The sequence below is a fragment of the Perca flavescens genome, chromosome 24, assembly GCF_004354835.1.
Source record: "Perca flavescens isolate YP-PL-M2 chromosome 24, PFLA_1.0, whole genome shotgun sequence".
Lineage (NCBI taxonomy): Eukaryota > Metazoa > Chordata > Actinopteri > Perciformes > Percidae > Perca > Perca flavescens.
The window spans coordinates 4107212-4395569 of NC_041354.1; the positions used below are offsets into that span (position 1 = coordinate 4107212).

Genomic DNA, 288358 nt, shown 5'->3' on the forward strand with positions numbered 1-288358 from the left:
TTTATTATGAGACTATTATTTGTTTAGGCGGATATATTAAGTGTTAGAGAATATATTTAAGTCTTGTTTTAAAGAGCAGAGTGATGTGACAACGAGCAGCTTTAATTAGCGCGGCGAGCCTGTTGGGCCACTGGCGTCCTAAATCAATAGTCCCCCCCCTCCACACACACACACACACACACACACACACACACACACACACACACACACACACACACACACACACGCACACACACAGCCACCACGGTTTTGAAGACCCATGAAAAAAAGGCAAGGCTGTTGAAGAATAGGCGGACCAAAACCCATTAGGAGATTTTTAAACTCTTTTTGTGTCGCCTTTTGGTAAAAATCTCTCACTACATTTGGGATATTTCTGCACGAGCCGTGCAAGCCGTCAGGCTTCTCAGAGAGCTTATATTTTGCGGGATCCACACGCGTGAACGCGCAGGTCCGCTGTGGGATTTGTCGGGATAGTAGTGAGGAACCTCAAGTGTCCCTCTCTCGTGCTGTCGGGCAGCTAGCAGGCTTATGTTAGCACCTCATCTCACTATGCATTGGGTATTTAATATATATATATTTTTTTTTTTTTTACGAAGGAGCACCAGAAGTGAATGCATAATGAGCACAGGTATAGGAACACGAGGCTAAAGTGGAGCCTCACTGCACACATGCTTTTATTTTGTAAAGGCTTATGTTTCTATCAGCATGTGCCACATATTATTGATATTATAAAAAAAACAGACCAACCCTGTGTTGTTTTGAATAACTCTTTTTCTTTAACGTTTTTGAAACGTCTTTGCAAATGGCATCAACACGTTTGTGTACTGTATACACTGCGTCTGAGAATATAAAGTTTGGAGCACATATAGCGTGTATCTGCTGCCACTTCTGCTAATGGAGACAAAGAAAAATGATGCCCACTTCTCTATATCATTGAATTCAGTTGCTAAGCAACTAGTATGGGAAATCATCCGCGAAATTCAAATCCTGCAGCGAGAAGACACGTTTTGTGAGTTTTGCTGAATAGGCGAGCAAGACAACTCAAGAAAGAAAAAAAAAAAAAAAAAAAAAAAAAGTTTGGAAGACAGGAACGCATTTTGCCTCTCGCAGCCGTGACGAAAAATAGTCCTGTTGTTAAAAAAAGAAAATAACACAGCCAAAGTGTTATTATATCGAATACAATAATGTCACACATGCGCATTATCAGCCCCTTTAGGAATATTATTTTTTTTTCCCGCAAAAAAAAGCCCCGCACTAAGTCTGTCAGCAATCCAGATATTAATCTGCACCGCTCCGACATGTCAGACAGCACTTTGATGCTCAGTAAAGTGTGCTGGAGACAGACCCAATCAATACGCTCTCTCTGTGACCCAGTGCCCCGCATCCTAACACAACATGTCAGCTACCTGCACAACACACCTGGATGTCCTGGAGCTTACGTCAACCTGGATGCATGATGTGGTGAAATTTGCATTCTTACGCTTGCAAAAAAATAAATAAATAAATAAATAAATCAGCTATAAATTCAATTTTGCTATTTCAATGAGTGTAAATCAATTTGGCAGATTATACTGTACGTACAGTTGGCTTTTTGTTGCACTGACAAGCGCATGAATCAGGCTATTAATTATGTTTATCAGTATTATGGGATGCAGGGGCTGGACTATATGAGCTGCAACGTAAATGTTACATAACATGCAGTCAGGACATTAGGAACTCTATACTTTCACTCCCACAATATGGACGTCATCCGTTTTTGAATTTCTCGAGGAATTTCTCGATTTGAACTCCTTTTTTTTTTTGTTAAAACAACATACATTGGTGTCTGTTTTTCCAGCCTGCAGTCTGAGGTTAAAGCTCATGCTTTTTGCCCAAGGCCTCAAGGCAGCAGATGTAAACAGGGAGCCATTGTGCAGGCCTGCAACTGACCGCGATGCTCCATTGAAATGGTAGTACACAGTTATGGGATGATGATAACATTTATTTAAGCTGAGCCAATAACCTATGGGCTCTTAATACCGTGAATGCTATATTAATACGCCAAATTATATATGTATATTTTTTATATTTTAGTAAATACAAAAAAAAAAATGATTAAAGGTTGAGTATTTTCATGTTTCCCTCTACAAAGTGTCTTTGTTCTGCATTATTATTCTAACGGAGGTTATAATTAGCTCGCAGCTTCATCTGGGACTAAATAGTCCACCATTTTCTTCATTAGCTTGTGCATGCAGAAAATAGCACACAAAGTAATTCCCCTTTCAAAAAAGGAATAAAAAAAGAACTAACAGCCCAATAGACCTTAAGAATTTCAATCTCAAAACACAAGGTGATTGCATTTCATTCTAACAAATTTATTGTGTCTCAATCAGCTCGTACGGAACCACTACTGAAATTAAATTACAATCAAATGATCACATCAAAATATACCCTTATTACCTAACAACGTCAGCTTATGATGATTTGTGCTCCTTTAGAAACGATAATACAAAATTAAAAACAAATAAGGGCAACAACAGAAATATAAGAAAGAAATGAAGATAAAACAAGGAAAAGGGAAAACATCTTACACAAGTTCCTGGGTATAGGGGTTGGGGGGGAAATAAATTACCGTTTGGAATAATTCATATGTATTCCGAATAAAATATTAAAACAAGTCATTCTGATGAAAAATATAAAGTAAATAACTCCGATCAGTATCTGATCTAGTGTTCTATATTGCCGGCTTTACAGAGTTTTTGCTTATTAAAACCTACCAAAGAATACTGCTTAGAAAGGGCAGCAATAATAGTATATCCACAGCACCCACTCAGTCACACTTGGCAACAGATTTTTTTTTCTCAAATAAGTGCAGCTGAAGTCTTTTCAAATGTCTTATGCTGTATTTGTTGGAGAGGCAAAAAAAAAGAAGAGGAAAGATCCACTAACGGTGTCAAAGTCCGTTAAATAATAATTAAAAAAAAGGTGATCTTTGAGATCATGGAGACGAGACAGTCCTGGTCCTGGTTGTCTTTTTCTTTCTGGGTCTCAAGATGCCCCCCCCCCAAAAAAAACAAAACCCTAATCCTCCGTTTGTGTCAATGAAACCATGCAGTCCACCCTCAGACAAAAAAACCCAAAAATGCTGTAAATCACGATGGAAGCTTCGTGGATGTCACTCTTGTTCATATTGTTGCAGTTTCTCCCCTCTTGTCATTGTTATAGGCATGGGGGGAGCAGGGAAGGCGGTTCAGTCCCATTTCTAAATATACAAAATGCCTGCTCCTTTGTTTTCTTCAATCAAACACAAGATAATGATGGGGGGAATATTTTTTGAAGAGGGGGAGGGGGGGAAAAAAAAGAATAAAAACAATACTTGGTTTTCCTCTTGGTGGTTGTTTTTAATGCGCCAAAATTACCTGGTGGAATGAACTTGTAGTTGTCACCCTCTGGTCGCTCGCTTCACTTGCATCTTTTAAGTAATCTACTAAAAAATGCCCCTGAAAGAAAAAAGCAGAAGGAACCTTTTAGGTTAAGACATTTCAGGGCCTGGAAGAAGGTTAACGGTGCGATTTCTTTTTCTGAGGGGGTTGGGAGGAAGAAGGGGAAGTTTTTTCTCTCTCTCTCTCTTTCTGTTTGTTTTTTTCTCTGGTGAAAAATAGATAACACATTTGCAGTCTCATTCATATTCCCTCACAATCACAGTATCAAAAAAATTGGCTATCTTGGCGATAGCCTGTATGCTTTTTTTTTTAATCAGTCTAATTTCATATAAAATATTCTCGTGTGCTGTTCTATGTTTCACTGAACATTCTTTTGCAGTCCATGGAGGGGGGCGGTGTTTCTGCACTCACATTGCCGACCTGAGAGTACACATCCTCCGGCGTCTGCGCCACTCCTGGGGGCGTCATCCGTTTTTCCTTCTGTCTCCTATTGCAAAACCACACTCTAACCACCTCTTTCTCCAGCTGCAAGTTGTCCGCCAGGCTGGTGATCTCCTGGGCCGAAGGTTTGGGGCATTTTAGGAAGTGGCTCTCCAAAGCCCCTTTGACGCTCACTTCGATGGATGTGCGCTTCTTTCGCTTCCTCCCCTGCGCCGCGATCTTGTCGATGCTGGTGGGGCTGCCGGTGGACGAGTCGGCCTCTTCGAGCCACTTGTTCAACAAAGGCTTGAGCTTGCACATGTTCTTGAAGCTGAGCTGCAGAGCCTCGAATCTGCAAATGGTCGTCTGAGAGAAAACGTTACCGTACAGGGTGCCCAAAGCCAAGCCGACGTCCGCCTGCGTAAAGCCCAGTTTGATCCTCCGCTGCTTGAACTGCTTGGCGAACTGCTCCAGGTCGTCCGAGGTCGGCGTGTCGTCGTCCGAGTGCGGGTCGTGGCTGCTGACGCCGCCGTGGTGCTGGTGATGCTGATGCTGGTGGTGATGGTGGTGGTGGTGGCTGCCGTGGTCCAGATCCGGGGTGTCCCCCCTCACCAAGCCCGGGTGCACCAGGCTCTGGCTCCCAGGACTCAGCATCCCGTTCACAGTGAACCCCCCCGGCTGGGAGTAGAGCAGCGACTGTTGCTGCTGCTGTCCCCCGGATATGGAGTTAATGTGCGCCGCAGTCGTGCTCCCCCAAGCGCCGGCGTGAGTCTGATGGGGAGCTAAGTGAGGGGGCCTGTGGTGCAGCGCGGTGCCCGTGTGCAGATCGTCTCTGCCGGGGTTTTTCACGTCCTGCTGCTGAGGGCTGCCCGTCATCCCGACGGGACTCGACGACCAGGGGGATCCGGCCTCCGCTGCAGCCACCGCGGCTGCTGCTGCGGCCGCTGCGGCGTGCGGGAGGGATGTCACCCACTGGTGGGCATGGCTCAGCATGTGTCCCCCGTTGCTCGCTGCCATTGCGCCTTGCATAAAGTCACTCTGTACCATCTTGACTGAGGGGTCTCCCCTGTAGACCCCAGACCCCGAGGTAACCGCAGCACTGCCCGGCTGCATGCCACCACCTCCAGAGTCAGAGTGCACGAGGGAGCCGGACGATAAGATGCTATTGCTGGGCAGATAAGGATTGGAAGCCGCGGTGGCCATTCCGTCAACCCTTATGAATATGTTTGTGGATAACCCCCCTCCCTTTTTACAGTCACTTCTTTCGAGCAGGCAAATTTTATCTCATGAATTATTCAAACTTTAAAAGTATGAGTAGGTTTTTGGCAATACCATCGACGCGCGTAAAAACGCAACAAAAAAAAGCTTTAAAACCGGTGGCAGAAAACTGAATAAAATCCGCATGTATTTACAACATTCTAGTTCAAACAGTTGTGCATGGAAGTCGGCGAATACAATTCCAGGTTTTCAAAAGCCCTTTGGAACCATGTGCAGTCCGTTTAGAAAGTTTTGCACTGGGATGAAATTGTGAGCATTAAAAATTCAAATATAGAGGAAAAAAGCGGTGTCCCATACAAACTTTTGGTGCACGCAAAAAACAAAAAGCCTTGCAAATTCTCCACAATGTACAAAGTCCCAGTTAATGTCCCCTTTGGATGTGAAAAACATTAGCAGAGTGTCCTTAGTTCTTTTGTAATTCAGTCGCCGAGATTTCTCCCTCGCTTTATTCTTTTCTCTGTCTTCTTTTATAGCACTGTAGAGCCTCTCTCTTTGTTCTGTTTTGATGTATATAAACCTGCCAAACCGCAAACTCCCGATGAAGTACAATCCAGTATAACAGTGTACGGCGCTGCCTGCGAGCCTCTTCTCTCATTCGTTCTCTCTCTCCTCCTCTCTCTCTAAATCTCTCTCTCTCTCTTCTCCCTCCCTGACAGGCCGTGTAGTCCCGCCCCCGTTCCAAGCCCGACGACGCGCGGATGTTTACCCCGTGCGTCCCCGTTGATTGGCTACCCGGGGTGTGATTGGCAAGTCTCGCCAGCCCTTGCTCCGGGCGCACGAGCCCTCCTTCCGGCTGTTCCAATTGGCTGATTTTTAATTGCAGTCCAAACAAAACAGGGAACACAAGTTGGTAGTAAATAGTAGCGAGGCATTAGTGCACAAACAGCGGTGAAGGGGTAAATCAAAAAGGGCGATAAAGTGTGACCTCTAGTTTGTTGTGATCACCAGGAGTCAAACCAGCATCATGAGAGGCTTTTCTTTTTTCCAGAACAGCTTCAATATATGATTTCTTCTATATTTATATGAAGGACACACCTGTTTGAGAGGATACATTCTAACATAAGCGCTTGTTAATACTATTTAGATATTAAAATATATGGATAAACTCCAACTAGAACTGGATTTAAGTAGTTTTATCTTCTGTTATAGTTACAAACACACATCCTGGACTAATGCAAGGCTCGAGTGTATGCAAAACCTGCACGCGCATTTGACACTATAAGATCTATTGGTAACAATTATAATTGTCTGGTAGCCTGACCTGGTTGTGTAATAGAATAAGGCGTACCTACTGCCACGGTTAGGGGTCTAATTCCCTCTGGGCCACCCGTGAAAAATATAGAAAAGTATAAAAATGAAAAAATAACTTGACTAAATGGTACATGCCGTATCGTGTTATGTTACATGTAGATAAGGTGCACTGGTGTGTTAATAAAGATTAGCAATTCAAAACGATTTGGAGAAATGTACCAGCTTTTTGTTTATGTACCAGCAATTGTTTATGGGCATATAAGTAAAAAAAAGAAAAGAAATGTCTTTCAGAAAACCATGACGCTGCACCCTAAACTTCAAAGCAGCACGTAAACATGTAAAGCACAACACAGAGAGGAAGTGTGATGATTTGAAGGCACTGCAGCCCCCGAGCCAGTGCAGCTATGCGCCTCGGCTCCTCAGGAGTTAACGCGCAAAGGTTGCGGGAAGGCTTCCATGCGGAAACGCCGAGCACAGGCAACCTCACTGAAGCACAGGGAAAGAGAAAGTGGCAACCAAAACAAGGGCAAATTGAGCAGTCCTTGGGGGATGTGTGCGTGCAGGGTGGCTTAAAAAAAAAAAAAAAGGAGAGAAAAAAATCGAGAGATGCAGCCCTTAAAACGCGCACCATCCCTCAAGATGACCACAGGCCGCGGAATGAATAGGGCCTTTGTTAGTGCGTGGGATCTCTGCGCCTATGGACGCACCCATGGGTGGTAATAGGCTCCCACTGCACCCATTGGTTGGGTGTCGGCAGCCTGTTGAGTCCACCTGACCGAAACGAGGCCTGTGGCAGGTGATTCTCTTACAGTATTAACTGTATTTTGTAGAAAGGTTAGAGCTACATGTCACACGTAACCCCACAGCTCCCCAAATCAAAGATGATGCAACGATTTTAGTGCAAAAGGGATTTAAGGGCACAGGCTGTGTATACTCCATGCCAGTGCCCCCCCTCTCTTCTTCTCATCCCAGTAGATTTAATTTGGACTGGGCTCAAAACCAAGGGAGCCTCGTGGATTTGTTTACATTGAATAGGCAGGCTAGGGGCCAAAACCGTGGGGCCCTCTATTCATTAATATACAGTGAGGATATCTGTCTAAATTACTGCTGTTCCTTCCACACTGCACGCTTTGAAAAGGGCGTCTCAGGCGGCCAGCACAAACGTGACACCAAGGTGCAGAGAATTGAGGGCTCCTTCCACAAGATAACCCCTCAAAATGAAAATAATATGTAATATATAAAGAAGAAGAAGAAGAAGAGTCAAAAGGCATTTTAGAAATGCTCCCCGAAATCACCGCACGGCGATAAAAACACTCCTCTCTGATATATGATGTGTTTATTATTTATTTGCTTATTATAAAAAGGTCCCCAAGTTCCCTGCTGGGGGAGTTCATTTATTTTGTATGCAAAAAAAAAAAAAAAAAAAAAAAAAAAAGGGGGGGAGAGGAAAAAATCATCCCCAAGTATAACAAGAGACGAACAGTTAGTGCTGATTTTCATTTGCATAAATTTTCATATATTTTAGTGAAAATAATAGCGGGAGCAGAGGAGTGCTCCTGCTCAGTTGAGGCAGAGGAAAGAAAATCTTAGGGAGCACCGAGTCGTAGGAAAGGGAGATAACCATTTACAGGCTCCGTGTGAACAATGTGAAGCTATTTCTCCTTTTCTTGGACACAAGGTAAGTCAACAATTATCTATGCGGATTTCTTTTTTACGCATGAGGAATGTTGAGTTTATCGCCTTCTCGCGCATTGCCTCCACCGTGGCTGCTTCCTTAAAGACCACTTTAAATGATATTTCAGCCTTCTTTCTGCGCCGAGGTGCAGTCAGATTCTCTTATATTTAAAAACCGAATTGCAAATGCGTGTCATTATTTTCCCCTTTTACCCTGCATGCGTAAAAATCAATACGCGCGCTGCAGTTTGCTTTTGCGCCCCAGCCTTTTTTTTTTTTTTTTTTTTTTGCTTTTTATATAAATAGCGGGCAGATGGATAAGCTGGGCTGTTTTGTAGTGAATGTCCACCAGAGAAAAGTGCAATCAATCACATTTTAAGCAGGCAGAGAGAGAGAGAGAGAGAGAGAGAGAGAGAGAGAGAGAGAGAGAGAGAGAGAGAGAGAGAGAGAGAGAGAGTGAAAGACAGAGATCCCTCGGTTGAATCCTCCAGAGGGACCGCGTAGGCAAGTGCAATATGAAATCGTTTAATATAAATCGATCTCGCCGCTGCAAAAGTTTGTTTAAAGTTTATATGCAGCAGTCGACCATAGCTCGCTCCTAACCTGCACCCATCCAGGCAGGCACAGCTCATAAACAGCCTGCGATGTTAATGGAGGCTGATGCTGGTTTGTTCTTTATTTTGGTTGTTGTTTTGGAGCTGTTCAAGGAGCGAGGAAATGTCAAGAAAACTAAAAACGACAGATTTTTAAAAGAAGCGCAGTTGTAAAAGACATCTGGTCCCAGGCAATTATTTAATGACAGACACTAATCATTTTAGTGTCTGTCACAACTTTCGGCTACATTTACAACAAAAAAAAGTCCATCACACATGATCTATCACACATGAACCCGAATTTGTGGATGAAGAAGTCGTTTGGTTTGCTAAGGGGTTATTTTTTTTTCTCTTCTCACGGGTTAACTCCTTTTCCCCTCATTGATGGGGAGTGCATTTCTGAGCCCAGCACTTGGTAGCCATGGTGAGCCCAATAAAAGGGGGGAACACTAGTCGCATTAAGCTGTATGTTTGTGCACTGGAGTCTAGATGAAAAGAGGCTCGGTGTCCCGGGCCAGCAGCAGCATTGGTGCCGGGCGGTAACGCGTTACTGTAACGACATTACTCCATCTGCAACACCACCCCCCTCCCAAAAAAACTCCAATAACAATAATTACTTATTCTGGTTGTATTGCCTTTTTGTTGTTGTTGTAATTTTAGGTTTAATTATGAACAAACTAGGATTACGGTATGTCCGTTTTCATCACAATTTGGTCTTGGGAAATAACCACATCTCATTTTAACAGAGTAAATAGCTTTAGTTTGACAAATCATGACTTGATGTTGATGACTTGGGTTTTTAAAAGGCAAACCAAGTTATCGCGATGTTTTAAAAAACTGACCCAAAACTAATTTTTTTGGTGCGTAACGGAAACGTAATGTAACGCGCTACTTTCCCACTTACTTGCAGTTTATTATGATTTTTAATCACCGTGATCTGAGTCACGAGAAAAGACTAATTTCTTCTTTTGGATTGTAATCCAACGTGTGTCTCCTTGCATGGTGCTGGAGTCAGGGCGGAGGGGAAATAGATTTTAGGAGTCATTGTTGGCTTGATCAGAAATAAAAAAAGAAATCATAACTGCCGCCAGGTGTCGCGCTCACTCATGATGCAAATATGTATAGCTTACACTGCAAAAAAAAAAAAAGAAGTCAATTTTATGTCACATTTTTGAATAATTTTCTTGTTTTTAGAATATTCATAGAATTATTATTATTATTGACATGGGGTGAGCTGATTCCACGCGCATCTTCATTAAATAACGTTTTAAGGTCATTTTACTTTCAAGTCAAATCTCTTAATTCAAATATGTTTTTTAACCAAGCTGCTTTATGTGCACGTTTTATTTATTTTTTCAAAATAAAAGTGACATTTTAAGACCGAACTACTTAATCAAACCCCTTGAAATGGAGATCTGTATTTTTTTTTTTGCCGTGTATAAGGAGCCTCCTTATAATTTTATGGCCACCGTTTCAAGAACAGACATGAATTGATGGCTGGATGACACGATTGGCAATTAAGATATCACTGGGCTGAAGGAGGAAAATGACTGAACGGGTCACTGTAGAGAAACAAAACAACAACACACACACACACACACACACACACACACACACACACACACACACACACACACACACACACAGAGTTTAAGAAATGTTGCATCTTGCTAATTCAGGCCAAACACACCAGACACAACGAGGGCTCAGACTATATTCTGGTTCATCCCTCAATCCCAGAGGCAATTAAATCACCTAAATTTAATTATCTCATTTTTTAAAGATATCCCACCCAATTTCATTGCAAGCCAGACCCCACATTAATTATTATTTTGCACATATTTCTACACCATAAGCATCATGAGTGAATGAAGAAACATGCTTGTATTGATCAGTACAAGCCTGTGACAAGCAGCCTATCAATGACAGCCCCTAGTTGATATGCAAATAGTCTGGGATTAGATAGGCCCCTGCACGCTGTATTAAGCCAGTCGCCATCTGCAGTAGCCTATAATCCATAAGTCTGAGCTAGCAGGTCTGTGTGGAAACGTATGACTAACCGGCAACTTCAAGAATTATTAGCAAAAGAGAGCTGTGCAGGACTCATGAATCATCCCGGAAAATTAGCGCATTGCAATTTCTCCACATGCTTGGCCGGCCATTTAGTGTTTGCACCATCCAGCGTTCTTCTTCATCATCGTCATCAGTAGCAGCACCACTAACACCAGCAGCAGCAACAAAGCATCAAAGCAGCAACTGTGCGTTATTGCTCTGCATTATGCACCCATTCTGTCATGCCGTACAATGATGGTTATTGGTAGCAGGAGGCCATTTATTTATTCCTCCAGGAACAGATTGTCTAATTCATCAAGATGCTTTCATGAACTTCCCCCTCCACCCCCCCATCAGAAGCAGCATGCCAAATGGAGCACACATCTGAATTTAAAAGGTGTTTTAAAGATGATTTATAAAACAAAACATGTTAAATAAGATCAAAATCACGTCCACTTGACAATGACCACAAGACAAAAACACCAGTATGAACAAAAGTCAGTTCACCCACAACATTCATCTACTCTCTCCCTCATGAAACATCCTCAGAGTGTCATCACTTTGATTCTGCAGCCGCCATTCATTTATGACACCTGACATGCAGATTTATGTGAGCCTCAATAGGTGGGTAAACCCAGCGCGGGTGCCTGTAGCTTCCACTTGCCCTGGTTACAATATTCAGATTAAATTGATGAAATTCCTGCCATTTTAATTATGGCCTATTTAAGTTGCCTATGGGCTACGTAATTTATTTTCTTCCCCTTGGTCCAGCCACTAATCCGAAACGACATACGTTGAGTGTGTCTCACGTCAGGCCAAACGTTGATTTAAAGCCAAATTCAACTTGGAGCACTTAAATGATAATGTAGCTACCATACCGTTAATTAAATGGGCTACACTGAATATCAGTGTAAGCATTAAACATGCCTTCAATTTCAGACATGAATGAGATTTTTTCCTTAACCCATTCAGACGAGACACTTTATTAATATTCTATTAATAAAGGCCAATATAGTGTTATATACACCTCTTATTCCACTACGTGGGGTTAGTAATTGCCCTGCATGAGCCGTGCAGCGCTGTGGGCATACAGCTTGTAAATGGGCTGACATGCAGGTAAAGATTATATGTTTAGTGTTGTCACAGACTCTCCAGTGGTGCTCTGTGCTCATTTCACCAAGAGTTATGGCTCAGACACGTATCAGCACAGCTGGTATTGATTTGGGATTGGAAATCAATACGAATGTCATAATTTGGCCTAAAACAGGGTTCTGTGGTGTTAGAAAATGCTGTTTAAAGTGCAGGGGGAGGAGGGGGGTGGTGTTTATGTTTATTTTTCGTTTATGGGAGCTTTGGCATTGAATTCAATTATTGAAACAGTTTTTCTAACAATAAAATTAAACATTTCAGCATAGGATTGAAGAAGGTTTCAATAAGACACAATTAATTAAGTTTTTATTTGTGGGGCAGAGAGAACGAGAACCAACCAATTATGTTGTTATTTTAGAAATATAATTGAGGCGTGAATTAATTTGAGAGTAAAGGTCAAAAGTTGCAGTGAGGTTAGTTTGTCGTGAGAAAAAAAAAGAAAACAAGATGTATGGGAGGAAAAGATTCATCTGTATGGCAGATGTCAATGCAGGTGCTTGTATGGCGCGTGCACACACACACACACACACACACACACACACACACACACACACACACACACACACACACACACACACACACACACACACACGCCGGCTGGTGAGGAGGTGAGTGACGGGGGACAGATCGGCAAAGATAAGATGAAGTGCAGCTTTCTGAGTCAGAGTGACGGAGGAGAGAGAGGAAAGAGGTGTGTGTGCGTGTGGGCGAGGAGGGTGGGTGTGCTTTGTCTGTCTGTCTTCAGGTTCACCCCACCCCCGTACCTCCACCCTGGTTGCCTCATCGTCCTGGCCACATCCCACATCCCACACACACACACACACCTGAAAACCCCCACCTCCAGCAGCAGCATCAAAACAAACCACAGATTTATTGTGTATGCAAATCAGCAGACGGACACGCTGGTATTTTTCCCTTCTATTAGAGTGTATTACACATGCTAATCAAGAATGATATTGTGTTATTAGCCTGAGTAATTAATAAATAAACTAAATCCGCAGGAAATCAAATCTATGGAAGTCGCGTTGCTTCAGCAGCGTGTTTGTAGCCACTGTGCATGTCTCTCTATAGTCCCTGCTTTTTGTTTTTGTTTGTTAAACAGTGGCGTTCCCTGAGGATAGAGAGGGGGGGGGTTTGTGGCACCTCCCTGCCCAGGATTACATTAATCAAAGTATTTATTTCCCTTGGGGAGCCAGGCGCAAATCACTCCAAATCCCAGTAAAATTGGATAACAGAAGAACGGGCGCATCTAGGGTAACCCTCTCTTGTGCTTTTTTTTTGCTCATTTCACCAACTTAATGGATCTAGTTCTATCTAACTTTGTGGAACAGTGTGTGTGGAACAGCAGGGAGGAGGGGAGGGGGGATGGGGGGTTGCAAAGCTGGAGGTATTGAGGCCTTTGAGAAGACAAACAACATAATTGGATGGAAGCTTGTACTCAGGTAGAGAAAAAAACCCCGCTAACCTAACCACGTCTCCGACTGGAGTGAGTCTGGATATAGAGCTGTACAAATAACAGCAATTCTCTGATTCCCTGTCGAGGCTATAGGCATGTCTGGGTCCGAGCCAGCAGCAGGAAAAACTAGCCTCTAAGACCCCCCATCTGTAATACACGCGTCAACCTCTAACACCAAAGCTGCCTGTTCCCTCTGAACTAAGTCTGGTCAATCCATCGCAAACCCCGCAAAGTAGTAAAAACAACACTTCCTGATACCACCCTTGCACTATTTGCTAAGTAATTACGTGTGATGTTTGGGCAAAGCCAGCATGGCTAATAAATCAGCAAATGTTTACAGCCAAGCCGGTGCTGATAAGGCAATAAATACAGTACCCAATATGCTGCCTATTACAGGTAATGCAAATAAAATAATAGGGCTGTAATTTTTCCTTGTGTTGTGGTGGCGGCGGCTTTGATATTCATGAGGGAAATGGGGAAGAAATGTCGTCTCTCGGTCTTTATGGGCGCCGCATTGTATCGCAAATCCAACGCTCCTGCCTTCGTCCCAATCAGGGATAAATGATGGGCTTGTTGCGTCGCGTCGGAGGCAACCCTGCCACCCCGAAAAACACACACACACACACACACACACACACACACACAAATGCATGCACTGCTGCCATGTTTGCTAGAGGGTACGAAACATAGCTGGAGTCACCGGCGGGGCCCTGACTCTGAGCCAGGCCTCTCGAGGTAAAGGCAGCCTGCCTGCATGGCGTACCATACATGCACTAAGTGTGTGCACAAGTGTTTTATGTTTCTGTTTAGGAATATTCCACTTGTAGAGCACAGGAAGCTGCACATTTGATTACTATAGCATCTATGTGTGAGTGTGTACACTATCCATAATTCTGTAAACAAAGCTGCCAAGTTTACCCAGCCGTGTGCATGTGTCTGTACAGTATATACAGTACATGTGTCAAGGTGCAGGTGTGATGCATACGCAGAGACAGACAAACCGTTCGCTATCACATACCGTCTGATGATCCATGATGCTTACCAAATGAGCAGAAAATCTACAGCTCTAATGGGATGGAGGGGAAAGTAAAGTAACAACACAATAACAGTGTTATTGTGCAAACGCAAGATAACTGCTTCTATGTACTACATTGTTGTAATACCATTAAAAGATCATAGAGTCCTGAATGTGTTAGTTATTCCAGTCATCCATTGGCTTCCAGTCATTTCTGTATGATATGAAATGCTACGTTGTATATTTTCTGCAAATCCAGTATACTTTTTTGTATTTTTAAAAAAGCATGCTGCAGAGTTTTACAAATTTTTATATTTTTTTTTCAACTGTCCCAGGCAGCCATTGGTTTTAATTGATTTCCCAACCTATAAGTGGATTCCTAAAATGTGCCTGACTGCATTCAATTTTGACGGTTACATAAATGTATTGAAGTAAAACTTTTAAGTCTGCAACGCTGACGAAAAACAGATGCAGACTAAATGTTAACTGTGATGAATAACAAACTAAAGCAAGGTTTAAGTGTCTGCTAATCTATTTTCACACTGCATAGAAATGAATGGAAACCAATGGCTGCCTGGAACAGTCGGGGAAATGCATCCAGAATGCTCAAACACAGCGTTGATTTTGAGTTTAAAAGTGTGCTAATTGACTTTCACATCGTTTCAAAATGAATGGAAACCAATGGCTGCTTGAAAGAGTTTGAAAAATAAATCCAAAACTCAAACTGTGCAGCACGCCTTGGAAAATAGTCAGTAAACATCTAAAAGCATACATGATGTGTATAAAGGAGCTAAAACATGCCAATGCACGGCCCTTTATAAGCGTCCACAGGGCCCCTGTGTGTCCCCAGGCCATACTTTGAGACCCCTGTATAAGTCAATGGAGGCTTTGCATGTATTATATTGTACTGCTTCTCCATTACACACACAGAGTAAACATGTAGGACTGGCTGAGAGTGGCTAGCTAGCTGCAGCTTCAAGGCGTCTATAACAATGATCAGTGGCTCTCAACGTTCGGAATGGGGGCTTGCTGTTGGGGTACGCGACTGTGCTTGATGATATGCGGCCGCGGGTGACATGTGCTATTCATACGCAAGCTTGTGTGGTCACGTTCGGCAGCCGGGAAGTCTTGATTCATGCGGGCATTATGCACGGCGGACGCTTATGGCACCTCTCCCTGTTGCCGTGCAGTCAGGCCCATTTGTTTGGAAATGGGTTTACATGCATCTTCTTCCAAATGACTCCCCCTCCTCCCCTCCCTGGGCTTACAGCTCTCTCTCTCACTCACTCACACACACACACACACACACACACACGAAGCTACACACATGCAGCTATATCAACTGCAATAGAGAGCATTTAGGTGATGTTATTCACTCTCTGTCGGCCATGTTGGAGGTATTAAGCAGGGCAGATGGTTATGAATAGCCCACCATGCTCCTCCATGATGGGCTTTAGCTCCTTCAGTAAGATTCAATGACCGTGGGTCAATTTTTGATATTGTTTTAATCTGATAGAACTTGCTTTTCAAGCTAAATAACCCTCACTAGTTGGTTTCAAACCCATCTAACTACATCTTGGTATTTGCTTCCAGTTGATTTTGTAATGCTCTGGCTCTAGGATACATTTGTGGTCCAGACTTGTGTCCCTGAAAACCTATTTGGTCAACCAGCTTCTTACAACGAACAATTCAATCCTACGTGAACACACCAATTATCTGCTGAACTCGGAACACTTGCGTTTATTTAAGTTTGAAGTGGGCGGGACTCTGTTTGGGACAAAGTGATGTCACATATTTCTGTGCACCAATAAGGATATAGCGGTGTTTGAAGGAAAATCTGATGACTTGTTTGGGTTGTGTGTTTATGTGACCAGAACGCAGTCAATGATATGAGCTGCTTTGTGTTAAATTCTTCATAAATAATACTTGCTTATTTTGAGAGGAATACTTAACGTAACAGAGACACACAATTAGGTTTTCAGACCACGTTTTTAAGGTTTACTTTTAAAAGAACTCCATGTTCTGACTCCAGCATACATACCCGGATTCTGCAACAAAACTTTACTAGAAGGTGCCATTTTTCAGACTTAAGACTACAGGAGATCGGGGGCAATAACAGCAAATGCACAAATTTTGGAAAAGCTTTATAAATTATTTCTGAATTAGGAGTTATTTTTGAGCCCTATTTCACTCTTGATTTTATTTTGGCTCATCTTTTTAAATCAAACCTATTTTTGTAGTTGCATTATCCCAATCATTTCTGTTATTTTAATGTTTTTAGTGTTGAAAGTGCAGCGCTGTGCTATGCAAATAAGAGTTTATTATTTTATGGGTGAAATTAAAATGGTATAACTAACATTGCTTTGGTTGATTAGCCTGGTTAGCTACAAAGCTATTAGGCGTTTGTTGCTCAGTGTCAACTTATCTCAACCTTCAGGAGATATCTTCTGAAAAATCTCCAACTTTCTTGATAACTTGTGAAATAATTACAATTCTTTTAAACTATACTAAGTGCTGGTGCAACTCCTTTTCGCTCACAGAAGTTGACAAGTCAAACATTTCTTCGTGACCTTTTCACTCAACTCTACAGTCTCGAGTAGAGACACCAGACGTGATTTCTGGATGTGCGACAACTGCAAAAGCCTCTACAGCAGTATGATTGGCCACACTTACAGGCACACTCTTTCTTCCCTGCTTCACAGAGCTGCTGCTCGCCCCCTTCCCCCCCCTCCCCCTCCCCCTCCCCCTCCCCTCCTATCTCCTCCTTCGTCCAGGCCTGGCGTGAGCATTCAAGCCAGCAGCCTCACAAAAGCGGCTTTGAGGGGATTGCATGCTGGCCGCCGACCCCTCTGAGCTCACACCCACCACACATTACTCACCAGCAGGCCTCGGTGCAGACTGCAAACCAGGCTAGGAAACTGTGGATGTCACAAGACTGGAAGGGGGGGGGTACTCCGCGCTCTTTCCTCTGTTTTCGTTTTAGAGCCCAAGTTTTTTTTTGTTTTACTTTGAAGGGGAATCTTTATGCTTGTGTAAATGGTTGTTAGAAGAGAATTAAACCATGCGGCACAGAATACAGCACAATAGAACTTTGTTATTCAACCATGTTGGGAAATTGCCTCAGCATGGACTGTCAAGTCAAATATGCCTCTCAGCTTTTGGCTTTTCGGTCGTGCACTGTCAGTTTGTCAGCGATGCCGACTGTGTTGTGAACATGTGTAGCGTTTCAGTGTGTGCGCTTCTCCATTTGTTGCCCGTTTTTGGCGAGCATTTTCTTCAAAACCAGGATTTGTTCTCAGCGTTTTGGTTTCAGAGTGGAATCACATTAAATATGTCCCGAGGATTAAAACAGGTTATTCTGTCTCGATAGAGTTTCTTTTTAAAGAGAGAGTCGCATGTTGTCAATTTGGGACAAAACACATTTTTGTGACTTTTCAAAGCAACATATGGCAACGCACATGCTGGCGTTAATCTATATTTCACCTCAAACTGTTTGGCTGCTCGTGTGGATGTCAACATTGTCAAAAGAGGCGAACAGACTGAAAGCTTGTATTATGTTCTCACAACCTCCAAGTCAAGGTCTTCCACAGGGACGCCTCTTTTGTATGACTGAACTTGAGATAATGCAGGGTGTCATGTAAAATGAAATGACATGCAGCATGCTGTTCTCTCCTCTGCTGTGCGTCTTATTCTCAGACTGTAACCTTCGTATAGGAGGTGTGAAACAAAAGCTTAGCAAAGCATGGCCGACTCTCAGCGGTTTACGCTTGTGGTTGGTGTGTGTTTTTACATTCAGTCCTCCCCGGTGTGCGCGGCTGCGTTTGTCGTAGACATTTCGGATTAGCAGTCCACAAGCACAAATCCTCCCAACAGTGACTCACACACGTCTCAATACGTCGTCAGTATCTGCCACAGGAACTCTGTTTAGCCTACATTTACCAAACCTGCAGCTAACACTCTGAATGACACTGTTACGTAACGCTGCTCTGTTCTCCCAGTAATCTGACTCTATGTCTCCCACAGGAGTCTGTCAGAGCTGTGATCCATATTCTGGTGTTTAAATGTCTGTTCATACACAAAATATTTGAGGAAATCACTGATCTCAAGGTTAGGCAGCAGCTCCTGCTACTGTGGAAGGCATGGTGTATTTCTTACAACGCTCAGGTTGGAGTTTTTACTCGGTTGGGGTCACTTACAGCACCAATTATAATCTTGATCCTTATCAGTAACACTTTACAATAATAGTACATGAATTATCATGAATTCATGCATGACTTCTTGCATGAAAAAGCATGAATTAATTCATGTAGTACTTCATGAACTATGGGCCACAAACATGATGAAGTAATGAAGAAGTAATGTTTAGTTAACCTTGATTACAACACTACAATTCTTCAAAATAAAGGTATACTGCTGTGACTGGTCAGCTTTTTGAATAAATCAGAAATCATGATGATTGAAAAACCTTAACTGATGCGTTAATTAACGTATTGTTCCTTAAGTCATGCATGAGATACTATTAATCCTTGTACATTACTGATAGTTCATGAAGTGCTACATGATTGAATTCATACTTTTTCATGCATGAATTCATGATAATTCATGTACCATTATTATAAAGTGTTACCACTTTATCCAAAAGCTGATTCACACCTTTATAGCCAATTAGTCTTATGTCTAGTTATTATTTTTAATAAAACAAATCAGCTTTGATGAAAACAAGGAATTCATTTTGTCACCACCTCTTGCAGCTCACTGCTGTCTTACTGCACTTTCCAGAAATCACCTGTCAATCAAACCGTGTAGGCGGAACTGTTTTTTCATTTTACATACATTTTCTGTTGTTGACATACGAGTCTCTTAGCTGCGTTTGTTGTCACTTAGCAGGGCCGTCGCTGCGTACGCCAACTACGCTGCTGTTCTTCTTCTTCTTCTTCCGATTACTACAAACAAAGTGAAAACACAGCATGCTCCCAGACAGACAAATGTTTAGAACAGCAAATAGGTAAAGAAAAATACGTCACACATCTACATCGTGAGACAGGTGCGTCGGAGGGGGACAAGCAGGTCAAAGTGGCAAAGAAACTCCAGCACACTGTCTAACTTGAGAAGATGTATCAAGTTTAATAGTATGCAACATTTCGATACTAGACCATCTTCAGGCAAATGGTGTTCCATCCTGAGAAGCCAAGTAGGAGGTGAGGAGGTGTACCAATCAACAACTTCCACATAAAATCAGGCATGAATACATAACATTCATTCACATATTACTATAGACAGAGCTTAAACTTCAATGCAACCTTTCTATAGTAACCATAATACTATATATATATATATATATATATATATATATATATATATATATATATATATATATATATATATATATATATATATATAATACCAGAGCAATCTATAGTACAGTAGATGGATGTTGATTTCTGTATAATTAATGCAAAAAATTATATAGAGCATTCACATTCAGGCATATTTACAAAACCTGCTGGTACCTTATCCATTAATAGATAAATAGAAAGAAAATATCACAATGAACAGAGTCCTTATAAAAAAAAAAAATCAAAGGGCAGCAAACTGAAAATCTGTGAAAATGTCCCTTCCGGTCTCAAAAGTGACGTGAGGAGGACCAGTTCTTTTGGGGAATGTTTTCAAGTTTTTGTGGAGATATTAACAACTTTCACTTTAGTAAAAGTTATAACAGTGTAAAAAAGATTTACAAATCAAAGTCCTGCATTCCTGCATTCAAAATTTTACTTTGATAAAGGTAGAGAAGTATTATCAACAGATAATGAAGTAATAAAGTACATTTTCTCATAAGGAATGGCCTCTTTCAGAGCAATATTATCATATGTTGTATATTACTACATCTCCAAAATGAAAACTTTTCTTGAGCTAAGAAACGCAGCCCTGTTCTCAGCTTTGTGATTTAATCCAACAGATTTAAAAAAAAAAAATCAATTTATCTTAAAATGTCATAGAGTTGTACTCCTTCGGTGTATCTAAAAACAACTCAAAATCACCAACAGCGGAGATACATGGCTTCCACCGGACAGAGATTAAAATATATTATTAGACTACTGTATTGATTCATGGTCAAAGTGGTCAAGGTAGAGCTGAGTTTAGTCGTATGCACAGATGGATAGTTAGAAGAAAAACATCTACATACTGCACTGATAGCACCCGGTGAATTAAATTCCACGGAGCAACATTTCTATCAAGGAAATCTTCATCGCACACTAGCACAGAGCAGACACTAACACAAAACCACACACAGGGGTTTGCAATCGGCTTGATTAAGATAGATCTTTTTGGCAGACATGTTGACATGTCATAGTAGGAAAAGCACAGGTGTATTCAGACCCATTAATGATGGCTGAATTCCACTTAGGAGAGACCCTGGTATTGTGCATGCTGACTCACTGAAATATCTTACTGGGACACTCGATGGAACGGAGCCATCGATAAGGTCATCAATTTCAGCTGTGCTTTTCCTACTATGACAAGTCAACATATCTGCTGTGAAACAGGTCCATGGAACAGTGCTAGTGGTACAAGTAGATGCATCTATAATAATGCATCACTTTATGTTTTGTATGCACAATCTTAATCTGCAAAGGAACTATATATGGCCAATGGAAAGTCAAAAAAAACATTATTTTCTTCTGAAGTGTAGTGTAGTAGAAATTTTAAGTAACCAGCGGTGGAAGAAGTATTCAGAGCCTGTACTTGAGTAAATGTACTAATACCACACTATCCTGCATTCAAAGTGTTACTTTAGTACTGAAGTAACAGGCACCAAAAGTACAAGTACTTGACGCCAACAAACAGCCCCTGTGAGTGTTATTTTATCTGATTCTTATTACTGCTCCGTCACTTTGTAAGTAGCATTTTCCTGTTGTAGTTGGTCAAGGTGGAGCTATTTTATATACTGTAGGGTGGTGTAATCTGTAATTATCAAATACATGTAGTGGAGTTATAAAGTACAATATTTCTCCCGGAAATGTAGTCGAGTGGATATATAAAGTTGCATCAAATGGAAATACTTAAGTGAAGTACAAGTACCTCAAAGTTGTAGCCTACTTAAGTACAGACTTGTACTTGTTCTCCTCCACCGGATTTGCATTGTCATAGTGTAATATTTAAGAGTGGCCTCATCTGATTCTAATGTTTTTCTCTGTCTCTTCCTCTTTTAGGAGAGTCCCCTGGCAAAACACACACACGCGCACACGCATGCACACACACACACACACACACACACACACACACACACACACACACACACACACACCCCTTGTGTTTGTCCTCTTATGACTCCCCTCCTTGTTCCCCCTGATCCACAACCTCTGGAGGTAAGGGCCTTAGTGTGTGCGTGTGCGTGTGTGTGTGCGCTCGCGTGTGTGTGTGCGCGTACGGTCTCTCTCCCCCAGCAAAAGCGGACACGCTGTCTCCCCAGCTTCCGTTTTCCTCTGCACGCCCGCTGCTGGAGAATTCACGCTTCAGGCTGTTTTCTTTGAGAGAGACACACAGAAAGACAGAGAGAGAGTATAAAAATATGCAAATGCTATTGTTGAAGCGCATAACGCAGAGAGAGAGAGAGAGAGAGAGAGAGAGAGAGAGAGAGAGAGAGAGAGAGAGCGAACGAGAGGGGCGCTTCTTTTACACCCCCTCACCTCCCTGCTACCACCGTTGCCATTTCCATCCATCCATCCATCCATCCATCCACTACATGGAGAGGGAGGGCTTCAGGTATGAGAGAGAGGGAGAGACAACAAGGGCAGGATATTGAAAATATGCCGAAAGGCCACCATTGTCCGTTTTACTGGACCCAATTGTAAACACACACACACACACACACACACACACACACACACACACACACACACACACACACACACACACACACACACACACACACACAGTCAGAGACGTGCAGCTATTGAGATAATGAACTCCATCACACAAACCACAGGGCCAGACCTAGAACCATCCCTAAGAGAGGGAGAGAAAGAGCAAGGCAGAGGCCTTTACCATGCATTATAAACCGTACAAACAGTAATGTATGCATACTGCTAAACAGACTCCACTCTGCACTGGAAGCATCCTAATAGTTCTGCTGATAAATCTTACTTGAATTGAAATGATGGACGCAGGAGAAAGAGTGATAGAAAGATGTAATTTAAAGGCCCTGAGGTGTTTTCACTTCTGGCTGATTATTACGACCTCTGCTCAGGTTGAAAGTGGGATTATGTGACGTCACCTGGCTCCATGCACTTATTGGGATAACAGAGGTGTCAATCAATCACACACTGTACACGCCCACACACTGTCCCGCGAACAGTTCTTAAATCCTTTAGGAAAGTACAAGTCATAACACCAGTGTAAAAAAATCCAAGTACATGTTCTGTCTTTAAAATTTTACTGAAGAGTACAAGAGTATCCTAAGCAAAATGTATTTCATGGCATGGTTTTATTGCAGTTAGCCTAATAGCTGGTTTGATTTGCATTGAGAGACGATTTTATGGAAAGTACCCCATGCCAGTCTCTAGGTATGGTGAAAGGTATGTGATGATGGGGGGGCTATTTTAATTCCAAAGGCCAAGGGAACTTTATCAGGATGCATAGTATCCTGGATCCATGAAATATCTGGCCTTTAAAAATAAAAATCTGCCTGCCTCTATGGAAATTTAACATAGGGGTGTGTATACTTATGCCCCCTGTATTTTATGGAAGGGGGTTAGGGTTAGGTTAACATTTATTTATTTACGATACATTATTCATTCACAAAGAAAATTGGTGTCCTTAAAGGTTGGATTTTTCCTAATTCTTCTAATTAAGGCATTAAGATCAATTTCCAAAAGATGATTTTTGTATTCCTCTTTTTAGTCAACTTTAGCATGGGTTCATAAACTTATGATTAAATATTAGTATTGCGATTACGATTCGATTTGTGATTTTTAAAACTTTTTTTTTCTAAAATTTAGCTAAAGTTCAGCATTGTCTGTGTAACAAATAAAACATGTCATGGAACATTATAACATGAGACACCATCAAAACTGCTCTATATCTTCATGCGAGGAACAGATATGAATTTCCAGCGTGATATTGCCGGCGTTCCAAGTGATATCTAATATTATTCCAGCATTTATCTTATTAAAAAAAACAGGAAATATAATAATAAAAAGAGAAATAAATAATGTTAAACCAAAACACCAAACATTCACCTGAATATTGCACACTTATTAATTGCGGCCTTCACGATTAACTAATCGCATTCTTTCAAATTACAATTTCAAAACGATTAATCGTTCAGCCATATATATATATATATATATATATATATATATATATATATATATATATATATATATATATAAAAAAAACAACCACACACACACTGAAAAGTGAAGAACATGAGCACAGGAAAAGACATGGACAGAGACATGAACAAAAGTAGAGACTATCGATATCGAGACAGAAAACACTCAGAGAGAGAGAGAGAGAGAGAGAGAGAGAGAGAGAGAGAGAGAGAGAGAGAGAGAGAGAGAGAGAGAGAGAGAGAGTAGCTCTGTGATAGTGGGAAGCCCATTTGTAAAGCCCTCACGCTCTCTGGAAGACTTTTTGAAGTGATTATGGAGACAGTTCAGATCAAAGGATTTGACAAGTCTGAGTGTACGCCAAATATGAGGCCGGGTAATCACACTCAAGCCCCTCCATACAAGATGGCAGTGGTCCCCCCAGCTGCTTTGCAAATGTAATGTGACACTTATGGATAAACAGATTATCAAGGAATGGAGGGGTGGGGTGAAGGGGTGAAGGGACCAAAAAAAGAAAGAAAGAAAAAAAAAAAAGATATCTCCAGAACTTGTAGAAATTAGAGGGGGGGAGATATAGTTTATTTAATGAACTCTGGGGACGGGCAGTGTCAGAGAAACGATGATTAATTCTCTGGCGCTGATACAGGTCTAAACGATATAATTTGGGAATATTAGCGGGAACATTAGATGATGAGGCATGTGTTTCTCGTGGTGGTGTGGTAGACTCGGGGGCCCGGGAGACGGTTTTTTTCCCCCTTCCTTTCTTTTTCCCCTCACTAGTTATTATAGATTAATCCATAATCCTCACCACCTAAAGACATTTTTGTCAGTGAAGCTCAGGGATAGAGCTGGTAGATTTAAAAAATATATATATATATCTCTGCTCGTGCTCATTTCCACTCAGCATGATGTCACATTGTCACATCTCCTACTGAAAATACAGCTCCTCTCACATGTACCGTTTCATAAGGTATTTTGGCAGAGCTGAGGTGGGACTTATCAGTTTATGTAACTGGACATGTTCTGCTTCATCTATCCAATTCTTTTAACCTTGTGCCATGGAAAAATGTGACGTTCCCAAAGTGTTGATATGATGAATGCTTTTTATGAATGAAGTAAACAAGCGGTGTATAAGGCATGACGACATCCATGTCGAGGTAAATGTCAAGTTTTGCAACAGTTTCATAATGTTACATAACACACTTGTGTATTTGAAAGAATTCCTAGTGTAGCAGTTTTTTTTTTCATTCTAAACTTTGTGGAGAAAGGTGTCATTTATATTGCCGTTTCGTTGCGTCTGTCTGTACAGCAGTTTTGGACTCCAGAACACCAATATGAGCCAAGGAAAAGTGGTCTCTCGTGCAAAACAATCCAATATATTACATGCCCTTGCTGTCCAGTGAAAACCACGCATCACCAAATTCGGTGATTTAAATTGAAGGATAGTGTTCTTAAAGTGTCCCGTAAAAGGCTCCTTTATGGGCTGAGAAAAAGGCAACTACTTTTTAAAGTAATGAAACTATTAAACACCCATTGGATTCTCTGGGAGAAACGCTTTGCCACAAAGCTTAAAACACACAAAAGTTTGATGTTTTGGAGATACAAGGAGAGCGACAATGCATTTTCTTGACTGTACTCTAAAAGAACAACTAAAATAAATGTCACTGATCTGAGTGCAAAACAAATCCTGTATGTTGTCTCATTCTGTTTCTGTCTATGGCCTACTTCCTTCCTCGCTTTAATGTCATCAAGCGCACAATAACAACAAAACGGAAGCTTAGCTCCATGTCTGCTTTGTCCTCTAAGGGTTTCTACATTCACTTCTCACGTCTTTCCATTAAAAAAACTAAGTCCTTTACTTTCACTGTGCGAGGCGATTAAAGTGGTGCTGAAGTGCCTCGCTCAGAGTCACCGCGTGGCCGTTTGTCCAGTCAGAAGAGGGTGTGCGTCTTTCTATCTTTATCTGCGTGTGTGTGAATGACCCTTGTGGGGGGGGGACAAACGTCCCTTTGAGGGCGCACGGACAGATGGATGGACGGGGCGACTCCGCGACAGACACAGAGGACTGAGGCTACAGTGTGGCTGCCGCCGCCACGTGGCCTCAATCCCCTTTCATCTCCACAACACGGCCACTTCCTGTCCCTGCACTCACACAAACACCAAACCATGATGCTGCACACGGCGCCTTCAATCAAACTATTTATATAGCACTTTTCATACATGTACATGTAGCACAAAGCGGTTCATACAATATCCTCCCCCCCTATACACACATATATACACACGTAAAACAAGATCTATAAAATATGAGAAAAAAAAAGCAAAATGTATGATATAATTTTGACTAATAGTTCAAAGGAATGTATGTTGATGGATAATCTCAGACAAAGTTTAGTCAAAATACTGTTTTGAAACCATTCACAATTTTTTGTCAAATGCTAAAAAATGGAATCAAACACCCTCTATGAAAGTACTGATCTGATCCTTCATTTTACATGTGGATAGTGTTGTAGGGAACCATCTATGTTATTTTTTGGGCAATATGGTTAAAAGAAACCACCATTTATGTTTTAGGAACTTTGAAAAAAAGGGTCAAATTTGACCCCGAAGGACAACAGGACGGTTTAAAGAATGGATCGGTTGTTTTGAGGGAACAAGATCAGGCCGTTTCCAAACGATAACCACTTTCAAACAGCTCTCGGCTTCATTTATATAGAAATATTCTTGGTTTATTCGCAAATACAAACGCCAAAAGCTGACAAGAGCACAGAGACAGAGAGGCAGAAATACAAACTGCGCAGTTGAGAAACAGAAACCCCATTGAGCTGATAAAAATATCTCACCCCAAAAGAGAAAAGAGGGAGAAAAAAAACAAAACAAGTTCACTAGCAGACACAGGTGAATTTGTCACAGAAACAAAATAGTGCCAAAAACTAATCCAGAGTGGCATTGTAGAGTTTCTCTCTGCATACAGAGTAGACGAGAAACCTTTAGTAATTATTTTACTTTCCTTCAATTTCTCATTTTACTACAAAAACGCCTTCATATATGCCACCATACTGGACACAATTACTCACTTTCCATTTAATCACCCTGCTAGAAACTGTAAATATCCTACCAATTAATCAATAACATTTTATTAGTGTCTGTAAAAATGTGACACTGTCATGCGCCAGTGCAGCCACACGTTGGTAAATTGAATGGACTTGGCTAAAACTTCCTCTTCCCCCTCCGGTTCGATGTGTCAACAAGAGATGTCACTTTGATTGGTCAGCGCTGAGGGCAGACGGCTATCGATTGGCCGGTCATTAGGAGAGAGCGGCCCCGGCGGGAGTATCAGGGCTGACACCGTTAACACCGAGCCCCGCTGTGTCGACCACTCTTTAACGAACGGCCATCAACCGACCGGGACCCGGCCATTGACCCACCAGCTCCCTGCAATCCCTTACTGGCAGGCTGGAGTGTGAGTAAAGGGCGGTGGTGTGTGGTGCTATTGATCTCTGGATGAGACACTGGGGCAGCGGAGGGAAACTGTATCAAGACAAGTTTACAATCGGACTGGGAGTGATTTTTAGCTCTGAGAATAGAGCCTCGTGCGTGGACGTTTTGTCAAGTGAATGTAATGTCTTAAAAACAAAATGCACAGTTGAAGAAAAGAAAATAAGAATAAAAAAGGAACACAATGAAACAGGCACTTCCTGAACCCTTTGATATCATTACAAGCTTTTTTTTTTTTTGCTCCTCGAGTGTGTATTTATATTTTCACTTTGTTTCTCACCACTCTGACACTCTCACTCCGTTTGTCTGGAATCTACAAAGATTTAAAGAAATAAAAACATTCCCCCAAAATATGCTGCAGCAACCGCTCTGCTACCTGCAACCACCTGGAACGTGCATAGATACAATTTGGCCAGATTGTTCCCGTAGAGAGTTGAACAAAAAAATGATTCTCGCACAAATAGATTAGGAACAACTGGAAAGTGATTCCTGGGTATTAACATAATTATGCATCGGACAAATGTCCGTCAGTAGGTGTATATGTTTTACATGGAGTAATGGAGGTAATTTGCCTTCCGCGCCTTTTATGTTCCACACTGAACTAAAGCCTTTACATAAAATGGGTTAGCACATATATAGCTGCAGCACCCAAAGAATAAAAAAAACAAAAACAATATGACAGATACCATATCTGGGAGCTTATAGAGCTCTAAACATGTTTCCTACAAACATCCCTCCCTCTGCTAGTAGCAGTGTGATTTATCTCGTAGGATTTAATCAAAACTACCATTTCTTAATAAATAAAAAATGTATGTGTTCATTTTGTCATATCTTTTGTCAACGAGACTTCTATCAATCCCAGCAGGCATTTTGAGGTTGAACAGGTGTTGATTTGATGGCCTGTAAGAAGTTATGGGAACCTGTAAGCACTGCATTTCCGTACGCACATTTTCCAAAGCTGTCGAAGCCCCGTATTTTTGGATCCCATGATGCCATATTGTAATAACTTAGTTTGGATTGACACCGCCACGTTCTGCACGTCTGTGCTGTTGCTTCTGATGCCATCCTACAAATGTATTCCACAGTGAATGAACTCTGTTTTAGCATGCAGCATTAGTGTAAGTCAATGCTGTCTATCTCAGGCATTTGACCATTTAGCTGATCGGACGGTGTCATGGTGAGAGTTGGCTGCGGTACAAGTTAACAAAAGCGGCCGTGCCTTTGGGGCGCCTGCACATAAATCGGTGTGGAAAAGACAGGCTTGTGTGTGTGTTCCTGTGAAAAAACATGCACTCAGCGTATGACAGCTATAGCCCACTTTGGCACAACTTACTCATTGAAATATAATTAGCTGTGCTTATCAGATTAGTTTGAGAAAAGGGATCAACAGGATTGGGATACTGGCTTTATGTACACTGGTTTATTTTGAGTTTTTCCAACACATTTCGATCCGAGGACACATGATTCACGGATAGCTTTAACAAAGCTTTAACAAAACAAGTCCACTCTTTAATGGAATCTGGTGAGTCTGGTAAGTAGTGGCGATCACAAAGTGAACTGTCAGAGCTGAGAAATATCTCATGACATCGGGGGAAGTGAGGGACGAAAATAGCAAATAACCACTTGACGAAGACAGCTTCGGATAGGAGTGTGTGCACAGCAAGTGTGTCAGTTTGAGTGTGTGAGGGAGAGAGTGGCAGGCTGTGATCAGAAAGTGAATGAGCCATTTCACTGGCTGCAGTTTTTTTTCTCTCTCTCTTTCTCTCTCTCTCTCTCTCTCTGAGGGGAAGCCCGGGCTGTGGACAGCAGTGGAAATGAGCTCGGCCATGCAGTAAGTGTGGCGACCCCGTGGCTAACCCCACACTGTTTCCACCGCTCTCCCCACTAAATGATGCCTACTGTATCCTGCCCAGGAGGAGGGGGAGGATGGAGCCTAAACTCCCCCAGCACCCCCCACCCACACACAGCCAGCTTGCTCTCATCAGCCAATCTGAAGCTAAGACGTGCTAATTCTATCTGCAAGGGACAGTTTGACTGCTCATTTGTGATCAAAGTACTCATATCTTTTACTTTAGAAAAATTTGCAAAACCACAGCCACGCATTTAACATTTTACTTAGAAGCAAAAGTACCAAAGTATCAGCATCAAAATATACTTCAAGCAGTAAAAGTAATCATTATGCAAATTGGCCCATTTCAGAATAATATAATATTGGATATATATTATTGATGCATTTAATGTTGCCACTGGTAAAAGCAGCGTTATTTTTTTTTAACTCTGTAACCTATAATAATACTTCATATTTTATTTGTTGATTATATTTTGTATTATTAATCTGAATCTGCATAGTAACGGGTAACATAAATATAAATGGAAATACTGAAGTATAGTACAGTACTTGAGTAAATGTACTTAGTTACTTTCAGTCACCACTGCATATAATATGGTTGTATTTGGAACTTCAAGAATTAAAAAGGTCCTTACTACTATTCTTAAGATTTGAAGTTTTCAGGGCATTTCAAAGACTGCATGTTAAGAAAAATATTGTTTTTGAGCATGGATGTCCACGCTTCACTTTTGGGAACTGTACGTCAAACTAAATAATTAAGATTAAAAGGTCCACTTACGAGCGTTTCAGAGCTTTCAATAGTATCTCATGGTCTTCCTGGGCTAACTCCATTTGCTGAAGAAGACCAGTATAAAGTTCCATAAACAGCTAGTAAGTGGACATTTGAGTAGATTTTGATAAATACTGTATGTATTCTTTTATTTATCGCAGCCATATAATACTTAAAATTAATGAAATATTATAACCGAAGATCTGTTTTATCATGGTACCTTACGTTAAATGGAAAAATATCTACTACTCTAAAATTCTGCCTGATAAACTGTTTTGTATCTTTGAAAACTTTGAGATGATGAATTTAAAAATAAAAGTTGTGTGGGTTTGAATAACGGGTTCATGTATGAGTTTGTTATGATTAATGATCCAACTCACTAAAATGCCTTCTGGGCTTTTGGAATGCTGACAAATCCAAATGTCAATAAAAAATATATCAAAATATATCGCCTTATTCAACTAAAAACATTTTTAGCTGAGCTAAATTACCGCATGGCTACAAGCTCGGGTCAACTTCCTGCTGTTGTAAATCTCTTATTCTGAGGTCAGCAACTCAACAAGTCATGAGAATACACTGCAAAATACATTTTAATATGTTTCTTTATCAAATCAAACATTTACAAGCTTCATACAAATAAAACAAACCTATTCCTGTCTCTCTTCCTTGGAACATCACACACATACCAGTAGATCACCTGGAGGCTTTGGTGTATTTTTAATATGCTGTTCAGTAAACCCTGTTTTCCCAATTTCCCTGAACGTCTTATGAATTTTAATTATACATGTAAATAAATAGAATTACAGCGTTCATTTCAGCTTGGCTACCATGCGTTTTAGAGGTTATGAAAAAGGTTTTTGAAGAGTTACACGAGTTTATGATAAATAGTACAGGTTTTGTCAGCCCTTAGATGAGCATGTTATGCTAAAGCAGAGGATACAAAATAACCAAGGGTGCATATTTGGTTCTCTATATACATATATATAATAAGGTCAAAGCATTCAAAAATCAAAAGGATGCGCCCCCTTTCATAACATTTGAACCGTTTAAGGTAGAGTCTTGTGTGAGGGGTCATTGAACTCAGCAGAGACTTCTTTTTAAACTTAGCGCCCGACTTCCCTTTTAATTGGTGATGGTTTGACCCGCCCCCTAAGCTTAAGCCACGCCCCCTTTATAAGTAATGACCCATTTGATGTAGACCCTTGTGTGAGATATCATTGAAGTCAGCACAGACTTCCTTTTTAATTGGTGATGATTTGACCTGCCCCCTAAGCTTAAGCCACGCCCCCTTTCATAACATTTGAACCATTTAAGGTTGACCCTTGTGTGAGGTATCAATGAACTCAGCAGAGAGTTCCTTCTTCATTGGTGATGGTTTGGCCCACCCCCTATGGTTAAGCCACGCCCCCTTTCATAACTTTTGACCCGTTTAAGGTTGAGTCTTATGTGAGGTATCATTGAACTCAGCACAGACTTCCTTTTTAATTGGTGATGGTTGGCCACACTCCTTTTCACAGCTAATGAACCGTATGACGTAGAGTCTTGTGTGAGCTATCATTGAACTCGGCAGGGAGTTCTCTTTTCATTGGTGACGATTCGCGGCGTCTGAGTGCACGCGAATGCGCGGTCGCAAGGAGCGGCGTCCGCCGGTAACCCCAACGCGCGCAGAGGCGCGAGGGCCCGTCCATCGCTGCTCGCAGCTTTAATTATTTTTGAGTTTGAGTAATACTTTGTCAAGGCGTGCACAAGCCAGCGTTTGACCCATTAATTAGCACTCTGAGGGTCTTTTTTAACCAAACCCCAAATAGACTAAATTCCTGGACAGACACCTTTAATAGTCAGTGTATTTTGCATCATTACATGCTGTATTCTGATTGGTTGGTTTGTAGACATGGATCGTAGCATCTTTCACATTTTTGGTCCAAAATTTCGATGAAGGCTGTCTTTGGTCTTCAAAGCTCTAAATTAGCTCGGTTCAAAGATTTACCAAACATCTTTGACCACTGCTGACTCTCATCCCTAACCAGAACCGCTCAAAACTTCACAGTGTAAAGGAGCCGTTAAGGAGAGGCAGAAAGGGTTGAGTGAGAAAAGTGAGAGGAGGGAAAATGTAAAAGAGATATAAAGAGAGAGAGAGAGGTGGGAAGACGAGGTGGCAAGATCAGGGAAGATAAAGAGTGAGAGTAGGGGGAGAAAGATACACACCTGTAGAGAGAGCAAAGTGAAGAGAAGAGCGACAGATGAATAAAGAGAGAAAGAGAGAGAGAGAGCGCAGAAAACATCCAGCACTGCTCTGAGCTAACCCGTCCTCACAGGGGAGCCAGCTGGGCAGATTGCATGTGAAAAAAGAGGCTTTGATGGTTGCAGGTAGCAGCTTTTTTTCCCCCCCATGCCCTCCCCATCACACCACTCCCCCTCCTCCCAGTTCCCCTCTGCGGAGCAACAACGCAAACCAGCGCGGCCCTTCAGCAGGCACAGGTGGTATTGCTCACTCCAATTTAGCTCAAACCCCTGACTTGAAATAGCGCGGCTGTCATAGGCAATCTGCGGCGCGAGATGGACCGCTGACTCCGGCGGAGGGGAGAGACAACGTTGAAGTAGGAGCGGGAGGAATGGAGGGAGCAGAGGAGGAAGAACCCCCGCTGAGCTCTTCCCATCCAGCAGCAGCACATGTTCAGTGCTAGCAGAGGTCAGAGTAGCCAGCAGTTTATTTATCGCAGGATGGGACAGGCCTGACATATGGGGGGTCCAATCTGTTAGTGTCCGTCCTGCTGTCCTCTGGAGGGGAGAAGGTTCTGCTGACACACGGGGCAGCTGAGTGCAACAAACTTTTAAACCAGAATGTACTGAATATTTTATTTGCCGCTAAAAGTCCTGGTAGAGACCTTTCGGGTGGTGTAACACACCTTCTTGCAGCCATGTTGGAGGTCAGTGAGCAGTATGTGAACACATAGGAGACACAGGAGGAAGTATTGGCTATAACATCAATGATGCATCAAGAGATATCACACTGATAGTAACAACATGGCTAACCACCTAGCTCACATGTGTCAAACTCAAGGCCCGTGGGCCAAATCCGGCCCCTCGCACATTCTGATCCGGCCCGCATATCAATTTAGGTTCACAATCAATTTTGGCCCGCCTAGTTTTGCGCCAAACCAAAAACATGGGAAACTGTTTTTCAACTTGCAATTACGCGACACTCAAATCAGAATTTGGCAAATTTGCCGACTTTGAGACTCAGAAATTCCCACAGAAGCAGAGAGTTTGCATATTCAGGCAGTGAAAGAGCTTGTTGTGAGTCAGCTGGTGGTAGCTTAGAAAATGTAATCATTGTTTTGCTCGATTTGCTAAATTCTAGGATTACTTTGGAACTTTTTTGCTCACTTTTTCGGGGCTTTATGTGGACCAAACTGTAAGTGAGAAGACTATATGATACATGCAATAATTAAGTCAAAGATATTTTACTTTTTTGATGAAAAAAAACTGCATTGGTACGAAGAAGCACTTTCATGGCTAACTTATTTAGAACTTAAGTTGATCCCTTCCATAAATTCTGTTGTGCGGAAAATAGTTATCCTTCCTCAAGGCCCGTCAATCATGAGTGAACAAACGTTTACTCACAACTTGTAAAGGAAAATTCAACATATCTGGAAATACTTGCTTCCTTGCCGAAAGCTAGATGACATGATTGATATCGCTATTGTGTCTGTACAGTTAACATGAAGCTACCGCTACAGCATAAAGATTGGAAATAAATAGATAGATAGATAGATAGATAGATACTTTATTGATCCCCGAGGGGACCGCCCAAAGGTACGTACCGGCCCCTCTACAGCTCACCAATCAACAACGATTTTTGTCCAGGTTATTAGAACAGAGCATTAGTTTAAGGCTGCAGCAACAGTTTGTGCAGCATTTACTGTCAAAGAAACCTACATGTGAGAACAAACTAGCATTGAGTCAAACACACACCCACATTTACTTTCAATATTGCCATGATATGATCGATTGTTTTGTAATACTTTTGCACAGCCAAGTGTTCAGTGGACGTCCAAGATGGCACCGGCTACAGATACTGGGAGATTACAGTTCAAGTTTTAAGTGCAACACACAATGGCCATGTGTCAAAGGACAGGATGTTCATGCATCAAGATGTAGGGCATCATGTTTTATGCTTTTTTCATGCTGAATGACTTATTTCCAAGAAATATACAGGCACATCTCTGGTAAACACAAGAATTAAAGTGGTGCTTTTGCATGACTCTTTGTGGAGAAACTCAGATTTACAGATCTGTTGATTAAATCAACTAATCGATTAGTCGATACAATTGAATGAGTGTTAGTCGATGAAGAATTTCTTCAATTGAGCACAGCCCTATCAAGATGCAAGCAGATTGTGGGCTTACAGCGCTATCAACAACAAAAACCGAAAGCACAGACTGGTGTTGGACTACAGCACACTGAGTCCTAATGGGACGCTGCATCAGGTAGCAAGACATGTCACACACGGCCTAATTTGGTTAATATAGTGGCCAAAGCAATTAAAACCAGACATTTTATAACTGTTGCCCAGAATAGGTCAGAAGCCTCTGAGAATCAGAATATTTGGACCAGTTCTTATTCTTTAAGTTGACAGCAGCTGCGTCAATGTGGTTTTCTTCTACTTCTGGAAAGAATTGGTTACGACTGAAGATACAAGTGTGTACCTGCCTTCAGAAGACGCAGCCGATTCTACAAAAATGAGATAGCCAGAAAAGGTGTGTGTGTGTGCTGCTGACTTTGTTGCAAAAAAAGGTGCGATTGCAAGGCCCTGAAAATAAACCTTAAACGGCGTCAACCCAGAAGAGAGGTGAGGAAAACGGATTTTGGTTCAGAGGAGAATGAAACGCAGATCGGATTTTACGCAAAAGGCATAGAACGCTCTTTTCCCTCTATTTTCCTATCATGCTCTCCGTCTGTCTCCCTCACCCTTTTCTCTTTGTCTCTCCTTCACACACACATCCACCCATCTGTGGAATAATTGTCTTAAGTGCAGACGCTCTCTTCAGAGGTGCATTAACTGGTAATGCCTGCTTCTGAGGTTCCCTGGGTGCCTGATATCCAAGGAGCAGACGCAGAGAGCACCCAGCAGTGTCGCAAAGCTCACAAACAGCGAGGGGTTTACACAAACGCACACACAGAGCAACAAAAACAGGAAGCACGCGATTAGAATGAGCTCTAAGAGACTGAAAGCGTTTCTTCTTCGACAGGGTGCGTTTAAAGCCTTGTTGTTTTCGCCCGCAGCTACAGCCAGCTCAGATGATGTTGAGTTCCTCACAGAGGGTGAACTAGGCTGCTTTGGCTGCATGCTAATGTAGACTACAAATATCTGAAAAGGAAAAAACATGCAAGCTCACTCTCGCGGTGTAGAGCCTAATGCCAGCTTTGGTTAAATCAGCTAATTTAGTTGTTGTGTTCAGAAAGCAAGATGTAGCTTTTCTATACATGCAGACAAGCAGCAGGATTTTAATTTGAGGTTATATATTTATACTTGTGAGTTACAAAAGCAGCAGGATTTTCGAGAGTTTTCAAGGGTTTGATAACACTTGAAACATGTTGTTGTTCTGGGTCGACATACAGAATTTTTAGCAACATATTACAACTGAACCCAGTAACAAATGCAAATCGGATTAGTGGAAAATCTATCCAAAAACAATGTGCATCTAAAAGAGAACCTGATTGGAAAGGGACCCAAGAACCACCAGAACCAGAAGATAATCAGACCGGATTCAAAATGCGGTTAACCCGAACCAACCCACATTAAGAGAAATTGGTATTGGTAAATTAAAATTTACACTTCACCTTGCCTCTTGCCTCAACAAAAGATGCAATTTTTCTGCCACAACGTGATAGCAAATCTGCTTGGATCCCCTTGGGGCTTATTAGGACATATTAAACTGGAATTCAGATCGAAAACAGCTCTGCCTTACTTCAGCCAAGACACTGGTGAGACAGTGAAATGTGATCCAGGAAATCCAATTGGAGTAAATTGCATTTTAAAGGCTTATCAAATGCCAAAAGACTGCCCAACATAAACAGGAGGTAAACAGTAGAAAATACAGTGGTCATGTTACAAAGTAGTCCCCCAGGAATATGTGCTTGGCTTACCACCACAGATGTGATTGGCATTACCTTCCAAAATGTAAGTTTTTTCTGATTTGGCAACCCTATTGTCAGTGGCTTCTCGAAAATGCATTGACCGTTGAGGAATTTATTTAAGCGAGCGTTTTCTCATCCGTCACATCTATCGTTCAACGTCAAACAACTAAAACTACTTGGTGAAGGACACGGAAGGACCGTGGTCACAGTTTAAAGAAACCAACGCTGACAGTTCAGTAGGAGACAGAATGCATACAGCCACAGCCTCTGGTGTTAAAGTTGGACGCTTTGTACACAGAGCTGTTCACCACGACCTCTAATGAACTGATCTAGAACCACCAGTAAAACGATAACCGTAGTGATGAACTCGTATACAGTATTTACGCTGCATTAGTGTTGATTCTGGCCACATTACAGTACACACACACACACACTGTCTTGGGGGACCAAACTGATTTCAGTGACACTTACATCGTCCCTATCTATCAAGAGCCCCATCAGGTCAATACTCTTTAATCTGAGGAAAAAAACGGCAGAATGTGCCTTTAATTAAAGAAGTGGCCGACCACTGAGTTATCCATCAGAGGCGTCAGGAGAGAGAAAGAGAGAGGGGCAGAGAGAGAGAGGCAGAGAGAGACAGAGCAGCGACTTTCATCCTCTGGCTTCAAACACTGCTGAAAATGGAGTTTTAGCTGCTCTGGCGCTAACGTTGCGGACGGCCCTCAGTGCGTGACGACTCGCACCCCTGCGGCGTCAGCGGGGAGCCTGCTCAAAAGCACCACACACACACACACACACACACACACACACACACACAGACAAAGATGGGGACTCACATACAGTACATATGTACGATAATCAGAGCACACAAAAACACAAGTACACACACAAGTACAAACACACACACACAAGTACATGCACGCACACACAAGTACATGCACGCACACACACACACACGCACACACACACACACACACACACACACACACACACACACACACACACACACACACACACACACACACAACCACACACACAGGAACTAAGTAGTCAGTATGGAAGCTCCAGGAGCATAATGACTGCTTCTGAGGGATACAGACAGAAAAAGAGCAGAACATTTCTCTCTGAAAACTGGACTCTTTTATGTAACAGCTCTTTATAGAGCTGTAAACTAAAGCAAAAGAACGTGTGTGTGTGTGTGTGTGTGTGTGTGTGTGTGTGAGAAAGGACGCAGTTAACTTTGGAGAGCTCGGAGTCATCTGTCCAAATCGACGGCACTCCATTCGTACCTACCGTGTAATGCGTTATTTGTGAACGGGCGTGTGCCTGTCTGGGTGCTTTACCTTGGAACAGATATCCAAAGGAACACCTACATAAACTCTCGTCTGCGCAGCGGTGACAAATGAAATTGCGTCAGAGCAAGAGAGTTGAAGATAAATGGCACAACCCCAGCGTGGAGCAATTAAACCTCTTTTTATGCCCACATTATTCACTTCCTCCTCCCTGCTCCTCTCTCCAGGGGGTCCCAGCCTCACTTTGTTTGTTTTAATTATTTTTCCGTATGCAAATGTACCTTTCCTTCATAATTGCGGCATGAGCTCCTCGTCTCTGATTTGAAGAATTGAGAGGGGTGGTGGGGGGGGGGGGGAGAGACAAGAAAGAAGGAGCACCGGTTATCGATTCCAGGGGAGCCATCTTTGGAGCAGTCGTCAGCTAGTACCAGTACGGTAATCAATCGTTCATGTACATCCCCCCCCTCCTCCCCCCTCCATGTACTAGCAGCGTGAGAAGTGTTAATGCTACCTCGCGACATCAATCACACACTGTGAGATGGGGGGGTGGGGTGGTAGGAAGCAGAGACGAGTGCAAGAGGAAGGAGGGAAGGGGAGGCAGAGGAAGAGAAATACAAGGCAAAAACTGGAGAGAGGAAGAAAAGAAATATGTCAAAGGAGTGCAAAGTAGAAGAGAAGTGGCAGGTTGAAAGAATAAAAAAAACAAAGGCTTCTCTGATGATTGCTTTCCGACACTGAAAATGTCCAAAACTAAACACATGGCTACTGACTTCAGAAAGACATCACTTCCACCTCCTCAGAACATTTCTAAAGGGCAGGAAGTGTTGAGAGATTTAAGCACCTTGGTGCTAAAACTGACAAGAAATTAACCTTTGACATAAACAGATTTTTGACATAAGAGTGAAAAAGGGTGAAAATGCATCCTGTATGTATATAGCAATCAGATCTCAGACGAATGACATCTGTACTCTTCTCAACATTCTACTGGACGTGTTAAAAGGTCACCAAACTGCTCCTCTACCTTCTATCTAAAGCACAACAGTCAAAGTCCTCCAAATTAAACAATGAAATATGTAATTTCTCCACACATAGAATAATGATAAATAGCAAATAAGTCTGTTTGACGGTCACAAGTTAAGGTTATGGAAAGATTGTTGGTTTGGGTTCAAATCACTACTCTGTAGAGTAAAATATAAATAATGTAAACAGATATTTAAGAATAGTCAGTTCTGCATTTATGCTAAAATGCAGCAGCTGCTTGTTGAATTTAAAACAAAAAATAAACCATTTCCAACATTCTTTTATGGAACACACACACACACACACACACACACACACACACACACAGACACACAGAGAGTTAAAGATAAAAGGCACCACTAAAAAAGTAATGACAGACTTTAAAGTGTAGTTTTCTACTGATATTTCGTTTCAGCTAACACCAAAAAAAAATCGGTGAATTTCGATAACGATATATTATGCAGCCCTGCTACTCTGTTACGGTAAGGGGACCTTCGTCGTCATGATTACAATGATAAACATGTGGTTAAGGTTCAGGAACGATCCCTGTCAGGCTTTAAAAATAAAAAATAAAAATATATATATTTGACTCTCAACTGAAACAGGATGCTGTCGACCCACACAAAAACTACAAATGGCTGCCTCCTGGGAAAAGGAAAAGTAAGTTGAGAGTAGATAGCATCAAAATTAGGGGTTGGAATCCAAAATTTGATACTTTTAGGCACTGACCGAACAGTCTCGAGGATCGGAAATGCCTTCAATACCTGAGGAGTAATTCTCATCAGCGTCAGTGGTCACTGGACCAGTACTGGACTTTGGGGGGTTATTCAAGCCAAAAGAAATAGCAAAACCCTTTGTCAGAGCAGGCAGCAAGAATTATGGGAAAAGTGGTTTTAAATCAAACGAAGACAAGCACCAACAATGCTGCTGCTGTGTGATAGAGGCTACTAATCATGTTGACTGTGGCCTCATCTATCCGGATAATTATCTCAAGGTATAACAGCTAATTAGACAATGATATATTGATGTTTGAAAATGTACAAATAGTCGCTTTAATATAAACAAAAGACCATCACAGTGAGACCAAGGACAATAAGAAGAAAAAAGCTATTCCTCACGCTCGCACTGCCTCATTGACGACAACAAACCCGAATAGGCCAGACACTAACTTAAAAATGAAATGAAAAAAAATAAAGGAAGATGGGTGGGAAAGTGGCAGAATGTGTGGCAAATAGGAAAAACAAATCAAAAAATAAATTCATGCAACTGTATCCTTTTTTTTTTTGCATAAATAAATCAGTCAATTTCTGCCATCCCAAAGTAGTGGAATAGATGTTTTGGGGCAGGTGTGTGTGTTGGGATGGCGAGACTGATGCTGCACAGCCTTAATGAGGTATCCTATGAAAAAAATAAAAAAAAACAGAAAAAGGATGGAGACAAATATTGAGAGACATGAAGATTTGGAGGGGAAGGCGGGGGGGGGGAGAGTACAGTGAGTCGGCTGTGTGCTCAAAGACAAGAGAACAAACCCCTCAAAGTCATCCGGCTAATCCATCTCGACAACACTGAAGCCTCATCATATCGACCCCTCCCTCAGCTGTGCACACAAACACACACATATACACACATTTCACTCCTTGCCTGACAGCCCCCCCTACCAGCAGCTCCTCTCTTAAAAGGAGAGAGGGATGAAACGAACAGGAGGAGGAGGAAGGTCAGGAGGGATAAAGGAGAAAGAAAGAACAGCTGAGGTTCACCCCGTGGGCGATGCAGCAGCTTGGACGATGGGTGCCTGAAGGCCTCAGCACCCCCTCCCCCCACACTCTCACCACCACCACCACCCTCACCTGACTACTACAATAACTAGTAACCTCCCACTACTGATGGCTTCACTAACTGACCACCCACGTCTCACGTTTTTTCAGCCCAACGCACTTCCGAGAGAGGAATGGCGGGGAATCCTCCGTCCTCAACCCAACTTAACTGTCTGTATCGATCGGAACTGTTCATATCGGATTTAGTTTGGCCTTCCGGTCTCTCATAACTACTCACACATAGACACATAAGTCCACACATCCTCATTTTATCTATATTATTGTAATGTATTTTATGCCCGCTATGTTGTTTTATGTAGCCAACCGTAATAATTCAGTGCTTACTTGTGTTCAATTTATAGATTGTAGGACTCTTGTAATTGCATTATACATTTTTTTTCTACTCTTCCTTAGGTAAGATTCCTTCTATAAGCCCCTAAGGGTTTTTCTTAATCTTACCTGCACAATCTTTTTTTCATTTATTTTGTTTCATTTTCTTGTTGTGTTTCTGTTGCCTTGATTTTCTATTGTGCAAATAAACAAATTCAATTCAAATTCCTTCCATGCGTTGCAATTTCTTTCAACTTAAATTAAAAGATGACCGTTCTTTAGGTGCTCGGCAAAATTCATGACCGAACAGGAGAGGGTGAAGGCGACTTTAAGCTCCAATATGCTGCTTTTCGCCCGGAGCCAGTAAGGTGTTTTTACTGGGCCTACCTTCCCTTCCTGCCCCTCATTTGGTCGAGTTCCCGCCCCAACACTTGTCACTCAACTTGATGAGCTGTCAACCTTGACTCGGTGTCCAGCCTGAGGCCGAGGCAACAGCCAATCTGCAATTAAATGTAAACAAAAATATGACTGAGTTCAACCTTTCTTTTAAATGGCTCCTTTGTGCTGCATTTTAAATAATTGGGCTGATGTTTTGCATTCTTAACCCATTTACTTGACTGATTTCTTAAAAAAAAACATTTATATCTTCCATGCAGCTGTTGGTTTCCAAACATTTTATTATATAATGAAAGAGATTTGCAATGACTCAAAAGTCTAAAATGCCACCAACATAAAGGGTCGTTGGAGGACAATAAAGCTGCAGTTTTTAGCTTTAAAGCAGGCTTAATAACTTTTGGAAGAAGAGACAATACATTCTTCCTGACACAAATTAAAAGCTGAAGTCATATGCAATAAAATGCACTCTTGCTCAATTCAATACACTTGACAGTTTTACAGCTAGAGCCTCACTTGGTCTGGTATAACCAGTAGCTTATGGTGGCTAATGTCAGCTCATACCTTACTTGACTTATATTTGTGCTACTGCTACACTAGAAGTTAGCATGTACCGTTAAGAGTTATTTTTTTTTTGGTCTCAAACAGGAAGGGAGTTAACATGTTAGAATCCAGTCAACACGGCAGAAGCTATGGATTTGGGGTTATTTTAAAGTATTTTTATATATATATATATTTTTTTTTTGGTCTCAAACAGGAAGGGAGTTAACATGTTAGAATCCAGTCAACACGGCAGAAGCTATGGATTTGGGGTTATTTTAAAGTATTTTTATATATATATATATTTTTTTTTTTTTTTTGGTCTCAAACAGGAAGGGAGTTAACATGTTAGAATCCAGTCAACACGGCAGAAGCTATGGATTTGGGGTTATTTTAAAGTATTTTATATATATATACAAACAGGAAGGAGTTAACATGTTAGAATCCAGTCAAAAGTTTGGGGAGTATTTTTATATATATATACACTACCGGTCAAAAGTTTGGAGTCACTTAGAAATTTCCATTCCAGACAGAATACCAGCAGAGATCAGTTGCATTGTTTTTTTTAATCAGGGCAGCAGTTTTCAGATTACATTATGTGCTTACATAATTGCAAAATGGTTCTCGACTGTTGTAGACAGAAGTGGCTGAAGAAATGCTTGATATTCCATGCTTTTTGGTCTTAACGTCATACCCAAATTAAAAGTGGTACAGCTCCCATATACTTTGACACTTAGGGGTGTGCCTGATATCATTGGAAAGGAAACACTCAAGTTGTGTCAGGGTGATTCTAGGCCTTACTGACACAGAGTTACAGAGGCTAGAATGGAGATTTTTTATTTCTGTCCAAGTTATAAATCTGTAAAATTATTAAAATACACTGCTGTAAACACATCTGACAGGTGACAGACAACACAGCATTAGCCACGTCTCAGCTTACTACAGAAAAAAAATTCAGAAGCTAAAAGACTCAAAAATGGATTTTATATGAATTCTTTTCTACAAATATGTCTGTGCGTTTTTTTTATTTCTATTTGAAAAGTGCAAATAAAAAAGCCAAAAAACTACAAAATACAACACTTCTCAAATACACAAACAAACCCACATCAATCACCTTTCCAATGATATCAGGCACACCCCTGAGTGTCAAAGTATATAGGAGCTGTACCACTTTTAATTTGGGTATGACGTTTAGACCAAAAAGCATAAATTTCAAGTGTTTCTTCAGCCACTTCTTTCTACAACAGTCTAGAACCCTTTTGCAATTATGTAAGCACATAATGTAATCTGAAAACTGCTGCCCTGGTTAAAAAAAACAATACAACTGATCTCAGCAGGTATTGTGTCTGGAATGGAAATTTCTAAGTGACCCCAAACTTTTGACCGGTAGTGTGTGTGTGTGTGTGTATATATATATATATATATATATATATATATATATATATATATGCACTTTCATATGGCTCTTTGTAGTTTTGCTTACTTAAAGTTGTTGTTGACATGTAATTTAATGTAATTATTATTAACCTGTGTTTCAAAGTATAACTTTATTTTAGTGCAGGTGATGTTTAAGAGGATTTTCACCTAGCCAATAATTCATAAATTACCACGACAAAAGTAACATTAGAAAGTCTGGCTGGGTTCCAAATTGCATTTGTTTTCTTTTTACTTTTAGTACTGTATATACACTGCAGCAGCCCATACAAAGTATGTACTGTTGCATGCACTATGCATTCAATTGATCATGTATGCTGCTCAAAGGATTGTGGGTAAGAATAGCCAGAAAAGCATGCTGGCTTGCATACGGCAAAATTAGACCGCATGCAGTAGGACATCCTGGTATTTTTGGCATGCTACATTTGACATACTATTTAGTGGGACATCAAATCTTTTTGTGGCATATTAAATAGTATGGTAGTATGGGTATTGGAACGCAGGGACAATCTCTTGAATTGCATCCATATACCAGCTGGATATGAACTCGAGGTGACCTCTGCGTTTCATACACAAGACATGAATGCACATACTACACACAAATGAGTCATGATAAGCATGTTAAATGGCATTGCTAAGTGAGAGCTTTTTGCAGTCTGGATTTTACAGGGAGGAAAAGATGTGCTTCCAAATTTTGGTTTGTGATATTTTCTTAATTCATGCTAAATGTAGCCTATTATACATCACGAAAATGAATGCTAAAAAAAGAGCAGTCAAAGTTTTAATGAACAGGTTTACACATATTAATGGATGTTGATGAAAATCACCATGGCGACCATAAAGCGGCAGGCCATTGCGACATTCAGCCAACTGTTTTTTGTCTTTTCCCCCCCAGCGGCGGCCTCCCTCCTAAGAACTCAAATGGTGAAGCGCCGCCAGAAAAGTCAATTTTTTCCTGTCCGACAGTGGATTGGCTGCCCGTGGAGAGGGGGATTGTGGGAAGGCAGGGCGCCGAGGCTCTGATGTTGTGTGGCCGTTGGCATCGTTCAGATGCTGTGCCCCCAGAACCGATGGCATTACCGAAGATTACCGCGCCATGCTTGGCAGCAGTGTGTGTTTTATTGTGTTTCTTCTATGTTGAGTGTGCGATATGATAGACTGTGTGCACATTTGTGCATGTGCAATAATTTATATGGGTGGATGTGCATGTGAATGGACCTGTGCATGTGTGAATTTCCAGCCTGTATGTGTCCCCCCTGGACAGCTGGCGTGCCAAAGCCTGTTGAGCTGTTTGTCACACTTCTCTCACTCAGGAGAGCTCAAACGGCGTGTAGAGGCCTTTCACGGCTGACATGCTGGAGACTATACACACACACACACACACACACACACACACACACACACACTTTAATTCTAACTCTGGAAAATTATCAGGGCATGTTGACTCTTTCAGTTCTTATTATTCTGTGGTAGACGATTAAACAGGACATAGTTAGTCTATAATCCAAGTTCAGTTTCACATCTCTTAGGCAAAATGCAACTGGAAATCTTTTAGGTCTTTGAATTCTGACCATTAAAATGACATTTTGACATCTTCCTTTCAAAGCTGTATTAATATCCTGAAGTTCTTTTTAATGCATGAAGAAATATCATACAGTTTATATCAGATACTAGATATCAAAACTTGAGACTGAAGCTTTTTGCTTCCAGTTAAGTTTTACAAGAGACAAATCGCACGTATATAAAGTTGATGTCTTTTTCTGACTTAAGTCTAAAGTCTACTGAAATATCACCAAGTTGAAGGGCACTCGGAGAGAGCGCAGACCTCCGCCAAGGCATGCCTTGCATGTCTTACAATGTTAACATTCCGACTTGAGGGGGCTTTACATGAATTTTCCCTGTCGGGAATACATGGTTACGATTATTCCGACACCACAAAATGGCAGCACAAATGCACTGTTTTGCAATGTTATTGAAAGAGAGAAATTATTTGTGTATCCGCCCTGTGATTCAGATCCACTCCAAAATGTAATTGGTAAGACAGACACACAGACAGACAGACAGACAGAAACTGCACCAAAAACATGCAATGGGTACAGTTGGTCCTGGAAGTCAGTCTGCAGTGGACATGTACAACTCGCATATTTTTCCAAATACGTTGGTAAAACCTGTCTGACGGTTACTGCTGTTCCTAGACTCTCAGAGAATACAAAAATGTTAGTGCTTTTTCTTACTAAGCTGCATGTCAGTGTTGGATTTTCTCCATAAACTGTGTCTGCTTTTGCTACTATTTGCTGAAGAGTGTGAGCTACATCCCTAAAATGTGACATACAATGTACTGCACATGTAGTAGCAAACACTGTAGGAATCTGACATTTTACTGAAATCTTGCTGCGACGTTCAGAATAGTGACACACTGCTCTCTTTCCACATGTCAGAATATAGGAGATGCACTCTGGCAAGCAGTAGTTTAGTACGTCAGCTCAGTTGTAAAGGAGAAAACAGCCACCAATATAAGGGGATACAGCTCACTCACATTTAGGCCGAAATGAAATAGTATCTGTATATTTGTGCATACATACTGTACAGAAATTAGCTTAAGGGAATGTGTGGAGTGAGTCTGTGTGTTTCCATATGCAGCATGTGTGTGAATACATTTCTGCATGAACAATTCTCCAAGTATTAATTTGGAACTGCTAATCCTTTTACATTCCCCTCCTACTCCCTAACGCTTAAAGGCTCTCTGGCTGTGAACGAACACACACACACACACACACACACACACACACACACACACACACATCCAGCTCTTACCAATGGTTTTTACTGGATGACAGACCCAAATTGTGATGGTTGCGTGGCCTTCTCTTACAACCCCCCGGCCCACCCCACTATCATACATGCTGGCAGGTATGAGGATTTGCTGATGTTTAAAAGGACCTCTGGGTATTTGTTTTCTTTTTTTATGGTTCAGTTTGATTTGACTAACCTTTTTTCTCACTTTAATTAAAGTTATTGCTTCCAATAATTACCTTTATAATATGTGGTTTTGTTATTGTCATGTTGCTGTGGCAAATATGGCTTTAAGCAAAGGACTAAAACTTAAGTGTACAGCAATGTACTCCCGTACATAATTGTGGTGAATATTTGGCATACGTTTTGAAGGGAAGGGAAAAGGAGTGAAAGAGAGGATAGAGGTAAACCTGTAGAGAGGGATGAGGAAAGGAGTAGAGTCGGGGAAACCTATAGAGCGAGAGGAGTAAAAGAAGAGAAGATGGTAGGAAATAGTAAAGAGACATGGGAGGGGGACTATTTTGGGCGCCCTTGGTTATGGATGTATTTGTTTTCACCAGGGACAATTTCAGGTGGCTTATAGTTGGAAAACTTCTACTGCTCAGATGTGCATCAAACTGGATCATCAGTACAAACAATGAACAGCTGTGAACATAGAAGGAACGGGTGAGATGTTCACCACAACTCCCAAGGTGAATTATGGAAAGGAACATCCAATCACCGAGCTTAAAACACTGCAACAGGCAGATAAAGGAAGATGAAGTGGGATGGGAAATGGAAGAAGAGAGAGTGAAAGAGAGAAGATGTCCTCACTCTGCCTTCACACCCATAAGCTCCAGAGCAGTACATTTCTGGCCATTTCATGGCCGTCAGCCGGGCCCAGGAAAACTCTGCTCGCTGCCGCCGAGAAGACAGACCCGGGGGGGGGGGTGGGGGGCCGAGGTGAGCCTGAAGGACGAGCTGTCCCTCACACACACACACACACACACACGCACTTGCTCTTTTTCTCTCTAACTCATTTCTCTCCTTCCGCTCTCTCTTTTTGTCATCCTCACACACACTTTTGCTCGCCCGTTTCACAGACACACACACACACACACTTCCTCATCTCCACTCTCACCCAGTGTCTCTTGTTAATTTTTCTCTTTTTCTCTCTCTCACACACACACACACACACACACACACACACACACACACACACACGCACGCACGCACGCACGCCATCCATTCCGATGAGGGAGACCCCGTGGTGTCCCTGAGTCCGGAGGCGCCTACATATCCCAGGGAGCCTTGCTGTGGGACTGCGAGGGTCATGGCCTCAGAGCCCAAAGTCCCTTCCTTCATTTCGGAAAGGACGTGCAGAAAAAAAGGAAAAAAAAGAATCACAGGATCACACAAATCAAGGGCAATTGAGTTAAGGTGTGTGTGTGTGTGTGTCCACTATGCAGCGAGAGAAAGAGGAGAAGGAGGGAGTGTGAGAGATAAAGCGTATTATGGTGTTTGGGAAGATGAGTGTATGACCCATAAAGATATAAAGAGGCTGGCGGTGTGGGCTTTCCGCAGGCTTTATCCATTAAACTGAGTCCCACGGCGCACAAATGACAGATAATACACACTCGGACTGGTTGGTACAATCCCTCTGTCGGCCCTGACAACCAGTCGGTCAGCACACATCTAGTGTTAAAACACTGGAGAGAGTCAAAGAGAAATTTAGAAAAGTGGGACAGAGAGAAACAAAGAATCTGGCACAAATATTAGAAAGCAAGACAGTATTCAGATATTTATATTCTAAAAAAGGAGCAGAGCCCGACTAAACATGCTAAAATGTCAGAGTTTATGAGGAACGTAGCCCGCACAGCTTCAAATCTTAAAACAGCACATGGGGTTCACGGCAGCGACAAAGATCGAAGAAAACAAAAACCTCCGGCACTCACAGATAAGTTATCTTCTTATTTAACGTGGGCAAAACACAGACGCGTTTCGGCTGGTATCCATCATCAGCGGCAATGACAGACATTCCCTTAAGTATTTAAACCTGCTTGTTGCTATGGTGGCTATCTAATTCTAGCTCTGCTGATAAATGGGACTAAAAGGGTTTTATTTTACAGCATGAGAGTATCCAAATAGATTCAGAGAGTTTTAGTATGCACAAAGATGGTTCCAAATGTACTTCTGGTAAAGAGCTTGTCTAATTGACAAAACAATGGAGGGTGCATCTTTCCTGCGGAGACGCATCACTGGTATGTGTCGTCAAACAGTTGGGTTGCCATATGTGAGACAAAATGCTGTGAGAGAAAAATCTGGATAAAAGAAATACTGCGCTTATTCAGATCGTCAATGGAGTTAATATTGGACTATTTCCGACCATGTACAATGAGATACTGCAGCAGGGAAAGAACTTCCCTCTTGATGCATTGCCCTATGAAGAATGAATGGACGTGACAACATGTGCAACACATCATAAAGAGGAAATGTACTGTATGCCTACATAGAAGGGGAGGGATTCAAGATGGTTACTAAGAATAATTAGGAGGCTTTATTTTTTATATAAAAAAATACACAAATCTGTTTTTCACACTTCTGCACATACATGTACAAAACAGGTGAAGCCAACTCCAAACAGCTACTTGAGTACTACCTGATGTTACCATCAACACTGACTAGACATCCACATAAAAAGTGGCACATTTTTTTAAACTTTTAACGGATGCACTGCATTGTAGTAAATGCTGGTACCGAGTTATCTTTAACATCACTAGTTCCACATGTGCTTTCCCTGCTTTGAGAGTTCCAACACTCTGCTGGGATAAAAGTCCAGGAATCTGATTCATTTCACATCAAATGACTGCTTCAATCACAAAAATCAACTTATGTGTGAGCCCATGTGAGTTTTTTTTCCCCAAGCTTTACTTTGCCCAAATAAAAAATAAATAAAAAAAGAAACACAATGAGCTTTTCCACTTAGTTTTAGACTGAAAAACACTTGATTATGCACAAAGGGGTAAAAATATCTCTCTCTGCTTCTGCAGGACACCAAAGATATGTCAGACCATTCCACAAACAGATGCAGCACAGGGCGAACAGGTGCCCCACAGGAGGGAGAGGTCCTACAAAGAGATGGAGGTGTGTGTGTGTGTGTGTGTGTGTCTGTGAGTGCCAGCCAGCAGGGCAGCAGAGGGCCAGGCTGTCTGAATCCCCTGACAGCCACTTGTCACTCTCCCCTCAGACCATCTGGGCCCTTTTCCTCAGTCTTATCTCCACACACACACACACACACACACACACACACACACACACACACACACACACACACACACACACACACACACACACACACACACACACACACAACCAATGGGAGCTGGTGGTGACAGTGGTGATGGCGGGGGTTGGGAGGGCAACAGATGCCAGTTCCTCCGCGTTTGTTTCCCTCCATGCCTTTCACCTTCCCACCTCTCTCCATCTATCTCTGTCTCCGTCTGTCCCTCCATCCATCCATGCATCGCTTTTCTTCCCCTTTTTTGCCTTCCCTTCTTCCTTTCTCACTTCCTCTCTCTCTCTCCCCTCTTCTTTCCCTTTCTCCATCGCCTTCACTTTCTTCCCTTCATCTCTCCCCGCTCTCTCATTCACTCCATCCTCCATCTCTGTCATGTTTGGGCCAGCTGGCAACTCGCACTCCTCCGCACACGCACGCACACACACACACACACACACACACACACACACACACACACACACACACACACACACACACACACACACACACACACACACACACACACACACACACACACACACACACACACACACACACACACACACACACACACACACAGAGCTGACCTCCACCACTGCATTAGACCAGGGATGTGGTTTTTACACAAGGTACTCTTACTGGGAGCTAAACGATTCATCAGGGACTAGTAACTCTCTCTCTTGATGCAGTATGTAGCACAGGTGCGGTTCGATGAAAGCCTGGATGCACAGTGAGCTGAAATGGAGCGGACCGTGTTGTGCTGGCCGTTAACAGTCCTTTGCTGTGTTGCCAAAGCTCTAAATACCATGTTGTTGTACGTTTTTTCACAGCACAAATTTTAGGTCCAGCATTAGGGATTGACAACCGAAAGATATTAGCATGTTTCTGAGATTCATTAGCGCGTTTGAGAAGATGTCATGCGGGCGGTTTGCCAGATTGGATGCTAGAAAATGGGGGAAAAGTACGTACGCTTTCTAGATGGCTCCCAAAGCGTAAACTATGTGCTATACATAAGTTTATTTGGTTCACAGTTTATTGTCCATTTGGTTATTGTTTTATGATATTGTGTGTGTGTGTGACAGAAATTTCAAAATAATACATTTTAAAGCTATAATTGAAATACCCTGAAACGGTGATATTTTTGCTGAAGGTTATCATACCGTCAGAATCTTAGACCAGGCCAATTGAAAACTCGGGCAGGAAAGCTTGTGCCCGACAATATAAAAAAAAGCCTCTTTTGTGAGGGATGCTACTGGCTGATTATCACACACGTAATGTGTTTTTCATATTGGTCCACACTGCCCTGACTTTACATCCGATATGATAAGCTATGACTACGCCGAAGAAGCTGGCCCACACTACCAGACATCATTCCTACCAACACTTTGTTTCTCATTCCACCTCATTTCTAGGGTCAAAGCAGAGCTAATTAGCCTCTTCCTCCTCTTTCCCTCACTCCCTATCCCTCTCTTTTACTTTCCTCTCTTCCCTCTGCGTCTCCCTTGCATCCACTCTTCTTTGCTGTTTTGAGCACTCAACACCTCTTTCCTGCACTTCCTCTCCTGCTTCCCTTTAGGGAGGACAGCCCATCACCATTCTAGACACACACACACACACACACACAACCAGTCCCAGCCACAAGTGACAGCATCACACATTCACACAACACACAGAAAACCCGTGATCTGCCCGTGCACATACACACACTACTCTCCATCCGTCACATTTACATTTCAAACTGGCTGCACTTCCACCAACACATCCATTATTTACCAGCCTCTGGCCAAAGAGGAGAGCACTGTATCCACACTCACCAGGTGTGTGTGTGTGTGTGTGTGTGTGTGTGTGTGTGTGTGTGTGTGTGTGAGGACTGTGCTGCACTCTCTGCTGCTTCCCTCAGCAGACTGCAATTTTATTTCCTAAACTTTATAAACTACATTTTCCTTCCCTTTCTCATTTGTCTCCCTTTTCTGTCTTTTGCTTCTCGTCCCTCTCGATCTTTCAAAAGTCAATTACGGCGCCGTTTGGTACCGTCAGCGGTGTCACAAATACTGTACATCACCGGATCTCGACAAAAATAAAACAAACTCTCGGTAGATTTTGGTTTTTGAAGAGCGCAAGTACTGGGTGGGTCTGTGGATAAAGTAAGCTGTCTTTTTTTTTGAAAATGTCTTCAAATGTCATTTGAAACGTTTTGAGCCACTTCCATGTCTGATATTTGGCGTTGTTGTGGGTGGGGAGTATGATTTTCAGGTATTTAAAGTTAGTTTTTCATGCTGTGTCTGCACACATGTCATTAAGACTAGATCAACCAAAATCTGTCTATGTACTGTACATATTCGCTTACATGTGTGATTCTCAGCGTGAGGGTCTGCATGTATGTATGTCTCGCACATTCACGTGTGATTCATGCTTCACACCCTGACCGCTGTCTTTGAGTGTGCGAGCGACGATACGAACGCGTTTGTTCAAAACGTACGCGATTCACACTCCTCACCATGTCAAAGCCGCCGAGGCAGGGAGACAGAAGAAGCGGCACATTCTGTCCATCTTGCACACACCTCCTTCTTGCCGTTTTTCTAGCCTCTCTGCACCTCCTGGTGCCTCCCTCACACCTCCTCCGTATGAGGGGAGAGCTCAGAACGAGATGTGGACTCTCGTTTGTAAATTGTTGAATACTACTTGTATATCCGTCAGGTTCTGATTTATGCCTTTTCTTGTCTCTATGTAGAATTCAAGATTTGCAAAGAAATGTTTAACCCGGCAATAACCGAATGAACTGTTGACTTCAGAGTGCAAGGAAGCCCTCTTGCTTTGATCTGGATCTGCTACATTAAGAGAAGGGAGGCCAGCAGGAGGAAAAGGGTACTGTGGGCTACCGGCTATGTAAAAGGGTGTGAGGGTGGCCTAGTTAAAGCGCTCATAATGGATTACATTATGCCATAAACGCACTCTCCTACTGACAGTCTGACTTCTCAGCCCGAGTCACCTAAACAAGCCAGTAAATGGATGGTTAGGATAGTCATTTTTTCAGTCTGAGGGAATTGAACAAAAGAGCGAGGCAGAAGGAGTAAAACCAGCCTCGACTCACACTTCTTGTGGACAGGGGAAGCTAGTTATCCCACACTATAGTGCGTCTTCTGCAGGGAAATGCGAGCTGTGGTAATGGTGCAGCCTAGGAGACCCAAAAACATTTCTGGAAAATCTGGAACGTGCCTTCTTTGATTTTTGTTTGAGAATAGGCAAGTATTATTTGTGTTTACATTGATATCAGTTCCACAAGGAGTGTCAGGATTTACACAAGATTCAAACTAATCCGCAGCTGAAAGTAGTCCCTAACAAATGCTCTAGGTACGTTATCTAAAAACTAAAGTGCCCGGCTGTTTTAGATTGTTTAACCTTCTTAAAAATTAATATGTATACAGTATATATATATATATATACACACACACACACACACACTGTGTGTGATCTTAATATTTGTGATTTACATCTTCAGTAGCAATAAAAGGTACAGGGTTTTTCTGGCACCGCCCAAAGAGGTTTTAGCCAGCCTCGAAGAAACCAAGCACCAGCACCAAAATGACAAGAATGGAGAGTAAAATTCAAACCATCTCTAAATGTGTTTAAGAGCAATTTACCAAACAACTGTTGAACAATCCATCCATCCATCCATCTTCGTCCGCTTATCCGGTGTCAGGTCGCGGGGGGAGCAGCTCCAGCAGGGGACCCCAAACTTCCCTTTCCCGAGCAACATTAACCAGCTCTGACTGGAGGATCCCGAGGCGTTCCCAGGCCAGGTTGGAGATATAATCCCTCCACCTAGTCCTGGGTCTTCCCCGAGGCCTCCTCCCAGCTGGACGTGCCTGGAACACCTCCCTAGGGAGGCGCCCAGGGGGCATCCTTACCAGATGCCCGAACCACCTCAACTTTCGACGCGAAGGAGCAGCGGCTCTACTCTGAGCTCCTCACTGATGACTGACCTTCTCACCCTATCTCTAAGGGAGACACCAGCCAACCCATTTCGGCCGCTTGTACCCTGGATCTGTTGAACAACCAGAACATAAAGTTGAGCGCTCATCTCAGTTTTATCTCCAGAGTCAGGCTGTACCGGACTCTCCCGGTGCTTGGTTGGTTTTAGAGAACTGTAGAGCAATGTCAGTCTAACGTCTAGATAATACAGAGAGGAGGAAGGGGAACCACAGGTTTGGTAAAAAATGACTTCCGAAAAGGTGCATCAAGTGATCTCAACAGAGCTCAGTACAAAAGTGTGATGATTCCTCTAATGTATTTGATGTTTTATCAAAACAAATTACACTCTGCCCTGAATTGATGCAGATCCAAAAGCTCTCTCTATGGAGGTCTCTTCCTTCATCGCTGACACGCACCAAAGGATTGCGGGATTGCTGGCCAAGCGTCTTGGCATGGGCCCCTGTGGTTGGCTGCTGCCACGGCGATGAAGCGGTGTGATGTTCTCTCCAGCAGACCCCCGCGATCGCTGCGCCGGTAGACCACAACAACGCACCTTGGCCTGCTTTCCTGGCTTCATTCCTGCCCGAGCCTGGAACACCAAAACAGCATGCTTCTCTCCTCTCCTTCACTTTCCTCACCACTTCATCCTCCTCCCCTCCCCCACTCTTGTTTTCTACCTTACTTTCTCACCTAGCCAGATGAGCAGACATCCAAACAGCGAGCGGTGTATATTTATCCGTCTAAAACATCAAGAGATGTCACAACATTGGTGATGCTGAGTGTTAAGACATCTCACGTTGCCTTTAATACAGCCTCGAGCCTTACCACCCGCACTGTGGACAGCAGTCTGTTCGTTCACACCTCTGCAGCATCATGTAAGGTGTGATAATTTCCGAGTGCAAAACACCAATGAGTTTGTGCCGTCGGTCCACTTACCTGTTAACTTATTAGCACAAATTCACCCATATGTACTCATGTTGGACTGAGATACATTAGGAAACAGGAAAAGTAGTCCCTTTAAACCATATCTTGGGAAAAATTTAACAAATCTCCGACATAAAAATTCCACTTTCTAAATGATTTTGCTTATTGTCGCTCAATTCTATTGCCGATAATGAAACTCAACGGGTAAATCCACCAACAGGCCGATCATTCAGAACCCGACACATTACCGTACAACATTCATGCTCCACTAAAACCCACCTGGCTGCTCTCACTGAGCGAGGTCAACCACTTTTCAACAGAGACAGTAGTTTAGCAAAGCCCCCTCTTTTTAGTACAAATCACCAGCAAAAAAATAAATAAAAAATATATATAGTTGCCAGGCAAGTGGAAACACATTGAGTCCATTCAGATACACGCTGTCTTTTGTGGAGAGGCTGTTTTTGTAGAAATAGTCCCAATCTCCTGCAACATGTGTGGGCCATACACTTGTTTGCTCTCTGTTTGGGACATCCTCTTGGCACGGCTACAGTCAGATGTTTGCACAGCACCTGTGTGTCCTGCTCACTCCGCTCCTGTGTATATGTGTGTGTGTGTCGATTCAAATTTAAAAACCCACGGTCATCTTTAAACGCACACAGCTGCTGTGTGAAAATGGAAAAGGAAAAACAAACAGTTTGTGCGCATACGTTTGGGCTGCATGTACGTGCATAAGTGTAATTACATCACACGGACATCTGCAGGGCCGAGGCCCCCCCACCCCCCAGAGGACAACAAGGTGGCCCAGTTATCTTCACTTAAGTCTGATTTGCAACAAAGCCTGACTTGCGGCACGCACGCTTGGTTCAAAGCTGACTGCGAGCTAAATAATAAACACAACACCTGTTACCTGTTTGCACGTACGGCAGATCCAAGGTCAGATTCTCTCCATTAAGTCCTCGTGTTGTCCACTCCTTACCGATACACGTCATTTGATGGAGCTTTCCAAGTTTTTCCTCTTTACGCAAGTCAGAAAGGTTGCAAACAATTCTCTGGAAGCATGAAACTTTCACATTTGGCTTTTCACGTTTTTACGATATGATTTGCAACAGAAAAAAGAGAGAAAACTGCCTAGTTGATAATCAGCTGGACCTTATATCATCATGATATCTTTAACTAAATATATATCTGCACTCTAAGAATGGGTCCAGGAACTTTATGGCCTTCATGTATTTTGATAGTTTCCTTCTGACTGGCAGGTCTCAGAGGTTTCTCCACAGCCTTTTAACCTTCTGCGTTTAAACAAAAGTAGCATATGTAACAGCTAACTCAAGAGAGTAGCATGTGCCACCAGAGGAAATTCAACTGAGCAGAACTTCTGGAAGATAAATTATGAGCTTCTGATTGCAGATCCTCCCGCTGGATGCAGCCATTAGTTTCTTTGTTCACTGCTACACTGCGAACCCCAGAGAGGTTACATTATGGCAGAGAATAAGTTATTCAACCTCTCACCTGACAGGATGACACTGTCATGTACTTGGGTTCATGTGATTTTTTACAAGTCCTGGTTTAACTTGTAAATTTATAAAAGTGTGAACCCAAACTAGCAAACTTCAGACTAAAGTCTGCAGGTGTGTTTGCACCTCTTTTTCCTTTGTTCAACTTTTAATCCCATTTCCTAAAATCTGCAGCTCGTGATGATGTCGTCTCCAATTCACTCTTGTCACATTAGTCAACAAGGCCCCGGCGACTACGGGCTGTTTACAAAGCGAAGCCTCCTCTTCTCTCCGTCACGTAGCGCTGCGACTGGAGGGGGAAGCGCGCAATCAAAGCTCGCCGAACACAAGTCATCCTTTGAGGGGGTCTTTGAAATCTGGCCCTCATCCGCACACAGGAGCGCATCAGACAGTTTGTGGAATAAATATTTGACGGCCGGCAATATCACAAGATGCAGAGAAACCTCCTAGCACGCAGCTGTTCATCCCCCCACCCCCCCCCCACCCCCCACTCTCCTGCTCTCCCCTCCCATCCTTTATCCTCCCCTCCGCCCTGCCTGCCTGCCTGGCTCCTGCAGACAGAGAGATGGTTTAAAGCTCAATTGTGCATTTTGCAGATAAAGTAGCAAAACTACTAGAGGCGGTGTTGTGAGCGCTCGTTGCCAGGGCAACACTGGTAGGGAGACCTGGTTCTCCATTACTACTTAATTTAGGCGCTCTAATTGCATTCCACACAATCTGTGGCCACAGTGTTAGGCAGAGGAAGAGGGGAGAATAAGTTGGGGTGGAGGCGGGTGGGACAGGTCTTCGGTAAAAACCCTGCCTCAGAGCGAAAATAAAACGCCTCACAAAGCTGACGTGGGGCAAAAGGCTTTGAAAATTCTCTTTATTGCTGTTTGTGGCGATAAAATGACTCGCTTAAAAATGAACGAAAACATTAAATTTCAATTTCGCACCAGTCTCAAGAGCATTATCAAGTCGTCTTTAATTTCAGGACACAATCCGAGTCGCTGGAAATGTTGAATGTTTTCCACTGCTCAGAAGTTAAATATATTGTGTGCTGAATAAAAGGAGGGGAGACTATAGAGCACCAATCTTTGTTTGGGAAATAGTGTGTGTGTGTGAGAGAGAGAAAGAAAGAGAGAGAGGGATGGAGTGAAAGCAAAGTAAAATTGCTCTAATTGTTCAAGTTTCTAGCCTCTGAGCTCTTCTTTGCCTTCAAAAGACTACACACACGCACACACACACACACACACACACCCTTTGAACCGCTACAGGCCGTGGCCTTGAGAGAAAGCTGGCCCAGGATGCTTTTCTTTGGCCGGGGGTTTGAAATGATTGGTAACTGTTGAGCCAGTGTTTTCAGGTCCCTGACCCCCAGCACTGAAGTGCCACAGACACTAGATCCAACATAGCCCCAATTATCCTGCACTCTCCCGGCCACTTCACCAACCCAGTGGTCTCCCCGCCTCAACTACACTGCAAAACAAATTATATATATATACAGTTCCTCACGGTTGATTTGTGGGCTCTAAGTATTAATTTCATTAAAGAAAAAAAAATCTGCAAAAAATGGAAGAATCCCTCAGTGCAGCACAAGTTACACATTTTACGTTGCTGACACATGACAAAATGAGGTTTACTTGTAATAAGGAAAACAACCGCCACAGTCAGACAGACAAAAGCCAGTCTAGTCCCAGATGAGGCGTCCTGATGTCCTTCTTCCCAAACCCCTGATGTCCTGGGTTCGCACACTGTCCACCTCCCATCTAATACTGGTCCCTCATTCAACTATGTTGAGTAGTACATCTTGTACCAGGTTTTTTCATTGTGCCTGGGACCCCCCCAATAATCTGACCTTTAAGGTTTGAGAGGGAAACCAAGGCCAAAGACATGACGAGTCAGTTTACCAAAATGGTGCTGCAACATCACCACCGATCCACGTTTAGGAATGTGTAGATTTCGGTGTGGGAAACATTCTCCTCTGTCCCTTTCCTGAGTCGCTGGTGTGGGATGTCTGTGTTTGATAGGAAATTTCAGTGGATGGGTGGAGGGGGGGGTGGCAGGCAGTTTTGACCCCTGCCACTTTCTCCGACCTGTCCTTTGTCTCCTCTCACCCTGGTCCCCTCATCCCCCACCCCCCTGTCCCCTCACCCGGACCAACAAAAGGACCTCTTGGATGAGGAGGAGGAGAAGGTGGGGGTGGGGGGGCAGGGAGGGGGCATCTCTTTTATGACTTCTTTGCCATTTTTTTTTGGCCCCCCTCTCTCATTTGTTTTTCAGGGCCATTTGTTCCTGCCTCGTCTTTGGGAGTCGGGGGCCACCATTTATATCGTTGCCTGGGAATTAAGGCCCCGTGGCCCCTTTTGTTGCGAGGTGGGCTGGGGGCAGCGGTGGCTGGGGCTGGGGGCGAGGGGCAAGGGAGGGCTGCCCTTTGTTCCAGCCAGAAGAGTGGGCTTCAGTTCCCACAGACCTGGGGCCCCTCAGCATGACAGTGATGAGGTAATGTTTACAGAGCTAGGCCCTCACACATGCAGCATTCATGCTTTTATGGGGCTTTTGCATTCACATACAGACAAACATGTACACACAGGTGTAAAAGGTGGATACACAGCTTTGAAGACTTTCCATTGCAGAGTTTTCCCTACCATTATAAGACTTAGAAGGAGCACCCAAGCCGTTTTGGGCACCACCTAAGCCGAATGAATGGGAAATCATTGTGAGCATTACTAAATAAACTAAGATACTTTTCTCAGATCTAATGATTATAGTTGGTCCCCAAGTATGCATTTGAGCTTTTTGAGTATTATTAATTGAATAGCTGCTTTAGCTTTTCCAATGTTTTAGACACAAAAATAATAATAATGGTCCAAAATTATGAGAAATTGCACATTTTGAATTGAAAGATTTAACATTTTCTTACAGGAGGATCCCTAAATCTACTGCCAAATATGTGCACCTGAGGGAAACCACGGCATTGTATAAACCACAAAGGAAAACACTTTTTCTGTGATATTTTTAACCCCAAATGGACAATTGGTCAGCAATAAAAAATGTTGAGTTTCACAAACACTTTCAAATTTGTAGACAAGGAAAACTCAGCTCTTCAACTTAAGAAGCTGAGATGATGAACAAAGCTATTTGTATTAGTTTCTAAAAAGTTGACATTTTTTTAATATACAATTAAGTTTTAGTCTAAATTTGAATTTATTCCTTTTTCATCTAATTAGTCCAAACTGTTTGTCCATTTTCCACCAAAGCCATTTTTTAAGAGGATACTGTCTCCTAAAAAAACAGAATTCACTCCAGCAATAAGTCAGTTAAAGCTTTCCTTTTTCATAATTTACACAACTACTGTATTTAAAGTGCAACACATGAATAGCTTCCAGGAGAGAGTATGTGCTGCAATGTCCCCAAATTTAAATGAATAGCGCAATAATCTTTAAATTGAACCTAAATGTAACCCCCAAAACAAGTCCATTAAAAGGTCTAAGAAACACAGTTATTACCAACACACACACACACACACACACACCCCCTCTTCTCTCCACCACCCTTCTCCTCCTACCTCCCAAATATTTCGAAGCTGTTGATGCCCGCAGCTCTGACAAGCTAGAGTTCATTCAGAGTTGCAGAGATAGCTACTGTTCTAGACTCTGTGTGTGTGTGTGTGTGTGTGTGTGTGTGTGTGTTAAGACGAGAGAGATGCACACACATCCACGCGCACTCACACATGACTGTGACAAACCCAGCGAACAGAGAAGAAACAAAACATACCACCGCCTACACACACACACACACACACACACACACACACACACACACACACACACACACACACACAAAGTAACTTTCGTCGTCTAATAACAGTTACATTGAAGAGCATTCTCAGTTTACTTTACTTTTTTTGGGGGGGGGGGAGGGTGGGACCTTTCCTCTTTCACACAGAAAAGTGTAGTCAATAATTGCTGTGTTGGTGTTATGGGACAAAGGTGATTTACTCCTCATCAACATCACAGGAAAGTATATGGTTTTAGTTCACTTCAAAAAAAAGCTAAGATTTATATTCAGGATATTGAACCGCGATATGATTTCCCTTCTCCTCTTTGTCTTGCATCATCTTAACAGGTGTAGTGATTTTTTCCAGCTGTCGCAAGGTGAAATTGTAAAAGATCAATTTACACGTGCTGAACTGCAAGGAGAGTTTTTGACACGGCCCGACCTACCAGCCCACACCACTCTTTTCCTCCTCCATCAATTCTCTCTCTCTCTCTCTCTCTCTCTCTCAGCTCATTTATTGTGAAATAGTGACTGTCTGCAGCCTGTGGGCCTCTCCCAGTAATTACTGCAGGCAAACAGCTTGAAAAGGTAAATTAACAAGTGAAACTAGTGCTAGTTTCAAGCCCACCACCTGTTGTGTATGTGACCAATAAAACTGCTTAAAGGGATAGTTTTAATTTTTTTCGGTGGCGTTGTATGAGGTACTAGCTACGGTAGATGGTGGACAGCAAGCCACCGGTTTGGAGAAGCAAGATGGAGTACTGACACGGAAGCTAAGCAATGTACTGCTGTGTACACTAGAAATCAGTTTTAGTGTACGCTATATTTAGAATATTTCCAACGCTTTACCTTGCTGTCATCTAGCCGTATGTGACGGGGAACTGAAGCCTTTATATTGCTGTGTTCAAAGCCACAAGACTCCTTTGACAAAAACGGTCATTTTACCTCGCAGAACATGGGAGAGTTGCTGGTCTACGAGCAATGGTGGAATGTAGCCAAGTACAACAAGTACTGTACTTATGTACAAATTTGAGGTACTTGTCTTTTCATGCCACTTTCTACTTCTACTCCGCTACATTTCAGAGAGAAATATTCTACTCTTTGATCCACTACATTCATCTGACAGCTTTAGTTACTTTACAAATTAAGATTTTTGCACACAAAAATGTCAAATCTGATGTTTTATTATAAATTAAACTAGCCAACAATATAACTGCCTACAAGCACAGCTGACATGATTAGACCATTAAACACACAACTGGTTGGATCCTTTACACTTTCTAAAATATGAGGAGTACTTTTACTTTTAATACTTTAAGTACATTTTCCTTGACGATACTTGCATACTTTTACTCAAGTTCATTTTCAATGCAGGACTTCTACTTGTAAAAAGTACTTTTACAGTGTGGTATTAGTACTTTTACTTAAGTAAAGGATCTGAATACTTCTTCCACCGCTGTCTACCAGGGTTAGGAACTAACACAACTAACAAACCTACTACCTGATCGAGGCAGCAGTAAACCAGCAACTCCTGTGTTTTGCGACAAAAAATTAGGTATTTTTAGGGAGTCTGGTGGCTTTGAAGAGAGCAGAGATGGATAGAACGTTCAGTTCCCTGTCGGAAAAAGCTGTCTACAGCAAGCTTTAGTGGTGCAAATATTCAAAATATAGCGTACACTTAAACTGAAATGACATGTCTAAAATATGTTTAGCTGCTGCCCCCGTCCCAGCAAGACACTGCTTAGCTTCCGTGTCGGTACTCCTGCCTGCTTTTCCAAAGTGGGGGCGTGCTGACCGCCATCTACTGGAGCTAACACACCGACTATGGAGAAGTACCTCAAACAACCACACTTCAAAACATCTTACCTATCCCTTTAAGGTTTCTCTCCACAGTTTTTACAAAGCTGATTACATGTGAATTTAACCAGACCCAACTTGCTTAATGTTGCATGTTTTTTGTTGCTTGATGATAGGAGCTACTGTCTTACGAGGGAGAATTGTCTTCAGCCCCTCGTGTGGTAGATGCTTGATAGCAGCTTCTACAACGGCTGCTATTGTTGAGTCTAATCCATAACAGCGATATGATGCTAATGAAGGGCTGTGTAATCATTATCCATGGCCGGGCTCATGTTTTTTGCACTTTGAGAGGATTTGTGTTGCGAATCCTGGGATTGGGGTTAATCTCGTTTCAGTTTCAGGTCAACTTTGACACAGCGCTGCTACTTAGTTGGACTGTTTGGTGTGAGCCTTGTCTGTTGAGTGTGAGTGAGCGCTTCAGGGCAAATGTGAATGTTATTACTACATTTGGTAGTGTTTTAATGTATTTGGAGGTCAGGATTACAGATCATTAATATTTTCCCTCATCAAAGGCCATATTTGCAAATAAAAGCAGAGTAGAAACTGTGTGTATGTGTGAATATTAGATTGTAAAACTACTATATACCCACTAAACTTTTAATTTATGAAAAGCGCTATATAAATTAAATTTTGTATTATTATTATTATTATTATTAAACTGGCTAAATTTAAAATCACTGTTAACATGAATATAATGTGCATCCACAGGTGTTTCCAGATCATTTTCTGAAACACCCAACAATAGATAGATTGTTAAAGCTCTTCTTCTTCATCCTATTTTGGTCGGCAAACAAGAAAACAGTGGTGGCCTGGCCCTGCTGAGTCTCAGCTGGTTAAAGGCCCGTTCTGTCCCCTCCATCATCACCGAAACTGGGTTTAGATACAGCTGGACCCACAGTTGAATGTTTCTCATTTACATACTTTCAGTTTCTTGTGTCAAACACCTGAACAAACACCAACTCCTCCGTTGCTGCTTCATTCAGACATCGTCAAATCAGTTTTTACTATGCCAAAATCATCTGAGATTAAGGAGGCGTCTGAGAAGTTTGGTTTCAAAAATGAAAAAGGTCGACTAAAGCGTGATTTGTGTTTCTGCGGAGGCTCCACGCAGTGCTTTCGCCGTAGCCTACGTAAGTGGTCTGATGTTTATACTTGTGCGCTTGTGTGTGTGCGTCTAGCCGGCATGTGTGTGTGAACCAGGAAATGAGTCTTGGGGGGGGGGGGGAAATGCAACGCTACCAAGCCACGGCCGAGCCAAGTGTGTCGCCGCGACGTGTAGTTACATTTTTCGAAAGGTGCACGTCAGGCTACGGCGTAGCGTCCGGCGGAGTTCCGTGTCTCCCCGTACCTAGTCACGGCGTAGATTTTACGCAGAAGCATAAATTACGCTTAAGCGGGAACTGAAGATCAAAACGGAGAGAAAACGATGGATGAATGGATGGCGAGTGCCTGGTCTTAATTTAAAGCGTGGCTAGGGCTGGGTATCGAATTCAATACTTTTTAGGCACCGACCGAGTTCCTTCTAAAGTATCGAAACTATTTCACTACCTAAGGAGTAAGTAGTGCTTCTACCAAGAACTAATAATGTCTGTGATTGGCTTTCCAACGTTACATGTCGTAGAGACATGCTGGAAAAACTTAACGTTACGCACAGAGACAGGGCTCACATACTGTGTAATGTTGTAATTTATTTTTGTTTCATAAAATTGGTACTGAAAAAAGTATCGTTTAGGAACTGGTATCAAAGTCACGGTATTGGTATTTTTATTTTATTTTTTTAACGATGCCCAGCCCTACTCCTTCATATTTTTACTCAGTGACCCGAACAGGCATGCATAAACACAGATGCACATCCATCCCTCATAAAATGATTTGTCTGATCATGAGAAGAATTCCAGCCACCTGTAACCATGCATTTCAAACTAAATCTTAAATCTCAGTACAATATACAGAAATACAGAGGAGAAAAGCAGACGGGGTGCAAAATGACTCAACAAGCGAATGCATGATATTAGCAGGTCAAGTATAGTCATGTCAGATTTTTTTTGGCATAAAAGCATTTTAAATAAAGCAGCTTTGTCACAGAAGACAAAAGACAACAATGGTAATGAGAAAGAGATCACAAAAAGAGGTTAAAGTGAAGACAGGGGTGAGTCAAAAAAAAAGTACAAATATCTGAGTGAATGAGTTGGCCTTTTCATGTCTCCAAAAATCCCAACTAGATGTTAAAAAACTACAGCACAGGTGTATTTTCATGGCTCTTGTACTGTAGATCACCGGATAAACAGACATTTTAATTAGAGATCCATTACAGTCACAGGTATCTATCTGTCCTGACATTAAACAATCATACGGAGAGAAATTTCTCCACCCAACGCAGCAGAAAATAGATCAGACAACAGTGCAGGTGGGGTTTCTTTTTCAGGCCAGCAACATATTACCTTTTTACTTCCTTACGGAACTCCACAGTGAAATCCTCCTGTGGCTCCGGCCCCTGCATCGCGCTGCTAATAAGCCCCGCGCACTTGCAGTTACAAAAGGACAATTGCTGCAATTTCCTCTTTCCCTTAATCATCTCCTTTTTTATGATAAGGATGTTACTAACTGCGGAGGTGAAGTTACATTCTAATAATAGTAGTAATAGTCAGCCGGTTAATAATGTAATCTTAAATTACGCCGTAATTACAGCCTCTTAGTCACCGGGGGATGCTTTGTAATTCAATCACTGGCCCCTGCGATACTGTACAAAAAAAGGCGCATTATCGGGGGCTATTTTACCGTGGAAATGAATAGCCCTACCCACCGCTGCTCCCGCTTGGGGTAATTAGACAGCATAGTCTCCGGCTGCAGATGCTCAGTTATCAGTGCAACAGGGCTCTAGAACCTGTATGTGTGCAGGGGTGTGTGTGTGTGTGTATCAGTGTATATGTGCTTTTGCATTTACTGAATGTGTTAGTAGGCGTCTGTATGCATACGTATATATATATTTACAGGCCTGTAAGGTAGGTAGGTATATTTCTAGGTGATTTTTAAGGTGTTCTGCAAGTTCTGCATGTGGGTATTGCTGTGTAAACCTGCACATCTGCTAAAGCAGCAGCTTCTTTCAGCCCTCCTTAACCCCCCCAAACCTCCTAGGATGAGAATGAAAACTTCTCGGAGCAAATGTGTGGGAATTGTTTTCTACCTTCATTTGGGGCGGGGTCAGGGTTCACACGCACACACAAAGAGGCAAGACACATGCAGAAGCGCCACAGGACCCAAACCCAATTTGTCATTTATTTTCAAGAGGGTGATTTCTTTAGAGCCACTGCTTGCTTGAGATTATGTGGCAGGGAAAATCTAATGCCCCTCAATAGGTTTTCCCCAGGAAAAAAAGGGGGAGGAATTAGATTTGTGAACTGGGAACTTCATTTGGGCTCTGACTCGGAGAGCGTGGGGAGGAGGAGAAGCCTGTGAAGGAAGTGTGTGTGTGTGTGGAGGGGTTATGAAAATCTATACTGCAGTGCTGAATCAGCAGCGCCTCATGTCCCTCCTTCTCTTCCTCCTTGACTCTCTTGGTCTTCACACACCTCCCCTCCCTTCTCCTGTTCCTCCCCATCAACTCGGCGGACTCCCCTCGCTGCTGGCGAGGAGGAGGCGGCGTGGTAAGCCTCTCTCCGTGCGTCGCCGTGCTTATTTTGCCGCTTATTTTTTTAACACCGTCTCCAAGTCAAACGGGCTCAAATTGAAGTTGCACAAGGCAATGGTGGGAGTGAATAGGCTCCTGTAGAAACTGGAGGCAAGCAGCGAAAGTGTCCCCACGCACCCCGAGCCCTTTGACCCTACCCCCCCACATGCTGGGACGACTTTAGAAGAGATAGATAGAATGGATGACACGCTCCAGCGGAGGGGCCAGGTGCAAGGGCACGCCAAGAGGAGTAGAAGGACGTGGTGGACGTGTAGCAGGGGGGAATGGGCTTCCAATTTGTTGGGGGTTGGAGAGGCGAAGATGAGGTTTGGATGCAGTTTAGGTTCCAGGGGTCACCATTCCCCCCCGCCCTTACCCCAAATGGTCTTCTCTTACAACAAAAAAAACAAATACATTTTCATGTCACGCTGTCAGGGAGTTGATAACAATATACACACGCCGCCCTAACACCTTCACCCAACCCTCAAACACATCTGTGCATGGGTAGTCACGGTGATGGCGAGCCCAGGGTTCACGGGAGAAACAAGCGACAGGGCGGAGGCGTGATAAATCATACACGGGCGCTCGGCAATTTCTCTGCCGACGGGTAACGGTCACACAGGTGTCAGCGGCTGATCGGATGGACGGAGACGTCGAGGTGGGACTTGGGAGCGAACACAGACCGCTGTGGCGGTAATCATACAGATAGGCGGACCCGGACGCACGCGTGTCACGCTGTAAACACGCGGAGCAAATGGCGGGGGGGTTTAATCCCTCCGAGGCAGAGTCTCGGCAACGACGTGAAACGATCACGGACTCGGAAACACAGATTATGAATGGTGGATGCGGATAATGTGAGGATTACATTCCTCCGCCGTGAGAGGATTACGCGACGATGGCACGGATTGGACACGCCGTTTTCACGTGTTTGCCACGTGGAACAAATTGATCGTGGTTACGTTTATCAAGTAACTCAAGGTGTGAGTTAGGTTCAGGCAACTGTCCCAATCTGAGTAATGTTGATCAAGTTTCTGAGAAAGATTTTGTCTAATAAAAAAGGGCCCTCTGGGACTCTTGCCTGCCCTTTTACTTATATCATTATTGCTAAATGTTTCGGGTTTTGCGCCTGCACCCACCCTTGAGGGCTTCCACAACTAATTACCCAGCTGCTAACACCAAGAGGAACACTATGCGTGTCTCGCACGCTGTGTAAGGCACAGGTGGCAGAACTCTGTATACCTTTACAACACGTGAGCCAGGTTGGCTGAGCTCCACACTTACACTTTCTATGCCATCGTTCTGATGCCAAGCTACTTTTGTCATTTCTCCTCTACCCTCTTGACCTGATGCCATTTCTCCTCACATCAGCCAAAGTCCTTTGTTCAACATAAATTGAATTTATTTGAAATCAAATTTAATTAATATATTATATGCTCAATGCATATGTCTTTTAACCCTCACATGACCCACTCTGCATCATTCAAACATACACGTTTCTTGAGCTGTCCAATGAAGTGACTGCTTGCAAGTCTAAAACATGGGAATGTTGACTCATATGGAACCACATTTTTTTCAAAAAGGGAGACTACAGTGAGTTGGAATATGAGAAAGTTTGATTAAAAGAGAAGCTAAATTAAAGACAAACTCAATTTAGCAAGCACATCAGATGGGTGGAAACGAGGGGAGAGAGAGGGAGACTTACTGGCTGACAGGAGCTTGTCCAGGTCAGCCTGCCAGATGAAGGAAGGCTATGTAAATATATGTCTGTGTCCTTGTGTATGTAAGTGGATCATAGTTGGAATTAATTCCCCTTTGATACGCAGCACAAAACTGAAATTAGATTCAACTGGAATGTCAAATCTCATAATAACATTTTCAGAAATACCTTTATAGGTATAGAATATCATCAATTGACGGTTCTGGTGTGTGCAGAACATACACAGCACTGGTGGCCACAGTGGGACCTAAACCCCACGAGTGTTGCATTTATTTTCTATATTTTTACTCCCATGCTTGATTGAACAGAATTTTGGGACAGCATCCCTCTAATCCTGGCAGTGTTTCTTTCCCATGCTCTACCCGTCAGGCTACGCTGTGGAAATCTCGCTGTGTGTCGAGTTGGACCGGGAATCCTCTGCAGCTGTACGCCAGCAGTGTGCGTGTTTAGATTGGAGGATTAAACTCAGTCTAGTCTTTCAGACCCTGACCACAGTCTAGTCCTAGGCCAAGACCCACATTTAGATTGGTTTCTCAAAGGCTGCTCGCACATGTCTGACAATGCCACAGAGACTATAAATCAGTTAGGCCAACAGGGCTGCTGATAGATATTTTCCATTTTCAGTCTTTTCTGTCATGTCTTACCTTAACACTCTTTGACTTCCTACTAAAGAAAAAGATAAGCAGCATAGTGTTAAGACCTGCTGCCAATCAACATTGAATAATGTATTGATTATGGTTACATTTGAAACCTGTACCTGTATTTCCAGGCTGTGAGACAGTGTTTTTTAAAAACTTCCAAATCCCTCAGACCCAAGAAATGGAAATAAAATCAAGACGTCATCACGGTTGAAGAAGCTGCAAATTAAGCTCAATGGCTTATAATTAGATACATCATCCTATATTTACAAGTTCAAAGGCTAAAGTCAGGTTTCAACTATTGACCATTGACTGCAATTAGTTCCTTTCATATTGTCAAAATTAGACAACCAAGCAGATCAAAATTCACTTAGTGCACTTTTCAGTGATTGACAGCTGAAGTGATGTGATAAATCCTCCCGTGTCAGGTTCAGCATTTGACCCATGCCTGCTTTATATAGTGTGTACACACGTCAACCTAATAGTATAAAACAGGATTGACTCTCTGTCTTGATGAAAATCACTTGTTTTATGGCCTGCGCTGCCATTGCTTCTGGTGCTAAACCATCACAGTTAAAACCACAACTGCATCGTCCTCCCAAGCGGCTATTACACCACACACACACACACACACACACACACACACACACACACACACCCACCCACACCCACACCCACCCACACCCACACCCACACACAGTAAAGCATCCAAATCAATTTGTGTTAAAAACGTGTTTCTCACAACCTTATTGGGTGGTTTTAGAGATATATGATGCACCTTCAGCTGCAAAGGAGGAAAAATCGCTGGCGCCCGGCGAGCCCATTTGTCCGGCTTGTTGATGCTGTGCCCTGTCACCGTCGCTGCTATTAAGGAAAAAAGAAAATAGGGGGCAAGAGAGGACCTCACCCCTACATCTCACCAGCCCCGTGGTCCACACACCGCCTGCCACGCTGTACACCACGACCTGCACCGAGCACAGGTGGCATAAATCAAGATGATTCTCTGCATGCCTTGAACTCTGACCCCGCCACAATTCACTCCAGAAGAGGAGGGGGGTTGGAGATGGAGTCCAGCTCTGAGAATTGAGGTAACAGAGAAACTGTGTGCATGTTTATGTGTGGGCGAGTGAGCACGTGCTGGCGTCCGTTGCAATTAGTCACCGGCGTCCAGATTGAGGCGGCCGTCCCATCTAAACGCTCTCTCTTTATGAGCCATTAATCTTCAACTCAGGCCATTTTCATTACCGCCAAACCTCGCTTTGGAGCCACCAGCTGCATGATACTGCATAGTGGAAATTAATAACCCACCCATCTCTGCCTTACAATCGCCCCTCCACCATCCCTCCTCCCCACGCACACCTCTCCATCAAGGCCCCACCCGCTTAGGGCCTTGCATATGATGGAAGACACAAGAAGACGACTTTCCACGCCACGTTTTTGATGCGGTTTGCGTCAATGCATTCCTGGCAAGCTTTCAGTTTTCTCAAGCCTCTTTACAGCTGCCCAACCCCAACCCCCCCCACCCTCTCCTCCTTCTATACACACTCCTCTCCTTGTCTCCTGCTGCCATTTGACTCCCCTACCTAAGACAAACAATTAATCCTGAGCATTTAAAATTCTCCTGGGCGCCTTGACGCTGTGATGCAGCTGCAAGCGAGGGGAAAGAGATAGAAATGAAGAGGATGAAAAGCCTGGTGACAGAGAGAGAGAGAGAGAGAGAGAGAGAGAGAGAGAGAGAGAGAGAGAGAGAGAGAGAGAGTGGTAGAAGACCAGGACAGAAGGAGAGGGGGGTGAGTTTATATTAATTCCTCTGTCTTAGTTTTTCCAAGAGAACTGAAAGAGGAAGTGGGAAATGACCCCCTGGGTCCCTTTAAGGCGGCTAGGTGCCTGCTGGTGTGGTTGTTAGTGAGCTAAGGGACTGAACTTTATTAAATACTGTGCGTGCTTAGGCAACCTGAGTGAAGGGAGAGAAGGAGGGAAGCAGATGAGTGATAGACAGAGAGATGCTGGAAGGATAGAGGATGGAAGAAAAGGATGAGGGGTTTCAAAATGCCCCTCCCCCCCCCTACAGGGAGACCCAAAGATTTGTGGAGTGGCAGAGGACCGATCCTGCTGAGATATGGCATTACGTGACAGCTCCCACACCCAATTGAGGAACAGCATTGCGCCAAATTAATAGCCCTTGTCGACGAATGGGAGGCATAGGAAATTAGCGAGGTGCTGGTTGTTGCTGCTAACTCACAATGATGAAGCACAAAGGGGGCAACACACAGTCGAGCAACTTCAAGTTGACGTCTGCAGCAGCCGCGCTTGATGTCTGTTTATGAAACCCATTCATTAGAGTCCACACATGCAGCGGTGACCAGTAAAGCTAAGGGAGTGACACTGTGGCGAAATTGAAAAGTTGGAAATTGTTTTTTTTCCCACCGCGACGTGCTATCGGAGGGGAGCCTGTCTCATTTCCTGTTGAGAAGTGCGGTGCATTGTGGGCAAAATATATAGGAGGATTTTGTGATATGAATCACCGCTGGTCATCCATCACCAAACACAATGGATAGTCAGAAACTAAAAAGAAACAACTTTCTTGGACAAAGTTTGGATTTATTGCATCTCCCTGTCCTCTACTAACACTCTGAACTTGCATTTAATATTGCAGCGTGTTAGGTATTTGCATATCTCCTCATCAGTCAAGCTAATATTCTGCTGACTGAATGCAGCAAATGAACAAGGATGCAGAAAGCAAACAAACCAAGCAGAATGTAACTTTTCCGTACGGAGAAACATAATCAACATAACCGAAAGTTTCAAATGGACGAGGCCTCAACTGACTTCCTCCTGGTCCTTCAAAGTATCAGGATCCCTCTAAACACAAATCAATACAAACAACGTTCAGACATATAAGAGACTCAAAATGAACTCCACAGATTATGCTATTCCACAGCCTCTTGGCACCTCAGCCACTTTGCATAATGTGCAGAATGTCCACTTTTTAGTATAAAGAAAACTTGTTTAAACTTGTAATAATTGTAAGCACATTTTTTACGATATTATTGTAATAATAGAAAAATAGATTTATTGCTGTCACACTAATAATCACAGTAAAGAACGCTGTCTCGTGTTTCACAGAAGCTGACTAGAAGAAAGAAAGTAATAATGTTGTATGTTCCTTTCTGCTGCGACTTCCCTGGACAAGAAGCTCATAAACCAAGGAGACTAGGAGTGCAGGTGCTTTTGACGTCCCCCCGCTGATGATGTCATCGACCTCACCGCGGATAACCTTGTGTCCCCTTTTTTAAAATGACATCATGTCCCGAGCACGCACGCTCAGATTTCTCATCATGTTTGATAAAGCTGAACGCTTTTTTTCCTCAAAACAAACTGTCGACCCTGGACTGAATTCATGAAGATGTGTGCGGGTGGGTGGTGGTGGTGAGAGGGGGGTGGCGGGGTGAGTCGGGGTGGGTTGGGTTTACATGCCAAGAAAGTTCAGCATGCCTTTAGGCGTCCAAGTATTGGATTTGAACCCGGAGACCTACGGGGTGTCACAGTTCTAGGCCCCGTGCGTTTACGCGATTGGCTCAGAGCCGGTCTGTGCAGGGCGGGTTCAGAGGGTTTGGGGTCCTGGCCTGTGCAGCTAGTGGGTCTGCAGGGAATTAGGGAGTGCCAAGGTCTGGCATCCTCCTCCTCCTCCTCCTCTCCCCCTCTTTCCTCCCCTCCGGGCAATCAGCTGCAAGTGCAGAGAGATGGAGCGATAGAAAGCAAAGCCGTTTCTTAACTCCTTTCTCTTCTTCTCTGGTCTCTCTCCGGCACCGAGAGGCTGCAGGGAAGGTGTTTGTGCTTCAGAGTGGCTTCAGTAAGGGACCTATTGTTCTCCTCCCATAGGCTCTCAAATCAATACCTCATCTCTCCCTTATTCTCCGTCTCCGTTTACAGCAAGGCACCGCCAAGGAAAAAAGCCCCATCGACTACACAGGACTCTCTTTCATGATTCATGCCACTGAAGAAGAGAGAGACAGACAGAGAGGGGACGTAAGAAAGACGAAGGGGAAGAGAAAGTGGCTGGAAGGAGGAGGAGGAGGAGATAGGAGGGAGGAGGGAGACTGCGGGGGCCGGCGGAATAAAGACACTAGAGGAAGGAGGCGACCTCAGGGTCATCACTCTCCTTAGCACCGCACACAGCCGGGCTATCTATAGCTGCCGAGCCGAGCTAGATTGATCTCATTGTCTTAAAGGAAGAAAGAGAGGTTGATCCAAGAAGGCGGTAATATCACCGAGCTAACAGCATCAGAGCAAACACCAACTAGAGCTCACCCACAGCACAATAGGCAAGTTTTCTTCCATCTTATGCAGTAAAAAACTAGTCTGCCTCTGTCTATAGTCTAATTAAAGGATTATTCCACTGTATTACAACTTGGATTCTAATGTGAAAAGAAAGCCCAAGTTTAGCAATCGTATTTAACAGTGATATCATCACCCAAACTGTAAACATCCATCATGGTTTACAGGCTGACTTCCTTGTTCAACAGTGACCTACTGTACTGGCCATAGTTGTGCACGTATAATAAGTGATTATTGCTGAGATTTCATTTGCACTCACTGTTACTTTTACCTCCAAATAAAATTAAATATTTTATCAATATCAGCTTATCAAAAAACCTACAACTAGAAATGGCCAAGAACTAAATATAAAAAAATATATAAAATCCTTTAATGTTTTGTAGTGAATTTTGAGTCCCAAAATGGAGCCAAGGTTGATCTTGTCAAAAAATATTCCTTGAGAATTTACTAAAGACTTACAGATTAACTCACTAAGAAAGGTGGAATAATCTCCCTATTGATGCTTAAAGGGAAACGTTTTTCTCATTAGTTAGTCTCGTTAGTCTCCGGGCCGGCCAAAGAATGGAAGAGGTTCAGTTTTCTTGAGGCTGGGTCAGTCTTCATTTTCTCTGGTAACCTGCTTCGTATGAGAAACATTTCATCATGAAATGTAACTTTTTCTCTTAAAATCAGTACTTAATGAAGACTTGCATAATTTGAATCCTCTGACTCTTGATGTGGCATCAACCTCGTGATGTTGGGTCAGGGCCAAAGCAGTGAAATTTGAGAAGCATAACGTGTTTTTTTTTTTTTTTTTTTTTTTTTATTCTTTGCCAAGTCTTCTCTTTCTGTATCACTGCACAATTTTCACAGCTGTACCGCGGATTAGGTCTTCCTCAAATGTGAAAGAAAATGTAATTCTGCTTTTCCGCGGGGGTAACGTCTTTATGGCTTTTCCTACACAGGTGTCTCTGCGTGAGCGAGCGAGATAGAGACAGAGCGGGAGAGAGAGGGAGCGAAAGATGCCTTAATGGAGTTATGCAAATGGAGGCGGCCCCTGTAATCCCCTGGCTAAGTATTCCACCAGAGATGTGGACCGTACAGCTGTGTACAACGGGGATCCACGCTGCGCATTTCCTCTCTGCTTGTACACAAAAAGCTCCGATACAGCTGTATATCTCCATCCATGTAGTGTGAATTAAGTTCACCCCCTGCCGCCTCCTTCAGTATCAGTCCCCTTCTGTTTCCTGCCTGCCACTTCCATCGCCGAACGGCTTCTCCTGCCAATAAACTTACAGATTTCTGGATACAGGCGTGCGTCCAGGGTTTATATCCCTATAGCCAGCGCGAGAAAACATTGGTTGCAAGTGAACAGTCAGTATGTACCCATTTGTTTATTTATAATGCAGCTTGTGTGGGAGTTTGTTTACATGTTTGTGTTATGGCATATGATTCTCTTCTTTGGATACATTGTAGAGCAGGGACCTTTTACGCCCGAGTGCTTGCAGGGTGAAGATTTATGTGCGAGTGCGCTTTTTTTTATGGTGCTTTATGGTTTTCTTCTGTATGTGTGTCTTACTTTATTTTATGCTTGAGTGTCTCTGTTGATGAATGTCTCCTTGAGGCCGATTACACTCGGCGTAATGCGTATATATGTGCAATTAAACTTGTGAATTAAAAGGGGATTTTATTCAGTTTGTCTGAATAAAATGGCCAGATGTAAGGGGTGTATCTGCCTCTTGCATAAACAGTGTGATATCAGTAGGGTTGGGCATCGCTTTGATTTTAACAATTCCGGTTCTTTGAGGGGCGTAGTTCAAACGGGTCACATGCTTATTTCACTTAATGTGCTCCACGGCGTCTATGGAAACCAAAACACACTAAATTGCGATGGCGTTTATAAATGAGTTGAAATAATGAGCGATTAATGCAGTGGAGGATGAAGAACAAGCACTATAACTTCATATGTATAATGTTTTTAGTGACCTGCGCTTTCACTGCAAAGAAACTACAAAAAAAATCATCTGCTTCGTGATGAAAAGCGACTGCAGGGTTTATGGAGGTTTTACAACCCTGTCCCTCAAGGGAGAAAGTCTAATGGCCCCACTGATAGGGGTATCTGTAACATACAAAACCTCTGCTTAAATAGCTACCTCTTCTAAAATACTGTTGGTTCTGTGATGCCTGCAGTGTGTCATAGAAGCATCAATTGAGGCGTGTCAACTGAGGCGCGGCAGTCATCGCTTTCAGTGTGTTTGGACCTTTAGGCATGTTAAAGTTGGAACCGATGATCGGACTCGAAACTAGATTTTCCAAACTATTCCAATAAAAAACATTTTTTTAAACGATTCCAAGTTAAAACTGGTTCTCAATGCCCAATCCTAAATATCAGCGTGTGTGTGTGGGTGTGTGTGCAATGTCTGCAAATGAGTCAAGACGACCTGCCCGGTCCGCTCTGCCGAGTGAGTGACCTCTGGCTCCCAGAGAAAAGAGAGATAAAGAAAAGAGAGGGGGACTGATGCAGGGAAGCCTCACTCCCACCCTCCTCGCCGTCTCCCTCCCATCACCCCCCTCCGGTGACTCACACACCCAGCGTGAGTATAGGCCTCTACCCACAACCCCCTGCTGCTTGTTTAGAACAACAACAGAGGGAGACAGTGGGATCACAGAGGAGCTGGCAGGGAGGGCGGGAGGAGAGACAGTGGGAGAGAGAAAAGAGGAGGGGAGAGGTGAGGTGGAGGGAAGACACTGGATATTTTATTAAGGTTGTAAAGCCACGGTTGCAATTAGGTACTGCAAACAAATAAGACTCCATTTAAAAGCAGGTTCCCTTTAACAAAAGATGGAATCAATGGAGCTAGATATATAATATATGGCAAAAAGTATGTGGACATATGTAAAGATGGTTTTATGAATGAACGTGAACCTGAAACCATTCATCGTCACAGCAGTCAATCTTTTTCCTTTTCCCGTCAGTAGAAAAAGTGTTTAGAGTGTGTGGGTGTGCAGCATAAATATGTGTGTTCAGAGGGTGACATTGCACCCACAGGTGTGATTAATGTGGTGTAATGCTCCTGACCCGAGTCGACGGGTTACAGATTTACGGAAATGAAATAAAGACATTCCTTTTTCACTTTGAGACCGCTCTGTGCTCCTGTGGGCCACAAAGAAACAGGTGAGGGACAACCAAAATTGTCTTTTTGCCAGGTGTCCACATACTTTTGCACACGGACTAATAATTCATGCACATGTATACATACTGAAGTGCAAATGTGTATACACACCTACACAGGTATGCCGGTCCAAATACAACTTGTAGGAAATGTAGGAAAATACAATTGTACACATTAGGGCTGGGTACAGAATGTAATACTTTTTAGGCACTGACCGAATTGCCTCTGAAGTATCGAAAAATGTCTCGTCATTCAGTACCAAATTTCAATACCTAAAGAGCAAATCTCATCAGAGTCAGTGAGCCAATTAGCATGCAGCATGCTTATACCAAGATCTAATAATGCTTGCAATTGGCTGTCTAACGTAATGTCCTAGAGGCAGGCACGTAGTAGGAGCTGAACAATAAATAAGATGTGTACTGTAATGTAGTAATTTTCTGTCTTTTAGGAACCTGTATTGAAGCCACGGTATTGGTATAGATACCGGTAATTGAAAAAGTTTGAACGATACCGAGCCCTAGTTCACATTAACACTTAAAAATATTAAGTATAAACACAAACCCATCATATATTGTGCATGCCGACTTAAATGAACACACTATACATACACACGTATAGACACGCCTGACACTCTTCCAATCCCATTAAGATGTATTTAAGGATGTCTAATGGAAATTGATCAGTGATTAAGATCATTTCAGGTTAATCCAATTAATCAATGCCTGTTGATTAGGATGGTGGAAAAAAGGCAAAAAATTCATCACAACCCCCTTCGGTCTGCAGACACTCTGCAGTTAGCAGGGAACGGTAAACAAGTGGGTCACCTTCAGGTCTGGTTGGACTCTGGTTGAAGAAGATTTGTGAAAGAAGTCAACGAAAGAAAGACGTGTGGCAGAGGGATAGGTGACTCAAGAGCATTTAGAAACAAAAATAAGAAACCGCTAAATGGAAAGTAAGAGATGCTGCTTGTGTGCCCTTAGCAATGTGGACAAAATTAATTTAACTCAATTGAGGGGTGGAGAGAGCTCTGGAGAGTAAAGAAAAGAAAAGGATATGATGCTTAACTTTGTGTCAGAGAGAGAGAGAGAGAGAGAGAGAGAGAGAGCATGAGATGAAGGAAATGACTAATCAACTCAAAAACTAAACGATAAAATGGCACTGAGATCTTTTGCAGACTTAATGTTTTGTTAACTCCAGAACACTGAACCCACGGTCGGTTGTGTCCATTGACGGTTCCAATAAAGTTTTTTCAAACGAGGCGACTACATCCCCAACATTGATGACAAAAAGAGAGAAAGACAGCATTACTTTGTGCAATTCTATGGATGGAAAGTTAAAAGATACGTATGGATCCGTAGTCTAAGTCAAGACTACAATTAACCACAACTCCTCCAGAAATATTAAAGCTCACTACAGTTTAGAACAAATCTTTAGACAGCAGTAATATGGAAATCGGTCCGTGGCCAGCCGACAAATCTATGATCTGCCTATTGTCCGAGAGCCAGATCGCTGATCGTTCAGGTAACTGAGAAAGTGACGATACACTGCTCAAACTGCGCGTCAAACGACAACTGATCTGGCAGAATTCAGCCCGATCTAAAGTCGGTAGCGATTAATTCAGGGTTAAATATTAAACTTAATCCATATAGTCTCTGCTCATCTTAAGACACACTTCTTATTTTCTCCAGAAATCCTTTGGGAAAAATCAAAAGCATGACAATCTGGCACGTGAACGGGATCTCACTACAAACTGTCTCATTCTGTCAGTGTGATGACAAGCAGTTTAATGACCTAAAGGAAAAAAGCTACAGAAACGTCACAACCATTATGATTAACTCAATCAGGAAGGGCAAAATGAAGGATGATTGACAGTCTGTTGCAAGATGGAATACACAGGATGTTTTGGAAAAAGGACAAAAGTGCAGTTCCTGACCTACAGGCTTCAGAGGGATCAACTTTCACTTGTCTTTCACTTGAAGTTTGGCCTCAAATATTTGGAAACAAATACCTCTTTGCCTCAGTTTAGGCCATTTTCTCTCCGTTTGCCTTCTTCTATTTGTTGGCATGCATTCTCACTTCATCTCAAGCAATGTTTGCTTTCAGTCTGGAACTGTGGTGAGGAGTAGATTTGGGGGCAGACACTACTAGATGTCTCTTCAATTTTTTAAGGTAGACAAACACTTTTGACCCCTTTTCCTGGTTGACCGGAACCTCTTCTTTTATTTGTTTCAATATGCCTGAAGTTAGAATGTTTTGCAATGTTGCAATTGAAGGGCTTTACCGATTGTCTATTTGTTTTAATTTTTTACATTCAAAGCTTTAATTGAGGTTTTTATATGAAGCCTCAAATACCTCTCGCCGCCCCTGGTTTAGTGGAAATTAGTCTATATCGATACGTTTTATTTCCGGGGATTGTTCAGGTGCAGCCGGAAATTCCGCCATTTTAAACTCCGGTGGATTTGTGAGGACTATGGTTAACTGCTCCTCAGATCTCTGCAGGGTAAATCCAGACAGCTAGCTAGACTATCTGTCCAATCTAAGTTTTCGACTAAAACAACCTCTAAATGTACACATGTTCCACCAAGTTCCTTCCCGAGGCTGTTTTGCAGAGGCACGTGGCTCCGTCCGCTGCTTAGCGCCGCTCGGGACGATTGTGATTGTGTTTAAAGAAATGCCAATAAACTAGAGCACGTTTTCTCCCATCCCAGAATGCTGTGTGGACTAGCCAGACCTGGAGGAAGGTCTGGCAATGCGAGACTAGGTGGAAATAAACCTTTAAATCACCAAGTTAGCTGTAAAACTATGCTGGCTCTATGCTCCATTTCACCCGGTGTCTGACTCTCCCTTTCAGCGCAGGCCATTTTTTTTAGAGGCAGATCATTAAATTAGTAAAATAAAATTACTACTTAGTACTCAGCCAACCGGCGATAGATTCGCCCAATCGCCCAACCACTAGCGCAGCATTCGAATGTGGATTTAGAATTTGAACGTGAACATCATTAACGAAGCTTGGATCTATTTGGTATGGCCCTCGGCTATTGTTATGCTATTGTTGGGCATAACGATAGCGAAACCTGTGAAACCCACGCCCTGGGTCAGAATTTGGCGTGTGAGCGGCTGGAGTAAGACGTTGTTTGGACATTTGGTAGGTCAGTAAGAGAATAGCAGCCGGTGGGACTGGACTCTTTAGTGGCCAAAGCACAAATGTGGGCCCGTGCTAGAACAAAAAGGACACACAGAATTTATAGGGCAATTTATAAGAACTGTTGGAGAGAGACGGGAGCTGCCGGTGATCACTTTCTCTCTCAATCTACCAACACTCAGATGCACGCAGACACACATTCATACATTTTCTCAATCTGCACCTGAAGCAGTTCACACACGCTTTGACTTGGCGGATGACACACCTGGTGTGGGCAGTTAGTCAATCATAGCAGCACGGTGAGGCAGACAAAACACACTCCCTATAATTCAGCCTGCGTCTGCCTGGAGAAGAAGATAGAAGGATCCAAGCATAAAGGTTTATAGATCTTAGTAATAGTGTACTGTTGCATGCTGAATGTTTATACAGAGCTTTGTGATACATGTATTATTTCAACTGGCAGACAAAGAAAAAAGATCAATACCAACTGCTGCATATATTCAACATGACATGTTGAAAATATGAGATGAAGTAGGCTGAAAGAAAATTACAGATTGAAATAAGAGAATAAAAAAAAACGTTTTTCTGAGGTCTCTCTTTGAAGGGCTGTTTTGTTAAATAACATACTTCAGAGGGTGTGAAACGGTCTTTAATAAATGATTATGGATTTTTAATTTGGTTATATTTCCCCACAGAGACCCGCAGAAAGAAAGAGAAGTATGTGGTGGGGACAGAGAGAAGGGATGGTAAAGGGCAGTCGTGGGGAGAATGGAAAGCAGAGATGAAGTACAGGAAACGAGCGAGGAAATGAGAGCTCAGAGGGTGGATGAAGGAAAGCTCGGTTAAAAAAAAAATCTCCATTCAGTGGCCGATTAACTGACCTTTCTGGGTCATAAAATGCAGATACGTCTCTACTTTTATGTGCACTTTTAGTCACACGGGTCAATCTGGCTTTAACTTTGCAAAAACTTACCATTCTGTATAAGTAAAATGGTAGCTACACATTTGAGAGTATAATATGTGGTAGTTAACAGTGTGAGCAACAATGCAAGCCAGATATTTAGACATGATTCATAGAAAACCCCAAAAGTACTTTGTTAGTGTGTGCAGGTGACAAGTGTGTATCCTTACACACCATATACACACACCACACAAGTAGGTATTTTTCCTGTTTTTCTCCCACTTAACCCTGCCTCTCCTCATACGTTTAAAGGGCTTTGCGCTGCTAAAGTGTAGTTAAAAAAAGGGCAAACTGTGCCCATTCTATCTCGCTGTTTGAGTGTGGAGAAGAAACCAAAGAAACCCCAAAAAAAAAAAAAACGGGTGAATGACAGCGAGGCCCCTGTGCGATAAAGCACCCGATTGAATTATTTACCTCCTCCATAAACATTCTCCCCCTGCCACCTGAGATAACAGGGCCTTCCATCCCTGAGTTATGACAGTAACCTGGTTTCAGCAGAGGGCTTCTTCAGGAATAATAGGCCTTTAAGGGCTAAGTTATAGCACAAGGAAGATTCTCCATGACAATTCAATCGCTTTACCACCACTATGCCACGAGCGCGCTGTGTAACCTGGCATCGGAAAACGCTGGCGGCCGGGGGGGCTCGGCAGAGTAATGAAGGGCCGTTGTTCTTACTTCATAAACTTGTCACAGCTCCTTTTCATTTTATTTCCCCAACAAACCCGATCATTCCGCCCCCACCCATGATGGCGCAAGCACGCAGCTGCGGCGTAGGTCAGTTAATAAATATATCAGTTCCCTAAAAAAATACAAATAAAATAAAAAAAGTGCTGCAGCTTCAAAAAAAAAAAAAAAGATAAAATATGGATGAGGCTGCTTCAGTGCTCCAGGTGTGTCAAGTGTGATTTAATATGAGGAAGGGATGCGCGGCGAGGAAAGAGGAGATTGCTGAGGAGAGCACAGACAGACAGGGCAACCTTTGACCTCTCAATAGCAGCCAGTCAGGTAATTCTGCTGAGCCGAACCTCACAAAACAGTCACTGGGGAGACGCCCGCCTAAATTCATCAGCTTTACTGATTAGGAAGAAGCGCACGTCAATCTGTGGCCAATCTGTTAGTGTTTGTGGGAGTGTGTGTTTTGGGGATATAAAGGTGTGAAAGTGCCTGTATAGGTTTGAACGGGTGTACTTGTCAGCGTTGCGTGTGTGTATGAGTCATAGGCCTGTGTGTGTTTTGGTGACTGAGTGTGCGTGCATGTTTAAAAGGTGCTACCTTGATGGATTTTATATAACTGCTGCAAACAAACATGATTAGCAGCCCGACTCTGAGTTTACGTTTAAAGCTCGGATTGGAGGGGAAACTACTCGATAGAAATCATTTTTGAATATCTTCTCAGTAAAGAGAAATCCAATGATTGTTTAAATACATTAAACAAAGGGATTTATGGGAAATGTGGTGTCAAGGAAAGAAACAACTTACAACTTTGGGAGCATTTCTTTTGGGCAGCTCTGGTCACCATTCATGTTGGTAAGACTATTATTGTACTTACTAACTTAATTACTGAGAAAATGCAGATGGGGTAAAAACAGACAGACAGGTTTCCAAGTAAGAAACTTATTTTGAAGAGAAAACTTCAAAGCAGTCAAATTATTACCCAAACTGTCCTTTGTAGCCATCAATCCATTAGACTGACTGAGGTTCAATTTTGACCACGTCTATGTTCCATAGTTTTCCTGTTCAATAAGGAATGCAAGGTGAAACTAGAAATGAAATCAAACAATAAAAATCCTTTAAGCTCTTGAAATAATAGCACCAGGGTGAAAAAGGAACTTTGCATCGTGTCGGCCTTGGTCTCATTATTCATGTATCACACTGAATTTGACAATGATGTATTGATGTTTCTACACATACCATGTTTTAAGTGTGTGCATGAAGTTAGGTGTATTTTGTGTGTGTGTGTGTGTGTGTGCGTGTGTGAGTTTGTCCTCCACTGGTCACAGAGCCACGGGCTAGGAAATGGGCTTTCCTGTCGTTCAGAGGGGCTAAGCTGACAGACCATGAAGGCAACCATAAAGCCCCAACTGCCTCCTGATACTGGCCGGCTCGCTAGCTAATCATTACACATCTTCCTCTCATGTGTTCAGCACTTTTTACTCCTCTTTTCTCACTCCATCCAGCCCAACTCCTCCTCATCTGACCCTGCTCTCTCACCTCCGCTTGCGTATCGCTTCTCCTTTTTTTGTGTGTGTGTGTGTGTGTGTGTGTGTGTGTGTGTGTGTGAAAGTGACATTTTGTGTGTGTGTGTGTGTGTGTGTGTGCGGCTGTGAGAAAATAAAGAGTGCGTGCATGTTGGTGTGCACTTTGCAGAAGGATTCCAGCTCTGAGAACTACCTTGCCTGACCTCTAAATCTGCTGAGCGCTCACAAAAAAGAACTCTGCTTTCCCCCCCCTTCGCCATTTCCCTCCATCAGAATCTCACGCAGCGGCGAGGAGGAGTTTTACTTTCGACTGTGCAACACGGCATCTCTGAGAAGGGGAAGCACCGCCTGCTGCCAGCCTCGATATGAAGAGCAGTCAACAGTTTCTCCCCAAAGTGTCTCTCACAGGCAGCCAGAAATGTGCCGCTCTTTCAACTGGAACACTGGAACTCAATTCTACCAACAAAAAAATAAATAAAAAAAGAGAGGAAGGTTTTAAATCCCGGAGGTGACACACTTTTTAATGTGCATTTCCTCTTAATAAACAGTGACACAGAGTGGGAAAAAAATTTTTCACACACAATCCTAATTCATTACAACCACCACGACCAGTAGACAGGGCTCACTGGGCAGCAACTGAGGCATGAGTGACCCCCGCTGACCACTGCTGAGCCACTGGGACAAAGCCACAGGTAGTCGTGCATAATTCCACTTCCTGCCCTCGGTAATAGCTTCTGGTGAACTCTGGCTGCACGCCGCGACCCATCATGCCCCATCAAGCTCGCCCCAGTCCTCACAGCATGGCAGCACCGAGGCTGAGTGAGTGAACAGCTGGGGAGATTGTTATAAAACATACTGCCATTACGTCACTTCTTTACCTCCTTAAACAATCCAAGAAATGTCTTCATTAAGTCTGTAATGTTTTCTGATTAGGGTTGGGTACCGAAACCTGGTGCCAATATAGCACTGGTTCTTAAGCGACCGGTATCTACCGTACCGAATGACGCAGATTTCACTGCCTCATATCGGTGTCCCCTGGTGCTCTTAAATGGACGTTACAGGCAACAGAATCACCACAGCACATGACGCTAGATAACACTACACTTGGCAGCAGGTAATGTTAGCCTACTGTTAGCTAGTAGCTGGCTTAAACTATTTCACTGGAAAGGATTCCAACATGCAACAGTCTGCAGCTAAAGACACAGAGCAGACTAGCTGCGCTTTGAGACACAGTGGCCACTGCCGGAGTCAGAGTCGTTGGAGAAACGACACAGACGGGCCTTCATGCGTTCAACTGCCCCTCGTAAGCGCATGGTGCATTCAATGTTGTTGAATCCCTTCTGCCATCTAGTGGTTCTTTTTGTCGTTTAACAGAAATTGACACCTGGTAGAGCGGGCGCCCATATATAGAGGTTTACTCCTCGACGCAGCGGCCGCAGGTTCGACTCTTGACCTGCGGCCCTTTGCTGCATGTCATTCCCTCTCTCTCTCCCCTTTCAAGTCTAAAACTGTTATGCTATGCTATGTATACTATACAAAATAAAGGCCTGAAAAAAATAAATAAAATTAAAATAAAAAATTGACCATATGGCCTTAGCAATAAATAAGATGTTCTTTTATTAAAGTCTGTTCAGGCACTGGCATCGTTAGAGCACTGTTATCGGTAAAAAAACAATACCCAACCCTAATTCTGAGTACTTTATATCAGATCTGCATATTTGTGCACACCAACAGATGAAACTGAAGGACTTTAATGGTCTTCTATGACATCAAGGAAACCTAATACTTTAGTCAAGGTCATCTATTCTTCCTCAAACTTTACGTTATAAGATTTTCCTTGGCTACTTGAACTCTTACAGTCGGTACTGATAAAGCTCATTTCACTTTAAAAAAGCATTTCTTGTTATATTTACACATTAATTAATACTGTTACTGTATCAATAAGTGACTTTTGGTACCACATCAATGTTTATCAGCATAATATTTCATATATTCAGTGTTTAAAGGAGCGGCATGCCTGATTTTATATATGTTTTTCCATTATCTAAAAAAATATGTTGTGCGAAACACACACACACTCACACACACACACACACACACCCACACACACGGCTTCAGCTGGTTGTGATGACACGTTAAGGATGTGTTAATTCACCCCTCTAAGTTTCCTTATCATGTCTGCTGCTTGGCCATTCATTAATAGTCCTGTTTTAATTAGCCATTAGTGAACACACTCCCCATGTCAGAGATATGAGATGGGAGTGTGGCGCATAGAGAGAGGAGAGTGGGCATACTGCAAGGAAGGTATTAAGAGTATAGATGTGTAGTGTGTGTGTGTATGTGTGTGTGTGTGGACAGCTCCATTCTCCCACTGTGGCGGCAGAACAATTGGCAGGGACACGCTGTTCAGTGGGGCCTCCTCCTCATTATTGGCCCACTGCTCACTTGTGAGCCGTATCATTGTACTGCAAGACAATGGCTGCCAGGGGCCCCACCCGACATGATACCCCCCTCCACCCACCCACCCCCCCCACACACACACACACACACACACACACACACACACACGCCAGTCCAACTAGAAGCTTAACTCCCCTTTCCTCTCCCTTCTTCATGTACCCGCACGCCAATCACCCCTCCTCTACGTCTCAACCCCGCAGTATGGCTGCACGTGATTGGCTGCAGCACGGACACCCGACGCTGGTCAGAGTCCACAGCGAGAGAACAGGGGATTAGGCCTAATTAGCATGAACAATAAAAACAAACAAACACTGATGGGGGAGAGGGGTCACCGAGGCAATCCCACTGTCTCTCTTAATTAGCATTGTTTACCAAGTGACACAGTTGGTTCATGAAATCCAGCACATAGCGCCGCACATCTATTAGACGCATGGCCCGCACAGTCACGTGGGCACGTCGTGCCGAGACACACATAAACACATGCAAGTAGGTTTTGGGTGTATGTGTGAGCGCACACGGGCTAAGATTATATTTTACTTCCTGTCAAAGATTATTGATATTAACTATTGATTTAAAGTTCCTTCTGTACTGTACCGTAAAATGGGTCTTGCTGCTGTAAAGTGAAAATCTTCTATGTCTAATATACTACAAAAAAATGACATGCTTTGGTTTACTCTTGTGTTAATGGTTTGGGCTTAAAGCCGTAGTACCAATTAAGGGAAATGTTCATTTGGAGCCTAATTTGTTGCATAAATGCAAATAATACATACTTATACACAAATAAATCACAATACATTATATCCATAACCATGCATTAAGCCTCAAAAGTGCAACTGTGGAGAAACAAAGTATTCACAGGCACTCATAAGTACATTCCAGCGTTACAGCCCTGACAGGCTCATGCTTCAACAAACCACTCTGGTAATTAGCAGATTTATGTTAAATTCATAAAACTTTAGCTGCAAAACAATAAAATGTCAATGCATTGAATTTTCACCTATAGCAAATGGTAATTGAAGATCTGAGAAACTGCAACTTTAGCATTCTGCGTCCAAAATAGGGCTGCAACTAACATTTATTTTCATTGTTGATTAATCTGTATTTTCTCAAGATGACGCCTTCAAATTTCTTGTTTTGAACTGTTGCAAAATATTCAATTGAAATGCAAAACATTGCCAGTTATGAAACCTGATAATACAGCATATTAATTGCCATAGAAATATATCCGCTACACTTGGAAGCATGGGAATAATAGGAAATATAACACTGGAGGAGGGTGGTAGAGTCTGCACAGAGCTCTATGGATGAACTGTCATTGCTGAGCCAGACCTTATCGCCAGTTACCAAACTCAAAGAAAATTCCACCAGATGTCCTTTTCGGCCAGATGTTGGATACCTTCCGCTTTATTTGTGTTAGAATTTGTATACTCCGGTGGATTTCTGAGGACTATGGTTAACTGCTCCTCAGATCTCTGCAGGGTAAATCCAGACAGCTAGCTAGACTATCTGTCCAATCTGAGTTTTCTGTTGCACGACTAAAACAACCTTTGAACGTACACATGTTCCACCAAAACAAGTTCCTTCCCGAGACTATTTAGCAGAGACACCGTGGCTCTGTCCGGCGCTTAGAACCGCCCAAGACGATTGTGATTGGTTTAAATAATAAACCAGAGCACGTTTCTCTCCCATTGTGGACCGTTGTGTGGACTACCCAGACCATCCTCCGCAGCGCTGCGGAGGAAGGTCTGGCAATGCGAGACTACAAACTCACTAATAAATCTTCAAAGAAAAGTGGGGGCTGTTATGGTTTGGGAAGAAGGCTGATCAACTGCTACGTTATGGCTTCAATGTGCAAGTGTCCAAATACTTTTAGGTCATCAACTCTTCTTTTTTCAGTCTGAGCAGTTTCAAAAGTCAAAACTTTCAAACTAATAACAGATCTGTGAGTTATAAGATTTCCATACACAGTCATTTAGGTTGTGCACTGCTTCCACACATACACTACACTCATGCATAAAGTTCCTCCAGCACACTGATGAGCTGAATAAAAAAAAAAAAAAAAAAAACACATTGATCGCCACCCCACATGTATAAATATTAGTGATGAGATGATTGATGATGGGATTTCTAAATCTCTTTGGCATCGGAGAAAAATTGCATTTGCTTCTGAGTGTCTGCCCGTCTGCGATGCTGAAGGCCCACCCCTGGGGAACTCATAGCTGCAGTGGGGGTCAGTGAAAACTGGGCCAAATCAAAGTGATTAAGGGCCTGCAAATCAATAACGCCTTTATATTAGATTTACTCACCAGCCTCGGATTGCACCGAGTCAGCAGAAAGACGGGAGGAGGCAGAGGCTGAAATGAACCCAGACCCAACTAAGCGTCGGCAGATTAGGTGCCGGCATAAATCTTTAGTCTTTGAGGCGTAATAAAATAATATAATCATCTTTTGAATAGAAGGGTGAGGGTTGAGGATTGTCTTTTGTTTCTGCTGATCTCCTAACTCCAGTGGTTTTGATGATGAGAGAGGAAAACCATTACCCAGAAACCATCTGGGGTTGGGATCTTTAATGGTCAACTTTGGTGGGATGTAGTTGTACTGTACAAACGTCTGTGGAGGCTGTGTGAACGTTGAATTATGCCGGAGACTGGTGATACACTTCCTTTCTGGGTCCATTTTTATTTATTTTAAAGATTTTTTGGGGGCATTATTAGGCCAGCTGAAGACATGAAAGGGGAGAGAGAGGGGGACTGACATGCAGTAAAGGGCCGCAGGGCGGAGTCGAACCTGCGGCCTATGTTATATTGCCTGATCTACCAGGTTAGCTACCCAGGCGCCCCATTTTCTTGTTTGACAGTCTACAGTATGCTTGCCTCCTACACACCTGGTCAAATATAGACAACTTGACATCATCCTAGGCTTAATACGTCACACTTAATATGTCATAATGCCAATTTAATCAATGAAAACACGCTGACACAATGCATGCACAAGAGCTAGATGATCAGGGTGCTTTTACACCTTACCAGCTTGATGTGGTTTATTTAAGGAAGGTGTTATAGGTGCTATGGACCAAACTACTGACTGACCGAAAACTTCTGGACTGTTCCATACTAATTGGGAAACAAAAGCAGATCATCCACAGGATTTTCTGACGGTAGTTCAACGACATTTAATTACGCTTAAATCCATCTGATGATCACAACTGTCAAGAAAGCTATCGTCTACGGAATCTGTAAAAGCAATGTATATAATGATGCAAGATCATTTGGTTACCATGACAACAAATGTACGCATGAGCACGTGAGTATGGGGACTTTCCCTGCAGCAGGCTGTGCCCGTGTCCGTGTATTTTAGCAGTTTTATTTAAGAGTGAAACGATTAATCATTTTCAAATCAAAATTTTTATTCCTCTTCCCTATTATATGTACTGTTTTTTCATAAGATAAATGCGGGAATAATGTTACATGTCACAGATTGTTTACAGAAATATCCTATTTTCAGTGGATTTTTCATTTCTTTATGTATTACTATATATAACATGATCATAGGAGATGCAATATGTAGCTAAAAATCGAATTGTAATCAAAATATTTGGCAGAAAAATCACATAATTAGATTTTTTTCCCCAAATCGTAGAAATTAGTCAAGTTATTGGTTGCATTTGGAGAAGGAAGTTTCACATCCAATCACAGTAATGATGTTAACATAAAATTAGACAATGCAGAGGTGATTTAGTGATATCTCTGCAGTTGTGGTCATAATAATAAAATCCAGAGTCCTCTTTATCCGAGACCGAGACCTATAAAAAAAAAAAAAAAAAAAAAAAAAAAACGATCATGAGTACTACACACCGGTATATTATTTACAAAATATTTCAGGTGCAGGTCGAATAAACTGAACTAGGTGCTACAAGTAGCCTAAAAATAAAAAAATATATATTTAGATCAATTTCAGATCAAATCGCTTTTTTTGAATCTAAATCACACATAAACCAAATTTAGCCCAGATTATACACCCAGACATCTTTTCACCTGCTCACAGATATGAAGGTATGTGCAAAGCAGCTACGAAAAGCTATAATCAAGTCCTACAGAGAGAAGACCACAAGCCTTTGCAAGACAACTCCGCGATCATTCAGGAAGAGAAATCCACTGTGGGAGAGGTAAAGAGAAGACTCAACGAACTGATAGGACGCGCAGCTGAAAGCAACAAGTCTACGCTGCCAAACATTATCCTGTGAAACGCACGAAGTTAAGAACTAAAGCAGAGAAGGCAAGTTGAGGGAACTCACTTTCTTACATTACACACACTGTCGACAGGAGGACCCAGGAACCCTGACCAGATAGCTTACAGGCACCACACACTTACAGGCCGAGCTAAACGAGAAGAATCATGTACACAGAGAATGACACACACACACACACAGTAAATAAATAGCTTTCTGGTGACAATAAGTTGAACGCCTGAGCATGTGCATACCCACTTCCGCACGCAATGTGCCGTTTTCCCTTATCTCCACGGAGACAACATGCCCCCCCCCCCTCCTAACCAGTGTCTGTCTCACAGTAAATCTAAATTGGCGATTGCGGTTAACCCCCTCACATCCTCCATAGCCAGCTCCTAAGTCTCTGGATCTGTGCAGCAGACGATGAGAGAGAAATACAATCAATCTGAGAAAAAAAGAAGAGCAGAGGGAAGGGAGGGGAGGGGGTAAAAGAAAAGCCAGTGGAACATGTTAGCACACAACAGTGCCAGGGTCACGCAGAAGCCACATTAATTTTTTTTTGTTTTGCACTGAAGATAAAGACTAAAGGAGCTTTCATTCTATGTGTGTGTGTACTGTTTAACAGTTTCCTTTTAGGAAAAGTGAGGTTATTTTGCACAAATCTTTGATGTAATCTTGTGTGAGAGGAGGATGTGTGTGTGTGTGTGTGTGTGTGTGTGTGTGTTTGTACGTATGTTGGAGAGGAAGCTCCGAAGGAACCTCCAATCTGTTTACAGCTTTGATTGGAATTACACAATCAATTACCACCCCCTGCTGAGGCCCAAATGAGCCAGCCCAAAAGACAGGGGAATTGGTTAAATGTTATTGTTGGGAGGCCATTATCCAACAATCGGGGTGGTTAATGCAAGAAAATGACATTCATTAAAAGGCTCGACGGGAGGCTCCCAGGGGCCAGGCTGCAGCTGACCCTCATTCACCGCCAGGCTTTGTGGGCCCTCGTCAACTGTGGGGAGGGGAGATCATGTCAAAGGCACAAAATGCTCCTCTTTTGTCACACAGTGGCCTTCAGTCTCTTTTTGCAAGTGTGTGCGTGTGTGAGAGTGTGTGTGTGTGTGTGTATGTCTGTGTGTTTGTGTGTGTGTGTGTGTGTGTGTGTGTGTGTGTGTGTGTGTGTGTGGGGGGGGGGGGCAGAGAGCCAGAGAAAATACCTGTGACTGTGGACGTCAATGTTTTTTGTGCTCAAGAGAATGTGTGTGAGGTGTCAGAGGGAGAAAAAAAGGGATAATTACATCATTCTGTGAATTAGAGTAGAGGGGGAGAGTGATTGAGCGCCCCCGCCAATGGATGCACATGTAATCCTGCAGTAATGAGGCAGCACCAGAATCATACTCCACACACACTTAGTCTGATAATGTATATCATCAACGCTCCAGCTTGTGAAAAAAAAAAAAAAAAAAAAAATCGGGTGTACTTCCAAGCCAGCGACGGTGATATCATCTATCAACGCAGACAGAGCTATCAAAAGCCAGAAGTCAAAAGTAAATGCAGAAATTAACCCACACACAGAAAGAGAGAGACCGAGAGAACCGGTCGTGCCATTATTTTTGATCCAGGATCCCTGCAAGAGATTATTTTCACAAACTTCTACAAAAGAAAAAAGGCTTTCTTTGTCTTGTTCTATTCAGAGAGTTGCAGATAGGATAATGGGTCAGCCAGGAGAAGACAGCTGTGGCCTTGTTATTTCTGTTCATAACAGACATTTCATTTGAGATGAGACCCAAGGAAGAAATATGTTCCTTTAAGGCAATGAGTCACAATGTAGATGCTTGTACAGTCTTCACAACAGAGAGAACTATGACCAGATAGTCAAGAAGCCAAAAGGAGCTTAACTCAGGACCGTTTGGCTTCCAACTGCATCTGAATTTATGGATTAGAAATGACTTGAATGCTTGAAGAGATGCTAGAAGGGAACTACAGGGATGATCAGTATTGCAGACTCCACCTTGATGGTTCCTGGACCATTAGAAAAAAAAAATCGGTGTCATGACTTTTGCAATCAAGAGTTAAAATTCCAGTTCTACACATTCCAGACAGGTGAGGTTGGATTACAGTGAGGTTTACCTGGTCGGTATTTAGAGAAAGTTTTGGCAACGATGCGTTAGAGAGGTTGCCTGAAAGGCTCTTGCATGTTGAGCACCATATATTTAATACAAGATTAATTGAGAAAAGATTGTTTAAACATTTTGCATGCGACGCACTGCTTTCATCTGCCACTCCCTGCAAATGGTCAATGATCAAGTTTTTTTTTCCTGTCTCCATTTGCATTAGGAACAGTGTGCAAATGCATGCATTTCATCTTCGACGGCCACACCTCGACCTCCTTTTAGGTCTTCTGCATGCCACGTTTGATTTCACAACTCCTATTGTCTATAAGGGCGTGAGACTGACTTCCGATTAGCGCTGATAGCTGTTACAGATAACCAGGACAAGGGGGAAGCCACAGGAGTGCGGATCCCAGCAGTGTGCCGTAGAGGACTGAATCAATTTGGCGCACTCACCAGGTCCCCGGCTTATTGAGCACACAGATTGACCCCTCCTAACGGCGGCTGTTACCTCAAAGCCAAACAGTGAACTTTGACACTTGCCCATCTGTTGGCTCCTAGGAACAGAAAAAAAAAAAGCCCATTGCGAATAGCCCAAGTTGATTTTGGTAAGAAAGCTGTATTTGCGCAGATAGAGGGATCAAATAGAAATCAAATACAGTAATTACAAAGAAATAGTTTAATGAAATGTTCTGGTTTGCTACAGTTGCATGCTGTCTAGTGTGAGCCGGGTTCATCAGAGAGAGGTGAAATAATTATCACAGGCACCTGTTATGGCAAAGAACAGGTGGAGCTATAGCGTTTGTAATCTCACATCTCAACGGATATTATCCGGATGTGTGAGTAATGTGTGTGTGTGTGTGTGTGTGTGTGCATGCGTGCGAGTGTGTGTGTATGAGCACACAAATTCCATCTTTGTGCCAAGATACTGTGTTTGTGTGTGTGTGTGTGTGTGTGTGTGTGTGTGTGTGTGTGTGTTAGGTGTTGAGTTAAGCCTCTGATTGAGAAACAAGCCACAGTAGCAACATGCCTCGCTGTTTCCCCCAGCATCTGTCTTGAGCAGCATGGGGGCCTCCGTGCATACGGGAGGGAGGAGAGAGGATGAGGGAGGAGAGAGGAGGAGGGAGGAGAGAGGAGGAGGGAGGAGAGAGGAGGAAGGAGGAAACCACGGATAGGTGGCGTCCCTTCATCTCTGATTCACCCCCGCCTCCCCGTCTCTCTCTTCTCATTATTTAGGAGGCAACATCTGAGTTTAAAAAGACCCTCTCTCCTCTTTCTCTCTCCCTCCTTCTCTCGTCTCAGTTTGAGTATTTTATTTTTTTTTGTCTTCCATCATCTGCGAGTCAGCGCCGGGTCATATCACAACACGACGTGCTCTGCTGTGAGTTTAGCACCAGACACGCCAGCTCCCCGCCACTTCCTTCACAAAGACACCGTTTCTTTGAGACACACTGTGCTGCACTGTCAAAATACTGGAGGTAGATAAGGCACACAGTCGAACGGAGGAGCTGTCCTAAATGTTTGGGAGAATCTCACTACTACCCACCTCTTTTCTGTTTCTTGTGAAGGGTGGAAACGTATAAGGAAATAGAGAGTGGAAATAAGAGAATAGTGTCTAAGTCTAACCATTTAGATTGTTTTTTAAATGAGAAGTTAAGAGTACTGCAATCTGCTGGTCTTAATATAGGTCAAATAAGGGCAAAGAGTGTTGGAGGGTCAGTTAACTACAGTGTCAGGACATAGAATAATGTTAACACAAACACTTTTGCGAGGCTAATAGGGATAACAAGGTGCTGCATCCTATTCATTTCATTCCCACTGCTGCTGAGAGCTCTCTTTAGCTGTAATGATTAGTAATAAAGGTGCAAAATGAAGTCAGCTGGCTATGAGATGATTAGCTCCATATGCTGGCTCTGTTGGGGTGCTATTTCATCCACTTTTACCCACTCCAGGAAGTTGACGAATTGATGCCCATTTGACTTGTTTTAAATTAACTCCTGCCTCGGTTTTAGCCATATACCTTAGTCCAGACAGCCATGCCAAATTAACTAATACATACGTTTCCCAATGAAAAACCTATTGGAATATAATCTCAACAATCCAGTACACTGTAGGCACTGTAAGTCTACTCCTACAGTATTAGGTCCAAGTATCCCCTGTTTTGGCCTATTTTAATGTATTTTAATTGTTGCTTCAATTAGCTAATCTTCCTGTGCAGTTTCAAGTCCAAGCTGCTTTGGTGATAAGGACAGATGACGCCGGAGCCTCATATAAGCTACAAAAAAAATAAAACCTAATTTTTAAAGAATGCAATCGGGATTCTAAAGAGCCTCCTGAGTGGTTAATAACGAAGGTTGAACAACTCCGAGAGTCCTTAAAGAGGTAGACGGGTCTATGAATAGCTGAACTGTGTGTGAGAGGCTGGAGTAGGATGAGTAACGTGGCATTTCGGAGCCATTCCTCCAAAGATGGAGCTGTAGTCTTCAAGACAACATGTTGTGTTTTATGTACATACAGAGAGGATACACGTTGGATCTTGGTTACAATTGAGTGTTGGGCAACTCCTTAGCTAATATTTAGACATACATTTTTTTGACTTTAAGTTTTCATCTGTGAGTGTTGGTTATGTTTTGGTTTGTGTAACATGCCGATATGGCCAAGGTTGTCACTGAAAAAAATATATAGATCTAAAAATCTGTCTGTTTAAAATCAGGTAAAACACATTTACAAGGTTTGTAATTATCTACTTGAAATTCCTGGAATTAATTATGCAATTTGGTTCAATATATAGGGAAAATCTAAAAATAAATAAACTTATTTTATTTTCAGACAAATTTCCTGGAAAGAATAGCTGAAATCTTAATGATTGGAAAAACTGACTTTAAAACGCACAAGATATTCATTTATTATTGGAAACATGTTTTGCCTGTAGACCAATTCTACATTATTGCAGGTTCAGTTAACCAACTCTCTCCAAATCCCCAATAATCACCACCAGATTTTAATTGTCCTTTACATAGGTTTTAGAAAATGATGGGACCTGTTACTGACACCACACCAATATTCAAGATCAGTATTGTAATGAGTGTCTTATAGATGCATGAAGATGAACACAAAGTGTAATCTACTTAAGGTTGTGGACACCTCAAATAGATTTCCACTGTACTGTCAGATTAAGAGCTTATAAAGTGGTGAGTTATGTACTCAGTCAAACCTTGTAATCCATAAAGTGTTCCTCTTTCACCCTTGGCACTGATTCTGCAGGTAATTTTAACCAAGATGTGTTTGACACTGTTGCCATATTTTGAATATCTGATCCAAATAGTTTTTTCCGCTGTCAGGAGCCAGACAACTGCATTCAAATATTTACTTAGAAAAAAAAAAAATCAACCTGCTATAAAATAGTGAGTCGATTACATAAAAAATTATCGCTTTAAACTCAACGTTTGGTTCAGTTTTTGTATCAAGTGGTATACAAATGTCACTTGTCAGGACACCACACTTTACAACACAGGGAAAGGAAGGCATTAAAACATTGTTTCTGATTCAAATGAATGCATTTCTGCTGAGTAAGGCTACCTGCAGATACATTTGCCCTACAGAAGGATTGAGAGGCTTATCAAACAGACTTCTCTGTCACCAACACACTCTGAGGAAAGCCAAGTCCAGAAGAAAGCCAAGTACACAGACAATTGTTTGCCTTTATCAAGCGAAGGAGGCATATCATTAACACTAGATGTTACTGAAGGGGCCAATCAACACCTGTTTCCACTCTCATCGCGCCATTTTTGTGCGAGTACCAAATTGTGACATTTAGAGACATGACAAGCTATGAGTCAAAACAAAACCTTTAGAGCTCTCTGCGGCCAACTCCTGTTTCCTGAAAACCAACTATTTGGGCTGTAGCGTAGCACATTATTACAGCAAAGCCGGGCCTATACAAAGCAACAATAAGACAGTATACGACAATACGACTGTGCTGCTTCCAAGCGAGTCATCTACGGCAGCCAGCCTAGCTATCATTATCTGTTAAAGAGCCTCCGTCCCTATGGATCATCATTACGAGGCACATTAGAAAATACTTTGATTAAACTCCCCTAATCCAGCACAGACAGCTGCAGTCCATTCACAGCTGCCTAATCTCCCCGCCACTAAATACCACAGAGACAATGGGCAACAAATGACAACTTACGTGAGGGGGGGAGACACAGAAATAAAGGAGTGAGAAAACAAAGAAAGAGGGAGAGAAAAAGGGAGGGGAGAGCCGATTCCTCTATCAAAGGCGGGCGGTAAACAGTGCTGATGGCAAGCCGTATCATACCAGGAGATGGCTGAAGCTTTCTGTGAAACGAAAAGGGATACAGAGAAAGACAGAGGGAATGTGAGGTACAGGGTAAAGAGTTTAGTGAGAGGGGTTGGGGGAAGGAGGGAGACCGAGCCGTGTGAGGGAGAGAAAAAAGGGGAGATAGAAGAAGAGTGACGCGAGAGGACAGGAGGCGGTGTGGAAGGAGCTAGAGAAGGATGATGGAGCTGCGTCTCCCCTCGGCTGGCAGATGAAATGTTGCCCGTGGAAAGGAGAGATCTCTTTCACCGTGACTACAAACAGGGCACGGGTGCTGATGGGAGCTGCCGCAATCAAGATGAGAGCAGACAAACGAGAGTATAGAGAGAAAGAGAGAAAAATGAAACTACTCCTCAATGGTACAAATCACCGCAGGGAGGTTATCAGGGCCGTCGGCAATCACTGTAATGACAACATGGTGTGACATGATAGTTACAGCACTCAAAGAAAATCATTCGCCCGGGCTGGGGAAAAGATAGGCAGGCGGGCAGCTTCATAAATACTGGTCTGGCTGGGAGAGTAAGAGAATGTGTGTGTGTGTGTGTGTCCAAGTCCTTGTGTGTTTTTAGTATTCAAGATGATGGGTGTGTTGGATGTGTAGCTGTTGAGCAGAGGAGGCTAGGCAGGGGAGTGTGTTGTGATTGTGTGTGACGGTGTTGATCGGAGAGAGGAGGCAAACCTATTAAACTACGTAGATGCACTTGTTTTGATTGTTTGTTCATCTTTCATTTTGTGGTTTTTTTCCATCACCAAAACTCAATTTATAACCAAAATGTGTCCACTGACATTTGTATCACATTTGGGAGCATAAACAAGCAATCTGACACCTGATAAAATACTGTAACGAGAGGTTTTGGTTGTGCTAAATGCTCCATGTGCAAAGACATATCCACGGACACATGGCCTATTATCTAATCTTTAATCGGCACATTCTTACCCCAACAGCACACTGGCCAATCACATCAATCAACGCTCTGACTACAGTTATACACTGTGTAGTGTAAGTTACCTAGTGTCCGCAAAAGTTGAACTCCCAGACAAATTGTGGCTTGCAAGTGGCTCTTTTAATTTTTGATGCCATATTGTGAACTTGTGTCCCATGTCTAAGGTCTGAATGGCTGTCTTGAAGCCACCCTGTCATAGCTAAATGGCAAGCAGTCCTAGCAATACAGATGTTTTGCAGTGATGATATCATGCCTGACACATGCCTCAGTATTTTGCATCAAATTAGGTAGTGCCTATGTTAGTATCAAAGCATTTTGATGTCGAGATTATAAATAAATATAAATGGCCTTATCTTAGGGCCTTATGATGGATTAGAGGGCGACAGTTTCCTGCAGGTGAAAAAAATAGTCCTCATAAATCCACTGAATTTAAAATTCCAACACAAAGAAAGCGGAAAGGAAAAGAAAAATGCATGCATTCGGCGGAATTTCCTGCAGCACCGGAGCAATCCCGGAAGTGTAACATCAATGATAAAGACTAGCCCTTTGGTAACCCTTTGAATTCAACTGCCTAAAACTGGTAGATGACGTTGACCTTCTACTTTTCTGATAACATCGTTTATGAGTACAATGCCATTCAGCAGCCGACACAGTGAAGCGGCAGCTTTGACCGGATCTTTTCCTGGTTACAACAACGTTTCAAACCTACTTATTTCATTATTTGGGCGGTATGTATAATGACCAGAAAAATATGCCATTATAAACATGAAAATATCTTGTTAACAAAAAATAGAATACAGATTTAGTCATGGCTATGTACACCGAAGTGAATATAATGGACAAATTCAATATGGAATCATCACCTGGACACATCTGGTCAGTCTATTTCCTGGTAAGAGCAAATATGATTAACATTTTGTACACTGTGTGTGTGTGTGTGTGTGTGTGTGTGTGTGTGTGTGTGTGTGTCACGCAGGGTAATTTCCCTGAGCCATGCTGAGGTGCTTCTGGATGAATCATACATGGACATGCTCACAGCCATGCTGGGGAATAATGAGACCCAATGAAGTGAAGAATATGAACACACCTCGTCTACAACAAAACCTCTTTCTCAAGCGCTCTCCCTCCCTTTTCCATTCACTGCTCCACCCCCCCCTCACCAGCCTTTTCCTTATATTCATCACCGCCCCTTCTCTTCTTCTTCTGATCTCCCTGCGAAGGTGTGCCGTACAGCGGCGAGGCGCCTATTTGCGGTGTGAGCATGCATGTATTATTACACATCTAACCTGCATGATGGCGGGGAGCGGCGGTGCGACGGATTCGGCGATCGCGGTTGTTATGCGGATGGATGATTGTGCTTGGAAACAGAAGAGGTCCAGGTTAATACGGCTCAGCTCCACGTCAGAGAGGCTGATGGCAGGGGTCAGAGGTCGGCTGATGAGAAAACACGAAGCTAGCGCCGAGCTCCTCTCTGTGTTTGTGTGTGGGCAGCGCGGAGGTCAGGGAGAGTGAGTCACTGCAACCACACAGGCCTACACGCACACAAGTTTGGAAGACAGACACACACACACACACACACACACACACACACACACACACACACACACACACACACACACACACACACAAACACAACTCACTCACACACTGATAAAGACACACAGAAGGCTAGATTGTACTTTGATGTGAGCACATCCGTGTGCGCTAGGCCTTTGCCTCCGAGGTTTTATTTACAGAAAATCAATTATAAAATGTTCTTAGCCCACAGGAATGCAGCAACAATATTATCATGTCTTACTGAAGCATCTCATTCTAGACTCGTGAATCAGACCGGGATTGTGCTACTTAGAGAAGTTGCCTTTTTTCCCGAACACCAGCTGAACTGAATATTTTGCTGCAATCCAAAAAGTTGGAGCAGTGGTTGTCAAGCTGGAGGTTAAATCGGACTGGTAGCAAGATGATTTTTTTTTATTAAACTTCCTATGGATTTTAACTCTACGTACATAAAAATTATCTACATATGCTACCTTTGACAAGGGGGTTGTTTTAACGGGGTAAGAAGTTTAGAAAAGGTTGTGAATCGCCGAGTAAAGACCAAGAAAGGAATATGCAGTGCTTATGCAAAAAGATTGCTAAAATACTGAAAAAAAAGAAGTTTTAGACACATCTAAGAGGGCGAGATATTCTGGCCTTTAGTAAGAGTTAAGATACTAAAATACTGGTTCCTTAATTTCCCATAATGCATATCAATAGTGTATTTTTAAACACACTTTCCCTGTCTGATCAATTCCAACATCTGCTGTGTAAACTTTATGGTGTACATTTGTAATCTCCAAACTCAATCCAATCTAACCCTGATGGCATCATTATGACATCATGAGGGTTATTTTTTTCCAGACCTGACATAGCTCCTCCAAAGGCACAGCAGACGTTATACAACCATTTTCACACAACGACCATGGCGTTTACAACTGAAATTAAGGCAGTGCCCCTTTAAATACAATGTTTCTAATGCAAAAGAGCTTTTATACAAGCAATGGCGCCTGAAAGATTTGGGATGAACTCCCAAGTAAAGAAACTATAATGCCTATTTTTTCATGCGATTCCCATGAAATAAATTACCAGCAACTTCTTAACCTTGTGCCTGAGATGTACTGCTCAAAGTCAATCCATAGAATCAAGACAAGAGCACAAAGCTATGTTTTCCATATGGGGGTCAGTCACTGTGTAGTGAACAGACCTGCTCATCCAACGTAACCCCCGGTCACTTCTCCTCTCTGAGGTCCCCGCAATCATGAAAATGATGGCTATCTCTGCAGCAGCCTCCGCCATCGACTGGACGTTGGGACTCTGCCGTGCTGAGACAGTATCAGTCAGAGGCCATTTACATAATAACAGCTCATCATTCAAAAAAGGTCCTTTTGTTTGCAGCATAACCGGAAACTGTCAAGATGTCACCCTCGGCTGGGGCCTCAGCACGCGAAGGAGGGGTCTAATTGTGGTCGACGGTAGCACAGTAAAGGACGAGGAGAAAAAGGAGAGGGAGACGGTGGAGAAAAGATACAAGTGGACTGATTGGAAACACTAGAAATATTGACAAAGGGAGGAATCAAAAGCATAACGGCTGAGAAAAGGAGTGTTTGGGGAGAGTCGAGTGATTGAAAGGAGACCCGAGTCCCACAGACCTTCCCGGTGAGTCACCCCAGCCTCAAGAGCCCACTTTACCTGATGATATTTCCCGACCTAAAATAAAACTGCATTGAGACACCAATGCAAGTCCGGGGCAGAAAGGGATGAACTAATTTAACATTGGAAAATTGTCCATCTCCCACTCAAAGTAATCATTTTTGCTTCCCTCGAAGCTGTTTACTTGAAGAGTTTGAAAATGCAGGTTGCAAATTATACCTGGAACTTTAAATTCATTGTTCGAGTGTGCATGTGGAATTACAAATACATGTATTTGATGAGGCAGAAAGTTATGGTCCAACACCTTCAGGCAGACAAAGTTAGGGTTGGAGTCAATTTGACAGGGGAGGGTGCAAGTTACCATGTTGAGGACTATGTTACTGAGCACAGCAACACAACCTCAAATTATTATATGTTCAAATTATAGTGTATAAGGATTGCGTTTACCTATGCATAAATAAAACGTCACAGTGTCCATCTTTATTTATACCCATACTGTCCACTGGGAAATGCACACATATGCATATTTTTTAGACAGTATCATTATTTCATATTAAAACAACTCTCAATCACGTCTTTGGTCTGACAGAATAATCCCATCTCCAGGTTCACTAACTACCCTTTCCCGCAGCTTTCAACTGTATCACAGTCTTCATCGCTGGGTGGAGTTTGCCCAGTGAGTTGTCATGGAGATGGAAAAATGCAAGCATAGTAGTGTTTATGGTTTCATCCGCAGGACTTCTCGTCCGTGTTAGCTTAAAAGTAAAGCACAATAGTTATTATTTACCTAGTATTGAAATTGACAAAACTGTCCCAGCTCAATTACACGTAAAGGTTGATTCATTGCTCCACTAACTAATTAAACATCATGAAAACATCAAACTTCACTATTAAAAAGCAACTTAACACTTAACCCCCCCCACCCCCCGTTCATTCCAAATTCAAGAGATTTGATATACCTTGGGGCTCCTTTAGTTTGAACGGGCAGGAAGCCAGAGCTCAGACACGCACTTATGCTCCTAAGCCATGACAAGCATACACACACACACACACAACTTAGTTTCTTCACACCTCCCTGTTTGTGTGACAGGAAATCACCAGCAGCCACTCGACCCAGGAGCGATTTCTCCTCATCTTCGCCGCTCCTTGCGGGCCTCTCAGCATCTACTCCTTCCTAAGACCTGCTCCTCCATGTCTTTTCCACCCTCATCGCCTCTCACATCATTTGACATCAAAGAGGCCGCGACGAGTCTCGCTGTTTACCCTCCCTGGCAGGCGCTCATTACAAAAACATCAAAATAAGCCGTGCAGAGAGGCAGGGCGAATTAATGATCTCCCTGTGCCACCGGTGTCCTGCACGCCCTCCGAAACGGTGCCAGGCCATTTGACGCAGAGCAAATACACTCAGATACACGTGCGTGGGGAGGCAAACATGTAGTTAGATGAAGACGCATTCATGCGTATCCGTACAGTCGCACACACGAACACATACACCCACGCGTGCTCCAGTGCCAAGGCCCGTGGCTGCTAACGACCATTCAATTAGTGGAAATTAGGGAAGCATTGTGAGGTCCACGCTGTGACCATTAGTTGTTGGAGAGAAGCACAAGGAGTGTGGGCCAGGATTAATACCTCGAGATCAAGATGGAGAACCTCGCAGGTCACCATCCAGTGGGGCTTTAGGTTGGGACATTAACGAGGGTGGAGGGTGGCATCAGACAAAGCGATGTGTCGTACGCCGTCTGTTTTTATAATTAGGGCATCGGTTGCACGTTGTGTGAAGGTTTTTTTCTTTGGTTTATTAGCAATGTTTTGTGGGTGCAGTCAGTCGTTTCAATAGCGAATTCGACGCAAACGGTCATTAGACGAGCAGTTTGAAGCAAGTCCTCATTAGATCAAGTGATTCCGTACAAATTGCCGCTCCACAAACACAAACCCCGATTGTGAAATCAAAGTGCTTTGGCAATGCATTGTGACACGACGCATACATCAGCGTGTGCAGGTCGCTCTGCAACACATGGCTTTCTCCATGCATGTAATGGCAGGTTTTTATTTGGAAATTAATTCTTAATCTAATCTATACAGCCCTATTAATAACTATTATAAAGCACACCCCAGTCATGAATTAATCAGGGATTGGCAATTAGTGTAAAATTTAAATGCATGTTGTAAACCCACATTGAGTGTCTGGCACTAGACGGAGGTGCCAAGCCATCGCTGTACTAATTAGTTTGCAATTATGTTTAATAAGTTCTGTGGAAGCCAATCATCTTACAGTCGGGAAGCTGGGCTCTCCTGATACACGCACTGTGGATCCAACATGGAGGAGGCAGTGACGAACATCGCATTTTATACTTCTCTCCAACGTTTGCTGAGCAATGCATTCTTGATTTTGAGCAACTCCCTCCATCGCACTCCGTTAAAAACGTCCTGCTGGGAGCTTCCCGGTGCAGACAAACTTCGCCGTTTCTCTCTCGGAGCCGAGCACAACCATCTTTTTTCGCCGTTCCCATATGAGTTACTTGTTACTTGGTGATCAAGTGTAATTTACCTGCTTAAAAACAATACATTTGCCAAGAACTTATAGCACTCAGCTACAGGTTATTTGTAAGTAGGGATAGGAAAAAGAGAGAGGGTGGTGGAAAGCTTCAGTCTTTTCACTAACTAAATTCTTTCAGGCAGTCCAGTGGTAGTGAACGAGTTCAGGAAAGGTTGATTAAACTCACTTCACCCTGCAGTCAAACCGCAGACACTAATATGAAACCTAGATTAACATCTGCCGGCAAAGTGATTCAGGTGCTCAAACTAGACTGTGGAGTGGATCTTTCAGTTACTTTCAGCTGTTGGGAAAACAGCATTTGAACTAAAAAAAGAGCTGCATTCTAGTCTGTTGTTCCTTCTTAATTTTGGGTTCAAACTGGGCTGTAAGCTCCTTCTGCAGTGGAAGTCCGCATTAAAATTGCAGTTCCAGAAAGAAGCCCTGTGACATATTCATGCAATTGCCAGTTTTTGACTTGTAACACAGTTCACATCAACATCAAAGTAAAAATACAGTGAAGGAGCAAATAATCATGGAAGCATCCCGTAAGCCCAAACACAAATGTAATAGACTATGTAACAGAATATGTTCAATCCCCACACTCACACACTTAACACTGTTTTTGTATCTGGTTTCGTTTGTTAGCTACATGCAACTTACACAAAGCTAATTGAGCTAACAGCTAATTTAAGCTTAATTTCTATCTGGTGTGACGTGTGTAGCAATGGGGTCCATTACCTTGGAGTGATTTGTGTAACGGCAGGGTTTCCCGGTCTACCCATTATGCAGACATGGTACGAATGCAGCAGAACACCAAAACCTGCAATGATAAAATATAAAAAGAGGGAGTAGGATCCATTTTTATTTCAAAGAATGGTTCTGGAGGAAGGAGCTGGGGACAAAAGTTAAGAAAATATAATTCGGGGGCCACGTTGCCATGTTGGAAGACTGGCAACAAAACAAGGGCGTGTAACACCATCACCAGGAGAAGGAACCTAAGACATAAAAATAAGAACCCATCGGCAAAAACAGGTGTTTTTTCGGTTTTCTGTTTTTTTGGAATGGCATCGAAGACAACCGCTTCAGAGAGCGACATATTAGTTTAGTTAAAACTCAGACAGCTCACCACAAAGATCTCCTCCTGAGCTCATGGCAACACATTGGGCCTAACGGCAGGGTTCAGCTGGGACTCTTGGCTCAGGCTCTTGACGCCAACGAGCTCCGAAAGTGTGTGCGCGCCAGTGTGTGTGTGTGTGAGCTAACAGGCGCTGCGGTGCCATTTGGACCGCTGCCTGACACCCTCCGTGTTAATAAGAGTAATCAGTGCCCCCATGCCTGCTACCAGCCTACAGAGCACAGCAGAGAAATGGCACAGGCCTGCATCGCCACCTGAGTGTGTTTACCCAAAACACACGTCGCCTCCACACACCCACACACACACCACACACACACACACACACACACACACACCTCATAGAAGCTAATGAGGGGGAAATGCAGTCAATACAGTACAATTGATCAGCGTTGTCCGGCGACAGCCGGCCATCGATTGGGTTCCCCCTCGCCAGTAATGCCTCATTAGCCGCGTCTTCAACACACATGAGCAAACACACAATCAGGTCTAATGCACTGGCGCCGCAAACAAATCATGGCGTTTAATTTTCAAAGCGATCGCTCGGCTTTGGCTCATTTCGCAGAGGATGCCCCGTGTACATTCCGCAGTGGATGAATGTGTCGCCGCAGCTACATTCCATATGGTTTCATTAATATCAATTGTGTGATATCAATATTAGGGGCTGTGTGCAGAATTGTGTTTTGCCTGTTGAGGCAGTGGGAGTCAGAGAAAAGTAATCAAATGCGGTTTAATTTAAAACTGAACTGTAGCGTGTACTGTTTATATATATATATATATATATATATATATATATATATATATATATATATATATATATATATATATATATATATATGTGTGTGTCACAATAAAAGTACTCTTCAACTTCAGGCTGAAAAAACAACACCGGTATCGCTTGGATCCTCAAATTTCACCTATATTTTCTTTTATTTGTTCTTCTCGATCATGCCACTTTGCGTGATTCTTGCCAAAGTTAAGGATGGAATTGATTTGTTAGATCTGTTGGAACACACTCTAAAAGCATGGATGTTGTCCAAAATCCATTAAATTATAATGTTTATAGTGGCTAAGCTTTAAGAACCACGCAATCATTTTGCATCTAAGGCATTTACAGCATCGTATATCCTCTGACTGCTGGGAAAGAGACCTTGTCAAATGTTTATTTTAGCAACGATTAGGTGTTTGTTTAGTTACGTTAGAGGGGGAATCTCTGCTTCCGGCTGGTAACATTGAGACCTTGCACCATAGAGGCCCACATGCTAACCTGTGCCCAGATCTGATCATTTTCTGTCCTCTGGGGGGATTCGCATGAGATTTGAGGCGCTGTAATGTGATACATGGTTTGTGGTTTAGGCTGCATGTGTGTACGTGTGTGTTTGGATGGTGATCAGGAGGTAAATCTGTGTGTGTGTGTGTGTGTGTGTGTGTGTGTCTGTGTGTGTGTGTGTGTGTGCATATGGCCATTAGTGTATTTACGTGAACGTTTGAATGTGTACAGACGTGAAGTGGTAACTGTGTGTGAGAGACTCGTTCCAGTGGCTAAACACTGCGCCCATAGAGGTGTCTCCAAAGGCGCGCTGCTGATCCCCGAGCAGACCACTGCTTCCTGAGGCCTGCGTGGATGAAAAATATCCCCGACGCGGGAGCACACACACACACACACACACACACACACACAACCTCGCAAAACACAAATCTGTGGAAAGCCCACTTGTCTGCCTGGAAAACCCTGGAGTCCTATAGGACTTGATTCCCTCAGAAAACACACTATTCCTCTCACAGTGTGGGCAGTGTGTTACGTATGCTTGGAATCAACTAAAGAAGCCTTGGGCGAGCGATTCTTGCACTTTATTGCGAATACCTTCCGGAGGCGAACCCCCGTCTGTTCCGACGTCCCACTCGCACCGTAGAATGAAGCAGCAAGAAGTAGAAGAAAAGCAGTAAAAGACTCCCCCCTCAAGCCTGTCTTTGCTGTTTGCCTTTCATCTCCAAGCCCGTAAGTTCCCAGGGTTCAGAGCTGCCACGCAAAAAAGAAAAAAAAGAGGCAAACGTGTCAGCCTGCGACGTGTGCTCGCCCATTAAGGCCAAGAGTCGGGCCTGTCTAGCTTTTCAGTTGTCCTCGGCACTCGGCGTGACGACTGAACACATCTTTATAGCTATTACGGGAGGAGGGCGAGGTCAGGGGAGTGTTTCGTCGCGCGTCAGTCAGCAAAAGTGTGAGTGTGTGAAGCAGCGTATGGGCAGATCAATCAAAAATGTCTGATTAAGAGGAAGAGGACGGGTTCCCATTTCCCTCCAAATCAAAAGGCAATCCCGCTCCATGTAGATTGGGTGTCATTCAACCGCGGGCCGCCACTGACTTGTGTAGATAGACAAACACATTAAGCACCGGTGCCGATTGCCGTAATGACAGCAATAGAGCCAGTCCGATGACAGACAACAGCATAGCACTTTGGCCAAGGTTGACAGAGACAGAAATAAGGAAAGTGATTTTTTTTTTCTCTCCTAAAGGTGCTCATTTGCCAAGGTGAAATGGTTGCGAGACCACAAGCAGGGGGCAATTTCCCTCCCGTCAAGTGTATGGTTAATTTTCCTCGTCCCCTTTTTACTCGTCTCTCAGGGCAGCTGGTTTGTGAAGGCTACAATTGCCGTTAACATCTCACTTGATTGTACAATTTCTGGACTGGAGGCCTTTTCTCTGCCACTGCTAGTAATCCGTCAACATACAAAGGTTTGATTATTTGTCTTGTCGAAACTTGTGATGGGCCTCTTTTGTCTTTGTTGCTCAGGGGATGCACATATTTTGTTGTCTCTAATACTCGCACAAAATGTATAAAGCTGAGCATTACTGTATTTCTAATCCTATTAGTTAGCTGGGAACAACTAACCTAAATTAATGCATGCATTCCATGTTCACTTTTTAAATGCAAGTCAAAACAGAACACATAATTCAGCTTTTTGCCCCATCCTCCAAGAAAAAAAGCACGTGTGCATACATCTGCATTCATGCAACCTAGAAACTAGCTCCCACAAATGCACACCAGCAGCAGGGATCCAAATCAAGCTGCTTTGATTTTTTACCGAGGGAGGCTTTCCCAGATTTGACTCTGCAAAGTCAGAGTGAAGCAGCTAGTTGGAGGGAAGTGGGAGACAAGGCGGTGTTATAACGTAGGAAAGGGTGCACGTGTGTGTGTGAGAGGCAGTAATCTCTCCCTCTGTGTATCTTTCAGTCTTTCAATCTGACTTCAAATTCAACACAGCGCACAACCCTGCAGGGGGAAGAAAACAAGTCAAAGCAACACTGTCGTCTAGTTATGCAAAATCAACAGAGTATAGTATTTGTAAACCAGGGCTAGCTGTTCAAACAAAGCATGATTATATATCTCGCCTCCACGTTCTCCCCTGTCCTCTTTTTCCCATTTTTCCAGGTGAGAAGATTATGTGGCTGGGTTGTGTCATTTTGCTCAAATTGCACACACCTGACAGTGTGTATGCATGTGTGTGTGTGTGTATGGTCGGTACAGTACTGTATGTTTGCATATCTGCCTGTGTTGTGCTAGAGCGCGTGGGCATCTGTGGGTGTCTCTGCCACTAACGGGAGCATTGGTGGTGAAAGGTTGGCCTTCGGTGGCGGTGGACCTCTAATTTGTTCCACCACGGCAGAAGTCGGCTAATGCTGCACACCTGCTATCCCTGTTCCATCATTAGCTGGTGCAGAACCGCAAAAAGGTCAAACATAAACAGAGAGATCACAAGCGCGAGAGAGAAACACAGGCAGAATGAGAAAGAAGAGCGAGAGTGTGTGTGTCAGTGCATGGGAGAGATAGCAGGAGAGATGAGCGCTAATGTGGGGATGATGAGTGGGCGTGGGCCACCCAAGCATGGAGCGATGCATGATGGGAACACTTCACACACTGGGGCGCCTGCCTCTGATCTTGGCAAACAAGCCCCAACACTGAGGCACGGTCGCTGCACACCTGTACACAAATACACACCTGTACACAAATACACACCTGTACACAAATACACACCTGTACACAAATACACACCGGCAAACTGCTCGCAAACAAATTGACCCGCGTGTATCGCCGAGCGGGATCTGCAGCGAATGCTACAGTCGGCTGTCAAGATGTGGGAGCATGGATTTCTATTCATTCAAACACAAAGTGAAAAAGCAGCAATGAAGGCAGTGTAAATAAATAAAAATGTAAAAAAGCATCCTATCCATTATCATCCATCTTGAATCCGTTTCAAGATGGAAACCCGGATCGCTAATCTGAAAAAGACCGCATTCAAGGCAGGTGATTGACGAAAGGTTTGGACTACATCTCCCAGGGTTCCCTGCTACTTGTCTTCCTCCGAAGACTCTTGAGGGACCACAACTTTCAGAAAGACAGATGCTAAATGTGAAATTGCATTGCGTTACGGAGGCTGGACAGGGAGTGCCGTCATGACTTCAGCTCTCTATACCTCAGCTTTACTTAAGACAAGAATCAGAAAGACTGTTACTTAAAAACAAGCCATTCCATTAGTACGTGTGGTAGGGAGGGACAAATCTCCCTGACTACACTTGGCTTGACATGCGCACACACACACGATGTTTAGTGCACACAGAGGCAATAGAATAAGAATAGACGCCGTCTCCCCATACCTGGCTGCGAGGTAGCATCGCTGTGGTATTTAGGAGTGTTCGACTAGACAAATATGACAGAGACAGGGACAATTAGTTTGGCTGTTTAAGCTACATTAACTCTCTCAGCTATCACACCCCAGTGCCAAAGCATAAGTCCTCCCAAAGGAAAGCAGCGCTGCGATCGCCGCTCAGCGACTGTGGAATAACTACGCGAGGAAGAAAAACATCGGGGGAGGGTTGTTTGTTGTGTGGCGTAATTGGGAATACATTTCAATTATCTGGCTGTGTCACTTTCCTAGGTGTGTTTCTTGTATGTCTTTACATGTTTGCAGTTGTGAATCTGCTTGTGTACAGCTAAATCAGTCCAAGGCTTTCAATGCAGGAGTGGCTAATCCAGTGACTATAGTTAAAACAGAAAGATATGAAAAGCTGTATATAAAAATAGAAGCATCAAAATTTGGACAGAAAATGCCACATTATTCCCATTGTATGCCTGTATATGTACAATAGCCTGTGGCACTAATATTATATGGTGCAGTGCAACTCATTTGAACAGTAGCAGTTGAACCGGTTTGTTAGGTACACCTAGATTAAACTAATGCAAAACGGTACGTCCATTTTGAAGGATGTAGCTGCTGTTGAAATGTATTGCATTATACAGACAGGTGTTTCTATTATTTTGTCCACCCCATTGATATCAGTGAAGGGAGGCTACAGTTATTGCAAAACTCAATTAAACTTGAGTCCTTTAAATGTCACCAAACGGGACTTTGAACGGAATTGAAAAGCCCTTCATTGCGACGTCCAAATGTGGAAACTCCTGAACAGATTGAGCGGTACAGAGGGACACAATTACAATTTCCACAGTTCACCCACAGACAGATGAAGTCCGTCCCAGCATGGAAGTGACTTGTGTTTAGCGGGGGACTTGTCCGAAGGTTGACCTCTGCTCTCCTGGTGGAAATGAACGAGAGCGGAATAATGATGCGGTGCCGTCCGACAGCTCGGGATGAGGGCAACGCACATCTGACTCCCTGGTGTCTACTGTATAGAGATTCACTTACACAGAATAGTGGGGAAGCAATGAGACATCAAATAAGTCTTATTAAATATTCATCAGTAGATGTCATCTGTGCTACAGAAACATGTGTGTACCTTTTTGTCCTGGCTGTTTTCCATGGTTTGTTCCAATTAAGGAATATCTTTTATGCAAGTGCAAAAATGCAGTATTTTAGACAACAGTGTGCTTCTAACTATTTAAGTCCCTCTTCTGTTTCAACATGACCATGCCAGGTCCATACAGTTTTCTCAGTGTAGAACTTACAGTACCTTAATATGCTCATTTCATCATTTTGGATTCATCACCCCATGAAATCTACATATTGTCAATACTCAGAGCTTGATAAGAACAATCCAATGTTATGATTTTAAGAAAGAACAAATATATTGCAAATCAGGGATTGACCAATATCTGCCCTGGCCGATTACCGGCCCAATTTTTTGACCGTTTGCAGATTATCTGTATTGGCGTTTTATTTGCCTGATAAACGATAAATTAATTATTTTAAAAGTGCTCTACTTTGGCTCGGCTCCAGCTCTGTGTCTGTCCCTCTGCTTCGGTGTCAATCACCACTGAGTCTGAATTAATGTCCCGCCCACAACACTACTCTTTTACTGGGTATTATGTTGAAAGTTTCTAATTTAATAAATAACTGCTTAAAGCATCTAAACTAAGTTTTGTGTTGGAGTTTGTAAAATTCCAAAATCTTAATTTTCACTTAAAACATTGTCATTTCCACTGAAAATGCATATCGGTTATATTAACTACTAGTAATCAGCATCGGCCTTGAAAAACCAGTATCAGTCGATCCCTATTGCAAATATTTTATTACCATTAGTCTTAAACACCACATCTGATGGAGCCAAACACCCATCTACAGAACCCCTCTGCCACCATCTCATCCTCCCTACTGGCACACATGAAGAGACGACACAGACGGGGCTTATTATGGTGTTTGTTATAGTGGAATTTTAACAAAAGGATAATTTACCTTCATGCTTCCTGCATGTGAACTAAATTCAAGATTTGAATGTGTGAGACTGTGAGTAGATGTATCCAACAGTTGTGATCACTTCCATGTTTTATTTGCTCAATTTGCACCCCTGTACAAAGGGAAATTGGTTGAGTCCATTGGCCTGCGTTGACCTCGTTCCCAGCTGGTAGTTGGCCACTTATCAACATGGGGGGGTGAGGCAAAAAAAAAAAAAAAAGCCCTCCAAAAAGTTAGCAACTCGTGTGGCACTCTAAACAACAAAACAATGATTGCTCTCTTGTCCGTATTGCCGGTACTACTACGAGGCAGCGGTGCCAGTACTTCAAAACAAGTGGGTGTTTGACAAGTAGCGACAAACGCATTAACACCAAGGTGGGAGAAATGGTAGCTCAGTGGCAGAGTGTTGGTCAGCACATGTTTGAGCCTGTTTTTTTTCTATTTTGATCAATCTCCTATAACACTGGTTGTTTGGGGGAAAAACTCACGTAAAAGCGTGGTGAAATGTGTTTATCTGACAACTTTAAAACCTGTTATCTGCAAATAATACTAACTACCTGATAATTATGCTGTCAGCAACACCACAATTGTGTTCCTTCACCCACAACAGGGACATTTAAAATCGGTTTGGTGAGTTTCGATGATGGAACGGCTGTCAACACGGGGGGGGGGAAACACAGCATTTGTTTATCCATTTGGCCAGGGCTGTGTCGGCCTTAGTGAACGGTCGTCGTCACAGTGCGGTGATTGGGACCAGCTTAAAGCAGGAGCCAGAGAGCGGACGGTGAGTAGGATTTCATGTCCTCTGGCCTGGAGGGGCGAGCAAGTTCTGCCCAACATCCTCATTCAGGGAACACGAGCCTTCAGGACAAGCTCAGAGAAACAAGGCCGAGGATGAAAGAGGAGGAAGAAAACCCAGGCGTGGTGGAGAGGTTGTAAGAGTGATGGACAGAAGGAAAGAGGAGAATCAGACCTCCTCTTGCCTCCAGCCCTTTCATACTAACTACCTGTAGCCCCTCCCTCAGCACACTGACTCCTTCAGGCCTCACACCCTGCAGCCTGCCTATAAGGATACTTTCAGTCCCTAAATCTGTTTCAATTAATGCCAGTGCAACACAAATCCAAAAATGTGTTTCCCGTTTCGGTGCAAACTAGGTCCGATCCCATCCAACCCATAATCCACCTTGTAGTAAGTCCAGGTTACTAGCAATCTCACGCACTTCTAACAACACTACCCCAACTCTTCTAGAACTAACACCCACTCCCAGCCCCTTCCTCTATTCCCAAACCCTTCCCTCAGCCCTCCTCCTTCATCCCTTCAACTTTTCTGCTCCCTTCTTTGGCTAACCCCACCTTCAAATCCGTTCATTTGGCCTCCTCCAGCCCCACCCCGAGCCTCATCCCCCCCCGGCTCAGCCTCTCTCTGGGCTACAGGCTACTCAGCAGGGGGGTGGGGCAAGTATCTGCAGTGCAGCGCGCTGCGCCTGGCGCTCAGGGCAGCTCTCCGGGGTGAAAAGCCGGCAGGGCTCTGATGAGCTAAGGGTGTCATCTGCGGCTTCCACCGACCCCGGCAAAATGAAAGAACTGAGAGAAGGAGAGAGAGAGAGAGGGGACGGCTGAGTGAATAGGCGTGCGTTGTAAATCTTCACGGCAACAACATGCAACCGTGGGGAAGGGAGGGCTGCGAGTGGAAGAGAGAGGGAGAGATGGCGCCGAATGGGGAGCGGATTTGCCTCACTCACTTAATGCACTGCTTATGACAGCTAAAGGGGAAAGTGCGCTGGAAATTGGTGAGGAGGAATTACCAGTGTTATACTGCTTGCCATCTTACAAATGAATACCGTTTAGCCTCGGCATATAAATGAGTGGATTTTGCTTGGAGAGGAAAAGAGAACGAAAAGAGAGTAGTGGAATGAGAGACAGAGGAAGGCAAAGTGGCAACGCAAGCAATCAGTGGCCGGCGTGTTTTGTGGAGGTGTGTGTGTGTGTGTGTGTATGCGTTTGTGCACACGAAGGTATGTTTGTGTGCGTAACTGCGGGCATGTGTGTGTGGCTCAGTGTGAGGCTCTGTGCCGAGCCAGCCGCATGAAATTATGCAAGCAAGTAACAATGAGCAAATTGAACCTCCGCACGCTGACACACACACACACACACACACACACACACACACACACAGCACAAGGTCAGGCTCAAAGACAAGGGAGTAGGGGCGTTTTAGCAGTGGGTGGGAGCGAAAAACAGATCATGATAAATTGGCTCACATTTTACAAAAGCCTGCCCTTAATGCTCCTCGGCTAGCCATGCCCCCTAGCCCCAGCGCTGGGGCTGCTTTAATAGCAGCAGCTAGCCATTTGTGATATATGAAAACCAGGCTGTGGCACTAATTGTGCAATTACAAGGCGGAAGCGGTACCGTGTTGTGGCAGTGTGGGGAGGAGCAAGACAGGGAAGCAAAGAGAGGACTGTGCACAAATATCCATCTCTCTCTCTCTTTTTTTTAATCTTTTTCCTATCCTGTACCTTGCTAATCCCCCCCCCTCCATCCCCTAGCTGCCTCCTCTGTCTGTCTTCCTTTCTGTCACCCTTTGGCAGAGGGCTCCGGCCAACCGAGCTGCGCCCCCGGCATCCCTGTAGTTTATTGAGAGATAGAGTGAGTGTGCCAGTTTCACTAAACCACAGGGAGTGGAGGAACCAGGGAGAGAGGGAGCTCCAGAGCGTGTGAACACAGTTAAAGTGAGAAAGTGTAGCGAGATAGGGAGGGAGGGGGCTGAGAGGAGAAGGAGGGAGAGAAGGCAAAAATTTGTCTTGCGCGTCGATGAAAGGACAATTTATTAGGAGCTGCTCAGGGAGACAGAATATTTTGCCCGAGTGCTTTACAGACCGTCTGGATGAGGAATGGGAGCATATCAGCGCAGAGCCGGGCCCGGGCCTGGGACGGGCTGGGGCCGAGGCTGGAGCAGCAACAACCTGGCACAGCCACATTGCAGTCTGCTGCAAACACCCATGGGGGTCGTGGATCAGGGGCACACAGGGATGGAGGAGGGGGTTCTGCAGTGATTGTGGAGATGGTGGAGATCCAGATACATCCATAAAACAAGCATCTTTACAGGATTATCAATCTATTCAGAAGGGTTTTTTCCAAGCTGAACTTGTACGGTAGTACATTTTAACGCCGTTACATGAAACAACTTATAAGCTAAATGTTACTTAACCCTCTGAGGTCTAAGGGCATCTTCACACATCTTCTTAAATGGACCTTTTTATTTGCATATCACTGATCCCAATGTGTTTCACATCAAGATGTTCAGAACAAACTCAGTATTCCCATATAGTGAGACCCAAATTAGTCCCAGAGCAATGTGTAAAGAGATAATTTGGCGCTAAAGCTGAAAAGTTGAAGTTGGCTTTTTGAAAATCCTCAAAATCACTTTTGAAAACAAATCTTAACTTATGACTTGTTGTACGAATTGTTTCAGTGCTTAAAATGAGTTTACCAAAGTCTTAGGTTCACAAAGTAGTTAATATGATTAAAATAGCAAATTAAATTCTGTAATATCGCTTTTTAAGTTTTTTTTCCAAACATTGTTTGGACAGTAATGTCGGTGTTTGTTAATGGAACAACCACATCATATTCTTTAACATAGGTGGCATGACGTTACATTCATGAAGCAGATGCTTTTGTCCCAAGTTGGAATAAAAGCATTCAACCCAGATGTCGTCAAAAGTTGTGCAGCCTCTCCACACAAACACCTTCTATCATTGCTGGAATAGCAAAGTTTCTGGCTACATGCGAGTAAGCGTCCGGCATCACAAACTACACTCTGTTTACATGAGGTGGTAAAATTATCTTGCAGGCGTACAGTATGTTTGCTCACTCCCGTGGCGGCGGCGAGATTAAGGAATCCCGCACTGGCCGTTCTGACCGACAAGCACGACGGTCGGGGCAGCGCGGCAAACAACACCTGTGCACATCCCAGCGGGTGGCTATGCCAGGGTAGAGCTAACATTAGCATGCTGCTGTAAACATGAGCCGAGCAGGTGGCTCCCTATCCATTACCAGCGGCCGGGCTTTAATTGTGTTTAAGTGAGACAATATATATCTCTGTGCACATCATATTGATGGTGAGAATTTGGAGGTTGGGTAACATTTTTCCTTTACAAAGGCCTGTATTAACCTGTGTGTTAACCTATGGAAAAGAGCTACGCGTGTGTGTTAATCCTGCATGTGTGGAAGAATATGAACACGAATCAGCAGCCATTAGGACGGATAGGATGGAGCATGGGGTCAGCATGAGACAAGGCCCCCCCCTTTAAATTTAAATAATACCAACATATGGACAAAGTAACTTTTAATTCATTCCCACTTTTCTATATGAATACCAAGTAGGATCATCGCAGTGTGATAGAGGAGAAGAAGTAGGGAAAAGCACCGAAGCAGTGAGGTTAAAACTATAATTGTTTTTCCTTTAAAAAGGCATTTGGTTAATTTAACTCCTGCATGGGAAGAAACAAACAGCCAAAGCCAAGCAGCTTTTCTGTTCCTCATCTCTCCTGCTGCAGAGGCTGGTCCCCCGGCGTCCACGCCGACGCCTCGACATATCTCCTGTGTAACCAGCGAGGCAGACTTCCTATTTATCTCCTGTCTCACTGAGCCGCAGCTAGCTAGCACGGCTGGCGTGACCTCCGCTGGGCGCACATTAATTTCACCTCGCCGTTTGTATGGCATCGATTAATAAAAAGTGACTAGGTTTTCAGCAAATGAACACGCGCTGATAAATGAGGGCCCGCGGCTAATTGCTTGGTAAATTAAGAGCTCACAATAGTGACGACGATGTGTGCTGCTTTTAATATTTAAAAACTCATTAAGCGTGGGGAACCGTCTCGCATAGTTGGGCAGGCAGCCTTGTATGATCACCTTTAGGTGCTATTAACGGACCGTGTGAAATGTCAGCGCGAGTTTAAGGTTGGAAGTGGAGCGGCTCATCTGATCAGAGCTGCTTTAAGTTGACTCCAACCTCCAGTTTGCTGCTTTTCACCCCAGAAAAAAAATATTCTCTCATTCGCCTACACACAGGAAACCCACACACACGAGAACTGCTTACACACACTTAAATACACACGTCAGTGCAGGATGTCAAAGCTAACGCAATGTGTATGCCAACACGCATACAACTCAAATATCATGCATTACTTGGAATCACAGACACAAAAGTGCACACACTCTTATATCTATCTATCTATCTCGAGAGATAGATATATATATATATATATATATATATATAGATAGAAAGATATATATATATATATATATATATATATATCTCTATATATACAGATATATCTATCGATTGATTGATCAATCTATATACACATCTACACAGTATATGCATATATAAACAGACCTTTCTCACACTCAGGTTGCACATTACAATATAATACACAATCTGGACTGACACATGTACACAAATGTTCCTCATCACACACTACAAGCACAAACTGTTTTGTGTCTGCACGTACAATATAAAATCCTCATGCAGTATGTGGAATTACACACAAATGTTCTCACCACATACAAACACTCCTCATGCACATCTAACACAAACACACACGTCACAACCCAAATGTCATGCACCATTTGGAATCTGGAAAGCAGAGATGAGCGAGCACTGGCAAATATTGAAAGTATTTATTTCTCTCCACAGATGAACGGGACGTAATCCTCCAAATATATTTAGTCGTGTTATGGATTTGTTGTCGCTTAATTTGCATGACAACACACTACCTTTTCACTGCGCACACAGCGGCAATTGCAGCGCTGATATCATCTTTATTATTATTGAGCCATAATAAGGCGCTACACAGAGGGGGGAAATTGAGTAAGTTAAGCCTGGAGTAGGAGCAGACACTTGGCTTATAGTGATGGATCGCGTTCAGTAATTTGTCTTTATTATGATTGGCCAAGATCAATATTTTAACAGTTCGGTTACGGCCTTCAGTGCAGTGTTTAATATGTATTATTCACGACCTTTATCGGCATGGAGGGAGGCAGGAACGGGTGGGATATATGGAGGAGAGGGCTGACATTTTTCATACTGAGGCAGGAAGAGGGCCTGCTCTATGTGGGACATGAACAGGACTGTGTAATGGACACAAATTAAAGTGTGTGTGTGTTTGTACATGTGTGGGCGTGTGAGAGTGGCTGCATCCTTGACTGCAGGAGCACATCCATAAGCCAAGAGACACATGGTTAAAAGGTTGGTTCACCCAAATTAAACAAAATTAAAAAAATTAATTTAAAAAAATAAATAAATACATATTTGTTAAGTCCAACACCTCGAGCAGTATCTAGCCAGCATATTGTTCTAGTTTGGTATGCATAGAACACAATATACTGTACATGTGTGATCAGACATGAGGCCCAAAGAGTTCTTCCATGTGTTACGGCTGCTAAAGCAGCAACACAACAGCTGGGACAAACCATGAAAACATGCAGGCTTTTATAGCTCCGGTAAGATTATCAAGTGCTGTGGATGGAACGTGAAAGTACGTGAGGAGAATGACGTGGGCCTTTTCTGCTCGCAATACTGTACGCAAGAGCAAATCCCATAACCATGCTAAGTGTAAACGACACACACAATGACAGCGGTAGCTTCAAGACACTTTTATTTAAAATGCATGACTAAAATGACACTGAAAATCCAGTGCCTAAATGAACAGTGGCGTGAGTATCAAAAGGAAAGGGATAAATGACGTTACACTGGGAAACTACAACCTACATCAGCAGTACGTTTGCTGTCTTGGCTATATATCTAGGTTTCAATCAGTGGTGGACTGTAACCAAGTACATTTACTCAAGTACTGTACTTAAGTACAAATTTGAGGTACTTGTACTTTACTTGAGTCTTTTCTTTTCATGCTACTTCTCTACATTTCAGAAAAACAATAGGGCTCTCAAGTCTCACACATTCAAGGGTAGCACGGTGGCTCAGTGGTTAGCACTTCTGCCTCACAGCAAGTTGGCACTGCAGAGTCTGATCCCCGGTCCGGGAAGAGCCTGTCTGTGTGGGGTTTGCATGTTCTCCCCGTGTTGGCGTGGGTTTCCTCCGTGTGCTCTGGTTTCCTCCCACCATAAAGACATGCATGCTAGGTAACTAGGACTACAGTTGAAAATTAGCCAACTTCTGTAACACTGGCAAATGTTGATTAATGTGCATTGTCCTAATCAAATAATAAATAAATCTTAATCAAATTCACCATGAGACACATGCATTTCAACCAATTCACACTCTCACACGCCACACCTTGTATTTCTCACGCTGATGAAGGCAATCGCATCTCATTGATGCTTCCATCGCACACAAAACATGTAATTTATTTAATAGAATGTTTTGTTATAAATTACCCAACAATATTAACGGCCTACGAGTCCAGCTGAAAGTTAGTTGATCATTTCCAGTTTCTAAAATGGGAGGATCTTTCTGCATTGAGTACTTTTATTTTTAATACTTTAAGTACATTTTCCTGATGATACATAAATACTTTTACTTAAGTGACATTTTCAATGCAGGACTTTTACTTGTAACAGTATTTTTAAAGTGTTGTATTAGTACTTTTACTTAAGTAAAGGATCTGAATACTTCTTCCTTCCTTTGCGATACATGAAGCAACTTTAAATATCCAATTACAAGCACCATGCACCCCCCTCCCCACCCCCACCAGAGACCCCATGAAAAAAAGTGGTGTCATTCGAACACTGCTCTACTAATCCATGACCTTGCAGTTAACAGCTTTCATAGGGACCATTTCTTTGGTAGTAAGTAGTTCTGATGCAACAGGGAGATACACGGATTATCAGAGGGCTTTCCTAGAAAGACACAAACACAATTCCATTTACCCCCTCATTGTATTTGGGTGAAGGCGGAAATATCTCAAAAACCGATGCCAGTAGAGGTAAATTGAGAAAATGTTTTTTCAAAGTCTGTATTTTCAGAAAATAGTCAGAAAATGCCGGCAAACACACCTCTCACACATTGGTAATCCTTTAATCCTCACTGGGCATGTACTTTGGAAAGATGTAACTGCAGCCGCAGTATGAGACATACCTGTAACATAGATGAATGTATGTCACTTGGATAATTGTATGCTATCCCGTACTCAATTCATATTCTAGGTCAATCCCACAAAAACAGAAGGAGCAGGGTTCAGGAGAATGTTCCGAGGGGAGGGGGGGGGGGTGCTTCATATTGTAGAGCCCACATGAGATAAAAAAAACGTGCCACACTTGCAGCGGTTTGTGAAGCTGCGAGAGAAGCGTCTGGGATTAAGCGCTGTGACATATTCATATCTGACCAGACTTAAAGCTGCTGCCACAGGGGAGGGTCTGTCGCTATCAAAGCTGCAGGAAATCAGCCAGAGAGGGAGAGAGATAGGGATAAAGAGATACAGGAGGTACAGTCACAGTGAGAGAGAGAGAGTGTGTGAGAGAGAGAGAGAGGAGTCAGAACAGCAGAGAGGATTTCTTACAAAGCTCCCCTAACCGTCTCTCAAAAAGAAAATCCTTTGTAGCCCTCATCCAGACCTGACGCCCTCCCTCACCTCAACCCCGACTCCCCCTTCCCTACACAGTCGTATTTAAGTCCCCGCGTGGAACGAATGGGGAGCAAGCCCTGGAAAAGTTTGTCACCAGGAAGGCTGGGTCGCTGTGTAGCTGATTATATCAGTTTCGGCGGCGGACTGGTAATAGGCTCCTCTTCGAGCAGCCGCTAACCCCGGCTCTCCCCTGGCAGCCGCCGAGAGTGGAATTAATCAGGCCTACTGGGAGCCTCCTCCATCCACTCACCGCAGGCGAGCCACTCCGCAGTCATTTACCAGCCAATCCCACTGTCAACCCACTGTCATTTAGGCCCTTTTCATTATGCCTCCCCTCCCCTGCGCACACAACCTCACTCTTTCCCTCTCATGTTAGATCTGAAAAAATGGAAATGGGTGACAGATTAGCCTAATGCTGGGTACCTTTTGCGGTCTGCATAATATGATCACTAGCGCTTTGCATCCAACACAGACTGGGATGCTGCACATCTGCAGTTGTTGAACTAAAAAATGCCAGTGGTTTTCCGTGTCATCCACTCACTCGGTCTGCAATTAGAGCTTTGTTAATAAGAGCACGCTATCGCCAATGTAGGCCGGAAAACACGCCATTGTCCTAAATGTGACATTAGATGGCCAACTTTGTTCATTGCCTATAAAAACCCCGGGCCATAACCACCAATTACCGCGGCTAGGTGTCCCTGGGGAGCAGGGCCCTCGTATCAGGCTGGCCTTGCCTGCTAAGCCTGCTTAAGTGACCTATTTTGGGCTCGGAAGCAGTCTGTAAAACACCTCTAAGGTTAGATTATCCCATGATGAAATACAAGGCTTCCCTGCCACAAATTACCCACGGATGGAGCGCCACCAGGCCATTCCTACGCCATGCTGATGGTCTCTCTTTTTTTTCTCTCTCTCTGTCTCTCTCTCTCTCTCTCTCTCTCTCTCTCTCTCTGAAAAATATTCATGAGTAAACAAAAGGAGTGATTTGAAAAATGGCTGGAGGAAAAGGAGATTAATAAAAAGCATGAATAGTGCATTATGGAAGAGCTGAGGAGCCCCAGCATCTCATTGGGGTTAGAGGGAGATTGCATTTGGGTTTTATTAAGAGTGCAGTCTACTACTCTGTCGTAGTCAAGAACCCCAAAGAGGAGGCAGTGCTTGGACGTCGGAGTGAAAATGAGTACTTAGACTTAGAAGGGAAAGGCTTTTGTTACTGGAACCACTGAATCGCTACCATTATTTAATGAGTTATTGTTGAACATCATCAGGGAGCGGAGCGTTGATTTTCAGGACATGTGCCACAGCGTCCATATTTCCGTAACTGATTTGACTTTTCTGTAGTTCAAAAATCAAAGCTCCTGCCCGAGACACCTCCTGATGTTTGTACGACTGGCACTTTGGATAAAGTTAGACATTTAGAAGTGCTTTCGGTGACAACAAAATGAGACTGTGCGGGGTTAAGCCAGACAAGAGGCAGACTCTGTGACGATAGTCAGCACAGAGCCGGACCCTCCTCTGAGACTAGACCAATTAAAATAAGAAGCAGTTAACAGGAAGTGCTTGTTTAACATCCTGTCATGTTAACGAGGACAACCATAATTGGACTTGTGTATTTAACAGTAGGTGTAAAATGCTGTTAGTTGTCAGCGCTTACATTTTTTTGTGTTCCCTGAAAGGAAGGAATTTCTTTTAATTTCTGTAAACATGACTTTTTTTTTTTCTTAAGTAGCTGGGTATAAATGTCAAGACTTTTAAGATCTATTCACAAAGCAAATAAGGCACTAAGGACTCTACTATTGACAGACTTTTTCATAATACCAGTTCAAGGTTGCTCATTCAGTTTTCTCTTCCCTACTGCGTGTTGTGGCATTCAAGATACCATCTCTAAACATTAAACAAATGACTTTTTATTAAGGGCTTTTTTTCTGCTGGGGAAAGTTATTTGAGTTTTCCTTTAAAATAAATATCCAGATACCAACAAAATCCTTGCATTAGTAGTCTACAAATCATTTCGGTTGGGGCGTTCCTCAGCGGCGGATGCTTTTGCTTACTTGTCGGCAAATTTCAGCAGCGCCACGCTCGCAAACATAAACCCTGGCTGGCTAAACCTGGAGCCGTTAAGTCCAGTGTAACACTATGCAGGTGCAGGGCTCACGGGGAGCTGCCGTGTATGTTGGAGTTCCTGTTTGTTTGGGCTTGGCCCCCTCTTTCAAGCCCCAGGAGGAAGTGAGCAGGCTGGGGTTCTGCTCGGTATCAAACCTGGGCCTCGAGCTGGGGGAACAAAAAAAATGGCTGGTGTTTATTGTAGCTGTGGTTGCCTGGAAGTGACTGGCAGAAAGCACGCACGGTTTGTCAAAAATGAACAGAGGCCAGAGGCATAAAACAGACAACCTCTTCATACAAGGGAGATGACTGGGACCACACTTACTGCACCGAGAGAATTACACAAACAGTATCCATGTCTGCGCTTTAGAGACAGTTCTGAATTCCCATACATATATCCAGAATCTATTAAAAATCCCATTCGGGGGTTGACTCGGAATTAATTCTCCTGTATAAACTCATGTCAACGTTTGAATGTGCATGAATGAGATAATGACGCACTGCTTGTGTAAACAGCGTCGCTAAATATTTGAAAATGCAAGCCACTCATCAGCGGAATTATAGTGCTGAATTGAGTTTCTCTGCTGGCTTTGCGATAACCAGGACATTCTTTAACCTGAGCACCTCCAATTAGAGGATAGGAGAAAGGGGGGGGGGGAAGGGACAGTGGTGGTGGTGGGCCGGGGGGGGGCTGAATGCTATTGCTTTGACCCGCCCGCTTTACTTGGAGGCGCACTCGAGAGGCAGAGATGTGGCGGCAGGATATCACAGAGGAAAAACAGGCTCAGGCTCGGATGGCCAGGGGCTGCCCGTGCCTCTCTATCAATGCAAAACAGACTACTTCCTTAGGCAAAGACGACATTTCACTTTTTATAAGCCTCCCTTCTTTTTTTTCCTGGGCTTACATTAATTTTGAAAGCAGAGGGGAGGCAAAGAGGGTACAGAAGACGAGAGCAAGTAACACAGAAAAACACAGACGGGTGAAAAAGAAAAGGGAAAGAAGGGGCAGATGAAAAGCATCTTTAGGATGCCGGAAACATCTGGTTTCGTATTCGGAGAACCAAAAGGGAAATTGCAAATAGACAAAACTTACGTTTTGATTTATTTTATCATCTGATGGCTGGGTGATGCCAGCCGTGCAGTAGAGGCCCCTGGTCATAAATACAGGAGCCGAGCTACGTGACGGGGCATTAGGGACGTCTCCTTACTGTCCCCAGACTGATTGATACCGCTTCTAATAACATCCACAACCGCTGTGTTCTGTTCTAAATTACACAAAAATGAAGGGCTTTTCTTAATTGGATGAATGGACGCAGGGGAGGGAAAGAGCTTCGGAGGAGAGAGAGAGAGAGAGAGCGGAAGTGTAGACATGGGGAGGGAAGAGAATGTGAACAGTGAGGATGAAGGGAGAAGGAAAGAGGACAAGGAAGATAGGGAAGTAAAGGAGACACAGATGAGAGTTATCAGTTCATTTTAACCCTCTTCTCTTTATGTTGCTCACACAGGCTTCTTTAAGTTCCTCCAGGTTTAAAATAGTACTTTCCTATTTAAATAAGAAATATAATGAGATCGGGGCCCATTTTGGATTTATCACTGAGCAGTTTCCATTTGGAAATCCAATACCCATGAAACAGAATTCAATGTAATTACAAACTTTTACCTAACGTAAGGTGCTTACAGCTGTACTGAAATGTTGCCAGCATTGCAGGAACAAGTGGCATCCGCCCAGCTGATCTACCGTCTCTTGAAAAGATAAGCCCCAATTGCATGGCTGGAACATGCTGTGGTATTTTGACACTAGCAGCTATCCATTGTGGAGGTACATTATGTTCACTGCAAAAAAAAAAAAAAAAAAAAAAAACATCCCCCAATGCAACTTTGTAAAGCTGCAGCTCCTAATACAGCGTTGACGCACAGCACTCAAGGAAAAGCTGTTGAGGAACAAGAACCTGGAGTAAAGAGAATCCCTTTTTAAACAGACATTATTGATTCTTCTGTCACATCTGCCGTTTGATACTTGCATTCAACTTTCTTCAAGTCCGGTTTGCATCGCCATCTTCTACATGAAGAACTACAGTACATGAAATCACAACTGGTGTCACAACACCCCCCCCATCGACATGTCAATGCTGGGTGACAGCGCATACGTCTTGTGATGCCAAGCTGAAAACGTGTCTTTGTGTAACTGATGTGGCTCCTCCTGAGCCACACGAGCCCACAACATAAAGGATGGCTTTTTTGTGCGAATGCAGCCTGAGCAAACAGATGGGAGGAGGTGAGCCCTGCCGTCCTCCAGGCCATCCTGCCTGCCTTCCCACTATGGAAAGGAAAGATTTACAGCGGCAGCCTTGGAAAAAAAAAAAAAGCTGCCCGCAACATCTGGATACAGACAGTGACAGTGGCTAATTTAAAAAAGGTAGTGAAAGTGTTAGCGGAGACCTGAGGAAGAGTGATGGACAGCTGAAGAGGAGCAGGAAATAGGGCCCGAGCAGGGTGGAGGTCTCACCAGGGCTGGGCTGTCCCCCCCCCCCCTTCAGCTTTAGATTCATTAGCCTGGAGAATGAGCCGGAGAGAAAAGGAGAGGTGGAGGGAGAGAGTAAGACAAAGGAAAAAGATGAAACAAGACAGGCAGTGGAAGGGAGAGGAGAACGATTGAGAGGATCAATCAGGAGGCACAACAGTAATGGGGGTGGGGGGGGACACCCCAATCACAGGGAAAATCTCACTGTAATTCTGTTTGCTTGCCTCACAATGTGAGCGTAATTGCCACGATCATTTACGGGGCGACGACAAATCTGGCCCTGGATTATTGTTTTCCTCTGACTGATATGAACTGTTCCATTTGTTTTCTGCCGGCTACAGAACGGTGCACGTTTCCTGCACAACGCCGCGTCTCACTCTGCCGAATTCATTAGCACGTGACCCCTTCAAAAGGAGTCAAAAGACAGCTTGTCGCAGCGACCAATCTTCGCCACAAAACCGTGAATCTAGGATAACAAAAACAAACAAAAAAAGTCAAATTTTTTGGCGTACCTGTCCAGAGAGCATGCATATGCATGAGTCCATATGGATGGTGGGAGGAGAGGTAGGCGACTCGATCCCTGCAGTGGAAAACTACATAGTGAGCTTGACCCATTTTATTTTAGAAATACCATCCACTCTAAGTGAGTATGCACCAAGAGAGGAGTAGTTTTGTTAGCCAGTGTGCGTGCGTGCGTGCGTGCGTGTACACATTTATTTCCAACACACCAAAAACACACACATTTGTTCCAGCCAAGAAGGGTAATGAGACAGCCCGCTTTGGCAATAAGTTTAATGTCACAAAGAGAGGTCTTTTTTGTGGGTGTTTTTTTCATTGGAGTTAATTGCTGAAGAGAATTAATTAAAAAAATGTTGACTTGAGAATTGTACATTGATTACTGTAAATATTCTCCAGAGTTTTGCTCTGCTAATTGAGGAGCATTCTGCCTGGTGCATCTGATTACGTGGGCTACCGTATTAGCTGCAGCACATCCTTGCCAGCATTGATTTTTTTTTCTTCTTCATTTTTTTTTTGCTTTGATGAAGTGTATTAAGCCAAAAAGATCTCACAAATATTCAAGTTGCAATTAGAGACGTGAAAGTGATACACTAGATGGCTAAAAGTATGTCCACATGCATTTGGGCACTTTTGTTTTGGGGCTGTTTTATCACATTTAGATTAAAAATAAGGGAAATAGAATGATTTTTAACTTTATGGCAACATTTGGGATGAACTGAAACTCTGACTACAAAGCCATGCCTTATTGCCCAGTCAGTAGCTGCCTTTAACTAATGCTCTTAAAGCTGAATGGGAGCTAAATCCGTCTAGCCAAGTTCCAAAATATTGCAGATAGTCTTCCTTGAAGGGTCGAGGCTGTTGTAGCAGCATGCTCATGGTTTTGAAACACATGTGGGTGTCCATCTCCTTTTGGCCATGGAGTACAAATGGAGACAGACAGAAAGACTTTGCAGCTGTAGTTGTGCGTGAGTGCGTGTGTGCGTGCGTTGCCACATTTGTCCCTCTCACATGAAGCTTCCCTCTGAGCCCCCTCATCAGTGGTGGAATGTAACCAAGTACATTTACTCAAGTACAAATTTGAGGTACCTGAACTTTACTTGAGCCTTTTTCTTTTCATGCCACTTTCTACTTCAACGCTGCTACATTTCAGAGGGAAATATGGAATTTTTGACTACATTCATCTCACAGATTTAGTCACTAGTTACTTTACAAATCAAAATGTTTGCACACAAAACACACGTTTATCATAAATTAAACCGCCCAACAGTATAACGGCCTACAAGTCCAACTGACATGATTCCCCGCATAAACTCAGAACAGTTTGGACCGTTTCCAGTTTCTAAAATGTGAGAATTTGTCCGAATTGAGTACTTTTAATACGTTCACTACATTTTTCTAATGATACTTTTTCTTATGTAACAGGACTTTTACTTGTAACAGTTTTACAGTGTGGTATTAGCACTTTACTTAAGAAAAAGATCTGAATACCACCACTGGTCCTAATCAGACTGATACACAGTTTAACCCTTCAACTGCCACATTCCCAGGACGCCCTGTCCATGTTAACCTTGTAACATCACACACCGAGAGATAGACATGCAGACAGGTGGAAGACCGAGGCTTTGTAATGAAACATGACTGGTGAAGGGTGAACAGTCAGGCAAAGGTGCAACATCAATCTCCCCCCCCACACATACACCTCAGAGCCAGAGAGACAGGGGAGGGGAGGAGAGAGAGACTGGAGAAAGAAAAAGCAGCTGCATACGTTGACTTGATAAAAAATCAATACAGTAAAAAACAAAAAAAAATGCATCAACTACCTTGTACCTCCAACAGATGGAAGAAGTCAGAGCAGGAAAGGAAGTGGGTTGAAAGGTGAAAGAGTGAGAGAGACAATGGTGATGGATGCAGAGAGGAAGAGGCAGGAAGGGTGAGGGTGAGAAAGAACGATAAACAGAAGTAGAGAGAAAGAGAAAGTGAGCTTAAATTAAGTTGTAATACCCCAAAAGGATTCTTTTCTGTCGTCCGCATTTTGATACATTGCAACTTCTCTCTACTTCCATCATTCTCTCTTTTCCTCTACCTCTGCATCCCACCCCCAGCCCCTTTCTTGTTTTTTTCCCACCTTCTCTCTCCCTCCTCACCCCTCCCTCCCTCCTTATCCGACTAGGAGTGTATCTACCTATCCAGGCAACCGTGCTGGAGGGTTCCCCAAGGGCTCGAGTCCTTTGCTCCCGGCTGTTTGATGTTGAGCCGGCGCGGATGAACCTCAGCCCCCTCCCAGAGTTCTCTCCCCATCATCAAACATCCCGGCTGGGTGCCGGGCCAAGGCTGTGGCCCCAATCAAACACGGTGCCTCCGCGGACCCCCTCGTACACTCCAAATGAGAGAAAAAGACTTATTATCGAGACAACCTTCAGAATCACTCAGCGGCATCTAACATTGACACAAACTCCTGCTTCTTACCATTTAGCTTAGGTGTGTGTGTGTGCGCGTTTGGTTCTGTAACAAGGTTGTGTGCTGGAGCTGGGGGAGACAGAGATTACAAGCAGAGAGGAAAATTCCCCACTGAACTTCAGCTATGAGCAAAGATGTTGTATTAGTTTGGTAGCTTATCTGCGTTTGAGGGGCAAAATGTAATACCTGTCCATTTAAACATTTCATTCTCACGTTATGGGAAGTTGGATGTTGTTATAAGGAGTTCTCCAAATCAGGGGAAGTGAGGAAAAAAAAAATGGCAATAAAAGGGGAACGGCAGAGAGAGGCTGAGCCTGTCCTTGGAGAGGAGGCAAGCGCTCGATTTTCTGTTTGCTGCCATTTGTCTTGTGCTGCTAAGAGAGATCAACAGTCCTCGGCACACAGATCAATATTCTCTTAACCCGCACCTAATCTGGCAAGAGTTTCTTCCAATTTCACCTTCCCTGCCGCCTCCTCCTAACCCGCTTTCCCTCTCCTCTTGTTTTCAGCAATCATTTTTTGGGTGTCGGCACTACAGCCATTTTTCATGCTCCTGGTCCGAGCAGGTGACAGAGAAGGGAATGATGTATCCTGACGCGAACAGAGAAGGTGTGTGTGTGTGTGTGTGTGTGTGTGTGTGTGTGTGTGTGTGCGAGGGTGATGGATACGATGTGCTGGCGGGATGGTATAACGACGCCGGCGAGATAGACTAGCTGCCTAATCGGCCGCATGACATAGCAAATTCAGCTTCTGTCCCTCCCCGCTCACACCTCCCCTCTCCTCCCCAAGCACTCCTCACCCCTTATCATATCTTCTGTGCGTCTCTGCAACTCCCAGCTCACCGTCCCAGCTGTTGTCAGAGTTTTCCTGTTGACTAAATGGAGCACTGTCAACATGTCTCTTCACTGTGACGGTTATGGGAAGCAAGAAGTGGGAAGTGTGCGTACGAGTGCTCTCATGTATGTTAGTGCTGGTGTTTACTTTGTGTTTGCTAGGGTAAGGCAGAGGACGTTTTATAGAACCGGAATTATAGTGCTTTCCAGGGTGATTTTATTCATTAAAATGCTCATATGATGCTTTTTCCCTTTCCTTTATTGTGTTATATTACTTTTTGTGCACGTTATAGGTTTACAAAGTGAAAAATCCCAAAGTCCCCCCCAAAGGGACTTACCATCTCCAACAGAAAACACTGTTCACAAACAGCTCCAAACAGCTCTATTGTAGTCCAGCCTTTACTTCAGAGACAAACGTGGTCACTTTGTAACACACGTTATAATGCTCACCTAGCTGCTAGCATGGCACGCCCTCATACTCTGTTTCTGACTGGCTAGTAGTCCTTACCTAGCTACTGTCAGAGCACGCCCTCATACTCTGCTTCTGACTGGCTAGTAGTCCTTACCTAGGTACTGTCAGGGCACGCCCTCATACTCTGCTTCTGACTGGCTAGTAGTCCTTACCTAGCTACTGAGCATGTGCGACTCCCAACAAAGATGGTACAGAAGTGAGATGTCTCACTCTGTAGCTAAAACAGAGAGCTCAACACACAGGGTGAAAAGAGGAGCTGCAGCAATGTGCAGTACAACAAAAATATGGCGTTTTCTGAAAATTAAACCACAAACCTATTCTGGTACAACCTCAAAATACAATTATGAACCTGAAAATAAGCATAATATGAGCACTTTAAATGTTTGTTTGGTTCATTGAAAAACTAATTCAATTTGCCTTAAAGATTATTTTTAAGTCAACTTCCTGCTTTGTTCCAAACCAGATGAGACTTTTTATTTATTATTGTTCTACTTGTTTTATCTTTTCTTGATGAGATTTGTATGTGGTCTGCATTTTTCATTTCTACTGTTGGCTGTGTGGTGCTTCAGGTGAATACATACGTCTTTGAGCTGTAATTAATAATGGTCCTTTTACACATTGTTCAATATCAATAGTTTTTAGATGCAAACTCTCCAGCACTTCACATCATTTGGGAGAAGTTTCCAATATTGTTAACCATTTCACAACCCCTATGCTTTCTTGGCACCCCTTGAGGGATGGATGGATGGATGGATGGTATTGACAATATGTCAGTGACATAGGTCGTTTTCATGACAGCCAACCATCCTTCACTTCCTGTGATCATTCAAAGCCATTATAACCCATTTTCCAGTCTGTTTCCTAAACTAAAGTGGTGTGATTTCTCCATTTTCGCAGTGTCCTTCTTTGTCATCAGACAAGACAGGTTCAGATCGAAAAGGCATATCTGCATTTTCTACACGCTTGAAGAAGTTTAAGGAGCCCTGGACATCCTCTCCTCCTTTTCAACAAGCCGGGGAGTGATTGGCAGGCCGCGAGAACAGAGCCTCTTTCATAGCTGCGGCCCTAAGCTGAGTGCTTCTTCCACGGACGTACGTCAGCCCCCCGGGCAGACAAAGCCTGCTAGTGTATGCCGCCTGTACTCAGAGGCGAGTGCCACACACAGATACAGTAACAGGAAGACAGCGGGTTCAGTTACCGTGCGGGTGCGCGGGCAAAAAAAAAACAATGTCTGAGCGCACGCGCAAAAACAAAGATGCTCACGTATGCATGTGTACAAGGAAACGTCCTACACACTCACCCATGACATGAGTGCACACAAAACAGACACGTACAGTACAGTTTTCATGTAGGGTACACACATACATGAACACACACAATAGCTGCTTTCTTTGACTGGCTGGCAAAACAACACAAACCAGTCCTGATCCTGGTATACTTTGCCCCACATGCTCCAGACACGCGCTGCTTACAGGATTATGTCACAAATGAGATGTTTATAGTGTGAGTGTGTCCAAGGGTGAGAGACACAGAGGGGGAATGGTTTACATTATGGTCGTATTATGTCAATTTGCCTCACCAGTCAGAGTAAACACCAAATCCCCACAAAAGCAGAAGCCAAAGTTGTTGGAATAGTTATTTTGGTTGTGGAGAAGGTAGTTCAGAAGGAGAATTCTGGTTTATTACACCCCGTTTCCGCACCAAAGAAATTGAGATCTGGGAATATCGCAACACTGCTATGACAAAGCCTGACGATAAACATGAGCAGTCATACAATAGCTCAGAAAGGTTATAGACAAGCCAAAGGTTTAGCAATATAATCTAAAGCACTTTATTTGGAGCTAAAATCCAAAGTCGGTGCACCAGAAATCTCCGTTATAATCCCTACTTGCACAGGGCAACTGTGAGCCAGCAGAATACGGCAAGAAAAGTAGGTCAAAATGAAACCAAAAAGTCGGTCTGTAAACTCTAAATGATGTTTATGACCGTTTGAGAAATGATTTGTAAAGATTAAACTAAACCATGACTACATAAATGCTCCCCCTTTGTTTTCTCCGACTAAAAATACATAAGCTGTAGATAAGAGGTCCCCAGGTTCCGATATCCGAGCAATACTACTGGTGACTAAAATGTTCTTATTACCAATATTGAAAATGGCTGAAACTACAACGATCCAAATTGTATGAAAATGGAATAAAACATTTTCACAAGAATTCCAGACGTTTCTGATGAGACAAAACAACGCAGGTGAGCATCTGTCTGCTCAACCCCAGATGGTTCACTTGTCACTCTGGCACAAAATGCACAACTGGTTTTCGAACCTGTTGCAGGCAGACCTGACGGCGTTTCATTCAACATTGACACATTTGTTAGTTTAGCACACATCCTGCTATGTCTGAATGGATGCTACTGTACTGTCTGGAGTGGGCGGGTATCCCAGTTGGCAAAATGACTATTCCAGACTGTGGGCTGGCGGTAAGGAGCATACAAATGAAAATAGCAGCAGAAAAAAAAAAAAAAAAAAACGCTTGTCTCTCTCTCTCTCTCAAGCCAAGCATCTGCTAAGCATTTTAATGGGGATCAATGGAAGGGCAGGGACAGGAGATCGAGGGGTTGATTGGCTGGCCGGCCCGGCGCTCACACAGCCGCCGCTCTCCATACTGCCTGCACTGCTGTTTACAGCCAACACAAGCTGCCCGCGCACTCTGCACCAGCTGATGTGTATATCTGTGCTCTGTGTGTGTACTGTAGGGATTTATGTATCTCTCACACACACACACACACACACGGGAGACTAAGTGACATGTGTGCATGATGCATCAGTTTGTGTGTGCATGTAATCATGTATTAGCATTAACATAATAAATGTATTTACTGTGCGAGTGTTATTTGTGTGTATGCATCAAGTGTGTATACTGCAACACGTGGGTATGTAGTGTGCATATGGATGTGTTGTCATGCATTTGTGTGTACGCTTCAAATATGGTGTGTGCCTATTTTGTTCAACAAATGGCTCGAAGAGTGCATCTTTTCTGTTTGTCTGCATCTGCTTTCTATCTCAAGGTGTATGGTTTGTGTTGCATGTGTGTCCTCTTTCCTGACACCCACGCCCGCCCACACACACACACACACACACACACACACACACACACACACACACACACACACACACACACACACACACACACACACACACCAGTGTGTATGAAGGAGCAGCGCAGCAGCACAGAAACAGTTAAAGTGATGCTTCCTGGCGTGTCAAATGAATCAGATTAATATTAGCCAAAGCGAATGTCATCATTGGCACTTCTCCTCTCATCCTCCACCTCTCTATATACCTCCCTCCCCACCACCCAAACCCCATCTCTCCCCCCCCCCCACTTCCCTCCCCTCCCTCCTTCTCCCTCTCCCTGCTTCGTTTGGGTTTCTGAGTCCTGGGCGGTAATGAGGGAACGTTATGCAGTGGGGCTCGCTGTCAGTATGCATAAAGGATGAGACAGAGAAGATGGCGCTGGGGTCAGGGGGGAGAGAGAGGAGAGAGTCGAGGAGGACAGGATGGAGAGTGTGTGTGTGTGTGTGTCACACACACACAGTGAGTGAGCACTCAATGCCAAGGCAGAGAGCTGATGACAGATAGGCTCCCCTCTGTGTCTGTCTCCCAGGTGCAACGCAGTGTGTGCAGCGCCCCCTATGCTCGGCCTGGAGGAGACTAAAGGAGAAGAGTGGAAAACCCCTCAGTGGGTGCACTTAGTAGTTTAACAGTAAAAACAATGAACAGGAAAATAGAGAAGGAAAGCAACACAATCTTACAGGACTTGATCATATAGCCAAATACATATAATACATAGCCCAAGCATGGATGTGTTGATTTGCAGGAAAAACAGCATTACCAGGTTAAAAGCGAACTAAGGATACATACAACCGTGTTTTAGCCCTTAACCTATCAAAGGTCTGGGGATATTCTATATTTCATATTGTCCACAAATCCCATTTGTTCGCGACTAAATGACTACATTTTGTCATTGAAATTATGTAGAAACAATTGTGTGTGACTAAAAATATTTACTTTACAATGTCATTTCAGACAGTTTTAACCTGGGTGTCTGCAAATGACCAAATCCATGCTTACTGCAAAGATTCAACCTCAGAAAATGATCAGATATATCAGTAAATATGAGCAGTCATTGGTTGAATTTTGCTTGAAAAGTAACCTTATGTACGGTTTAAAAAAAAAAAAAAAAAAAAAAAAAAAAAAAAAGGGCGTAGAATTCAATTAATTTGATACACGAACGCATAGCTTTTAATTGTGTAGCTTTCACTCTGAGCCAATGCTCTTTCCCTGCTAATCGATGTCAGTCTGGAAGAAATCCAGCTCTCCAGCTCTCACATACACACCAACACAAACGCACCTTTAAAAAAGCCTTTCGATATCATTAGCTGTCATGTTTCACGGTAGGTAACACAACAGTGTATGCGGATACACAGCTCACCACTGAGTCTACAGGGGAAATGTGTTTCTGTGAGCGTGCGCGCACAAACAAGGACGCATGGTGAGTGTGTGAGTGGATTACACCGGGTTCACAGTGTGTATGGGGAAAGCGTGGCAGAAACTTGGCTCCATAATGGGATTTCTCAGTACACACACACACACACACACACACACACACACACACACACACACACACACACACACACACACACACACAAATACACTGATCTCACCCCCAAACAAGCAGGTTAGCAGTAACAAAGCAGAGCACATATCCTATCTTAGCAGTAAGAGGTAAGCTGCACCAGAGCTCCAGCTCAGTTAAAGACACATATCCCCTCACCTCTCCTTCTCACAAAAGCCAGGGGAGGAAGGATAGAGTGAGGAAGAGGGAGAGGAATGTGTGGAGGGATCAGCTACATTAGACAGGGATAAGGGATGCTGTAGTAAAGCTGGATGAGGGTGAGGAGTGAAGAAGCTACTGTACAGTGCCTACTTATAAAAAGCAGAAATGTGTAAAATGGACTTATGCGAGAAATTGGAAAGGCTTGTATTGCTAAATTTGACTTCTAGAGTGATCATTTGGAGGATTCTTGTGTATGTTGACAGCTTTTGAGTGCAAAGCTTTTTAGCAACATCTTCCTCAGATCACCAGTGTGGGAAACACTGCGTGACTCTCATCCCATTCCTATATTTCCTTTGTTGCCGACATTAAAGGCCACATTTTTTGTCACCAGAGTTTTGTTTAGTAACTACCAGTGCCATGGTCATTCAAACTCACATTAGTATTGCCTACAAACACCATAACAACATATATATTGGACGAATCCTCAATGCCAACGTCCAGTGCCAATGCAGAAAGCAGTCTGCACTATATGTAGCGAGGCAGAAAACAAGGACTTTTGTGTTTTATAACTACGCTCGTTCACTAATTACATTATCATTGGACATTAAAAACACTGAACCATTGTGGGGTTTTGCAGATTCGTCCAATATCAACTTTCTTGTCTGGCGATAGAGTTGGCGAAAAAGAAGCTAATGAGACGGCGGCTAGCGAGGATGGGATGTAGGGACTTGCAACCCTCATGTAACCCCTATCTAAGTATGTCACCTTGTTTGAACATCTTATTGTAGCGTCCCCCTTGGATCAACCGTGCAATCAGGTATACGACCATGATGAGTTTTCATCAAATGATCCGATTTCCCGCAAACTCCGCCGATTTCTGTTCCAAAGAGGATCTTATTTGGAAATCAAAATTCCACCACATGTCTGATACTTCTCAGCCATTTTAGTTCAACATGCTCTTGGAGAACAGCGCCTTCTTTCTTGTTCTATAAAGAAAAAACAACTTGGTGGTTCGCAAAGTCAATTTCAGTGTAAAAGCTGTGAGAGGCTAACGCTTGTTTACTTAAGTCGAAATATTCATATTTTTTTGACTTATTTAGGTTAAAATTCTCCACGCAACACCATCAAATGTTTAGGCATGCATGTGCATACAAAAGTTCCATTCTAGTGGAAGAGATGGAGAGGGGAGTGGGGGGAGCAACATCTCTGGAATATTCTGTGGTGAGGACTAACCAACCACAGGCCATCTAGGGACAGAGCGTGCTGCTCGCAGTGTTCAGCGAGCTTTAAAACCACAGCATTAGCCCACACCATCCCACTTTCCTCCCAGGTGTGGTGGAGAGCCAGGTGCATCTCTCCCTCTGTCTTTTTCTTTCCGTTTGACCCTCTTTGCCTCGCTGTCCTTCAATCCATAGCACACACCTGGAGGGAATTCAGCCAAACTATCATCGTGAATGTCCCTCAGGCTGAAAAGCACAAAAATGACACACACTTTACTCTTCGAGGGCCAGAAGCAAATCAACACCTGAGCATAATATGAAAATGTGTTTTGGTCTCGGTGCGTTTCTGCCTTGTAATTCCACCTGCAAACAGAGCCTCCTTCAGTGTGGCCCCCAAAAATAGTTTTGTCCCTCACCCTGCAATTCACTTCACTTGTCTTCCCGTAAAACGTCGCTCCATAGAAAGCATTGTGGGTAAACATTGCGCGCATGAATCTGTTTAGATTGAGGCAGCGCAATCGATGGTGCCTGGTTGGGGATGAAGTGCTGGTGTCAGCCGATTGCTGCCAGTCCAAGGAGCATTGAGAGGTGAGAACTCGGTGTGCATGGGAGAGAAAACACAAGGCAGTACCCTCTCTTTCAACCTCTACACCTCTTTTCTTTTTGTAGTCCTCTGCTCATCCCCTCCCTGCCTCCCACCCTTTACTAATAACTCAAACAGGGCCTCCATCCAGTTATCTTCTTTTTCACTTTCTCCTCCCACAGAGCAGAGGAAAAGTAAACTCTCCAGGCTCAGCAGCGGGGAAAGACAACTGTCCCCCTATCCTTGGGGCTGAAGCGGGCCAAATAAAATAGCAAGTGCTGCACCAGGAAATGGCTAGCCAAACACACAGGGCCATGAATCTAGGATTGGCAGAGTGGAAGGATTTCTCCATGCAGTCCCCAGGCAACGTGCATGACTATAGAGGCCTTTATGTATTGAAAGGACATCTCCCAAATGGGTTTAACAGGAATCAGAATTAGCGAACGTCACTAAACTTTTACTCCATCAGTCAATCTATTAGATGTGCATGCAAATAGAGCCACTGCTAATATTTATAATGAAGCTGTTTCTGAATAGGATTCTTATTCCACAGTATAATGTAGCCAAGTGCCTGGATCAGGGCACTAGTGTTGCCATAGTTACTTGACAATCTATTAAAATTGGTAGTGGAGTTATTCAGGAACTACATACTAGGGATTGATTTCAGGCAGTGTTACTCCAGCCTTGATTTTAGATTATGTGTTGTGCAACCGTGAAATGTATTACTGAGAAAAATATAGAATAAGCCCCATAAAATACAATGAAATGCTTCTTTTTACCAAATCTACCACCTTTCTAACCGACCTGTTAAATTACATACCCTTTCTCTAACTGATGTCCTATTTCTAATGCTTAAAATGGGTCCTTCGTCCAAACCCAAGAAATAATGCCTATTTATCATCATGATGCTATGCCTGTGCAGCAGGTGTAAAATAGTTTTAGACATGAGTTAAATACGAGAAATTCGTACAATCATGGCCATAAAAAAAACACGCTAAAACAGGTGTTGCAGTCAATGCCCAAGTAACAGAAATGTTTCGTTTCCAGGGGGATCGTGCACCGAAGATGTGCCACCAAACGCAGCCAAACGACTGCGTTCATTTAGTTAATCTGAACAGGAAATCCACATCACATTTCTCTGGATGTTTCTGTGGCATGCACACCTCCTCTCCAATCCCACCCATCTCTCTCACCTTCCCTCACCTCCGTAAAAGAGAGAGGGAGCCTCTGTCCAAGATTGGGCTGTTTGTACAGCCGACCACAGAGGAGGGAAGCCAAAGATTAGCGCAGCCACCGTGGAAATGCTAGAAATGGGTGGCAATCGCTGGGGAGCGGAGGTTAGGGAGGGCAAAAAATAGTTACCGTATGCATGGATGAGCTATAAACGAACCACTGTGCCAGTTATGGTACTAGATGTTCCTGTTGGATTTGAGGTGTTCCTGATCCAACAAATTGTATATGGTTGAATTTATAATTAGTGTGGTTATGTTTGCTACAAAATTACTTTGTGATATCAATATTACTCATGCTAGGACTAATTTAGTTTGAGGGTTGAACTTAGGGCAGGATTGCCGTGTTTTTTGTTTATTTCAGGAGGTGAAAAAAAGTTAGATAATGCACTTCTTACATTAACATGGTGTACTTCTCTCGGCCAAGGGTATTTTTCTTGTCCAACTCTAATATACAAATCAAGAAAAACTTACTAAAACCATAATTATTGTATGCCATTTTGCAAATTTAAACCTGCACAGGGGACATTTTTCAGTGTAGTTCCATTGATTTTGCCATTTTTTTTTTCTTTTCATGTTCTGTTCTGTCTTTTGTCACGATGCATTTAATAATTTTGCAAATAAACTGAAAGAGTGCCCTGTGGCCAGACCATGAACAGGGCCTGGATATTGATTTCGGTGCTCTGGGAGGCTCGAGGTCATGAGAGGTGTTCATCTGTGCAGTGGAGCAGTTGGGAAGTGTGGGGAGTGACTGGCGCATTAGTTAGTGGAATTATGTGGATCACGGCTGCAACAGCTTGAGGTGCAAATGCTCACCGGCAGGATTAGATAATGCTATTATCAGTATGATAGTAGCATTAGAAAGAAGCATTAGCATGGATAATTCCACGGATTCAGCAGCAGAGAATCGCCATAAAATCATTGCATTATCCCCAAAGAGATGAGACCCAGATATAGAAAGGCACTGTGGAGAATCAAACTTGACGGTAAATCTTCGAATTATAAGTCATCACGTTTTCGTGTCTTGTCAGGTAAACAGGTATTTAACAAAGGATGATCAAACGCGTCTTTTTTCACCGTGCTGAGAAAACATGGCAGCACTAAACAACACTCTCCCCCCTCTATGCATTTCACATTTAACCAACATTTTTTTTCTTTGTTGTTTCAATCCTCTAGGAACAGTGGGAATACAAAACGCATCCTGTTGTTTTTTAGGTGTTATATTGGTCACACATGAACTCAGCTGCACTGTGTGGGTGCACCCCAGCCTACTGTCATCACAGATGCTGATGAATGTACAAAGTATGTTAACGGTGGGAAGAGACGTTGAAGTCTGCGCTGTTTCACGATTCACGTATCGGTCACCTAAACACCTTTCTCTGTTGTACAACTCATTCTTGTGACTGGTATTAGGAATAAAGAATAATGGCTTTGGCCTGGATTAAGCTCATCTGGTACTGTAAACATCACCAAAAGATTCAGTGGCTCTTTCACCATGAGCCCAGTGTGCCTAGGAGTTACAACTGACACTTAGCTTTAACATTAACTGTGCGGCAACACCTTATCTCCAAGGACAAATCATTGGGTACGCTGGAAGTGATGGATTTTATGTTTCCAGCAGTAGAAACTGTGGTCTCTTTGGGGAAAAAAAAAAGAGGAAGAACTGGGTCTTTGGCTTGAATAGCAATACATTATATCAAAAGAGGAGATTTGGCTTTAGAAGATCAGAGAAGAAACACTGCAGAGAAGACAAAATATTAAATATATCTGATCGTTATGCTCCTCTTACACTGGATTAATTCTACTCAATTGAAGGGATAGTAATAGATCACAAAGAAATTCACCAAGTAGCCAGCATTTAGCCAGATTCAGCCGAACAATTCATTTCATAGAAAGAACAGGTGACCGTAATATTGTGGGCACTCTTGTTTTTCCCTTTCCACAGGGCATTTCTCACTCTCTTGCAAAACTTGTGCGAAGGTGGAATGGTTAACCATGATGGTGTGGGAGGTCTGTTCAGCATGCTACAGTAGCAGGAGGTTTTACACACACACAGCTGCTGCCATAGCACACATGGCAGGAGATGTGCCTGGGTATAAATAGTATGCCACTATTTTGTCTTTACATATTTAGCTGTTGGATATTTTAATGCAAATTAATGTGGTGGGATTGGAGAGGGGTGTTTTTGTTGACTGGAATTAGTGTTGTGAGCGAGCTTTCTTCTCCATTCTTTCTCCCCTCTCCAAATTACAGCTATTAAGACAAGACTGGTGTGAGCCAAACACGGCGCTCCACTTAATGTGATTTCCCCCGCGCTGAGAAAGGAATAAGAGGCAATGATTCATGGGAGCTCCACAAAAAGCTGGAGAGACGGGAAGATGTCCACCTCCGACATGCGCCGAACACAAACACTGGGCTTGTTTAAGTGTGTAATTGCGTGAGTGTGCGATTACTGCGCGTTTCTGTGCGCGCACACGCAAGTATTTGTGTGTGGATGGGCTTAAAATGAACATTATGATTTATGGCATCCTGCGTTTAAGTCTGGCTAGTCTTCACATTAGCACAACACTAATCTAATGAATAGACTGCCTTAGAAAGAAACATGCAAATGCCCACTGCCTATTTCCAGAAACTGGGCTCGGGAGCCAGCAACTGGGCTCCCTCCTCTTGATGTAGCTTTACAGTGTTTCTGCAAAATGATCTTGCTTGCAACTCCCCCTCCCCACTCACACACACAACTAAGGAGTAATGTGACAGCAGCTCGCCGGCTTTTCTTCAATGTCTACCATGCCAGCTTTCGACACCCGCCATTGGCAGAATTGGGTTTGACAGCTAGCTCGTCTAGGCCTGGTGATTGGCCGGGCTCCAGGGACGGTAGAGTAGTTTACACCACCAAAGGGCCCGCGTAACAAGGAAAACAAAGCAGTCACCGCTGAGAAACTCAAGAAGGGGTGCGGTCAAGCCGGGCTCAACCCTGGATCTCATTTCATCACATACAGCTTAACAACAGTGTTAGGAAACCTGGAGATAAGGCGAGAGGGGTGGGAGAGCGAGGAGGCCATCTGAAGGAGTCCGGCGCTGAAAAGTGAACGTGTGAGTGCTGACAGCAACACAGACCCTTTGGAAAGACACTTAACACCAGAGCCAGGACACGGAGATACTGTAAAGCAGCAGGCAGATAAAGGCCTTCACTCGACAGCTTTGTCTGATTCACAAGATACTGTTGAGCTGAGGGTGAAATGTAGCATAGCTCTTTTTATGAAAAATGACTGATTAGGGTGGAAACAAATGGGGTATTTTTAAATAAGTCCACATTAATACATGTACATTAATAATACCAAACCTATACCCATCTCGGTGCAGTTTTGTAGCAGATACAGCGTCTGAATCCCAGGGCCAAGTAGCCTGGTCTGCCCCATAGATCAAGGCTTAACGTAGCCTGTGGCGTGGCCGGATGGCTGAGACAAATGACAGTTCACCGAGGTGGGGTCCCTGGGCAGAGCTCGGCCTGGCCTCTGGCGCTGTACTGGGGCTTGCGCTGCTAGCTGGAGCCTGCGGGACAGAGGGTCCGTGCAGGGGAGGGAAGGAGAGAGCGCGGGGCTGGGAGGGCTCACTTGCCTCGCTAATGGGTCCCCAGACAACCAGGCTTGACCTCACAGGCTCAGTGCATTCATTATCCGCTGGTTAGCAGCTAGTGCTAGCACGGCTAGCTCCGGCTAGTTAACTGCAGTTAGAGGTTAAAGCTTGCTTAACAGGGCAACATAAAGGCCTCTGTTAGCTGCACTTTAGCATTTGCTTTTGTGGTTGTGCAGTTAACTGTCGCTGCAGTTGCAACATGGAGGTATAGCATATGATAGAAGATAAAGGCCTATATGGGGATATTACCTTATTAATTCAATTTCAATTTAATTTATAGTATCAAATCATAACAAGCGTTATCTCGAGACACTTTACAGATAGAGTAGGTCTAGACCACACTCTACAATTTATAAAGTCCCAACAATTCTAGTAATTAACATTCCAGTGCGTCTAAATCTATCGGTGCATGAAATTATTCAATTAAAATGTTTCCATAGGAATGGTGCAGCTATAAACACATGGAGACTTGGGTATGAATGTACTCACTGTAAACATCATATAGCTTAAAGGAAGAGCTGGAACAAGCTGATAGAGAACACTGTGATACTGTCAGAGGGTGTGCACATTTCAACAACCTTGAAGCATGTGGAACTCTGGATAATCTTGAACATGGAGGCTTATTCTTGACCTTTTTTAATCTGAAAACACGTTTTCTTAGATCCTAGAAAGTTGACATACTGAAGAGACCGATTTCCCTCCTTAACAGCATTAAGTCTGACAATAACCTCCTTTAGGACCACACTCTAAACATGGCGTTTACATACTATGCATACCTAGAGTTTGATAATAAAAAAAAATGCTACCATTCCTGACCACTCCTCATTATGCCTACTCTCATCCGAGTAAAGAAAATGTGCAGTCATTGCACTGCAGATCACAGGAGTCCATTTCCAGCGAGTGCACAACTCGGCCGAAATAACCTCCTGGAAGCCTCCTCATCTCTATGCAGCTATCATTTTTGCTCTAAAGATGTCCGCCCGCCCTGCAGCAGAAACCCACAGCGCCTGTGAACTCTGCATACATTATCGCTCTTCCCTCCGTAGGGCGCTGTGCTTTATGCGGGGAAACTCGCCCCATTTATCAGCATCCTCTGTATCCCCCCACTGCCTGGCAAGGCACCTGCTGCTAGTCTAACTAAAGCCTGTCCGCGGCCTTATCGCTGCTGCAGATCACAAGGCGCAGGGATGTAGATTGGCTAAATCTGCAGCTAAAACAAACTAACAGAGAGAGCTTGTCCTTTTTTTTTTTTCTCCTTCCCATCAGATTTGCCCACATCTGAAGGTGAATGGAAGAAAGCAAGTTTAAGGAATGGATTACGGGCGGCTTTTCAAAACCGCGTTAACTGGGGCACGGGCGTCTGGCACGCTCTCCCCTCGGTGCTGGGCCTAATGATTTCTAATGCTGCTAAACATTACGGCGCCGTGACAGCCCCGCTTTTCACTGGGGACGTGGCCGCAAATCTCCCATCGCATGTTCCCTTTGTTGATTTTTGTGAGACAACAACACGGCAACGCTTATCTCCATTACAGACCAGCACCACGGGGAGCTTTCCCAAAGCCTTTCACCCAACGCCTTATTAGCAGCTATTCCCTTCTGTCTCCCTCATCCTCCAACTGGGAAGCAGATAGAGGGAAACGGAGAGCATTATCCCAGCGTCTCTTCTTCCGATTTACCACAAACCCTCGCCACCATTCACACGCCACTGGGCCTGGATGGCCCCACTTCCCCCGTCTACTCTCCCTTCCTCTTCCTTTCACAGTCTTAGCCCTGAATCACACTAAGAAGAAGAAGAGGGGGGGGAAAGAAAGCATTTCCAGTTATTTATAAGCCCGTACAAAGGGCTGGCGGTTATTTCAGAGCCTGTAAGAAGATGAGGTTCTTTTGTGCTTGTTTGTATTGTGGAAAACAAAAAAACGGGGATAATGGAGTCAACACTGATGGCTTCATATTAATGACTCAATGTTATGGTATTTGTGCAAAGTGGCAGATGATTGCAAAGGTTAAGTTTCCTGCTACAGCTTAAGCTATAAATGTTGTGTAGTTTACAAAAGGAAAGACCATGGTCTCTTTTCTCCTCCACTTTCTGCTCCATCATGCCCCTCTTTCCTTGTAGTGTGTGTGTGTGTGTGTGTGTGTCTCATGCTGTTGCAGCAATGACGATAAGGATCTTTTTTTTTTTTGTTTTTTTCCTTTTTTGGGTTCCTCCCCAGAAGTACCAATTCCTGCAGCCCTCAGCTGGTCCCCTCTGTTTGTTTAGCGTGTGTTTATTTGTTTCTCTGTAGTCCTGGGATTAATTATCATAACCATATGCCTGGCTAATACATCTCTCTCCAAGCCAATAGCACGGCAGCCTGCTACTTCTCCATTTTAATTACAGCTAACATCGTTAGCCTGATTTTGTTTTGCCGTTTCCTGCTTATTTCTGAATTCATAATTCCAAATATCATCAGAAAATGTGGGGCTGGAATAATTAACTTGCAAAAAAAAAAAAAAAGTAACATTGCGACAGTCGAGCGCACGGGGAACATTCACACTTTCTGACACTGGAACAGCATAAAGAAGTTGGCGTTCGGCAAATCAGTCCGACCCCGATGCCTCCACGAGCTGAGATTTTCATTTGACTTTCTTGACACCCAAGTGTGGGGGGGGGGGGGGGGATAATGACTGCTGAGTCAATCAGCGCAAGCTGTGATAGTGTTAGGTCAAAGTCACGGTGTGGGGGGGGATAAAAGGGGGTTTGGGGGGGGCTGCCAATGCTGCTCGGAGCTTGGCGCAGTCTTTCACACCGACGCCATGACGTAACGCTATTAGGTGTTGCGTTGCTTGTGATGACACCTAACAAACAGGCTCAGTATCACAGTAAATATGACATCTCGGGGATGATTCCCAGCCAACGCCGACGCCACTAACCACACTAGGGCTTTGCCGGGGCCTGGATCTGCCGCGCGGCGTTTAGGATTAAGCATTCTGCTCCATTTCCCAGGTAATGACACGCTCCCTCCCTCCCTCTGTTTCCACCAGGCTTTATTTCAATAAGAAATCATCCATTATTTAGCTCCCAACCTCTCTGCCCTGTTCGCCTCCCTCCCCCCCACAGTCCCGCTACCTCCCTGCCAGCCCTCCCCTCGGATCGGGGCACCCCGCTGATTCTCACTTCAAGGACAAACGTGGCGGAGAGGAGAGAAGTCGACCCAGTCACCAGACAAGAGAGTGAGGGAGACAAAGTAAGGAGAGAGGAAGAGCGAGATGTGAAAAATGTGTGACCCAAATATACACTGCTTTGTACTCTGGTTCAAAGTTTCCTGTCCTCTCTACCAAACATTCAAGGAGAAGGGGGAAAAAAAAACAACAATGAATAAATCATACAGCAACTGAAACCGGCTGTAGTACTATTCCTGAAGAGGAAGACGAAGGGAGAGAGAGAGCCACGGCGAGAGAGAGAGAGACAAAGACGCAGAGACAGCGCGGGAGGAGAGCGAGAGACTAAAAGAGAGTAGAAAGGGAAACGGAAAGAGCAAACACCTCTTTGGTCTTTTGATGGCACTCTCTTATGGAACATGGTAGTTCTTGATTCACTCTTAAATCCATCATCAGTCGAACTAATAATTCGACGTTAAGTGCTGCTGTGAAGCAATAGATCACATACACCAGGTGCCGTCCCATGTGAACACTCAAATTACGGGAGCCAAAACAGTTTGCGAGCCTATTAACCAACTCCAGACTTGAATTCAAAGTGCCAGTTTTTATTGCTGTAACGTCTCAATTTAATTGATTACTTTTGATATCGCAGCTTGTTAAAAGTAAGACTGTGTGGATTCTTTTGTCCAATCTCTTACATATGGACCTAACGCATTTTTCTGTTGCTACAAAACAGCTGGTAACCAATCATAAACTTCTATTTTCCATGTCCAGGCGTATAGAAGATATTGCATCACTTCATTAATGTCTTTTCGGTCAGTTGTACTAAGTGGTGTACTTAGTTTTAAGACTAAATACATGAACCAAACAGGGCCACAGCAGGGAATTTATAAAGTTGACGTGTTAGTAAACGGTTGCCTATTTACCCAACCAGCAGACACAGAGCAAAAGTAGTTGTCATCTAGAGTCTCGTTTTTGAATTCGGTTTCGGTCTCTCTTTAGTCACTTAATTTGTCCGAGCACTATTTGAGGTTATGGAGGTAGTGTCGACTTTGTTGTTGCTGAAAAACAGCTGCTAAAAGATCAGTCAGGTTTAAACTTTGAATAGAGTTCAAAGAATAATGGAATCAGCCCATAAAATATCCACCCAAGCCAGGTTGCCCCAAAAGTCCCATAAACAATAGCAAAGTCATGACCAGAGTGTCTTTCATTGTAGCTATGCCACGGCTACCAAAGTATACATTCTGTGCAACACACACACACACACACACACACACACACACACACACACACACACACACACACACACACCTCCTGTGTGGATTTGCACCTGTCACAGTATATGACAATATTAACCAGGTGTGGTAGTCCCTGATGCTCCCTTGCTGCACGACATGCATCAGATTCAGCGTGACGGCTCTGAAGCACAGGGAGACCCACCAGAGACACTGTCAGAAGGCGGGTCGTATCCCACTTAGCCAGATCCCATCCCCATCTCAAATCTCAAACGGTAAGCAGCGACTCCAAATGAAGGCTATCATCAGAATCCACGGTGGGCTGTGACACAAAAGTCATCGCTCCGTCTATCACAAGAGAAAGCTGCTAATGATGATGTTTTTCTTCAAGTGCACAAACATCAAGTCCGGTGAGGTTTGTGCATGTGTGTCTACGCGTGTGCTTGACAGCAATGTCTTCCTGCATTACACTTTTGCGGCGGGAAGATGTAATAATTTCCCTTGAAAACTAGGGCTAGACGCACGCTTCCTAATGATGGAATCTTTTGATGTTTAAATTAGGATATCACACGCGAGGAGCTATCCTCTCAGGGCCGCACCTTCTTATGACAAGATTAGCAGCAAAGCAAAGCCATTACTGTGGTTTATTTCTGCCCCAGCCAACTCCCAGACACAGGCACAGAGGTAGGCAGCCATCCACAGAGAGAGAGAGAGAGAGAGAGAGAGAGAGAGAGAGAGAGAGATGCTTGAGGAGGGAGGTGTTGTCAAAAAAAAGGAAAATAAAAAAAGATAGAACCCAGAAAATAAGAAAAAGAGGGAAAAAAAAACTAATGGGGCACACACTCTTTATAGCTCCCATCCAAACTACTTATTTATAGATCATCTGTGAAGCACATATACACCTCTACTTCATATTTCTGTCAGCCTGTCACAATGTCAGCCATGTCAACTTTTACATATTTTGCTGTCTCTGCTGTCAACACAAAGTACAGCGATAAGAATTAATAACGCTGTAATGCTGACAAGCGCAGAGACGGACCGGTAGCAACATTCACTGACTTGGCTGACTGTCCCACAAAAGCCCAGGTAGCCTTGTGTGGGTCTGTAGGACAAGAAAGGAAAACTGAAAATTGACTCAACAATGATCACATTTTAGAAAAACTATATCTTTAAAAAAAAAAAAAACTCCACTATGGAGTCGGTGATAACATTATTTTCTGTTGGAGGTGGGGTTCGATAGCTGGTTACTACCTGGACGTACAGCACTAGAATGCCTGATTACTCATTTATATACAAGGCGATACTGATACACTTAAAAAGGACAGTGAACCATCCACAACATCTACCAGACGGATTAGCGGCAATTTGTGTCACTTTTTGTATGCTTTTGGCGCTTTTTTTTTTTTTAACTGTTTTTTTCCCCTCTTTTCAATGCTTTTTGTAGTCATGGTAAATAAACCTAATTTAAATGACATACCTAATTTTTAGATATTTGACAGGACAGATGAAGACATGAAAGGGGAGAGAGAGGGGGGAACGAACGAACGAACGAATGTAGCAAAGGGCCGCAGGTCAAAGTCGAACCCACAACTGCTGTGCTGAGGAGTAAACCTCTATATATGGGCGCCCGCTCTACCAACTGAGCTATCTGGGCGCCCAACATACCTAGTTTTTGAATTTGTAAAAAGAAAGTTTTTTGGGGGGCAATTTGGTTATAAGAAATCCATATTTCTGATATAAAAAAACTTTGAAAACCGGTCAAATTTGACCCGAGGACAACACAAAGGTTAAAGCCCTATGGTGATCAATAGTTCATACTGTGGACAGCTCCTGGTGCTGAAATAAGATTTAATTGAATGACCAGATGACAAACCGATTAAGAATAAAGACAAGCCAAACAAAAATTCTTCAGTATTATTTGACCAAAATCAACACAAATGCATGGCAAAGACACAGACAGGAATGATGTCTACATTGCATGTCTTTCTAATGCCACACCTTCATTTGCATTACAAACTGATGTGGTCTCCAAGCCCAAACCCACATATCACCTGATATTATAATAACTGCTTGAAACTTGAAAAAGCTCCTCCAGAGCCACAGATGACATTTTACAATTGTTTTCACAGGATGACTAGAACTCCTTAATGACTTAACTGAACTTGATGCATAAAATCAGCTGAGTGCCATAACATTACTTGTATTACCAATCAAATTCTTTTAAAGTAATATTCTTGAAGATTTTCATGTAAATAAATGTCTGTTAAGTCACTATTGCCGAATGAGATAACTCGAGGGTTATTGAGCCTATGGCCCACTGATGGCATTTGCAGTATTACGAACTGGGAGTCTGTGGTGACATTCCTGGGAAAAAACACAAGCGGCACACCATGTCGTTCCATCAGCCAGCAGTGATTGGTCCGCCAGAGAGGGAAGGCGTACTGTTTTTTCTGATCTCTGTTAGCATTGCAAGTAAAGAAACGAAGAAGAGAGCAATGACTACAGACGATTCAACTTAAAAAAAACAAAAACAAGTGAACGGGAGATCCAAAAACACAGCTGCAATTACCGCTTATTGTCATAGGTGCCACCAAAGAGAAAAAAAAAAAAAAAAGATTTTCAAGATTGTAATAATTCAAAACACATACCAAACTGTGTCTGAACTGCACCTGTGAGCAGAGCAAAAGTAAACTGCGAAACCTGCAGCTTTATAGCTGACATTCTGTTATGAGTTTATGACCTTTCTGCCCTGTTACATATGGAAAATAATGTCGTCTGTAAACAAAGAGTTAGCCACATAATAGTGACTGACTCCAGAGTAAAGATTAACCAGTGGCCACTTCAACCACAGTCAATAGTTTCACTGCAAAAATGGCACACTATAACAGGCCTCACACGCGCGCGCGCACACACACACACACACACACACACACACACACACACACACACACACACACACACACACACACACACACACACACACACACACACACACACACACACACACACACACACACACACACACACACACACACACACACACACACACACAGGTTGGTGTTCTTTGAAATATTACTACGCTGAACAGGGGACATTACCTGGGCTTTAATGGCGGAGAGTGGCTGCTGGGTAGGTAAAGCACTGAGAGCCCTCCACCACTCCACTCCTTTCTCTTGCCTCGCTTCGCCGCGGCTGGGAGAAGAGAGCTCAGGCAGCCGTTAGGACAATGAAGAGAGGGCCAGCGATGGTGGGTCCCCTCTAAGGCCCTTTTCATGCTCTCAGGTTGAGTCACAAGGGCCCACTTCATCGCCGTTATCCAGGGATGAGAAATACATAGCTTCTCTTTAAAACTCTGACCCGGCCTTTTAGTCCGGTGTGCTGGGGGGCGATTATCCTAACTCACCCTTTTTAAAAAGTCACACGAACATGCATGCACAATCACTCGCGTAGAGATATACGCACATTAGTGAGAGAGTGGCACACATACACACACACACACATGCATACAGTAGATACATCCGCCAAGTGGCTCGTATTGTGGCACACATACACACATGCATATAGTAGAAACATCCACCAAGTGGCTCGTATTGGCACAGGCTGTGGCCCCGACTAAGGGATAGATCTATATTTAAGAGGGGAATACAGTGAGCGTTTAACCCTGCAGCTGAGGTGACTTTGAGTGAGTCACAGAGGTGTGGGAGTTGCTTTTGTGGGTGGCGGCGAGCCCTTTCTGCTGGGTTTTTCGCTGCGAGTGAGTCAGCCAATCACTCTGTGAGTCTGTGAGCTGAGAACTAAGGGCTCGCTTTGCCGAGTCTTCTTTTTGAAGATGACCTTGGGCTCAGGGTAAACACGCTGAATGTTTTAACGCGCGCTCAAAGTTTCATGCACTGCTGTGTGGTGTGAAGCCCGGGCTCATATCTCATCCCAGCCAGAGACTGCCCGCTGCTGAAGCCGGTCCTCTCAAGGAACTTCTCTGTGACAGGTGAAAGAGCGCTGGAATATTGAAATTCAAGCAGAGATAAACAAACAAGCGACTCAAAGTCGGGCTTCTGTGTGTGCGTTTCCACAGTCGCCCCCAGCTATGTTTACTCATTAGCACGCCACGTCCAGTACCTTGCTAGATGAAAGATGAAGCCAAGGACTGATAATGAAAGACAATGCAGTCAACAGCAACAAACAGAGCACACAAAAAGCCCACTGGTAGCCCACTTCTCTCGGCCACGTTGCAGGAATGGGTGGTATCTGCTCTGTGGTTGTTATGATCGGGGAGACCAACTGTTCAACGATGGTTTTTATTTCAATTTAGGTGATTTATCCATCCGAGCGGAAAACGAGTGCAACTCAAGAAACAATATATGCTATACAGAAAAGTAGGATTTTGTTTGTTAAACATTGTAAATTAATTTAAAGGTCCAATGTTGTAAAAAGTACGATTTCAAAGCCTTTGATCTCTTGAGATGCTGTATGAATACTGTGAAAGTATCAAAATGCTAAATGCAGAGAAAATCAACACAGTCCGCATTCAGAAACTGTGCCTTTAAACGAGCCGTCAGGACTTCTGTATGATTGTGATGTCACAACTATATACTATTAAGTAGAAAGAGGCGCTACAGTGCCGTTAAAGCATTCCCCGGCTGCAATGACAGTACCCGGGAGAGTGCAAATGCAGAAAGATCCGGAAAGGCTGACCAATCAGAGCAGACTGGGCTTTTCGGAGGGGGGCTTAAAGAGACAGGTGCTAAAACAGAGTGTTTTAGAAAGGCGGTGAATACAGTGAAAACCCCCTAACTCTAACCCATACTCAGAGACATAGTATAAGAAAAAAATAGGTTTTAAAGTAAAGCATATAAAAATGTTCTAGTAGAAAACCCAACATAGTGCGAACCAGAACAATTGCATAAGTCCCCTTTAAATCTATCAACACATCCTCCATGGTTTACTCGTTGGCTTGATAAAAGGATAATGTGCATTTCCACCATTAATTCTAACAATGTAGCCATGTCATACTGCTGCTGCTCTTTGTAAAAAGAAATACTGTTCCCATCTTATGATTAGTTGCCATCTTCTCCTCTGTCAATGAAGCTCAACAGTTCCTGCACACGTTACACATAAAGAAAATCCTCTAGAAGCTCAAAGGGCATAGCCCTCCACTATGCTTGTAGGCTTTTAGTTTGAAACATCTTAGGGACATGTTGAGATAACAGATTTAAAAAAAAAAAAAAAAAAAAAAGGCAAAGTAGAAACAAATGGAATTATTTATTGGGGGAAACCGTATTCTGTATTTATATATTATGCTGAATGTGCACCATTATAGTTGATGTAATTTCACTCCCCCTTCATGTTTTAACCTGGCTTGTATTAGCTTTGTTTATTATTTGAGACTCCATGACTTTATTTTGAAACCAGCCTTGTATTTGAGAATTGACTGTATATGAAAACACATGCTTGTGCAAGACAAGTTAGCATCTGCTGTGCTGAGAAATACTCTAACTACTCTGTTTACAAGCGTGTCTTATTCGCCTCAGAAAGTGGGCCTGCAGGGCGACAGAACAGCGCTCAACACAATTCTTCCTGTGAAGCGCTGTGCTGCTGGCTCGCTCCTGCTTCTGTTATTAAGTCTACAGCTACGGCAAGCGCTTGCACACAATCCTCTGTTGTTTTGGGTGTGCGGCGCTAGGTAGCATTAGCATCACCCCGGCAGCCGAGGCGATGAAAAGCGTGCGTTTCAAGTGAAGGAATGCCAGTCAGCCAGAATCCCTCTTTCCCCTGCAGCATCTCCGGCATCTAATCCATGACCACAGACATCCCCCCCTCATTACCGCCAAATTACATGCAAATTTCCCCAAATAAATGAGTTTTAAGTACTTGACAACCTGTCAGCCTTCGAATATTGAAACGTCCTGACGGCTAGATAAACAATCAACAATAATCACTCTATGCAAATTTGATATTTCCTGCACAATTACGAGAGGGAAAAACATCCACTATAAATAACTGGACACACAAAGGCATCTGGCATTTGTTCAGGTTTTGAACAGATACGGATGCAAATGAAAGATTCTTTAGGATGTAATTGATTCAAACGTTGCTGCGCCTCCTCTGCCTCCTTTTATTGTTCTTTTTTTTCCCCTTTCTCCTGGCACTTGTTTTTTTTTTTCTCCCGCTCTCTTTATCTCGCCGCTTTCAATATACACAGATAATGGCTGATGTAAATGAGTGAATGAGAGAAAGGAAAAAAAAAGAGAATGCAGAAAGAAGAATGTGAATCACCCTTTCATCTACCTCTTGTTTTGTCTTTTCAAGTGCACGCTTTAGAAAAGAGAGGTGTGCAAAATAACGTGCTCTTACAGAGGGGATTGGAGAGGCCTGTGGAATTGAATGCGGGCTGGGAAACGGCGAGCTGCGTCCGTTACTTGTGAAGGAGATTACTGGGCGCCTCAACCCCTCCCACCCGCTCCTCCACAACACCCAGAGATTAAGAATGACAAGATACCAAGTCATTCCAGAACAAGCAGATCTCTCTCTCTCTCTCTCATCTCTCTTCCCTCAGCCTCTCGTTTGAAAACACCTCTCTCTTACTGCCGCTTTCCGCTCCCTCCAGCTCTTTGTCTTTTTCTGTCCCTTCCTTCATCTCACACACTTCTGTCCACACTCAGAGGCCTGGGAGGTTTGTCTAGAAGGTGTAATGTGTGCCGAGTCTGACCCCAGTGACCACCAACCTCTAGGATCAGGACATCCATTAGTGGGAGCTAACGGCTTCATCTGTGCCCAGCACTGACACCTCCCGCTGGGCCTCTCCATCTCCAACTCTCCCTCCTTTCCCAACGGCCTGGGCTCGCTACTCTCTGGGCTTCACGTTCATTTTTTTATTTATTTTTTTAAATCGCTGCAAAACACTCCACACAACCGTCTGCTGCAGGAGACACTGTTGTGGCTGACATCCAGAATTACGGGGTTGGGCTTTACAGTAGTTATAGGTTGAAGGGATTTTAGTCATCTCAATGTGACTCAGCATCCGATCCCAGTGACAAAGCACAAGTGACAAAGTTTCTGCCTAGGCATGAGTTGGTTGGGCTTGCATTGTATTTGCACATGCAAGCCTTTTACTTCCTATTTAAATGTGAGTATGCAAGCAAAGTTACAAATTGAATAAATATTTCTCAAAGTATAGAGCCACGTGATTAATCTAAAATCGCAATTGCGATGTCACTCGGCGATATGGAGAAAATCAAATATCACGATATTTTTGACCAAATACCTCGATATCGATACCGCAACAATATTGTAGTGTTGACTATTGGTGCTTTCACAAAATATTTACACAATGAGATTTTTGATAAATAATCATCAGTAAGGTGGACATAATGAGTAAGAGGGTAAAGGCAAATAATAGAACAGTTACAACAGTCTGGTAAGTTCAGAAAATGACATCACTTTACTGTAATGCAGCCTTTAAAACCAGGAAAAGACACCACTTATGCCATATTACCATATCCAAAATATAAGACGATATCTAGTCTCATATCACGATATCAATGTAATATCGATATATTGCCCAGCTCTAATAACCACAAAAAGAAAAAAATGGTGTGCTGTGTGCGTGACACTCCAGTCTGTGTGCACTGCAGCGTGTGCGTTAATACACCATTCCTGTCTCGGGCTCCCAGACCGGGGTCGGGAAGCAGAGGGGAGACATTCCCTCCGGGGTCGTTGCTCTTTCGGGGGCAACACCTTTCACTTTACCGGCCGTATAGACTACAGAAGAAGCCACTGTGTCTTGAGAAGCTTTTTGCTGTATTGTTCACCGTTGACTCACTTTACATTGTCTTTGCCATCTCTTTTTCCTCTTGCTTTTCCCTGACACAGCCACACTTGTACGCTTAGTTATCCCCGCTCCAACACCGCTCCCACTCGCTCTCCTTGCTTGACCTCTCACAGACTGACGTCACACACTCAACACACCTGCCATTGTTATCATTGTAGGTTTTCAGGATCTCTTTTCTCTAGACTCACTTTTCATTTTCTCTGTACAGTAAGATATGACAAATTTCTTTACATGCAAAGCTGGAGCTTTCAGGGCTCTTGGTCATCTGGCGCCTTAAGGCACGTTCGCTTCCTCCACAGTAGGTAATCCAGCCATGACAGCAGCTGGGGTTACCCTGGTTACCTTAAAGCCCCACAGCACTCAGATAATTTTTCTACATCGTCGTGTTGGCGAACAGAAGATGATCTCGTCGCTAAGACGCCGCTGGGAGATCAGGAGCATTGAGATGAAGGCGGTGCGAGAGGCGAAGGGGCTGATGGGATCTTTGAAAGTGCTGTGGTGGACACCTGGGCTCGTGGGAGATGACAGGCGGATGGTCACGACGGCGGAGTTGACGAACGGTGCCGTTATCAATCACAGGCTGCTCTATTAATTTCATCAAGGCACTGTGCCGGCTGACATTAAATGACACGCCAGTTGGTCCGACGGCGTCCCTGAGGTGGCAACACGGCCGGCCGCCGCTTTTGAAATGCAAATCAGGCTTCAACCTTAAACAGAGCCGCCCGGCCGAAATTATCTTTCTGCCTCCGAGTCAGGTGCTCACCCTCCCTCCTTTCTTTTACCTACCTTCCCCCCTCTTTCCCTCCTGCCCCTGTTCCTCCACCAAGTAAGTTGACCCCTGTGGTACCGGAGATGGAGAGAGCATCTTTGGAAGAAGCGACAGATAAAGGCAAAGGTGGAGGAGGGCGGGAAAGGAAGAGGGGGAGGAGGAAGGGAACGGCAGTGCTGACACCAGCGTTCTGTCCTGATGAAGGGCCAGAGGAGCGCCACCGCCAAGCCCAGGGATTAAGACGTCTCAAGGACAAGGAAACATGGGAAGGAGGATGGAGCACAGAGGTGTGTGTGTGTGTGTGTGTGTGTGTGTGTGTGTGTGTGTGTGTGTGTGTGTGTGTGTGTGTGTGTGTGTGTGTGATGACCACACACAACCTGCATCCTTCGGTCTGTCTGATTACCCCACACTGAGGAAGGCGATGGTGCTGCTACCTCAGAACTGAGTTAAACTTCAGGCAATCCCTTTTCACAATAAAAGCCACCTGAAATCAGTATGCAATCCAATACGCACACCGTGGTTCCTTTTGGCCCTCGGTTTCAAAAAATACCACTTTAGAAGAGCTGTGCCATTAGAGCTGTCAATATTGTGAAGCATTAGCGTGGGCCCAGACAAGGAAGGATTGGTAACCAATATGCAAGAAGCTGCCATTGTTCCTGGAAAGGCTTTTTCCTCCTCTTTCTTCTTTATCTGAGCAGACTGAACACATTAATTTTAATTGAGACATCAGACAAGAGCGAAACAGAGAGCGCTGCCTGGACAGGCTGCAGATACATGACGGAAAGGAAAGAAAAATATTCAGACGGTGACTTAAAAAAAAAGGCAGAGGGAGAGGAAATGTGGGGGTGAAGAAAGGAGGTCCCCGCGGCAACACAAACAAACATATGATAAACACATGAGAGCTATCTCCCTCTTTATCTTTCTGCCTCTCCTCGCCTCCCCTATTTCTCTCCCATTTTCATTCCGCTGCCTCCTTCCTCCTCTCGTATGTCTTTAAAGAACAAAGCAACGCTGAGCAAACTCTTTCAGCACACAAATTCTCCACACATCGCCCAAGTCTCCAAAACAATACGTTAGCTGTAAACAGCATTTTGTACAGTCGACGCAAATCGCAGATCCATATGACTCAGCAAGCGTTACAGTAGCTTTGATTTATCCATTTTAGTGCACTGTAATCACAAATGCTACAATGCACAGATACACTTTTTGAGAATAATGGGTTTTTAAAGACACCCCTTACACTCCAATTAAACTCCTTTAAACTTTTATCCTCAAAACAAGTGAACATCTGCCACTGGAGTAACAGTATTTCATCCTGTTTTCAGGCAAATATCTTAAATTCTTTTTTTAGAAAAGTATTTTCTAAAACCAGCTCATATTTGTCAATGCAAATGCAGCAACCCGACTCTCTCTTAAGATTCAGGGCGTTTTCACACCTACTTGTACTTGTTTGCTCTGGTCCGAATCACTATATTTCTGTGACCGAAACATTGCAAGCTGCTACAGTTTGGATGCTCTGGCGAATCGCAGATTACAAAGCATGCCCGACAACGGGAGCCGCTTAGCTCAAACTTTGTTAGTTGGGTCGGATCGTACCGAAGCGTACCAGAGTTACTTTGTTTCGGTCCGCTACAGAGATTGATTGCAGTTTTCACGCCTGCCCAAACGTACCATGCCAAAGGGGGTAAACGTTCGAGGGTTCGATTCAACTGAACTTAACAAGGCATGTGTGAAAACACCCCCAGACACTAATTAAAAAAAACAATCTTAAAAACTTTATTTCTGTTGGAGACCGGTTGAAATATTCCTGCAGTTCTGGCAGTTTTTTTCTTCTTTGTTTTGTTCAAAATAAAAGTTTTTAGGACTCAATTACAGACAATCAACTTCATAAAAGCAAAATGTGGCAGGATGTGGGTATCATAAAATTTAAAGACTTGAATATGATAATATCTTAGGGATATGAGTGTGTGTTTTAGAAAGGCTCGAGTGTGCAAAAGCTTGCTGTTTGCATGTTCTATGGCATGCAGATCATCTTCTGAATGTTTGTGCGCATGTACTGTACCTGTGCATGTATTTGTATATAGAGCAAACAGCCAGTAGCTATATGTGCACACACTGTGTGTGCACGCGTGTGTATGTGTGTTCAGGAGTCAGGGGAGGGAGCCATAGAAATGAGGAGCAAAGCCTGGGATGGTAAGCACGGGGAGACACCTGGCACAGAAACTTAAGTGCTTCCACCAAGTATCATCAACCCAAGATTAAAAGAATCGAGGGGGAATAGTGGGAGGAGAGGGATGCAGAGTAAGGAGGAGAGAGGGGGAGGGAGTGATCACACATATGACAAGATGGGGGTAGAAAGAAAGAAAAAAAAAATCAAGAGGATGAGGAGGAATCTGGGAGTAGAAACGATCAGAAGGCAACAGCGTGAAAGGAAAATGCAGTAATACAGTTTGTGGTGTGCAGTTAGTAACACACACACACACACACACACACACACACACACACACACACACACACACACACAGGACGTGAATACACATACATACACATGCAATACATAGCATACACTTAGGTATAAACCAACATTCTTTGCTGCTTGACAGATGATAGGGTGTTATTTCCATGAGGATTGGTGACATGTGGACTGCACAGGGAAGGGAGGGAAAACAGTAAACACTACAATATATACAACCGTCCTTGCAGATAACTGCATATCACTGTTGTCACATACGGTGGAAAGATAAATATGAAAAAAAAAAAAAACTTTAAAGATGTATTTAAAAAAAATTAAAAAATAAAGTTTCCCAACTGCTGGATGCTTCACCTCGCAACGTTAAAAACACAACAATCGCCATAATTGGAGTTACAAGGTTTTATTCCACAAATCCCCTGCCTTAAACCGCATAGCCTGATTACCAGACAATCGTTCCTCTGATGCCTCTGTCTAGAGACTAGTCTGTCAAGGGCCTGCTGATTACTGTACACAAATACCAGGCTAATATTCTCTGTCGATGGCGAACAACAGGATGTGTGCACACTGCAATCTATGGCAGTGTTCTGCGAGCGTGTGTGTGTGCTTTCTGCTCCAACTCGTCTTCAGAAATCGGTTTTGATTGCAGAAAGTAACTGCGGGTACGCCTCTTTAAAAAGGACGTCTATGCTCTCTCTTCCCCATTTGCTGCCACTCCTGCGAATGGTTATTATTATCGTCATCAGCGGAGAACGCAGAAAATCAGGGCCCTGACAAGCAATCTCTTCCCCAACTCAATCTCTCCCACCACTGCAAGAAATATCCATCCTCTCAAGTTATTTAATCCAGCACTGGGTATCAGTCGTGCTTTTCTTGGAAACTAGTAAAGAAACCTGCCTACAAAGGGAGAAAATGTCACTTTTTTCCACAATGTTTACACTTCATATGTTCAAAAAAGTACAAATACGTTAATACTGATGTGACGATCTGCTTTTTTTCATGCTATATGTGAACATTATTGCCCTAAAACTGCCATTTTCGGCAAAACAAATCCTGACAAAATTGAATTTTCATGGGTAAGAAAAGAAATTAGCTCAATTTTCTCACTCGATTAAAGAATAATCTGATTTCAAGACCGAACGTGTGACTGAACAGCTTGTTAGGTCGGGCATTTTTTGCAGAGCATCTCCCTCTCTCTTCCTCTCCATCCAGCCAGTGCACTTGTGTGCATCCTACAGTCCTGTTGACAAGAGCAGGCTTACAGCCGGCACACACAAGCCCCCCCACTACAGGCTTAATAGCGTTTCAAGTGTTTTCTCCTGGACTCGTGTTGAATCTCCCGACTGAATAACAGGCCGACATCAACGTGAAGGGGCTCGAGGAGCCAAGATGGCAGCCGGTACGAACGCACGCACAACCAGCGGTGGAAGAAGTATTCAGGTCATTTTACTTAAGTCAAAGTAATTATACCACACTGTAAAAATACTCCGTTACAAATAAAATTCATGCATTGAAAATGTTGCTTAAGTAAAATTCTGTAAGTATCATCAAGAACACGTACTTAAAGGATTCAAAGTAAGTACTCAATGCAGAAAAATCCTCCCATTTTAGAAAACTGTAAACGATCCAAAAAGTTCTGACAATCAACTAAGTGTTTAATGGTCTAATCATTATATTGTTGGGTAGTTTCATTTATAATAAAACATTGTATTTTATAAACTACATGTGTTTTGTGTGCAAACATCTTAATTTGTAAAATTAACTAGTAACTAAAGCTGTCAGTTTAATGTAGTATTTCTCTCTGAAATGTAGCGGAGGAGAAGTAGAAAGTGGCATGAAAAGAAAAGAATCAAGTACTAGTATTATTACTCGAGTACAGTACTTGAGTAGATGTACTTTGTTACATTCCACCACTGCCTGCAACCGTCCCCCGGATAACGGCACAGAAATTCAGATCCGGCAAATGTAGCAGCGTCTACAAACGCTGAGTGCATCATTGCTTTTAGATAGCGATGACGACTGATGATGGTGCCGTTGATGATCAGGAGGAATTCATACAGTGTTCTACTATTCAAGGAGGAAATTAAATGGCAAATGAGATGACCCTCGGGTCCACAATACCTCCATTCAGAGGCCAGTGAGTCATGATTGCAGGTTCTTCTGTCTGACAGTGAGTCAGGTAGACAGCCTGCCTGTGTCTAGGACATAGGAGAGGAGGTATAGTTCAGCTCGTACTGCGGCTTAGCACCGATAATCCAACCTACAACTCTCCTCTCCTTCTGAACCCAGAGAGAGGATGAAAGATTTAGACTTTCACCCTTGGTCTGTGAGGCCTTGCTCTTTCTCCCTTCTTTTTATTCCTCTTGCAACCATCCCATCTTCCCTCTCTTCTCCATCTCTGTCTGTCTCTCGTTATCCTTCACCCCGTGACTCAAGAGGAAAAGATCTTGTGATGATTATTTCGGAAGCGTGCTGATACCATCTTTGTGGGTTTTTCTTGCCTCTTCTCATCTAGGAAGAGGTTTACAAAGCAGCAAACAGAGAGCTGCCTCGTCTCTCCAATGCATCCTTACCTTGAAGCCTATTAAACAACTACCAGTAGCCTTTCAATATGGATCATTCAATACTAATAGAACAAGACAGCGTAGCATCGGCTGCATAGAGTTCCTTCTTGAGGGTTTTACAATTTTGACTAGATGTTTGGAAAAATAGTTTGGATGAAGGCTTCTCTCATCATTCGTTTGCTGAAAAGCTACATTGGTTTCTGGTCTGCAGTCGTCCATGCTTTGTCAGAGATTCATTACCTCCATGCATGGTTTAAATTGCCTTACCAACAAAATAAGTCAATATTAGACCAAAATCCATCACAGGATAGACTGGGACGGGCTCAAAGTCATTAGGGCTGGGTATCTTTCAAAAATGTATCAATACTTGGACTTCGATAAGGGTTCCTTTCGATACCAATGTTATGAAACAAAAAATAATTGACATTATGGCATAAATCTTTGTATTTCTTTTTCAGCTCCTACTACATAAGCCCCGTCTCTGTACAGTTTCTCTTGTGTGTCTCTATGACATGTAACGTTAGACAGCCAATCACAGACATTATTAGATCTTGGTAGATTGGCTCACTGACGCTGATAAGATTTACTCCTTAGGTATTAAAATTTGGGTATTGAATGACGGGGCATTTTTCAATACTCAATACTTTAAAAGCAATTTGGTATAAAAATTTTAGGTATATTTTGTATTCTGTACAACAAAAACCTTCAGTCGCTCAGACTTCATGACTGCTAAAATGTTACACCGACTATAATCATGACTGCTGGACGGGATAATTACAGTGCGAGCGCTGACATCCATTTCAAAAAGTTAAAAGCAGAGGCGGGTGAAACAGACAAAGATTTAGAAAGGAAATCAGAGAAATGAAATATATAAAATTAATTTAGTCCGTGCAAGTACTTCCTCCCACTACCTACTCTTCCTGATCCCTCTATATTCCAAACTCATTTGGCAGCCCGCGTTGCCCCTCGCCTGGCATCTAACGGCTTTGATGTAGTCGGCAGACGCCAGGCGAGCGCCGTGGTAACCTGTGTTTGAGAAGTCTGTGAGCTGCCCTCTCTACATCCCTTCTCTCTTCTGCCATCCTTTTGTGTCTGTCCGTCTCTCTCTGCCAGTTAATGAGCCATGCAGGACTGCCATCATTCTGTGTAGTCATGTAGAGAGTCAGAGAGAGAGGGGAGAAAAAGGGGGTGGGAGGGGTGGGGGAGCTGGAAAGACAGAAAATGGGTGAGACAGTGAGAGAAGAGAGTGGGGACATGATGTTTTCCCTCACCTCCTCCCTAATCAGGCCCCATCTCTCTACCAAACACCACACGGCAATTAGACCTGACAGTACTCTGACTCCCACAATCCCACTAGGAACACTGAAATCAACAAAAGGGAATGCCTGAAAACCGGCACATCTTCAAGAAAACAGAGCTCCTGATAGCAGAGATGCAAACACTGAGGTAAAAATCTCAAAACTATAAAGACAGAATAAAGCCTCGTGCGTCCCATCGTGCGTGGCCAGATGCTGTGCAGGAAAGTGGTCACGACTGTGTGCACGAGCAGCCTGTAGTCCCCAGAGGACGCCTTTCGGAATAGTAGGATGATAACAAATACAGTCGCGCTCGCGTGCATGAACAGCGAGCTAATTGGGATAATTAGTTTGTTACCTCGCTCGTTATTGCATTTTAATGCTGTTCAATGATCAGGAGGGCTGGAGCAGGATGCTGTATGTATGTTTGTTTACGTGTGCTTCTGCGTGTATCCACATGGGTTCATGCATTTAGACACTTAGATTTTGGGGCGATTAGGTAAGGTTACAGGAACGTATTCAAACCAAATACAGTAACTGAAAACATAGAAAATGCTCTCAGTATGAAATATCACTAATCTGTGGGTGTGTTGAACGCATTCCAAGAGTTACTTTGTAAAGCAAATTGCATTTTCTGTGCCCGATTTCCCCCCATCCTGGTGAAATATCTACTTCAACGTCAGTTAACGATTTCCTAAATTTTCCAGTGTGCCTTTCAACAACTTCCAGAGAGGGGACATAAACTTGTTGCATTTAGCTTGGGGGGGGGGGTTAAATGCGTAGGCAGGGAGAGAGTAATAGTGATGTTGCTGCACTTCTGTCAAATATGCAACATGTGTTGTAGCGGAATTTAATTATGGACAGCTGACGGAGAGAGCGGTAACTGCTGCTCCTCTATGATGGATTAATGCCTCCATGATTGTTAAACATCAGTGGACACCGTGGGTTTTGAAAGGCGTCCTCGCTCTTTAAAGCTAAGGGAAATTTGATCTAATCCCAATGATGTTTTGATGAATGAAAAACTACTGCATTGTAAGTGTCTTAAAGTGACATTGTCTGCTTAATGCAATGTCACTGGTCTACATGTGGGTAGTTAAGCCGAGAAACATGAAAGGTACAACAGCAAAATGGACCCAGAAATTAGGGCTGCACAATAAGAGGAAAATATGCGGTATGCGATAACAATATTACTTGCAATAAACAGATATAGGGTATATGTATAATGTAATGTATATACAGATAAGTGTACTCAGTTATGCATTTCTGCTTCTTTCAGTATTCGGCTAAAATACAACAAATTGATTGTTGAATTTAAAACAAAGGAAAGAAAGGAAATAATTTACCAAAAAATTTTCTTTAACAAATTGAACACTCAATTGAATTTTTATATATATATATATATATATATATATATATATATATCTCTCGCAGGCTTTCGCGATGCGTTTATTGCGCCAATTGATATTGCAATGACGATATATTGTGCAGTCCTACCGGAAATGCCAATATTCGCTGTGGTCTTACTAATAATTCTTGTATTTTAGGGTGGAGTGTTCCTTTAAAGTACATCTTGACTGCGACATTTCCACACTAAAATCATATGAATAAATAAATAGCTTTAAAGTGATTGTAAAACAGAGTATAAACCAGGTATACATATATTGTAATCCATTCTATATATGTAGAAGTCACAATGTATGCACAAAAAAAAAGTTGCATGTGCGCTGCAGAGAGAAGAGCCCGTGTCCAGCTGACAAAAGCGAAGACGCGACACCTCCGAAGCTCCATAAATCTCCCCTCTTGAGGAAGCCATTTCATCCACACACATCAATAGCCAACTCTCTAGAGCGAAGCGCAGCAATAATTCCAGATTAATCATTCCCTCACGGAGCCACTTGATGCGTTCAAACGCACCCGTGACCTTCAGCTCTGCCTCTTTCTACATCATATAGCCTGGGAATATAAAAGCTTATTAGCTCAGAACATTGTTGATACGTTTGTTCGAAAAGGCAGTGCACTAATGAGGCGTTGCAGGACGCAGGCGGACACTGACTATCCTTTTGGAGAATTATTTTATTTTCCCCCCGCTGTAGGAGCACAACAATACTCCACTAATGGCATCTCTTTCACAAATGGGCAGATAAAAAGATAGATGAAGTACAATATTGCTTTACCATATCAAAGGGAGTGCCATCCATGGCTGTCTGTTGGCACGTTGATGGGTGAGCAGGAAGGTGGACTTCTATAGACGCGTGATGGACATGAGGAGACAGCTGGAGAAGCTGCCAGAGAGAAAGAGAGTGATGGGGGAATGTACACAGACCAGGCAGAACAAAAATAAAAAAAACAGACATAATGACATTGCATTATAATAAACATAAGCATGTTAGTTAAGGAAAAGGCACAGATAAGACTTTTAGAAACACATTTCAGATGAAAGAGTGCATTATTTTTGCACCTATACATCCTTTTACTGTCTTTGTGCATCTTACCGACAGCACCGGATACTTACACACAGACACATTTGTTGACACACTCAGCAGCAGCGCCATGGTAGCAGATCATAGTAAATCAACAGTAGCTGTAAAAAGAGAGGAGAGTTACTTTACAGCCCTAAGATCAGGATAAATCTGCCTTTTCTGGCCTCATGCTGAAGCTAAACATTGTTCCAGAGCCAAGTCTCAAATACACTGGACCCTACACTTCCCATAACGCATGAACAAGATATTGTTCTTTTCTTCTTACATTATCCAAGGTACTGGGGGTACCTTGATTTCCACAAGTTCAATTTAAGACTTTTTTTTTTTGGGACCTTTTTAATACCATTAAGAATTAAATTTAATACGGGGGCAGCCTCTAGCTCACCCAGGAAGAGCGTTTGCCCCATGTTGGCTGAGTACTGCCGCGGCGTTGGTTCGACCTGCTGCCCTTTCCTGCGTGTCATCCCCCATCTCTCTCCTCCTTTCATGTCTATCCACTGTCACTATATAAGAAAAGGGAAAAACCCCAAAAAATAATCTAAAAGAATTTAATTTAATACCAACTTCATGAACATACTTGCAAAAGTATGTAGGATATATTAGAATATCAGAAAAAAATTGTTTACCAAGTACTTGAACATAAGACATGTTATTGTACTATTCAATACATACATACTTTGTGACGAAACAATGGAGCTATTTAATCTTATGAAAGGACAACACAAATGTTAGACCTTTTGTGAACAAAAGGTAAGACTTTTAAGACCTTATTTTGTCTATTTACATGGCTAGCAAAAGCTAGCCCAGGCATGGCTTTCCCTATATACCACAGGTGCGCTAATTGGTCAGAACCAACAACGCAGGATTCATGGGGGAGCTCCAAACTCTAGCCGCAACTAAATGTTACGTTTTAAATTGTAAAATATTTCTTCTACACATTTTCAGCGCTTATTTCTACATCCCATATTTTCTGAAAACGGCTAGATTTGACCCGAAGTCAACACAAGGGTTAAGACTGGCTCATATGATTTCTCAGACACACTGTACATACAGGCTTTTGTTTCAAACATTCATTTAAGAATTTACAGGAAACGTAGTGTTTGTTTCACTAACAAATATGCTTTATTTAGTTGATGGTACCAGGGTATCTTTTGCAGCGCACACATCAGGTTACTTTTGGATTGTCTTGTTTCTTTCTTATGAACTTGATTTCTTTTGAGCTCACCAGTGTTGAAGGTTCCACTCTGTGGAACGGCTCCATGTGGTCTGCGGGGCAAAAGGTTGGCACCTGGAGCAAGAGCTGCTTTACAGGGCCCAAGCCAAATTGGACACTTCCACTACTCGTCACGTCATGGGGGAGCGTCCTTCTTTCTTTAGATATCTTGTCACTTGATTTACATTCTAAGTATTTTTGTTTTGGTTTATGTGTAATGTAAGGTAAAATTTTTTGGATCAAGTGTTATGTTTTTGATTTTAGTTTAATTAGTAATATTTTATTGTAAGTTTCCACTGTGTCAAAACCTGGGCCACGTTCAGTGACCGACAAAACGTAGCAACACGTTTATTTTTTGAACTGAAATGGGGTGCGTTGAACGCACTGTTGTGTGCGCAAGCGCTCTGCCTTTTTAAACCACGAGTTTACAGAAACGTATCTGCTGATTGGGTATCACCTGGGACACAGCCAATGAACGAGAGACACTCCCACTAAACAAGAGAAGACATATCTCAAATTTAAGAACTATATCCCGACATAAAAGTACAACGAAATGACGGAGTAATAATAATCTGTACATATACAGCAAATAATATTTGGATGAGTGAAAGAAAAGAAGTACAACACCACAGAATTAAACAAAAACATTTCAATGAGCATTAGAGGCAGCGTTACGTGGACGTAGGATAATTAAGACCCGTTTGAAATTATTGAAGACCTTGAACACAATACTTCCGCGGAAACCCTGGTTAGGTCAGTTGTACGTTGAGTTTGTTGCGTTAAGAGCTCTATTTACGTTCTGTTTATTGACCTCTTAAATGAGCTCATTTTTCTTTGTAAACTGTTTGCTAGTTTTTGTGACTCCTTATACCTTACTGCTTGCTGCCTCACAGTAAACAAAGCAAAAATGATACACACCACAGCGTGATGAAGTGAAGACTGATTCTAGAAGAGTTACCACAGCACCCACACTACTTGTATGATTATCAGACTCAGATTTCAGATACAACGTCTCTTTATGTGCCCATACTGCCAAGTGACAGTGGATGTCAGTCAGCTCTGTGTGTACCTGTCGCTCAATCTAGTGCTTGCCAAAGATGTGTCTTTTCTATTGATACTGCTTCCAGGAAATAGCCATGTGCGCGTACTTTAAAGACCTATACAGCTCTCACTTTCTCCTACCTACTCCTTTTGCTTTTATACGTTACCAAACTAAACCGCCAACCAGATGGAAGCATTACATGTTTGTTTTTTTATGTACGATTTATTTATGGAAATTTCAATACAAGAATATATGTTCAGGAGTTCTCACAGATATGAAGTGAGAGGATTACAGTATGCATATAACAATGCATGGGACAGCCAAATGGTTCGCTTTTAGCACCGGAGGGATTTAACGCCCAGTGTTACAGTGTCTTCTGATCACTAGCCTACATTTTTAATTTGACTTTCCCATCATACGCAACATATGGAGTGATGGCATCCCGAGCAATCAACAGAGAAAACAGCAATCACTCTCTCATTACTGTCCTTTCTGTGTGTCCCTTACTTTTTTTGTAAATTCACTTCCCGTCACAGGCTCCTGCTTGTACGACTTATTTTGTGCTGAAAGCCCCCAGAGGAGACGTCAGGAGACTCTCACTTAAGGGCCGCCTCCGAGGGGGAAACAGTTTTGACTTTGTTCTGGGCGGCGAGCGCTCTGTGGGGAAAAATGTCTAAAAGTTCCCACATAATTAGAGGAGGGAGTGAGAGGTAAAGACAAACCCTGCTTTAGATGGCACCTTAAAATAGTAAATCAACTCAGGCTTGGACTCACTTTTTTTCCTGCCACATATTGATGTCAGCACCCCGGAAACATGTTACTGTCCTCGTGTAGTCGGTTCATCTGAGTTGAGGTGGGGACACGGGTGGAAAATAGTCCTGAAGAAAGGAAGACAAACACTTCTTAATTGTTTCCCAAATGGTTTGCAATTTAGTTTGTGCTCTCCTTCAAAAAGTCTTGCAATAAAAGGCAATGTCTACAAACAAATGCTTTAAAAAGGATTGCTAACTTCCTGTCCTGACATCTAACATCTCAGAGGTATGGCATTATGGGAATATGGTATTAAAGGGACAGAGATTTTACACGTGAAGATGAGTTTACTCATCATTAAGAGAAGGCTACCGCTCAGCCTGAATAATAATGCCTTCTGTGGCTCTGGAGGAGCTTTGTCAAGTCTGAAAAAATAACCCTAATGATGTCATAGTGATGTCATCAGCAATAGCTTGGGTTTGACTTGGAGACAAAGAAAAGAACAATACCTCGTTGCATTATGGGAAGTGTAGGGTCCAGTGTATTTGAGACTTGGCTCTGGAATAACTATTTACAACAGTGTAAAAACCGCTAACACGTTAGCGATATCAACTTTATACGGAGATAATATGTCAGTGTTGTGTTAATGGCATGTTTTGCTGCCCCCAAGCGGCCACAAAAAATACTTATGACCGCTTTAAACTATGTTTTTTTCTGACTGAAAACCAAATTCACTCATTTGCTAAATAGTGTGACACACAAGCTAACATGCATTGTAATTTCCCCACTGGGGATCAATAAACAGTATAAATTATTATAAATTATGCTAACAAAGTCAAGTTTAAATGACCAGAGAGGTAAGCTAGTCATTTCAAATCAAACTTATACTAAACTTATATTTTTTGATTTAAAATCCTAAATTATTTCACTTTATCTTATGGCAAACAGCAATAACACACGTGCATGCTGCCTCCCTCTGTCTTATGGATACACTTCAGAGAGAAAAGCTGCCGGTTAGCTTCTCCATCCCAGTTAAACACGCACACTCTCACAAGCACACACCTTATATTGTCTTCAGCTATGCTCAATTATTAATGGATAAACAAAGAGCCGTGAACTGTGATGGGCTGTCGGCACATATTTTCCCCTCTCATATCTTGGAGGCCCAGGAAACGTACACAGGAGCTGGCACTGTAAAGAGGGAGGAGAAGCTTAAGGTCAAACTCACTCACTGGGGTGCACACACACACACACACACACACACACACACACACACAGATTTAAAAAAAAACAGCTGTGAATGCATGTATCCACGCACAGATACAAACAAACAGAAGATCTGCAAGGAGTACAGATTCTAAAAATGTCAGGGGGAACTGCATGTGTGTGTGTGTGTGTGTGTGTGTGTGTGTGTCTCAGAGAAGTGGAGCAGATAGCTCATTTCCTCTACTGAGACGGTTAGCTGCCTTCTCTCTCAGGAGGTTGGCTAGCCATGTGAAGAGTGTTTGACTGTGTGTGTGTGTGTGTGTGTGTGTGTGTGTGTGTGTGTGTGTGTGTGTGTGTGTGTGTGTGTGTGTGTGTGTGTGTGTGTTTGTGTGCGCGCGCATCTAACAGACAACAGACTCTCCTGGGTAGGTGAGGATGATGTAAGGGCAGTTCATCGACTTCACTTCATGCAGCAACAACACTGAACAATTCTTCAAAAGGTGTAGCTGCAGGTAATTAATAGAGGACCGATAGTTAGGGCTGGGTATCGTTTCAAGATTTTTGATACCGGTACAAATACCGGGACTTTGACACCGGTTCCTGAGCGATACTTTTTTTTCAATACCAATTTTATAAAAATCCATTTTAACAACAATAAATTACAACATTACGGCACAAATCTTATTTATTTTTCATCTCCCTGTCTCTGAGAGTAACGTATTGTGTGTCCTGCATGCCTCTACGACGTGTAACATTAGACAGCCAATCACAAACATTATTAGGTCTTGGTAGAAGAATGCCGCATGCTTATTGGCTCGCTGACGCTGATGAGATTTGCTCCTTAGGGATTGAAATTTGGTATTGAATGAAGAGGCATTCTTCGATACTCAATACTAAGAAGGCAATTCGGTCAGTGCATAAAAAGTATGGAATTCAGTACCTAGCCCTACCGATACTTTCAATAAATATATCATTTTTAAAATTATATACAAATATTTCACCAGAGAGATGATAGAAATAAATAACTGCAGTGTTCCTGGGTTTCTGTTTGGGTAATTTACAGCAAATGCTGCTTTGTTGATGTCACTGCGTCTCTGCATTAACTGGGAAGTGACTCAAATGAGCCATGATGTCATTCTATCCTCTCTGTTAGCAATATGGTCGTCTGATTCAGCCGGCTGTCTCTCAGTGTGTCTGGCTTTCCTTCTGCTTCTGTCCACATTTTTTAAAGTGACCAGATCGGAGCTGCGTGTTTTGACAGTAACATCGTTTGTTGTAATTATGATGTTGTCCTAGTGATGATGAAGGTGAGTGCACATGCTCAGGTTCTCTCTTTTTTTCATGCTGCAAATACACTGTTGTTTTTTGAATCAACATTGCCTTGGTGCAGTTGAGAGTCATGAATCATGGATTTATATGTAGGGCTGGGAACCAAATTCAATACTTCAATGCCCAATTTCATCATGTGTAATAATGTCTGTGATTGACTGTCTAACGTTAAACGTCGTAGAGACCTGCAGGAAAAATGACGTAGTAGGTGCTGAAAAATAGGATACACAGCCCTATTTGTTTGTCTATAAGCATGTATTTCCTGGGACATTATGCTTAAAAAAGATCAAAATCCTCATGGTCAACTTGCAAGTGTTCCTGCCATTAAGTAGCTGACAATGGCCCTCCCAATTTCCCAGAGATTTCCAGCGAAAATTCTCACATATTAGAAATTTGAACGGCATGTTTGGCATATTTTCCTGATAAATTACCTAAATGGCCGAGCATTTATCAAAACTTATATACAAATAAAACGCAGCTGCAAGCGTGGATGCACGGCTTGTCTGAAGCTCACTAACCAACACAAGCTGAAGCTGATCAGCATGTTTCCACACGCACGCACACACACACACACACACACACACACACACACACACACACACACACACCACTCCAGTAAGTTCCCCTCAGCTGTACACACACAAATCCATCAAACTGTGGCGTACATCTCCGACTTGTTAAGGTACCATTTGTCAGCTGCTCCTGGAGTGGCTGTGTGACTCCGCCACTAATTGCCACTGGTGCTAAATTTAGTAGGGGAGATACAAATCCTTTTGATCAGTAGCACTGAATCTAAAAGAAAAAAAAAATTGTGCTCAGCCTCGCAGGCAAGTTTACCCGCCTCTCCCTGCGCTCTCCCCCATCTTCCTGTCACTGGGGAATAGGTGAACTATTCCATATGTCAGCCTTGTCAATCAGCCGCAGAAATATGGGAGTTCTCTCTCTCTCTCTCTCTCTCTCTCTCTCTCTCTCTCTCTCTCTCTCTCTCTCTCTCTCTCTCGCCAAAGATCCTGGGTACTGTAGATGTTGTTCGTCTCTCTGAGAATTCTGCCAGTGCTCCAGTGTGTGTGTGTGTGTGTGTGTGTGTGTGTGTGTGTGTGTGTGTGTGTGTGTGTTTATTTCCATGTCATCATGGGTGGTTTGGAACCTCAAGACAAGAAGGGAATATTAATCAAAACAATCTCAGCTAGGAATTTTTAATTGTTACGTTAATCAATCATTGGAGCTGAGACGAGGGCTTGCAGACGCTCGAAGTCGACTTGTTTTCAGGAGACGCTGCTTATGCTGTGTACAGTCAAGTGTGTGTTCGGGGTGGACTGAATTCTTTTTTATACATAAAAAAATTAGAGATCGACCGATGCTGGTTTTTCAAGGCCAATGCCGATACCGATTATTAGTAGTTAAAGAAACCAATATCTTTCAGTCAAACTTAAGATTTTGGAACACAAAACTTTTTTTTATATGCTTTTAAACAATTCTTTAATACATTAAAAACTTTCAACATAATCCCCAGTAACACCTTACCACTTTTAATTCATTAACTTTATCGGTTATCAGGCAAATAAAACGCTGATACAGATAATCTGCAAACTGCCAAAAACGGCCCGATAATCAGCCAGGGCCGATAATCGGTCTATCCCTAATCAAAATACTCAATCTCATGCTGAAGTCTTAAGTTGGAAATCAAACAGACGGGAAAGATGATTTTTGTCCACACCTTAAAGGTGCTGTAGGTAGGATTATGAAGGACTTAGCCAAAAAATTTGAACATCGACAATTTCTCAGTCCCTCCCCCCTTTCTGCTAAAGCCCAAAACAGTCTCCTAAGCCCCTCCCCCCACAAGGGAGAATGAATGCGTGTGCATGAGCAGTGATTGACATGCAGTTAGTAGACCCCCTCCATTGGTGCATCTGAACAGGGAGTTGTGGATTTTTGCAAATCGCACTACAGGCTGTAGGTGGAGCCAGAGGAGCTGGATAGTTTTTTAAATGACCTGCTTCATGTAGTTCTACTGGAACATAGGGTCAGTTTCAGCAAATCTGACAGAAAGTTAGTTTGATAAGTCTTACCTACTGCACCTTTAAAGATTGCAGCTTGAAGTAGTATATATAAAAAAACACCTTTTTTTCCCCAGCTTGTGGTTGTCACACATCAAATACACAACTGCGGACACTGAAAACACCAGTGTTAGTCCGTGCCGAGAGGTCACCCTGATGCCAATACGTCATCATCCCTCCCCCCCCCCCCGGCAAAGCTAGCTATCCAGCCAGGGACAACAGGCAAAGCTGTCCTTTCACTGATTGATGACGGTGCTATCAAGACTTGGATCATAACTCACAAACTTTAGCTGCTTGAGTTTGTGCCGGCAACCAAGGTTACGTCAGATCAACTTTATCTCCGGCGCTCCGTGCGAGCGTCACCAATAAATATTCTATTTTGATCTGTTTAAGTGACGTGATGCCATCCAGAAGGCTCTTATTTTAATTAATACATTTTTCATAATCCAGCCGAATGGCTAAATAAAGGGCTTTGTGGGGGAATTGATCTCCTTGAAAAGAACATCCATAAAGGACACAAATCACACTAAAAGCAGTGTGTAAACAAGACGCGTAAAGGCCAAGGTTGCTAAAGCATTGCGTCACGGCAGTTTATTTTCTTATTCCACTTGTTGTTTCTCTATTTTTTTTCATATTTTAGATCAACATGACCTTGGTACATATCTTCTAACCACCCCATACTGAAGGAGCAACTTGGTCTGGGTAAAAGATTAGACCCTTCAACAAGAGATGCTCTATTTAATCACCCCTAATAGCTGTTTTCTGTTCGCCTACGGGGCCTCAAGTATCTGTTCTGAGGTTAAGTGAGTTTTTTTTTTCTTTGTCATGGAGCAAAAAACATATGCCATAAAAACATCAGCGTGACAACATGTTCGGAGCAAACAAGTTAAAAATAATTGCAGTAGAACTTCACACCAAAGACGTGAGTGTGAAGAACAATATCAGGATACAAACAGATACAAAATCTGCATCCGGCAAAGAAAAATAAGTTCCTCACAATATACAGTACATGTGGGTGGTTCTGACGGAGATCATCATCAGGTGTAAAAACTGACGTCCCGTTTTCAGGTGACCGGTGTCACCGCAGAGAACTGCTAACTGTCAGCTGCTCCCGTCTCCCCTTTGGTGGTTCTCGTTAGCACCCTGTCTAATTCATTAGGACAAACGCGGGGCCAAGAACATCAGGGAGGCATTCAAATACTGCTGTCAACAAGTTACACACACTCTGGAGAATCACGTGTTCAGACTTCTGGTGTTTAATGAAATAACTCACAAGAAATGGGGAAAAAAAAAAACATATGTTTTGTTTGTGTGTTAAGTATAACTCAGGAGAATTCACACACATACACACACACATACTCCCCATACTCAGGACTGCGCCCATGGATTTGGTGTGTGTGTGTGTGTGTGTGTGTGTGTGTGTGTGTGTGTGTGTGTGTGTGTGTGTGTGTGTGTGTGTGTGTAGTCCACATGTCACCAATCCTCATGGAAATAACACCCTATTATCTGTTAAGCAGCAAAGAATGTTGGTTTATACCTAAGTGTATGCTATGTATTGCATGTGTGTGCGTGTGTGTGTGTATGTGTATTCACGTCCAGTATGTGCATCTCTGTGTGTGTGTGTGTGTGTGTGTGTGTGTGTGTGTGTGTGTGTGTGTGTGTGTGTGTGTGAGTGTGTGTGTGTGTGTTTGTCATGGCTTAGGAGTATATGTCGGAGCAGACGATGCAATAAAAAAAGTTCTGCGTGAACAGACAACATTTTATCTTATCTTATCTCCTGTTTGTAGGTGACATGTTTTATAGATTTCTACCTTCTTTAGCTGGGGTTTTCCCACGCAGACGTCCCATGCAGCCCAGGATGGACATGACGACCACTGAAACCAAAGACAAGCAACGAGGTAAGAGAAGAGAGAAAAAAGGTCACATTTAACTTTTCATACTAAAGGACTGTGTAAGTGTAGGAAGTGTACGGTCAGAAAAGAAAGTGGCCCAGCCAAATAGGCTTGAAGCTTGGTGACAGAGTGAATATTTGCTCTAAGTGGACAATCGGTTACCAAACTATAATTCAAACCAGACGCACAAATCGCAACAGCGACTGGCTGGGGACCTTTGTTGCATCATGTCATCAACCTCACTATCTTTTCCTGCCTGCATTCCATGTCTATATCTATATTATTCATTAAATTAAAAAGGCAAAAAAGCTGAAATGCAAACCATGCTGCATCTCTTTGTACAGCAGTTTATACAGTGGCAGAACAGGGATTTCAAACACGCTGATGTTGTGATACAGTTATGATAACTTCTACCATTTCCCAAGTCTCTGTGGCCACTCATCATCTGTCCCGATACCCACAGAAATAAGAGAAAATGCACAAGCAAACAACTAATTGGATCCAGACGTGCGAGGAAACAACAGCTGTGTTTTGAGTTTTCTCTCGAAGCACGCCATCTCTCACATACACACACACACACACACACATCCCCGACATACACCCACAAACAGAGAGGGTGCAGGATGAGACATAGTGAGCGATGATATCACAAATCACAGGGACAATCAGCGGCCGTGTCATCTCCGAGCCAGCGCGCGGACTTCACAACAAACAGCGCTGTTAACAACGACAAGAAGGGATGATGGGAATCATTTCCTGAAGGATCTCCTGTTGTACGCCATTAGACAAAACATCTATCCTGTCTATAACTTCATGACACATGCCGCATGTTGATGAGACAATAAGTGTATGGTGTTTTTTGCCACTTACTGTAACTTGCGGTTGAAATGCTTAAAGGAAGTTTTGATCAGCTGTCATGGAGTCGCACGGTAATGCAAAACAAGATACGGACACTGAAAACCAGATGCAATGCATTTATTAATTTGTTCAGCATTAAAGCGCTGCCATGGTGGCGAGTGTTTTCTTTTACTATTACATAGATGGGACTAAATGGACAGTACATCTGATCAGTGGAAGTTTTGAAGTAACAGAGGCTGCAGTCTATTGTAGAAAAACTGAATGTCCAGCCTAAGGAAGGCTACAATATGGCCTCCACTTCAAATAACAGATTCAGCTTTGAACTTACAGTGTGTGTGTGTGTGTGTGTGTGTGTGTGTGTGTGTGTGTCTTTATATTGACCTCTTTGAGACAGAAAGACAAAGCAAAAGCAGGGCGGCTGTGTGCGAAAGGATCTCTGCATTAACCTTGCTGCTGGCTACGACCCCTGCCCCCTCCCCTCCTTCACACACACACACACACACACACACACACACACACACACACACACACACACACACACACCTACTTTTTAACCTTTATTTATCCAGGGAAAGTCAAATTGAACTTTTCTCAGTGAAGCCTTGCTGTGAGTTTACACCTGCAAGCTTCGCCAGTCCATCTCAACAGGTTTTGAACCAGCACCAGTCACAAGCGTTCCCAAATGTGCCCACTTTGCAACACACCAGACATATGTCTGCACCCCAGAACAGCAGTGACTCATATAACAACAAGAGGAAGGAAAAGCAACGAGCTATGAAACATGCACAGCACAGGCACGCTCGCTGAAATGTATACAAACATGAGTCTGATTATTCTCGGCGGGCAGGATCATTCCATTCCTCGCAGGGAGAGAAGAGGGGCAGAGGGGGAGTAAATAAACTGCTTCACAAGGAAAATGCACAATGTCCGCTTTTGTAGGGAAGTGGAGCCAACTACCGCCGCTGATGGGAAAGTTACGTAGTTTGGAAATGTGATCATTATTTCAGTTAGTTTGCTATTTTGTGGGGTCTTTATTGCAGAGCTCGCACACATTTTCATGGACGCAACTTTTGCATGAGATTTTTTCCAGGCCGGGATTAGGAGTTTGTGAAATTCCGTGATTTTTCCAGGTTTCCTTTGGCTGTGGGAAACCTGTTATTGTCTTACCAGGTGTATGCTTCTCATTTGTGACATAAAAGGAAATGAACAGCTTGGCTTCCACTGAAGGAAATGGTTTTCAGTTTACAAAAGAAACAGGTTACTGTTCAAATAAAAAGAAATCCAGTATCCTCTGCAAATCCAGTGGAGGAAAGTAACTAAGTACATTTAATCAAGGACTGTACTTGTCTAAGGTACTTGAGTATTTCCATGTACGAATACCTAGAAGCCAATATTGTACTTTGTACTCCACTACATTTATCTGACCGCTGTAGTTATTTTTCAGATTTAGATTATTACTGAAAAAAATAATCTGTGGCTCAATAAAATTTGGAAAAACAACAACCTTTGGTTCTATTTATTTCCATGAGATCTTAGTTGGGTTTCCAGACTAATCACTGCTTGTATGTATGCCTGTGTAGTGTTGTGGTGTAGGTGTGTGTGTGGTCAAAAACTGTATGTGCTTCCGGGTTGCACCCGAGGAACCAAAGATTGGTTCCTATTTATACCAAGGGCACTAATTGGCTCTTACACACTTTAATGCATCACTTTTGGTACCTTAAGTAGGCTATATTTTGATGCTAATAATTGTGTATGATTACTGAAGTTTCTGAATGAAGGGATTTGACTTGTAATAGAGTACTTCTACACTGTGGTATACTAAAACATGTGATTAGCCTACTTCTTCCACAACGCAGTAGGATCTGTGTGCTAACCGTACCCATAGCTAACGTTATGCTTCAGCTTGCAGAGGGAACCCAGTGTGTCCGTGGTGCTACCTAGCTACATTAGACACCAACAGAGCAGCAAATCACTAATCCCAACAAGATCCCAACAGTTTCTTACCTAACTAACGGATCACCAGCTCCGGTCGCACACTTGGGCTGTTGTGCAATCGGTCAGAAACTAACAGCAGCCACTCCCGGGAAAATAGCGCGCGATGTCGTAGCTCCCCCCCTGATCTCTGGCAGCACACGGCTCCGAGAGACGTTCAAACTGCGCCCCCTGCTTACATTGAGATCAAGATCTCATTTACAAGTGAGATCTGAGTAAAGTGGAATATCAAACAAAAATACAATCAAATGAAAACAAGAAAGATTTAAATATCAAGACAGCAGTTAAAAGGGGTAAAAATATAACAGAGTGCTGTAATAATTCTTAATATAGCATCATTCTGAGATTAAAGTCTGAATTCTGACTTCATTCTCATAATTTTGACTTTAAACTTTAAATTTTCACATGCTGCCCTAATCCTCTTTCATAAAAAAAAGGAGCTAAAAAAACAACACTATAAATATTTAGGTAGAGGACTATTCGTCAGCATTTAGCAGCTAAAGAGCAGCAACAGTTGATGGACACCAAAACAGAGCAACAATTAAAGTAAAAATTGGACAACAAGACTAAATAGCATGCTAATGGTGCTAATTTCTCTGGATGTACTTTATTTTTCTAACACATTCCCCGTACCAACTTTACAATCCACTGTACACTTCATGTCCAGCACCAAACAGACAAAGTTAGCCACCAGCTAATTAGCATTTAGTGGTTAGAACTCATATATTTTCCTCATGAGCTGGTTGAGACCAAAAACAGGTGGATGCAATCATGACTCCAAATGAACGCTTACGTTGCTCCATCCTCTGCTGGATGTGTATGCTAATAGGGAATTATCAGATTGGACATGTGACAGTGGCCAAGAAAAGTCAGTTAGTTAGTGTTTAAGCTAAGGATGTGTGTCTGCACTGCTATTGCTGTTAGTAATTTGTGTGCTAAGAAAAATGGAACAATATAAAAGAGAACTGAGTGACAATGGTAGACATTGTAAATGAAAGCTTCAAATAATTGTAAATCATGACGATCCATCTAAAACAACACAGAAACTGAACATTTAATAGGGATACCGTTCACATTTTCAGGACTCATTCCTCTACACAGGCACACACTCTATAACTGTATATCACTGCGGTGGGAGTGATGTAACACTGTGAGGGACCCAGAAATCCTCCACTGATGAAACCCTTCGAGAAGCCTAGAAATCCTCCATTGACTTCTATCGCGCCTCTGGATCTACCTGGCTGTCTGTTCTCATCAGCTGCAGCCCCGCCAGACTCCACTGCAGGGAGGGTTTGGCGCTAACACATGTCGGCCTAACTCTCCCTGTCACCATGAAATAACTGACAACCAGGTCGGGGGGGGGGGCGGGCGTCTGCAGAGACGCTGTTTGAGAAAATAGCCCAAGTTGCAGAGACGAAGGGATGAGGAAAAATACCTCCCCGACTTGAGTGAAAATGTTAAACTGTGAGTAAAGGAAACATTGTTTTCCAGGGTTGTGTGTGTGTGTGTGTGTGTGTGTGTGTGTGTGTGTGTGTGTGTGTGTGTGTGTTTTATATCTATGCATCTTGCACAGAGGCCTCTGTCGGCTCACGTTGCAGAGGGATGTGGCTATGTTACCGTCACCAGGGGCCCTGCAACCCTAGACTGGAATCGTACTGGGAGCAAGTGTACAAAAGGCCCCCCATCCTCATCAACACAACATATCTCCACCAGACAGAACAAATTACACTTGCAGCACCCCCTGACACTGCCCACCACAGTACCCCCTACCCCAAAACAAGCTTGCATTACCTCACAACCAGACTATAGTGTCTGCATACACTCTCAGCGCAATGGTACTTCTGTTGTGAGGGACTTAAAGGGGGAAGCGAGGACTGATTGCTCATTTGGCCCTATTTGTTTTAATCTGCCTGCCATACTTTATCATACAATCTAAGGCCCGGCTCTCGCCACCTCCTACCCCTAAAAACCCTTTAACAGAATCAGAGCGATTCATCTGCTTTTACACTGATGGATGGATGCCCAGTGTTTATATTCCGCCTGTGGTTTCAAAAGAGGTAACTCCCCGTGCCCAACACAGAGCGGGCTTTGAGCATCAGTGCACACTGTTGTGGCTCTGGACAAGGTTTTTACAGTTTGCTTGGAAAGTTCACCCACATAAAAAAAAAAAATGTACAGTGCAATAATTTATCCTTAATTGGAAGAATTGGGTCCAGTGCCATACTAGTTGCTCTATACAGCTACAATTCTCATAAAGAAAAACAAATTGAGAGATGGATAGAGGTTGAGGTCCAAAGTTTGACTGAACATAATATGTGTACAAAATTCTATGGCAAACCATCACTACAGGTCACTAAAAAGCTAAAATTTCAAGGTTATAGTGGTGCTAAAAAGGCCAGGGGGTGTCAATACAGATATTAGGATTAATCCTAAAAAATATCTCTTCCGAATGCTATGGTATTCCATCCATTGCTTGTTAGTCATTTCACTAGTGTGGTTAAAACTGTTCACCCGAATCTGTGATGCCAAAAATAATAGAGTGAAATAATGTATCCTTAATTGGAGAAAGGAGCCATAAAGTAGGACAATCGAGGTCTGTTATGTTGTTGACATGTTTTTCTGTTGCTTCAATCAGATGTTGATATCGGTTAAAAATATGTGTATTGAAAGGAAAATGTTTTGTCTTTTTAAAGATGAATTGAATAAATAGTTGTTTTAATGGATAATCAGCAGAAAAGATGGCAATTTTTTAAAAGAGCAGATAACAAAGTAATCATTTCAAAGTGCTGCTTTGGTTGCATTTTGAAGTATCAGGCGCCAGTTCATTTGCAGTTAATTACATTTCCACCCAATGAATCTGATACAGTGACTGTTTTCCTTCCATCCACTCCTCTTACATCTTCAGCTTTTTGATAATCTGATGTGTTAAAAATATATCCTGCTCCAACAAAATAACACCTCCGTGAATCTTTCGGTCCAACACAAGCTGCAGCAGCGCTGGAATAACGTACATCTGTACGGCAGATTGTCCTCGTTCCGGGTGTGAAGTAATGTTCATTAAAAGTGACAAATACCTGATTTGTAAAGAAGTCACTGAAAGTACTATGTGCTAGAATGACATGTGTGATGTGGATGGTGAGAGAGAGACTTGTGAAAAAGTGTTTTGAAACCCAAGAAGTCAAGCGAGAGGGAACGATACATCGCACAGATTCTTCCCCACATCTGCGTTCACATGCACATACACATTAAGATACATAAATGGAGTCATATGCCTTTTCCCGCATCATACCATACAACAATATAATCCATTGCTTCACTATGTAGCAACGTTTCTGCTACTATGGCTCTGTCATAGTCCTGGAGCTCTAATGCTCTGTAATGGTGATGCATTCGAGGGCTTAGACCCCGAAAACATGCAGGTTTAGACAGCTCACATTGGTAGAGCTAACTATTTTTGGTTAGCCAGTGGTCATCTAAATTAAGTCTTTCACAGATGGCAAATGAACAAGCTACCGCTGGTGATTAGGTAACAAAACTCTTTAAGAAACCTCACTTACGTTGCAAAACATTTTAACATTTAACATATATTTCCAGACCATCCTCGCCCTCAAAAACAGGCATAAAGGTTGTGTGTGCAAACAGCTTATTACGACCCATTTTTACGTTTGGTATGCAGCGACCTGCAGTGGACATATACAGAAATAATTATGACGAGAGCAAAGGAGGAAGTCAGGCGTAACACAGGCCTTTCACCCGGGAGACCGCTGTTCATGTCCCATGTGACCTGGTACTTAGGTACGTAAATTAAGTTGGGGAACAAACAAACCCAAACCATGATGTTTTCCTAAACCTAACCAAGTCGTTTTGTTTCAATTCACGTTAACCAAGTGTCAACTGTGACTGGTTCCGCAACGTGTGCTCATACATATAGTTTTGGGAGTCAGTGGCAAACAACCTATTCCAAATAACTCCGTTGTTTAAGTGTGAGAATGTAAGAGCTCTGCGCCTATTTCCCCACATTTTGTTTTGGCGTCAGTGGATCTGTAAAGCTGCAGAAAAAGCACGATTTGAGATAATCACACCAGTAAACAGAACTTCAGTAGCTCTGTCTATAGTGATGCAAGTGATGAGAAAATCCATTTCCTGATCAGTGTAATGAAGGGGGGGGGGGAAACCCGTCATCACTGAAAATGGCTTGAGGTTGTTTCAAGTTGTTAGACAAAGACCAGACTGTTTAGGCTGACAGGTGAAATTAAGAATTTGATACATTGTGGTATTAATCCAATAAAAATAAGTCCAGCATATTTTCAAAGTGCGCTCTAGATCCAATTTGTATTACATGTGAGTAGCATATTCATTCATCTTTTAATTACATATCATTACTAAGTCATTCTGATACCAATGGATTACCCGCTGCAGAGTGTAACTAATTGCCAGACACACTTGGTACAAGTTAATCAAGAGTTTCCCTCTAAGGAATCCCTTTACTGTAATCTAATATACAGGAATGTTCTATTCTGGAGTTGGCTACTTCCTCCTTCACATGTAATATTCATGACAGTGAGTTCTTCCCTAAAAAAAAAAACTCTCCTCTCCTCACCAGGTGGGGAAGAGAGTACGCGTCTCCTGACAAAAAACTCCAGCCACTCTATGCTTTTTATAGACTCTCCATCTCACTTTCTCTGAACGGTTAAGCTGTCCCTGGGTTCCTCTTAGCTATTGTAATCCATACACAATACCCACACATTTTAATGGGAGAGACACCTGCAATAAAGCAGAGGGTGCATTTTGCAGGGAGCAATTTAGCCTTCAAACAATATGCCAAGGTTTGCTTCCTTGGGACAATAGTGCTGTTGGTTTTTTTTTTTTTCCTCGTCACAATGCAGAATACGGGATATAGTCATTGGACTTCTTGACGACAAAATGAAGAGAGTGGCGCTGTCGTACTCAGAAACTTTGAGTCTTTGTGAAGGTAAGCATATGTGCCTTTAATGGAAGGAGTGTTCTGGATTGCACAGCGGCGACAAACCCAGCAGGGTATCCTTTTTAAGCGCAGCGTCCAGCCGCTATCTCTCATCTCAGCCGGCTTTCAGGCTAAATGCGAAACCCACCTGGGCTAAAGGAGAGGCCCTCGCCACTGGAGGCTTTGCCCCCTCCTCCCCCCCTCTCCCTCTTCACCATGAGGATACACAATACCTTCCTCGCACTAACCTGTGGGGACAATGGACAATAAAAAGCAATCATTCTCACTTCACCAGCACAATTACTGTACAACTTGGCACCCCTGCCTTCCTCCATTCCCAGCAGAAAGTGAGAGTAGGAGAGCAAAATAAAAAAAATAAAATAAAAAGACTTCTTTTGATGGGAACATGGCTTCAACTTCTCTGCTGCTTGCTCCTCTTCCCTCCATTTCCCTTGGCGATAAGATACACAAGACTGAGCGCGCTGGCACAGTGCATGCTGGGATAATGTGGCAGCGTGCTGCTAAGCACTTCCTGTCCACAGCAAGTGCAGGGGTTATAGTTGCAGCGTTTTTTCCTGTGACTGGGATGTTTTTCTTCAACTCCTTTCAGATAAACTTAGGAGTGCATTCGAATTAAAACTAGTTAGAAGACAATAGAATGAAATGGAACTTTGTTACAAGCCTAACAAACATCCGTCGTGCATCCCGATACTGGCATGGCTGGCTGTACTTCATTAAGATGGTGCAGATATCAGGATCTCAGTTTGTCATTAATAATGACAAGGCCCACCACTAAATACATGTCCACTGTTAATTATCAGAGGCCATGTCTGTTAAATATCAGATTCCTTCCTCTAAATAGTGGGCAGTTCTCCCTTGCAGTCTCATCTGTCACTGTAAATGTCATCACTTTATTCTCTCGTTGGCGACCGTGACAGGCCCCACTTTGAGCCCCGCTTTATCTCCTTTTGCCTTCCATTCTCCCTGCTACAAAGATTCTCCTCTCTCTTTTTCCTTTCCACCACTCACTGCTGTATCCGCTTTCCACACGTGGCAGATGATTGCCCGGGTAAAGGTATTTTCTGTTTCAATCTTACACTTTCCCAAGGGAGAAGAAAAAAAAAGGGGGACAAGCTTTCTGCAGCTGGTTTCACTGAGAAAATTGTTCAGAATTGCCTCATTCCAGGGCAGATTAGCGACTGCATACAATCCCGGGCTAAGTGCTATTGTGCACCACAATTTGGCCATTATACTTTGTCTTTTCCATTTAGAGAACCCCTACCCAATTAAAGTAATACAGCCCCTTGCAATACCTGCTCCCAATTAAATCTGGGCGGTATTACCTGCCTTGATAGAGCTGGCCAGGGCTCCTCGACACTCACTTGCATTCATTAGGCCTATTCAATGTGACGGAGCTGATGACAATGATTCAAGTTGCTCTCCCTCCATCCCTCCCCCTTGCCACTCTCTTCTCTCTTGTTCTCCCCCTCTTTCAGACGGGCTCTCACTTTCTTTCTCTCTTTTTTTTGTCCCCGCCTTTTTCTCTGTCACTCCTCTCAAGACTAGAAATGCCTGCCGCTTACTCTGAGGATTCAGAATTGGCTGGGGAATAGAGGGGAGTGAGGGTCCCCCCCCAGCCCCCCGCCCCCCTTTTCTCTTTCTTCAACATTTTCTCGCCTGCCCCTGGTTTTGTTTCCCAGGTAGCTAGGTTTTTTTTTTTCCCCAGCTCATTGTGCCTTTTTAAAATCCTTCGTCCATGCTGCTTGGTTGGCACCATTTTAAAGCCCCAGCGCCACAAAGAAAGAGCTTGTCCAGGCCACTGACTCGATTGACAATTTCAGAGTGTTAAAAAAAAAAAAAAGAAATCCACAAAAGCTGGAGCTTGGGGTGCTGCTGAAGTGGGGGGAAACCGTCAATATGACATGTCTGCTGTCCAAACCCATAACCACCAGGTGTCTGTACCCTTTCAGGAGAAATCCGTTATATCCCACTGTTCCAATTGAACTCGAGGCTCATGCAAAAAAACTTTCACTATTCACAGTGTCAAATTTCATAAAGCTGCAGCTATAATGAGCTGGGCCAGCAGAGGAAATATGCTGACAGTAGTTGTACTTAAGGCTGGGATGGAAGCCCCATCAAATGTGCATGTATCTTGTATTTAACATGCTAAATAGCTCTCAGAATATTACTGAATTTCATCAGAAGGACAATGAACATAGGAATAAGTACAAAGATGCAGGCACTTGCAGCATGGAGTACACATTCTGCCGTTCCTCCATGTGCAGTAGGTCCAATACATGAATGCACAGGGTTATTGTACCATTATGGATCAATGCATATTAAAGGATAAGGCTGGTGATATTCTATGTTTTTGTTATTGTCAAAAAACCCTATGAAAGAATCGAAACTAACATGTTACACCATATCCTATTCTATTTGTTCTAAAAGGAATCAGTATTTCAAAATAAATGTTATATATTTTCATATAACTATGTTATAATGTGACCAATTTGAGCCCAAGAATGTCTATGATATTGGCAGGGGATGACACATACATCTTATTTTTATAGACATCTAATATTGAATATAAGCTCTTACCCTCTGGCAGACGATATGGAGTACCCCAATGTGAACTCAGCCGTTTTAAAAACTCATTTGTGCCTCAATAAACAGTTTTAAATAATTTTGCTTGAGGCTGTAGGGTTGTGCAACAGATTCATGATATGATGCGAGGGGTTGTGTAATATGTTGCTTGTTCTTATCGCCGTTTGTGTATGTGTGCAATGTTGCTTTGTTTATATATATTTATTATTAATTTGTATTATTATGTACTACTATGGAGGCAGCTATATGATAAGACAATATATTATGCGTCAGTGTGCAGCTTTTGAGTCAAGGACAACTTTCCCTACAGGGACATTAAGTATATTGTATCGCACCGTACTGCAAATTACTGTACCGCATTGTACCTTATTGCACCGCATGGTGCCGTATAGGCTCGTACTGTATAGCATCGTACCATATGGCACTGTATCGCACTGTACCATATTGTACTATACCGTACTATAACGTATCGTACCGTACCGCATCGTACCGTATCATACAGAATCAGCTCGTACTGTATCGTACTGTACCGTTTTTTAGAGTTGAGCATATAAACACTGTAAAAGAAGTATTCAAAAAACATTTAGACATTATAATCAGAACTGAATACTCAGTTGCAGCAGTTGAGTGTATAATACTTGTATCAAAGAGCACATGGAGCTAAAAATCACTTTTGCAGGTTTACATGCTTCCTTCAAGCACCTGAAAGAGCCTCCTTGATAAATCCTCCCTGTTCTATTGGTTTTACTCTCTATAGTCTGTATCCTTCACGTTACACTTCCGGGATCGCTCCGGTGCCACAGGAAATTCCGCCGAATGCGTGTATTTTCCATTTCCTTCCGCTTTCTTTGTGTTGGAATTTTCAGTGGATTTGTGAGGACTATGGTTAACTGCTCCTCAGATCTCTGCAGGGTAAATCCAGACAGCTAGCTATAATCTGTGCAATCGGAGTTTTCTGTTGCAAAACGATTTTGCAGTGGCTCTGTGCAGAGCTTAGCACCGCCCATGACTATTCCGATCGGTTTAAAGAAATGCCAATAAACCAGAGCATGTTTTCCCATCCCAGAATGCTATGTGGAGTAGCCAGACCCTCCTTCAGCGCACTTTGGAGGAGGGTCTGGCAAAGCAAGACTATACTCTCTGTGACATTTGGAGATAAAGTAGGTGAATATAACGGCAGGAGGGAGAAGGAGGAGGGGTCTCCTGTAAGGGAGTGACATTCTCAGGACCCCCCCATGAGGGGAAACCTCTGGGTCCTGCTCAGCCGACAGTGGAAATTATATCAACTTTCCCTTGTCGATCCGCCGGAGGATCAGCAGCTCCCTCGGCCTGCAACCAGACGAGACCAAACAGCTCTGATAAACCAGTCAGCTGAAAGTAATGTGTGTGTTATGGAGACAGGGGCTTTATTTCAGCTCGACAGACACATACACAGCTATGTGCATGCAATATTTGTCATTTAGTGCATTTTGTTTTCCTTGCTTTTGCGTATTCCAAAAGTGTATGTGTTATTGATATTGAGAGCTTCACTATTTTAATTAAAAGCTAGTTTTTACAAATTTCTACAAGCTAAATTTCAATTTTGGCAACAAAAAGTTCTTCTTTTGCTCCAAAAGTCTATTCTTTTTGCATTCATTTCGTCAATATGGGTGTGCTTCGCATTTTCATGGTTTCGTGAGAGTCCTTGATGGAAATTAAATTTACAACTCTGTGATAAACAAATAAAAGGCAGTTTAGGGTTTGCGTGCTATTTCATCATCATTTACAGTCACAAACACCTCCACATTAATTTAAGCACTTTGATTATTTGTTAAGTGGAAAATACATGTTCTACCTATACTCTAATGGAGCCCTGTTTTTAGGCAAATGTGCAGCAGCACTGGAGGCGCCAGCCAATCGGATTCAGGCCTGTGTGTTCCGACCTTGGGAGCCACGGCAACCCAGGGATCGCGCTCCCCTTTGATATGCCAAATCAAAGATCCTGCTTCAGCAACTGAAGGCTGTTTTGTTGCTCTAGTACTTGTTGTTTTTCCCGTGTCCATGTTAAAAGGGAAATTGGCCGTGACTTTCATTCACGCTGCTCGCATAAAAAGAAAGAAAAATGATCGACCTCTTTCACCTTGGGGGGAGATTTTAAAGGGAACGCTGCGAGGATGTTTGACGTGCTACACTGTGGCTTAAGAAATAATGAAGCATTGGAAAAAAGTATTAAATAATAAGTAAATATCTGAGACGCCCCCCCTCTTTCCTCCACCGTTTGGTTTGCAATATTGCTGCTTTGGTGCTCTCTGGACTCTGAAGACACATGTATGTATGCAACCACTTAGCAAAGACTGAGAGTAAGGAAAGGAAGCCGGATGGGAGAGGGAGATAAAGGATGGCTAAATTCAGACCACATGGCCACATGGCTGTACAAGTGGAGTCACCAGAGGCTACTTCTAGTCACGGTAGCTTTTGGAAACTGGGATAAGAGAGGAAAGGGGAGCGGGGATGAAGATGTTCGGTTTTCATGCAGATTCAGTTATTCATACTTATTATCAAGTCGTCAAGTTCCACTGGGAAAGCTCAGTGGGGTGATTTCTACGTCACTGCTGATTGTTTTGTTTGTCCGTCTCGTTTTTTGAACCTATTGTGACCTTATTTTTGCAAAATGGCCTTTTGTTATGTGTTACTCAAATGTTATTTCAGCGGATTCGCAAATTGGACATCAGTTGATCTACAAATGTACAAAATTAAGAAACATTTGCATACTTTCCATCTCCCCATTTAGTTCACCAATATTATAAATGTCCAGGTTTCTCTTTCACTTTGCATCCACACTAATGCTCCCCCTAATTTCCCTCCTCAGCAGATGTTGGCGACTAGCTGGAATTAGCGCAGACACTAACCCCAGCCAGCTTTTAATTAATTTTACACAGACAGTAGTGCAGTGACCCCGTGAAAAAGGACGAGGCACACCCGACTAATCAGCCTGAACCCCATGACATCACTCCTGGACCTGCCAAGCCAGCCAAAACAGGGGGAGCCTAGGAAGTTTACTGTGGATACAAAGCGCCAATTTATCACTATAAGCAAATGCTAACCTAGGAGTGTTGCCCCCGGCAGAATTAATTGGCCCTCTCCCTGTCTGTGAAGTGTCTGGCCTTGTTTAAAAAGACAGGCTGCCCCAGAGACCCTCGCTCTCAACACGCTGCTCTGAGGAGCTGCGCCGCTATTGGCTGATTGATAGCCATGGAAACCCACTGCTCTGCATAACCAGGAAGTGCTCGTTCATGAAAGCGATTGGATGCTCAGACCTGAGGGCGAACGGATGTTGTCGAGAAGTCGCAGAGAGCACTGCTGGGACCGCTTTATGCCTTTGAATTTTTGAATATTTTTTTGGTCTTTGGAATGTAACTCTTTCTTGAATTAAAAAGTGCTGACCAGACATCACACTGACAAATATTCTTTGTCTCATAAGCTGCCTATACACTCTCACACAAAGACACACCAGTGCCTGCTGGTCAGAGCAATCAAGGCGTGCAGCGAGTGCCACGTTTAATGGATTTCCTGGTCACTGCGTCAGGGGTTTTCCTGCCAAAAAACGCCATCCACACGACATGCTCCAGGCTGTTCAACACTAACAGCAGAAACAACACAACTTCACGTTTTTTTTCAGAAGGGATGAAGGGTCTTTCACGTGTCCCGCATGCTGCCGCATGAGCTGATTGGGGAATGCAAAAAAACCACAACCCCCCCCACTGTTGGCTCTTTCATCAGACTGTACTGTAAGAAAGTGTGGGTATAGTGTAAGAACAACTTTCTAGTACATTAGCTGGAGACTGTAGGCTCCCAGTGTAGCCTGAGAGAGAGAGAGGAAAAAAGAGAGACAACAGAGCTCTCCTCCTCCTCTTCCTCTCCTTCACCCCACCACCCACTCTCTCTTTATCTGGCCTCTCTCGTTCAGTTGAGAGAGTGCAGTCCTATCTTGCTGGCCCATCCGCGGTGTCTCCTTTCCCTGGCTCCTGTACTTGGGGGAATAATTAATCGGGCTAACAGGTAAGAGATACCGAGAGGTGGCATAAGAGCAGCTTTCAGAGCTTTGTGTTTGTGGGGTTTCCACGCTGAAATGGATCCGCTCGCAACTCAGGGCCCTTTTCACCGGAGGAGCCGCTGAGGAGGGGAGGCAGCTGTGAGCGGATCTCACCGGACAGCTATAGCAACACACCCCCCCCCCCCCCTCACCTCTCCAACCTCTCCTCTTCTTCCTCCATCACCCCTTGAAAACCCCTCATTTTTTTTTTTTTTTTCTCAACTCAGAGAAACGAGGCTCATGCACGCATGGAGGCAGCTCCGGGCGTTGGAGCAAACTGGAGGGCTCTTGGACACTCTCCCCGATCTGTCCTCCACCATCACCATTAACACCTTTCACTCAAGCAACCAAGCATGACTCACCTCCACACGCATTGTGATTTGCTGCAACAACTCAGCACTAATTTACTCCTGTTTGGAGTTGAATTGGGTTTTTTTTATTTTATTTTTTTTAACTGCATCTAGTTTGGAATCCAACCTTAAAGTAACTGCTATCCTGGCTAACAAAGACTTTCTAAGTAAAAAAGAGACCTGGATGTGACAGTACAGTTTGTAAAGCAGCATGTTTCTGAAGGATTATTTCCTGGAGGAGGCTTCGGTTTCTTCCTGTGGGTGTCAGGTGATTGACAGCGAGCAACATGTAAAGCAATACTTGGCGCTCTGGAATTGTGATAAAACGGAAAGTTTCACAAAGCCAGAGTGAGGCTTCATGTTTGCAGCCATAAATGATAAAGAAAAATACTTAACAACAGCAAGTGGCTTGTTTTTATGTGGAGAAAAGATTTAAGCCAGTTTTATTTAAAACGGCCCAATATCACAAATAACAAAGCTGCCTCAAGGGGCTTTATAATCTGTACACAGCATGCGACACCCTTGATCCTTAAACCCTCGATTTGGATAAGGAAAAACTCCCCCCAAGAACTCCTTTAACATGGAAAAAATGAAAGAAACCTCAGGAAGAGCAACAGAGGAGAGAACATGGTGAAAGGACAGTAGGGTCCATCAGGATGTCATAGCATGAAGTACAGAAGAGGGGTACCAAGCTTTTTTTTACCATGCACAAAAACCCCTGCGAATAAACAGAATAAGAAATAAGAATTTGCAAGGTCCACTTTTTATCAAACATGGCGTTTGTTTGGTTTTTAGAGAGGTAAAATATACAGTGGCGCCTCTTTTGAACAGCATAGACTGCTGTATGTGGTGTGATACAGTAGCTGCAGTACAGGTAGAGTAAAAATAGGATTATACCAACAATACGCACGTGCCTGCACACCTGTCTCTCTCTTTTCTCCTGTTGTTTTAGTGAAAACTGCAGCTGAGCAGCATGTCAGCAGTTGAGTGAGACTCTTGCAAAGGGAAAAACTTCACAGCCCTTCCTGGTTTGACACCCTGAAAATAGACTGTGAACTTAAACGCTTTCTTTTCTTTCAGGCTCTGATAAAAATGAAAATGAACTAAGTGATATATTATTTAAAACAGCCAACACACCGCTTAGAGGTGAATGCTGCTTGACTTAGGAGAGCTTTGTCCCTAAATGCTGTCTATGTGCTTAGAAGTATATCTTTTTGACATTTATGCATCACTAAATCACACAGAACTCCTATTTGGGAAAGTCCAATGAGAAAATACACTAATATACCATGAAAAAAAACCAACCCTAGGGGGCTCTGACAGCCTCTTTCTCTCTCTGTTCCAATTGATTCTCTTTGGGTCTAAGAACATTCATCAGTTTGATATTACAGATTCGGAGAGAGAACAAACACTTCTTGCTCATTTCTGGCTGTTGAACGCTCACTTATACAAACCGAAACATACTGTAGGCCCCATTCGCTAAATATGACACTCATGAACTCACTATGTGATATTACTGAAGTCAATCAGCCGTCCCCAGGCTATAAGACAAATGATGCCAATTTAGCAGATGAAATGTTGTGGAAAAGTGAATTCCCTTGAAATTGAACAAAGATTTTTTTTGAATAATGTTAGTAAGCGCTAATCTTGTTTAATGGCGAGGCTGAAAAGTAAACACATATGATTGTTTTCCCCTCCCTCCCCCTCAGTCTCCCTCCTTCCTCCCTGGTGTAAAAGTACAGTAAGGTGCTTTTTCTCTGCCGGTCAGCTCCACAATACTGTATTGTAGTCCCTGCGGAGCACCCAGCTGGACACAAGGAAAGGCCAGAGCGCCGCCGCCACGCTGCCCTCCTCTCCCCGGGCCACCAAATGGGGGAGGTCCGGCAAGGCGGCCACTCAGTTGGGGGTGCGCATGATGCACGACCAAAAAACCAATGGGATTGATCAGAGCCCCCAGCAGAGAGCCTCCCTCCTTCCTTCAACCTCCCCTCGCCCTCTCCTCCGTTCCCCATCCTTCCTCTGTTTACCCTCCCATGTCCTCTCCCACTTCCCCTCTCCCTCTCTTGCTCTCCTTTTACTTTTCCTTTTGTCTTACCTCCCCCTGCTGGCTGCCTCTCTCCTTCCTCCTCCCTCTAAAAAGACTCACAGGCTCGCTTTAGCATTACAGCTCTAGAAGAGCTTAACATAAGGGAAAGAGCCAGGGCGATGCTGTAATGCAGATTTGCATTTCGCCAAGTGCTGTGTCATGAGTTTTGGGAAATGCAGAAATCCCTCGGTGCTGTTGCAATTACCATTATTTTTACATTTTACATGGCAAAGGAGCATCAAATGCTATTTAACAGCTTGCGTATCTGAATGTTGAAAGTGTGGCTCCGACACTGCCAGAGGGCCACCCAGGCTATAAACACAGCCACTCATTCTACTGTAATTACTCTGGATTAAAGCATCCAGCAAATGGCACGTGCTAACAATTAATCAATGATATTGATAACAACTCGTCACAGATTAAATCAATCTTGTAATGTCGGCGCTGATTCTTAATCATCTGACTCAGGTTCATCAACAACAGTGATTGACAGGCTGAAGAAGAAGGAGGAGAATAATTAAGGGCTACAGATATTTCTGTGACTGTTGTTAGTGATCGCCTTCATCATCAGAATATGATGGAGGCTTTCGTGGTTGAAAAGGATACTGCTGACAAATTCAATTATTGAAAGTAGACGGGCTAATGGTCCGTGGTAATGATTCATTTCATAAGTATTTCTGCCGTATGTTTTAATGAAAGCTTACATTGTCACTGGTGGCAAAGGGAACGGATGCCTTACACCAATTACTGTACTGTCACTGAGGGCGCATGTTGCAGCAATAATCCTCCCCCTCCTGCCACGGCCCACAGACCAGACATATACACAGTATACTTAATACACACAGCCTGAACATGTGTATGTGCACAATAACCGCAGACACTCAGACAATTTTTTTTTTCCTATTGCGTGCCCCAGCCTGCTTCCTCTTTGTGCAAACACAAAGAAAAGGGATCCTCTCTGTTATTCTTTATTCCTTTGGTCCATTCTTCACTGGGATACGATGTGGGGGTCCGGGCGCAGCCTCTGCCCCACCACGCTTCACCATCCCTGGGCATGCGAGGTAAAGGTAGGGGCCTTAGAGTGTGGAGGTCCACAGGTCTCAGGAGGAGGAGGAGCGGGCGTGGTGGTGGAGGTGGGTTGGGGATGGGGGAAGGCTGACATACATCTGCAGCCCAGTGAGAGAGACCGGCTCAAAGGCTTGGGGAGAATGAGAAGGGGGTTGCAAGGGTCAGTGACAAGTGGCACACACAGGGTGGGTGTGCGGGTGAAGTGGGGTGGAACAAGTGCTATAGAGGGGCCAAGGATTGTGTTTTTCCCATGGTCCGCTACCCCCTTTTTTCCCCCCTCCGAAGTTTCCCCTCATGGACCCCCACCCAAACTCCCAGAACCAGCCCCCCCCACTCATCCCGTGATACTCTCTCTCTCTCATTGCCCTGTCAAGAAAGGACCGGGCAGGCTCAGTTTCACTCCACAGGGCTGGTGTGTTTTCAATGAATTGATACAGATGAAGAAGTTCAACACAATGGATGGATTACCTCAGCCAAAATAGAGTGACACCCCCCCCCCATAACCCCACCCGCCCACCGCGCTTATTCACACAGCCAGTGACACGGCCTGACATTGGATGATATAGACTAGCCACACACACGCACACACACCCACACACACCCACACACACAACTTATAATCTAAATATTCATAAAGTGCTGCCAAGGCCACTAATTCAATGTTTGTTTGCAAAGGTGTGTCCCAGTTTTGGTGTCAATGATTGCTGCCCCTTAACAACCCCCCCCCCCGGTTTGAGCCTAACATTCCCCAAATAAAATGGCTCTGTTCTTGCACTGTTTCGATTACATTCATGATCCTGGTCTCCTCTGAAAGGTATCTCTTTGGAGTCTACAATCAAAATGTCTTATGTCTGTATGTATTGTCTATGTGATACCTAACCGAATTTACAGAGGCACAAACATGGTGAAAATGTAAATTTTTTTATTATATTTTAGTGTTCTATTTTGTATGCACAAATTAGGCACTGCTGGCAAATGGATTAAACTGTTAGAATTGTGAGGCTATGTGCTTTCAGACAATGTCTTAATTGAAAATGGTACTGCTGCTTATTAAGGGGTTAAAAGAAATACAAGAAATGGTAAAATGGTCAAAATTCCACCCAAACTGGTGTGCGAGCCAGTGACCGTCCCTCTCCTTTTTTTTAATATAACATATGCCAGTTGGTGAATACTCACCTTGCTGCACCATTGAGCATGCATGTTTTAGCATGGATACCCTTCTTCTAACTTCTAATCTTGAGCCCACATGAGCTACAGAACCATTACAGAGCCAAAGACACACTAGCTCCCTGGAGGTGAGTAGAGTACATTTGTATTTCTCTTTAATCTGGGCTCACTTTCGACCTTGAGCCAGTATAACAACTGCTGTCTGGGTTCGTGTGAAGTATGTGCACGAGGAAGAAGCCACTCTGCCTTTCTAAGTATATTGGGCATGAAGAAAAGCGTGCCAGCATTAGAAGTGCAAGCCGCACCAACAGAAAATCCAAAGAAAAAGACATAAGTGTGCATGCTGATTGATTGACAGATGATGCCGGGGAAGTGCAGTCCAAAAAGACCACACAATCCTGTCACGTACTGTACATCAAATCTCACTACTTCATCAACACTTATTGACATGTCATTTGTGCCCTCTTAATACATCCTGGACAAAATGTACCAAGCTGTACACGACAGGCCCCGCCCTCCGTCCCTGTGGCTGTAGCAGGAGGTGACGGCGTTCTTAGCAGTCCGGGCTAATGGCTACGAATGGGCCCTAATGCACGCTCCTCCCGATAAATCACATGCACAGCGCCCTGCTTAGACATTCAGCAGCTTGGCCGACCACTCTGCTCCATCACACACTCAGATTAATGAGCACACACCCATTTACCTTGCACTGCTGGACAACGGGATACACAAAGGCATACGCATGGACAAAAATGCATGCTTAGATTTGAACCACAATACTTGTGAGGAAATTTCTATTGAGTAAAAATATTCTCTAACATTTTTTAAGTCCTAACGGTTAGTATATTTCTATCTTTTTGAGAACATTCATGTAAGCACACACCCGTCCACGCATACATGCAGGTACAGGCACACACATCCAGACACACACAAACACACACACACACACACACACACACACACACACACACACACACACACACACACACACACACACACAGCACCTCAAACTGTTAAGCAAGGTTTTTTGGCAACACTTGCATTGTGTCTGCGGGACAAAATGTCTAATCACAAATATCCACCATAGTGTTGCCCAGCTAAAATAAGTAATAAGAGAAGGCAGGCTGAATGATCAACTGGCTATATGCATGAGACATAACTCTTCTTTTCCCTAGTTTGGGTAAACGCCCTCCTGCTGCTGCTAACATTTCAGGAATCCAATGTGCCGAGCCAAATGTGTTTTCCAAATGTTTATTTTAGCAAGAAATAATGCACTCAACTAACCATATCTTTGGCGTTATCGTCATTGCCCAGGCTATTTACAAACTCTATCTATTAATCATTTTTGAGCATGTACAGCAATTAAATTAGGCCGGGTCACACTCGAGCAATAATACGATTTTAATTGCGCTGGGCAGGGCTCTAATTCAACTATCTCTGGATCGCTTGACGGGGGCAAACCAAACATCAGGAGCACAAAGACAGAAAGAACGGAAGGGCGAGATATCAAATAGCAGGCAGTTTGGGTTTCAATTCATGTGAAAATGAACTGAAGAAAGAACAAATGGGAGCAATAAAAAGTCAAATCAAAATAGGAGACAGTCTCTATCTTTTCAATTAAGCACCTGGGTGTTGCAGTCTAAAAAGACAAGTGCAACTGCAATTACAACCGAGCCAGACGTGGATTTGCCTCGCCGCCTCTCCTCTCCTCGAACCATTTACAGGAAAAAAAACACACAAAAAAAGGTTTCAAATAACAACTCCTCTCCAATCACCTTCAAATACAGCTCTGCGAGCCCAGGTCAAACCCCTCTGTCTACACCTGACCAGCAAAAGAGAGGAAACGCACAAAAAAACAGTAAAATTGAACAGAGCAAAACCCCGAATAAAACACAAGCTGCTCCAGAGCAATATGAATGTTTACTTGTTGAATCTTTTATCAGTTTAGTTTTTTATCTCTTTCCACCTCTCCCTCTCTCTGTGTTATCTATGCAGCAGGTACTGAGCTATGCATTGGGGCTGCGTGGAGCTGATTAGAACAGTGATAGATGGGAGGGTGGATGACCTTAGCTTCCGACTAAACACAAGGTTGCACATTTGTCTCCTCGCTGCATTTGCATGCTTTCCGCACGTTTATGGCAATTTGTCACCATACTCGCTTTGCCATTGAGAAGATACGTTTTTTTTTTTTTTTTTTTTTTTTTAAAAAGGAGGGGGAAAGTAGGCAGTGCAAGGCTAGATTCCAGGGAATAAAAATTCAAAGCAGGTTATGATGAAGCACTTTCATTCAGATATTTCCACAAAGTGCAAAAGCTGACATACTGTGAGTTTTCCTCTTGCTTACCCTAACCTGTTGGTCATATGTGAATTCGTAGAAGTGTAATAAGGTACACAGGTGCAGAAATACATCTTAGCAGCAAAACGGGGACGACGCAAAACCATGCGGAAGGTGGCCTCCAAACATGTTTTTCTCTTCAAAACTCAGAATCTAAACTGCAACCACACACACACACACACACACACACACACACACACACACACACACACACACACACGCTGATGAATGGCCTGTCATGCTGTTTGGTGATCAGTGAATTATTTACACTCATATGCCTTTAATAATTCAGGGGCCCAGTCTTAACAAATTACTGCGCCGTTCCCCAAACCAACAGAGTTCACTCAGCCAGAGCGCCACACGCAACCCGTTTCTTCCACTCTCCGACATGCCCTTGGAATATGATGGTGACATTTTTGCAAGGCGCTAAATCTCAAGCGTAATTCAATGATTTCTGAAAGCGAGACGTGTCTCAGCAAATCAGTCTGAGAGAACATCTCCAGTGTGATCTCCTTGTCTTGACAGATAAGGAGGGTATATTCATATTGTTTTAAAATTTCTGCTGTATTTATTACATTGCTACTGTATTTCTTAGATTTATAGTGTATTTGTATTGCTTTTTGTATTTTAGGGTGCCTGTTAAGACCTGGCTAGGGACAACAGATGGAAACTAGCACTTGTAGCTAACTCTGGCTTGTTTACAGCAAGTAATTTGTCTGTTGATCAATGAGCATTGTCCCTATCAAATAAATAAATAAATGAAATGAAATGAAATAATACAAGTAGCAATGTCTGTATACTTGCCGGCTTACTTTGTCCGTTCCTGGAGAATTAAAAAGTTAACCACGAGTATATTCAAGAGTAATAGCTTCCGTTAGAACTTTCGATTTTGCACAATGTAACCATAACCACCTGAAGACAAAAAACAAAAACACAATTTTTCCAATTTCTGGATTGAATTAAATAACAAAATTTACTGATGATATATGGGCCAAACCACAAGCTTACACCTCAATTTAATCCGCTCCAAAAAATGGAAACTTCAACCTCTAAGAGTCTGCCCTAAACTCTCTTATTTCGTTTTCATTGCCAGGTCACAAGCCCTGACCCAGTCGTCACAAACACTGGAAATGGATTCCTTTCCCACAGAGCCTGGAGACTGGTGAGACAGAACAGCTCTGTGTCCTAAAAAATACCTTTCCATACAACTAAACGGCATTCTCATTTATGTTTCAAGGGAAACATTTTTTTTCCTGGGATTACATTTACTTTTGACATATCACAAATATGTTTCTAATCAAGTTCTGCTTAGGGAAGATGTCAGGGTAGATGGATGTGTTAAACAACCACGGGAATTTTAACTTACTTACGCAACTTACATAACATACTTACTGTAAGTCACATAAATAATATACTTAAATTACTAATGTACAAACACAACAAACACGTACTTATTTTAACCCAAACCATGATCTTTTCCTAGACTTTTTCCATTCACAACGTATATATATATATATATATATATATATATATATATATACACACACACACACACACTGTATCTCAGGTGTGCCTGTCGCTGGTACAAGGACATGTTTTATCCATTACATTCTCTGTTTATCCGTGGTTAATACGACCTAATTAGCATCTGCGTCTAGCTATGTTTAAAATATCAGAGTGACAAATCTCCCAAAGCAAATAAAAAAATGTCTTTATAAACACATAGCTGGATTTAACTGTACGTCCCCATGTAGGTGCCATAGCAACCTTTGCCACTGCCTGCAATGCATCAGTACAAACATACACATGGAGCAACTGGCTCACAGTGTGAACATCCTGTCAGTCACACAGGGTAAACTGGTCATATATCCATGCAATGAAAGATTCGGCCTTTAATATATGCGCCACGGATATACGACACGGACACATACAAACACACACAGCTGACACGGACACATACAAACACACACAGAGGCCCCACCAGACACTTCCAGGTCCCTAACGAGGTCGCTAATTAACTCTCCCACTTGCGCTCTCTCGTTTTCATCCGAGGTGCACATTGCTTTTTTGACAGGAGAAAATTGCCGGGCAATTAAATCATCTGAAGACGAACACTCCAGCAGCTGGTATTAACAGCTAAATGTTACATCCATTTTCAAAAATGCAATTGTGGAGAAACTGTACAGTAAGTGACTGCTAGAATGCTCCCTAATAACCAACAGCTGATGCTTTATGGCACTGTACGGTACTAATGCAGCGTGGTATGTTGGTGTTACACATACTTTGCATTGTGTATCCATTCATGCAAACCACGTCTTTTGCCCTGCTTCGTAGAATATTTTGTGCCATAGTTTTAATCCCCATGTTAGTCAGTTCCATCTGAGAAAACCAGTTTGTATGGCACTCTCGCAATCTCAAGAGACAAACCTGGCTGAATAAAGGTGAAAAAACTGTGTATGATTTATTACGTAGGGCTGCAACTAATGCTTATTTTCATTATGAATAATCTTGATTATTTCTATAAGAAATCTTTTGTCACATAATCGTCCTCATCCCAATTTCCCAGAGCCCAAGGTGACATCTTCAAATTGCTTATATTACCTGACCCAAAGATATTCCTTTTACAATGACATAAAACCTCAGAAGAGGAAAATGCTGTTTATGCATTTTTTCTTTGATTAATGAATAACATTTCTATATGAGCAATGGATGAAATGACTATGTGAAATGTGAAAGGCATCCCTCAAAGTGACAAACCCACAAGAGAATTATCAACCAACGCTAAAGTTCCCTTCATCCCCACGGAGCATTTTAGCGTCTTTAAGCTGGTTGTTTAAGTTTTGCGCCCCCCGGGAACAAACAGCTGGGTGTTACCTGCACAGTACCAAACTATGGACGGACAAAATTAGCAGCTAGCTAGTGAACATACTGTAGCATTTAGCAGCTAAAGAGATGGCTATTTTCCTCAGTAGTTGATGGAGACCAAAACAGAGATAAAAGGAGAGTGACTATCGGACTTGCATTGGTTAGTTGGACATAAACATCACTAAATAGTAATGTGTGTTACTATAAAGTCACTATTAGTATAGTCATTCGTAACTCCATCCGCATCCTGTAAACCACACCCCTGGCTGTTGAGATGACCAGACAAAGACAAGCAGCAACAACTATTTGCGAATAACACACACAGACACACACACTCAGACACACACACACACACACACACACACACACACACACACACACACACAGACAGACACAGACACACAGACCAGTGCAGCCTCCTGGGTCCCCGGCCTCTTCTGAAACTGATTTTTGTCTCCTATTTTGTTAACCTCGGACGCAATTAACCCCACGCTGTGAGCCAGCCACACATGGGCCAATAGAGGCTGCCTACAGTATGGGAGTGCCCAGGCCCGTGTGAATCACCGCATTGTGTCATCTGTCCTGTAAAGAAAAGAGTGGGGAGAAGGGGAATGAGACACAGAGAGGGAGAAAGAGTGCTGTTTTTTGGGGGTCCACTATTCTTAGCCGGGTACCCCCAGGGGCGATGACAGCAGCGTAGGGTGGAGGGTTTGTTTCTGTGTGTGTGTGTGTGTGTGTGTGTGTGTGTGTGTGTGTGTGTGTGTGCAGGGAGGGGGAGTGGGTCCCATCCTGACAGGTTCTTTTGTAAGGGTGGGGGGGGGTTTGGGTCAGAGAGGAGGGGGCGGGGTTTGGTGTAGGTGAGGGCCGGTTTTGTGGTGCCATCAGCAGCGTCGGAGATGGCGTGAGTCGCCACCGACGGGGGGTCATTGTCCCCAGTCCATTCTGTCTCCACACTCTGCTCCTGTTCAATGGGCGGATTAAAGAATACGCCTGAATCTTAATCTTTGAACTGCGCACACACACACACACACACACACACACACACACAGCTGAATTGAGTCTGTCAGGGTCGGGTCCCACGCAGCTTGTGTGTGTGTGTTTCGCTAAACGCTCACTTTGGCGGTTACACTACAATCCATAGGTCTCATTTGCATTGCTGAATGAGTTGTACAGCAATGATGTTACCCAGCACTATGGCACATACTGTAATGCTGCTTCTTGTAGATCCCTTTGTGCTTCATTCCTCCCCCCGCCCCCCTTTATAATGAGAGAAAAAGGTCAGTGTCTAGCGAGGGGGAGGAGGGGAAAAGCAAGAGGGTATTAAGCCAGGAACCTTGGTCTCTTTACAGTTCTCCAAGTTCACCAACTCTCGCAAATGAGCATGTACAACAAGCCAAGGGGCCTTTTTATTGCAAATCTAATTCATTTCTCTAGACAACTGTGAAATTTGCCATTGACATTAGTCATTACCCCCAAGGCTAACGCAAAAGATGATCTCAGTTAATAAATGATCCCTAACAAGGAGCTCTCTCTTTCTCTCTCCCATTGTGTTAATGGCAGGGGCAGCTGTTAACGCCACGCAGTTAAAGAACAACACTGCTAACTCTGACTATGGCTTCACTTCTCTGTCAGTCCTTCTGCTTTCATTTGGCTGCTGGGTACCCCCTCTTTCCTCATCCCCCCTTTGCCTCCTCCCCACATCATCATCACCCTGCAGATCCTGCATTATGCAGTGGCATCATTAGAGCCTTGATTTCAGACGCTTCCGGCACAGTTTCTGGATTGCGGTTGCGGCGCTTCCGGATGCTGGCCGGCTCAGATTCCAAGACGAGCCGAATAAGCCATTGGGAACAGATGTGAATGACAGCAGCGCTGAGAAAAAAAGAGAGAAAGGGAGACGGAAAGAGAGATCCCAACTATTGGGGAGGGGCGAAAAAATGGCTAATCATCTGGAAGTGACTCTGACCCTCCAGCTGGCCCTGGCCATCATTGATACTAAACAATGAGGAAGCTGTTCTAAGCAATATGGGTAAGGGTCAAGCCAGAGCGTACACAGCCTCAGTTTTTAACAATATATGTAATAAGGTGAAGCGGGTCACATCAATGAGACAAAGAATTTAGGTCGCCAACTGTAATCAAGCAGTTTTGTTCCTGTCAATTTCCATAATTTGAAAATAAAACTGCACTGCCGTTTCATTTCTAGTCCGTAATAATTGTTTCCTAAAAAGTGAAATCCATTATAAGGGCGCCGAGGCATCAGCGTTTGTCTATCTCTGAAACGACAAGCCACAGTTTCTCATCTGAGGAAAATGGAATTGTTCAAATTGTGTTTGCAAGAAGAGTCCCTACATCTAGTGTGGGAAGCACATAATACGATATTCACGTTTTTTTTTTTTTTTTTTTTTCCTACTCAGAGTTCCAATTTATTGAAGTAACCGAGCAGAAAATGCACTGACAGCTGTAGCACTTTATTCCGAATTAGTATATACATTCTACACCCCGCGAGAAAAGCCAACCACATTGTATTTTCTGTAATTGCTGGAGCCTGGGAGAACGAAGGGGCAACAGCAAGTCGAGCAATTACAAGTTAAAGATGACAGGGTATACTTTTAGCTTCAGATCCTGTTTGGAGCTGGGGATGGAAGTTGGGAGGGGACAGGTCTGGTAGTGCCATGAGTGGGAGAGAGCAGGTATTTAATGACATGCAAACACTTATTGGTCATCGTCGCTGGTCACCTGTGTTGTTATCATTATAATACTTCAACCCCCCCCTTCCTCACATACTAGCTGCTGTATAATTAAAGTTTTAAACTTTCATTGACAGCAAATCAGATTGAGAGTATGTGTCCAGGAACTATTCACTAACACAAAGAACTACAAAGAAAGAGACAGCTCAAAACTAAAAAAAAACAAAAACATTTTGACGTATACAACATGCAGCATTTGCCCTTTAATACATTAACACATTAATTTTGACACCGTATTATGATTAGAAACTACTTCACATTTCTACCTGCATGCAGAATTTTACAGAAGCACTTGCTCATGGCTAATGCTAATAGTTTTTTAGCAGCTTTTACTGAGAATGATTTTCAATGTACATTGCATTGCAAGAGAGCTATGGCAATTGAAGTAAGCACTTGTATTTTAAACCGTCTGTCATGATAGCTAAACTGGATAAGGGTGACAATAACGATGCCACTTTATGGGGTTTGTAACCTTCCGAAATATATCAACAAATTCTCCATCCTAATTAATAAATTACCTTTTGAAATGAGCCACCGCTATGATTAGGATTAGACACACACACACACACCTTTGATTGTTTCCATCCTTTTTTCTCTACCAAAGACACAGAGGAAAGTGGAGGAGAGGTCTCTGGCCTGATCTGATCCCAGACCTGGCGATTTCAACTGTTCCCCTGATGCTTCATGGTTCCAGGTGACTCCTCCATGTGGTCTGGCAGGCCTGTTGCTCTTGTGCAGCGCGTGAATAAACACAGCGGAGGACATGGTGATATTTCAGTCTCCTGGATTTGTCGAGCCGATGTGCTGTTTGGTGTGCAGAGCTGCTGAACTGTGAAGTGCCCGGGGCGTTGAGAATAAAGAAGGACTGGCGGTAAATTAACTGGCCAGCCTGTCCTCTGTGCAGGTGAACTGCCAGAGGCCTTCGTGCACCGCACAGAGAATTGATGTCAAATGAGAGTGACTTCAGAGGCCGGTCAGGTGCATGAAATATGTATCGAGATGTATTCCAGCTTGAGTCGAACTGTCTTTGAAATCATTTTCTTCTGTGATTGATGGATTGATTTAGACTCTCAAACTGGAACCAACTGAACTGCCCTAATGTGTGAGAAACACACACCCAATAGGGTGTGCAAAGTCAACCAAATACAGCCCAAATGAATCAATTTGCCCCGTTTCACTAGATGAAGTAAGTACGTTTTATTCGCTACATTTACAGTGCTCCTTTTCCTTGTGCAGAGCTGGAACTGCATTCATATGCTTTGCTAACAGTGGAAGCAGCCCTGGGGATGCTAACCAAGAGATGGAGAGTACTTAGGATGTAAAACGCACAAAGCTGCAATGTAAACACTTGTCTTCCTTCATATTAGATTTTCCATCATCTTCATTGCTCCTTCTTTTGGCGAGAAGCACATCTCACACTCCGGCATTTCAATTTGCAACGCCGCCGTTCCAAAGTACATGTTCATTTATTGGTGTTATTACTTTGTCATGTTGGATAAATTGATAACATGACATAACTTGTTTGCTGCCTTGTTGCGCCTGCAGTCTGATTATGAGGTCAAGTGTGTTCACAAAATGACAAATGCGGGAGATGGGAAGGTTGCCATCCATTCATTTCAAGGCAGTATTAGAACAGTGCTCTGCCAGGGGTGAGGAGGAGCACACGTTTCTCTTTTCAGAACTAATTCACTCTTACAAATGACGAAAGTCGTGAAGAAAGTCTAAATGGTGGAAGGGTTTCATCACCATAAAGCAGACTGAATGATCCGTTTCTCATATGTGAGTTAATGCTCATATTTTTCTGAAAATGTCTGAAAATGCAGATCCAACAGCAGGTCAAAAAGCAGGTCAAAAGAATTATTGGCATGTTTGGGAAAATGCTTGAGTTGAAATTTGGCTTCCACATTGCCCTTAATGATGATCACATTTGGAGGGAATTGGCAGTGATTAAGAGGAGGACGGAGCAGAAGGAAAAAGCCCTGGCAAGGTCACGCGGGGCTCATTATAAAGGTTGCTTAGCTACAATCTTTGAGAGGCAGAGAAGCCAGAATAGGATGAGAGAAATTGTGTGTGTGTGACCCCAGAAAACCGCAACATACCTTGCGGTCCTAATTTACAGTGGGCTGCTTTCCTAGAATGAACGCTTTTTTTTTTTTTTTTTTTTACACCCTCCCTCACCGTTTTTGCAGGCTGCTTAAGGAAATCTCCAAATGAGCTCTTACACAGCATCCAAAGGGTTCATGAGAAAGTCCAAAGAAGGGTGTAGGAACAACGGAACCAACATCTAGTTTAAAAATGTGAATCCATGACCTCAAAGATTTCTTTGGCAACACTTGCTGTGTGCTCATTTATTAAAAGGCCCTGATATATTTTATTTGTATTCCATTAAACACTGAAAGGTGCACAATTTCAAGTGACCTCTTTTAAACAGTAGCAATTAACAGTGTAAAGAATCTTGCCTACAAATGTGGAAACACTTAATGGAAAGGGAGAAGCCTCGCTCAATAGAGCACTTAAATGACTGTGAACGATGCACAGACAGCGCAGACCATAGCTTCAGGGTGCAAACATATCTCCTGTCCTCAGGGGACGACTATGCTGTCAAAGAATCCCCATTATGTATTATCACAAAGTCAGACAGCAAAATCTTCAAAACCAATGTCTGTGATGGGCCAAGAAAGAGCTGACAAGAGAGTGCTAGCCACCCCTCTCCTTCCCCCCGTTTTGAGTCACTTTGAAAACTTAGCGGATCCACCTTTTAACAATCCTATGGGGATGAATCAACCTTGTGCTCCTATCTAAGACGGTACAACCAGCACACCTAGAATTACAATGGAAGCACATCAAGGGACGGCCAAGCCTGACTGACAAGCGCTCCCCCCCCTTCATAAAAAGCGCCGGGCTGCCTTCATTTGCATGGCGGGGTTTGGACTGGCGGAGAGAGTTAATCAGGGCTTTCCATGGTGCCGTAGCAGGGGCTCCCATTCCTATCCCCCTTTCCCTCTAACCACAGCACCCTTCCCCATGAGGGCCGGCAGGGAAATCCTCTTAGTGGCAGCGGGCTAAAAGAAGAGTTTGCACCCACCTCTCCTCGCGGGGTGGGGTGGGGGTGGGGATGGGGGTGGGGGGCACGGGGCTGGTTGTGCTGGGGCTCGTCTCCGTCGGAACTGACCTCCCTTCCACTGCCTGGCACCTCCCATTAAAACAGCTTTAATTACACAGAGATGACTCCTCCGGTACCCCTCCCCTTCTCCTCCGACTCATAAACCCCCCGCCATGCCTATCTCTCCCTCTCCACAGGGGAGCCCTCCTTGTCTCCTCTCCATTAAGATTGAGAGAGTGAGGGTAGAGGAGCCTGCAGAGTCTGCCACTTCCACACATGCAGCAGGGAGAAAATACCATTTTCAGCTTCAAATGTCTTTTCACAGATTGGTTTTATTTCTTTCTTTCTTTCTTTTTTTTCCTCTCCCATAGACATGACAAATGTTTTGATCTGTGAAGCAAATTAAAAATGATTCATGTGTTTGAGCATGCTTATATGTGGGAATGATTTCATAAAAATCAAACCAAATGTATTTGGGGTTTTGCTTTCAACAAATTTGGACAAACTTTGGAGAGATCTGGAGTGTGTGTGTGTGTGTGTGTGTGTGTGTGTGTACGATGTTTCAGATCAGATGCCAAAGTATGGCACCAACTAGGTGTTTTAGCTACAGTATCTCTGGAAAGATTAGAAAGCACAGATTGTAATGGTATCACCTCTCCCTCTCTGTCCTTTGGCCCATACAGCAGCACAAGACCTCATTTTCTTAGTATTGCCAGGGAGAAATGAGGTGATAACGTCTCCTTTGTTGCCCACCCTCCCACACTAAACCTCCACTCTAAACCTCCTTGACACTGTGGTGATACCTGAATGCAAGAGACCTCTTTTTCACCAGTAACAACCAACTGTTATCAGTTAATTCCAGTGAGGGACGCTTGATTTATGTTTCCTTGGATAATAAAGTACAGTATCGCTAACATGTGTAAAGTGTTCCCCAAGCGCCACCTCTGTCTCCTTGATTAATGCCGATTTAATTAAGCAACTCGCTAATTAAGCAATAAATAATGACAAGGTGTGCATTTATGCAAAGATAATAGCAAACCTTGGTTGAGGCGATACCCTGGAGAAGTTGCCCAATCAGATCATTTCTTTGGACAACAATGGGCTGAGATTAAATGCATCCGGCGGACATGTTTGACCATTGTTATGCAGTGTGTTAAACCATGTGATAATCATCACAATATGTATTTGCCCTGAATGTATTAAGAATGATGAATAATAGAGGAATAATTAGCCGGCTATCATGAAACACACAAATGAGGGGGATTGTGTTGCATTTCCGGGGCTGATTGAAATTTTGGAGACAAACTTATCTGCAACTTTCATGGGAAAAAAAATGTTTTATCTGCAATCCTTTCATAACCTCAATTATAAATCCATCGATATTTTCAGAGAGTAAGATGCGGTCCTCAACAGGGGGACATCCGATAGAGCCATTAATCATATGACACCCTACTGTCCCAGAACTCCACAACCTAAGCCCCACAGCGAAAAATACCAATTTCCTCTTGGGTAGCGTCAGCAGCAAAGGCAGCACTCCTCGAGCAGCGAGTCAGCTCCTCCGCACGCCACTTTTCTGATCATCCGGTCACACGCCTATTTGCTGCAAATATGCTTGGCTGCTGTCCCCACCCCCCCGTGTCAGATGTCTCCATGTACGGACTCCTGATATGTGTATAAGAAGAGCGTTATTTACACTGATTAATGGTCCCCGGCTTTAGCGGGGCGTAAGCAGCTCGTGTCCAGACAGCGGTGACAAATAAATCTATCAATCATAAGAGGGATTTTCTAATCCCCGAGCCATCAGACAGAGTTGCAACCTAAACATTTTATCACGGAGCAGCCCCCCCCTCCCATTTGCTGTAAACACACACTTAGCGTACAGTTAACTGCTACACACAGAGGTACAATCATTTTCAGAGTGGAACTGTTGGAAGAGTGGAAGTGCATGTTTCCGTTTCCATACCCAACTGTGTATGTCACGTGTTTAATAATCAGTTTTTTAGTCCTTGTGTAAATCCTGAAATTCAACAATGGCAAAAATTTGAACAGGAAATGGGTCAAGCTGAGAAATTTTGTTTCTGAAACTGAAAAGCGTGGTAGCTTGGCCTTCCTGGTGTTTTCATCCAAAGAGAAACAGAAATTATATGAGATTAATTGGAGTGTATTAAAGCAAAATCATATTTCATTGACTCCCCAGATACAAGAGGCTCCGACAAGATTAATGTCTTCCCTGGCACATTTCAGCAGCGTATAGCTCTATTTAACCCAAAAGAGATGAGTTTAGGTACATCGCACAATACTAAGTAGAGACATCAATCGGCATCCTGAGTCCTCATGGGTCCATCAGCTCCAGTGTAACAGCATGGCTGTCTACTGCAGAACAAGCCCCTGGTTGCTCTCAACCATCTGTGACTGAAAACAAAGACTGTGATCACATTAAAACGCCGTAGAGGGAAGAGGAAATGTATCAATCCGCAGCACTTTTCCGTAATCTGCTCACCGGTCTCGGCCATTATACAAAATACAGGGCAAATTCAATAAACCTACAACTGCCATTTAATTAGACATTTGGCAGCCAAAATTCAATTAGGCAATAATAGCTCATTTCCAGAGATAGCTCATATGTTAGACACAGATAGGAAACTCAGGGTTGATATCCTGTGTCAATTCCAATTATTTAGAGCTCTCCTTTAAAGCTGCTTTGGCAGATTATTCAACAGCTTTTTATTTATTTTTATAACTGTGAGGCAAGTGTGCATCCCTCAGGTGGCACAAAGCAGTATTATTATTTTTTTCCTTCTTCCAAGAATGCAAATGAATAGATGTCATCTAGTCGCAGTCATTGTGGGGACAGCCGTGCCGCCGTTTGTTCCCACGTGGAAGTCAGGGTAAGTAATGCTAAGGGAAACCTAATAAGATCTTGCAGGAGGGGGGGGGGAAATGATGATTATCTTTAATCACTAACCTGCCTCTAGTGGCGCCACCGCATTATCCAGCACCTTCATTCCTTATAAAAATATCTATCACACACAATACTGGGCGATGAAAAGAAGCAGCGGCGACGATGGGAGCGGAATGCCAATGGCCTCATTACTTGTCATAGCACATTGTAACTGGAAATTGCTTCTTTCAGGTTTTGTTTGCTCAGGCAATTACAATAAACTCTCGGCTTGACACGTTGTTTGCACAGATGTAGGACATTAATAAACATGAGCTCTAATCTGAATTATTGAACTGCTCGCCATAATTCTGACAATGGATTTGGAGCCCCTGACGGATGGAGGGACAGGAGGAGAGGGGACGGCCGCAAGCCCCGTGATATTGCCCTCGCTGGCTGGCCTTATCACCTGAGAAATCCTCTAATTGAATGTGGGAGTGCGGAGCGCAGCTCTGCAGGTATTCCCAACTTCATGCTGCCTGCCTGCCAGACACCACCTACCGCCACAACACACGTGATGCATGAGGCTGACATTTGCTAAGAAAATTGATTATTCAAGAACATTGAAAAGGAATTAGGAGGAAGGGTTACACTTTTGTCTCAGGGGAATTCTATTACTTCTTTTTCATATGAAGTTTTATGTAGTTGTTTTAAAGCTTTAGTGCGCCACTTCTTGATATTAATGAACATCCGTTACATTCAAGCCATTGCCAAATGAGTTGCTACAAAGCTAATTAAGACCATCAGCTCCACACAACTCTCTCTGGATTTCTCAATAGGACTATGTTCAGAAGATTGGCGACTTTCGCGCGCAGACTGAAGATAATGTCATGTTCATCATGTTATTTTAATCCTCCGTCTCCTCCTTGGCTATTAGCGACTGTGTGGAGGAGGGGTGGGGGCTGTGCGCAATCACGGAAGGCTTGTATCATGTGGACGCGCCGACAGTGTTGTTGTCACTACTTAGAATTCCTCATGGGGGATACAGAAACTATGCACTATAGCTTTAAGGGAAAAAGAAACTTGTCATGCATCCATTAATGTTTACATATTGACCTTTTCATCATGAAGGAAATGCACCAGAAGTAGAAAGTAAAAAACTTGAGATTTTGAAAATCTAAATCTACAGGACATTAAAGTAAAGCAAGAAAGTCCCTGGACCTTACCGACCTTACCTGACCCTCATATTTATTTATTACATCATGGTTTATTTTCAGGGTTTAAATGCACCAGAAATTTTAGCACACAAAAACCCCTCCAGACTAATAATTCCAGCCCTCTCACCGCTGCTGTACACATTGCACTTGAACAGATGTACAGACAAAGTCTGGGTTTCATTCCGCGAAAAGCTGAAGAATGCAGGAATAGCATATTTTTTTGTCCTCCTGTTTTTTGTTTTTTTTAAAGGAATTTTAAGATGTTCAAAAGGCATAGCAGAGGGAGGGCCTGGCTATTCGAGAGAATCAAAAAGACTATGCGGACTTTGATCACCTTCATCTCATTCAATGCAAAATTACTGCGCTGGGGTCCTTGGCTTCTCGACATGTGAGCAAGATGGAAGCTTATTATACTGTACACAGAGACAGACAGTGAAATGAAAGGTCTTTTGTCAGTTCTTTGATTACAGTAAGGCATTGTGACTGTTAAGCAGACTACCAGCAATTACGAGAGCCTGAACGAGCGCCGACGGAGAGTTTAGGAGGGAGAAGGATATAGACAGACAAAGAGATGGTGGAGAAAGAAATAAGGTGGGGAAAAGGGGGGGGAGAGAGAATGAACTGACAAAGCTGTGTCTGATCCTGAACATTCCAGCCCCTTTTGCAAATACAAGTGTAATCAACGGTAAATAATGATACAGGCATGTATGGGTCGTGAGCGGTGATGGAAACGTCAATGAAAGTAGCTTCAGAAACATGATTGCGCGGGACTGTTTTGCCCATGTGGATAATATAGGCATTTGGAAGCGCCGCTCGGATGTTTGCTGTGGGTAAACTTGCCTGTTTTGTAACCTTTGATTCCATACAACAAGCGGTATTAGATGAGAAGTATGAGGCCTTGCATTACCGTGTTGAGCCCTCCCATCCTCCCTCTTTGCAATAAATATTGACAAAGAACGTGAGCCATCGCCCCGTCACAGGTTGTTAAAAGCAAAGTTTATTGTGTGTTTGCCGTCTGTGAGCGTACAGTATGTGTGTGCGGGGCATGTGTGTGTATTTGCATGTGCATTAGCATATCACTGTTTACTCCAGAAGTTACTGTGAAGCGCCCGTTTCTCCTTGGGGAGAGCTGCTTGGCAAACACCTCGGAGTAAACAAGACAACCAGTGACAATATGCTAATGGAGCGATTCATTATTCCCCTCCAAACAAGCTCCGCCTCGCCAAAGACACCTCAGATCTCAACATCTCCATCACGTCTCGCATTTTAGGATCCACGCGCAACAGCGCTGCTGCTCCACCCCTCCCGCCGCTGCCTGATTAATATCTCATCAAGCGCTCCACTTTTCCTGCAAGCGGCCCATCACTCACGTGGCTCGACAACGTTTCACTTCTGACAGTATCAATCTTCCGAGATTGCAGGGAGGTGATGTTCTTTAAACGTGGCGCAAGATAAAGTTGGTCTCCTTTAAACGGTGCAGAGATGGATGCCAAATGTGTCAGAGGTGCCCCTCAAAATACGGATCGTCCCAGAAAGCTGTACGCTGGTGCACAATCAGCTTGATGAAGATGTTCCAGGCTGCACTGTACCGGTCAATACACGGCCGGATGAACCAATGAGAGGGGTAGGACTGCAATAAGGTTGCCTCCTAATTGAATCGGACAATGGATTGGATTTATTAACTCCACAAATATTTACTTTGTTTGCCTGTGGCCTAAACTCATTACTCTCCGATTGGATTTCTCCTCCTACACATTTACTGTTGTAAGTTAATAACAGCATTGCTTTGCATTGTTCCACAAGCTACTGAGCACCAAGGATGCCGAGAGGGAAACACGCCTGGATCTATCATAGAAGCTCGTATTGATTTACCGACAGGAAAATATAGACTAACTGTGGAAGTGTAAACATGGATGTGTGACTAAGCTTACTGCCGAGCGGTATTTGTACTCTACGTTCAAATTACCCCCAAAATGTCAATGTATTTCCTCTTGCTATAAATAGCGTCAAAGTTAGATTTCAGTCTGTACATAAAATAACACATGTGCCTTTGAGCTATGACTGAGCAAAAGTGTAGAAGTAACATTCGCCAAAATATTAAACAATAATAGTGCTTCCGAAACAGCGCGAGGGGAGAGAAGAAACTCTCATTTCATATTAATTTAAAGCTGCCGCCTGGTTGCTCACTTCTCCTGTTGACTGTTGTGGGAGCTCCGGAGTGCTTCTGAGCTCTGTATATTTGGCTTCTTGAGAGGCATCCTTTCATAAATGAAGTTTTACAAATTGCTTTATTTTGCCACATGGCACTAAAAAAACTGTTTGTTTACATAATCACTTGGATTTGCAAGTCCAGAAGTACACATTCTAGAATGTGCATTGTGCCTCTGGATAAATCTAGACATTTATTATTATTATTATTATTAATGCAAAGAGAAGAAAAAAAGAGCTTTGGAAGAGCATTGTCCGATTGTTGAGAAATCGTGCTATGCAACTCAAAATAGTGATTAACCAGGATGTGAAGAGTCCGGAGGGAGAAAAAAAAAATAAATCAGGTGATGCTCACCATATTCCAAAGAAGACTTCCAAGCATGTCCAGCTCCTGAGACACAACTCATAATTCATCAGAGCACTGGGGTAATTTATTTCCCTTCGTTTTAATATGTTACAGACGAGTGGTCGTGTGTCTTCTCGCCGTCGGAGCTTTACAACGCAGAGGCCGGGCGTGTAGCGGGGGCCGCCGCTGCTTGCCGTACAGCCAGTACCTGTAGTGCCTTTCATGGTTCAGGGCCCTCTAATTTCAACGGGAAGTTGCACATATTTCATGGATACATCCCTGCTAGGGAAGGGAGGGAGGGATGGCTGAGAGTAGGAGTGTGTGGGGGGGGTGGTCTTACCCAGGAGGAGGCTAATGATGGACTGTACCTCTTCCTCCTGTGCATTGCAGGCCCTCCACTTTACAACAGAAGCTTCTGGATCATTTGGTCCAGCCGCTTTCCGCTCTAAAGCTGATACAGTTTGATGTCACCTAGGTCTGGCTAGTCCACACAGCATTCCGGGATAGGAGATAAAAAGAGCTCTGGTTTATTGGCATTTCTTTAAACCAATCACAATCGTCTTGGGTGGACGCAGGTATGGTGCCCTTGCAAAATAGCATCGGGCAACCTGATTTCACAGAATTCTGTTAAATAAACACGGAAAGGTCGTGGGTGGCTTACGGTTCTGTGACACGTGGGAAGAATGGGACGGAAAAGAAGAAAGCGACTTTAGGAAACTTGACATGCGGGACAGGAACCCCGGTCTCCTGGGTGAAAGTCGTGTGTTTGACCCATCCACCACCCCAACCAACCTCCTTAGGCGGAATTTCGGCCTTACATACTTCTCGCTACCGTAGTCGCTCTTAAAGCTACGACATCTTCTCATTGACTTTACATTGGCATTGTTTTCCGTGGTGGCAACACCGATTTTTCACACATCCCGTGCCACCACCACGTAATGAGCTGTTAACAATCCGTGATCATTTCACGGAATTCTGTGAGATCAGGCTGCCTCGGGAAGGAACTTGTTTTGGTGGAACACGTGCATGTAGGTAGACGATCTCTGGAATTAAAATGTCGAGTGAGCGATGAGAATTTTACTCAAAAAAAAGATTATAATTTGATGGTCGGTTCTAGCTCGGAGGATGTTTCCTGAATCGAACTGAGTTTAGAATGCCAGCACAAAGAAAGCGGAAAGTGATGGACATCCAGCCAAAAATGAGGGACATCCAGCGGAACCTCCGGAAGCAGCATAACTGTCCCGTAAACGCCGTCGATATAGACTAGATGTCACCTGACCAAGTTTGATTGGACACAGTGTTGGAAGACATAGTGTCAAGTTCATGCTGTTCAAAATGTGTCACCATCTCTCACTGGAAAATTCACAACTTGGACTCAAGCAAGTCCTTTTTTTTCTCTCCGTAAATCTGCTTCTACTATAGGTCATTTCACTTTTACATCCATTCTACCTTTTTAAGCAATTAACCCCCGCACTTTCCATGTCGGTGCCCTCTGTCCCCCACACTTACAACACGTCTGAATTGATATGAACGCATTATAAGCAGGCAACATGCATGTTACTCAGGTTTTGTCAGTTGATTGATAGACTCATAGATATAGGCAATAGTAAAATATATAATAAAAATATATTCAAAAAATATACAGAGGAAAACTCATTAAAGGCAATAATTAAGATCAGTGTATATGATGGAATAATGGCATTATAATGTGCCAGAGGACACCAAATTTGGGCTATTACGGCTAAGTATTTCTCTGTGTTTCCATTAATCATAAATGAAATGTAGGCTCCTTGGAATCCGCAATTTAGTGAGACAAATGGTAGAGGATCTTTTCAATAAAAATCCTCCTTCTGGACAATCGGCCGCCCTCACTTCGGCAGCACAAAGTTTGACAGCAATGCGAGCAACAGATTTAATGAGTCAGAAGAGGATGTGGTTGAAAAGAAAAACCCATCTAAAATGTGCCTACTCCAAGGCCTCATTTTGCACCGATGGCTCCAGAAACATACTGCATCAGCCACATAGTTCACCCCAAACTGCTCAGAATCACAGCAAAACATGGAACAAATAATCTTACCTGTAAGCAGGTTTGACAAAAAAAGGACATGCTCTGCTATCCAAAAAGGTTATTCCAAAGAATCTTGTTACTGTCTTCAGTTGTACTTTAAAAACCACCATCCGTTGGGAGAGATGGCACAATCAACAGCTAATACACACCAGGTGTACCAGCTGGTTGCTAAGTAACATCAATCAGAATAACGATGTCACAGGCCCAGACTCTGGTGATTTGGAAGAAAGAACATACTACCCTGTTTACCCATGGTTATTTTGAAAAACGGAGACATAGCGATGCACCGATTACAACTTTCTAGGCCAGCCGATACTGATTTCATTTTTTCTAACCACTTTACAGCACACACAAATATTTATTTTCTATCTTCTTTAATAGAACATTTTGCACAGAACATCGAAAAATTTTTGAACTATATAAATTACTCCTCGTGTGTGAAATTCACACACATCTAAAGTGCAACATTAGAACCATTTCCTTCTTTTTGCATCCAAAATCCAACTAAAAAAATGAGATTTGGTTTTTGGTGTCGTCCCTCCACGCCCTACTTTTTCCTTGCAGGTGTTGCATATTGCAAACTTGTTATCTTCTGCACACACGCTGAAGAATTTCCAAACAGCTGACATGTTGCAGGTTAATTCACGAGGTTCCCTACATGTGCGAGAACAGCACGGACGCGCTTTGAGCGGGTACGCGCGACACAAGGCGGAAAAGTTGAGAGAAAGGAAGAAGAGACTGTGCTCGTATAACTTATGTTGTCAGTTAATTTTAGCATTGACCGGCATGAAATCGGCATATGTCAGACTGACCTGCCGGTCACGGCCGAGCACGTGAGACATTTCCCTTTGTTTACACGCAAACTGAGAATTTGCCTCTGAAAACAATTCTTTCTAAAAACAACGGCCAGAGTGGAGATTTTGGAAAACTTTATTTGCATGTTTGCACGTAAACTGAGACAAACGGAGGTTTAGGCAGCCAAAGGAAGGGAGGAAGAGAACGCAGAGGAAGTGATTGGTTGCTGTTGTTGCCATTTTCGGGATTCTGATTGGCTAACGTGGGTTTGAGCTTCTCGTTACATCGCCACCTACAGGTCTGGCATGCTCTTGGCGGCATTGACGGCATATATATATAAACGGGTACGTGTAAACGAACACTTTTCTGAAAACTGACAGCTGTGCACATGTTACAGCATGTCCATGTTATTTTTGAAAACGGTGAACTGTATCTGTGAATGCAGAAGGAAGGTGGATCTACCTTAGTGACTACATTACCTATAGGTATCAAGGGTATAGGTATCAGTATCAATGGTATTTTTTTTTTTACAAATAAGCTGATTTCTATTTGCTAATAATATGTTCAATTCAATTTTATTGTCATTCAACATGTTAGACAAACAAAATTTGCTCTCAGGACCAGCAATATGGCAGTGGCAGTAATTCATTAGCCTATGATTAAAAAAAAGATAAGGTTTAAATATAGAATAAATAGGATAAGAAATAAAATCAGTTCTTTAAAAACAATCAAGTTTGGATTGATGTTAAGATTTGAAGACATTTTAATTTTCATAAAATCTTATTGCACCCAATTTGGTGCAACTCTGAGGACCCCCCTAGGGGTCTCGGACCCCCTGTTTAAGATCTCTGATTTCAAAGATATTATATTTACTTATAGCAAGTATAAGGCAAATGCTTCTACACTGTGTACTGTGATGAAGCCTGAAACAGCTAACTTCCCTGTATCATTAGCTCATTTAGATGATTCAATTCTCAATTCTAAACTCTGACTTGTTTCATGTAACACGACTTCAGGCCACCTCGCGGAAAATGGATTTCTCTCTGCGAGGCGCATCAACTGAACGGCATATTTTACACACGTGATGTTATCACTTTCACCATATCACTCCCCAGGTGTGTTGGAGATGGGACCCCGAGTGTTATCCCAGCTGTTTGCATTGCCTCTCCTCGGGGCTATAATAACGTGCTAGATTCTAATCAATACTCAACGCCTCAAGAAGAATAGATCATGGAACTACAGCTGGACTCCACCTCACTGTCAATCCCCCTGCTACTTATGAGTCAGCATCATCTTCCTCCAGAGGACAAAAACACAACAACAACACATATACACACACGGAGTTAGAGAGAAGCTGAACTTTGAACCCTGACATTTGGCCCCCTGACCCATCTGTCTGATGGCCTATTGATTACGTCTGGGTTTGCTGGGTAATTGTTGCCCCGTAATTACTTTGCGCGTTGCGTTTTGGATCCACACAACGGCAATTTGAACCACTGGAATATTGCACGAGAGCACTCGAGACCACAGGACGCAAGTCTCGCCTCATTTCAGGAGATTACACCACGCACTGGACGGACAATTGCAGACAGAGTTCTTGTTGCTGGAATGGAAAATAATTGCTTTCCGCAGAAATGGTAATATTTCAGATTGGAGGGAGGAGCTGAAATAAAGATGGCCCAAAGTAATCAGGCATATGTCTTGCTTTTCTTAAGGGACTCCTTTGAGAGGGATTTGAGGCATCTCAGACGGTGCACTGAGAGGATGCCTCCTACTGTCCAATTTCCTGGCCTCATTACCTGGCTAACCATGAGGAAATGAGAAGCCGTCCTCTCTTTGTTTTGACAGGAGTCATGGGTGGCGGTTCAGTGGAGTGGTCACTCGTTTTGGTCTGAAATGGATTTGAGGGTGTTTTAGAAGAAAGTGCGATAAGGTCCCCATTTCATAGACGATACGACATGAATAGCATTTTCAATATTCATATAATATCTGCATGGCAATGAAAGCAAACGTCCACAAACAGTGACTTGTCCAGTCCCCTCAGTGCATCAGAAAGGCTTCTAGATGTCGCTCGACCTGTCGCCAGTCGTGTTAAAAATGAAAGAAAGGATCTTTGTTGTTTGTCATTGACACATCCATGAAATATCTCAAAATCGCCTCGGCAAATTGAGTTTGTTGTGTATACAAGTACCTGCCAGATTTAATATTGAATGGATGATCCAAAATGGATTTTTGATCCCGGGAAAATGATGGGAGATGTCTGTAACAACAAAAAACTGGGAAACAGAAGAAAAAAAAAAAGAAAATCCATAACCCTCTCAAGTTAAAATCCTGCTCCCGGGTGCAGAATATATTATTCTCTCCCCTTGCTCTGTCTTTTTCCCTTTTTACGAGTTGTTTTCATGTAAAGAAAAACCTATAGGCTTGACCTCTGCGTCAGTTTGCCTTTGGCGATTCCACAGATTGCAAGTTTTCAATGCTCGATCCTTGGGGAGGGATCCAAGTCAAACCCTATAAATATTTCAAGACTATTTCTTTGCTCCCTAGACCTCTTACTAACACTGTTCCCTCTGCTGGCAAACAAACCCCTGCCTGTTTACACTCGCCACTTACTTGTCATTGCTTTAAATTCAGCCTTGTGCAGTGGCTTAATGAGACAGGCCGATACTACCAAATTGCATGTTTAAATGTTTTGCCAACAACCAGACCCTCTCACTCAAAGGATTCATGGATGCCGATCAATATTTTTCGAGTCTAAAGGGTTTTCAACGAAGGAGGGAAAAAAAAACACATAAGCTTAAAACTGATGATGCTTTTTTCCTCCCCTCATGTGTGAATGACAGATTCACATGTCGAGAGAAGAATCCTGTAAAAATGAAATGTTGAAGTGTCGGGAGTCTTTAGAGATACGTCTCGACATCTGGTCGCCATCTGAGGGAGCCTGGAGCAAGGCCAAGGATACTCCGAAAAAATGAAAATGACTTTATTATGAGGGAGTTATCACTGTGCTTACTGGGTAGTTGGAACTTGTAAACAAAAGGTAACAATTTTGGCTATTCCAGTCAATGTAGTCATTTTCTCATAACTCTTGTAATGTGTTAGAAAGCTGCACACGTCTCTTTTGTTAGTGGGTCAAAATTGACCCGTGATTTAACTCCAAAAAAACAATAATTATCATCCAATATTGTTTTTCATCTCATAGCTAACTTATCATGGATGTGTGGTGTAGTGGTGTTTGCTCCATCACAACTTATGCAACAGCCAATATTCTGTGCCGGGTCATATTTGACCCGTACCACCATATTTGTTACTTATTTTTGGAAACATTTAGAATTTTACTAACATGTTTTTTTGTGTTAGAATACCTGTTTCTGAAAATATCATGAAGCCTTGTTCCAATAATAAAAAAAAGGTAAATGGTACTTTTTACATAACTAATTTTACCCCAACACAATATAAGGGGTTTAGGTATATGGAGCGGGACATTAATGTGTAAAGTCCAGAACAAGCCAAAAATAAAGGGAAAAACATGTCATGGGCCCTTCTACCTACAGCACTCCTCTCCCCCTGCTTATAATATAAAGTGACATTATTTGTTCACATAAAAACGAGTGCTGTTCAAAAATATGGTATTTTTATCAAGGCTCTTAAAATCTTTGAAGTGATAAAAAAAAATGCTCTTAGAGGGAAAAAATACAACAGTCGGTGGCTTAACAGTTTTAATTGTTGCTTTAAACAAAGGGATAGAGGCGGCATAAGAGGATCAGTGTGACAAACAGTCCCAGCGGCCCCTCTATCATACACAATACTCGAGCCGTAATAAAGGCACAGAACAAAGAAAAAAAAGCATTGGAAAACTTCCAGGAATCCATTTTAACATCAGCTCTGGGTGAAATCAAAGATTTAGGATACATCAGGTCCTCGTGAAGCCGATGACAGCACTGAGGGCTGCATCCATATTATGAAACCTGATTAAAATGAGGTTCAGTATTGAGTTTTTTTTTCATAATATTGTCTCCGAGCTGCCTCAAATCCACGTTTAAAAAGGATGATGGATAACAAGCTTCCTCTTCGAGCAGCTGACTAATTGTCAAGCTCATTATTTTGTTGTTGCTGGGTAAAAACCTCCCAACTCCAGGTCTGTTGATTTGTTGTTGCCCCTGAAAAACCTGGCGTCAAATTGGAAGTATTTCTTTGCAAAGATCAAATATTCATGACTGGATCAAAATCAATCAAGGTAGAAAAGGAATGATTGACAGTGACCAAACAACCCACTAATGGTCATAAAATTCAAATGTTGCTACATCCTTATTGGTGCATGAAATATGTGTGACATCACCTAGTTCCAAAGAAGCCCCACCCACTTTAAAACAAGGAACGAAAAACAGAAATCCTTCATGTGGAATAAAGAAAACTGTCCAGAATGTGGCAGAAAATTGTGTTTATAATGTAGGATCCCATTATTCATAGTAGAAAGCCACGATTCAATCACAGTCTGAGGGTTAGCTTTGAAAAGTACTTGGAAACACAAGGTTTTAACTGTGATTTGTTTGTGAAAGGCGAGCAAATGGCAGGACAAGTGGTCCAAATGGCTAACATAATCCCGTGCGATGACTCTGACGTAAATTTGGTGTATGTGTTAAGCCTATTGACAGGTGGAAAGGATGTTTGGGATGGATGGCCCACTAAGTTGTGTTTTAGTGCTACTGTAAACAGGATTAGCATTGGCAGGTAGCAGGCTACGAGGGATACAAACAGCTCTTCGCTCCGTAGGGAATGGACTGATGCAAATACCAGCTAATGAACTCGGCTGTTTGTAACAAGGGAAAGAGATGAGCTGGGAGAGAAGAAAAAAAAAAAAGTTGAGGGACGAGCGAATGCGCACAAGATTGATTAGTTTGGAAAATGTCCAGTGGCTCAGTTTTAACGGCTTATGGAGGATTTCCAAGCCTGTGCGAGCTCGGAGCATCATTTCAGGGCTCTACCTTTTGTCTTTGCGCATCAAGTTAACGGCGAGGCAGTTGATCTACTGTATCCCCGTTGAGATCAGAAGGTGCTGCATCAAACTGTCGCGTCTAAAGATGGGACCTTATTGGGCCGTCTAAATCTGTCCCGTACACAGAGCCCGAACAATGAGGCCAGGAGAAAAATAGACGCCACCTGGCAGTTTGAAAGAAGGACAGCCGTTTCCCGCTGTAATCCATTCAGCGTAATCACCTGGGGGCCGCGAGAGAAGCATTTGCCCCCCCCCCCCCCCCGCCCCGCTCCCTAAACACCATTCAGCGGCGACACGTTGATGGAGTGCAGGGTGAGGAGAAAGCCAAGTGTCCATTTTAGAGATGATCAACTATCGTGTTTGTACAACCGTTTTTTTCTTCCTGGTGTCGATGAACTCTTCTTTTTCTCTCTGGCGTCTTTCTTTCTGGTACAGTTCCTCAACTACCTGAGCGTGAGAGCAAACTGATACATTTTTCCTCCCTCGCCCACACACACACACACACACACACACAAACGTTGCACACTAAATATTTGGTGTCACCTATTGAGGAGAGGAGCCTCTGTAAATCGTGTGTCTTTGGGGAGAGATCGAAAGCAATTACCATTAGATGGTGGCTATGGTGAGCCGAGTGTGCGTCACCCTAGCGGCTGACTCTCAATGTTCCCTCTCTGCTTGCTCTGTGTGCATGCAATTTACCCGACGGATCAATAGCTAAAGGCAGTTAGCGGGCCTCGCTACTCCCCTCAAATGCCTCTCAGGACACGCTACGGGATCTGCGCAGCGAGCAAATGTGAAAAGCGTCACGCCGTCTGCAAAAAAAAAAAAACCTGCCAGAGAAATTGTTCTCGTGAAACATTATTGACACACTTTAACCCCGCATTTCCACGTTTGCACGCAGCAGCAAAGTCAATTCTCATTTGGAAAAGGTGGCAGCGGCGGCAGCGGGGATCGGCCGGGGGGTGGGGGGGAAGGTGATGGGAGGTCAGCAAAGGCCAGGCTGGAGGGGTCACAAGGTCAGAAGTCAGGGATTGGTCCAAGGCCAAGGTGACAGCAGGGTATCTGTGCAGGGAGGCCTTCGTCTCCACCGTGGCCTTGGCCAGGATCGATACCATTAGAGAATCTGTCTGATCCATCACTCCCCTCCTTCCTGCTGTCTCCTTCCTTCTCCCCCAGTACAGCCCTCTGTGGCCATAATATCTCCTATTTCCCCTTCTTTTTCTTACCTCAGCCCTATTCACTCTTTAGCGGATGCATTTAATCGGTTGTCGCCTCGCTCCCCTTTCGTTTTTTTTTTTTCCGCCGACTCTTATGAAGGAGCGGGTCTCATCTTGATACTGACCCCCGTCTCCCGCGCAGAACCCCTCGACTCCCTGGCCCCCGCTGAAAAACGGACAGGCGGCGATAACTTGGGCCCATATTGTTTGAACAGCATTTTATTAAGCCGAGCGCTCTCTTTAATATTTACATTGGTGCATCGGAGGCTTCAGAAAACGCTTTAGGCAATTACACACATGACCAAGTCGATAGCCACAGAAACAGCAAAAAAGCCTTTATCACGCTGCCAGGAGAGTATTGCCAATTCCGCGGCCTGGCCGTTGATGTAGTTTGCATTTCAATTAAAAAAAGGGCTGCAATACTGGTCCTTTATTCAAAGTCAATGTCGTAAGAAGGATCCACAAAATGCAGCCAGAATAGGGTATTTTGTGTATAGTGTAATAATGCGGGGACATCACACAAGCTTGTGTTTGGACTCATAATGCAGGGATGCAGTATTTCAATGGAAATGGATGTTCACGGCTGAATAGTTAAGTTCTTACCCCGCTGTAAAAGGAGATGATTGAAGAATGTGGAAGCATTGTTGAAGACTTTGGTGGGGAGTTCATGACCCGGGATACATTTTGAAAAAGATATGGTGACCGATATGAAAATATGACTCATTTGCTTGTGTTCTGGAAAATTACAGCTGTAGTTTTGTCTATTGTTGGCTCCTAAGTCTTATTTTCTTAAAACAAAATACATTTCTCAAATTGTGTCTTATTTATTTTGATTGTAATCCGGCAATCTGACTTCTTTCAAGAAGTCAGATTTCTATTTAGAAAATCCTGACACAATTAGATTTGCAAATGGAAAAGAAAGATGCTGAACACAACTAGAATATTTTTTTATTTTTTAACAAGACTTCAAGAGCTTGAAAAGATGGAGATTTTTTATGGGAACCAATTTATTGCATCTATAACTTAAAGGTCTATCCAATGCAACCCACAGACCATTCCTTCCTTTGATTGCAACAGAAGAACAACTTAAAAGCAAAACACACACACATTTTCACATCAGCCTCTTCAAATTCAAATCAAAACTGCTTCTGCATGGGTAGTGTAGGTGTGCGCTATTTCCACTGCTCAATCTCTCCTTGTATTTTGCATTGTTAGTGGCAGCTGTGCCGAAAATGACCCCCCTGGATTTCAAAAGCCTTGGTGGCTTGGCCGACCAAGAAACAAACAGATAAACAAAAGCAACAGAGGGGGCTTGGCAATCAGGGGATTCTAATAAGGTATATGAGGTTGAGCACGGAAGCGAGGTTTGCTTTGAAGTGCTCCCAGCCCTATCTGTGTCCCCCCCCCTCCGTGGTCTCGCCTGCATAAGCGCCCATCAACAGACAGGCAAAGCAGCGAGTGTGTATGCTTGGAGGATCATAGGTGGCTTTGATAATCACTCCCATACTCCTAAAACAAATGCAATTACTAAGTTAATTGTGTTCAAAGTGGAGTCTGGCAGTGGAAGGAGAAGTCAGCAATCATGACTGTGCTGACGGTGCAGCGAGCGTGGAGAATAATGGATGCATGCCGGGCAAATACTGGGGGTCGGGGGGCAGTGATTACAGAAGGGGTTTAAAGGGTGGAGGGGACTGAGAGGGGTTTGAGGGAAAGGGAGCGAGGGGGTTTGATGAGTGGTCGGGAGTGCGGGTGACATGGCGCTGAGGGATGTGGGGCTGAGCGCCACCCGGCTTGACCTGCCATTTATCAGAGGATAAACAGCAGGTCACCTGACCGCGATCGCCGCAGCACGATTGGCCAGCGGGGCTGTTTAGTATGCGGGTGCCATTGCACGGCCTGCGTTCGCCATGCACACACCATGTTTGCTCCATCACAATGAATTATTGGTCAGAAGGATGATCAATTTGAATCGGCTGCATCCTAAGCCATGGTCAGACGAAGAGGAAGGGTGTGTGTGTGTGTGTGTGTGTGGGGGGGGTCAGAAAGTTGTGTATTTTCTAACTCCAGGGTTCTCTTCCTTTGCTTTACTCTCTTCTTACTCAATTCTTTTTCTCACTCCAGAGATAGGAAAGAGAGAGGGAGGGAAGGGGTTGGAAGGGTGACAACAGATGTGCTCCCTCCTTCAGAGAGCTGCTTGTTTGATGGTGACAGTGGAGCGTATCATGTAGCCTGAGGTGCTAACAGTAAATATTACAATACCACAAGATGCTCACTGCAAACACCATTTTTTGCTCTCTGCCAGTCAATTTCTCCTTTTTTTTTACCCCTGTGGTGCTGCTATGTTGATGAATACCAAGATGGAACCAAGAGAGAAATTCTCTGTATATAAACATACACACATACATATATATACAGTATATATAACATGAGTATGCAAGGCCAAAATATTCTCAAACATGACATTAAACCATGAACCTCTTTCAAACACATTACGGTCAACTTAAGTCATGATGGAACCGAAAGTAAATCAACAAGGCGCCATCAGCGAGAAAAAATGGCACTTTAAAAGGGCTTTCTGCAGAATAATAGGCGAGCCCGGGATTCGCGGGATTGCATTTGGCTTCCTGTGGTGCTGGGGTGTCTTTGGCTCGCTCAGTCATTTCAGACAGAGCAGTGGTGCCGTCCCACCCTGGGCGCTGTACAGATGGGCTCATGTGTGGAGAAATGAGCCGCGAGCAATCATTCTCTCCTTCTCTTTCTTCCCCCCCCCTCCATCTCTCTCTGTGTTTGTCGACTTCTCCTTGCTTTCTGTTTACCTCTTTCTGCTTCCCCTCCCCTCTCTCCCTTCTTTCTCATCTCTGCCCCTTCATCTTTTCTACCTCTCATTATCTGCCCCTACACTTCATGCGTCTTTTTCCTCCATCCCTTTCTTCACCCAGCCTCCATCTCTGTTCCTTCCCTCCCTCTGTTTCTACCCCCCTTATATCCCCTCTCCCCCTGCGGTGACTGTGTCCTGGGGCTGCAGAGTCTCATGTCTGTGCAGCGGCAGTAGGGGAACTCGGCGGGAGGCCCGGCGAAATGAGCTCACCGAGACGCAGGAGCCCATCTCAGGCTTGTGCTACCGGAAAATCTGCCCGTTCACGCTCTGACGAGCATGCCAGACGCGCTGATGGAGGGCGCGGGATGGGGAGATGTTGCAGAAGGAACACACACCCCTTTGCTTTTGTTTTGGCAGAGTCTTTCATCATAGTAGCTACAGTACAGTGAGGGTGTTTGTTTGAAAACCTGCACAGTGAGCTCCCTCATGTCTTCTCTTCACCCAGATTGACCTGGAAGTTCTTTGGTTTTAAAGCCTTAACTTTAGAGAGATTACTTCTTCAAGAAACACTACGTGTATTAGGCAACTTGTCGAATATCTAAGTAACGATAAGCGCATAGAAGATGATGTGATGAGGCATGACAATTACGCTGACTTAAACCGTCCATTTGATGAGATGCAAAACAAAAACTTATTCATACTCATAGAGTAGTTCAAACAAAGGGCTTCATTTCTTACTTTTTATAGGCTTGACCTAGCGTATGAGTAGTATGAAAAAATACGAGTAGTATGAAAAAGTGGTATGAAAAACCTAAAGCCTAAAGTTTGGGGTGGTGAATGGGTCAAACAACACAGGACATTCACCCAGGAGACCGGGGTTCCTGTCCCGTTCTTGTCCCGCGTGTCACTGAAATGTACATTTTTGTAACCCCACCCACAAACTTTCCCTAAACCTAACTGTCCCGTTCTTGTGTAGCATGTCAGTTTAACGTACGTCCCGACAAAGCGCGTCTAAATATGACACTAAAGGAGACTTTTTGCATCAATAACAAACGCCTGACCAAGCGTCGCTTTTTGAATCGATGGGAGTGAAAATGCGTTGCAGCTTAATCATCCTCCTCCTTTTAATCTTCCCCCGGCAATAGATTTACGGTTTGTCACTACGGTGATCGTTTCCAAATGTTGAAGATCTAATTCTGTGGCGGAATTCTTCATTTCCTTCGTCACGTCTCGTACGATGATACGTTCGGTCAGCCGGTTAAAGTTTCCCTCAAGGACACTGGAGCGCCGTCAGCATTCTGCGCTCTCATCCTCCAACAGGCTGCGCTCCTACCAGGTTCACATGCTTCCTCTAGTTTAAATTACTAATAACGCTTTTTGAGGAGGCAAGCAATAAACAGCAAGCAATAAAAGAAAAAGAAGAAGAAAAAAAAGGACTCGTTCGGATCTTCCAGAGAGCTTTGTGTTACTGGGAAGAAGATTAAAAAATACATTGATTAGGCGATGGGTAATTAGTATGGTCAGCAAATGTGAATGGAAGGGGGATTGTTTTAACATAATGATGTGATTCTTGCTTTCCCTGTGGGTCATTATCAAAGATTCTCCTCCACCTTTTGTTTGCTCCATGTATGTTTGTGTGTATTAATGCTGACTCTGCCAAATGAGATGCACACATTTGTACTTATATCCTTGTGAGGACCTTGGTTGACATAAATGTACATGCATTCCCTCAGCCTAACCCTAATCACTGTTATTAAAAGGCCCTGGTACGCTTGAAATGAATAGTTCTTGCAAAGTACGAGGTATCTATGTATGTTGTGTATCTGAAAGTGTGTGAAGAGGGGGGAATTGTCCACTAGAAGAAGAAGTCAACTACAATCCTGACTTTTATCCTAATACAAGACGTTGTTTCTCTAAGTAACTGGCACCTTTAAATGTCTCATTCATGTATGTGATGTCCATTTCTACTTACTAAATGAGATTCGGGGGTAAAATAGAAAGTAACAAACAAGACCCAAAGACCCTTGCGCTTTTCAAAAAATCTCACTTTCCAAGGTCTAAACCTCGCACTGGTTCTCACAGAGGTAGAAATACTCCAACATATTGCACAGCCCTGCTCCTACATGGTCTCACTTCACTACCTCGCTTCATTAAATCACACCCTCTTACCCTTCAGCTTACAACACCGTCACCCTGTTCACTTTTATTTCAGCCTACGGTGCTTTTACACTTGAGACTTCACCTCTCCTGTTCTATTGTCCTGCTCTGTCTTGTTGTATTATGCTTTATTGTATTCTACTAGCTTCCCCTGCCCAGCTCTATCATGTACCGTTAGCCTTTCCTTTCCTATTATATCTTATTGTCTCCTCTTTCACTTGTTATCCCAGCTGATTCTATATTATTAATTCTACTCCAGTTGGAGTTAAGTTCTGTCTGCCTTGGTTAGATGCTATGAAATACCACATACAGTATAATGCCAGGAGGGGCAGGATAAAAGAAAAGGAGGTGAAGGTTTGGGCTACAGTTTGTCCTTCCAAACGAACTACCCCCCCACCCCCATCTTCACTATCTGGAAAATTCAATAGACTAACCTTAAGAATTTAATTGATGCTGCCATCGGGATTACAAAAGGGCCGGCCGGCGCTGGCCGGGGACAGCTGATTAGCAGCAGGGGTAATTGTTAATTGATTGATGTATCTCCTTACCTCTCCCCCTTCTATGGGTCTTTTAGAGAGTGTTTTGTCTGCTACAGCGGCAGTGCCAGTGCAGCCGGACAGCGCATTACCATACATCTCCTTCCTTCTTTTTTTCTTTCTTTTTTTTAAAACTACAGTCTGGATATCTTTGTGTGCTAAGACAAAAGGCGGCTAAGTGTGGTGGGTTTAAGGTCACTGATATGTGCGTAAAAAGGGCAGCGATTCCCAGTTCTAGTAGACATGCTCAAAGGCGATTGACAACCATTGACGTCCATTCCATTTATGTATTTGAAAACCATTGCAAAATGTCTGTCGTTATCCTAATTCTACTAACCTGCGTTTTCTATTTTCAGATATGAGCGAAGACAATTAAAAAGGGACAATAAAAAAAAGGAGCTCTGTGATAGCGAGTAAAAATGAGAAGGAAGGCAAGAGGAACACAGTGTTAGTGTTTAAAAGGGATGCTTTTGGGGGTAACACAATCCTTATTGGATTCAGCAAACAGAAACAATCTCTCCATTATCCCCTCTTTTCTCTGACTACAAGGCGCCGTTTCATTCCGGTTCCTCTCAGTGTGAAAACCCGGGGCTGTAACTGTCCGAACGGCGACTCCGAAAGCTTCCGCTGCAGCTATTTCTGCTCACCCTTGTCCAAGCCAACACCAAACCGACTGCCAAGCGCTCCCTCCCACCCCCCCCAGCCCTGGCTCTGGCACAGCACCGGGCTGACCATCAAGCAATTACACGGGAACTTGGCAATCAGGAGGAAATCCAGTCATTAAAAGGGCTTAACACTGGCAGAGTCTCTCCGTTGGTGGCGAGCCGAGGCGCCCCTGCACCCCGTGTTGAATGGGACCACTGCAGGGACTGGTATTGTAGGGTTTCATATACCAAAGCTCTGGCAGGGATTGAGGGAGTTTGTGTCATTGTGTACACGAACACGCAGCTGTTCACAAACACACACTCTCTGCCTCTCCGACCAGATGTTCTCATTCACACACCAGGCTTCCACAGCAGGATACTATGTCATCGCTGTAGGGTAAAAACCTTGTACTTTTAAAATGTCAACTTTTCAGCGACTCCGTGAAACAGCCTCAGTTTAAGCGCGATGACAGCGCGTTTTCCACGTCTCTCGATTGGCTTTGAAAAAGCTTCGTGAACCCAAGACGTTTGAGAGTTTTCTCTCAACGCGCAGCAAAGCCCCATCAACTGTGGCGAAAATGGAAAATCGCACCCGTGAGGTTTTTTTGCACGATGACAGCAGTGATGGGGAGGCGAGAGCCGCGCCCATTTCCAAGGTTACGGGCTGTCGACTGCAGCAGACATAAACAGTATTGGATTAGAAGTAGCACTGGTTGAGGTTTCAACACATTGATTGGGCTTCTCATCAAGGTTTCCTGGAGCAAAGGCAAGGCCAGCAGACTTTGGTTCAACACCAAAGTGTGTTTGGTATGCACAGTATGGCTAACATACTGTAGAGTATTCAGTGAAATATGAATTAGTTGAGCCACAGTGGTGCATATATATTTTTCAGAAAGCTGATTTGCATATTATTTACACCGTATTGAGAGCCCTAACAGCTGTTTCTACATATCAAGAGCATACCAGACATATTATTTATCTTTCGATCAATCACACCTAAAAATTGACAATATTGCATATTCATCTTAAGTCAATCAGAGCAGATGTGCCCATACTTAATGCATTGGCTGTTTACAACCCAAAATAATCCTCACATTACCACCCAGAGACTGGACTTTGTGACAATGGTAATATTTCTGCCAATAGTGAAAAATGTTTAACACCGAACATAGTATTTGCCAAAGATTAATTGTACATTTTTTGTGAAATATCAACTAAAGCATGATTTGCGTTATTTTTAGGCAGGTGAAAGCACATGGTTAAGGTTTCAGAAAGATTGTGGTCTTGGTCAAGTTTTGAAAAAGTCAACACTGACTTAAAGCATGCACTGGGATCTGTTGGAGTTATATATAATATACGACCAAATCACTCCGTTTCCCTACAGTAATCCACACATCATTTACTCAGTAAAGATTGCCATCTCCGTTTCAACTATGAAAAAGTTGTACCTGCACAAATTCTGCCTACCAATGAGGTTGTTTACAGTTATGTTTGGCCAGATATCTATTGGAATAAAAATGAAAATACACCAAGAAACAACATCAAACGCAGAAAAGAAAAACAAGGTACTTCTTCATTATCTGTACACATGTCCTAGGGTGGAGGATTCTTGTATTTTTGATGATCTTTAAAATTGACCCTCAAGTCAGTGTCTTCTCTGAAGTCTGCACGTAAAGTAAGCTAAAGTAAATATAGCTACATGAAGAGAAGTATTTTGGTTTCTGTCAATGTCAGTATCAAGAGGGGGGAAACAAAGTTTTAAAACCATTGTCAATAGCTAATGACCAAAGGTTGCAACCCTCTAAAACAGCCGTCAACGAGGGCGAGGCGGACATGATCGCCCACCATGCATCACTCTCTGCCGAGGCCTCGAAAAGTGCACTCAATGTTGAACTGCCATTGAACTCCTCACAATTAGTTTGAGTTTTTTTTTCCCCTTTCTTTCCAGCAGAGGCTTAGAGCAGAGAGCTGAGCACTTTTCAGATGAAGGTATCCCTTAGAGATATTTAAACTCCCTACGTGCCGGCGCTGCCTCCAGGAGTGTGGATGGGATGGTTATTAATGCATTATTTACACACGCTTCCTGCTGTCTCCTATTGTGGCTTGGCTTGATTAAAAGGGATATTGCTAAGGTGGCACTTTTAGCACACTGTGATAGGGGAAAAGAGAAGTTACTTTGTTGCGAAAGACTTTTCCTAGTTCTTTTTTTGAAGTATTGCAAGTTTTGTGGATCCACCTAAAGATACTATCAGAAATGGGGTCTTATATTAAAAGCAAGCCTACTAGCTGCATTCCATCTTCAAGTTGAACAAAGATTCAATGATTAGGTCTTTACAGAAATGTCAGCAAGTTAAGTCATTATGTTCAGGGATGTACTTTAGCAGACCCAACTAAAGTCTTTTTTGCTTCTTCATTTGTCTTTACAATGGAAATTCCGCAAAGATCATACTGAGAAGTTTACACCGGTAGGGTTTCCGAAGGGATGTACTTGTGAGATGTGTGTAAACATGGTTTTAAGAAACAAACCGGAATGGCTGAGAGCCTCCTCCATCCCTGTAAGATCAAGAGTGTATACTTAACTATTAGCATTCTCCTCTGAGCTAGGAATTTTAATTACCTTGCACGGCAACTGGATTCTCCCGATATTACCACGTATTACACGAAAATCCATCTCGTCAGGCTTCAATTAATGCGTTTGTGTCAGAACAGCATCGAACCAACCAATCAGCGTCCTGTGAGGAGCTACTGGCAGCGACAAGCGTGGTTCAGTTGTGTGTGTTTGACGGCAGCAACTGTTTGTTCAATACAACAATGGCGGACATGATAGACAGCTGGTTCATCCAATCACCTGCCAGGTATTTTTTTTTAAAGTGCCTGCCCTTTCCCAAACAGTTTCCAATGAAGGCTTCTCAGATAGTTCGGTGTTAACAAGCCATCTGTCGTGGGTGTGGCAGCAACAGTTTTCACCCTAGGAGGCAGAAGTTTTGCATGGAGGTCAGAGGTTGTGCGTGTGAATGCATGAATCCGTGGATGCATGGGTGTACGTGGTCACCAGTGGTGGAAGAATTATTTAGATCCTATATTTAATTGAAAGTACTAATACCACACTGAAATCATACTGCATTAATAATGTAAGTTAAGTAGAAGTGTGTAGGTATCAATAAGTAAAATATACTATTAAAGCTATAGTGCGTAGTTTCTTTCTCCCCCATGATGAATTCTAAGTAAGTAACTAGTAACTAAAGCTGTCAAATTAATGTAGTGGAGTAAAAAGTACAATATTTCTAGTAGAAGTAGAAAGTGGCATGAAAAGAAAAGACTCAAGTAAAGTACAAGTCACCTCAAATGTGATTAAGTACAGTACCTGAGTTAATGTACTTAGTTACATTCCACCACTGTATTCCACTCTCTTTATGTCAGAGTCGAATATACTACAACCTGGGATTCCGTATCTCAAGAAGAGATAAATTCCAAATGTTTTAGGCATCATTTTAGACAAATTTTCCCCAAAACTTTGCCTGACACCCTTGCTATTTTTGGTAACTTATGGCAACTCCATTTGAATTTCAAATGTAGTTCTGGAAGTTTGAATAAAGTTTGGCTGCACAGCAGGATTTTCTGATGTTAAAAATGAAATTGGATGATATAAACTGTTTAATGAAGAAAGATGTCAGATTTTGAGACAGAATCCAATAAAATGTGTTTAAGTACAGTACATCAAGTAATAATAATAATAATAATAATAATAATAATAATACATTTTATTATATAGCACTTTACATGGTACTCAGACACTTTACAGTAGCACCTTAAAAACAGATTAAGCAATAAAAACACATAAAATGAGCATTTTAAAAGCAGTTGAATCAATAAAACCAGTAACTAACAGTGGATAATATGTGAGACTATTGTAGGTGGAAGGCTAATCTGAAGAGGTAAATGTACTTAGTTAAATTCCACCACTGGTGGTCGCAGCTATTGCAAATTCCTGCTTGTTTTAATGCTAACGTTGCGTTGTGTGAGCCTTCTGCAGGCTTCTGCAGCCTTCTGTGCTTTTAACCCATCCTATCTGTAAAAAGTTCTCATGACCAGCAAGAGCTTACTTCATGTCGTCTGGGTTAGCATTGTTACCACTAGAATCTGCTGGCGTTAGAAAGCAATATCAATTTACCCCTACACAGTCATTTTACTGGTTTCCTACAAATTGTTTCATTTCTTAAGACATAAAATGTCTATACCTAAGCCATAACTTCATCATTAATGTAGTCAGTTTTTTCACAAGGTGAATATGTGAAGATATAGGCTCAGTCAAATACTTTAAAATGTAAAAAAAAAAAAAATAAGGATAGGAAGACATAAGGGGTTACCCTAACTTCAACGCTGTCTTGAAACCCACCACCCTTCATCTCTAATTATTTTTACATTCCTAATAGGACTTCAGCGCTTCACACTCATTATTTAATTGGAACATTGTCTTCTAGTGCGATGACGAAGGATGAAACGTGGGCCTACTTGTCCCCCAACAATAATTCCCCAGCTTAATAAATAAAGTCCTCTTTATACTGGACGGTCATGGAGGACCATGTTTTAGTGGTATTCTAATTGAAATACATGATTCCGACAGCTTGTTTCTGCACTTAGTCGCAATGAACCATATCTTATTCGTCATTAAGTAATTATGAATGCTAATGCAAATAAAGCACCTTTCAAACAGAGCTCCGCCGCTCGCTCTCCTCTCTCTGTATCTCTCCTCACGAGGAAATTAATCACTCGCTCCTCGGCGGAGGGGAAGACGGCGGAGGAAGGCAGCCAGCTGCGGGACGGTCACTTCACTCTCTTTTCTGTCGAGATATAAAAGAGAGGAGAGACATTAATGATGTCTCGGGGATTCCACTGGGGAAAGTAAAGGACTCAAAGGGAAAATGAGAGCACTAGTTGGTTTTTTTCCCTTCCACTGTTCCTTGTTGCTTTAATAAAAGCAAGGAAAAGGAACGAGAGAGGGTGGAGGAAAAAAAAGAGGTAGTCGCTTAGAAGTCTCCCATAAAGCACAAGCTGGAGCATTTTGCAGCAATTACAGACAGATTGGGGATTTAGATATTAGTGCCCGGTGGTCCATTAGCTGGTAATTTGCCTGTCTTTTTTCTCCACTCCTCAGTAGAGGAGTGTTCGCGCTAAGATCTCTACCACTCTAATCCTGTAAATAATAGCTGCATGGAGAAGAGAGGAGAGAGCTGGTTTCTGATCGCTGAGTGACACTGAAGACAGCTGAGTGGAAAGGAAGAGAGCTGGACGGACGGATGGATGGATGGATGGATAGGTGGGTTCACAGTACATGTACACACTTAAAGGTAGTGTCTCTATACATCAGTATAATGCCAAATTAATTGCGATACCATGGGATAATTGCTTGTAATAATAAAGTATGTTTCCACATTCCGAAATAGTCTAAATCTTTGCGAAACCCCACTGACATCTACACACACTTAAGAGGTTTGGGGGTGATTTCCATCTGCTTTAGTAGTTTAGTAGTAGAGATGGAGAGAATAAAGATATTCAAGATGACGCTCAAGTAAATTGTCCACCATAAAGCAACAGAACAGTAATTGGCATGTCCATAAAGCCTGTTATGAGCCACTGTTAGCAATGTATTGAGAGGGGACAGTAGTAGTCCCTGTGGCCTAGCCCTGGGACATGCAAGCTCGGGGTGACATTAATCACGGTCCCCTCAGTCATCGATCGCTCGGATAATGGTTCCGCTTATCACCTCACTGGTTTCTAAAGGGGCAAAAGCCAGAGCCGTTCAGGGACATCCTCAGCGTCTTTCATCCCTTTTCTCTTCTTTCTCTTTTTGTTTATTAACTGCAGCGCACCTTAAATCATCTTCTTCTCTCATAATAATGAGAGTCCAGTTCAAATTCCAACCCGAGGCAAGGAAGTAAACATATTAAAAGCCGAGAACACGGTGGCCACTTATTAAAAAACATTTTCCTCTACGTTGTTTACATAATGGCTCTGTTGCGTTGCTATATCAGTGGCGGCGTGAAGACTAGCCATCCATCTTTCTTTCCTCCTCCCCTTTTCCCACCTCTAATCTCTGCTCTCTCATCTCTCTTTGCAAGGGGAAGAAGGTTAGCCGAAATCTCCACAGATCAATTCGGATGGGGGACCTGCCCTTCAGAGGGAGGAAAGGAAGGGGGAGAGGGGGAGGGGGAAAGAAGGGAGTAGACAAAGTGATGAGAGAATAAGTGAAGCAGAGGAGCAGTGGAGGTGATGAAGGGAGGGAAGAGGAGGGCGCAAAGGGTGGGACGGAATATAGGAGTAGACGATGGATGGAGGAGTGAATGGAGGAGAGGGCGATGTGACATTTACATATCGGCGCAGCACCCCACAGTGGCGAACAGACTAGCCAATCTCGCTAATAAGTCAGCCCGCTAGTTGGCTAGTTTCCTGGTCTCCTCTCAGCTCTCTGCCCTAATAGGCCGTCTCCGTGGGATGAGAAGCATCCATGCTATTAGTATCTGTCAATCTGGCTGAAGGAGGCAAACTCCGGGGACCTTCAGGATCAGTGGCCCTTTGGGGGGATTTGGCGGGCCCCTTAAGCCTCAGGAGAGATGGCCCCTGGAAGCTGTGAAAGCCAAAAACCCAGATCTGTGGTTCAAGGCCTGCATAGAGTAGAGAAGAAGGGATGGAGGCTGTGGAGGAAAATATATTGGCAAGAGAAACCCTAATGAACCTCCATGTTACCCAAAATGCTGACTCCTACTAAACCTGGTGCACAGGGAGCAAGTTTTTGGAGATTCAGTAGAGTAGGAACCTCTTTTCAGTCCAATAACATGTGGGAACTTGCGAGTGAGTGGATAGTAAATGTGAAGTCAAGTCAATTTTATTTATATGGCCCCAAATCACAAATTTCCCTTAAAGGGCTTAACAATCTGCTCAGCATGCGACACCCACTTTCATTAGACGCTCGACTTGGATGAGTTACGTGATGATCATAATAATGTGATTCACATGTTATAAGTGACAAGAGACAATCTCAAAGGACGCTGAAAAGAAGAAGAAAAAAAAAAAACTTCAAATCACACCAAAAAAAAGAAGAAGCAAGATCTTAGTTCACCTCACACTGTTTGATTGACACATGACCTCTGATTATAGCATACAGAGACAAAATAACCTGCAGAATACCACCTTAACAAATGTCGTGCAGATTCTCTGGATCTGTGCAGTGGCCATATCATTGTGTTTGCTGTGGAGTTGTGGGTGATGAGGATTGATATTCTGAATCACTGCATTTAAATAAGCTAGTCTCCTACTTAAAAAAAAAAAGAGCAATTTTTAGACCTCTAGACCTTCAGAGTCATAATAATATGGTGCACTGTTAGAATGTAAAACCACTGTGGGAGGGAACATTTTGCAGTCACAACCTTTTTAGAGTTATCTTTCCGACTTCTGCTCAAGTAGGGAATATTTTTACCCAAAAATAAATAATCTGTGACTAGCAATTACAGTACAAATGTGGTCCACTACACTCCTGCTCAAAGTGTAGATGAGACCCAACAGTTTTCATATATGAACAGAGTGGCATTAAGTTAGTGATAATCATGTTCTGCCACTAATTTAAGGTAATGACAGTATGTGAGTGCATACTGTCTCCATCTCCTCTCTCCCCCCCCCCCCCCCCCCCCATCCCTCCCTCATGCATTGGTAATGAGGCGTAGGCTTATTGACTGAGGGTGGAGATATGATTATCTCTCATCCCCTCCTCCGTCCCCCTGTCTCCCCCCCCCCTCTGTCTCTACATTCTCTTACTCTCTCCCCACCCCGGCCATTCATCAGAAGGGGATAAGGCATGTTTGTTGCATGTATATTGATTTGTGCTGATTGTAAGAAAGCGGGGAGACTCATTACGTATCAAAGACGGAGGCAGAGACGCAGAGAGCCCACCAGGGGCCAAGTGGTGTCTCTGCGGGCCTGCATGGTCCGCAGCTTGGATGATCGGGTTGAGATGAATACTCAGACGGAGGGTGGGCTCTCAGAAGAGCTGGAATAATATATATTTCCAAGGAAATCGTGTGAACCTATTCCAATACAAAACAGTCTCTTTAAAAAATACAAGTGCCTCTTAACTCAAGATGACATTCAAAAAAAGGTATACCACATCTATCTATCCATCCATCCATCCATCCATCCATCCATCCCCAGGATTCATTGTTTAGGCACGCAAATAAACAGGATTCTACAAATCAAAAAGACAAATATCTCTAGGTGCTGATGAAGATTTTGATTAAATAACAATGACTCCACAATACATTCATTATAAATAAAGCGCATGTCTTTAACTGCTCAAGTTGGACGATGGTGCAAATAAGCAAGTAAGCAAACAGTGTCGGGCAACATGACATGCTGTCAGGTGTGAAGGAATGCCCCATATCCAAACGCCATACTAATTTTAAGGAGGTTTTTGAGTATGTAGTAAGTTCACACTGAAAATAAGTGACAAAAAAAAAGTAAACTCAGCACACAGCGTTAATACTGAATACAGTTGATCCACAGTCCAGTGGAAAGAGGAAATAAAAAGAGATGCTCACAGCTGGATCAAATAAAATGAAACAGCTCTTGGAAAACAAAAAACATTTGTTGCCTCTCTGTAAAGTTGAATTGGTCGCATTGAATCGTTTCCAGGCAGTATAGTTTTGATTTCTTTACATTTTTTCTGCTAAACAAGTATACTATGACACTTAGTTTGTAGAACATATACTGTATTGAATTAGTATGTACTGTTGAAGGACTTGAAGAATTTGGGACATGCTGATATGTAACCCTGTAGACATGACTGCTACTGGATGAGGCTGTGGTTGAGGACATTTGCTCAGACAGGTGTTTTTCTAACCACCATTCCCCCCGATTTCTTCCATCATGTTTGTCACTACAGTGAACGTATGACATCATCATTTAGGCCACAGTGAAGTCAGTTGAACAAAAGCCAACATAAATAGGCCTACTTATTGGTTGTTGAAAGTTTCAGAGTGCAGACAGTATATTTCCACGTTTTTCTGAACCTTTTCGACACCTAATGGTAGACATACCACTTATAGCACACTATAGTCCTATAATGCATGCTTCATCTTATCAACCTGCCCCAATAACCCCCAAACTGAGAGGAATCACAGCACTTGAAAACTATCAAAAGCGTCCAAAGTATCCTCTAGAAGTGCATTTGTTGCTCGTGTTGTGGCTATACCAAGAGTTGGGTCACTTCCACTCGGGCTAATGAGTTTGCTGGCAGCATCATTCTGTTGTCTAATGACATCGTTGACACCGATGCTACATATTGTGTCACAGGCCTCTGGCAATTGCTCGGCAGCTGATGTCCTCACTTTGCCACCGGGGGCACACCGCCTGGCACGGTAAACTGACGGCTTTGGCAGGGGGCTCGCGAAGTCACCCGCTGCTACTGTGGCACAGTTTGCAGGACACATCAATTTGTTCCCCCGCTATTGTGAGAGACGATCTCTCTGGCGCCGATCCAGAGCTCGCCGCTTTCGGCCTCATCTGCATATCTTTGTTATCCGGTGCTGGTTCTGAGGCAGAGAAAAGGTAGAGAGGGAAGATAGACAGAGGGATGACGAGTTGTGCCTCGCCATCTGGGCTCTGTTTCTTCAACGGCCACAAATTAAAACTCAACCTGTATAGAGAGAAGGGGGTAGGGGGGGTAGAATTGTCAAAAGGCAACAATACTTCTAATCTCTTTCTCCCTCTGTGCATTTTCAAAAGGGGGGGGGGGGGAAGAGGAAGAAAGGCGCTTTAATAATTAGAGGGGTAGAAAGCTCAAACAGATGAAACAATGTCCCCCTCCTTTTTTTTCTCCCCCTATCGTCTGTAATGACTCGAGCGTTGATGGAGAGGGCTCTTTGAGGATGACATTCAAATGCTGACATTTGAATTATGTCTGTTTATCAGAGGGAGAATGGCCCGCCCGCTTTTGTTGTGCCTCCTTCTGCGCGCAGGCGCTCGGGTTGCAGGTACTCAAGCTGGTGGGTTTATTTTAATCACACACGTGTACACACACACACACACACACACACACACACACACACACACACACACACACACACAATTATGGCTCATAGGAGTCCTGAAGGGGCAATTTTAGATGGTTTTGTAAAAGTACGGGAGAGTGTAGAGACAGTGTACACTAAAAACTTTAATGGATTTTATTTCAAGCATTTACAGCGGAAGAGCCATCAAATTGTAACAACCAACATAAAATCACTCATCGTCACTAATCCCCGACTGTATTGCCGGTTTATCTGCAAGGCTTATTTCCTCGTGAGGACAAGCGCGGACGCCATTCTGTGGCTAAAATGCTAAATTTCATCACAATCCGTGTTAACCTTCAGAAAGCATCATGCACTTATAAGGGAGATAACAATTTGCATGGGGAAGATTTATTGTCTATCAGTAAATGGGCTGCAATGCAAAACAAAGGCCACTCCACAGTGGTGTGGTCCCTCCTCGGCTGCTTGTCAAAGTTGGGATCTAAAATCGGGACGATCCATCACGTTGGCACATGAGAAATTATGGAATTCACCCCCGAGGAAATGTATTCACGGGACACGGGTGTAAATGGATGTTTAACAAAGGCATTCAGAAGTCAGCGGTAAACGCAGGTCTGCAAGGTGCGCAAAACCCGAAAGGGAGGGGAGAGGAGAAGGAGTGAGGAAGAGAGAGAAAACTGCACCCTACAATTATTAAGCTCACCATCTGAGGGCTATTTCACTGCCGTACTCCCCCTGCATATTACATATCACAAGTGAAATATTTAAACAAGCATACATACATAGACAAGCTGCTGGGAGAGAAGTGGGAGGCAATTATCTATATTTCTCCATTAATTATTGCAAGAGAGTTTTAATTTTCTGTGAATGTGGAATGTACCTGAGGTACTGCGAGGGCAGCGGTATGTGGTATGAACTGCAATTTGTGTATACGGACAGTGTGTGAGTTGAAATGGTTATTCTTATTAATATGTGAGCAGGCTATAACTTGGTGCATTAACTCGGGTCCATGTATGAAAATGTGGAATTTTTGTGATCTGATCATTTCCAGTTTTTACAACTTTTCACTGAACACAAGTAGCAGATTGATGTAATCTCTTGCGCTTGGTTCAAGCTCCACAAACACAGAATCCTACATTTCCCACTATGCAACTCAAAGGTGTCCATCATTAGACTTTCTGCCACTTACATAATGCACACATTTTTAAAACTTAACACCCTTAATATGCAACAAAGACTTGTTAAAAATGTATAGTATCCAAGCCCAAGGTTAAGTAACCCTGATGACATCACTATGACATCATCAGAGTTATTTTCCCAGACTTGGCAAAGCTCCTCCAGAGCCCCGGCAGTTGTTTATACAACTGTTCACAAGCCGAGTAGTGCCATGACGAGTCAACAGATCTTCATGTTTAAAATTGGTGTAGTGTCCCTTTAATTAAACAATACATTGTGAATTGTTCAGCAGTTATGCTGCAATTGCCAGTTTTCTTTATATTTTCTGATGTTTTTTTCACACACTGTGAATATGTGCAGAATGTGTGTTGTATGAATGTTTGCAATAGTAGTATACTGTGTTAAATCCCTGTTAAATGCATGTTTAGGCATATATACTGTAGAGGATATGTGGTACTCACTCTACACACTATATTTTGCATATTTGTGCATCCTTTTGCAAGTAAGCGGAAGTTATATGTTCATGAACCAATTTGAAACAAAAGTCCTTCTGTATGTATGTATATACATTATGTCTGTCCATGTCTGTCTTTCATTCCCCTGCACTGATAGCACAGTCCCAACATTTACCATGAGAACCTGCATGCAAATTCCTTCTCCCCTCCGGTGGATGAGTTGTATGATCACCATATTGGCGTGTGAAAATAATATAGATTGGGAACGTGAGAGGGAGACCAAGTGGAAAATGAGATGATTGCTAAAATATGTTCTGCCCGATAAACTGAAATTGCATTTGTCTAAGTGCTTGCAGGACCCACGCCTTGATGTTGAAACTCTTTATAGGCGTTGCACACGACAATCAGGATATCCTGCGGGATGTATTTCTTTATAAGTACATTCTTTTCCACCCATATTCTCTATTGTTGACTGTAGCTTTAGCTGTTTGCGGTTAATTCCACTCTTAAGGTGAGGTCAGGCTCAAATCCTCTGTGCCAGCCTTCTCTCTCGGGGAAAGCATTGTTCAAATTTACTATGTTTCCCAGTAGGCCTGAAGGCCCAGCATGCACTGAGTGCCGCCTCATGTTCGTAGTCTTTAAGGGCAGTGGGGAAGCCTCGCTCACTAGTGTAGAGTGGACAACAGCTAGAAACACTAACAAGGTATTTACAGTTCAGACCAGTCACAGTGGAGAGTTGATTCAAAGTAGGTTCCAACCTCCACCTCCTACCGTCAATCACAGAGGTTATATTATACAGTATACATATTTTGAAACGATAAGGCTGGCCGTGTTTTATATTTTTCTTATTGTCGACAAATCCCGTGAAAAAAGCAAAACCCAAATGAATTGATCGTACTCACAAATATTGCCAAAGCCTACTGTATATTATTCCTCTGTGCCATAGAGCTCAAGCTTAACCACACTGTTGTACTGGGTGACCAAGGGAGATTTTTGAAGTGGGGTAGCACAGGGGGGACCAATAATCAGTCGGGGGTGTGGGGGTATTTTATCTACAGCATAGAAAATATGCTTAGAAATATTGGAAATATTGTATAGGATAGAACAACATAATGTAATTCTGCTAAATAAAACATCACATTCATTATTAGGTTCACTTGTTTTCACTTTAAACAAATTGTATTTATATACATGTATGTATACATGTATGTATGTATGTATAATTTTGGATAGCTATCATGGAAACAAACATGACAGAACAGGCAGCCAAGTGACAGCACTCTGATCCAATGGGAATCACAATTGTCAGATTGACAGCACTCAGTATGGTAGTATAAAATTATTAAGTCATGAATCAGAGATGTTTTTTTTTCGTGTACGACGAGCTCGGTCTCAGAGGGTTAAACCAATCATAACTGTCTTGGGCCGGACAGAGCCACGGCGCCTCTGCAAAACAGCCTCGGGGAGGAACTTGTTTTGAACGTGTGTACATTTAAAGGTTGTTTTAGTCGTGCAACAGAAAACTCAGGGTGGACAGATAGTCTAGCTAGCTGTCTGGATTTACCCTGCAGAGATCTGAGGAGCAGTTAACCATAGTCCTCAGAAATTGACCAGAGTTTAAAATGCCAACACAAAGAAAGAGGAAGGGGATGGACATCTGGCTGTAAAGAAGGGCATCCGGCAGACTATAGAGACTATGTCACAGGTGATACCCAATCAGCAGACAAGTGCATGTAAACTTATGGTAATAAAAAGGCCCAGCGCTTGTGCACACAACAGGGTGTTCAACGCTAACCCCTGTTTCAAACTTGTTGCTACGTTTTGTTGGAGCTGAATGTGGCCCAGCTCATGAGAATCCGTGACGCCCAGAATCAAAGATGTTACGCGGTGCTGTGACTGACAGCAGCTTTGTCGTCCAACACATGAGGTGTAATGTGTCATTTCCAAACAAACAACCCCTTCTCTTACAGGTTAGGGTCAAGCTCAGCTAAGGTCAGGCCCCCCGTACAACACCAGGGTTGTTGGAAACACACAACAGCCCCTTTGTTCTGGGAGTTGCTGCTTGAGTGAACACGCTTCGGGTTGAGACTGCTGTTTTCGTTTAGTTGTTGCTCCCGGGCAGTTTTTTCCCCCCCTTTCCTACTCCTCCCTAGATTTCATCGCCCATACACTGCGAGATGATTTTATGAATGAAACCATGCATATCCTCGCAGCCTTTATGATGGTAATGAGTAGCAGCGGAGGAACAATGACGGGAGAATGCTGGAATTTAGGGGTTATGGTTGTGGGAAATAAGAGGAGGTGCGTGTGAGAGTCTGTCTGTGTGTGTGTGTCACTGATGGCTGAAAACCTCCGAAATGTCAACTCACACATCTTTTCGGTTTTCCTAAACTGCAAAAATCAAGGTTGTCACAACATTATGCTTTTAGGCAGAAAATGCAACTTTGATCATTGCAAAAAAGTGATGATTTTGTTCTTTTAAAAAGAGCTATTTTGGGCCTTTAAAGCCCCTCAGATGATGCACAAGTCCAATCATTTCTCACCTGCTTGCTGATAAAAGATAATCCTAAAAGCAATGGCTGATAACCCATTGCTTATCTATAATATTTGAGGGGTACTGTATGTTACTATTGTTATAGAGTATGGTGTATTTCCAGAGTAAAAATAATAAATAAATGATTCTCCCCGCATCTGTAAGGGCACATACGTTAACAAGACATGCAGTTGATTAGAACATGTTTCATGTTTCCATGCAACATTATAGCTGATATGTGATATGCAATGTGACTGGATGAACAAACTTGGATTATTGTTATGCACCAAAAGTCAAATTTGTACACTTATCTTTTTAATCACACGTGGCTTAAATAAAGATGTAGCAGTGTTTACTTACAGCCTACTAACAAATTTTGTTTTTATCTAAGATTTAAGCTTTTATATTTTCACATTATATGCAGAACCATATACACATGCCATGGGCATTTGCATACTCTGAACTGTATCTATATTAGAACAATTACAACACATCAATACGTAATGTCTACCTGAATAGACGGAGTACTCGGAGTATTCAGTAAAAGTAGCAATACCACAGTGTAAAAAAAAAAAAAACTCCATGACATATGAAGTAAAAGTAATTTAAGATACATGTGTGAGCAGCACTTTATTGTGGTGGAGCTAATTTGACCTACTTTTTATCCTGGTGGTTTCATCTATAACATTGCATTATAAACATGATTGTAAGTAAATCATAATATTCAGAGTAACTCAAGCTGTCTAATAAATGTAGAGTGTAGAGTAAAAAAGTATAGTATTTTCTGAAATGTAGTGGAGTAGAATAGGAAGAATTACTTTAGTAAAGTACTAGTACCTCAATGTTGTACTTAAGTGCAAATGTAGGTTTCTAAGTTATTTTTCAACCACTTTAATGTTGCAGCACTAAGACAATAAAAATCCACAACATCTGTGTGCAAGCGTGTGGATGCATCTATGTATGTATGCATGAATGCAGGTGCTTTGTTGCAACTTTGGGTCTCTGCATCTGCATGTGTGTACCAAAGGCCAGAGGTCATCATCAGGTTTTCCCTGTCCTCCCTCACGACATTCTCAGTAGCAATCTGCCAATGCCAGCCTGCTTTACTTCACAGCGTTTACATCTCCGGTTGCACAGCAAAAGGATGTGTCAACACACAACACGTCTGGCAATAAACCACTTCGCCATGGCAACGACAAGCAAGGAACATTTTTATTAGTGCTGGGTAGAGCCAGGAAGATAGATACTGAGAGAGAGAGAGAGAGAGAGAGAGAGAGAGAGAGAGAGAGAGAGAGAGAGAGAGAGAGAGAGAGAGGGGCAGGAAGTCAAGAATGCCAAACGTTCCGGCCGCCCCTGCTCCCCGACAAAAGGCTCTGACAATTAGGATGAAAAATAAGCCTGCTGTCGGATGTTGTCGTCTACCGTTTACCATCCTTCAGGTGCCCTCCACAAGGAGACTCATCGGTCAGTCCACCTTAAAACGCGTCTTCAAATCCATACTCATCCTTCCACTGCAGAGGAATGAAAGGAAAAGGAAGGTTGATGACACTTCAAATAAAAAAAAATGAATGTTTTGTAGCCATTTTTCGTTGGGAGTCAAACCTACAGCCCGTTCAGGAAAGCCTGTCATTCTAAACACAGGAAGTGATGTTATATATAAGTGAAGTATAGGTCACTTCTGTTTGCAGCAGGTAGCCTGGAATGAACTGAAAAAGTGAAAAAGAGTACACATCGTGAAACAGAAAGCCATCAAGGCAGCAAAGTAAAGACGGCTTGCTAAAAAAAAACTGTAGAAACTTCATCAACAGGAAATCTAAGGATAAGGACATCCCATAACTGCTGTTTGACAGATGGTGTCTGGCAAGTAATAATAATAATACATTTTATTTAAAAGGTGCCTTTCTCTGCACTCAAGGACAAGTACATAAACACCACAGTCAGACAGAAATCCATCTAAAGAAAAAAATACATAAGCAAACCAAAACTCAAACCAAAATTTATTCATTGGCCAACTGACGAAAAAAAAAATATTTTTTTTTTGTAACAAAGTAATTGAAAAGAAAAAGTGCCTAATATTTACCGGTTCCAGCTTGGAATTTTAAGATTCACTTTGACTCAGAAACAGCTTCACTATATTTGGATATTATATTATGATTAATTGAAAAAAAACTGTTGGATTAAATGACAATTAAGTGAATTGTTAGTTGCAGCCTTTGCTGTATATTAAGGTCAATCAAATAAATAAAAGAAAGAATATGCATTAAAAATACAAACATTATGCCTTACCGCTGAATCATTTAAAGACAACTTGCACAACAGCTAATATACAGAATGGATTTACTAAGAAGTACGTGAGTAAATGCTTTTTCCTCTTTCAATATAAAACTGTACCATCCAGACATCTGGCAGTGCTCCTTTCGCCAGACGGCTTTCCCCGTGACACAGAGTGCGGCTGAAAATTGAGGGGCCGCCGCGGTTTAATCGTTATGTGATTGTTTGAGCATGTTACAGCTTGTAGGCACATAGACACAGACCACACCAGCAGACAGAAACACACTCATACAGACTTTAATGTGCATACATACACACACACACACACACACACACACACACGTCCGCAGGTGTTCACATATGTGTACTGTACTGTATGTGAAGGCTTCTGCATGTGGGAGAAAGTTTTAACAGCTCCTGCAAACAGATTAGAGTGATTTCACCAACTCATTGATGTTGACATGCAAGATTAGCCAATCACCAAGCTGTAAACCGGTCAACTGTAACCATGTGGTAGGAAGAGTAAAGTAAATAGTGACTTTTTTACTAATAAAATCTACATCAAATATAAAGTTTTTTTGCCTTTTTCTTTACACCTTTAATGTAGAATTTAGGGTCAATAAGGGATATGCAAGCAGTTAACTGCCTGTATGTGTGTGTGTGTGTGTGTTTGTAGAGTGTTGGTATCAGTGTAGGGCTGAGAGACCGCCCTGCTAATCCCTCACAGTAGGTCAACCACTCAAGGAACTGCAACCATTATCGGCTTTAGCTCCATTTTATTAGATCGCCACATCCCTGTTGTGTGTGTTAATGGGCTAATTTGTACCGACACCGAGCAAAGGATACAATCAATGATATGGTTTTATAAGGAGGCTTAATCAGATAACAACTTTGTTCTACCCAGTAATTAGAAGCAGGAGTCAACCTGGAAGAGGAGACCAGACCTTTCTCAGCCCGAGACCCCGGTGCACCGTGGGAATGGAGGTCGGAGGTCAATTTCAAAATTAGTTAAGCTTGACAGGCTGCCACTGACCTGCACAGGTGCTCCCACTTCCCCTGCTGCTCTGCACTTCCTCCCGCCACCCGGGGGTCGCAGACATTGGGCCCCAGTCTCCCTGCCCTCCCCCCAGCCCCACCTCCTCTACCCGGCTCCCCAGGACCAGTCCCGATCCATTAGCAGAACCACTGCAAACCCCAGGCCTGCTGAGAAGACCAAAGACCACCACAGGGCTAATGCAAAGCTTAAAGCACATTCAGCAGAAGAACATATTCAGACTGAGTGTTTGCACACCTTGTACCGTAGGTATGCATTGCTCAGTGAACTGTATTCTTGCTCAAAGTCTTGGCACGCAACTGCAGCTTGGTAAATCCACTCATGAAGGATATCTTATACACGTCAACTGCAGGGGAAATTAAGAGTTAAAGCTGCTTTTACACACAAACATGTAAACAAATTCCCCTCCCTCCCTTCCCTTCACCTCCTCTCGGCCTGCCGTCTGTACTCTCAGTATGTTTTTTTGGAGGGGTGGGGGGTAGGGGCTGGTTGTTATTGGCACGTCAGACAGAGAAGAGAAGCTAGGCCGTTGTTTTTGAGCCCCGCTGCGGTGTGGCCTCCCGCTGCTTGGCCTGCCATGTGTAATTAAACATTTGGCCCTCCACAATTACTCAGCAGTGTACACATGCCAGTGTCGGGCCATGCAAAATATGCATTTCAAAGAGCACCAATTCCCTTAAAAGTGCTGAACTGACAGCAGCAAGGGGAGAACCTTCAGGGTGGGGCAGGATGGGTTGAAGGGGAAAAGGGGAGGAAAGAGGAGGGTAAGATTAAGGGGGAGGGGTCCACAGGGATGGACTGATTAGAAAATAATACAAACTTGAAGTAGAACTTGAAAGTGGACCAGACCAGGGAGGCATTGTTTGGCAGGTACAGCTAACATGCTAACAATTAACAACTCCTGTTTGTCCTCTTTGTATAAAAAAAAAAGAAGCTTTCTAGCGTACTTTTGCGCTGAATCATTTAGACAAACTCAAAACTATACAGCCATGCTAGTGGACATATGTTAACATGTGATGCAGTGGAATAGAACAGAAGACGTTTCCATGCAACATTAGAGCTGCATGTGATATACAATGTGACTGGATTAACAAACTTGGATTTTGTTATGCACCTAAGTCAAATTTGTACACTTTTATCATAGCAAATGCCACTTTTTTTTTACATCATTATAAGATTTAAGCTTTCATATTTTCACATTATATGCAGAACCACATATTCCATGAAGAACTTGAAAGTGGACCAGACCAGGGAGGCATTGTTTGTCAGGTACAGCTAACATGCTAACAATTACCAACTCCAGTTTGTCCTCTTTGCTAAATCATTTAAGCAAACTCAAGACTATACAGACATGCTAGTGGACATTGCTGTGCATAGTCATGCTGCTGCGGCTAAAAATGTTTCTAATACAACATACAGTATGGAGCTCTTAAAAATAAATTAAATCAATGTTAATACTGTATAAAGCTATGATTCAGCATGACTCTTACCCCAATCAGGTATTTCTTGCGGTCACTGCAGCCACATGGCCGCGCTGCCAAACCCAAACCAGCGGAACATCCCAACATCGAAACCATCTTGGCGCTGCCACTGGCCTTCTGTTTACCTCCCTGACAGTAATGAAATTCACACACAGCCGCCGACTGACAACAGAACTGCTCAGAATGTATGCAAGCACATACATTAACATTTGACATTGCGGGTGTCCACGGGTGAAAAGGTTCTAAATTGCAACCTGCCATTAAAGGAAATGAATAAATAACAGAAAATAACCAATCAAACAGCCATGCTTGTACTGTGTGGCGTTATGGAAAGAAACACCGATGCAAAGAAAGGAAGAAGCATGGAAGAAATAAAAAAAAACAACATTAGTTCATATGAAAGCTCCCTTACAATATGATAGGGATAAAAAAATAAAGGATACATCATCTGCAAGTCTTTAGAGCAGAAATATAATAGACACGTGGATCAAATGGCCACAACAACTTTCTCTTATTGACACTGCTGTCAAACACTCTTTGAGTGTTTGTAACCCAGTCAGAGCTTCCCAGAGACACTAAAGCTCCTTGTGAAATGACAAACCAGCAGCTCAGGCACCGGTAAGAGTACCCAGACAAATACGACACCCGCTGCAAACACCCTATCAGGACCTGAGGAACAGCACACTGGCATCCAGCTGTCACTTAGACTCTCAGAGACTTGAAATACCTCCGCATTCTGCCTCTCTCGGAAAATAAAACCTTCCTTTCCTTCTCCCACCAGTTTGCCAAGACATGTGAATCTGCCACTTTTCCCTTATTGATAAGCTTTGACAAAAGTCTCAAGTCAGTGCAATAATGCAATAAGCTGAAGGGCCAACAGGGACAGGAAGAAGGTGGATTTCATGTGTTCACCTCTCTCTGCTGCATGTGTGTGCAGTACAAATGAGGAGACTAAGCTCCCCAGCTCTCTGAGAAAAAAAAAAAAAAAAAAAAAAACAGTACACAAACACTCATCCTCTAGAGTCCCTCGTGAACAATGTGGATTTTAAAAGAAGAAACCTCTCCGCCAGCCCCTTGTCAGCACTGAAAGCTACCAACACATCACAGAGACGTTGGCAGCACCACCTGCCTGTGAGGCCCCAGTATCCCCTCCTCAGCCTCTTGTGTGCCATAGAGGTGCCTGTGTCCATGTCCCTCTATTGTGGCGTGGACTGGAGGGGGTATTGTGAACCTTGTCAACGGCGCTGCCATCTCCGTGCCAGCTGGCTGGGCGTGAGTGGCGAAGGGGGGTGAGGAGTGAACCCAACAATGCAAAGATCTGTGCACAATGCGCGGCTGTGGAAAGGCGCCATTGTTCCGCCATGATTGGCCATGCCAGCTTTCCCGTGCCGACGCCAGAAGCACTGGTTCATATTTGAGAAAGGTGCTGAGATGTAGAGAAAGGTGCACCTATTTCACCGACATGGTTTCCATTTTCTTCTCTTAAACGTCCACATGTGCACAATGCACACGCATGCACCCTGCAGCCTTAACCAGCCCCAAAGTCCCTCTTTTGAAATCAAAGAGTGAAGAAAGGGGAGGAGCAGGCTTTTGAGGGAACGTCTGGAATCCATCTGAGATTGAGAAATCCAACCATCGTGGTTGGATCCAATTGAATGAGGCAGGCCTGAGTAACAGGCTCCGACACGGCCTTTCTCTTCCTCCAACACCCCGGCCATGTGGTCCCAGAGCCCTGCCAGGAAAAGCAAATCACAGCTCATCACAGTTGCAAATGAATATTCATGCAACGGAGGGCGCCTGAGTGTAAAGTATTTACGTGTGTGTGCCTCTTTTTAGTGCGACAAAGACAGAAAAAAAAAAAAAAACTACGAGTGAGTAGCCTACGTGTGTGTACGTTTTGTTTTTTTTGCAGGATGCTGTAAAAGTGATTCCCCCGGCAGAGATGCAGCCCCAGGCCTCCGCTTGCGACGTGGCCGGCTTGTAACACGCGGCACAGCTCCCAGTGGCTTGCCAGCAAAACATAGTCTGACTAGGAGTCAGTGTTGGGTGGAATGTGAGGTCTCTCACACTCACACACACACACACACACACACACACACACACACACACACACACACACACACACACACACACAGAGCTGCCAGCACTCCACAGATGTCCTGGCTGTTGCTGCCTGTGAGTCAGCGCGGGCCGAGCTCTTTGATGGCGATGTCTGGTGTGAGGTTTGCGGGTGTGAGGATCGAAATGCAAATGCAGGTGCACCGTCACATTAGGGCTTCCAGGACATTTCGATGCACAGATTGGCCCCCTGACCTCTCAGACAACAGCAGGCCTGCCATATTGAGGACTGGAAGGTGACGCAATTCACGATCAATTTCAAAAAAGCCTGGGTGAGGATTTCAAAAGCCACGAAACAAGTCTGTAGAAATAATTTTTCGACTCCCAAATACAAACTTTTTTGGACAAGTTCTCGCCAAAATCAAACTAAAGTTGTGATACCAAACGACAATTCTGATATTGAACTAGTTGTTCCCACAGTGACTACATTAGCGTTGAGGGTAGCATCCAGAGTGCCACCGTGGATGTAAAAGGTGACATTTGTGACAGGATAACTTTCTAGGATCATAAATATACTTTGAGCGGTGAAAGTTCACTCTGAATTCGGTGACGACAAAAAAAAAATGGGGAGCAAATACATCAGATCAGATGTGTATAGTTCTGTAAAACTCCTTAGAACTTCTCGGTTTCTTCTACTTAAGCTAAACTTTTATTCTGTAGACATGTAGACACGACAAATGCATCTCAGTGAAGCTTGTCCTCATTATGCATTATGTAGTGTCATTACCTCTAACATTACCTGCTTTTTAGAAGGCAGTCATTACAAAGATGATGATGGCTATGACAAAGTAATTGCCCATAGCAACCATTTTTGGACAATTGATTTTTAAGGATACTTAGCATAATAGGTGAGGTATGTAGGATTTAGTTATGTAGATGTGGAACTCAGCAGTCCTCAACATGCAACAAAAGAAAGTGGAATTTTGCAGCCGTATCACTTTTGAAATAAATTGGATTTTTGGGTTAATGAGTGATATAGGAACATGTTCTGTGATTTAGCTGGGGTACCTATTGGTTTGGTCTGCATGTTCATGCAGCGCCAGCTGAGAGAGTTTGAGACACGCCAACAGGTGTTTTCAGTTGTGGCCGATTAGAGCTCTCCTCAGGGCCGTGTGCAGACTGGGATTTGACTGATATCTTGTTGCACCTGCAGAGATGGGACAACTCCCACCTGTATCACCATGGCTTATTCTGGGAAATGAACACTTCAGTCAGGAACACTCTCGTCATACATGTAACCATTTATTCCAACAAAGGGAAATACAGTTATGCTTGGCGCTGATTGCTCTGCTCTTGATAATGCTCCCTAGACCAGAGGGTGAACTAGGAAGGTGGAGACTGGGTGAACTAGGAAGGTAGAGACTGGGTGAACTAGGAAGGTGGAGACTGGGTGAACTAGGAAGGTAGAGACTGGGTGAACTAGGAAGGTAGAGACTGGGTGAACTAGGAAGGTGGAGAACTAGGAAGGAGAGACTGGGTGAACTAGGAAGGTAGAGACTGGGTGAACTAGGAAGGTGGAGACTGGGGTGGTGGAGGCAAAACGTTGCCAGCAGCAGTAGGGTTGGGTACCGACACCCGGTGCTAACACGACCGTTATCTATCGGACCGAACAACAACGCAGATTTCGGTGCCTCATTTTGGTGCCACATAAATATCTTCGCTGCTCTATGATGCTCCGAAACGGACGCTGCAGTAAAATGTGATGTCGGTGCAGATTATTACAGTTCAAGTGAAGAAGGCATTCATTATTCAGAAACAATATTTTCAAGTAACTTATTTTTTCACATTTTCTTTTAAAGCTTACTCGTAAAATGTGATATTACATTATCTCTAAAAAGTGTTGCTCCATCCTTTAACACTGCAGAGAATATCCAGCTACTCTTTCTAAATTAATCAGTCCTAGCAAGAATGCAAATATTAAAAAAAAATATATAATTTGCACTCCGTTTCAGTGGAAAGTAAGTCCTAAAACCTAAGTTTCTTAAAGTGAAAATAGGAAACTCATCGTGTTTCCAATATAAAAAGATTTGTCATGAACTAACGCTAAGATTAATTTTGACTGTAGATTTAAGATTATTTCATGTATTAAGTTTGTTAGAAATGTCTTAACAGTCAACTGAGAGACAAAAGTCTCATATGATCAAAGGTTCATGTTTTCCTGACAAACGGTTAGTGGGTCACACCAGGTGGGCAGTTACAACACAGCAAAGGTCATTATGAAGTACAGAAATGTGACTTGGGATTTCGGGAAGGCCTCAGGAAATGTATATTGCATTGCAAAGGATTCTGAACGTCTGGAAAGGATTGCATTCAGAGGCCTCCTCTCCATGCTGCATGGGATAAAGACTCAATTCATCACACTAGCAACTCAATTCTTCTACACCTTTTCTGAGCTGAATCTACAGCTTGTGTGGCAAGACAACAGCCATTCTTACTGGTATTTTAAGTTTGGTGACCTCACATGATTCCCAACTTCACCTGAAAAAAAGTCCAATCAACCAATAATTGAAAACACCTGTGTGGGTGCACTGAGTCTTAACATAGTTTGTAATAATAGATAAGTAAATATGTGAGAGATGCTGGTTTTAAATTGTACTTTTTCCTCACTTGATAAAAAGATAAATCTAAATTAAGTGTTATCTTTAGTTGTCATTTAATATTATTATGTACTTAGATGCCTATAAGTTACCATAAAAGAGTTGCTAATCTTCCTTTGGTCCATATGAGGTCTTGAAATATTTTTCTGAAATCAAATTTCATAAAAGCTGGTAAAGTGGTGAGATAATTTAATATGATTTTTATTCAGTTTCACCTCATTTAATGTCCAATAACATACACATACATATAATAATAATAATAATAATAATAATAATAATAATAATAATAATAATAATAATAATAAGCGATCACTCCCACAGATAAGTACAACTTCTTGGTGTTAGGTTTTCTAAAAGCTGCGAAGAAGCCAAAGAGGCAAAACTATCAAAAACAATTTCTCAAGTCTTTATTCTAATTATATTTAATGGGTGTATTCATACAGCAAGATAGCCTTGAGCATGCTTCCATGCTCTCATAAAGCTTTCCATTTGATAGCAGAAATACATAATGCAAATGCATTATTTCTCAAATTGCAAAGATATGTCAGATTCTAGAAAGGTGCAAAAACTAACTTTTTTCACATCGCTTCAAGACAAAAACAAAAAAAAAGACACAAATGAAAGACTTTCGGTTCTGGACTTTTGTATTTTCTTGTAATGAGATCACAAAAATAACACGTTCTGACGTGCCTACAGCGCACCGGTTACAAGCCGCTTGGCAGAAGGTAAGAATGAAGACTCTGCTGAAGCCTGGAGTACAGGTGTCAATGTGATTAATTGCACCAGGGAGGAGAATTAGCAGTCTGCTAATCAGATCGACCAAACAAGGAGGGGAAATTAAGTTTTTCAAGTGTTAGTTTTTCTTACAATCATGGCCCGCTGCAACAGCAGAGGGAAGTTTGTTAATGGCTCATAAGTCCATCCCTCAGGACCAAATTATCCTGAAGGAAGCTCTCTGTTTGCAGAGTGCCAGCTCATATTTTGCAGAAGGGGGCAAACGCCCACACAGTGCCGAGCGTCGAAGTAGCTAGGCTATTGGTAAACTGGCAGCTCAACCATGTGTGGAATATATCTTAGTCATTGTCTGATTCGCAAATAGACCTCAGCAAGCTATTGGAATTAGGAAATGTCTTAACCCTAATAGAAGAAAAACACGCAAAGGTCTGGCCACACATACAACAGGAAGTGGAGATCACATCCAATCAGATGTGACCATTAATTTTCAAGGTTTTTCCTGGCCCTTCATTTATAAAAACAACTGCTAAAAATAATGACTTCTGACACCAGGGTGATGAATGATTGAAAAACAACCAATGTCCCTCAGTTCAAGCACCTTTTTTGAAATCACTGGTTTGTGTGTTTGCATGTTCACACCAATATACGTGCGAGAACATCTGGACTCGCCTAAAGAGAGGACCAGCATTGGACCTGCAGACATTTGGGGTCAGTGAAAATGGCCCCCTTCTCTCCCCCCTCTGGGGGAATATGCAAATTTTGACTCCTTCTGTCAAAGAGTTTTGCTCCCTTCACACCTGCCAGTGCTTTGCTCTTGGATGAAGAAATATGATCTACTGCTAACATGTGATTTCATTCAGCAAACAAGGCAGAAGCCGTCAGTCAGGTAAACTTTTGGCAAGCGTCAAAGGTACAATCAGACATACAGTACAGTATGTACAGTACATGTCAACACTTCCTCATACCTAAACTACAAAATAGGTTTGCCAATATTTCCCGAAACGACACATAGACCGCTCTATTTAACGTTGTGAAACGGTCACAGTATTAAACACGTGGTTAACGTTGTTAAACGGAACTACTTGGTTAGATTTAGGAAAAGTCATGGTTTGGGTTAAAATAAGTGCTTTTTTTACTTTACATAACCTGCCACTTGTAGGGTTATGGCTAAATTGTATAACAGGTAAAATATCAACAACGCCACCTTGGAACTTTTACCTGAAGAATACCCAAGGCTTGGGGTTCAAACCCAATGTAGTACTCTTAACTTCTTTAAACCAGGGGTTCCCTCGAACACAGGCAAATCCACCATTAAAAACTCATAATTTTAATATATCTCAGCGTAAATTCTTGCAGGAAGACTTCTAACTTAATCACATTTCTCTCTCTTCTAAAACTGACCACAAATAAAAGACACAAAATTGGAGATCCTAAAAGGACAGAGGAACTAATGCCACACTCTATACAAGCTTTGTTCTGCTTAAGTTAAGATGTTGTGCACAAGGTAAATATGGGTCATAATAAGCTGCTTGCACAGAAGACCTATACAGTTGTTGTTTTTTTTTGGTGAGGAAGGTCTGCTACATTTTGGGTGTATCTTCACTGTTACAGCTAATTCAATTGAATCCCAAATATATAACCCAATTAACACACTTTGGAGTGGAGGAATTGTGCATCGCCATGAGGCACTGAGCCACTGAGCCTTTAATATCCACAAACAGAAGAACAGAAATCGGCAAAGTAAAGCAGCAGCTGACGGTAAATACACCGTTTTTACTTCGTTTGTATGAAAAGTTAATAAAGACCAGATTCTCTCAGATGCCATTCAAGAGGGAATAACGGTTATTTCTTATTCAGCTTTTATTTTTTTTTTTACCAGCACACCTCACGGATGCAGCAAACAAAGAGAAGCTGACCATGCTTTAATATTTGAAACTGTATTGAGTGCAACGTCTCAAAATGAATTTCAGGCCCTCAATCAGCCGCCAAAAGAAATTGATTGCGTGAAATATTGATGCTTCATCAGGTGAGCGAAGGCTTTATTGATGCGGCATCAGGCTAAAGCATTTTCTTTCAAAGTAGCTTAAAGCCACTCACGTCATATTAGGAAAATAGGCCTGATTATTCCCATTTTCATATTGACTTAATGTTCAGGTAACGTTGTGTATTGTGTACGCTGAAGTACTAATCTTTTGTTTCACTTGATCCAAATACTGAAGCTCCTGGTTTAAAACTATTAAGAGTATGAGGTTAAATTCTTTATACGATATGAACAAAAGTGAAAGAATACGACTCCTGGAATCAACATAATGTCAATCTGGAAGAGTTGTTGGAACGAAGAAGAACTCCGTTTTATAGTGTTACAGAGTGGAGGTTCTTCCATCGCAAACACTCTTTAGCCGAGTTACAGACAGCGGCTTTAACCGACAGACAAGTTTCATTCTGGTTTATGTGTCTGAGCCCAGACTCCCTCCATTGCTCGTACGTGTCTAAATGCTGTGTGGACTAGCCAGACCCTCCTCCGCCGCACTTCGGACGAAGGTCTGGTAATGAGAGACTACTAGGGCTGTGCTCGATTAAAGAAATTCTTCGTCGACTAACACTCATTCAATTGTATCAACTAATCGATTAGTTGATTTAATTGACAGATCTGTAAATCTGACTTTCTCCGCAAAGAGTCATGCAAAAGCACCACTTTAATTCTTGTGTTTACCAGAGATGTGCTCATACGTTTCTTGGAAATAAGTCATTCAGCATGAAAAAAGCATCAAACATGACTAATGGACTAAAGAAATCTAAGTTGACGAAGACCAAAACGACCGATTAGTCGACTAATCGACTAAGACGGAGCAGCCCTAGAGACTACCTTGCATTAGATAAAAACGTAATAAAAACAACAAAAGAGGCAATGAAAAAGACAAGACGGGACGGAACAAGAGACAGATGGGACACTAGTTCAAAAATACGGTTGCGGAGAGGGAATCGGTGCATTTCATTAATAATAAGTCGGAGTGAGTAAGCCAGTTTAAACAAGTGGGTTTTGAGGTGCGATTTGAATGAGGTTATAATACCTCAGTGCACAATACGATTAATCTACTAGATTCTGTCACACCATTCAAACATGACGGCACACAGGCCATGAATGGAACGTCTGAATCCCTTCACTGTCATTTGCTCACCTCTTCCTGGCGACGTTCCTCTCCAGCTCCGCCCCTTCCACTCTCTCGACCTCCTTCTTCTCTCTTTTCATTCAGCATGGTTTCATCCCCCTCCACCAACCCACCCAACCAACCAACCGACCGTTAGAGGAGAAGGAGTTTCTTTTCTTTTTTGGAGAAGAAAGTCCTATGGGGCGAGGAAAAAAAAAAAAAGGGAAGAGAGAATGCGCAGACAGGACATGAAACCCTCTTCCCAACCGTCTCGCCCACCCAGGCCCAAAGCCCTCTCAACTCACAAGCCCTTCAGGCAGAGGCATTTTTCCAGCGCTTTTTTTGCAGGTAAAGATTAGCAAAGAGCCCTCGGCAACAAAGCATTCAATCACATTCAAGTTGGGTCCCTGTATCAAATGCGCCCTCCACCTTCTTTAGGAGGTCTTTCTTCTCGTCTCCCCCTTTTTTTTTTTTTTTTTTTTTTTACTCTTTACCTCTCTTTGGCTTGGTCAGACTGAATTGCCTTTGAAACCGGCATCTCTGCGTCCCCCTCCCTCCCTCCTCTCTCCCCTTCATCTCATCAATCCGAGAAAGCCAGGAAATGAACGCTTTTTGTGGGATTAATTAATAGCGGGAGCTGGTCAGCGCGCTAGCTGAGCTGTAATTGCTACTCAGCAGAGGGGAGGGAGGGAGGGAGGGAGTAGGAGGTTGGAGAAAAAGTTTGGGTTGCAGTTACTTTTTTATTTTTATTTTTTTTTAGTGTGGAGGGGGTGTTCCTGAGCGCTTTGAACTGAAGGGCTCTGCTGCAGTGGATTAAAGTGAGAAGAGAGAGATAGGGGGGGCTTTGAAGTCTGCTGAAAGGTCTAGGAGAAGAAGAAGTGAAGTTGGGTGGTAGAAATTCTGTCTGGCAACATCAAACAGTGTTATCGCCCACTTTCACCTGTTGACACTCCCGGGTGAAGACACTAGATTCAGCGGTGCGAGCCGCGCGGCTACATGTCCAATTCCTCTTCTCTCAGCCTATGTAGCTTCCTTTTAGTAGAAAGCATCTCCGCTGAGGACACGGAGATGCAGATTTGTTTTGTTTGGCTAGTTCAGGCGGGTTGATTCGACTGCTCGGATCTAAAAAGTATTTGGTTGACTTCCAAAGAAAATGCAACCACCTGAACTCAGAGGTCAGCCTGCTGTGCGTACACGAGAGCCTACACGAATGTGTGTACGTGAGCATTTGTATCTTAAAAGATATTTTTAACCCTACTCCCACACAGAGGCACATTCCAGCTAAAAGATTTGACTAAAAGTGTGCAGTTGATTGTGAAAAAAACGTATAAGGTCACCCACTGATTAATGAACAAGTTCACCTACTGGATTTCTTTTATTCAAAAATGCAAGAGTTCAACTTATTCATTCTGTTTAACTTTATTCTCTAACAATGCAACACTGAGTAGCAGGAATCATATTATATTCTTGGCTGCCGTACAATCCGTTTATCCTTTGGTGGAAAGTTCACACAAAATGCAGCCCTAAGTATTATAAATATGTCAAAGTGTTAAAAATGTCAATCAGAAGGGGTGGTATGGTCTGAAATGAATAGCCTGTCTCCGCATTTTGGTAAATACTTTGTTTTATTTAGCAAAAGCAGTTTGATTAGCACACATATACAGTAGCACTTATGATTTTCATTGTCTGAGGGATTCAACGCTATAAGAAAATGAGAAAAGGGATCAATTATATCTGAAAATGCAAATACAGTTTTGTACTTACAATAGATTATGCTTAAGTGAATATAACCGTTGCATTCAAGTATTTAGTTGTACAAGACACAATCGCCCCACACACACACACACACACACACACACACACACACACACACACACACACACACACACACACACACACACACACACACACACACACACACACACACACACACACACACACACACACACACACACACACACCCTTGAAAAACGAGGGTTTATGTAAATTTTTTTAAACTTTGCAAATGGCCATTTTTTTTTGCTTAACTGCCAAATTAGTGTTGGAGCGCCCATGCGTACAGAGACTTAATCATTAATAATCTTTTCATTTCTGCGAGAGATTATTCGGCGAGGCCTTTTGGTCAAAGTGCTCCGACGCTGCACTTGCACATAAGAAAACACTTCTCACGTACTTCTGTGCTTTGGGCTGCTATTGTGTCGTTTTGGCTCTCGAGTTTAGATCAGTTGAAATGCAGCTTTTAATGAAAGAAAAATATCAAACTATAAATGAATAATTAGAATATTTCTCTGAAATAAGCCATATAAAGTAACATAAGGTTAAATGAGCACAGCCTTGCGTTCATTTTCAAAGCATAATGTGAGCTCTGTATACTAACTAATTAATTTGGAGGTTTCTCACACTGTTGGTCATTGTTGGAGATGACAAATCATTAAATTGCTATCAAATAAACCATGAAATTCAATAAACAAAGTTAATCCTCATAATTTGTCACTTTTTTTTGTAATTTATTCATGTTTGTTTTGAGCCATAGAACTTTCAAATGGTTGATTATGATGGATACTGCTAAGTCAAGTTCATTTGTGCAGCCTTTTATAACTTCAATGAACCTAACAATTCATAAAAAAAACACCCTTTAAAAGAAACCAAAGGAAATTGACCCAAACCCTTTGAGCCGTACTGTAATATCATAGGTTACACAAGACCACAAAGAAACAAACTTAATCCAGGGTTTTTTTCTTCTTTTTTCCCCAAGTTTTAGGTAAACATGGGTTGTGATTATGCTGCCAGTGGTCGACAGAAAATAAATAGATCAACTGTGTGCAGCTCATGGGAGTGGACAAGTGCAAATGAATACCCTTAAAGTCAAAAATATGCACCAGACGGAAAAATCGTATGCACATCCAGTGAAGTGAGCCCACGTTCACCCATCCATTATACTAGCTTGGCACATTTCTCACACACACACACACACACACACACACACACACACACATCAAAATTCAGGAAAGCGGGAGATGTATTGGGAAGGGGAAAAGGTGGAGATAGGGGTGGGCAGTCAGAGGAAAAGAGTGATCCTTGATTTTTTATGCAACGGCTGTTCAAAATTCAACTATCCTTGAGGCGCGCTTGTGCAACACTTTGCTGATGTCTGGAGGCCTGTAATTGTGCACACACATCAATTACGGGAGTGGGGGCTATGGTGCTCCTCGCCTCGTCCACCGTCGGCTCCAATCAGAGCGGGGGCCTGTAGCCGGTCGCGCCCCCGCTGCTTTTTGGGAACAGTTTGATTACAGGTGTAGCACAGGCGGCCTTGTTGTAGACTAGTGGACGGAGCGGGTGTTTGAGAGGAACGGTGGTCCCGTTCTTCTCCTTCTTTCACTCCTTTTCCATGTCTAGATAAGGGGCATGTTTGGTTGGTGGGTGGAGGGAATTAGGGAGGAAGCAAGGGTAAAGGGAATAGTGGTGGTGGAGCAGGAGGGGGGGGGAGGGTGAGTCTGATTCGGCCATCACATCCCGCTAACAATTTCTGTCAGGTCCCTCGAGGTTCCCTAATGAGCCCCTCCGACACGGCCGAAGGCGAGATCCCTGCGCCGGCCCACTGAAGTGAGAAGCCAGAAGATCGGCACCTAGCAGCCTTGCAATTATTAATCAGACCTCTTTTTTTTTTTCCCCTTCCTATTTCACTCCTCTCTCTCTCTCTCCCCGTCTTTTACTCTATTCATTAGTTAGTCAAAGTGTTCCCCTCTTTCTCTCCCCTTTTCACAGAGGTACAGTGTAAAGACTTACATGCAGAAATCTAATGGTCAAAGAAAGAAAGAAAGAAAGAAAGAAAGAAACAAAGAAAGAAACAAAGAAACAAAGAAAGAAAGAAAGAAAGAAAAAGAGAGAGAGAGAGTAAGGAACGATTGTTAAAACTACAGTCACAAAAAGTCTCCTATCACAGATGGACTGAGCTCTACTGAGATACAACGACAATGTATTTTATGAGGTATTTATTTTGTACATGATATATACTATATTTATTTTAATGCTATGATTCTGAACTTTTAGCACAAATATTTGAATGCAGGACTTTCATTTGTACTGGAGTACTTTTAAAACCAGGGTATTAGTTTTACTCAAGTAAACGATCGGAATACTTTTACATCATTGCATAAAAGCACTCAATGGCTGAAACTATAGTGGTCGACCGCTGGAAAAGGCTGAAGATTTTTGTTATATGGACTCTCATTAAACCAATAGAACATAATATTTAGAATAATAACTCTAAAGACAGAGTCAATCGTTTTCAGCTACTTTTCCATGTCTCCCTTTTTGCACTGCTGCCCGTTTTCATATTGACAACTTTTGTTGTAGGTAGGAAATAAACATTAGGCTTATTTAGGATATTATGATTTTTTTTTTTTTAAGACAACATTTTGACATAGGTTATGACTTTTTATGTCCCGTACCTTTTCCCTGCCTTAAAAAGTTAATGTTTTGGAGATACAGTTTTTACAAGATAGCTATATGAGCTATGATAATGTACAGGTTCTATTTTGCACACACACACACACACACACACACACACACACACACACACACACACACACACACACACACACACACACACACACACACACACACACACACACACACACACACACACACACACACACACACACACACACACACACACACACGGTTTAAAAAAGGGAAAGTAGCTTCTCTAAGTCTGGGCTGACTTGGCCTGAGGCGAAAGCTGACCTTTGCACCACAAAAGGTGAAACTCTCTGTTCTCATTGGTTTGAAAAAAATGCCTCCAGAAGTAACATTTTTCCCTCTTCACATCTCATCTTTTCATCGGTTATTGTGTTGTTTTTTTTTCCTTCCTCTTTTCTCTGCCCCCTCTTTTCTTTCCTTTGCTGAGTGAAAACCTCCCGTAGCCTCCCCACACGCCCCTCTCCCGTCTACTTCCCTGACAGGCCCTGATGTTGCGGTAACATTTTTATCACCGGGCGGCTGCACACCTAGGAGCTGGGGGGGTGGGGGAGATTGAGTGTAAGTGCTTGCTAAACAATGTCCCAGGTATTCCTCTGTAACATCGGGGTCACCGCTTTAGGGTCAAGTTCACGACCTCGCTAAAATGTGAATTGTTGACCCTGACCTGGTTGAAATTATAGAGTGTTTTTTTTTCCCCGTCTGGATGAGGAGGGAAACACTAAGGATGATTGAACAGACATGACTTCCAATAAACGGCATGTCTTCTAGTTTTGACCTATTGCTCTGTCATAACGTTGTAATAATTGTTGCGTAGGTGTTTCCCGTTTATTGCCATTTGGAGGTTTGCAATTGTGATCTTGACTTTGGCATTGTTCTGTAAAATAATTGTATTAATCTGCATGGAGTTTTTGCATATACAGGAAAAACACATTTAAATGTGTCAGACTGCAAAGCATGCACCATTCATGGGAGGGAAACTTTCACTTTGTAACTGCTACCAGAGCACCAGTTATGCTTGTTTATTAACCAATTATTCAATTTAATTCAGTCATTTTTTGGATTAATTGATTTTTTTAAAATATTTCAACATTAAATTACCAACAAAGTGTGTTTATATGACTTATAAATAGATTTCTCATCAAACCAAATAATTTAGAAGACATACAGTCATTAATATAAAACATTAAAAAAGTAAAAAAACATGGCAACCCTTCACAGCAGCCTTAACACACTTTACTAGCCTATGCAAGTATTTTAACACAAAAAAAAGGTATAACACACTTACTAGGTTAAATTATGCAGACACACCCTCTGAAATATGGCTATTCTGAAGCGTTTCCAAATATATAAACAGGTTGAAGGGAATACTTTGAGAATCAAATGAAGACTGGTTTTGGAAAGATGAACCACAGAGAACCCAAACAAGATCTTCATTTCTGGACTTTGCCTACCTGCTCTACCTCTGCTGAGTGTTGATTTATGATTGCAGACCTGACTGTGTAGTCAACAGAATGTGTGTTAAGGAGGAGAGAGAGAGAGAGAGAGAGAGAGAGAGAGAGAGAGAGAGAGAGAGAGAGAGAGAGAGAGAGAGCTGCCTAATGAGAGCTAAAGACAATGCTAGTGTGATGAAAGAATAAAAGTCACTCTGCTGTGATTGAGAATTAGAGGCAGAAATTGATGCTGCGAGTGAATCTAGTGAGAGGAAATTAGGCCACTTGCCTTAACAGCGGTCTTGTGCATCGGCTAAAACGTTGTGCTAGGGACTCAAAAGGTACACGTGCACACGCCACTTACACGCCTCAGCGATCAGAGCATTTCTCAAGCCCTACAACAAAGTACATCCATTATTAACATGCACATTGTTACTTTTTAAAGCAATAATTGTTATCTACAAAAAGTCACTGGTAATATCGAACAAACAGCAATTGTCACTTGCAGGTCTGTAATTATGTGAACAAACATTGTGAACTATTAAAGCTCTAATCGTATTTCAAGGAAGAAACCGAGAGGTGAGCTGCGAGGAGCCAGAGAGGATGAATAAGAAGTAGGCCATCCTCTTCATGTAAATATATTATGGCTAATACCAACTGCGTAAAGAAAATATGGCAACATGATTTTTTTTCCATACCTGAAATGGGATTTGTTTTCCATCAGGGAAAAAACTACCACAATGCACAAATGGAGATTTGGGCTGAATCTTAAAACGTTGATGTTGCCATGAAGGGTCAGTTAACGGGATTATACTCCCTGAACATAACTTTGGATCAATACAGCATCATTAGAATACTGTTAACCTTACCAGGGCTCATGGGTGGAAAACATCCCAAGACAATGGGTTGTTTTTTTTAAATATTGTTTTCAGTTTGCAGCACCACGAATGATCATGTGTAACATCTCCATTGCATTAACTAGTATTAGAGTGTGTGAAGGTTTTACAACCCCACTATCACTTGTGACTTTTGACAAACTTCATACTTTTTGGGATATTGCCACCTGTGGCTCTTCTGCACACTATATGGGGATATTTTGACATTAGGGACAAAATGCTTAACGAGCTTTAAAAGAATATAGCATATTATCCAAGGTCATCCCAATAGATTTATTTATTCAAAGTGTATGTTTTTCTTTCATAAAAATAAAATGAACGTATGTCCCTCACTCGGGGTGAGAGGAATTGTGTTTCTCTGGTTAGTTAAAAAGGGTCAAATTGCTAAAATTGACTGTGCACAATACTAGTCATATATTCTGTTTGGAAAAATGTAAAATTGGAGTCAGCGTCATCTTATTTTTTATTCTTATTGACTTTAAAATTGTACCCAAAAGTACAGTGTCCAATGGTGAACCATATTTTATTGATTTCTCTAAACTAAACTTTCTCCTCATCACAAAAAACTGTGTGTGTGCGTGCGTGCGTGCGTGCGTGAAGCAGGCGGGTTTGGGTGTGTGTTGACAAGGAAGATATTGTGTTATTGGTTTGTGTTGTTCGTGTGGGTTTCTACATGTGTGTGTGCTCATGGGAGTGAGTGATGGAGAGGTGTGAGGAAGTGGTGGGGTGAGGGTGGGGGGGCTGGGTGGTAGCCCCACTGTTTGGCCATACGCTCCTGCCTTCTCTTGCCTTTTCAGCCTGGCTGACCAGAGAGCTCATTTGCATTAGCGGTGTGTGGGGTGGAGGGGGTGTATTTCGCTCTAGGCCTGTCTACTCTTCCAGGCAGTACACTGGTGTGTGCGTGTGTGTGTCTGTGTGTGCATGGAGAGGGGGGGGGGGGGGAAATCACACGCTGGCAGAGAGGACATGTCATTTCCATGTAGCCCCGGCTAATCAGGGCCGGCTTGAGCTGCGGCCAACTAGCCGAGGCCTCGCTTTCCCTCCACACCATGTGAAGAAATGCAGATAATGGCACACGCAACGGAGAGAGAGGCATGCTGGGAAAATGCTACATACATGCAGGAGTGAGAGCTGCTGGTGGGTTAGCTCGGAGTTCAGCATATGGGGTGGTATCGTGTGTGTGTGTGTGTGTGTGTGTGTGTGTGTGTCGTTGTGTGGGGAAAGGCCACAAGCACACGCACACTCATGGCTACGCTCTGACAAGCCACCAGCAGCTCTTTTCCATTGCAAATCCTCACTCATTTGGTGAAGTGCTAGTGACCCCTATGGGCAAGATACTGTGGTTTTTGGCTATTCATGATGTGCATGGCTGAATTTGCACTAACCCAATAAAAAAAAAAAAAAAAAAAAAAAAAAAAAAAAGGAAAAGAAACATGCATACGCCTTGTAAAACCATATTGAAAATACTACCCAAACTAGAGCAAACATTTTAAATCTGCTCTTTGCCTCTTAAAGTCCTCCACCCTAGTTTTTTTTTTTTTTTTTTTAGGACGGCAGCACCGGAACAATGATTTATACATACATTTCTAAAAAATAAATAAAATTAAAGCCGCTGCCTAGGCATGACTCAGTTGCCCTTTTCACAAGTTTTTGAATACTGTAGTAGTGCAGGAGCAAGCAATTTCTATCCAAACAGAAAGACAACATGTCCTTCCAGGAAACTTGCTATTTAGCATAGAGCACACAATACTGAAGGGCACATTTTTTGGGCACCATGAACAGCTGAGAAAGACATAAACAGCTTGAGTGACTACAACCTGGCTTTTGAGACTGGTGGATACAGACGAACCTGGCAAACTCAAGAGAAAACAGACGGCTTGGTTCTGCCAACAAGAGGTCGAGCCAGAGCAACCCTTCCTGCTACAATGCAGCCTGTATGAAGACTAGGAATCAAGCAGTTTACTAAAATTAAGCAAACTAACATTGCTACAGAAGCAGAGCACATTAAACTGTGTTAAGTTCCTTCAAATAGGACTCCTCTCAAGGAAAGTATTAGTACATTTTAACCCTTGCACAACCTTCCTCGGCAATACTGTACTTATTCATGCCAATTAAGCAAATTTAAATCTGAATTTGAATGGCAGAGTGTATGTGAGGCAGAGGGAGAGAGAGAGAGAGGGGGGAAGGTTTGTGGCAGCAGCAGTATCAGCAGCAAACAGCACCCACCTCACCTCCCCTCCCCTCACCTCCCTCAGGTCTTCAGAAAAGAGGACTTTGCCTGAGCCGAAACCTGCTGCTCTTATTCTATCATCCAATACAAACAAAACGCAGCCGTGCGAGAGACAGAAACACAGAAGGAGAAAGCGGAGGAGAGAGAGAGAGGGGAGGGATGAGTTAGAGGAGGGAGGGACCCGAGTGAACCACGGGGGAGAGATTTAGACGTGCAGGTTCAGATTTCGAAAGCGACCCCCGTGTTCTTCTTAGCTCTTCGCCATCAGCGTGTGCTGCCCTTGTCGTGGCAGCACACCGAACACAACCCCCTCCGAGTCTCTTAAAGCGTCTGATCCGCATCTTAACTTAAGGAAAATATAATGTATTCCAAAGGCAGAAAAGATATTATGACACAAAGGGATGAGAAATAGCACGATGAAGGCCTGTAATAAGCTAAAAGGGGGCTACGTGGATAATAGCCCTCTGAGTAGGAGATGTGGAGACCCGGGCCTATAGGTTTCTCCTTTGCCCGCCCGTGATCTCTAATCCTGGGCTTTGAGAGGGGGGATGCATGGGGAAGGGGGCTGAGGTTGAAGTTACTATAAGATGCATTAGTGTCTTCTACTCATGTGCGCCCTAATCCCTGCTCTCCAGCTTTTTCTGAGCTGCTTTTGTATTTCATTTTTTTCCTCTCGCCTCCCCGCCCTACATCGTCTTTTCTCTCCTCCACTCCCTCTTTCCTCTCCTCTCTTGACCAGTTAAATCCCGACGGGGCCGGCCGAGTGACAGGCCCCATTCAGCGGTGTGCTGGGGGTGACAGCTGGTGAGAGGCCCGTGTGAAAGAGCGCTGCACCCATGATGCCTCCGCCACCCCTCCTCTTGCGCGCACACACACACACACACACACACACACACACACACACACACACACACACACACACACACACACACACACACACACACACACACACACACACACACAGCTAAGGCCGGGGCGAAGGGCTGGGCAGCAGCTGAGCCGTCTCTGCCTCGTCATCCCTTGTGTCCGTTCCACCCTTTGAGTCTCTTTGGAGAGTTCAAGAATGGCACTGGAGCGGTGCAAACTGGCCATTTTGAGGTGTCAATCTGCAATTTGGTTTTCGGTGGCTCTTTGTGGTCATCCCTGCAAGCTTTTTACACAGAAATCACCTGTCAATCAAACCACAAAATCTGTTGATGAAGTTTGAGTTCCCGCAGGTATCTGTTCCGCTATTGCTGCTGACTATGGCACTTTTAAGAGAAGAAATCAAGGATTTAATAATGTGAAGTTATCTTTAAGAAAGAAAAGAAAATCTGATTTTGAAAAGCAATTACATTTACATTTCTCTTTTGTCACTTTCTAAATTTTTAGGGAAATTTTTTTGCTCCTTACAGGAGGATCTTGTTTAAACTGCAGAGAGTTTCTTCCAGCAGTGGAAATCTGGCTGAAAAAAAAAATATATCACAATCTGGGTCTTTTCAATGAAAAATGAAAACAATGAGCCTCATATTCTGTAGGTAGGGAACCTGCTGTACTACTTCAAACTCAGACTGTAAAAATAAAAATAGACTCTTCACACTTTCAACAACTAGTGTACAGGTTGATTCACTTTTGGTAACACTGGAGCACCAAAACACATTAATGTGTGTAAAAATGTCAACGATTATGACTTTAACAGTCATTTAAAGTAACCTGGAACAATTTGAACTTGCTTGGTGGAATTTCAACGAGGCTCCACAGTATCCAGCTACTTGATCCAACTGCCCTCCCTAAAATACAGTAGTTGGTCTGCTCTCAGCGTGGCTCTCTAGTCAGTTCAGTTCATTAACAAGGGGGAGCTTGTGTTGCTCCAAGGCCTGTAGTATTGTGCGTGTTTGAGTGAGCGCTGATGAGATGGACCTACAGGAGTGTGTGTGTGTGTGTGTGTGTGTGTGTGTGGGGCCCGTCTGGCGCTGCCCTCATGTCGCCCATGACAGCATGTTCTTTCTCTGCCCCCAGCTTGCTCGCCTTGCCTCGTGTCCATCAATCTGTGAGTGTGCCCTCACCTGCACCTGTTTGTGTGTCTGTGTGCGCATGTATGCATTACTTATTTGCTCAATGAGTGTGTTTCCTCCCACATTACAGCATGTGTGTGTGTGTGCGTTTCCCTGCCTGCCTGCCTAACGAGGGTCCCTAGTCCATATGCGACTTCCTCATTAACGGGCCCACATGACAGGGACAGAGGCGCTGGCCGCTGGCCCAGAGTAGGGCTGACACTGCCGGACCCCCAGACGCCAGTGGGACCGTGTGTGTGTGTGTGTGTGGCCGCAGATGCCCTAACCATGTGGCCCCCTGTTCTCTCATCCAGTTAGGACCACTAATTACAGGCTGGATCTCTCCCCTCTACCTCCGTCCCTCCCTCCCTCTCTCATTCTCTTTTTGTCTGTTTTTGAAGTGATAATGGCGTCATTGGGTTGTAATTGGCCGGCTAAGATTGATAGTAATTAATAGGAATGGTTTGAGGTGTGCTGCTCGATGTCGCAGGGTTGTTAGTTGAGAAGGTTTAACTGGGTTGAAAACATCCAGGAAGGGACATAGAGAGATGTACAGTGCAGCAGGGGCTAATAAACAGAAGGAGAAGCTGGAAATAAAAGTTCAACAGGAGCGGGTTTCCGAGCAAAATGACAGATATCTCCACACGGACAAACTAGCAGCACACACACAACAGTTTGAACAGTCGATGTTGGCGGAGTGTGTAAGAGCGCTGTGCCAGGCAACCCGCCGTAGGCAGTGATTGACAGGCTGTCACAGAGAGGCTGCTTTTCCGGTACTTCAAGTCAACTTTCGCAAACACTACTCTGCCCAGCCGTACCTGGCAGAGGCACAATTGGATTACAAGCAGGGCTGTTTGTGCTGCCGGTGCCACATTCAGTGGGAATCACGGGCGAGAACAAATAAAGTCAGCAAGGCTTTTATTGTGTGCAGTTAGCGGGAGCAGGGAGTGTTTTTTTCCATCATGCTGAGCTGCAGCGAGGACACACAAACATGAGCTGACACTCACATCCACAAACACCACAGTCGCTACAGTGCTTCCTGCTGGCTTTGGAAGGTAAGATTATTATGACGAGAAAAGGACAGTTGCTCTTTATCAGTTTTGGAGCAGTGAGGCAAAGACTATAAATAACTCTGAAGACCGTTACTCAAACATTAACAAGAAATGTGCTTAACTTTCAAATAAAGCTGTCACTCTCCTCTAAGTCTTCACTATCCTTGAACAGTGGCTCAAAAAAACAACTCCCAAGGTTTAAATGTGACCTAAGACCTATTGTTAATCACATTATTTGCCTCTGATGAAATATTGTTTGAGCTAATTATGTTTTGCTCGCCCACCCGGTCCTTTACTGAGCTTCCACTTCAAACTTCTACATCCAAAGAACGCTTTATTAACGCTGTGGTACACAATTTCCATAGTAACCTTTCAGCATATTGTAATTCAAGTGGTCGGAGAGAAAACTTGACTTCTGCACCTTCTCTTGGCTCAGTTTTCAGGCTTTAGATAATCAAGCCTGTGATGGGAGACTTTGGCCAATCACAGGTCATTTTTATAGAGAGAGTGTTCCTATTGGCTGTTCTGCGCATGCATTGCCCGTGCAACAGAGGTGAGAGGGAGAGCTGCAGGAAAAGGTCTAACTACTTCAAATCCTGGCGTTTTTTTGCATTCTGCCCTTTGCGGCTTTAAACATAAGATTCAATCTGTGTTTAGAGGGTGTACATTTCTGTTTTTTTAACATCAACTTCCACAGGTTATTTTGAACTACTTTACAGACAGACAGCTGCATCCAGCAATATGTTTCATTCTTTTTCTTTGTAGAATGATAAGTTTAAGCTCTCTATTTATGTTTTGGATCACCCAGACGAGCAAGATTTTCAAGATTTTGGTCCCATTAAGTCAGTATAATGGCAGAAAAAAGTTTGACTTTAAAAAAATGCTTAGAGCAACACTTAAGCCATGTGCCATCACAGCACAGCTGCATGCAGATGTTAATTCCAGCAAAAACATGACAGCAAACACTATCTCGATATCTCTCAAGGATCCTCACACTTAAAACGGTACAAGTGAGAAGTTATCAGCGAGAACAGCTTTGGAATAAAAACTGTGACCCATCCGCCCAACCTGGAGACGTCCGCCGCTGGTGACAACCACCAGCTGCTCCTCGCCACCCTTACTGACCTCCTGGTCTGAGCTCTGATTGTTTGCCTACTACTGTACCTGTCTGGTTCACACATGTAACTCTTCTAGGTTACATATCTGATCATCTCAGGGTCACGGGAATATTGCCAGGGCACAATGGAGTCTGACCATTGGACTCAAATTATTTCCATTAAAAGTTGGGGGGAAAGTAGCTGGGTCAGTTTTTTCCAAATCAGACATTTGTTCCCAAGTTGACATTTGACAGCTGTCAACACAGGGAGGTGTTCATTTAAAAAGAGCAACAACAAAAAATTTATAATTACAATATGTGATTATTCACATTGTCACGGATTGTTTATGGAGGCCGGGGTTGAAATGTGTGGCAATTATTAAGGTATTGTTCGGCTTAAGAGGTATACTGTGCTATTGTACAGGGTTTAGCTGCTAATTACTGTGTACATTTAAGACAAAAACAAGGCCACTGATTGTGTAACAGAGATGTTAATTGCTCCGGTTGTTGTTGTTTTTTTTTCATCCGTAGATTATTGGTGTGAGATTTTTCTGTTTATTTCGAAATAATTACCTGTCACACAAATGTTCATGCCCCAGGGGCAGTTTAACGTCCTCAGCAGATATCATTTTTCCCTAAGCGGGTCTTAAACTGCCTTCTGGTGTTCAAATGAATGACCCCTGCCCAGACGAAGGGGTGACCCCAGACAGCAGTTTGAACTCTGACCTTCCCATTGTCTTGTTGCCTTTCCAGGGTAAACAGAGACAGAAGGCTGCCTGTCTGTTGACTTAATGCTGTGTGTCTGTGCTACGTTCACGTTGTATTAGATTTACCCACAAATAGGAACAAAATTCCATGTCCGGCATTAAGAATATAACTTCCATTCACTGTTTCCAAGTTTGTCGTTTGTATTGTTTGACTCTGAATTTAAAGCAGTGGCGAAAGAAGAATTCAGATCCTTTGCTTAAGTAAATTAATACCACAATGTAATAGTTAAAAAATGTGTTCTGTATGATTGTATAGTAGGTCAATCACAGTTTATATAATGTTGGGTAGTTTCAAAACTGCATCAACTTTCATAAACATGAATGATTTGCACATAAAATCATAACCTGCACAGTAACTTTCCACGTTTCATACTCTGGCATTGAATTAATTGGATGTGTACTCTTATCTTTGATATATTAATTATGTTGCGTGTATGGCTTGGTCATTTAAAAAAATGTTAGGGTGCCTTTTTGTGGCTGGTTGACAATTAGCTTTCTAACTCTGGCTTATTTATAATTCTGTTTTGTCTTGATCAATGAGCACTGTCCCTGACAAATAAATGAATAGAACAAAATACAAAATTAAAAAGAGATCATCTACCATTCGTGGCATCTACCATCTACACGCCCTCTTATTAAATATTACAGTATCACTGGCAGTTTGTGTTTATTTACATTTATTTCAGCTTGTACTCCTGTTACATTAGCGTGTGCACAGGCAATTACAATTGGTTTGCAATTGCCTGTGCACATGGGCGCTGCCCAAAACGTCCGTTGTGTGGCAATAAACTATCAAATTGGAGTGCTGTCCTAGTAGCTTTATGATTATTCACTTTTAGGATCCAGCACCCAGCCTTCAAAGCTTTCTAAGTATCTACGTGAGTTGAGCACGCCCCGTCCTATTTTTTACTCACATTACATCCAAATTGACTTCAATGCGACAGCTCCCACTACATGTACCTGCAGTATGGTCCACTAAATAAAGCAACACAATGATGTACAGTAAAGTACTCATACAGATGGGATTCAGCTCTATGGAGTCGTGGTAACTTGGAGGTTACAGTTTACCAACCTGCCTGTGTGTCTGCCAATCAAACGGTCTGGCTGTCAGCCAGTCGACAACAAGCGTCGGAGATAAAGAGAGAAACTTGTTCTCAGAATAGAATCGACTGTTTTCTCCAGCACCGTCAGATGCTCCCAATCTCAGGAGAAGCACTCCTCTTCTGACATTGGCACAGATAAGACTCTTTTTGGGGAGTGAACGAGGGATGGGAGTGAAGAGCGGAGTGGCCACGAGGTGCAGCTTCAGGCCAAACAAAGCGTTGTCCTCTCTCAGAGCCATGTCATTTCTTCACCATGATTGCTCTCTCGAGACATCTTGTGGTGCTGATCTGAATCATTCAACCCCCACCCCCACCCCTGCTATCCCAATCCCTCAAACTCACCCTTTGGTGTTTAGGTAGAAGAAAATCAGGTGAAAAGAGGAAATTCATTTTGTGTTAACTCATTTCACCTTTCAAAGTGCCCCCGGGTAGCTGGAAGGCCTTAAACAGTGAGGGCCGATGTGATAACCGCTATCTGCTGGCTGCTTATGGTCTGCAGCTCTTTCTCCCCACACTATGCACTGCCACAATGACTGTTCAGGGGTCAATTCACACATTTGATGTCTGTCCTTTTGGATGCACCTCTGTCTACACTGTGCAATGTCCAGCGAATATTAAGGAAACCTTTGAGAAGAAAAGAAATGTGAATTAGGCGCATTTCCATCAACTGATTTGGAGTGAATAAACAAGTTTTTTGACAGCAGAGACAGGGATATAGAGTATAGACCTTGGCGCGCTACACATGGCTGTAAGTTGCTAGTAAACAGAGAACAAGAATTAGATGTTGCTAACCAGAAACAAAACAAGTCGCCTTGGTCATCTAACCGCATTTCTGAGGGAAAAACGGAGATACGTCTGGAGGAATTTGGGTCAATTCGGCAAATTTGACCTGTTCTTCCATGTAATGTAACATGCTGTGCCAAGTCAAAGACATGTTATGGAACAACAGGAAGGCACCAACAGCGGATCCAGCTGTTCAGTCCTGCGAGTTAAATGTTCGCTACATTATTTGGCAAAGCCGTCACAAGCCCAAGTACATTCTTGCGCAATCGAGGATATCAAATTTATCAAAATTATATAAAATGTTGCTGTTTCCATCCAGCTTTTCTAAGGTGATACTTCAAAATGTGCATTAAAATGCATGAATGGAAACAGCTATTAACAAGCCCTTCAATATTGGGTCTTTTGAGCTGCCATACCAATGCATCAAAGCACATTTGCATAAAGATGAATGTTTCTGTAGCCCACTGGATTTCAACTTGTTGCCTTGTGCCAACGAAGTCTTCTTGCATAGTGAGCTGCCACTGGAAATGTCTTTCTGGGCCCTATTTTAACGATCTGAAACGCAAGTGTTAAATGCCAAACGCAAGTAGCTTTGTGGGCGGATCTTGGGCGCTGTTGCTATCATACCAGCAGGATAAATGACTCTTGCGCCCGACGCAAATCTAAAATGGGTTGTCCTGAAGTAGCTACATTACTCATAGGTGTGGTTTGGGCGTAACGTGCAATAAGCCAATCAGAGCGTTATCGCACATTCCCTTTAAAAACAGTCACGCTTGTTCCATGGCGGATTGCTATTATAATGGCGGATTTAATAGGCGGACGCTCTTAATACATCCATGGGCGCACGCCCGGAGCGGTTCACAGCCGAGGAGACCGACATTTGCTATTGATTTTTCTTTTTTTCAAAATGTAAATAAAGAAATGTCACAAAAACATACATACTACATTTCTGCAACGTAGTTTAACATTAGACCGAGATTACCTCACTATAGACGATGCAGCTCTTCTGTCTCTCCTCTCCCATGCTACTACTGCTGGGGCATTTGGGTTAAGTGGCATCGGCACATGCAGTTCAACATCCCATCTCCTTAAGTCCTCTCCTTAAAATTTCCTCATTTATGTCATCAACACATCCATGATTCATGGAAATGTTTAAAATAAGGTCATATCTTTCCTTATATTTATGTGTTGTTTACAAAAATGGGAACTGCTGGGTCCGTGAGATGAGAGAAGCAAAGTGTGTGCGCACTCTACATTACGGCCAAGCATGCACCCTTAAAATAGCATCTGAATAAAGCGCCACTGACCTTAGACTAGGTTTTTCCTGGTCTGTGGCGGAATCGTTTTCTGAAACTGCAAAATAGCACCAGGGAACGTTTGCGCCGGAACACGCCTCCTCTTTTTGCATTCCCCAATTTACCGCCGTGAGTCTGTGGAGGGAAAAGTCCGCTGTGCGTCGGGTGCAAAATAGGAATGATACATGCGTCGGTGTACAAAGTCAATTGCGCTGGGTGCAAGATCGGGCCCTGAGGATGGATTTATAGTAGCTTAGCCTATGCGAGCATCTTGTTGCACAGAATTGTGTGTGCATGCATCTATTCTGTTGCAGACTATTCTATTCCATGTTGTTCTGTGTTTTGTGTATACATTAGCGGACATGAATGCAAAAAAAAAAAAAAAGGTGTGTGAATGAAAAGAAAGGCTCGACTGATAGGATCTGGGGAAAGAAGCCCAAGGTTGTTAAAGGTAATGAATCTATACCTGTGTGTCTGCAGCCATTGTAGCTTATAATTGCAGTGGTGTTCTTCAGTGGCTGAGAAATGCCAAAGAGGACCGCTCAAACAAAACACCTGCCCCTGCTGTTATTTCACTACAATATATCCTCCCTGACAATCCCCTGTTTCAGCCTTTTCACAGGCTTCCCCTCGCTAAGGGTCCGCCAAGGAAAAACATTTGTTATAGAAGAGAGAAGGGCTGCCACTTGGGAGACAAAGGGAAAAAAGTGGTGACATTATGACGCGCCTGTGTGCCATGTTAATTAAAATAAGAGAAAGAGTCCATTCAGCAATGTTTCACAGATACAAAACAATAATCTTTTGTGTCGAAAGAGAAATGTAATCCATACTAACCCTGATGCTTTGAGCTTAGCATCGGACGTCCCCTTTCAATAATAAGCTTTGCAATGAAATTTCACTTTTCTGCCATTTCCACAAGGATTCCAGCTTATGTGCTGATGGGTTTATGTGAGGTGAGGCGTTACACGGTTTTCGTTTTATTTCCTTTGTTTGTCATTTAAGTGCCTTGTACTGTATATCCTCTATGTGTTGTTGCCGTTTAAGTCTCTGTTATCCAATACGGCTTTGTCTTTGCTTGTCATCTTTTCTGAAGTAGGTGATGTGTGATTGTTTTAAGGCCCTTAGGGTTTGTTTTATTTCACGTCAAGAAAATCTATATTTTTGATGTGCTGTATCACTGAGCATGTAAATACTGTAAGCCAATCTGAGCGTACTGCCTTCAAGTATTGGTGGATGTCAGGCACGCTTTCTGTCACTTTCTATTGTGTTGTTATTGACGGGGCGAATGCATTTAAGCAGACTTCAATGTCTATAAACAGCACAGTGGTTTCCTCAGACAATTACTATTCTCCTCAAGCTATGTGTGGGAAGAGAATGAAGGCACACCAATCGGCCCAAAAATGTATCAATTCATTAAGAGGAGTCCTAACCTTCCTGGCCTATTGAACTTTGTTGGAGAAGCTTCAGTTCACCTGAAGTGGAAATCGGTTTCTTTAAAAAGGCTCCTTAATGACTAGGATTGGGCATTGAGAACCGGTTCCAACTTGAACTTGTTATTACGATTCAATGGAATCATGTTTTCCAATGGAATCATTTTTTTATTGGAATTGTTTGGAAAGAATTTCGAAAGTTTCAAATCCGATCATTGGTTCCAAATTCAACATGCGTTTCTGTAGCGGCCACCGTACTTCCAGGCGCGTGTTCTGTTGCAGCCATGGAGCACAGTAAGCGACGCTCTAGTGTGGCTTTATTTGGATGTTGAAAAAGCCCGGTAAAACTGTAATCCACCATTAAATCAAAATAAAATGTTCCTCTTATCTGTGAAATAAGCATGTGACCCGTTTCAACTCCACCCCTCAAAGAATCGATAACAACCAGAATGGAAAGGAAGAATCAGGATCAGAATTGTAAAAATCAAAACAATGCCTAACTCTATTTATGACTCACAAGATTGCTAGGCATACATCTCGAATACATTTAAAGATCTGGCAGCATGTTTAACTGTTACAACAGCTGCTGTTGGCAGATATTTGAAGAATTTTTTTTGACTTTTTAGCTCTGGAGATGGCAATGTCGGTCTGTTGGTCCACCACTTTGAACAACTATTGGATGGGTTGTCATTAAATTTTGGTCCCTTGGAGAGTTTGGATTTACACTTCTTTGGTGTTTTATGCTGTCACGAGTTTCCTTTCGTCACTCTTTATAATTATTATTTTGTCTGCCTGATGTATCACAGTACAAAGACTGTATGGATTCACTTTGATATGACAATGATGCAAATAAAATGATGGCTTGAAATGACAAGAAACTGCAAGGATCTCTTGCTTGGCTGAAAACAGAACTGGGCCAATTTAAATGATTAGCATTTTCTCTTGCCGACATGGATAACTTGACAATTAGGACAATGTGATTTCCTCTCAGGTGTGCTATCCAATGTGACATTTTATTTTGCCGTTAACAAAATATTATATGGTATTCACAAGTTATTATTTGACCAACCTGACCTTTTTCTTTTATGTCCAGGTCTGCTATCTGCCTGTCGAACAAGCTAAAAGTACACACCGTATCAAAAGGATGATGGACAGTAATGGCAGGTTCCGGCATCGCAGAAAAGTTACAGGTTAAAAGAGAAAGCCTATTCAGTGCTCATACTGCCTTTTGTTCCTGGTGAGGTGAATTTCTGAGCCGTCTAAATGTGCTTGCGTCTAATTACTACCTTGAAAATGAGTATTTCAACTACAAAATAGCCCTTCCTCAATGACGCTTTAAAAAGAACAGGCCTGCCCAGAGTGAACAACCACTGAAATCATTGCCTGGAAATATACATATTACAAAACACAAGCGCCCATCATGGATGATGATCCTGTAAAATGAGTGTGAAAGCCAACCCACCAGGTAATAAATACGGTGGTGGAGGTGAACTGCAGGTTGTGGTGGACCGGGTGGATGGATCAGCCAATGCACCGACCTGCGTTGAACTCCAGACTCGTGCAAAGAAGTTCATCTTTCATTTTTTAGTGAATATATTTATTGTTTAACCCTCTGAAGTCTAAGGGCATTTTTAGATATCTTTGTTGTTGTTCCAGAGCAATGAATAAAGAATAATTTGGCCCTAAAGCAGAAATATATCCCCCAAGATAGGTCTTGCATGGCGCACAAACATTGACGCACAAACAAACATTTACCAGAAACCAAATTAAGTGAACATTTAAAATAAAAACTAAAATAAATACAAAAAAAACAATGGCGTACAAAGTGGTTTTGGGTGAATGCACACCCTAATCAAGGAAGTGTTTGTAGCTCATTGAAATAAGAGTTCCAGCATTTGAAAAAGATGTCAGTATTCCCTCTAAAATATAGCTTTTTGAGTAGGAGTTTTGTCAAACAAGGCTTGGACTCGGTGCTTCTTTTCTGCTCAGAGGGTTAATTTAAGATATAGCCTTCACTGATTTAGTTGACAATATAGTGCGTAACAAAACTGCCGGCGCATCCACGTGATATAAGCCTTCCGTGATCGCGCACCACCCCCACCCCTCCTCAATGCACGGAAGATTAAAAAAAACATGGACTATTGAGAGGTATTTATCATGGCTCGATTTTCTGCGCACGAAAGTCGCCGGACGACACAATCTTCTGAACATAGTCCTACTGAGAAATCCAGAGAGAGTTGTGTGGAGCTGATAGTCTTAATAAACTTTGTATCAACTCATTTGGCAATGGCTTGAATGTAATGTTATGACGTTCATCAATATAAAAATGTTACGCGCTAAAGCTTTAACCAAAGTTCTGGTTGTTCCTTGACCGACTTTTACGAACTAGCAGCAAAAAAGCAGCATAATTGCCCACGCTCTGTACAGTTCGGGCTGTTCTGAGTGCTCACACATGTCCACCCCTGAAGTCTACCGGCGATAACGTGCCCTGGTGATCTGCTACATGTCCGATAAGGCGAACGCAAAGTTAAAGAAAAATCAAGAAAGCAAGAAGGGAAGTCTGACAGACCTGGATGAAGCAGTAGGTGGTGGTGAACGCTTGCTTGCACACACACACACACACACACACACACACACACACACTTTGTTTTCTCTAGAGAGAATGCATTTTCCTTTCATACAAAAACAACATAAAAACTGCCTCTCTAACTCCATGCCTTTACTCCTTTAGGACACTCTAGGTAAACAAAATATGTAATGTTTACTTGGTTGCAGTCACCCGGGTACTTGTCAGCAGTGGCTCCGGTTTGCTGCGGCATCAGGTACATCTGAGTGGTCCGTGTGATCTGAGGCATCAGGGAGGCTGCGGTGGCAAAGGAAGAGGACTGTGTGGAGGGGAAAGATGAGAGGGGAATCGATGCAAGGTTCTTTTAGGCTCAGTTCCCTGGCTGTGCAGCTGCTAGTAATTACCTGAGAGGGCCTAAGGCTCTCTAATTACTCCACCAAAAGCCCGAAAATCTGTCAAAACCAATCAGTGGCAGCCAGGAAACGGGAACATGGCGAGGCATTCATTTGTTTGCGAGGCAAACACTCGCCAGGTACTAAGCGCCGAATCAATGTTTGATTTATTAATGCGTGTATGCGGGTCAGAGCGCCACGCTTTATGACAATTCTCCCTCTTGCAACAAAAGCTGTGGAAAATAGAATTATTAGGTTCAATTGCTTTTTTTTTTTGTCCTTCCTTTGCAGAAGCTTTATTTTTAAGTGGGGAAAATGTAGTCCCGTGCAAAGTGAAACCATATCCACCGAACGAGAAGTAAGTAAGGAAATTGTTTGCAAAGGGCAAAAAGTGAAGTCTGGAACAAACAAGAAGTGCTTCTTCTAGATGATAATCTTCATCCTTTTTGCCCGACTCTCCTTCCCTCCCGCCCGTCCTCTTTTTCTTCATCTTCTTTGCAGGATTGGCTTTGGAGTGTGGCCGCCCCCCCCCGCCATATGCTTGGCGCCGCTCATCTTTTATAACCACTTTGTCACTCTCCCCAGTTTGGAGGTAGACTTTGGAAAGTGATGTCGCAGGATGCAAAACACCCAGAGAGAGGTGGGCCAGCACCAGACAATGATTAATACTGCTTTTAGCCATCTCCTTGAAGGGAACTGAGGCATCATTGCATCGCAGCTGAATTACTTTGGCTTTGAAGGGAGTGGGGGGGGGGGGGGGGGCAGACGGAGCGGGGGGGGAGGGGGGGTATGAGAAAGCAGCACCATAATTCTTTGAATCGCCTTATACGGATGTTTTTTAATTAAAATGTTATGCGAAAAACATTCACAACCTTGAATTGCACGAGCGAAACTTATACTCTTCCCCCCCCCGATGCATAAAGTATTGAGACTTTGTCACATTCACAAAAAGCCTCATCTTGATTTCCATGCTGTTCCACCAAGGTTGAGCAGGTTGTTTTACACGTTCCATTCAAGTTTTTAAAAGTGATAAATGATAAGAGCACATTTGCACACCTTTTCTTAACTTTCAAGCTTTTTGAGAAGTAGGGACACGCCAAGCAGCCAATGTTGGGGATTTTTGGACTCGGGGAGGGAGGGTTTGTTGAGGAATGCCGGCGTGTGTTGTAGGATAAATGGATAAATGGAATCCAAATGAAGTTGGCAGTGTTGAGACTGTGTGGCAGAGTCTACCCCCGCAAGGCCTGGTGACTTTGACCATGAGGCCAGGGATCATGTGTTCTCAATGGCTGCCTAATATGTGCTGTCACAGTGAGTCACCCTTCTTAATAGAGGCCTAATTAAGACCAATAATGATGCAGGTCTGCTCAGGGTGCCCTGTGATTCACACCTCCTGTAGGAGGTAGGAAGGTGTTGATCGGCTTTCTTCAGGGACTTAAACATGCAAGTGTCTATGTTAGGGCACATATGGGCAGCCATGTAGTTTTTCCCCCAGTACTGAGTAGGGTAGTAAATTACAGCTTCAACCTCAGTGATGCTGTAGTTTGCAGTTATTCCACATGGCGGTGGTGAATCTAACTCAAGTGCATTTTTGCAGACGATTTGAAGTGTACTTTTTAAACTTCCTTTCATGTATTTTTTTTTTTGCTAGAAATAATACATTGGCTTAGAGATGACACATTTTTAACAGTCAATACATACAGTATGAGCAACAAAAAAACAAGAACTTTGTAAGGACAACAGAGGAGCTGCATGCATGCAGCCTAAACAGCAAACACACAGGTGACCCCCATTAAGCATTGCACCTGGCAAGGCAACATGACAACCAATCAGCATCCAGCATTGGAACGAGGATATTAGTTTAACACAAAAAAAATGGGGAGCGCCATCTATCAGCCTCTCTCACCCATTGAATCTCACATACAACCTTCATATACTGTACACATTCAAATAATAGATGGTCAGCTTTATGACAATGCATCTACAGCTAACGCAGTGGTTTTTTTAAATGGTGTATTTAACTTAAGGAGGAAAATTCAAAAACTTAGCACTTAAACTTTAATTAATTTTTTATTTGATGATTTAAAAAAAGAACCACATATAACGTTGCAAACCAGTAATTACACAGGCCGACACTAAAAATCACAGAGGATAAAAACACAATGAAGTCCAGAGGCTTCATGTGGTCCTCTAGTTAAACACACATCGCTCTCCCCCTGTTCCGTGCACTTTGAAAGGTGATGAAGCATTGCTATAGCAAAAATATTGTTTATAGCCGATTTAAGGATCCAAGTACCTCCAGAGTACCTCCACCACTGCCAAATTAAGAAATTGAAATTTCCTTTGACCTGAAATTATAATCAATCTATCTATCCATCCATCTATCTATCTATCGAGAGAGAATACAGCTTTGGGCCTCTTAATCTAGATGTCAAGTGGTATTACATTTTGGAGATGGAGGTATTCACACGATTTTGATTTTATCAAGTAAAACGATTACAGGAACTCCGCTAATCAATGCGGTTAACCAAAGGGAAGATGCTGTAATTGACTTTTACCCCTTTTTTTGAAAAAGAAAAAAAAGGTGCATGCACCAATTTAGAGAATGAAATGGAAAATAGATAATTAATTATGAATGCCTGCGTTTAGGGAGCAATAATAAGTTAAGATAATTTCTAAAGACACAGAAACAAAGGAAGCACTCTAACTTAGTCACACACACATTCTTTCACATGGCAATTTATCTGAACAAATTAAAATCTGCAAGTATTCCACAAATGAAATCTCAGTTAGTACCTACCATGCAAATTAAAACAACGCAGCCCATACTCCATTACACATATCATTAAAAACCCCTGTCCCACTTCAAAACCCCTGCTACCAATAATCAACCTTACCGTGTTGGGGAATAAAATGCAAAGCGTTGAATTAACAAGCAGGCGTGACAGGCTGGTTATTGATTTAATGTCAGCGGCTGGCTGGCACATACATCTCTGAGGCACAGCACACTATTAAAACATCTTAACTAGGGTAATTGCATTAGACACCTTTTTATACCACTTTGTGCGGCTAATCGGCATGTAATAAGGAGAGAGAAGAGACAGGAGCCGAGTGATTTGCTGAGTCAGTAGTTGTGTGATGTCATGTTGGGAGGCGGAGGCAAAAAAGGAAGAAGAATAGGAACTGTGAAGAAGTGGTGACAAGAGGACGAATGGGGACCTTTGCTCCTTCCAAGAGGAAAAAAAGAGAAACTAGTGGCATTAATCTGTTCTGTCAAAGCTATACATCATTATTCCTGACTCAGCATCTTGCAACCGATGAGTACACAATGCCATAACCATTGACATATTTTGCAAATATTTTAACTTTATAACACCCACTAACTCTGAAACGGTAGACTGCTGCAAAATGGAAAGTTACATGAATATGAACAGGCAACATACTATTGATAGCTCAGAGTCTTATCTTTTTTGGTATTGTGGTTATTTTCAAGAAGAACTCCGTTGTATAGGACCGCCTGGTTGAGTACACCACTAAAAAAAAAAAAAAAAAAAAAGAGTCTATTTAACAGTGTAATATATTCCTTGAAAACTATAAAAATGATAACTGATATCACAATGAAACCTTCCCAATTGATTACTTACATTTTGTGTTACAAGTTTTCTGAAATTGTATGTTTAAATATGCAAATGAGGCATTATGTAATGTTAACTTTAGGTAAAAGAAGTTTCAAAATTGACTATTGCCTGTAGTGTCTCGCCTTAATTTACATGAACCGTCTTCGAAAAGTGGCTATGAAAGGAGAGTATTTTGTGAGAACATGACTCACTAATTTAACTATTTGAAGCGAGGCTAGCTTTGAGACATGGATATGTGAGTGGTATCCATCTCCTCATCCAAGACCCCCCGCAAGACAGCACAATATCACACTATTACTTTTGTAGATGTGGACAACCGCTCCTAAACTAAATGGTTCAATAAACCTTGACTACACGGGGCTGTGTAGGCAGAAGAAGAAGAAAACAGACGAAAGCTGTCCTGCAGCAACAAGTACAGTATTCACCTCCCAGGGTCGAATCCCAGAACTAAAATATCCTTCAAACTGCAGCAGCTTGACCGCACTCCAGGCTTGGACTTCTTCCTGTTGCTCCCTGAATGAAGATGTGAAACTTCATTATGGACCCCCCAATGAGGCCTCTGAAGGGGGAGATGGAGAGAGAGAAAAAGGAGACAAGAGGCGGGGTGGCCAGGTGCCAGGTGCTCCCTGTGATGGGACACCCCATCGCCATGGAGACATGGGTCAGGGGGCATGCGGGGGAGGGGCGCCCGGAGAGGGCACGCGCTCCGAGCAGCGGGGCGGCCGGGCTTGGGCATGAATTACCCGCCCGCTGAGCCGCTGCTTTGGGGCTGCTGGAGGAGAGGTCACGTACTCAGTGGCCCTCAAACGCACACACACCGCTCTCTCAGCAACAACAACACGGCTCTGTGTGCGCCCGGCTAGTCACAACAGCTATTCTGCATTTAGCACAAATGCGCACGCACACACACACACACACACACACACACACACACACACACACACACACACACACACACACGATGAATTAGGTCAGCTTCATTGGTCAAACAGGACGGCTCTACCCGCAGCAGGGCACTAAACACAAATTATTCTCACTAGAATGCTTTTAATATCCAAAGAGACAATCAGTGGCTGGACCTCCTCCACTTAAACTGTCCCACAGCTCAGTGTGGCGCAGCATAAGGCACCTTGTCCAAAGAGCACCTGGACGCAAGAACACTTTGGACAAAGTACAATAAAGAAGGCCGTACTGTAAAAAGTACCGTTTCGCATCTGGGGTATCGGCGAGTACTAGAGTTTATGCAGCAATCCAATACCACGTGACTTAGCCCCAACAAAATCTACTTTAAAAGTAGTTCATTTATGTTCATTTTCCTCTCTCCTCCTCAATAGCTACAGACACAGAAATGGCACATAGTAAGGAAAGCTCATTGTGGGACAGGCTCTAGTGGCTGTAATTCTGCACGAAGGCTGAATTTCGGGAAAGATACTTCAGATACAGTATTAGGGGACCACTAAGGCCTATATAAAAGAGACTTCAGATACAGTATTAGGGGACCACTAAGGTCTATATAAAAGAGACTTCAGATACAGTATTAGGGGACCACTAAGGCCTATATAAAAGAGACTTCAGATACAGTATTAGGGGACCACTAAGGTCTATATAAAAGAGACTTCAGATACAGTATTAGGGGACCACTAAGGCCTATATAAAAGAGACTTCAGATACAGTATTAGGGGACCACTAAGGTCTATATAAAAGAGACTTCAGATACAGTATTAGGGGACCACTAAGGCCTATATAAAAGAGACTTCAGATACAGTATTAGGGGACCACTAAGGTCCATATAAAAGAGACTTCAGATACAGTATTAGGGGACCACTAAGGCCTATATAAAAGCATCCAAAGAGCACCATGTCATGGGACCTTTAATCAAAATGATGCGAGAATACCTGAGTAGAGCGCATCAATTAAAACACACATTTTACTTTCATAAAGTCCGTAACCACTCAAAATAAGTAAAATGTATGCCTATAAATGAATATTCAATTCCTCCTTCCAAAAGTCAAAGAGTTAGAAGAAAGATTTGGGCTTTATTGTAAATCAGGGAAAGAAAACAGTACGCAACTTTTGCTTAGTAATAACAGTGGATCACTGAACCTCCTCCTCAGCCTGACACGGCTGCTAAACTGGAGCTTTTGTTTCTGCCAACAGTACGTGATGATCCCACTCTGGCGGAGGAGGGCTAGAGAGAGAGAGAGAGAGAGAGAGAGAGAGAGAGAGAGAGAGAGAGAGAGAGAGAGAGAGAGAGAGAGAGAGAGAGAGAGAGAGACACACACACACACACACACACACACACACACACACACACCGGGCGACGCTGTTCAGCACTAAACTGAATCAAAGGCCAGAGGCTGCTACGTCTGCCTCCAGCTGCTTGATTTGCCAGAGAGACCCTGGATCTGTGCCTTCATCATCTGACAACCTGTGAGAGCGACTCATTCATCCAGTCTTCTCCTACACACCTCCGGGACCTCGACAGCACCTCGCAGCGCCATGAATCAAACACCCGGCCAGGAAAACACAACCCCCTCGCATAAACAAACACACACACACAGATTTCAGGGGGTAGATGCAGGGGATACCCCCTCCCCCCAATATTTAGAAGAGGTAGATTTCTCCCCCCTCAAAAGATTATTGGAAAGACAACCAACTCCCCAAAAGAGGTTAAAAAAAAACCGTGTCTCCAAAAGTTGAATCCATCTCAACTTTATTACAGCATTGAAGGAAAACAAAACGAAAAAAACTAATATTCGAATCCCAAAATTGAAAATCAAACACCTACCCAACAGACGTGTAAATATCCGTATACAGTCGGCAATTCGGATCCAGCCCTGCTTCTTACCAGTAAATATAGGTTTTTCAACAATTTCAGACACAGGAATTTAAGTGTTTGACGCTCAAAAGGGGGAGGACCCCCAGAACCCCCGGTTAGAATATGTCCCCCCCCCAATGTTGAAACCAAACCTATGCCCTTGAACACACACACACACACACACACACACACACACACACACGATTGTCAGTGAAGACAAAAGAAAGTTTGCTGACGAGTTTATGACTTATTCTGAAAGGGCGAGGCCGTAGGTCTGGGCGTTAGCGGATGAACGCGCGGCAGCAAGAATCCACCACAACGTACCTTTTTGCTATCTAATCACGGCAGACGTCAACAACGGCGGCCTTATTACTGCGGTAATGAGGACTGAATCCGTCTCACACAGATTAATTTGTAAAAAGAAAAAAATAATTAAGACAAAAAGGGTCCTGTATCAAGCAGACAAATCAGAACGACAACAAAGCATGATGCGTGACAGTTTCCCTCCGAGTCCTCCCGCGGTGATGCAGGCCTGTCCTTTTGTGTCATGACTAGTCGCTCTCTGGCATTAATCAGAGCGTCGTCCTATCTTGTTAGGCTGAGCCGGGAGATGATAGGGAGACCGCATGTCTTTAATCAAGGTTTGAATTATCTGTGATGGTAGCTGATTATAAACCTGGTCATCAGCAACATATTGTCGCCTCCTAATCATCCAAATAAACAGAGACCTGCCCTCAGCCCCAACGTGGAAGAATAAATTACACACAAACACACACGCTTGAATATCTACACAATCTGCAGCACACAGCACTTTAACATCAAATACTTTTAATGCAAATACCACATTTTATGGTGGCTTTTGAAATGCCTTGCCTCTCAGCGATTGAGGAATGAATACATTCCGGCTAAGGAACCCCAAGTTTGAAAGACATCCATCAAGACAGCAGATAAACAATGAAACGGCCCCTCTCAAGTCGATGATAACCTCAACTTCCTTCTAATCTACTTTCATGTGCTTTGTCTTCTCCTTTTATTTACTCCCACTCTTCTTTTTTCACCTCTCCCGGGGTGAGCCTCTCCTCTCCTCTCTCCTCCCTCTCTTCCAGAAGCTCATTACCTCGGGACCAAGTCCTCGGCTGTTTGCAACACAGCGAAATTATAACACGACCGGCGACGGCACTCGTTAGCAGCCTTGTCAATCATCTGCTCGGGCATGGGGAGAAGCAATCGGTGCCGGGGTCAGCGATGAAGATGTTCATTCTCTATTCATCCATCACATCTTCCGGGAAATCAATTTACACCGCATCAGCGTCACCGTGCTTTCGACAACAGCGGCGATATGAAAGAGGAGGGAAACAACTTCTGAGAGGAAGACAGAGCAGAGTGGTAGATTCGTTTAGATACAATCTAATAAACGTCACTCATCTTGGATTTTTTCTCCTCTTGTCGCCCCCAAGTTGCCTGAATCCATTGTCCTCCACTGGAAATTAGAATCTGCTAATATGTTTTTTTTATATTTTTTTTATATATATATATATCAGCTTTAATAGAAACCAAAGTACAGCGCCAGCTAGTAATCAACATGTTTATCCTAAGTTACTGAACCTCATTCCTTCAACGTGCTTTCACTTTCTCGTCCCTCTTCTTGTCCCTTTTACTTATGTATTCTCTTTGGCGGGTTGCAGGTGACAAGGCAGAGATTTGGGATGTTGCCGTCGCTCACATTAATGTAGTTGTTGCTTTCTTGCAGATGTCAGCTTCATGGTTCATTAACGGTGTTTGGTTTAGAGAAACCCGAAGAGAAGGAGGATAAAAGACGAGAAGACAGGTAGAGATGGAAGGGACTCGGCTGGCAGGGGAAAAGTAATTGGCAACATAAATGAACCCCGGAGTCGCACTGACACCGTCCACGTTAGGAGACTGCCGATGAAAACGCCTTTGCAATTCTGTGCTGGACATGGCGGCTTTTGAGAAAACCTGAAGTGTGAGGTGAGAAACAGTCAAGTAGAGGGAAGTGACAGAGCAAGAGAAGGAGGGCGGAGTGCCTGTTTGTGTGCATGGAAGCATAGACGGCTGTGTGCTGCCAGAAGTGTGTATTAGTGTGCATTAGTGTGGTTGTGTGCTTTCATTCCAGGAGATGTCATGCTGTTTGAGCAAACGGTTCCCCGTTAAGGCCATCCACCGGCGTCGCCACCCCTGCTGTACCCAGCCAGCCTCGTGCCAACGCCTCCGAGGCCACAGCCGGCGATGCCAGGAGCCCGCCTGCCCCCTCGTCTCAGCAGAGCAGATGTCACTCAATTGCCCTCCACCTCCCCCTGAAAAACTCCGACACAATCACCCCAACAGGCAGCCGCGCCGACGTGCCAAGCGGGCGACACCCGACGTGTGAAGAGAGAGGGGCGGCGGGCAAGGCGGCGGGACGGCGATAGAGGGCGGGGGTGGCGGCGGGCAGGAATGCACAGCGTGGGAGCGTTAGAGATTTTTCACACTCGCTCTGTCGCCTACCCCCTCTGCTCCCAAGCCACCCACTCACCCGCCTCTCCCTTACAAACACCACCACTATGCACACGCAACATGCAAAGGCACATAAACACATGCAGTCTATTCTCTCCCCTTCCCCCCCCACTCTGTAAAAAGAGACACACTTTCCCCTCTTTCTCCCGAGATGCCACCCCCTGCAGGCCTTTGGAATATTTTAATTCGGTTTCCTAACTCTTATGTGTGGAGTGTGTGACATGTGAATTGTAATTAGTCGCTCTGGGGTGAGCAGAGAGCGAAACCCCCACCTCCGAAAAAAAAAAAAAAAAAAAAAAAAAAAAAAAAAAAAAAAAAGGATTAAAAACACTGGAGGGCGAATAATACCCCATCCAATTTTTACCCCCAATCACCACCTTGTGCTCCTGTCGCACTTTTGATTTTCTCACATACAGTAGGTGTATGCACACACTCCCTCAGCCCTTCAGCGCTCTTTGTTCCCCCTTTTAGCGCTGATCCAAGTCCATTCACCTCCTATAACAGCCAATGGTACTGTAGCGCTCGTCCTTCAGACCGCCGTGGATCTTATCTGCAAGGGAGGCCTGTATCAGTAACCCTGCAGCCCCCCGCTCCTCCACTACAAAGGGCCCGGGCGACAGGGGCTAGCTGTAGGGACGGAAGATAATGGAATTGAGGTGGTACTTAAATCTCAGCAAACCACGGCAGTTCAAGTAATTAGTGGATGGGATCCATACTGGGGGCACTAAGCAGAGCTAATGCTACCCTGGGCTCTGCTGCTGGAGCAGAATTAGCTGTATGGGAATGTGTGGAGCTATCGCACCGATTATCTGCCTTTGCTCGCTGGTCTCTTTTAGGATTTCTTTCTGATAGACAAGCTCCAACTTCAGCTGTGGTTCTCCAAGAAACCCAATGGAAAGAAGACAAGAAGCAAAAAAGGGAGAAGGAGAAATCAAGCTAGTTGGAGGGCAGGGGGAGTGGGGGGGCGAGGAAAGGGGATTGTAATTTCACAGCAGTGTCAGAAGAGCCAGCCGAGGCCCCGTCTTTCTATTGAGGCTTCATTAGGGCGAACAATGGACTTCCCTGCCATCTAATTAGATGAGGTTAATGAGGAGAGGAGGGCCGCGGTGGATCCCCACCGCGCACGCTGTGTCGCGGGAAGGGGAGGTGGTCAAGAGGCCCGGGCGGGCATCAGGGGAGGGTCAGCTCATAGCCATTTTACAGATTATTGAGGATTTGAGAAGGAAACAAGGTACATGGGCTAAACATGCTCCTGTGTGGGAGGGGCTGTACACTTCTAAATCGGACTGGAAGATTAAATTAACTTTATTGATCCCTGAAGGGAGATAGGAGGCACAGGGTTGATAAAAGCATTTTTATTACCTTGATGCAAGTCTGAACTCTACTTTTGTGCAAATACATTTCAAAGTTAAGAGAATAATTTAGACAATTCGAAATAAATAAAAAGAAATGTATTAGTTAAATATTTATGATGTCTTAGAATGAGTGTGACTGAAACATGCAGAGACCTTTAAAGAGCAAATATTAGCAGGTAAGACAGTTTTTCTATCACCTTACATCTTATTAGGTTTGTCTGAGTCTTAAAAAAAAAAAGGATGCAAGACTTTTTGTGATGATCAGCTTCACTCGTTCTTTTCGTTGTTATTTACTTCTCAGAAGAATTCTCCCTTGCAGTGAGACAGCCAGCCCACGGTTTCAGCTGCACTGTGCCTTTAAGTGAACCCTTTCTAACTAGGCTTGTTGCACAGTCAGCCAGTCATTAAAGGCTGCAATCTGCATCCTTCATCCCACTGGCGATTGAAATTCATGGGTCAAAAGGAGCAGCTCACCAAAATGTTATTAGATGGAGAAAAAAAAAAGAAAACTTATGGCAATGAAATGGACAAAAAACTTTTTTTTTTGTTACTATTTATTTGTTCAAATGGTGGCTAATATACTGTATGAAGGCATATCAAATCAAAAAACATGCACTGCATGAAATTATAATACATGTGTATCAATTTATATGATTATTTTTGGTTTTCTGAAGAAGGGGGAAAAAAAGCATGAATTACTGTTTTAGTGACTTTTTTTTTTTTTTTTTTTTTTTAAATCATCCTTGCATCCTTCATCCTACACTTGTGGCTGTAGGTATTTGATGTCTATAAGCAGTGGTGGAGATTACTCAATACTGTACTTAAATACAACTTCAAGGTACTTCTACACATTAGAGGCAAATACTGTACTTTTTTAATCCTCTGCTACATTTGACAGATTTCCGCTGCATGATGGTAGGGCACTAAAACCTCAGTAAAAAAATCTGAGTACTTCAACTTTATTTGTGTCCCCAAAGGACAATTGGGTGTGCAGCAGGTATAAACACATAAAAGACACAAATACATACAAGGTATACACAGTCAAGAGTGGGGTGGGGGTGGGGGACTAGAGTTAGACTGAACAACAGTAAAAACTGGAACACAGCCGTTACAGTATGAGAACAAAGAAATACAAGTACAAGGTGCATGGGTATCAGCGTCAAAGTAGCCTACACACGGTGGGAAAAGTGCATATCATAAACATTTTTTAAAACTTATTTTTTGGGCATTGTAGGCCTTATTTTATAGGACAGCTGAAGACATGAAAGGGTAGAGAGAGAGGGAACGACATGCAGCAAAGGGCCGCAGGGCGGAGCCAAACCTGTGGCCGCTGCATCGAGGAGTAAACCTCTATATGTGGGCGCCTGCTCTACCAGGTGAGCCAACCAGGCGCCAAACCTCCCAAAGCTGACACAATATAATCAACAACATCAGCATCCATTACATCACATCACCAACCCCTTTTGTCAATGTCTCTGACATCCTCAACACATAGTCAACAGACTAGAATATATAACCAACCAAGAAATAAAGAAAGAAAAGAAATAAAGTAGCCACGAGTTCAAAGATGAAAGTGGACAAGTGGACATCTTAGACGGGAACCTGACAGCAAGAAAATTAGAGAATAAGGGGTGGGAACCGTCGGAGCGAATAGCATTACTAAAAACACAACTCTCTTGCAACAGGTCACAGCCCCGACTTGTCTTTCCCCTGTCCTCCCGTTTTGTCCTCCTTAAATAACCACATCATTAGATCCTGTGGCCAATCATGAGTTGTGGGGGAGGGGGGGGTGTGGTCCAGGCAATCATAACTGCCTCTCATATTCCCAATCTAACAATTAGAAGAAAAAAAACGAAAAATGATAACTGTTAAAACATGCAACACAACTACCAATAAAACCAAATTAAAAACACACTTTTTTACTAAAACTCAAACTGGGTAGTTAACCAAAACATTGGGAACAAAATGAAAAAGTTGCCTAAAGTCATGCCTAAAATCACATTCTGACAATAGCTTTCCTGACTTTCTGTCTATGGAACACGTCTGATAATGGGCACTGTTGAACTCCTAATATCTTGTTGCTCATCTTCACAACTCTCTTTAGTGCAGAGTCTTCTACCACCATCTAGACACTGTAACCTAGACAGCTTGCAACTGACGAGTATCATACCAGTACTGAGGCATTTAAACTCCCACTTATTTTCACTTGTACAGGTGAGAAGAAGAGATCCCAAGAGGCTCCTAAAACCTTACACCCCCGGAGGAAAAAAAGAAAGAAAAGAAAGGCAACCAGACAATAATGGTAAACAAACCAGAATCAGCTCGTTAACGGAATCAGACAAACCTCAACAACGGATCGCCTCGCAACACAAACGTGCGCCTCTGTTCGCTATTAAGAATAGAACTAATTAATCAGTCAGGTGTGAGAGGGGAGGGAAGAGGTGCCTGAGTGAGTTCGCCATTAGAGACGCGACAGACTTGGGAATAGGTTTATGTATAGATGAAGACAGTTAACGAGTGTTGAAACAGAAAAGAGTGAGACTGGCAAACACTTGGCTCCGTCAACGAAACAGCTGGCATTTAATGTATAGCAGTGACAGTGAGAAGCAAGCTGTAACAGAGTAAAGAAGATGTTGTTGTTGTTGTGTAATTGTGACGCATTCGCCATTAAAACAGGCTTTTTATGGTGTCCTTTAAAACAGGCTTTTTATGATATCTTACTCCATAGATGTGGCAAAAAAAAACAATGTTAACGCTGCACATTAGTGAAAACAAGAGATTATTCCTGCCGCAGTAGAGCCTATGGTCAAGGCCCTAAACACACACACACACACACACACACACACACACACACACACACACATTAAGGTAATGCCTAGTAATGTGTGGGTCATGGTGTGCAGTAATAGCCATAATCACAGCTGCTGTTATAGGCTAATTTCAGACAGATTTGTGTGTCCATTGTGTAACTAAAAAGCAGATAGATAGATAGATTTTACACAGCCTTAGTCTCAGCTTTTTCATTTCCCCATAGAAATGACTCCGCTGAAACTGACATGCGCAAGCAAAATGCTAATCAAACAAACCCATTTCTCCTCAACAGCTGAACCAAACAAACAGGCCTCAACTTTCCCATTCAAGTCAGAATGACAGCGTAACACAACAGCAGCGAACGCAGCCTTCTTTATTCAGGGAACGTCAGCCGCGCGCCATTCTGTTGAAAATATCAACTTCAGATGTTAAGGGGAGGGGGGAAAAAAGACGGGCGTTTTGTCTGCCTTTGTTGGTTTGGGCTTGATATGCTGCGTGAGCCTTTCAAACCATTTGTTAGACTCAATTTCTTCCTCCGTTACATCTGCAGATTACGTTTCAAGCAAACAACCAGCAACATGAAGGCACGGCAGCGCTATTATGGTGAGAGAATGACAACGTGCATAGGTAGAGAGCATGAGGAAATACAAGAATGGATGGGAGAAAGAAAAAAAAAAAGAGTTGATGTAAAGAAGGCGAGGGAGATTGGAAAGAGGTGGATATAGAAGTGATGAGATACTACAGTGATGGGATGTACACGTGCGTGTGTTGTCAATGCTTGCATGCAGGGTATGCAAATAAAAATCCCTTTGATTCTCTGGCCTTAAACATCGTCTCCCTCTCATTCTTTTCTTTTCTTTAACTCTCCCTCTTGCTTTTGTGCCTTCAGTCTTGTTGTCATAAAAGATTGCAGGCAAGTGTTTCAGCTAAACTTGAAACTTGTTTTTAATATAATAACAGAAGATGTTCAGGACGCATCCGCACAGCTAGCAGCAGAGCAGAGCACTTTAAATATTGCAAAACCTAAGAGAACCCCATCAACTGGAATTTATTTACAAATCGCATCGAAAAGGATTGTTGAGTCTGGCAGTTTCCACAATCGCAAATAAAAAGTAGTGAGGGTAAAAAAAATAAGAGAAAAATAAATATTTAGAGTTACGTCTAGTATGAGATGTTACAAGAACAACAAGAAGCTGCACGAAATATTAATTCTAAAGTATTTGCTTCTGTCACAGTTTCGGTGTTTGCCAATTAGCTTGCCAAAGGATGACACAAAGTAGCTACAACCGAGCTAAACCGTCAGCATCAGTTTCAATGTTGGTTTTGTGTGAGTTTTTGTCATGTTAGCAAAAACAGTGCTTTTTGTGTAATAAATGAATAAACAAACATTTGAACACAGCAATGAGAAAGTCAGGAGGAAAGACAGGAGGTGGACAAAGTTATCTGTGTAAGCTAGTTAGCTGATCTAATTTAAGTAGCCACATACACTGTTAGCTATGTAGGTAATCAGTTAGCAAGTTTGCTTACCTTCTAATGTTGATATCTTTTAGGTCTTTCCCATCTGTTGTGAGAGAATTAGAGAAATTAAAAGCTCTGATTGGTTTTTCAAAAATTCACAGAAACATGTATTCATAACAGACTCAAACTGACTTTCTTGGGTCATCACGGAGCTCTTCGAGGCATTTTATTTTTTACCATCCCATCCTTGCTGTCATTTTTTGACAAACCAAAGGAACAAAGGGAACTAGTGACGCCGCAAGGTGAACAGTCGCTGCAGAGCTCGTATGATTGGGCACTTCAACTCAATTAGCAACACCTGTAGCTCCAACCACTGGAGGTGGAGCTCAACCAATGAGATTTCTGCACCAGAAAAGTTTCTTCTGTGTATTGAAAGTAGAACTGACTTGAAAATGCACTGTTAAAAGAATGGGTAATGGGAATGTGGTGATACTGGTGCAGCACCAAATCTGGGACAAAAGCATTAGCTCACAAAGCTTCAAACTGGAAAGAAGTACTGGAAACAGATCTTCAACAGGGGGTCCATGATCCATAGGAGGTCCTCGGAATTAGTACAGGGGGGCCACCAAATGATGATTTTCTAAAATTAAAATGTCTGAAAATATATATCAATATGAATTCTACATATTATCAGCAAAGATAAATTGGCCTTTTGTGAGAATAAAAAAACATTTGATTTACACATTGAAGATAAGCTTACTATAGGTAAACTAGCCATATGCAATACGCTTAAGGATTCACTGTGCTTTCCACATGTATGTTTAACATTAAAACATGATGAATAAATAATATGCATTCATTTTCATCCATCCGGCCCAGTTTAATATGCAACTACATGTTATACAACATATGTAGAAGGGGGCCCCTACCCCTTCTTTCTGTCATCTAAGGGGTCCTTGGCCTAAAAAACGTTAAAGACCCCTGGTTTAAACGCTCTGAGCAATAAAATGCAACACATCTTCTTTGTAGCGTTGTATTTTTTATTTTTTTCTCCCATATTACAACTGAGCTCATGAACACACCGAAGTGGCAGAACTACTTCCCAACTCGGGAAGCCCTGAGACCAATCGGGACCGTCCGAGGAGCATGTGAATGCAGCATTATGTTATCAGCTACATCCAGTATCATTTGATTCTCAACTAAAAATCACCAGAGCTTAGAATAACCTCCTGTGGCTTTAAGCCACAAATTTAGAGCAACACAATAGAGCTTTTTCACAGCAGACATGTTGACATGTCATAGTAGGAAAAGCACAGGTGTATTCAGACCCATTAAAGATGTCTGCATTCCACTTAGTAGAGACCCTGGTATTGTGCATGCTGACTCACTGAAATATCTTACTGGGAAACTTGATGGAACTGAGCCTTCGTTAAGGTTATCAATTTCAGCTGTGCTTTTCCTACTATGTCAAGTCAACATGTCTGCTGTGAAAAAGGTCCATTGGACCATTCAAGATTGCCAATGGAAACACCTCGTTATGTCTGAAAAAACAAAACACGTTCTAGTATCTCATGATATGTTATTGGGATTAAGAGGACTTTTCCACCGCCAAAATCAAAAAAGAGATTTATTATCGTTCCCCCATCTTTCCAAGACAAATTCATTTTTAATTCATGTGTTTCATCACCGTGTTTTAATTAATCGCTACTCCTCTTTTATTTCATTACGAATCAACAAATTGAACTGAAATTTGTCACCCTGATCTTGCCTAAGCCTAATTGAGCTAGCTCGGGTCAAAACACAATCTTACCTAATTAAGAATCAGATACTAGCTGTGGTGTGATCCCACCCGGGGGTGATACATTTGTTTTGAATATGAGAGGAGTGTTGTTTTAGCGCTCTGAGGCTCAGAATAGGCCTATGCATCGCTTGGAAGCATGTAAGAAATCCCCAATCCCAGCCAAAGTGAAACCAAATCCTATCCCATATTCCATAGCCCTACATGCTATGAGTGTGTACACTTCAATAAGGAGGATCACTTGCCACAGAACAGTACACCGCTGACAAGCCTTGTGTTCAAGCCATACAAGGCGCCACAGCTGCACACTGCTTTAACCTAGATCGCCATCTAGTGACCACGTTCAGCACAACTCCTCCGACACCACCACCATGCTCAACACACAATCTACAAACAGATCGAAGAAATGTTCACAGTCAGCTGGGATTTTAGGTATTTTATGTTTGAGTGTGTGTGTGTGTATAGAAGCCTAATTGCAGAGCTTTAGTTCTGACATGTTTTATAAGGTGTATTTATATGCTCATCTCATCGTGAAAAGTTGACCCAATGTTAGACTGATGATCAATACACTCTCGTTGCTTCTGGTGACAGTTAAATTACTAATTTCCAGGACTAGGTTCTTAGGAGATGAACAATGGACGCATTAGTTGCAACTTGTATGTGAGATTTGTCTACTTCCTGATATATTTTTGCTGTTGGCATGTCATCACTGCTTTCTATCCCCAATAATATTTTAGATTTCAAAAATACAACCTTATTTTTTTGGCATTTTGTCAATGCAACTTTGAATGTACCAGATACTGTAGCTTGCTTTTGGTTTTGTATCATGTCCTTACTGTCTCTGTAAAGTGATTTTATAACTACTGCACAACCTTATTTGGGGGGTTTTGTCAATGCAATGTTGCATGGACCAGATACTGCAACTTGTGTTCTATCATGTTGACACTGTCTTGTACTGTATCTGCAAAATGTTCAGGATTTAAGAAACATATAACTTGTTTTTTGGCCTTTTTCTGACGCAATTTTGAATGGATCAGATGCAGTTTTTTGGGTGTTTTTTACATGAATAAATAGATAGAATGTCTTTCTATATCTATGGTTGTTTCGTTGTTTCGTTACAGCCTTGGATCTCCAACAATATTTAGTGTTTCAGAAATACAATCTTGTTTTTGTGTTTTGCCAATGCAGATTTGAATGGACCATTTCATGTATTTGAAAGTACAACATGAAAAACATCAAAAATTGACTTAGTTAGTTTTTCATGCAGTGACATTGAAAGGCTTGTGTGACGAGAATGACTTTTTTTTGTAAATGTTTTCAGACATACTGTATATGTGTAGATGCCTGTAAAGTGGATGTTTGCCCAAGTGTACGTATATATGCTGTATTTACGCACATGCACAGCTATTGTGTGTGTGTGTGTGTGTGTGTGTGTGTGTGTTTGCAGAGGCCATGTGCCTCACCTCTCTATAATGAAATCATGCGGGTCAGTGAGGCCGGCAAGGCTCGGGCAGGTCACCCAACAGATCGGAACTAAGCTGCTTTGACCCAGCCTGGTACTGCATGCCAAACACAAACACACACACACACACACACACACACACACACACACACACAGTGCTTACAGCACAATGGAACCACAGTACAGAGGAGAGGGTACGATAAAATGATAATGTAATGATAAAAAAAGCGAGTCCAAGCTTTTACACACACACCAGTGCAGGAGCTAATATCCATAACTAATAAAACCTATTGGAGAAGATTCCTTTTTTAAAGAGGGTTTGAAAAATGACATTGGGGAATTAAATCAACAACAGATCTGATCAAAGTTGCCGTCGTCTATAAACACTGAAATGCTACATTAAATTACGGTACAGAAAGTTGTGTTTCAGCAGGGTTATTATGGAGAAAGCTTTAATCATTTTCTCTTCTATTAGCTGCTGCTCATATCGCCCAGGGACTTCCATTAGAATTAAATTAAACAGTGGAAATGTAAATATTGACAACATATGCATAATTAGCTATTCCAGGAGCAACACGATCAGAAAAATTATTGCCGCAGCATCGGGTTAATACAAAAACAGAAATATTTGCATTTGTTGAAAATAAAAATGCAAATCACATTATAGAACAAATACTAATAATGATGATAATAATAATACAATGTAGGAAAATGTTTGGACACAATACAGTAAAT

General features: G+C 43.0%; 1 protein-coding gene and 1 long non-coding RNA gene across 11 annotated transcripts; both read right to left on the minus strand.

The window, feature by feature from the left end:
* Nucleotides 1-3178: 3178 nt before the first annotated feature.
* On the minus strand, nucleotides 3179-171453 carry pou3f3b (POU class 3 homeobox 3b). 10 transcript variants are annotated; one of them, XR_003691784.1, is made up of 10 exons: nucleotides 171357-171453; nucleotides 168414-168476; nucleotides 163073-163201; nucleotides 162035-162138; nucleotides 159038-159106; nucleotides 158700-158807; nucleotides 101150-101231; nucleotides 87676-87743; nucleotides 87365-87449; nucleotides 86456-86872 (listed from the first exon to the last, which is right to left on the minus strand). XR_003691784.1 is itself a non-coding variant. In XM_028571867.1 (3 exons), exons 1-3 carry the CDS (start codon nucleotides 5043-5045, stop codon nucleotides 3199-3201), a joined length of 1368 nt encoding a protein of 455 aa, XP_028427668.1. In that variant the 3' UTR covers nucleotides 3179-3198. The 10 variants fall into 10 exon arrangements, 1 of the variants encoding a protein (XP_028427668.1); XR_003691777.1 differs by lacking the exons at nucleotides 162035-162138; nucleotides 163073-163201; nucleotides 168414-168476; nucleotides 171357-171453 and adding an exon at nucleotides 160231-160535; XR_003691781.1 differs by lacking the exons at nucleotides 101150-101231; nucleotides 162035-162138; nucleotides 163073-163201; nucleotides 168414-168476; nucleotides 171357-171453 and adding an exon at nucleotides 160231-160535.
* A 109974-nt stretch (nucleotides 171454-281427) lies between these two features.
* On the minus strand, nucleotides 281428-284686 carry LOC114551098 (uncharacterized). The gene is made up of 3 exons (XR_003691836.1): nucleotides 284556-284686; nucleotides 284433-284466; nucleotides 281428-281924 (listed from the first exon to the last, which is right to left on the minus strand). It is a non-coding gene; the product is annotated as an uncharacterized LOC114551098 (long non-coding RNA).
* Nucleotides 284687-288358: the final 3672 nt, after the last annotated feature.

What these genes read in the sequence shown, in the direction of transcription:
- pou3f3b (XM_028571867.1), bottom strand. Translation starts at nt 5,045, where the DNA reads ATGGCCACCGCGGCTTCCAATCCTTATCTGCCCAGCAATAGCATCTTA. An exon ending in TGTACTCTCAGGTCGGCAAT is followed by an intron (nt 3,480 to 3,833) that starts GTGAGTGCAGAA and finishes TTTTTCTTTCAG; the next exon opens with GGGCATTTTTTAGTAGATTA. An exon ending in CTACAAGTTCATTCCACCAG is followed by an intron (nt 3,274 to 3,398) that starts GTAATTTTGGCG and finishes GTTTGATTGAAG; the next exon opens with AAAACAAAGGAGCAGGCATT.